Source organism: Eschrichtius robustus, chromosome 3 (assembly GCF_028021215.1).
Source record: "Eschrichtius robustus isolate mEscRob2 chromosome 3, mEscRob2.pri, whole genome shotgun sequence".
Taxonomy (NCBI): domain Eukaryota; kingdom Metazoa; phylum Chordata; class Mammalia; order Artiodactyla; family Eschrichtiidae; genus Eschrichtius; species Eschrichtius robustus.
Genome location: NC_090826.1, coordinates 71,658,136 through 71,946,493, shown reverse-complemented (window position 1 = coordinate 71,946,493; position 288,358 = coordinate 71,658,136). Strand labels below are relative to the sequence as shown.

At 35.0% G+C, this 288,358-nt stretch overlaps 1 protein-coding gene, 1 non-coding gene and 1 pseudogene across 10 annotated transcripts; all 3 read right to left on the bottom strand.

The window, feature by feature from the left end:
• Window positions 1–49,364: 49,364 nt before the first annotated feature.
• ADGRL2 (adhesion G protein-coupled receptor L2) lies at window positions 49,365–229,416 on the bottom strand. 9 transcript variants are annotated; one of them, XM_068540176.1, is made up of 21 exons: window positions 227,845–227,967; window positions 195,544–195,715; window positions 130,221–130,434; window positions 102,916–103,025; window positions 96,073–96,873; window positions 89,437–89,727; window positions 88,780–88,883; window positions 87,745–87,930; window positions 83,906–84,089; window positions 75,267–75,392; window positions 74,792–74,997; window positions 73,529–73,702; window positions 72,370–72,579; window positions 71,219–71,439; window positions 69,869–69,935; window positions 61,950–62,041; window positions 59,941–60,109; window positions 57,202–57,330; window positions 56,550–56,646; window positions 54,389–54,441; window positions 51,161–51,361 (listed from the first exon to the last, which is right to left on the bottom strand). In XM_068540176.1, the coding sequence occupies exons 2-21, from the start codon at window positions 195,614–195,616 to the stop codon at window positions 51,350–51,352; spliced, it is 3,519 nt and encodes a 1,172-aa protein (XP_068396277.1). In that variant the 5' UTR covers window positions 195,617–195,715; window positions 227,845–227,967; the 3' UTR covers window positions 51,161–51,349. The 9 variants fall into 9 exon arrangements, with proteins under 9 accessions (XP_068396274.1, XP_068396271.1, XP_068396270.1 ...); XM_068540177.1 differs by having other exon boundaries at window positions 51,235–51,361; window positions 54,389–54,470; XM_068540173.1 differs by lacking the exons at window positions 54,389–54,441; window positions 227,845–227,967 and adding an exon at window positions 229,371–229,416 and having other exon boundaries at window positions 49,365–51,361.
• LOC137761133 (large ribosomal subunit protein eL22 pseudogene) lies at window positions 135,215–135,597 on the bottom strand (annotated as a pseudogene).
• Window positions 229,417–255,081: 25,665 nt separating the features above from the next.
• On the bottom strand, window positions 255,082–255,154 carry TRNAW-CCA (transfer RNA tryptophan (anticodon CCA)). The gene has a single exon. It is a non-coding gene; the product is annotated as a tRNA-Trp (tRNA).
• Between the last annotated feature and the right edge of the window lie 33,204 nt (window positions 255,155–288,358).

Below are 288,358 nucleotides of genomic sequence, written 5' to 3'. Positions count from 1 at the left end.
TCCTGACAGTTATCTTATTTGACTCCCTCTGTGAAATAGAGTTAGAGTAACCTAATTTCCACCGGAAGACCATGAGGCTCACTGACTTTCTTAAAGCCAAGTAATGGTAGTGATAGAAAGCAAATTCAGACCCCTGCACTCAAGAAGGATTATTTATCTTTTCATCCTTATAGGCATTTCTCCTTAATTCTTTTCTTTAAATCACCCCTAATTTTATTTGATTTTATTATTTTTTTTTAAATGTGACGTATATGTTTTTTTTTTAATTTTATTTATTTATTTATTTATTTATTTATTTATTTATTTATTTATTTATTTATGGCTGTGTTGGGGTCTTCGTTTCTGTGCGAGGGCTTTTCTCTCTAGTTGCGGCAAGTGGGGGCCACTCTTCATCGCGGTGCGCGGGCCTCTCACTATCGCGGCCTCTCTTGTTGCGGAGCACAGGCTCCAGACGCGCAGGCTCAGTAATTGTGGCTCACGGGCCTAGTTGCTCCGCAGCATGTGGGATCCTCCCAGACCAGGGCTCGAACCCGTGTCCCCTGCATTGGCAGGCAGAGTCTCAACCACTGCGCCACCAGGGAAGCCCTCACCCCTAATTTTAATCCCATGGCTTATATTTATTTGCTTATGATGTTTATTCTTCCCAAATATAGATAGACTACAATTATCACTAATTAATGCAAGCTCCTCCCAGCATTGTGAATGGCATGCCTTGTTTCCCTGAATATCAAGTCATCAAGTTGTCTCATCTTTATGTATGATTTGTCCTCTGAAATTGTCTAATTTTGAGGAAGCTTGCACTCTTTATGAGATGCTTCATGGGGTCTACCTATTTTTTCACTGCTGTTTATTCCCTAAAGAAGATATTCTCCTTCATCACTTTCCAACTCCCACTCAAGGTATCTAACGTCTCAAGTTTTCCACTGCCGAGTCATTCTACCTAGGGCTGTCCGTTCCAAGATATGCTCTATTCATGGATCAGATCTCACTACCCATCTTCTTAGCAAAATATAGTATCAGCTATTTTAACTTAACCTAATAAAATTAACATATCTATAATAATTAACTTCTGCTGCATAATAATCCCAAAATGTAATGATTTAAAACAACAACTATTTATTTAGCTCAAAATTCTGCAAGTCAGCAATGTGAGCAGTTCTGGTCTTGGCTGGGCTCAATCAGTGCATCTATGGTCAGCTGGGAACTAGTTGGTCTAGGATGGCCTCATCTGGAAGGGCTGTCTAGACTTGTTCATAAAGCATTCAAGAGTTTCAAGGGAGCAGAGGGAAAATCAAGGCATGGAAATAGCACAACATTCATTTCTGTCATATTCTATTGGCCAAAGCAAATTCCAAGGCCAGCCAAGTTTCAGGGATTGGGTTAAGAGACTCCATCTCATGATGGGAGATGCTGCAAAGTCACATTGCAGAGATGAGGTGATTTTTGCATCAATCTGTCAAAGTATCTATAACTAAAGCTGGTCAAACATCAAACTTTATTGTCTGACTACATGACCTACTCTGCTAGGCTCCTTACATGAATATACCTTTAACCATTTCTCAACTAGTGTATTTACTTGGTAAAAGGAAACAAGAATTTAAATAAAATGAGTTTAATTCCATTGAATTTGCCAAATATTACTCAGGTGTCTAATTCTAGGCACTGAGCCAGTCATGGAAATATATAGACAAATGAAAAAATCACTGCCATTAAGAAGCTTGCAGTCTAGTAGAGGAAATAGGTAAATACATGCAATGATGGATGGAGAGGGCACTATGAGGTTATAAGGAAAGGGTACATGACTCAGAAAATTTCCTGGAGAATATTGTGGAATGTCAGGTATCAGAGAAATCCAGAAGGATGAGAAATAGTGCATTCTCTGTGTGTGGACAGATAGCACTGAATCCATATCTCCCAGCCTTGTCAGAGGTCAAGAAATTAGTTCACTGACAGACTTGTGTTACCATGAATAGCATGTTTGATACCAGGAACTTTCAATTAGCTACCATTAAACTGGTTTAGCATACCAGACCCCTTCCATCACTTGTCAGGTAGTCATCCCAGGTAAACCTTTGTTTTTGTTCTCTGCTTCAACATCAGATAATCAACATTGCTTGTTTTTGGTCTCCCCAGCGCCCCTCACCACTCAGTATCTGTTCGACCCTTGCTCCTCTATTTTTGGCATTTCGAATCCTAGGCTAGTTCATTCTCAATACTGAGATGTGACTTCTACATCAGTTGCTCTGAGCAGCTCAGTATTCATCCTCTTTTTGAAGTCCAATATTATTCATACATTCATTCATACAACAACAATTTGTTAAGGTCTGGCTATGGCCTAGAACTACTATATAATGGTAAATAAGATAATTACAGCCTCTATTCTTATGACTCATAATATGTAAGGAGAGACTGATATTAAAGCAGGAATTACACAAGTGATTTTCAATTCTGTTTATATGTCCTACAAAGAAAAATATAAAGTAGTATGAGAACAAAACAAGAAACGTTTTAACTAGTCATCTGACAGACGAGCAGAACTTTATCCCAAAAGTGAATTGGAAGGATCCAAGAAAAATGTTTTAAGCTGAAGACATGGTGTGTGCCAGGGCTGGGTGTGAAGGATCCTGGCAATGTGGAGGAACAGAAGGATGTCCAGTGTGGCTAGTGCCTAGTAAGTAAGGAGGAGAATCATAGTGATGGTGCTAGAAATAAGGACAAGAAAATAGCTAGTATGCAGGGCTGGATCTACCACTCTGCTTAAAGATAGTTTTCTCCAAAACCATGTCAAACCTAGGATGCATGTGACTCCAGATTAACTCAAACTTCATAATTTTCTATTTCACTTGCAGTTTATCATTCAAAGAGTATCTTAATTTCTCAATCCACAAGTTCACCTCCAATTCTAACTAATTCCAGTTTCTTGAATATTTCTTTAAAATAAGGTTGGGTTAACTTTGATACAGTCAGTCAGAAACTAAGTAGAATTTCTAGGATATAAAATGTTTTACATAATTCTAGGGATCGAAACCATCTCCCTGGGCATAGAATAAAGGGTGGCAGAGGAACAGAGCTAGAATCTGGTTCACTGCGCTTTCTTTCTCTTTGACGATGTTCAAGCTAAAAGTTATGCCCTACCTTATTATCCTTAGAATCTAAGGAGGTTAGGCTAACCCCAAGGGCACTCTCCAATCCTCTTTTCTACGCTACTTTCCAAAGCCTTTCTTTATCTGTATTATTCTGTTTTAAATTTTTTGAAATTAGAACTTGGAGAAAATATGCTTCATATGCAAATATTTGGCTATTTCTATGTGTAAAATGTAGTTGAAAATCAAAGCTATAAAAACAAAAATAGAAAATCTCAAAAAACCTAAACCCCATGCACACATTGGTCAGGAGTGTGCACATGGTTGTACTTTTGGGGATGGCAGGGAGTTATTGGTAGAAAGCAAATTGGGAAGATGAATTAAACCACTTCTCACTACTCAGAGGCTCACATATTCAGTCAGATTGAGATTTCCCTCCACTTTTTCCCCAATATGTTTTCTAGCCAAAGAATAAATGTGCAGTCGCTGTTATTTGGTCCCATCTCTTCTGTGCTGCTCGTTCTCCAAACCAGCAGTACCACCACCCTATCCTAGACTCATGGCCATCATGGGGTTTCCCACCCATAACACACACCTCAATCCTTTACTTAATTCAGCATCATTTTTTCTGCACTTACTCAGCATACGACACTTTGGTCCGCGTTGTTCAATTCACCTGAGTTTAAAGAAAACCTGTGCAAACTTTGAGGTCAAACATTTACGGATCACTCTTTTTCCCAGGAAGTCACTTCATCTGGAGTGCGATGCCCTTTACTATCAACTTTCAGAGTTGAAAGCATAATGTCAAATTAAAACCCTTCTCGTTTTAGGAGCTCAGTTCCTACCCTGAGTTCTGTTACTTTAAAACTTTAGCTAAAATTTTTCCAGAGGTGACTGAGTTTCCTCAGTCCCTGGGGGAAGCTGCTGTGAATGACCTTCCACAATTCATTTTTCTGAGAGTCACCAAGTTCACTCTTTGCAACCTAAGTGTTATAGGCTTAAATGCTGGTCAGGGGCATTCAAATCGAAGGAATGAATGAAAATTCTAAATAGAAAGTTTTTAAATGAATAAAGAAACAGGGAAAGCTTAACTTAAAGAGGTAATAGAGTGGAAACAAAGCTTCGAGTTCCAACCTCACCCTAAGCAGCGGGGACCCCAATCAAGCTACTCTGGTTTCCTATTCAGTCACAGGGACGTCATGACATTCTTTCAGAGATGAAATGAATTAACACGTGTCATTCATTTCTTGCCTTTAGTTTTCCTAATGTCTAAATAGCCAGCATGATAAGACAGGGAGTAACTCATGTTCTGTTTTTTAAATGAACTAATGGAGATTCACTGATTTATGCAGTCAATTATTAAGTGTGGGCAACAGCCAAATAGGCAAGTTACTTGAAGGGAAAAAGAAAAAAATCCTCAGGTCACTGAAGCAGCAATTAGCAAGTATTGTGGGGAGAAGAAGGGGAAGAGAAAAAGGGAGGAGGAAAAAAGCCTGATGAGGCAAATTGCCTTTAATTATCCTTAAACATTTTCTCGTCTTCTTTTGATGCCATAGGACCCCCTGCAGTTGCAAAATAAAGTAAGCCTGAGTTTTGTTTTGCTCTTTTAAATAGGAACATAATAGCCACTGTGGAAACATGTTCTTAATCAAAGGTGTTAAACTCCTGGCTGCTCTCCTTCATTTGAAACTGCCTGGGTTCATTATTATCAAGGGGAAGAGAAGTCTAGTCACCATTTAGCTCTCTTCTTAGTAAATTAAAATATTAATTACAAACTACTTTATAATTTATCTTATATCTTAAGCTATTAGTTACTACGGCTGGAAAAGAAAAAAAAAAGAGCACTCGTTTGTGCTGAAGTAATTTTCCTAACAAAGCATTCATAGTTACTTCTAGTTCCTGGAAATCAAATCCATACATGAAATGCTGCATCTTGAGAGCCATCTGAATAAATTAGATAGCAACCTCATTTATTTTTTGTCTCAGACATAAGTGTGCAATTACAGTTGCTGTGTCCATGCACTCAGGACATGTGACTGATCAGACAGGGCTGTTTGCTGCAGCCAATGCCAGGCAGAGCTGGAGAGGTAAGAAAGAATGTTTCCTTTTCATTTCCGCTGCACAATGCAGTAATCGATCTTATGCCCGTAGACGTAAATGCTCAATCTCTGGGAACGAGGCAAATAAAGCCACAGAATAGACGTTAGAGCCAACTAAAACCCTCATTCTCCGCCTCTTCAAAGACTCAAATTACCAGCAAGGTACTGAGGTGACAAGAGAAAGTCTTAAGAAAACACAGGCCAATGGCCAGCAAACCCGCTGAACATATGCAGATTACCTGGTCCTGTGGTGCCAGAAGTTAGCACAAAATAAACCAAAACTGGTCTCTTTTACAATTGAGAGTTATATACAGTAATCATGCACTTAGGGGGTTTATTTAGAGAGGGTCTAAAACCACCATCCCCCTGCAAAATATTTCCTCCCTTCCCTAATACTTGCATCGTGCCTGAAATTAGATATTTTTCCCCTTACGTTTGGGAGGATATTCAGTTTAAGAGGTCACTATTTAATTTCAGAAACAGCTAGAGAGAGAAGACTTTACAGCCAACACCATTTATTACGTGCCCACGCTGTACTAAGTACTTTACATATATTATTTTCTTGAATCATTACAATAGTCTTATAATGTAGACATTTTTTATAGCACCATGTTACTCAAATGAAAACCAAAGCTTAGAAAGATAAAGTCACTTGAACAATTGGCAAGTGATACAGGGAAGATCTTAGTCCAGGTGTCAGTAGGTTCAGAGATAAACAAAGCTTAACTTTTACACTAGACTGCAGTATAATAGGAAAATAAACCCAATTATCAATTATTAATTTAAGAAAGTAGGTAGATAGTTCTCTAAGGAGAGAAAAGTCTGCTCTCAGGTGGTCGATTAACAGTGTCTGCCAAAAGACAAAAGAGGAGACAGTAAGCAAGCAGACACATGTACTTGCCATCGCTGCCTACCCCATCCCCTTGGCCAACTCAAATCTTCCTCAAGGTTCAGCTTAAGTCGCATACGTTTCATAATTTTCTTGAATACTTGTGCCCCTAAAGGTCTCTCCTTTTATAACCAGCAACAACATTCCTTACCTTCTCATAATTTATTACAGAATTTACATGTCATGTATTATCCTACAATTGTATTCTTCTATTATATCTCGTCTCAATAACCAAACTAGAAACAATTTGTCAGCAGAGACAATGTCTCATATTTTCTCACCCTGGCCTTCTTGAATAGCCCCACACCACTTACGCTGCAGAGAAGATAGTAGGTGGTCAGTGTCTACGTTTGGTTATGCGGATTATTATGCGGATCAATTGGGAAAACTTGCTGCAGAAATTCGAATGTGTTCTTTGTTTCCTTTACCATTGATCCTCCAAAAGAAAGGAGTGCACATCATTCTCAGTTGGAATATGGCTGTGTATGTAACTGTATGTTTCTTTTGCCTATATTCCTTCTATTGGCCCCAGAACCCACTGGCAGCTTAGAGGGTATCTAAGAGGGAAACTAGAGGTTTTAGAATCATGTCTATAATCTCCATCAAACACTTCAGTTTGATGGAGATTATAGAAATGTCCATTCCACCATCCTCTGAAGTGTTTAACTTTAATTCTATGATTTAATGTAAATTTCTTCACAGGCAAAACTTCGAGCATCCTGGCCACCAGTACCCCTTCCAACAACACTACCATCATTAAACAGCACAAACAGAAATTCTGGAGCTGCTTCCACTGCTTTCCTCTAAAATTCATGCAGATAATAGAGTGTAGTCTCTAGTTCTATTTTCTCCTTCAAAATCTTCCAGGGACTGGTGTAGTCAACTCTACGTCCCTTAAACTCTTCACTTCTGCTATTTTGGTTCCCATCCAGCCTCTCTCCAAGGATCAGTTTTCCAGTTAACTCTCTACAGAAAGAAACAAAATGGATTCAGGGGGAAAAAAAGGTTAAGATGCATCTTTTTTTTTTTTTTTTTTTCCTGTAAAGTAGTTTGTCTTCTATACACCTGGCTTACTTACCAGAGGAAAGAAAGACATTTGCTTCTAAACTTAACTGAAGTTGAATCTACTTATTCAAACTAGTTTACCTTTTTGTGGTCTTAGTTAAAACCAGTTTGCCAGTTCATAACCCTCACAACATTTAAAGTAAGTAAGAGATTTCAGGAAAATCTCTTTCAACTCTCTCCTAAAATTAGTCCTCATCACATTCCATATGTTTACATGTTCATAATTGCCATTCTCACTTTAAAGCTCACTTAAAAGAGCGTCAAAAGGTAAGAGATTTGCCGGAGGTCACAGTGAATCTGCGCTGTCAGGAATAGAAGCCAACTGTTTGGATTAGCTGCCCCACGCGCTGATCACCCAACAGCATCCTTTCCCACACACCGCATTATTAGAGACACTTGTCCCAGACCCCTGTCCAATTCGTCTCCTATAAAGGGGTCTGTGGACATGCTCAAACCACCCCACTCACTTCTCAAATTTGATTCTGATTCATTGCAAAGTCTCCTGACCGAAGCAAACTATAACCATTGGGTCATTTTCAGGGCAAAAAAAATCTATTTAGCAAACTGAGAGGCTGTGTTCTTATTTAATATAAAACTTCACTGCAAGTGCTAAACATTTTGCAAAATCACAGGGGTGGAATTTTTTTCCCACTTCATATCTTACTGGTGTGAGTTCAGTAAGTGCTCCCTACGCCAGGCATGTTGCCAACTATCAGGGATACAAAACAGCTTCAAGCAGTTTACCATTTATTGTAACAAACAATTAGGCAGGCGACACAGTATATTAAGCCCATCATAGGGGGAGACCCCAAGTTCACAGCAAGGGTATTTCATCTCAGCATGGGGCTCACAGACTGCTCAGAAGCTGAGTTCTCAGAGGAGATACTAGCCAGGTGTTACGAGTTGAACTGTGCCCTAGCACTCCCAGCCCCACCCTTAAAAAAGATATTTTGAAGTGCTAACTCCCAATACCTCAGAATATGACCTTGTTTGGTAGTAGAGTCTTCACAGAGATAATCAAGTTAAGATGAGGTCATTAGGGTGGACCCTTATCCGATGTGACCGGTGTCCTTATAAAAAGGGGAAATTTTAGACGCATAGACAGATGGGCACAGAGAGGAGATGATGTAAAGACACACAGAGAAAACACCAAATGAAGTGTTGCATCTATAAACCAAGGAACACCAAAGATTACCAGCAAACCACCAAAAGCTAGGCAGAGTCAAAGAATCCCCCCACAGGTTTCAGAGGGAGCAGGGCCCTGCCAACACCTTGATCTCAGACTTCTAGCCTCCAGACTGTGAGCAATCTATTTCTGTTGTTTTAAGCCACCCGATTTGCCGTACTTTGTCAAAGAGGTCCTACAAAACTAATACACCAGTACGAAAAGAAAACAAAGGAGCATTCTAGGCAAGGAAGATGGAAGGCGGAAATGCCTAGAGACAAAACGTTTCCCCATGGCTGGTTTGAGATCACTTATGATGAAAACCTGAGAGTGGGAACAGGAACAGCCTGGAGCTGGGACGTGACAGGAGCCAGACACCAGCTGTTGACTACTCTGTATAATATACTTAGTCTGCCCTTTGCTATCATGGAAGCTGTGGAATCCCCAGGGTTTCTACTATGGAGGGAAAAGTTTCTGGCTATTGTATGTTCTGTACATCTGCTGATAATCTGTAAAAGCCTGCATTTCCTCTGCAGTCAGCAGCTTGAAGATTCAAAGCTTCTGTTTCAACACCACATCAAAACTGAGGAAGCTTTAAAGTTCATCCAAACACCCAACTCTTGTTGAAAGAAGACACCGGGATTCTGCAGACAAGGAATGAACTGTCTCAAGGATCCCCCTGGAAACAAATATCAGATGAGTGGCCCTTGATTTACATCCTGGAATGTCCTTTCCTGGTCCAGATCTACTCCAGCCAGAAGTGCAAGACACTATGTCAATTTCATCTAAGGGAGGGCAGAAGCCAGCACAGCCACAAGACAAGGGGAGCAAAACCCTGGCACTCAGCCCACAGACAGCCCCATCACCTTCTGCTTTATAAAGAGCCACTGGAGACCATCACCCTGGACCATGCAAACATGTTCCCTTAAAAATGGGCTAAAATTAGCAGCTTAAATACTTCTTTGAAATATCCCCACACTAAAGAAGATATTTTTAGCAGACTTCCCATAAAGTCCAGCTTAGTGCATTTCCTGCTAGACGCTTGAACGGAAAAAAAGCTCCTATGACCCACCAAACTGGGGAAGTCTGGTGAGTGAGGCAAGGCTTCAAAGTGCCACAGTTCAACAGAACTGAGAAAGGGATTGGAAAGGAGGAGACGCCCTTCGGGAAGGTGTGTGAACACTCAAAGGCTTCCTTTTTTCCTTTGATGTGGGTGGACGTCACCTTAATGAGAGGAGCTGCCTTGTGGAGACACAACAGAGAATGTATGCCAATAAAGAATCAAATGCCTGCGATGCTTCATTTTACAGTTTGGTGACTGAGTCTGTTTAGAGCAAAAGTGTCATGTTTCACCTTCTTTATTCAGATTAAACTCCCTTTTGAGAGAGTGAAGTCTGGAGGAGAAAGGGGTGGGTGCAGAAAATTGAATGCACGTCCTCCCACAGCACACACTGGATTTGAATTTTGTTTTCTCTGCATTGAAGCTAAAAAAAATAAATGTGGGTAGAGGGCTAAGCGCAATACCCAACTGTACAGCATCCTAACAGCAGTGGACTTTATTTTAGTATTACAGTAATATTTTACTCACAGTAATCTGTATTCACCTTCCTTAATACCCCAGGATAGAACTTTCCCATGAGTCTTTGTCCATAGTTGAGTGAAGAGCTTACCACACTTTATTGTAACTTAGTGTCACACCTCTCCCAAGGCAACAACAGCATCTTAATCATTTTGAATCTCCAGCTCCCAACATAGAATAGATATACCATTAATTCTTCCCAGATTAATGACTAGTACACATCTTGGACAACCACAACACTGCCAAGATAAATTTGCCATTTCAGCTAATCACCGCTTACCCTGACAGCTGTACCAATACTCCTGCATGTGACTGCTGATAACACAAAGGGGCGTGGGTTTGGCCACCTAGAGAATGCTCTCCTGTCACCCAATCCCAGGCTTTCTCACCTTTGCTTTTTTTGTAAGTCCTCCTCATGGGGAACTATTCCTTAGTACACAGAAAATAGCTAATTAGGTAAGCAGCTTAGAAGAGGTTATTTTAAAACTTGGGAGCTGCAACCATACAGTATTTTATATTATGCAGTTGTTTATATACACATAGTTTAAAACCACATTTATATAAACTATGCATGCTAAACATAATTTCAACTCTATTTAAATTTGTTCTTTGCAAAATGGAATAAACTTTGTAATCATGGTAGCTTGACTGATAATAGTTTGTCTTAGGAGGTCAAAGCATTTAATTGGCTTTTCCATCTACTCACTTCATACCCTCATCATCTAAGGAGATAAGAGGAAAGGCATTGTCCTCATTTGCCTGAGGGGAAAAGAGAACCTGAGTCAATGACTGAGTTTAAAAAGCAGTGCTCTGGAAGCCCTCTGGAGTGAATATAGCAGATTTCAGCACAAGGCTGGCCCATCTTGGTTTTCATCCAAAAAAGGTTTTGTTAGGGAAGTAGAGTAATACATCTATTATTAAGGAAGCTATGCTCAAATGGCACACTTTACTGTCAGAAACTTTATTACCAGAGCTCAAAATATATGAGGCATTAGGGAAATATTCTAGTATGTCAGTAAAGGAGCCAATTATGGTCTGATTATATCATCAACACTAATGGAAATAATATCAGATGTTTTAGAGAATAAAATTATGATTCAGAGAGTCTTATGGAAAAAAGGAAGGGTAAACTTTGGGTTTGGAGAGTCTGAAAATAAAAAAGTTTCAGATAGGCTTCCAGATGTTAGAAGGAACAAACGTGTGTGAGAAGCAAGTATATATATGGCCCAATATCCCCATCTTAAGACCTCCAGCCTCCACCCAGAATCTGAAAATAAGTCACCCAGAAACACAATTAGAACTAAGCCTTCTCATTTTTTCCCATAAAGTTATTAGTCATCCAAGGGGAGAGGTCATGAGGCAGTTTTTGTTAAGTCCAGCTACTAAAAAGAGAGTGTGTGGGACAGTGGAAGGGAAAAACAGGTTTTGGGACCAGACAAGCCAGAGTGAGACTCTCACTAACTGTGAAAACTTGGCTAAATCACCTCACCCACTGGAGCCTCAGTCTTCCTCATCAATATATTAAAGGTGATAGTACTCACCTCATCAGGTGGTTTAAGATTTGAGATTATGTAGATAAAGCACTTAGCATGGTGCCCAAAAAATACCAAGTGTTCAATACAAGAGAACTATTATTAGTTAAAATATTAAATTACATTTACCATCAGCACAGACTCGAAGGAAAATGAGATTCAGTAGAATTTATGCCCCAAAGCTATTGGTCCCCTAGTAAAAGAATTTCAAATGTCAGCAAACAAGAGGGGGAAAGTACTCTTTCTATACAGCAGAAAATGATATACTTAAAAGGTAAGTGACTGAAAGATTAAAACTACATTAAGATGTAAGAAATCATTCATCAAATGTAAATCGTTGATACTAGATTCTTTTCAATTTTTATTTTACCAAGGAAGAGAAAGGACAGTAAAAGTGGGAAATAGAAGAAAGGAAAGAAAGGAATAAAAACCTGGAGAAGAAAGGGTACCAGAAATAGGAGAATGAGAATGCTTAAGTAGTTTAAATGATTTAAAGGATTAAAAGATAAGTTTAGAGGGAAAAATGGGAGGCCAACATTAAAAACTGTATTCCTGGTTCCTAAATTTTCCTGATTGAAACAATCAAGATGCTAGATAAAATATAAAAGAATTTTTAAAAAATGTATTCTGAAGCAGGCATGATTATATTAAAAAATCCATAGAACTAAAAACAAAGTAACAAGATCCTGGAGTGAAATGGATTCCAAATTTGGCTTTTGCGCTAAGAGTTTCTTCCAAACTTTGGAAATCTTGAGCTTCATCCTTGACAGATACAGTGTGAGCAGCAGACAGGAGATAAAAATCAAAGGTGGTTCAAGATGGAGTATCTAGTAGAAGATGTCTGCATTGAATGAAATCCCAAAGGTCTCTATTCTCAATGTAAGAGTAAACTTGAAATAAAATATGCCATATACTAGTGATTAGCAAAGAGAATTTTTTGCCTAATCTTGGTTCTTGGTGGAGGAAATAAAAAAATTTTTCCTAATAATTTGTAAATGCAACTGGCCCACATAAAGATTAGTGATCCAAATTTGTGTCACCTAAATGGTCATAAAATAAAGAAGTGGGTAATTCATGAAATATAAAGTGATTCAGAGTTGGTAGTGCCAACAGAAACAGATAAATGCCAGAAGCAAACATAAATCTTCTTTAAAAGAATTAAAATTCAGCCTGGTTCTTGAAGAATAGCACCGAACATATAAGGATTAAGGAAAATAGAACACTCACAGAAGAAAAAAAAAAAAAAAAAAAGACAGAGAAAAGAAAAAAACAACTACAAAACAAATCTGAAGAGAAGGGAAGAAACAACATAAAGAAAATATAAGCCTCTAAGGACTTCAGAAATTGACCATCATATAGAGAATATAAAATGAATAATATTGATCTGTTTACATTTTTTAAAGCAAAGCATGAAAATTGATCAGTGAATGAGAAATTTAAAAGAATTACTAAATATATTTGAAAAAGAATCAAAACAGAACTTCTATAACTGAAAAATACAATGATTTAAGTTAAAGGAACCAATGGATGCATTAAAAAATAGACAGCACTGAAGAGAGAATTAGTGAACTGGAAGATAAAAAAGAAACAGAGGAACAAAGAAATATAAAATATGGACACAGATTTACAGAAATAAAAAGGAGACAACCTAATCAAATTCCAGTTGGAATTAATGGAGAAAGTAGGAAAGAGGCACTATTCAAAGGAATAATGGCTGAGAAATCTCCAGGATTAATGAAACAACACTAATTATCATATGCAGGAAGCTCAAAAAATCCCAGACGAGAAATTATAAGGACAGCATACCTAGATAAATCAGAATGAAACCGTAGGGTACAAAGTAAAAAAGAGGAACCTAAAGAGAGCCAGAGAAAAATGGCAGCTCCTCTACAAAGGAACAAGGCAATTAAACTGATGGCTGACTTCTCCATACCATCAATAGAAGTCAGAGACAGTGAAATAAAATCTTCAGTGTTTTGAGAAAAAATAGCTTTCAGCATAGAGCTTTATCTAGTTGAAACCTGGAAGGAATCTTTCAAAAACTGGGGAGGATGGGAAAAACAGACATTCTCGATTAAAAATAAAAATTGATATTTTTACCACAAAAAGACCTTCACTCAGGGAAACTACAAAGGATCATCTTCTAGCAGAAGGAAATGATCTAAGAAGCAAGAAGAAAAATGTTGAATTGGACATTTCTTCTATGCCTCTTCAAATTCTCTTGGCTGTACCTTTTGATTCCAGCCACAGATGCACCAGCCAAGTCTGCATGCAGACTTCAATCAGCTTCACACAGCTTCAGCCTGACAGCACTGCACTTTTCACTACCTTCCCTAGGAAGTCTCACACATGCTCAACCTAGGACTAGCAAGTAATTAATGTCTCAAAGAATAACCAGAGCTTTTGACCAATAGGAACTGGGAGCCAATTAATAATGCCCCCCACTTCTTCCCCAAAGTGGACAGTCTGAGACATCAATTAAGGTTCATGTCATGGTCCTAACCCAGTCACCTCTAATCGTGGTTAACTCAACAACCCATCTTTGTACTGGCTCTCCCTCCTTCCCTATTTCCCTCCACTATCTCTCAGTTAACATACTCCCAGATAAACTACTTGCTTGTAAATCTTTGTCTGAGGTTCTGCTTTCCAGGCTAATACAAAGCTATATAAAACAATGATAGTAACTAATTTGCTGAAGGTGGGGACATCAAAGAACAAATTAGGTTGAAAATATTTCAAAATAAATAATGCTTTCTCAAGTCCTTTTATTCCTTGAACGATGGGGAAAATATTGAACAACTTTAGATTTGGTTAATGCATTTTACAATAGCTATGAAACCACTAAAGGAATAGACATAAACCTTACAATTTCCGAAGAAGGGAGAGAGGAGAAAGATTGCAGGAAGGGGTGAGCAGAGCAGGTTGGAGACTCATCCAATACAAAATAAGGCAATAAAGGAGTAGGAAAAAAGTAACAGGTGGATGCATGTTATTATACATTTGTCCAAACTCAGAATCTACAACAACAAGAGTGAACAATAACGTAAACCACGGACTTGGGTGATTATAATGTGTTAATGTAGGTTCGTCAATTGTAACAAATGTATCAATCTGCTAGGGAATGCTGGTAAAGGGAGAGGCTATGCCTGTGTGGGCACAGGGGTTGTATGCGATATCTCTGTTTCTTTCCCCAAATTTTGCTGTGAACCTAAAACTGCTTTAAAAAAAGTAAAGTCTTAAAAAAAAAAAAAAAAAGTAACAGAAAAAACAGGACATATAGCACAAGACAAGGAAAAGAAACAATTCAAATATACCAATGTAATATACATTGCCTAAGCTCTCCAAATAAAATTAAAATATCATGTGAATTAAAATCCAGAGATATGCAATTTACACGAGGCATTCCTAAAACATAAAGAAACAGAAAGTGAATAATTAATAATACAAATAAGAGAACCAAGTCTGAAATAAACTAAATGATATGCCCAAGGTCACAGGTTTCTAGTGCTTTATTCTGACCCCAGCGTCCAATTGTTTTCCATTATGTCATGCCAGTTACTGAGGATAGGGCCACGATTTTATTCGTCTTCATATATCTACTATTCAGTATAGCAACAAAACAGTATCTGCTGAATTCATGAAATCAAAATTGTGCAAGTGTGCAATCCATCAGAAACACGTTGAGCATTCTCACAAAGAGCAACAGTGTTTCTTATAATTTATGAAGGTTGATGTCTTCTGATATTTCTAACATAATAAATGAGCTTTATTTCTCCCTAGAAGATAAAATCAAGGCATAGCTCAACCTAGGTAATGCCCACATGTGTGGTCATTTTATAAGGTGACAGACATGACCATGAAAGATGGCTTCCATTCATTCATTTATTCTACTTATATTTATTCACCTAATCTGTGCCAGACACTACGTAAGCATGTGCATACAGTGATAAATAAAAGGAACACAGTCCTTGCCATTTTGAAGATTGCACACTAGTTGTTATATAACAAAACTCTAATCTAAAGTATTTTAAATTTAGATTTGTTTAAAGAGTTTAAATTTTATTTATTTTTAAAAAATAGGAAATTCCTTCACCACAGTGTAAAATTTCAGCTAATCTTAATTTATTAACTAAATAATCTTGGGCGCATCATTCAGTCAGTTAGATCATTTGCTGCTCTGAGGCTCAAGTTTCTTATCTCAAAGTTTGAAAATAATCCCAACGTCTCATTGCTACAATTATCTGAGATGACGTGCCAGGCATATTGATGTTCAATAAATGCCAATTCTCTTTAGAACCAAATCGTTACTACCGTGTCCAAATTTAATATGTACCATATCGCGTGTGTAAATATTAAACATTATGCAGTCCAGGAATCAGGTTTCAGAAAAAAGGAGCCATCAAGATGCAGCAAGATTGCTGTTTATTAGAAACAGGTTTATTGAGGTCCAAACAGGAATGTAATGTATGTATATTTATTCATGCTTTGTATCTATTACATAGATGGTGGACTAGCCACTCTGATTTGAAAAATCTACTGGCGTTTACTGGTAATAGTGATCCTATTACATGCTGTACAGTTAACACATATAATTTAGTGTATTGCCTCCATCTCCCCCCACCAAAAGCACATGATGTAATGAAAACTTACAAAGGACTGTTTTGACCATTTCTTCCAAGCTCGTTCTTAACCTGAGCAGATGGAGAAATGTATTATTGGATATGCTACATAAAGCTAAAGACTTCAAAATTAATAGAGACCTGTTTGCCACAGGATACGACTACACCTAATGGGCTATTAAAAAATGATTAATATGTGTCCCAGTGGGCCAGCAAAGAGAAGGGCCATGATTGTGCATAAAAATGAAGAATTAATTTGACCTATCATGGCCACGAAAAGGGCTAGTCCAAGTTTCAGAGCACTGACTGTGGGAAGAGGCTAAAAGCTCTGGCTGGCTTTAATAGCTTCTAAAAAAACAACATTTTTTAAAGGAAAAAAAGCAGAGTTTACCAGAATGAGCTGCGTGTTTGGTCTTGCTGCAGTGGCTCAGTCTTTCAAAGTTAAGTGCTGTTTGGCCTTTGATTCACCGTGTCAGTGTGCTGGAGGTCAATTGCATGAGAGGAGCGTTGAACAGTGCCTTTGGGGAAAATGCTAAACTCCTGAGGATGCTGGGATGAAAGATGTTTTGTAATCGCAAGAATGTATTATTAATTATTATTGTGCAGACTCTCATTTTCCAATATTTCCCATTTTAGATGGACAATATAAAGCCCCATCTCTGTCTTCCAGAACACAAACTAAAGATGCTTGAATTACTACAAACCTTTGTGCCTTTACCATTCTGTATTCAGGGCCACATACCAATAGATTATTTCTTTCTTCTCAGCAGCTCTAAGACGAACCATTAAATCTCTCAGGTAGTTCGGATGCCTTAGTTGTTGAATGAAACATTTTTTAAATTCACATTCATTTATTATTGTTTCTTTTAAAACACCCCCTCTCTAGCTTCATCTCAAGTATTACTGATTAGTATTATTATTATTATCACCTTCTAAATACTGTCAGTCAAATAATGAACATTTCCAGAAGCCACACCCGATAGAATAAGTCTGGAGGTGACAAGAAAATTGATCATGACAATTGTAAAAGTAAAAACATGCTTGTTAAATATCTTCTTTGAAATAAATGAGTGAAGATGGTTAAATACATTAATTTTTAACTAAGCATTTTAGGAAATGGAAGAGCCAATCAGAGCTGTTTCAAGCATTAATGATAAGTTACTAAATCCAAAAGTTTATTCAGTTACACATAATCATGAGAAAGGACTCCTACGGTGAGTTAGAAGATAGGGAGAAGGAAAGATTTCTTGAAAAGACCAAAATGCCAGGTTTATAGATGCTTCCTTCTACTGACCTTGGTTATTTCAATCTTTAATTCGCACATTTATGTATTCACGGGGGGAAGGAGGACTATACGTTAGTTAGTTCTTTTTAAGTGCTAGACTCTTGATATATTTATCTAACTTAATCTTTATAAGAACACTAGGAAGCAGCTATTTTTATTAGCCCCATTTTACAAATGCCTATTGTGAAACTAAGAAACACTCAGTAATTTGCCCAATGTCACATGGCTAATAAGTAAGAGAATTAGATTTTCATGCACAGATCTGATTGAGACCAAGTCTAAGTTCTTTCCACTATTTTATTCATTCATTTATTTTGTTGAACACCTACTATGTTCCTGATCATATTCTGGGAATGCAAAGACTTCTAAAATAATAGTCAGTGCCTTAGGGGTCAGGAGTTCCATCCTGGGAAGCGCTATAGGACGTAGAAGTGTTTATGCTACAAGGCAAGGAGTAAAGAGGGAGGGCTGGTCAGAACAGACATTAGAGAAGGTGAAACTGAAACCCAGTCTTCAAACATGAGTAAGTGTGGCCAGACAGGCCAAGAGGAGAAGCCTTCACAGACAGATAGAGTAGCATGGGCAAAGGCAGACTAGCCTGAAATTTTAAATTTAGGAGAAATTTCTAGAATATAATGTTCAAAAAGGTGTATGGGGAGTTGGGAGAGAGTTCACAAGTTGGATTAGGTTGGTGGCCAAAAGTTTTTTTGTTTTTTGGGTTTTTTGTGGTTTTTTTTTTTTGGTAGATAAGAACATGAGAAAGTTCTCAAATGTCTTTCCCACACAAAGAAGTAGACTGTTCATAAAGCAGTGAAATCTGTATGAGAAAAAGCAAATAAAATCAATCATCCAGTAAAACTGGTCAGAGGATAAAGTTAAAAAGCATTGTCTACATGGGAAGCATGGAGCAGATTAACCTTCTCGTATTAAAATTGGATCTACTGACCCTGTGCACAGTCTGAGCACATAGTCTTAGCATGAGAGTACCCTGAGATTTTAGTGAGGCTGGATTGGCTTTGAGGGAGTCACTTGGGTCGTATAAAGACATCACTGGAACCAGCGAAGACCCATAAAGGTTGTATATAGTGTTGCATTCCTATTTCTAGGCTCTAAACCACTCTCTCTAAAGTGTGCAAAGAGCAATTCCATCCCAGCCTGGCGCTAGCTACTCTGCGACATGCCCTAGGGCCAGCTCCACAGAGACAGTCCAGAGTAGCCTGCAGGACTCCCTCTTGGTCTTTCGGCTTAACCTATGCATTGGCATGTGATAGGAAGAAAGAATAAGGTGAAGTATCCTGATTAGGATGTTCTGAATGGAACCCCAGATTGAAGAAACCACTGACAGATTGATTCAAATTGGCTCCACGGGATCCTTACCAGAAGCTGCTGCAACATTCTCTTCAAATACCATGACTGCCAACCTCTGATGAAATTCCCAGGGGTCTGCCCGAGTGAGCCAGGCATTAGATAGATTTCACATTAATGAGCTGCAGCTTCTGGGTTTTTAGGTAAACCACTGAGTAATGCCCTTCATTCTGGGGCTGGGTGGCACAGGGATGCAGAATGAGCTTCTTTTTCACTTTTTCTTTTAAAAATCTTATGCTGTGCAGATGAATCCATAGGTGAAGAGTGGTGAGCAACAGACTGACATAACAAATTGTCCAAATGTATATCCATAATCATATGATAACCAAAAATGGGAATCAGGACACCAATCACGTTAAATTCATGCTAACTTGGCAAGGATTGTTCAATTTACCTTGAAAACAACAACTGGACTCTCAGCTGCTCACCAGTAACATTTTCTTCCATTCCCTGTCTCTCTCTCTGTCTCCATCTCTTTGCCCCCCTTGCCCCTCTCTACCTACTCTCCTTTTCTCCCTCTCTATCTCTCTGCTTTTTTTTTTTTCCTCCGTCACTCTGCCTTCCCTTGCCTCTCTTTCTTTCTCTCACTATATGTTTAATTTCTCTAGGATTCTGCTACAATCCTATAAGATGCTTCTAGGTTTATGTCATTAGAACAGCAGCTTCATTTGATAGAAACTTGCCGGTAGGTTCTCGACCAAAGTAAGATACACACTCTCAGAATTAAACTATTTCTAGCAATAAAATGAACCTCAAACATAGTTTCTTTTTATGGCTATCTAAAAATCAAGGGAAATAAACAATCTACGACAATGGATTTTTGTGTCAAAAGATAAAGATGTTGATCAAACAATGTTACAGAGCTTTCCCATTTCTTTCAAGCAATATTTCTTCAGGCCAAATTTTCTTTTGCTTTCTTTGAAAAGGTGGAAGTTAGCAAACTGCCGAGTGCCGACACTGCTTCCCACACATGAGAAAGAACTTTCTTGAGCTGCACACGTGCCACGTTGAGAAAAATAATCTTAAAATTTCTTAAACTTGCCTCTTAAACATTATGAACGGACCCATTATACCCTTAATTCTGTGCTTTCTAAAAATAGTTATGTAAGGAACTATTTTATGCTCCTTAAATAATTTAAAATCCCATGGATGCAGTTTTCAGCAAAGCCTTAACGTACACATTCGTACGTGCTGCATATATTAGATTGCGCGTATTTTACACATTCAGTCACAGGTACATTTCAGTATTTTGATATTTTCTGCATTGGTTTGAAAGAGCTACTTATTATCACAGCGTCATCTCACCAGTAAATTTTTATAGGCTGTTTTATTTCTAGTTTAGGGTTTGAGTATCGTATCTTACAATACCTAAAATAGGCATTGTTGACTCGCTATTTTGGCTTTTGATAGAGAGTGTGTTTATGGCATGGCTGTGGGAGGCTTTTTCTTTAATAATTCACAAAAGTACCTGCAGTAAAATCTTCACCTGTTCTTTGTTTCCTTAGCACCACAAAATGGGAATTACATATAAAATCTTTCCTCCAGGAGAGTTATGTCTACCGTGGCAAGAAAATCTCCACTTAAATTTTTATGAAACATCAAAAATTACGGTCTGCTTTAGCAAAACAATACAAAGGAGCCTTTTGTTGCATGAGGAGCATTTCCAATATTTGAGGACATCATTCTTTGTCTCCCGTTTAATTTTTGTTTTCCTGTGGCAGCTTCTTTTTGGTTTTGCCGATTCCCCTGTTTGTATGTGCAGTGTGCTAATTTGTCTTTCATTACAGAAAGTTCCAATGCCAACCACAGAAGCTAACCCCAGCCAGAAGACAGGCCTCACGGATGGCAGTGCTTTTCACAGTTCAATTTGAAGTTGTGACATAAAATGACTGATGGTTGCTTGTTTCTTTCTTTTCTCCAGGACTAATCACCCCATCCTTGAAGAGGGCAATGGTCCCCACCTGGCGGCCCCAATTTAGCCGCACATGGAAGCAAAGACGCCCAAATGCTGTCCCTCACTTGCTTTTGATTTAAATCTCTCTTTATTGAATTATGTGTTTTAATAAAAGGTTTATATAACATCCACAGAGCAGTTATCAATTAATTACCCATGGAAATTTAGGGGATGTTTCACAGTGGTATTTATTATACCCAGGGTGTTAGACATATGTTACATAAAAGATGCAGTCGCCTTGAAATTATATTGGCAAGGCTGCCTTTTTCCTATAGAATATTATGCATTCTAATGTGAAAAATGAGTTTAAAACCTATTAGGAGATGGGAATGGTGTGCTCCAAATGGCTTAAGTCAGGCTTATACACATTCCAGTAAGCTCAATAGAAATTTAGGAAATTATGCCTGCTGTCTGAGAAATTTCATAATTTTTTAGGACATTCTTGCCTTCCATGGATTGGGTTTTGTATTTCAGAGAGCAAATGGGCAGCTCACTTAGAACCCTGGCTCCATCTGATTTCACCCATGGATTCCTCCAGAGCCATTGCAGACACCACTCAGGCCGGGGCAGAAGCTGTGTGTCCCTTCCGGTAGGTGCAGCCCTAAGTCTGGAAGCTTCACCTACACACAGGCACGTGAATGCAGGGGCCAGAAAGGACAGAGGCGAGTGAATGATGGGGGAAGGCAGAAGAACGTTGACTGGGACCCAGGATGTGATTGACAGAGAAGGGAAGAAAAGAAATCTTCCGGGTCTCGGAACAGTAAGGGCGACCACAGGTCATGGCAGGGTTACTGGGGAAGGGAGGTAGAGAGGAGCCCCAGCTGGCCCTCAAGTCAGAAAGAAAGCTGCCAACAGGTTTATAAGGATTATCTCACTCTTCACCGGCCCTGAAGACAGCCAGCCTCCAATTTTTCCGTGTCTGGGAGAAAAGCTTATCTCGTTTGTTTGGGAACATAGGGTGGTGTTGTTTGTTTGACTTTTTTTTTTTTTTGTAACTTATCAGGGATAGAAATTATCTTCCTTCCTGGCTGAAGAAATTAAGGTGATACATTAGCTATTTCTGAAGCTGTACTCTAAAATATCACAAAATCAAAGTCATTACTTTGGGGCATTTTACTACACTGATTTTTTTAAAAAAATTTCCTCCATAGTTATAGCTTAATTAAAAAATATCAGAAGCCAGTGAAATGTTTTCTTTTAGCTATTCATTAAATGAATTTAAATAAAAGCGAAATCAAAGATTTGGCCTAATACATTGCTACTATAAAAACAGAAGTAATCCATTCATGCATTCAACATTCAGTTTTGAGTTCATCCCTGGAGAGTCACTATCAGGAAACATAAACAAAGGACACAGCCCCTGAGCTCAAGAGTAAGGGGAGAGGCAGGATGAAAAGGAATGATTACGATCAAGTTGATAAGTGGTACACCAGGGCAACATGAGAAGTGATGGGAACACCAAGAGGCATGAGGTCCTAATTCCAAAAGCAAAAGCTGCTTAAGGAACAAGGGATCACAGCTGAGCCTGACAGACGGACAATTCAGAAGGTGGAAGAGGAGGAAGAGGGCACCCCATGGAGAGGATACACAAGTCACATTGTCCATCCCCAAAGTCCATTCTCCCTTCCTAAAGCTGTGCTTGTGAAAGGCACCTGCAGTGACAACAGAGTCGATCTCCTCTGGTTCACGTATCTGAAGATGACTAGGACATTGGGGAAGCCCAGACTCTCTTTTCTAGGCACCAAGACTTTCTCCAAAAAATCCACCAACTCTCACTTAAGGGTGAGTATTAAAGGTACTGGAGAATACCATAGATTTTGGCAAAAAACTTTTCATCCAATGCTTAATTTGTCCTATTGAAATTTTAGTCACTCACTGATGCCAAAAGAGCTTAAATGAAAACTCAACTAGGTACTTCTGATTAGTTTCTAAATGAACTACAATTCACATTAAATACAAAAGATCATCACACTTGAGAAAGAAATAATCTGCATGGAGAGTGTTCTGAAGGATAAGTACAAGTGCATTTTGGTTACAAGTCAGATTAGCTGTCAAATGACAATAATCCCTAATATTCAATAGTGCTGTCACGTTCATTCCACTCTTAGAGCCTGAAAACAAATTCCTGGAAGCTAGGAAGATGGTACTATTACTGCCATTTAACAATGCGGAAAGTTTTGATGATTCACCTAAATCAACCTGGATTATCAGCGGCAAAATTACCAGGGTCCATCTTCCTAAACCTATCATTTGAGCCTCCATTCTAAGGTATATCCATCATACAAAAAAACTATGCCGAGCTTTTCCAAGTGCAAACTTTTAAATATAATTGGAACTATTTCATATATAATTCCATATTACATGAAATTGAAGATTATCCACTGACTTAATCTACTTTTCTTCTGCCTGTAAGGTTTGATGCTTTTTGCAAGTTGCATAGAATGGAATGATCTGAAATTGACAATATAACTCAGAGCATGGAGATATTCTGAGGCTGCCCTAGAAAGAAGCTGGTAAACTCTTATCTATAACATTTAACAAAGATTTGGAAAATGGAAGGAAATTACTGCTTCTGTTAAAATAGAAAAAATAATTAATTGACATACAAAATTAGAAAAAGTTAGCAAAGAAGCATAGCTCAAGTAGATAATGAATGTTCATAATTTGGGTTACCAAAATAACCCATATATTCCTGCCAGCATTAACTATTCAGATTCATGTTTTATTTTGTGTTTATTAAATAATTGTCAAAGTTGTACTTATTTTTGATTCATATATTTATGGCTGACATGAATTGTGAATTTTAAAGCTTCATCTTTAACAAGCTTTAAATATTACTTTTGGTTCCAAGGTTGAAAAGTAAATACATTACCACTATTTAAATAATCCCTGGTCCTTTATTCCACATTTAAGAAAGCACGTATTTGAGAAGTAAATACAAATCCACTAAAAATATTTTTAAAGCTCTTGTAAGATATTATAAAGGGGGGCTTCCCTGGTGGTCCAGTGGCTAAGACTCTGCGCTCCCAATGCAGGGTGCCCAGGTTCAATCCCTGGTCAGGGAACTAGATCCTGCGTGCCGCATCTGAGAAAAAAAAAAAAAAAAATCCCACATCCACAACTAAAGATCCCGCATGTGGCAACTAAGATCCCTCGTGCCGCAATGAAGACCGGACGCAGCCAAATAAATAAATAAATAATACATTTTTTAAAAAGATATTATAAAGGTAAAATCTTGTGTGTAATAAGTAAACAGTAGACTTCTTGTCTTTTTGTTACAGCTTTTCATTTTTGATAGCACATTGTGTTCTTTGTGCTGTTCCTAATGACAATTATCTAAAGAGTTAGTATCTAGGGCTGAAGGGGCAACTGCCACAAGAAATCTGTGAAAGCAAATTCATTAATACATTTTATAATATAGGGGGGATGTGTCAAAAATCCCTTGCACTCATGTATTTATATGGTCACTGCATTAGTTCCTAGGGCTGCCATAAAAAATAGTACAAACCTAGTGGCTTAAAATAACAGAAATTTATTCTCTCACATTTCTAGAGGGCAGAAGTTTCAGTCAAGGTGTCAGCAGGGCCCTGCTCCCTTCAAAGGCTCGAGAGGAAAATGCTTCCTTGCCTCTTCCAGCTTTGGCAGCTCCAGGCATTGTTTGGCTTGTGGCTGCATCACTCCAATCTTTGTTCCATTCTTCACATGGCCTTCATCTCTCTGTGCATCTCTCCTCTGTGTGTCTCTTATAAGGACACTTGTCATTGGATTTAGGGCCCACCTGGATAATCTAGGAGGGTCTCAAGATCCTTTAAATTAACTACGTCTGCAAAGACCCTTTTTCCAAATAAGATCACATTCACAGATTCCAGGGGTTAGAATATAGACATATCTTTTGGGAGGCACCATTCAACCTGCTACAGTCACCTTCCCAAGATTTCCACTCACACAGTCATGGTCATTCAGTGGTTATTCTGTACAATTTCTGGAGAGATAGGAGCAAGAACACTTGAGTCACTGATCCCATTACAAAATCCAATCACAGTGATCATGTGCCGGGGAAGAAAGAGCTCTGTGAAGAGCAACCCGTAATTTACGTTTGTCACAGTCTTGTTGAAGAATACCCAGTGTCAGACTGCTAATGTCCTGAGGCATCAATCACTCCTGGCTTCTTATTTTGGCACAAATTTTACCCAGGACTTTTACCAACTACATGAGTCTTTTATTATGGGATCCTTCAGGAGCAACTATTGAAATCATGTCCTCCCTTACTTGTTCCTCCCTTGAAAATATCTTTCTCCTATTAGGTTGGTTTGAGAAGTTTTTTTCAGTTTTGTGTTGTTTTTTATTTATTTATTTATTTTTTCTCCCGCAAGTCTGGGCTTCTGTCAGATATCAGGAAGCCCTCACTATTCTGGGACATTTTCCCATGTTGACAAGTCCTTTAAAAGTACTGTCACCTCTTCTTCAGATAAAGAACTTGCGTTGGAAAAAATCTACAGCATTTTTTCAAACTTAAGGATTTTTCATGAGCCTAAAGCAGGTAAAATTTTTTTTAAAAAAGAGAGAGTTCAATGTTTTTCACTTATGTAGTGTACTACTGAAAGATTTTACTGCATTTTATTTATATCTCAGGACACTTTCAAGGAAGGGACTCATCTCTAAGGACTGATATATAAGACAGAGAGCAGTTAATGGTAGTCGTATCTGCCCACCTCATAACTCCCAAAGATTTAACTCTTCATCCCTTTCCTCCCAAGCTCTTAGCCAATCCTAGCCAAGGCTGGCAGATCAGTGAGCTCCCCAACTTCAGAATTAACCTTGCTGCTATAAATCAAGTTTCAGTATTCCTGAGATAGGCACAACATTCCTCATCTGCCACATTGCCCTAGACCTTGTAGGCACAGCATCTATCTCATCTCCATGTCAACATAGGCTTGGTATTTCAGGAGTAATTTTAGACAGGGTTCCTGTGTAATAAAGAATGTGGCTGGCCTTTGTCCCTGGTTCCTGACAGGTAACTTCTAAACTCTTAGAATTTTCTGAGTGATAGAATTTTCTGAGTTACCATGGTAAGCCTGACCACCCCTGAGTTTATGTTAATGAGATGACTCATGATAGGCTGGTGGGCCCCTAGATAGTTCATGCTAACAAGATGACTCGGGATGGGGGATAGCCACGCCAGAAAGACCAACCATGTGATTAGAGGATTGGGGCTTTGAACCATATGATATTAGTCCAACCTCTGAAGGCTACTAGAGATTGAGTTTAACCACATAGCCATTGATTCAATCAATTGTGCCTACGTAATGAGGACCCAACATAAACCCTGGATACTGAAGCTTGGGTGAGCTTCCCTGGCTGGTGATGCTTTGCTATTGTCACACACATCGATGTGCTGGGGGTGATGCACCCTGACTCCAGTGGGAGAAGACAACAGAAACTTCACATTTGGGACCCTCCCAGGCTTGACCCTGTGCATCTTTCCCTTTAGTGGTTCTAATTTGCATATTTTTGCTAGAATAAAATTGTAATCATAGTACTTTCCTGAGTTCTATGTGTTTTTCCAGCAAATTATCAAAACTGAGGAATTAATGAGAACCCCTGACATTGTATCAGTTGGTCAGATGTGAGAGTGGCCTGTGAACCCCAAGCTTGCAGCTGAAGTGAGGGTAATCTTGTAGAGGACCATGACCTTAACTGTGAAGTTTGGCCCAACTCCTGGCAGTTGGTGAAAGAAATCACTGAGCTCCAAAGTCACTACTTGTACCAGGTATTTCATATAATGTATTAGTTTCCTATTGCTGCTGTCACAAATCACCACAAACTAAATGGCTAAAAGCAACACAAATTTATTATCTTACAGTTTTGGAGCTTAGACGTGTAAAATAGGTTGACAAGTGCTGCATTCCTTCTGGAGGCTCTGGGGGAGAATCCATTTCCTTGCCTGTTCCAGCTTCTAGAGGAGGTTTGCATTCCTTGGCTCAGGGTACCACATAATGTCGTTGTATTTCCTTCACTCCTTCTCTGCTGGTCTGAAAACTGGCCGCCATAAACAGAAGACAAGGTGAGATCAAAGAAAGAGACAGAACACTTCAGATTGGTAGGCGGCAGATTTAACAATCAAGAGAATTTACAAGGCTTGTCTTGGTCTGCCACAAGATGAGTAGATCTCTGCACATGCCTGCCAAATCATAAAAGTTTATGTAGAGGTCTTAAATGGGTGTATCACATGTACCATCCAGATGGTCTCAACAACACACTACTATTTCAAGGCTGTGTCCTTGGGGTAGCTTCCAGCACAGGGTAGGCAAGTAGGATGCACATTCCAAGGACAGAGGAGAGGGTCACGAGACTCCGATTGCCCAGGTCCACCTGGTGGGCCAACTGGTGGGCACATTCTCTCGATGAAGCTCTCCAACACTCTGCTTCTATTGCTACGTCACCTTCTCTGACTCTGACCCTTCCGTAGCCCTCTTATAAGAACTCTTGCAATTGCATTGGGCCTATGCGGATAATCCAGGATAATCTCCCACCTCAAGAGCCTTACCTTAATCACATCTGCAAAGTCTCCTTTGCCATGTAAGTTAACAAATTCACAGGTTTTGGGGATTAGGAAGTGGACATATTTTGAGCCATTACTCTACCTACCACAAATGGCTTTTGCCAGTGGAAGAACACTCAAAAGCCGTAGCCTCCACTAGATTTGTGTTCAAAGCCAAAGCCATACTTTGAAATCATTTCAAAAGGCACAAATATATTTTGCTAAATGTAATTGGTTTCTGTCTACATAGGCCTTTCTTGTTAAAATTTAATTATTACTACCCTTAGGGTGGCCTTTCCTTAATTTTTCTTTTTATTTCCTCCTACATACCTATTATTATTAACCCAGATCCCTTACTACAGAGGTTTATATCTGAGAACAGAGAATAGGATTCTAAATCTATTGCTACATTCATTATATTCCTTCTTAAAATGGCTTCTGATCCTAACACCCTCATTTTTCTCAGTAGCAATATAGCAGAAAAGCAATAGCAGGAAGACAAGAGGAGAGGAGAGGAGAGGAGAGAACCAGAGGAATTGATTGCATGTGTGTTACAAGTTTGGCTCCCCTTTTAACTAGCTGTATGCTTTTGGAGAGGCCACTGAATGTCTCTAAGGCTCAGTTTCTTCATCTACATAATGGCAATAATAGTTTTGTTGTGATCATATTAATAATTAGATTGTTGTAAGGATGAAATCCAGCACAGGGTCTTGCACATAGTAGGTCCCCTTCTTTCCTTCACCTTCACCCACCATTGCACACCTGAAGCGGGGCCTACCTGCTCTTAAGAGAACCAATTCGCATAGGATCATGACGCGACGTATTCCACCCTAAGCCACACCATCTATATACACACATCACTGAACCTCGGCAAGGTAGGTCTGCCCCCAGTGCCAACACCGACTTACTTTTATAAACCATTCAGGCATGCCTTGCATGGCTGTGGACGTGGGAATGAAATATAATATGAGAGGACAGGAATTTTTCTGACCTTCTATGCATTCTCCTACCGTCATCTCATTCTACTCTACAGTCAGCATGACTTGGTCAGGGTTACCTGAAATCTCCACAAGAAATGAAACGATGCCTGTCCTGTTAGCCTAACTCTCCAGCAGAACATGGGGCACACATATGTCACTCCACAAATATTTGCTAAATTAATGGAGTAAACTAAAAAATGCCCTGTTTCCTCATTTGACCCTTTGCTCTGCCCTCCACTCTGCACCGCTACTTCTCCTCTCTGAACTATGATCATAATTTCAGGACCAGCCCAACTACTACTCAGATCTCACTCTTCTGGGAAGTTTTTCTGACATCTCCACACTATCTGTTCTCACCTGCTTCTAAATTCCTCCTTAAGAAATATGACCATGATCGTGGTTATATCACAACTAGTTTGATCCTTTTGACTGAATCAACAAAATCGCTTAACGAAATTGCTGTTTTTGAATGATGTGACTGATTCGACTATACAAAATCCAATTGCCGTTCACATTTGTAGTTTGAAACCATGAAGTGATATCCAGTGAGGGCCACCAAAAATGTTGCTGTGCTACTAATGGCACTCCCAGGGCACATTTTATAGAATTTTTGTCTCAAATTTTGGGGTTTCTCATTGTTTTCTTTCATAAAGAAAGCATTCCAAGGTGTGTGTAGTGGCTGGATGGTTATAGCAAGTGGCAAACTGTGTTAATGGGAACCAGGGAGGAACTTAAGTATTCTCCCAATTTCCAAAGGCAATGATGTATCACATTAATACTTTCCTTTGCTTTTCCTACACACGAGTAGCTGAAAGTGAAATGATGCCCCAGTCCCCAGTGTGTTTGCAAAGGTGTCATAAATTGCATCTCTGTACCTTTTCAGTGAAAGAGCTGTTTTCTCCTGATGCTGCTTGTCTGCACAGACACTGAACAGAATGGCATGGGCTATGAAAATAGTGTAGAAAATGTGTTATTCTAAATTTATTCTAGGAGTGTTTTTTTTTTTTTCTTTCTTGAATTTTTTCCTGAATGATTCCCATTCTGCAGGGCTGATGGCTCTTAGTAACCGAATCTTCTAAGGGCATGATATTTTTTATTAGTAACTCAGTCAATTTTAGGAGCATTCTTGAAATCTCTGAAATTCTAAAAAATAATACACCTGCAACTTTACGATACTGTGGTTGTGCAAATCAACATTTCATCATGAAGAATGTAAATCCCCGGGGCAATCCCTGATGGTGTGTGACCAGGGCCAGTGCTTCCGTGTGTCACTACGCAGCACACGTGGGGAGGGCAGAGTCAAGCGAACCGATGACTCTCACTGAATGAACCAGTGCAACCAAGTTCCTAGGATATCAGACTACATGACCTTTGGGAAAACATCCCCGGGTGGAGGTTGTACAACTGTCAAGTGGAATCCTCTAATTACGAATGTTCTGAGAATGACTAGATAAAATCGTCGAAGCAGTAGGAATTTGTCGGAGTAAAATTTTCCTTTGAATTCCAAATATTATTTGAGATTATAATATTGAAAATAAAAAGCCAGTTAAAAACAAAATAGTGGGGCTTCCCTGGTGGCGCAGTGGTTGAGAATCCGCCTGCCAATGCAGGGAACACGGGTTCGAGCCCTGGTCTGGGAAGATCCCACATGCCGCGGAGCAACTAGGCCCGTGAGCCACAACTACTGAGCCTGCGCGTCTGGAGCCTGTGCTCCGCAACGAGAGAGGCCGCGATAGTGAGAGGCCCGCGCACCACGATGAAGAGTGGCCCCCCGCTTGCCGCAACTAGAGAAAGCCCTCGCGCAGAAACGAAGACCCAACACAGCCATAAATAAATAAATAAATAAATAAGTAAAAGAGTTGCTCGTGCCTGCAAATTTTCAGGAGAATTTAAAGAACAAAAAAAACAAAAAAAAAAAACAAAATAGTTTGCATGGGAAAAAGAAAAAAACGGAAAGAAGCAAGGAAGGAGGGAGAGCTTGAGGGGAAGAAGAGGGAAGGAAAGGAGACAGGGAGGAAGCAAGGGAGAGTGAAAGAGAAAATTGATTTTGAGATATTTAGTTTAGATAAAGTTAATTCTGGCTATTGACGTTGTGTATCAATTTCTTTTCTTTTTCCTTATATTTCGGATAATATATGTCTTACAAGCCGAAATTTATATTTTACGAACATTTTTATTTAGAAATGTCCAGAGTGTCAGACTTCTCATCACCCATTTTTGCCAGATACCCAAGATTTCCAATCTGTTTCCTTGCCCAAAACGAGTTATTGATTTCTTTAGTTTTCCTCATGAAAAAGTGACTTGAAAATAAAACTGAATTTTACTTTTCCACAATATTTACTGTATTAATCTCTCCAGATGGTTCAGCCTTACATATCAGATATGAATTAATGGTTCACCCGTTCTTCAGTTGTAAAAGGAATAAAAGAATTCTTTCTTGCTAGGAACGTTCAGCTTGTTATGTCTACCAAAAGTCAGGTATCGAGTAAAAGATGGAACGCTGGCCTAACAGTCATATTGGGTTTTGGTTGCTTGTCTAGCTCTTTCAGTTCTCAATTAAGTTACTGGAAAAAAAATATGGTGACTTAAGAACGAAAGCGTCTAAAAGAAAGAGGACTGGACATATTGGTCTTAGGAAATTTGGCCTCCGTTCTTGGATCTTCCAGCTCTACCACTCAGTCCAGACTGGCCTTGGGAAAATAATTTCACTCCTTTGTCGCCTCTATTTCCCCAACAGTGAAAAAGGAAGAAGAGCTGCCCTTCTTACTGCTCAGGAATCTAATAAAAGGACAATGGATAATAAATATGCAAAAGTCCTATGCATATTTAACAAGCTATATTATTACCACATTGTTTTTTTTGGCCTCCAATTATCAATTAGCTTGTGCCAGGCCCTGTGCTAAGCACGTTATATCTTTTAGTCCTTAAAAAAGCCATGGTATTATTGTCTTTTCAGAGTTACAAAACTCTAACCAAAGCAGTTTATTCATCTTCCAAGGTCTGCACATCTGCCGTGCTATCCAGCTGGGGTGACTAAAGCACCCACCCCATTGATCCTCCCTTGTGGAGCCAGTGTCTGCTGTCAGCTGTGGTGGATGGTCCGGGCGCCACACGTGGCTCACAGGCGCAACGCAGCAACCTCAGCTCACACCTGGGGACTTCCCTTTTACGACTGATGCATGAGATGCGCCACATCTGTACATATGCAAAGCAGAAAGAAATGTCAGGGAATTCCATGAGTCAAAGGTTGACCACTGTGAGATGAAGATGGGAGAATATCTTTTTCTCTCTTCCTGTCCACCATTCATACTGTTTGAAGGCACCATAGCTTCATTCACCCTCTCTGAAGACATCCTAAGAAACCAAGCCGCCAGTTGATCACAAACCTATGGCCAGCTCCATAAATTACTTCCTAAATATTTCTTCTCCTGTCCTGGCCTTACCTTCCTTTTACCTCATTTCTTCGTCACTGGGTTTCCACTTTCATAAACTATCAACACTTAAACTTTCACTTTAGGCTTGTCTTCTAGAAAAGCCGTCCTAAGAGAGAAAGCCATCACCAACAGCCCAGAATGGGAATCACAGAATCACAGGCAGAGGATCTGTTTGGTAGAGTACCACAGAAGATAAATCGTATGCCAAGGAAAATTTCTTTCAAATCACAATTTATCTGTCATAAATAATAATATATCCTGTCTGCACAACATAATATTAAAGAGTAAGAATAATAATAGCAAACAAATTCATAAAAATATCAGTATCTTCCTATTACTTAGAATGCACTTCCTATTACTTAGAATGCACTTAGACTGTACTTATGGTACAGGAACAAACCTGTGCCTTAAAACATAAAAAGCTTTCTTCTCCTTCAGACAGTTCTCCAGAGTAGCTAATCATCCATGTGATGACTCAGGGATCCAGGCTGCTTCAGTCCTGTGGTTCAGCCACCTCAACCCATTGCCTCCACCCTAGACAATGAAGGGAGAGAGAGAATGTGTGTGCTAGAAAAATCATGCAAATTTTCACTGCCTAGCCTCAGAGGAGACACACATGACTTTTAGCTTCACGGAACTGCAAGACGGCTAGTAAGGGTAGTATTCAGTGGTCTTAGGAAGAGAAGAAAATTTCATATTGAAAAACACTGGTGGACTTCCCTGCTGGCGCAGTGGTTAAGAATCCACCTGCCAATGCAGGGGACACGGGTTCGAGCCCTGGTCCGGGAAGATCCCACATGCCGCAGAGCAACTAAGCCCGTGCGCCACAACTACTGAGCCTGCGTGCCACAACTACTGAAGCCTGCACGCCTAGAGCCCGTGCTCCGCAACAAGAGAAGCCACTGCAATGAGAAGCCTGCGCACCGCAACAAAGACTATGCGCAGCAACAAAGACTCAACACAGCCAAAAATTAATTAATTAATTAATTTTTTTAAAAAAAGAAAAACGCTGGTAATGTCTACCACAATCTATCATAATCTAACTCACACTTATGAGGTGGCTACTGTTTGTCAATGTTTTATGCAAAAAAAAAAAGAAAACAGTGTTTACCAGAGATAGAATAAAATCAAAACCTGAAATGTTTATCAGAGTTCACTGATGCTGCTTAACCCAGCCATGTATCACAGGAGTCAGATTACTCAATTCCCATTTTTAACTCAATTCCCAAAGTCACTTGGGGAAGTTACTTCTACTTGTGGGCCTTGGTTTCTTAATCTATAAACAGGACCCTGAGCTAGGTGCCGTTGATAAGTGTCCTTCCAGATCTCCATTTCATGTTTTTTTCCTCGATTGCATGGGAGACTATAGAAGTCCTACAGAAGAGATGGCCCAAGGTTTTTGCTCAGACCTCTACTGCCGTCTCGCAGTCAGTTCTGCAGGCGCCTTAAGCCCAGGGTTTGAACTGGAAGATACTGCTGATTCATATTTCAGGACTGAGGATACTGAGGTCGCACCTGCGTGAATTTCTCGCTGTGCTACCACGAGTGATTGAATGTCAAAGAAAAAGTTAGTGTGTGACTCCTAACATGGAAAATGGTGCACTAAATTTTGTCATTTTCCCCACTGTTTTATTATCCTTACCTCTTGAGAGAAAAGTGATTAAGCAGTGAGTGTTAGTTTTACTTGCAGAGTGAGATGAAACAGTGCATGCTGGTGGAACAGCTCCTGCTCTGTGATTGGCTAATGAAGCAGAGGGGAGAGTGTATGAGAAGAAATAATGACAGCAGCCCAAACCAGGGTATAGGGGGCACTAACACATTCCCATTGGGATGAAGGGCAGACTGACGATGAGGAGTTTCATGAAATAAACATGATTTTTTTCGTTTTTTTTTCTTTTTCTTGTCCACAATCTCTGACTTCCAGAGAATCTTTATGCCCGTGGTTCAAGCCTTGCATCATGAAACACAAATACACACATTCAGAATATGGTCATTCTGCACACAGCCTTCATCTGATTCCTAGTATGAGTGTTACAAAATGGTACCCACTGCAGTACTTAAAAAAAAAAATTATGCATAGTAGTTTGTACCTCTTAATCCCCACTCCTATCTTGCCCCTCTCCTCTCTCTCCCTACTGATAACCACTAGTTTGTTCTCTATACCTGTGAGTCTGTTTCTTTTTTGTTACATTCATTAGTTTGTTTCATTTTTTATATTCCATGGATAAGTGATATCGTACTGTATTTGTCTGTCTCTGACTTATTCCACTAAGCATAATACCCTCCAAGTCCATCCACTGCAGTACTTATTAGTAGTGCATTTAGTCTCATTGTGCTGTGCTTATGCTTTTCTACGCGAGTTAAATAGAATCAATTCCTGTTGTCTACATGCCTGCATTTCAGACCACACAATATTAATGTGATCAAAATAGAATTATCCAACCTGGGTGATACTACAGCAAAAGCAAGCCTATTCTAAATAAGGATTATGCGTTATGTTTTGAGTTCAGCAGTTGTGGTTTTTGTGGAGTGAGTCAGTAGCACGTTAGAATAAAAGAGAGATTCAAAATCACACACACTTATTTGTGATGGGCTACCAGGGGGAAGGAAAAATGAAAGAGATCTCTGAAGACTGTAAGGGAAGGTATTTGGCAGATCGAGCAGGGGAAACACTCTAGAAACAGAGAGGGGAAGGCAGAAAAGTATGCAATTAGGAGAAAATTGAGATGTCTCCAGAATGGAGAGCAGGAACTGAAGGAAGGGCAAAAAATTGAATTGAGTCATAAGAAAATTAGTATGGGAGGAGAGAGGAGACTGGTTCGAGGGATCAGGATGCCAAGAATAAGTAGAATGAATGAAAGAAGTCAAGAGAGAGTCTTGCTGCTTTGCTTGCACTACCAATCTGCATGGTGCTATTTCCTTGCGCGCACAACTGGAAGTACTGATTCTCAAAATTCTTCTGTTCCTGTACTTTTTTGGCAGTTATGAGCGTATTACATACACTATGACTAGTGTTTTTGTTGTTTGAACTTTTGATTAGGCTCTTGCCAAGAAGTCCTCAACTTTAGAAGAATGCACCATAATCTGGGTATGACAGTCAGTTTTCAAGAAACATTTATTGAGCTACTCTATTTAATTAACTGCCCGAGTCTATTTGAATCTCTTTGTTATTTAGTCACAAATTCAAAAATATGCTTGGCTTTGTTTTTTATGTATGAAGAGACCTGGGTTTTTGGCAGGATATTTAAAATCTGAATAAACAAATGTTAAAATTAGGAAAGTTAATGATGTGGATAATCAATGCATTTCAGAAATTACGGTCATCTATGTGTGGATACTATTCTTGAAAAATCCTACTTTTAAAAAATTGTTGATAAAGAGAAAATACCCTCAACTTCCCTTTGTCTCTCCCAGACATACCATTAGCAATCAGTCCTGTGAATCCTTCCTCCATAACCCCTCAAACTAAGCTCTCCTCCCCATTCCCACTTATCTCTCTCCCATCTAATACCTAAACCACCTTAACATCTCAAGACTACACTTCTCCCCTCCGCCACCTTTCATCGCTGGAATAAGAACCACACACAATGCTCTACGCACACCTGCGGTTAGTCATTCCTCTCCTCAGAAACACGCATCGGTCTACGTAGAATAAAACATAAACTTGGGTTTCCCTGGTGGTGCAGTGGTTGAGAGTCTGCCTGCCAATGCAGGGGACACGGGTTCGAGCCCTGGTCCGGGAAGATCCCACATGCCACGGAGCAACTGGGCCCGTGAGCCACAATTACTGAGCCTGCGCGTCTGGAGCCTGTGCTCCGCAACAAGAGAGGCCACGACAGTGAGAGGCCCGCGCACCGCGATGAAGAGTGGCCCCCGCTCGCTGCAACTAGAGAAAGCCCTCGCACAGAAACGAAGACCCAACACAGCCAAAAATAAATAAAATAAAGAAATTAAAGAGAAAAAAACACACAAACTTTTTTCACAGTGTCCTAAATCTCGCACAATCTGTCCTCAGACCGTTTTCCAACAGGATCGTCCCCTTCCTCTTTTTACACTCCACGTTGCTCATAACCATTCTGTGCCTTAGTTTCTACATCTTAGGACTGGATAATAATGGTACCTCCTTCGCAGCAATATCGAAGGATTAAATAAGTGTCTGGCACATAATAAGCATTATCTGCATTAAGGCCATAAATATTATTATTCGTAGCACTAATATATGCCCAACTTTGAATATTTGAATGTATCAGTATATATTTTCCAATTCTCAACTATATTTTCTGTTAATGTACCAAGTCTTATTTGCTGAGGTGTCTCCTATGATCAGGCCCTGGGTTAGGCATTTTCACATTGTTATTTCATTTAATCCACTTTATATGAACCCTGAGAGAACACCTAATTTTCAAACCCCGAAGAGAGTTCTTTTGGTGGAGTGAATAACTTGCTCCATTTGCTTGATCTTGTAACATCAATTCCTGTGTGCAAGTGGACTCCATAACATTAGAGGAATATTTCAGCCTAGAGCCTGAAAGCTGGTTTCATTGAGCAGTGAGATCTATTTAAAACATGGTTTTTTACAGCTGTATTGCATAAAGACTGGATTTGGAATCGCAACCAAAGGGGTCCTTGAGAAGGCTTTTAGTAGAGCTTCTAACCTAAAGCAGAAGCACCTGAGATAGAAGAAAATCTCTTCTGTTTTTAAATATCATCTGAAAAGATTTTCGAATTATCTTTCATAACCTACTGCAAAATTGGTGTCTCAGAATATCCCAAATGCCTTCGCTGTAATATAAATTATTCTGCAAGATCTACTTTCTGTTTTTCTTTCTTTTGTAGAAATGAAACCAATTAGTGCCCTTTGATATAATAATAATTCTACTTTTACTATTTTAAGCACCTCTTTTTCTAGATTAAAAAAATACCAGCTTCTTTGGGTTTGCTGCAGCCTAAATATCTATGTTCCTTTTCATAAACTTGCCCAGAAATTTCCCACATAAACTTATGAAGGCCAAAACAGTATGAAGAATTCTGGTTTCACTATTGATAAACTTAGTAAAAAGAGTAAGTCAGGTTCTTTAGTTAGACATTTTGCTATGATTTTAGAACTAACCAGTTCCTCCTGGTAATAATTTATATCTGTTTGATACTAGTAAACTTGAATATATTTTAATATTTTTATTAAATATTGATTGTTTGATAATTTTAAAATTATTTCTATGGATAGTTTTATGTTTCATGTGATCTAATCATATTTATATTGTTTGGGCTTCATTGCTCTTATGATTATAAAATCTTTCTATACCCAAACCTCTTTATCTACATTTTTAAACTTTAAAAATCCCAATTTTTATACTTAACTCTTTAACGTTCATGCTTTTGTTTTGTTTTGTTTGTTTGCTTGTTTTGTGCGTGTCACCTCAGATGAGATGCTATCCATTTTCCCCAAAAAGTAAAAATATTTCCTACAGTTTTATGATATTCCTTTTTATACATTAAAGTATTATATAGGCCAAGAGTCTGCTTTAGGAAAAACTGTTTTCAATTGGTCTCTGGGTCTATTTTATATCAGTTGTAGATAGGTTAAATAAATGTTTAATTAAATGATTGATATTTTGTGATAAACAGGGAGTTGAACATGGGATGATAGTCCAGAGAAACTTTGAAAATTATAAAATATACACGACAGAAATTTTACCATTTTAACCATTTTGAAGTACACAGTTCAGTGGCATTAAGTAGGTTCACACTGTTGAACAACCATCATCACCACATCCATCTCCAGAACTTTTCTCACTTTCCAAAACTGAAGCAGATAACTTTTTAATAAGAGAGAATGCTGATATTTTCTTTCCCTTTTGCTATAACATTTTACCATAGTGCAACATTATTCTTCTCGTTTACTCGCTAGTATGTATGACTGTCCTTGGTCACTGTCATTTGTCTTCCTAGAACAATCTCTTGAGCTCCTCAGCGGGTGGGCAGGTTGATATAAATAATTCCTAGCCCAAATACCAATGATTATATGTATTCTTGAGAAACAACTCTCCTGACTGAGGCAAGACCAGGCAATACCAGGACCTCTGCTGTTTCAGTTTGGTGGGGTTCATGAAAAGCAACAGCTTCCAGGATGCACTGATGCCACGGTTCTTCCTGACTCCGGCCGCAAAAAGTGCATGACTTATGACATTGTATCTCCCCGAATGCAATGTACTGGTCATTTCAATGTTCTCTTTGCTATTTGCTTTACTTAATGGATTTAGAAAGAGAAATAACCAAAGTTTATTAATATATATGTTCTATATATACAGATATTTAATGTGTGCTTAGTATGCATCAGAACTCTGCTAGAAACTGGGGATACCATGAAGAAAAGGCAGGCAAGTTACTTGCCCTATTGGAGTTAAAATCACAAATAAGAAATACAGATATGAAAGTGTTTGTTTAATTTTCACTTACACTGGGACAAAATGTCTGGCACAGATAATAATTGGTTAAAGCATTCGTCAAATTGTAGATCATGGTGTCAGGAAGTCAGAGAATCTTTAGAAGTAGAATGGTGGGTAAGATTTAGGGCAAGGCAGCATCCCAGGCTAGGGATGAGACACTGTATAACCCAGCTGAACTAGAAACTAGTGGGAGGCAAGCATGGAGGTCATGCCAATAGTTTGTCTCGGTTGGATGGGGTCAGATCATAGAGACCTTTGAACGTCAAGAATGAAAATTTTATTTTACTGTCACTGAGAAGTAAGGGAAGTGGGCTCCATACGCCTCAGCTGAAGGTGTAAACAGAACAAACAACAGACCTCTCCCGAGCAAGAGGGGATTCTTGAGCCTGATGACCTTCAGATTTAAACTGCAGCATCAATTCCCCCCTGGGGGTTCCGGTTGCCTGCCCACCCTGTTGATTTTGGACTTGCCAGCCTCCAAAATCATAGGAGATAATGTCTTAAAGTAAATCTCTTTCTCTGTATATACACATCCTATTGGTTCTGTTTTTTCTGGAGAATCTTGACTAATACAACAAGTATCAAAGCATTCATTTTATTTAGAAAAATTCTTTCCTTACCTGGACTGTTTGTTTAGGGCAAAGTTTATAGTGGTTTTCTGATGATTAAACTCAACTCTATGATAAGACAGCCTTCTCTAAGTTTTAGTGGGTAATAAAAATCCTCAAGGATATTCTACTTCATTTCAAACACCTCCTTTCATTTTATGAAAGTAAACCTTCCTTACAAAATTCTGCTAAACCTGGGCCCAGGAACATTTAAACTGCAACAACTTGTTACCGTTAAATATTCATATTTGCACTGCCAAGAAATATTGTATTTTAATACCAGTTACATTTTCAGGAAGAAAAGAGCTTGAACTTGGAGAAGCAGATTGTTTTCTTGAAACTTCCAAACTTCCATCAAACTCCTCTCAGCTCTTTTCTTTCCTTTAGCACACATTCTCACTTTTCTGCTCTCATTGGCACTGTTTGTATATTCGGCAATGTACGTCAAGGCGATGATAATTAAATTTCACTTGAAGTTCAGAGACGAAGTGATTAAATTTGAACTTAAACCTTTCTGAAATAGGTAGCTCTCTTGTATTTCATAGAGGGAAAATTCTACTTGAATATCGGGAGGCGTATAATTATCTCGTTCAAGATACTAGATCTTTCAAGAAACAGCACAATATTATCTTGGGTAGAAAGAGGATAATCAGAAATTCAAAGCAGGTTTTTCGTGGTTATTTTACATTTTCGGGGAGGAATTGTACTTCCCTCATACACAGATGTTTGCCGCAAAAGATAAATGCCAAGGAAGGCTCTGCTTACTTCTCTCAGTGTCAAGGAAAAAAGGGAGAACATTCGATGTCTCTGTGTGGCAGGAGGAAAGATGAGGAGGCAGTCTAAGCAGGAAAAGCTGCTGCAATAGCACAGCAGTGGCGGTCGCAATTCATTTTCTCAAGAAGCTGCAAGCAACAGCGAAGGCTGACATCGGAGTCTCCCCAGTGGTACTGGGCCCTCTCCAGCATGGGGGTCTAGTCACTTGCAGTTGGGTCAGAGGGTAGGAGGAGGAGGATCTACCCAGAACTGGGCCTGGTAGATAAGGAAACCTGTACTGTCAAATCCAGCTTTGCCTATGAGGAATCTAATTCAAATTCACCTCCTAAACTGAAGGGCTAGTCAATTTCCTATTGCACTGGGACTTTAATTCAGCAGTGTCCCTTATCCTCCATCCGGCAATGATTAAGGAATCTGAATGCAAAAGTCAAAGTTGCATTACAAGCTAAGGCTGTGCTTCAGTGCTGAAGTGACAATCATCCCTATTCTCGGTGTGAACTGGGAGCAAGCGCTAATTAAAATTATAAGCTAGAGAGAACATGCATTGAAAAAAAGAAGCCGTCCGTAACCAATAATTCCAGGGCTAAGTCACACTTGATTTGCTAACATACAGAAGTGTCCAGGAACTATGATCTACAAATGTCTTGAATATGGTTCTAATCAATCTGCTGAACAATAATCAAGGAGGCATATAATTAGAACAGGTTCACCCGACGAGCAGCACATAACATTGTCTCACCTTGAAACAGTGCAGAGCATCCTGTCTCAGAAGTAAGAACTAATCCCAAACAGAGGCTGTGGTCGCCTTTGAAATGCACCCCGACAGACTTCTAGCAATTCCGGGCTTCAGAGGTGTCCTGGTAAAGTTTCACTGGGCCACCTGCTCTTTCTGTCCTCTTCTTTTTCCCTGTGACCCTTGTCACATCTGCTACCCGAACATGGAAAAGATTCTGACCTGAGACGCCCTTCGTGACAATTCAAATCCCAGTTGGTGCTTCGCAATCAGTAATGACATATAGCAGGCAGGAAACGCCTAGAAAATATGAGTCAGTCACATTCTTTCACAAGCTACTGACATGTCCAGCAGTTCCTGGTTGCACCACTGCCATCGGGGCAGGAATGGCATGGGAGAGCAAGGACAAAAAAAAGAACAAAGTATGAACACTTACTATTTGCCTTGTCAGAGTTCTAAGCCGTTATATGATGGATCACTACATGTATTCCACAGAAGAGACCCTTGCAGTGGATTAGGAAACAGCACGTTAGAAAGAAAAACAACATCTAGAAAAATGTGTTGAAGGTGATATTTCAACCCTCGTCTCTATAGTTCCCAACCTGTACTTGGCCAGGACCTCAGTTCCCTCCACTCTCCTCCTTCTTTCTGACCTTATACATGCCAAGCTCATCCATGACTCAGAGCCTTTTGACTTGCTGCTCCTCATGCTTGGGATCTTCTCCCTCCAGATCTGCAACCAAATACCTCCTCTTCGCTAGCTGGGTCTCCGTATCAGGAGGACCTTCTGCAGGGAGGCCTCTCCCAGCATCCTAGCTCCCCCTGCCTTCTCGCTGCATTGTTCTCCATCACTTACCCTTCATAGCTCTGTGTTATGTGCACAGGCTCTGGAGCCAAACTGTCTGGATTTGAACCCCAATTCCTCTGTTTACCATCTGTGGGGCAGAAGGAAGTATACTTGGACTCTCCATGCCTCAACATCCTCATCTGTAAAATAAGGATCATGAGAACAGCTATCGTACCTACCTCATGGGTGTGTTTTGAAATCACATGCAGTAATACAGGCAAAATACTTAGAACAGGGCCTGCTATAAACGCAGCATTCTATATGTGTTTATTACTATCTTCTTCATAGTACATTTAGGTAGCTGATGTTATCTTCTTGTCTAAATGTTTATTAGGATCGAGTCTGCTCTGTTCCTTACGATGCCCTCAGTAGCTAGAAATGCACCTGGGAGACAGTAGATTATTGTGTAATGCATTCAATAAATTATTGGTGCCTCGAGACTGAATGATTCAAATCCCATATTATACTGCCTTTTGGGCTTTAGAATAAGATGATACTGGATCAAAGTCTCAGGTCTGCCACTCTCTAGCTCTGTGCTTTAAAACTGGTTATTTACCTCATCCAAGTTTTATGATTTGTGAAAGAGAGATAATAATAACTACTCTGAGGCTGGATGAATAATTTATGATATAGTCATCAATGGAACATTATGTAGCAATGAAAAGGAATGGACTACAGCTGCATGAAGGCACTTCACAAGCATAGTGCTGAAGGAAAGAAACCAAAATAAAATATTCTATTTTTCAATATTCTACTTTACACCGTTCAAAAACAGGTTAATCTACGGGGTGAGAAGTCAGGTAGTGTTACTCTTGGAGGTGTAATGACTGGAAGAGGACACAAGGCAGCTTCTGAAGTTCCATATTGTTTCCTATTTTGGGTGTTAAGTACATTGGTATATTCATTCTGTGAAAATTCAGGAAGAGCTACTCTTGTAATTTGTGTATTTTAAGTGATGATGATAATAATAACAATAACAATAACACCAATAATAATAATAATGGACTACTTCCCTGTATGATTGTGAAAATTAAGTGAAATAATGTAAATGAGGCATGAAATAATATAAATAAAGCACATAAGAGAACTCACTACACACTAGGACAAATTCCCTTTCCTTCTTCCAACATGGGCATAAAACAGCAGATATCAGGTCCAGCACTCAAGGGGCATTCAAGGCCCCTCTCAATCTGGCTTTAATCTATCTCCAGAGTTTTGGTCCACAACACTCCATCAGACACATTATATTTGTCCAGCCTCACTGAACTTCTCACTCAAATCATCTCTTGTCTTTTCACACCTGTTTGCCTTTCACATAATTTTCCATTCACCTAGAATTCTCCCTTTCTACTTTGTTCACTTAGCAAACTCCTACTTATCCTTCAAGACTCAGCTCCAACACTATCTCTTCAATAAAGCCTTTCTCAGTAGTCCTTTCAGTCAATCACTCTCTCCGTTGTGCTTTCACAATAGTTAAGCCTTTATCTTACTGTGTTGTAATTATCCTTTTAAATATCCCCTTCGGTTTCAAGCATGTTACTTCACTATGCTAAGCCTCACTTTTCTCACCTATAAAATGCAGATAATAATAGTTTTTATGTCATGGAATTGTTACAAAAATTAGAATTTTTTAAAATGAAATAATATTCATGAAGGGTTTAAATACAGAGCTTAGCAAACAGTAGGTGATCAATATATGTTAGGCATTACCATTATTAATTTAAGGGCAGGGACATCCTTCATTTCTTCATCGTTCCACCACCTACTTTTATACATGGAACATGTAGTAGATAACTATTTATTAAAGAAAGATGAACTAAACAAACAAAGCAAGAGACTGCCTATTGCTTTGTAGGAAAGAAGGAGAAGCCAGAAGAACGGAAAAGAGAAAGAGGAGAAGTAGAAAAACTGAATGACAAACTTCTTTGCATAAGATAAATATTTTTTAATTAGCTAAAGTAATACTCCAGAAGGAGACTCAGAGGCTCACTCCCTTCGGCTCTCATTAACCTGGATCCCTGCAGCCCTGAGCCCTCCCTAGAGTCACCTGTCCCCTAGACGGGGGAGCCTGGTGTCTGTACCTGCTGTGTTCATAAAAATTTTACTGATATACCCTGGCCACACGGCTTGAGGCAGATAATGGCAATCCAGTTGAAGTCCCGATGCCTGATTATAAAACTCAAAGTCGTGAGATGTTTATGCATCTCACAGTAGCTTCCAAAAGAAAAAAAAAAAGGCTACTATCTACTGAGTGCCTATCACATGCCAGAAGCTCCACTAAGGCACTTTACATTCATTACTTCTAATCCGTAGAGCAACCCTTGGCAAGGTAGGCTGATTCCAATTTTACGGAGGAGGAAACAATTTGAGAGAGGTTAAGTAATTTGCCCAAGAGAGAGCAAAGGCTTAAACCTAGGTCTATGTGAATCCAAAGTTTCCATAACCGTAATACCTGTACTTCATTAAATTATTTATATGAATACCTTATCATATGAAATGAACACTAAAATTTGGATAATATATAAGAATTACAAGTAAGTTTGAAATGCTGGAGACTCTTTTTCAATGCTACCATCTTTGTGGCCATAACTCTTGCTAACTGTTAAGGAAGAAAAAAAAAAGGGAGAAAAATTAAAAAGAATCAGAAGGATTTTCAAAAATTTTTAAAGAATGTGAAGAATAAGAAGAAAACTAGAAGAAAATTGAAAAGTAAAATTAAGGAGAAATTCAAATATAAGCAGGCTTATGTTCCAAAAAAGATGAAAGGTTAATACTAAAATATTATTTTAAATATATGAGATTTTTAAAAAAGCGTAAGAATCTAGAAGACAAGGAGATGAAAGAGGAAATCCAGACTAAAATACACCCTAGTAAGGAAAAAGGCTAAAATCCATGAAATGAAAAGATGTTATATAAAAGTAGATATGATTAAGAACTAAAACTTTTTTTAAATCAAATAAATAACACACCAAAAAAATGCGGGGAAAATTAAAAGAAAAAGAAAAACAAAAGGCTTGAAGAGGAAAGAAATAGAGGAGAGAGAGAGATGAAGCAGGGCAGGAAGCAGCCAGGGACAGAAGGAGGTGAGGACCAACAGGGCGGTGCAGACCGTCCTCAGGTGCAGCAGCCAGGGCAAGACACAGGAACCCAGAGTACAAGGTCTCATGTCCCCTGTGCTTTCTCTCTTACCTCTGTCACCCAGGGCCAGCTAGGTAATGAGCAGTTCCTTAGAAAGCTGGAGCACACGACTTTGTGGAACTGACTACTGTAGAGCCCTTGGGGGCTCTCCGTGGGCCAGGCTGTCCCCAGAGGCAGAATCCAATGAGCCTGGCTCAGGCACCCAGCTAAGGTCCAATTCCCACCCACTGCTGTGCAGTTGGTTAAGTTGAAGTACTCAGTTTCCCCACTTGTAACAACACTTACCCTCCACAGTTGCGAGAATAAATGCAATAAATCATAAAGCTCAGTATAATGCCTGCCTTAATGGACTACGTTTCCAACAACTTAACTCATGGACAACCCTTAATCTGCTTGCCCTTCTGAGCTCCACACCCTAACTCCAGGGCTCTGAAGAACACTTTTTTGGGAAAAAAAAAAATACACTACTATTTTAGTCCTAACTTTTCATTGTTCAGAGAAAATGTCTCCAGCCAAATGTTAAAGACAAAGCTAGACTATGAACTTGAAATGCCCTAAATACTGAAATGCACACATACGCACGCACGCGCACACACACACACACACACACACACACACTCTCTCTCTCTTTCTGTCTCCCCCCCTCTCTCACACACACCCCATTTAGCTTTAACACAAATATTAATTTTTAAAAGAGTTTAAGGGAATTCAAATATTGGGATTTTTCACATGACTTTTCCACCATTGTTATGGCTCAGTTGTGAAGGAAAATGAAAAGCATTATACGTGAATAAATTGTTTCTCATTTTTTGTGGTTGTTGATTATATTGACCGGGTAAACCAATATTATTTTATTGGTCAGGTGAGGACTAGAAATTCAACATCCTGACTCAAACTCTTTTTTTTTTCCCTACTACAACTGCCTCATGACTACCTTTTAAGTTACTTCCAAAGGGGGCAAATTAGTAACCAATAAACTTTACATTTGACTACCACCCAGCTAACAGGCCCACTTCTGCTAAGATTTGAGGTAAATAATGATCTTTTAGGAGGGGTATCTTCTTCTGAAACACTTTGACTTATTTAAGCTGACTTTTTTACTTCATTTTCTTTTACAGCTCTATGGACTCAAAACAAACCAACCTTCTCTAACCACCAGCAGAGAAAGAGTCCATGAGGTACAAGAGATATTCTTGGGACTCTGAGTAAAACCAGAGGTGACACATGTCGGTTAAATGCTCAAACTCTGGGGCTAAACATGATGCAAGTGCAGGCTCGGCCACTCACCAGCTGTGAGACCTTGGGCAAATTATTTTTCTTCTTTCGCAAAAGTGGATAATGAGCACCTTTCTTGGAGGACTGCTGAGTGGATTAAGTGCAATAAAGCACACGGAACTTAGTGCAGAGTCTGGCACGTATGAGCATCTATTAAGTGGTAGGTGCTAGAACTTTTATTCTTGTTGCAATATTAGCAAAATTATTAAATGGGACCAAATCGTTTAGTCTGAGATATTTTTAAAAATTAGACAGCAATTCTTGTCTTGTAGTTCCTTTATTACAGTGTTAAAAGAATTTACTATGTGCTACTGCTATGTTTTGGTTAAAAGCCATCTATTTATTAAGACGGATATTTCAGCAAAGAAATAAATGAATCCTTCATGATCAATATCTCTGATACCTATCATTGTTCCCGGGTGTTCTATATAGTAGCTGTCAGTCTTTCTAAGGAAAGATCAAAAAAAGATCAGTCATTTTTTTGCCTAATAAAATCAAACGAGAAAGTCATGTTGCTTTTTAAAAAGCTTAGTTCTGACATATGATTTAAAAATGCTTATGAAAAACATATTCAGAAAACCATTCAAAAATTGATCATTCATCACTAGTCTCTTAGGCTCACCCAACATTGGCTTACTTAAGATTAACTATGCCTTTTAAATATTTCTAAGAGCTTCAATAAACACATAATAGAGAAATGTGTGAAATATTCATGGGGCAATTTTTTTCCATACTGAAGACTTTGGTTAGCTCAGTTGTACTGGGTTACCTGTTTTGTTGTTTCTTATTTCATACAGTGATTTATAACGTTAAGTGCCAGCATGCCTAACAGCATTTCACAATGCATGAATTCAGAAAAAATTTACAAGTTAAAATAACAGGCTTCAAAAATGAAACTGACCTCTGAAGCTTTCTTGCTGAGAAATTGCACATTCAGTAAACAGCAATGCCACCAGGAAAAGGATGAAGACTCCAAAGAAGCCTTATTAAGAGATGCGGGGTGGTCTATTGCCAATATTTGAAAAACACTCAGAGTATATTTAATTAGCCTAATTACATGGTGCGCTTACAGCTTATTATCAATGTCCTCTGACAGAGATATGTTATCCTGGCCTTGAAAGCTCGGTGCCCATAGTGCCTTGAAATGAACTTGGATAATGTCCAGGAATTTTCATCAGTCCCATACATTTTGGAACAAAGCACTAGTAATGTGCACAAAGTACATGTTGGTCAAAAATGTGGTATCCTTCAACATTCAAGTTTTTCTGTTTGGTGCATTTAGCTAACATAATGTGTCTCTATGATTGTTGGGAGAAAGACTCAAAGTGACATAACAGAAAATTCGCATGTTATACCATTCAAATGATAAGACTGTCATAAATTAATCTCCAAACCCATTACTATTCACTCATCCTTTAGCACTAATGCTTCCAGTCTGCCAATACATGCTATTTAAGGACTACTCACAATGAACTTGATGTTAACTAGCAGGAAGCAGGTGATATGGCATTTTCACCAAAAAGCATACTAATTTTATTACCCAGTGAAGCAATCCTCATCTATATTCAACATGTCAGTAACTTTTCATACTGACATTTGAGAGTTAATGCAACAATTTCATGGAAAGAAAAATATGTGGAGCATAGGATCATGTGAACTCTTGGTACTAAGTTTTATTTGTAAAACACTCAGGGATTACTGTCTTTAAAAAAAATTTCAGTATCAATAAAATATGAAGAGCTGCTTTCATTTCAGAAATTCAACTTGTATGCATTCTTTCAAGTTTTTCTACTTAGAAGGGTATAGCCACAATAAAAATTTTACTGAGTTAAAGTTTTTTACAAAACACTCTATCCCACGAGAACGTCTTAAAGGTCAGTTTTAAGAAGGTTCAAAGTTGAATTGATGAAAAAAAAAAAAAAAGTTGAATTGATGGAAAATTACATATTCTCTTTTCTCATTTAAATAAATACATAAAGCAAGCATCCTGAATACACCCTGTAACAAGTACACATGAACTTTTCTTTTGATATTGGGCAGTGAATTTGTGCATAATACTTCTTTTGGGGGAAAGGACAGTGACTGATTTTCCATCAAATAATTGTTGCTGTTGTTTTTCTGGTTAAAATATTATATATAACTACCCTCAAATGAATGTGGATGAGTTGAGCTGATGACATATTTAAGCAATTTATGGATTTTAATGGATTCTCTTCCACATAAATGATTTTAAAAGCCTGTAAGATGAATATATACAGATGTATAAGCTATAATTTTTTCTATTGGTGAATAGAACAAACACAAGCCTATATTTTAAAATAAAAGAGATCAATCTGGACTAACATTTATCAAGCTGCATCTAAAATAAATGGAAACAACCACTCCTTATTATTAATAGACCTGTTGACTAACTGTCCCTGAGATAAGGTATAATAATGTGACTTTATAAAAAGTCACGGTTGTGATTATTACAAAGAGAAACAATTAAGAAGGTGGAAATTGCATATCCAAGTGAAGTCTGGACAGACTCAAAGAAACTACTGGGCTAATAAATAGAGTAATGCATTAGTCAATAGATTAATAATTTTAAACCTAAGAAATTATCTGTACTAGGAGGAATCCTGGATAGAATTTAAGGCAACATTGATATGTTTTTAAAAAGAAATCCGTTTTAAAAGCAATTCTTCTTTCGGTGGCAAAGCTGAACGATAGCTTCCAAATTGTATTCTCTAATGTGAAGACTTGTAAATTACCTATTCTGAAGAGAACATTAACCATTTAGGTACTAGGTACTTCTGCACTTGTTCACATCATACCAGTTTTAAGAACAGCCTCAAGAGAAAGAAATGCCACAAATTGAACAATCAATGTTGCCTTTTTTTTTTTTTTTTTTTTTGGCAATTCATCACTGAACCAGCCTAACCCTAGTTAGCCTGTATACTAGGAAGTACAGATCACACAACATTGTAGAGTTTCAGGGTTGGACAGCAAAAAATATAACATAATAGAAAATGAAAATGCTTGACTATATAATGCCCCCTTCTAGTAAATAAAGTTTTGTAAATTCCTGCAGAATTTTACCCAAGGAAGTATGAATACCCTTCTCAGAGGATTGTTAAATCTGTTTGAATATTAATATAATTTCTTATAGTCAGTTTCCAACTTGTTAGGTATTAACTATATGTGATTACACTCCTCCATTGTCACCCTATTAAATATTGATAATATTTTATTACATAGTGTCTACCTTACTGCATCCACATTTAGAGAAATATACTTTAAAATGTTTTTCTTATTACTCTTTTTAAATAGGCTAAGTGTGTCCACATGAAATAAAGTGATTTCTAATGTGGTGGAAGCCCTTGAGAGAACCAGTAAGCTTTAGAGGAATTTGGTATAAATGCTGATGATGTAGACAGGAGAAAATCTGCGTGTTGAGATTCAATTATATGATTTTTGAACCTTTCCATGATAACAAACATTGTCATTCGCAGCTGCCTACAGGGATACTTATAATCCTCAAAGTGTAAAAGTATGTTTTAGGATTTGCTTCTCAATACTGCTGAAAAGTCAGTTTTTTTTTAACGATGCCCAAATTTGACTTGAGATTTCCAACACGTCTTCTTTTTTTCATTTTTATTTGTTTTGGCTCTGTTGCAATGCAACAGACACAAATACTTTCAGTATATTTCCCTATTGAAACCTATCTGCCAGATTTTGTGCATAGGTAATGGTAATTAGAATACAAATATATTCTTTTCAGGATATAGAACCATCAGGCAGCTGAACTGTATTCTTTTGCATATCCGTGGGTTATATTGTGAAGGAACCTAGTATACCCAAGGGGAGCAGGGTGGCAAACGACCGGTGTGTTAAAGCCAATTACGTATCATACATAAAAGTGCACGTTAGCTACATGAAAAAATTCACATTTATTTACTGTCAAACCGTGTTAAACTTTACACTGGATATTAGTGATGGGTTCATTATTAACAGGTTTACACAAAGGGATGAAAAGAAAAGCAGAATTTTGCTGAAACAATTTACATTTCACTAGAACTTTATCATAAAATAAATTAATTACTAAACATAGGCAGAAGGAATATGGAAGAGTAATATTTATGTTTTATTTTATTTTTTAAAAAAGAATAGGCACCTTTTGTTCACTAGAAAGTTTGTGAGAAGTGCCCAGTGCCCTCTTTGCCCCCTGTTCAAGAACAAACAGAGGGGTGACAAACAATCTTTTCTAGATTTCACCACATTTGTGCAAGGCATGGCATAACTGGCTTCAAAGAGTTTTTTTCCCCATAAAACACGTTCTTTTGGCCATAAGAAATTTAAATGTAAGAATAAGGACTAACTTGTCAAAGCAGAACACTGTATACAGTGGAAAATAAGTGAAAATGGGTAGAACTTACAATGACGAAGTGTAAGAAAAAACATTTGATAACATATGTGCAACCAAGAGCTTTACACAATATTTTCTCCAAACTCTTTAAAATTATTTTAATGACAATTATATTTCAGTTGGACACAAATGTATTTATTTTACCCTAGCAATAGAACAAAATATAATTTCTTTAGCCATTTTTGACTAGGTCATTGTACAGTTGAGGAAACATATGAAATAAGGCCTGTGGCTTGATTGCTAGTGGTTAAACATGTTTTCAATCTTTGCCTTAATGTAAAAGGTTTGCAGTTAACTGCAAACTGATGCAGAATATCTCTCCTGCTTTTCCAAGTCTTGTCAGGAACAGTAAGGTACAGTAAATTTGTCCCACAGGATTTTAAAGCCTACGTCTTGTATATAATACAATGCAGGCCTACAAAAATGGTGCAGCCATATTTACAAATTTAGTTCACAAACTGCTGCAGTAAAATGGCTGGAAAGTGTTGTTTCCGCTTGTTTCACAATTCCTCTAAACAGCAGCAGAATCTTAAAATACCTGGTTGGCATCTCTTTTCTTTGTAACAAATAATTCATTTTAGTATACTCTGTGTATATACAAAGTTTTTGTATGTTTTATAAAAATTCACAGAACTGCAAGGTTCAGTCATCTTTTTTACACTGGAGAACCACAGGTCAACAGAGCCATCTCTTCAAGCAGAGTCTGAGGGAGCTGTATCAGGCCAACGGAGCCTGTCTTTATTTACTGACACTTGCATGGGGCTGCTGGAATTCCTTAGCTGCACTATTAAAGACTTGTCACCAGCTGCATTTGTCCTTCTCTGACATCTCCTTCTGGAATACACCCTTCTTTGTTAATGGGGATTATGTAGCCGTCACTATTGCCCCTGCTGATCTGGTAGCACATCTGAAGCTGATGGCCAGCTCCAAGGTTTGGCATGCTCTTATAGTAAATGTCCTCATTCTCACTCCTCCTGGATGGAGACAGGTCTTCTTCCATGTCGGGGCTGCTCTCCTGATACGGAGAGTCTCTAAGGTTGGGCATGCTTGTGTAAAGAGAGTCTCTGTTGGGGGACTGTAGGTGGTCCTCGGCCTCGGCTGTCAGCTGGGAGACGTAGCTGTCAGTCCCCTCGGGCTTCGCTTTCTTCTGGGGTTGGTACAGAAGGGAGTGAGTCCGCTGAGGAATGAGCGGCGCCTCGAGTTCTTTGTGATGGAGCTCCAGCCCTGGGTTGTCGCTGTGCATTAAAGACGAAGCATCTGCCACAATAGCGTCATCTTCGCTGCTACTCCCTCCGATCACAGGCTTGACTGGTAGTGTGAGCTCGAGGTTGTGAGCCTTGCTGCTGCCCCGTAGGTTGTTGTGCACTAATTCTGAAATGATCATTTTCTCAAACGCGGCATCATTCAGACTTAGTCCACAGTCCACGACTTGCACGCCGTCATTATAGTCCCCCTTGCGTAGTGAGTAGCTGTTGTTGAAATTACCATTTAGCGGTAGAGTATCCATGGCACTTGTATCCCTGGCATTGTTCAGTGAATGTCCTGAAACAGAAAAGGAAGGGGCTCGGTTACTGCCTCTGTTCCTTCCTCAAGAATCTTTACTTTTTTGTACAAAACTTTTTAATGTCGTTCAGGACAAAGTTGTATTTGAAAGCTAACACTTGGAAAGTGCCAGGCTTTCCTGCATTCCCAACTGTCAACAGTTGCAACCCCTTAGATAACAGGAACAAGTGTGAAAGAATAATACTGTTTTCCAGGGAGGGAAGATGGTATAGAGAATGTTGCTTAATCAATTTCGGGGAGACAGTAGTTATGAATTGATTTTTGGTCAAATCTCTGACACTCTTATAAAGACTTCACTCCATGCCCTTGCATAGTTAATGCAAAGCAATTCATTAGTGACATTTACATTTTAAAGTACGAGACTATGGTTTATAAAAATAAAATTAACAGAATTTGTCCTAAACAACACTAAATTAAAAAGGAATAAGTCACATACAAAAACTGAAGGCAAATGTACAACATAAACCCACATAACTGGCAAGCAACTCTTTAAACAACATTCTAACATTTCCTTTTTCTGGAGATGAAGTGAAAAAAAGAATGAAAAAATGGACAGACACAAAGAATTACGTTAAACAAAGACAGCCGTCTCTCATACTGACTGGACCAGGGGCCCACAAGCACCATCCAACAACACGATAGACAGCAGGTGGAATGACTCACTTTGGACAACTCACATCATGTCTGTCTGCTCAGGCTATCTGGCCTAAGAGTAGCTGATATATAAAAGAAAGTAAAATGATTTATTGTAACATGATGAAGAATTTCTAAGCTTCTCAGCAACTTAGTCAGAGCAAGGGTTCAACAAATTAGATTACCAGCAATAGCAGCCTTTTACTTTTTCATTGAATACTTCTTATTATTTTGAACTTTTATTTGGTACTAATACTCTAACGGCAATGGCCCCAGGCTCCAATTGGTCAAAGTTTGCCTGCAGCCCTGCAGTCTGCATCAGTCACAGTGACAGCACCGAATGAACCAGCAGAGTCTACTGTACGAGACTGGCCCACAGACACCATGGGCGTGGAGGTTAAACGCAGAAATGTTAGGAGATTTCTTAAGTATGGGTCACAGAAATTAAACCAAGAATAAATATCAACTGTGGAATGGGAAAAGGGTGTCAGCCTTGGCTAATATATTTTTATTTCTAAAGGAATGAAAGATTGGATACGTCTGCTGAAGCTATGAAAAGAGGTTCAGGAGGAAAAAAAATATGGTAACATGCTCTCTTTGAATCAGAGTTGTATTTTTCTACAGACACATAAACATGTAAACTAAGACATCACAGTGCTTCTCAGGCAGATGAAAAAAAAAAAAAAGGTTTTAGAGAAAATTAAATGGTCTGTACCATGGAAAGTTAGGTTATTCGTTCTCAAAATCCTAGAGAAAAAAATCACTTGTCTACAGATAGGTCTGGAAAAAAAAAGAATGAAATGATGTTATTGAAATGAGACTGACCACTGTGAGGCTGCTGCATTGTATGCAAGGCTTGGAGGAGTTTAGGAAAAAAATTAATTCTTTGAAACAATAGGAAATTTCCCTTTTTAAGTGCTCACTCCACTCTTAAAGCTGCAGATTATCCTAGAAAACTCAATGTCATGACCAATAAATACCTAATAAATGCTCAATTAATTATCATTAGCAGAAAATGAGAAAATGGGGGGGGGTGTCATATTTATTATTGACTCATCTTATTTAAAAAATTCTGATCCAACTTCTACATTTGAAAAGCTGACAATTCGATTTGTATCATGCTCCAAGGCATGTTTAACAAAACGAAGTTACGATAGTTCTTTGCACGGCTTCCTTTAGCCTCGTTGACACAAATCTCCAGCTTTATAAATTTATATATGCGCCACAAACTTTAGAAGATCTACTACTAGGAAACATTTGATGTTTTAAATTATAAGTGACACGGGGATCAGTTGCTAGCATTTGTTTCCTCTGTCGAGGTTTGATCTTGTCATTTTTCTTTTTATTGTTGTTTAATAAATATAAAAATATATACTGGGTCATCCAAAAGGTGTTTTCTATGATATACTGCAGATTTAAGCACATCTTTGGCTGGTTTTGAAGAGGCAACTTTTTCTGCCCAAGTTCAGGTAATTCACTGGAAGACTTTCCACAGCCTGTAGCAAGATTACTGTGGGAATGCAGAAATGATAAGTCAATTATTAAGCATTCTGGTTGACAGTACCTCAGGCTTTAAAGAGCAAATTATTTCAGCATTGCATGTACTTAAGTACGGACAGCATTTGCTACAGACCTCTATTACTGACAAAAGGCAGTACGTATAGATGTACTGTTTGAATTTGGAAACATTTGAGTTGCAAATTGTGAACCACTTGCCCGCTGAGTCTACTTCATGACTGCTAGTTATGTTTCAATTGTGCCGGTTAAAAATCATGCTGAAAAAATTTACGTTTGATAGGCAAAGTTAAGTTTTACTCCCATACTTGTCTCTCTGTAGGTTGCTAGAGGAAAGCATAAGGAAAGTAAGAAAAACAAGAGAATGAAAAGAGAAGCTGCAGTTACGTTAAAAAAGAATGTCAAGAAAAAAAAAAACAAAACGGAAACGAAGTTCTGTGTTTAATTTAGTGGCAAATACCAATCACAAATAAAGATTATATGCTAACTGTAATTATGCAATAACTTTCACCAAACTCTTGAAAATTCTGTTAATATTAAATATATATATATATTTTAAATAAATAAGCTATTAGAAAATACAGTAAAATACAGGATGGGTTAGTGACAATCTCTCCCCCTCCCCCAATAAAAAACTATAGGTACAAACTGACTAATATTAACTTTATTCTTAAAGTTTTTTAAGAAGAAAGAAAAACTACCATAAAGCTGCACTATACTATAGTTTGGTTACATTGATAATGCTGGATGTAGTTTTCTATACCTAGGCATCCAAATTATTAGCTAAGCCATGCCAGAAGCAAACTCCGTCAGCAAGCTTTAGAGTCAACTGAATAGTATATTACATAGATAGGATACCTCTAAATGATATAAATCTTGAAGATGGGCTCTCAGACCATGTGATGTCAGTCCTGTAATAATATATTAAGATTTATGCCACCTGTGTCAAAAACATGGATAATTATTGGTAAATACTATCATGACTGAATTTTTACTATAATATAGTGCAGTTTTAGAAGCCTGGCATGGGCAATACCATAATGCTTTTTAACTGAGAAATTAAGGATGTAATAGTAAGTATATGGCAACTTGAGTGTTCTAGAAAGAGGGCAAAGATCAGAGTTCTGTTTAGCAGCAAAGAAAGGTAGTTGTATTCGTAAGTATAAGCACACCTGGTGAGTTAAACACAGGAGCTGAAGGGGCATTACATACAACTGTTTCAGCGAGCAATGTGTTATAGGGGTTGTTAGTGCCGTGGGGTCGAAGAAGAGGGTTTGTTAGTAGGTAATTGCCAGTCATTCCTAAAGCAAAGAAACAGAAAAAAATACATCAGTTCTCTTATTTTAGTGTTGCAGTTGCAGTAAAGTACTTTTCGTATTCATCAAGGGTAGTGGATAAGTTGGCAATGGAAAATCTGCTGAAATTTTCTGACTGTATTTGAACTACTAATTTGAAGGAGAAAGGGAAGAGGGAAGTTAAATTTCAGCAATTCACAGGTGCTTTCTAAGTCCCCCAAGTAAACACCTGCTGAGGATGACATTTACTAATTTATACAAAATCACTGTTAAACAAAAATGGCAATTAAATGCACAGAGATCAACATTACGTTTCAAGATGTTACTGCTTAATATTAAAAACCTAACCACTGAGGCCCAGAAGAGGGAATCTCAAATTTTCAGAATTTACAGGTGTGGGATTATCCCTCATGAAAACATCGGTGTTAATACCAACTCTGATACAAGCAGGAGGAAAAACAACTTTCACAAACAGGTAAAAAGTATGACACATTGCACCAAGCTTCTCTTAGTAAATGCAAGAGCACACATGCTGAGGGGAAAAAAGAGACTGTGTATAATGAATTATTAGACCATTCACAAATTCTATACAACAAGAATTCTCCTTCTGTAATCTTATTTGCCAGGTTTCAAAAATGAATCATTGAATAATTCATTTCCTTTTTGATAGTCATCTTAACAGAATTAGGTAAAACATCAGAGCAATGGAATAAACACACATTTCACTCATTCTAATTGACAAATTACAAACCTTTCAATACTTATCAAACATGCATTTTGCATAGCTAATGTAATTTGGCTAAAAATATTTTAAAATTCAAGTTGGTTTTGATGCCATACATGTGCTTTTTTTCATTTTAAACCAGAATCTCATCAGAACAATGTCAACAATGAGAAATGGCTTTCATACTACATTGTGATAAAATATAACATAATATATTACAAAACAGTACATCAAAACTGAAATTACCTGGATAAATTACCTTTCCAAGAATATATCAAATAATATATGATTTTTTTCAAAATAAATTGAAATTTACTAAACTTGTACTCAGGAATATGTGTCTGTACATGTACTTGTGCCCTTATCTGGCTAAATTATTTTATTTGCCATATTATTTTAAGTTGGAATTATATTGATTAGGTGATAAGTTTAAGGCTATAATTGTAGATACATTAAATAATAACAACTCAAATATAAAAATTACTTTGTAAATTCTCATGTAGTTTAATTATTTGTTTATGAAGAGTTAGTGTAAATGTTTTGACATTTACTTTTTACTTTTTGAAAGAAACGTAAAAACAGAAGAATTTTACAAATAAGAATTTTCACTGCAAAACTGGCACTGTTTAATGTGAATAGTAGTTATTCTAATTATACTAACGTTTTAAGAAGAAAACTTACATAAATGTACGTTTAGAAAGAATAAATCTGTATTCACTAGGAAAACATTTTGATCTGAGGCAAAGCATGCTCTCAGAAATTACTTTTTCCAGCCTCACCCTGTTAACATGGTATTTGAAATCATACTTTTTGCATTACATTATTGAATAAAAAGAATTTATATGTACTTTAGTAAAGGATAAAAGATGACTCAACAGGTTTAAGAGCTTGTGATATAAACCGATTTGAGAGGAAAATTCAGCATTTTCTCTAGAATTATTGCAAATTGGCAAAAGGCACAAAATTTAAATTGTAAACTCAAATTTTCCTAGTAACTGACCTTGATTAAGTGTTGAAGTGCTATTGATGTCACCTGAGATAAAAGAAGATTCAGATTGTTTTCTCACAGTGTCATTCCACATCCTTCTTATACGACTCTATTAACATAAAATAGCAAGACATATGTTATGTTAGTTTTCCCAAGCTTACCTTACATTAAAGACACACAAAGATGTACCCTAAACAATCTGTGCAGAATTATCTTTTGACCTTTTTTAAAAAAAATGTGTGTTGATTCTGTTCTAGAACTAAGGAAGTCTATATTCCTCTGTTGCTTCTCTACTAAGGAGTATTTAATTTTCCAATCTTAAAAACAGTGTTCACTTATTGTCTTTTTTTAAAGTGGAGATGGCTAGTTAGTCAACAAATGTTTACTGAATGCCTACTGAGTCCTGTGCTATGTGAGCTTAGGATATCTAATGATTATGACATACTTCTTAAAAAAGTATACCTCTCAAAAAAGGATGTTTACACTTAAAGAAACACCTTGAAGAAATACTTAGGAAGAAATTAAAACCAAAATACTAAGAAGGCAAGTATTTGCTACCTAGATCATTATAATGAGGAGACAATTAGTACATCTGAAAAGAACATGTCTCAGAAGGCTTTCCATAAAGAAGATTAATTAAAGATGCTGTCAAACTCTTTGTTACCTGTGTGCCAGAGGAATACCGAGCACTGGTTCTGGTGGTGGACGCCTTCACTGAACTGTGAGGGCTTTCAGTTGGGAGGCCGCCACAGCAATACGAGTGTCTGAAGCACTTGCCATATTCTTTTCGTACCTGCATTAAAAAACCCCAAGACCAAGGGATTAATATAAATATACTTGCTCCTCTCTCTCTCTCTAATTAAATGAGCAGACAAGACAAGAAGTCCCACTAACACTTTTCCGTGGAGATTACAAAGTCAAGTTCAATTGAAACTGGTGAAATGGTAATCAGAAAAACACCTCTGTCCACTAGACTGGCTAGTAGGATCTTTAAAGGGTGATATCAAATGTAGAAATGCTTTATACCCTGTTTTCATTATGCAAATGTTATTTATTAATACAATGGTAATATCTTAAAAGCCTTATTCTAGCTACAGCCTTAGGAAACCCAATTTTCTATTTCATGCTAAGAAAATAAGATAAAAAATTTAGTATTTTCCTTGCTTAATTACATTTAACCACTTGTAATTCAGTCATTTAAGGTTTATGTGCTTCGTGTCCTCTTAGGTAGGTCAGTACATAAACTTCTTTTACTAGATTGCATGGTGTTGCAGGTGACCTCTTTATAATGAAAGACTACTTTGGCACAAGAATAAAGGAAAAAAAGTCCTTTGATACATATGCCATTAATTAGGATGGAATGTTTTCTTCATTTTCTGATGTGTCTAGCTCTAACATTTAGTGTAGAGTCTAAGATGCCTATTCACTTTATTAGCACACAAGGGAACTATTTAAGCAATTTCCATTCACATTAATGAGTTACCCATGTAATTTCCCTTTTCCCCTGAAGCTTGGACATATGAATAGATAGAAAAGTTGTCAGGCCTAAAAGAAAGTTGAAACTTTAAAAAGTGAGGTCCAAACAACTGCTAAATAATAGGGCCCCACTTAGGTGGTCAAGAATTGGGAGGAGTGGGGGAGAGTTCTGGATTCTGTGTAGCTTTACTGGCATAGAAACAGGTTTCATTGAGGCTAAGAGCCAGACTTTGAAATTACAAGACAGAAGAAGGAGAGGCTGCATAAGAAATTATTTTTTCTAGTAGGTTACAAAAAACACTCAAAGGCTTCCCCCTCCCCACCCCACCCCCATTTCTATGCTCAATATCTGCCTGCAAAGGCCAAAACTTTGACACTTATTCCTTGGGAAATTAGAGAATTAAAGTCACTAATGACCTTTTAAATCTAAGTGCACTTGAATTTTCATCCTCTTAGCTTTATTTAATTGTATCTATTAGAACAAATAACAATGGGGTTGAATTTTCAAAGCATTTTCTCTGCCTAAATATGCTCACTCAAGCAGTTAGAACCATGATTTTAACTAAATCATCTTATATTCTTAACAATTCATCCTGGCAGCACCCAATAGGACATATCCAAGACTAAGTAGAACTTGTTCAAAAGAAATGTCACACAATGATTTTAAAATGTAATTGTTAATTAAAAAGCATAGCAAAATCTCTGTAAAATTAATATACAAACTCTATGAGGAAATAATGATGACCTCATCCTTTTTCTGCTAAGTTTATGCTTTGTCAAAAACATTTGACACAAGGTATGAATATGTGATTATCTGCATGTATATAAAATGCTCATCTATGCAGAAAATATATAAAAACCAAAGTAATTACAAGGTTATACCTGTATAATGTTTAGAAAGTTAAGGTTCAGTGTTACTAAATAATACATGATACCTCACAAAAAATTTCGGCACACTTAATGGCTATTAACTGCTCTGAAATCCTATATAACCAAGACAACGGCAATCAAAATGGTATTTTATCCAAATAATACCCTCCGGTGTTGGTTTTGCCTAATGCCTATATTGCTGTGAATGTACATTATATTTGTCAGTATTGCACATTCCACTGTCATTATCTCACAATTATAGCTTATTCAGAACTGATGGAAGTAACAACACTATCATCTTGTCAGGACTGAAAACATAATAGTTTTCACTTTCACAACTCTATTTCTCTGTTCAGTTTAGTGACCAACTAGGAATAACAGAATAAAAAGACTATATTAGATATGCAGACAGGGAAAGGATGATACCTGGTGATAGGCATAGACATTTTAAACTTAAATGGTAGCTAAGCTATTCTCTTAGGTTTAACATCTTCTTGTAATAGATTAACATTTTTCACCTTCAACTTTAATTTTTGAATCAGTTTTGCTGACTCCACTTAACATTAAATCAGGACAAAATAATAAGATATGAGATATGAAATTGCTGGGTTTTAAGATCTTTCAAAACTACTCAAAAGACAACATTGATGTTCATTTTTTTGTATATCTTGTGCTTTTAAAATTTAGACCATTTATCCTTATACTCAATTTTGTTTTGAACCACTGCATTCCTTTTACTGAGCAAAGAACAAGATTATTTAACTTTTTATTTTTCTTGTATACCCTTTGCACAAAGCATTTTTGTAGACTCCAAAGAAGAAATCTTAACATAAGTATCTAGTTTATAATATTCCCAAATTGACATTCAAGAGATGATTGGTATTGACACATTTTACATGTGAAGCCTGAGCTTCCTGACTTTCATTACAATTAATTTATGATTAAAATATAATGCTATTAATAATATTCCAGTTGTAACTTAAAACCTTCCCTATTATATGCATTATTTTCAAATCAAAGAACAAGTTAAGCAGAGCCTCTAAGTGTTTTCACTTACTTTCTTTTGGAGAGCACAGTGAAAGATGAAAATGAACGCTCCCTGGAAAGCATTAAAGATGGTGAAGAGATAAGCCATCACAATAGTCTCCTCATTAATAAAAAGCAACCCAAATGACCAGGTTAGGCCAAGAAGACACAGAAGAGCGAAAGCACCAAGCACCCAAGACCTGAAAAAATAAAGTGCATTTCATTAACAGGTTCAATGAGAGAACAACACACATCACACTTGAATATTAACATATCAGTAGTAGCAGTTGACTTTATGTTCACATTCAAATTCAACAGCATTTTGGCTTTAACCTTTCATTGATTAAAGAAAGAACAATAGCATTTAGTACTGCAGTCTCCAGTGAAAACAGCAACAGCAGGTATGACCTTTTCTTACTCAGAATAAACAAGGTATGAAAACTATATTAAAATACAAGGTGTAAAACATCCCCCGTGACTTTATTGTCTTTTATGTGCATTTTGGTTAAAGAAATTAAGGAGTCCTTAATTAGTTTACTCCTATATTTTTATTCCTGTGGTGCACTCAAGACACTGAATAATGTGACACATACAGAAAGGTTAAATGGCAGATAATCACTTAACACCTAAACTTCAGATTCTAAGAAACTAATCTTAGGTGAACCTAAGGTTTTATAACTGAAGCATGAAGAAGCCTAGCTGAAATGAGACAAAAACATAAGGACAACTTCAAAATAAAATAATTTGGGAGAGATTTCATCATGAATAGCTTAAGGAGAAAGGAACTGTAGAAAATAGGACGGAATGAGAGGATTTAAAGTCAGTGCATCCCATGTCTAACTAATGATCTTACTTGATGAATGGCTTATTATCTTCATAGCTAGAAAGCATTATAAGCAGAAAAGAGAAACAAAATTATTAGACAGAATTAAAATAGAAAGTAATAAGAAAGCATTTATATATTTTATAAAATTAGTCAAAATTAAGAAAGTCAAAATGCAGAGGCAAGCAATTAAAAAATAAAGGCATATTATAGTTTAAAATATTCTAGCAAATAAGATATTCCAAAATAATTATAAAAATTAAGGGCAATTCATGATATTGACGGATTTGTAAAAAATATAAATCATGCCATAAATTTGTTAATGTAGGGTTCTACCTTACCCAGGTAAGTCCGTATTATAGTAGCCATCACAAACACGGTAATTACTGGTGTAGATGAGAAGACAGAAAGAGGAAAAGGAAGAAAAGAGAGAGATGCTAAAGATTAGCTCTCTCTCTTACCATGCAACATGCAATGAAGCTGGCACTAACCTATCTAAAACTTCATCTAATTTAAAAAAAAATTACCCTTACTATAGATCTGCCATTTTTAACATTAAAAATATTTTCCATATCCCATTATAACCAACTTGAACAATACCTCCTCAAATTTTAAGTTAACTCACATTTAAAAAAATTACTCTGAAAATGCTTTTATAAGATGACTTAATGAATCAACAGCTATCAATTTTTTGTTAATTAGATAACATTTTTTCCATTGATAGGATATTGCAGTTTTTTTCAACATTGAAATAAAGTAAACATTTATTTAATTATCATGAAAACAACAGACAATCTCCAAGTTAACAATAGTAATGGAGTAAATTCTCTTAGGAAAGCAGGATTAGAAGTAGAAACTGCTCAGAATCCTTAATAAATCAAAAAGTCATTTAACAAAACAAACTTAATATAATCATATCAGTCATGCAAACAGGAACATCATATTGAATTGCATTTTAAATTCAAATGAAATTGCAACAGTGATATGGAATTTCCACAACGCCACTGAAACAATTTCCTGGCTTTAGATCAAGACAGAAATTATTATCTAATTTTTGACCAATGTCTGTGACATGGTAACAGTGAGACTCAACCTTGATCAGTAAAACTTCATTCTGAATAATTTCTACAGGTGAAAGATGGTATTCATGTATTCCCTGTGGAGAATACCTTTCACTTAGTTTGTCAAGCAGTAAAATTAAAACACGAAATACTTACTTAATGTTTTCCAACCTGCTAGAATCTGGTTTCAGTGTGTTTGAGTGCTTCACCATTTTGCACAATGTGATCACCAGGAAGATAATATTTAGCTGTTACAACAAATAAAGAATTAGATCACTACGACAAACAGTAAAAATTAATACATTTTTGCCAATATATTTAATGGGTTAATGCAGTTAAATATGAATAACACAAGTATATGGTAGTCACTGATTCAATTCTAGTTTATTTATGCAATGATCAAGTTGAGTCTAAATAAAAAAATACTCTGGCTATGTATGATCGATTTTTTAATAGATCATTTGACATGAAATTGAAACCTCATTAAATCAGTATCATGTGGTGATGATTAAATAAATTAGACAGCCTAAATTAGTTTCTTTAGCTAGAAGTACTCCAGGGCCTAAAAACCGTCTAATGAAAACATAGAAGTGAATTCCTTAGAAGGGGCATTTACATCATGCAGCTTATAATGGAAAGATCCCTGAATTTGGGACCCTAAGACTTAGTTGAGAGTCTAGTTCTTGATTCTGACTGATTAAATGATGAAAAATAACATTTGCATACTCTTTTTGTAAGGTAATGGTGAAGATCAAATGAGATAAAATATATGAAAAATGTTAACTGGTTATATAAAGTAAGATAAACTTTAAAATATATAAATGTATTTGCTATTTAAGTGTTAAAGACCATCATTTCTTTCTTCCTGATGTCTCTATACTGTATGGAAGTAGGTAAATTCCAAAGGCTGTTTTGAGTCCCTCTAAACACTCAGTTGTACAAAGAATGTAGGTGCAACAAATGCCAACTGGGGAAGATAGAACCTGACATGGAAGGACAGTCCGGCAGGTCAACTTGAGAGAACTCAGAAGAAAAGAGTTGCTTTGACTGAGGAAAGTTAAAGGTTTGTAATTTGCATTTGCGTCTACGGAAGCCTGGCAGAATGCTGGATGGAGTGAAGGCAGTTCCATTTTTATGCTCTAAAAATAAAACTATGCTAAATTGCTCCTGGATTTTTTGACATTTTATTTACTTCAGATTATTACTTTAAAAAAGACAAAATGAAGTTATTTTGTGAGGATTAAGTGATTTAGTGAAGGCACAAAGGGTATATTCAGAAAAGGACCCGTTTATATGTAGAGACGAAAGCAATTCCTTGGTAGTAAACAATCGACATAACTTTGTTACAGTAACGTGATTATTTTTACTGAGTCACAATACCATCTGATAAAATGATAACATTATTTTACTCATTCATCACCACTTTTGATTTTATAACTAGGAAAAATGATGTAAGGCAATAAAGAAAATTTCCAAGTCCTTCCTAACGAGTTTAAGGAACAGAGCAAAGGTTTTAAGCTGTGTATCAGCATTTTGTCTACTGTGCCTTGTTATTTCTCTTAGATGTAGAATTTCCTCTTAAGGACTAAAATAGGTATAATTTGCAAGTGCTGGCAGACAGCATTCCATTAATTACTTGAGGACAAAAGAAGCTCTTTGCTTAAAAAAGTACTTAAAAATTAATTTCTTAAAATACTTGTCTAGAGAAAAAGTAAATAAATTGGTAAAAAAAAAATGTCTAGCTTTATATTCTGAAGATTATAAAGTCCAGTTGGTCATACATAAATAAAGGCTTACATTTTCAGGAATATTACAATATGATTCATTTCATTCAACAAATATTTATTGACCTTACTGCTCCACACAAGAATGTGCTTATTGTATAGGGATAAGACACAAATTTTTGCCTTTGAGAAATTAGGGAGATCTTTGTGATAGTACAATGAATACTTAATTTGATTTTAAAGAAGCATGGTACAGTTTATCTCTAATTTTTTTAAAGGCAAAATCAGTAGTGCTTTTACTTTTTATTTTATATAACAGTAAGCCTTAACTAGGACAATAGGAATGGTTAAAAACAAGTACTCCAAATAATCCTAAAAACAAACAAACCAACCAAAACCCATATAAGGAAACAAAGTAGTTACAACCCTTAGGTAAGAATGGCTGCCTTAACAGATTCATAACCAAAATCTTTTAAACCTCCTGACCCTTCTTTTTGAATGTCCTGATAAAACTGTTCATTTCTTTTATTACAAACTTCCAGACCTAGGGTTGCCCTCTACCCCAACACCTTTTGTTAAATAATTTTCTGAAGCACAAAAGGGCCACAAATTTGGAGCTCATTATTTTCTAAGCATATTACTTATCCCCTCAGGAATAAAATAATAGTAGTGGTAGTAGTACATTCAAGGAAAGAAAAAAAGTTATTACCCACCACAATGTCTAAACCACAAGGAAAGTAAAGAATGTGAATGTGAAAAAAATGTGGATGTATCAAGTATTATGCTATAAAAAGAAAATGAGTACAAAATGTGAACTCGTGGGGGTTACATCCATCCAAACATATTTTTCAATGAAGAAAAACCAGGCCAAAAAAAAAAAAAAATCAGTTATTTAAGAACTAGCTCATTTTCCAATAAAATTGAAATGAAAATGAAGTGTACCTATGTAAAAATAGAATTAAAGCTTAAATATGATACAAAGACATTTGTTTCTTGTTAAGACAGAACTAACCAACTTGAAAATGCCACAGAAAACATATTTCATTTAATCCTTAAAAAACAGACTGTTAGATGCATCTCTCCTCACACTACTGAAGTTTTTAATGTTATACATGTGTTCAGTGTTTCTTCCTAGCTACAAAGATAATACAGTCAAAAGACATAAAGTTCAGAAAATTACAGGGGAAAAAAAATACCCCGCCCACAACGTATAATCCTATCTCCAGAGGTAGTAGGTAGCACTTCGATAACCATTTTACAAATCTGTGATGTTAATTATCTTGCCAAAGACTACTTAGGTACTATAATGTCAATGCTGAGATTCAATATACTGTCTGCTGGCTCCATGGCCCAGTCTTGTCAACAAAATTAACCAGTTTATTCTGGTTGAGAAAATTAGGAGTCTTCCAACAAACCAAAGATATACTAGTTTTGTATTTTTTAAAAAAAGGTTCCACTTCTATAAAGAGTAATCTAATTTACCACTCAATCAGAGATGACCAATGAGTTGAAGATATAATATTAAACTAATTAATACATAGAGCACACTATCAAAGAAATCCTAAATGACATACGAAGGTGTGCTCTTCAAATGATTTCCACTTGATGGGCTTGCCATAATAACCAATTCTCCATTTCCTTTGCAAAACACTACCATCCCATAATCAGCAAGTAGCTAAAACGTCCACACACTTTTATTCCCACTAGCCAAATTGTACTTTGAACAGTTATTTGTGTTTTCTTAGTCCTGTCTGTGCTAGTTATATATTCATACACAGCTAAACATCACACAAACCCATAAAACCCGAGTGGGGAAAGAAAGCTATTGTTTCTAGCATATTTAAAATCAAATGTTTCAAGAAGATGTTTGAAAAGTGAGTCTCTTTAAAAACAACTTAAAATCCTAGAAAAATAATCATAAAACCACAGAAGGACTCTTGCAGTCAGATTGTTTCACAAGTGTCTGAATTCTCCAATTTACAGAAACTGAAAATAAAAATTTAGCCAACACACTAACGGTTAAGTTGCCAAGAAATTTAGTTAAATCCAACACTAATTTAGTCTTTGAAATACGACAACGATATATAATTACTGAGGCAATGGTATCTTTAATAGGAGAAAATAACATCATTGTAAGACAAAGTAATTATGAAAAAAGGCATGCAAGACTTATTGTGAATCACGGCGTTAAGAGCAAAAACTGCTAAGCATGAGATATTTTTCTTTTCCTCAACTCCACATTAAAAAAATTTACCAAAAAAGTCTATTATTTAGCTATTGAACATTTTAATACATTGCCACCAAAATACATGTGAGTGAAATATTTTCTGGAATTAAATAGAACACTTACTGAAGTGTTAACAAATTCTTTAAACTGTGGTTTTACAGTTCTCTGATTTTCTCCAGTGTCTAAAAATGTAAATGCTAATTTTTAGTTTCATGGATAAATACTGTTCCTATGATCTTTTTCAGGAGGCAATACACTCTAATAAGTGTTATAATTTTGTATAATAAAACATTTCAATAGATTTTCTTCTTTTCTCTTCTACTCTTATTCTCTTAAAATGTAACTATGGGAATCAGAACAAGAAATAGAGGCGGCAAAAAAAAATCTTTGATAAAATCTATTGTCCAAAATAGTCACTTGAAGACTGAAAACCTTAGTTTCAAATGATGTACTGAGTTCTTTCTTCTTATCATTTTCCCTATGACATAAATGGCTCTTTCTAGCCATATACTTCTGTGCTTCTTTTTTTGTTCTGGTTAAAGTAAGCAATTTCTTTCTCCTCACTTTTATTTCTTCCCACTTTATTTTTCTGCATTTGGTATGCATTTAAAAAATAAAGAAATCACAACCATCAATGCAGAATTCTCCTTATTTCTCACTGGAAGGCAGGCAAAAAGGGTGAGAAGAATTGTCTCCACCACCCAACTGCTGTTCTTTTCCCTTCAATTCCAGTGCAGCCATTTTTTGCCCTCTTGTTTTTTGTTTTTTCTTTCCAACATAAATGTTACTAAATTTAAACAGAGTATTTTGGGATAGGTTGAAAGGTGCTATGCATCAGTGAGAAAGGAAAAAGATGGAGTTACAGCTATGTACATAAAGATTGTCTACAGCTGGTATATATGTCGTTAATCACTCATGTAGAAGCCTCTAGTAAGTACAAGTTAATAGGATTGTGTTACATGTTGTATGTCAACTCACCAGCCTAAATGCCTATACTGAAGATTAAATTTGAAGAGGCAACTCATCCAGGAATTAATCAGATTTTAACTCTTCTGTGTGTGTGTGTGCGTGTGTGTGTGTGTGTGTGTGTGTGTACAGGTAAATAGGTAGATGGGTACCTCTTAATAGAATTCTATGTGAAAGAGTGAGACCAAATTAAAAAGAAAAGAATTTTCCTATTCAGCTAAAAAGAGTTAAATCACTAAATGGGGCATTCTTTCTCTTTCAATAACAAATAATACTCTTCTATGTATCTCCAAAAATAATTTCATAAATTACTGTTTAAATAATCTGCCAGTGTAAGTTGCTGATAAAATTCATCACTACTTGATGATATGGCTTAGCTAATCCTCACCCATATTGATGAACATGAAAATACAAAGAGTTTAAAGAAAGAAAAAGGTACCATAGATTATAGGAGTGCGCAGTTTGTTTTATAGTAATCGACCTGCTCAATTGAATCATATCCATTTGAGCTTAGCAGCTTAAAATTCATTCCAAAGCTTGCCGTCCTGACATGGATATGATAAGACAGAAGAACAGAAACACCACTCTGAAGTAACCTAACTGAACTGCACATGTTCTGACCCTTTTTGTCCTCCCTAGAGCTTTTGCTACCTGGCAAATGCAACTCTAAAACTGCACTTGTATCTCCAGATCTTTGCTGTTAGCCAAGCAGAAACCTATTTCTCCCTGGGACTAGCGGCCAGAGAGGTGTTCTCTGAGGAAGACTTCTAAGTGAGTGTGTGAGCTGAACTCTTACTGAACTGAATTAATTATTAACGATGCAGATGGAGCTGTCCAAATGATAAGAACAGCTCCTGACGTGTCATGATCCAAGCTTTCATTAAACCATTTCAGGCATACTAATGGTTTCCCACTGCTCATTACTTACAAGCACTTTTCTCATAGATATAATAACTCTAGTGCCTGTAGGCAAGACATTCTATAGAAATACAGAAGTAGGAAGTTTTATCTTCCATAACATGTTTTTTTCTTCGTTGAAAATGATTAAAAATGTACACTTATTTAATACTACTAAGTTACATGATTTCAATTCAGAAAAGCTGGAAATGCAAAACTATGCTTTCTAGGAATATCAATAGGTACTTTTTGTTACTCCTTAAAAGGACAGTATACAATATAATTTATATTGTATAAATTTTTAAACTGTGTCTGAACTGACTTTTAAATGACCTGTATCACCATAAGGATATATACAGGTAAATATATTAATACTCAACAAACATGTGCTGTACAATCACATATCTCACTTTAGGTTACATTTGAGATAATGTTTTACACTTCAATACCTCTCTGTCTTTCTGTGTCGGGACGATTAGAGGGCAAAGCAATTGCAGGAGAAGAATTACTCCCAGGATCTGTACTGTGATTGCTACCTGCTGTTTTGTTTCGTTTTGTTTTGTTTTTAAGTTGGGAACACCAAAGCCCTTCACATCTCAACGTAAATGACTTGGTAAAGGATAATAATGACAAGACTAAAAAATAATGGTAGGCTCTCGCTATGAAAGGGCAATATAATAAAACATCCTTTACCTCTTTTCTTACTGGAAGCTGAGTATATATGAACATTAACTCCTTTTGCCCAGTGAAATGTTTTTTAATGCTCTGAAGTCAGTATTTATCTTCAGAGATAGAAAATAAACAAAACTGCAGTAGGACAGAAGTATAGATCAAATATCCCTAAAATGATTTTTACAATTTTCAAAGTATCAGTATGTTCGGCCAAAGGGTCAGGGAAAAAAAAAAAAAAAAAGCTTGAGTCTTTAAGGATCATACCCCTTTCATGTCAGCTGTTTGTCATTTAATTCAAGATAGGCTTAGGCTGTGTCAGCATAAGTAAACCAAGAACAAAAACTGGGACAATCATCTGGATTGAATAATTCTGATGAGAAATCAGCTTTCCTAGGAACACTTGAGAGTGTTTTACTGGTTCGATTCATACAGGCATTCATCTCAAATTTACATTTTGCTTTCATAAGTAATTGTATAAAAGAATTCATTTTAGTGACAAAAGTATATATACTTGAAGTAGTTTTAAGTTTCCTTGAACTACTAAAATTTTTTAATTTTATTGAAATACTAGTAACTATAATTGTAATACTATTAACCGTAGAAATATCTTAATAAGCTTACTTGTGTCACCTTTTTAAAAGAAAAAACAACCTTAATAGGAATAAACAGTTATAGGCAATATATAAACTTGATTGTTTCATTTTCAATCTTCTAATGGTCAATAAAACTTATTTGTAACAGCATGATGCTAAAACTGAGTGAAAAGTTTTAAATCCAAATATTTCAGCTTTTTAAAAAAATTTCAACTATATTTCAAATATTTGACTAGTGATAATTTAAGTTAAAAAATACCTTAATGTCATTATACTTAAGTTGTATCAGGTTTATTTTAAAATAAAATTTCTTAGAAACCAATATTTTTATTTGGTATTTTAAGTCTTAGAAAAGTAATTTTATTTCTAATGAGTTTAAAATTTATTTAATATTTATTTATTACGCTAAGCTTAAAAAAACCTTTTTTGTGCCCTAAAAAGAATTTAGGGTGCGGACATTTATTTAAAAGTACTAACTTACTATATGGAAATGAAGATAAATATTAAGCTAGTGTTCTTTCACTTCCATAAAACATTCAATTCATAAATGCTACACAGGCTTGGTGCAGAGCTAATGCTATAGATTTTAAAGATATAACTTCCTGAACTAAACCTCTTAACAAAAAATTCCACTACTCAAAACCAAAATATACTATACATATCAGTTATTCCTTTCTAATTATCAAACTATTTTAAAATCATACAATCTTAACATAAAGATTAAGACCTGAAATTTTTGCAAATTAAATTACAAATGAGGGAAAAGTATTTCTTAAAGGAAAGAGTGTTTTTAAAAATAGTACTAATTAGCAAGTGTATAAACTCTCAATAATGATATCAAATGTAAAATATACTACATAATTTTATTCTGTAAGCTAGACATGCTTATAAATCTTTGAATGCACAGATAAATTAACAGTAAAACAAATTATCCCCGTTTCAATTGTACTGTTAAAGCAGCTAGCTAAAAATGAAGGAAAAATAGAGTCTGCTTACCAGAATAATGAAGGTAACAGGTCCAATGAAACTCCATATGAAATAGTTATCAACATGAAGCCAGCAACTATTATGAAAAGAAAAGAATATTAAGTAGCTTCAATGGATGCTCAACATCACAAGTAAAGCAAAATTTTAAAAATCTAACAAGCAAAAGTATCTTTACACTTACCTTTGAAAATTAATTTATCATGGGCAAGAACAATTTGAATAATTCTACTGTTCTTCATTTTAGGTTTTAAATTTGATAAAGACATACATAATTATGCTTATATGGGGAAAGCAATAACCTCCCCCTCCCACCCCAATCCTGATGGTTAAGACCTCTGACTTTACTAAGAAAAAAGTGAAACTTGGTATTCCAAATTGTCTCATTTTTTTAAAGTTCTTATCTTCAAAATTTGCCTTTGGATCTATATCTGAGCTAAAATGTTTAACCCTATGGAACATAAGAGATAAAAAAATAAGTGTTCAGATGTAATGTTTGTTGCAAAACAGTATAGCACAAATATAACACCTCAATTGGGAATGGATAAATCCTAGAAAAAAAAAAAAAATCAAAGCATAGAATTCATACTGTATTAGAGTAAATGATGCATAAACTTATTGAGACAGATTTTACTTAGTGGTTCATTCTTCATATAACATCAAATCCCCAATGAATTTCTTTTATTTGTCTTTCATCATCTGTGTAGTCAAAAAGCTTTCTTTAGTCCAAAGAATCTTTATATAACTAATTTTATCAAAGGAAAAAATAAACAGAATTGGAAAGCAAATTCATGCCTCTAGCAAATAAAATCCTTAGAAACATGGTCTACCTTCTGTCACTTTCCATAAATATATTTTTTTATAAATGAATGACAGTGACTTATTTTAATCCTTTCAAACTGCCTGATAAAATATTATCAAAGTAAAACATATGGGCTGGAATGTGGTACTGTCACAACTCAGAACGAGAGTTACCTAGAGGGTCCGCTGCACAAAGAGAGCTAATGAAACATTAGCTTAAAAACTGAATAGTTAAATCTGTCAGATGCTGTAAGTTCAGAAGAATTTTTACCTAATATCTTTCTAAGGCCAAAAAGTTATTTACTTTTTCAATTTGTTAGAGGTCAATCTTTTGTGTTAAAAAGAAAGTCCATAATTTACAATCTGCGTTGCCAGAGTACAAATCCTCTCAACCTAGAAAATTACAAAAGACTTGATTGTAACTTGTGCATGGCATGCCCATTTTCTTACCAATAAGGCTTTCAGATGCTATTTTAGTCTGTCAGGGACCCTCACTGACAGCTAACAGGCTTTAAAAAGTTATTCACTTGAAAAACACTCAGGTCACTTGCAATTACTTACGCTTTTTCTGTTCCATAGCTCTTATAGTCAATAGCAGCTGAAACGCCAACCACTGTGGCAGGAAACAGGTAACCGGCAACATAGTAATATTTCTTCCTTGAATATTCACTTTCAAAAACTTCAACTAACATCAGATAGAGCTGCACACCTTCTAGGCACATCCAAGCAAAAGCAGCCAGAAAGAAAAAGTGTAGAAGTCCTGCAAATATTGGGCATGCAATCTATAAAGGAAAGAAGCAAAAAACACAAGAGAACACGGGAATATAAACAGCTCACTCTAAAACTAAACAATATTCACCGATAGTACTCACTACTGTCTTTAAGATAAACCAGTATTTAGAGAAACTTACTGCTTCTTAAAAAATTTTTTTTTCCATAAATGAAAATACTGCCAAATTTGGCTTAATGCTTATGGAGTGTAATGCTAGGTGTGCTAGAAACATCATCATTGTAAGACATTATTATTTACAGCAAAAGTAAGTGCAAATAAGAAAACATATTAATTTCTCTTCCAGAACTATTCATTTTTAAATCTGAATATTCTACTTGTAGATAAGTTGCTTTCCAAGTCTTTAGAACAGTTGTTTCCAAATATATTATTTCTATTTTTTTCTATTACAGAATTTTAAAAAATTTGCTTTAATGATAAATATCCCAGCTCTAATTACTTAACATCATTTTCTTTATATGTTATATGTGGAACAGTCTCAAATTCATCCCAGTGCAGATGAATACAGAGTAAAGCATTAACTAATTATTAAGTTCTCTTTGTGACACTGAGACCTCATGATGGTGAATAAATTGCTCAGAATATGAGGAAATGATCACTGGTTACAATGACTATGTAAACAAAATGAAACATTTAAAAATCGGATCTTTTCATTTTAGTATACCCAGCATTCTTCTATTCAAATTACATGTTTTAATAACAACCCAGAAAAATGCAACTGTACCTTAATACAAGAAATAAATTAACTCATAATAATATTACTTAATGATTGGGTTGTGTTTTATTACAAATTATCTTTCAGTATTGCCATGTCAATTATTGTAAGTTACAAGGTCAAATATTAACAGCAGCATATGTGGATACACCTGTTACAATAATAATTCTCAGAGATCCAAGGTCAACAAACGGAAGGAGTACTTACCATGTATTTTGTCTTATCAATGCCTATTAGGAAAATAAATTCAGCAATGAAAAGGTTGATACAAAGGTTCTTGTGAATAGTATTACGGTCACTCTGTAGACCACGGAAAAAGCAGAAGGTGAAGATGCAGATAGCCAGACAAACAAGGGAAATGACAATTCCCACCCAGGTGATGACTGTAAGAAGTAATTCGTGAACTCCATCTTTGTACTGAAAATAAAAAAAATGAGGAACTTTAGTATTCCTGCATTACATTAACTAAAGGTAAGATAGGTTTCACATGTGATAGCTCAACTTTTAATACTAAACTCTGAATATTCATGTGTGTTCAAACGGGGCTCAATACTAAAAAAAAATTACGATCATATAACAGAGTTCAATATTATCTTATTGATTTTTATATTCAAAGAATGATCTATGAAAGATTTTACCTAGAAAATAATGACCAAAATATTACTTACATAAACATATAGAAAACATTTTACAATAGATTAAAGACTACTTAGTTATTTCAAAATAATTGGCATTTTAATGACTTGCCAGGCAAACAAGTAGTCAAATTTTAAGTTTTAATTTTCTCCTTGAGTTTTTATATTTTATATATATATATACTAAAAGTTAAGCACATAATAGATCTGAGAGCTTTCATGTTATAGTTCTTAAATATTTTTATCTCCTGGCTTATGTTCTCTTAATCACAAGAAGAAATGAATACTAAGAAATATTCCGGAAGCCATTCTGATCTTTCGAAATCTGCAGTCTTGTACAGTGTGCAAAGTCGTTAGGAAATTTAAAACAAAAGTTTGAAATGATATTCAAACACTCAAGATGGTGAGGGCGTGTTAAACTTTAGAGCCCTCTGTCTCTTTCGTATAACCTATTGCTGTTCATTTTTTAAATCCCTGACCGCCTCTTCCTGACACCTGCCCAAAGGGGAAAAACTTAGAACGAGTCTATAAAGCACATGATTTTGAGATGTAGCAATAAATATAGTGCCAAGACTTCCTAAAATATATGGACAATGTAGAAGCAATTAGAAATCCACATTACTTTGTTTGCTTTTTAGTTACGATAAACACCCAAAGAAGGGACTATTACACAAGCTGTTTTGAATCTCTGAGGTTTTTCTCTGCTACTAATTAGGAGTGCAAATACTTACTGCAATTTCCCTGTGGGCCATGAGAATTGCAAAATTGGTTAGGTGGCTGCACGCACACGTTGTACGAGTTTTATTAGTGTCAACCAGCTTGCAGCCCTGGGTAGACCAATATCCCATCATAGTTCTCTCTGAGTAGTTCCAGAAGGAGCAGTTTGCATTGAAATAATTGTCAGGCTGGGAAATAAAATGACAAGATAAAATTAGGATTTTACACTCTAAGATGGCAATAGCAATTGTTTAATATGTGTAAAAGGTAATTTAGATTAAACTTTTCATGTTTCGGACTATAAAGTTTTTCATCAGCAGAACTGCAGACTATGTATACAAGGCAGATATCTAACTTAAAAGGGGCTTTATAGTCCAAAACACTCTAAAGTGTACTCTAAATTACCAAAGACCCATTTTACACAATTACAACTTCCATCTTATGATTTTACATACTGATGGTACATCAGAATCTTTTTTTTTTTTCTTTTCTGACAAGATTAAAGCCATGAATTTGTTCTGGGAAAATTCTGTAAGGACCAAGTGTTTTAAAATCTATTTTGTTTGGGGCCCATTTTTGCTCTAAATGACCCAATAGGGACAATTTGAATCCTGTAGTTAGTATGTCAAGCTCTTAAGAGAGTGAAGCAACTGCAGAAGATATAAGAAGAGAACAGCCACACAAATGTATTCACAAATGAATTCTGGAGATTCACGTGGCTATCTATGGGCACTTATTCTCTCTACTATAACAACAGCCAAATTCTGCAGACAATCTTCCAACACAGTGTTTTTAGCTACCAACTTGCATTCTAAGGCACAGCAGAGGAATTGCATCTCTTCAATTCTATATTTTTAAAAACACAGGGCTTGATAACAATTGTGTTTATATGATCTGTAAAACAAACAAACAAACCAAAAAGACCTGCCATACTAAAAAGGCAGCGCTATCATGCTGCTAAGGTAACAGTTAATTTTCATTCTAAAACAAATTATAGTCATTTACATTTTCCTGTTGATTACTGAATTAGCTTTCGTTAAGAATACACTTAAATTCTAATAATCACTGAACCAGGCTCATTTAATTTTATGTTCACAGACTTAAATAAACTTGTGTCTCTGACCTAGTCCAACATTTGAAATTCAAATGGGAAGGTCTTTTCTTTCCTCTCTGCCTTTTCCCCATTCCCCCTCTCTCTATCTCTAGCATGTCAGTTTTGCTTTCCTTCCTCACTGGTTTTATAACCTTCCACTACTTCATTAGCATACATAACTTACATCAATGTGTGGTAGGGTAAAAAGCACAGGATCTGTCAAGTATACTCGGCTGGATTCTTTATTGATTGAAACTGAAATGACATGGGAATTCACTGCAATGGTGCTATTTCGACCGATAAAGTCAGCACCCAGTTTTATGGTTGCATTTTCTGTACTAAGGAACTGTCCCAGACTCCGGTAAATGATGAACACCAACTTTGCAAGACCTAGGAAGGTAAAAAGTCATATGTCTTTACAGAAAATATGCTTATGAATAAGATAAGATACAATAAAATAAGAATAAAATGAAACAAATCCTTATGGAATCTTTATTCAGATTAAGTTTACTGGGAAAGAGAAGGCATTACTTTAAATCTGCTTTTAAATGCTAAGCTGTATTTGTTATACTAGGAGTCAAACGCTCAGCATTTTAGAATTAATAGGTTTAACTGAACAAAAACCCTATCAATTTTTAAAAGACTTTGTTCCATCTTACCATTCCTGCTGTTCTGTTTGACGGTATTCGCAGAGAGTTGGATTGAGCTGCCTGCCCCTTTGATGCCCAGAGGAAATTTGAAGTCTTGGACCTGTCCTTCTGTACTGAGCACTGCAACTTCCAGAACTGGATGAAGCAAAAGATAAAGGAGGGGGAAAATGGGGTATTCTCTAAATTCAACTACAAAGAGGCAAATGATAATTGCAAAGAAACCACTGTTTTCCTTTTTTTCTACGTAAAAAACTTTAGTGTTCAAGTACAACAAAATAATGAAAAAACAACTTATTCTAAGAGGTCTTAAACTTTACTACTCTAAAAATTTTGGTGTAAGCATTTTAACATTTTCTTCATAGTTTTATATCTTTTGTCAACTAATTCCAGTCTTTTAGCCTATGAATATGAAGTGTCTGATTTACAGTACACGACTATCAAAGTTTCATTTAAAATCATTAAGTTAAACAAAAATATTTCAAAATGATTTTTGACCCTATGTTAAGTAATTTTCAATGACCATCACTTGGTAATGGTAAAACAAAATACGAAGTATAAATGAGAATGCCTTTATTGCACGTAGACATCTAGTTCTATGTATATAACATATTTTAATACATAAGATTACATAGGTCAATTCTGCAGTAATAGGTTTTCTCTAGTTTCTAAAAGTAGGAAGCCCAGCACAGCATTATTTAAGAGAAAATGTCTGGCATTATGTTCAAACTTACCATTAATTCTCACTAGTAATGATCAACTTTTACATACTCAAGTTGGGCAAAATAGGACCTGTGGGCCAAATCTGGCCTGCCACTTGTTTGGGTAAATTAAGTTTTACTGGGACACAGCCATGATTACCCATTAACATAGTGTCTATGGCTGTTAAGTATTTGCAGCTTAGACCACATGGCCTGCAAAGCTTAAAATGTGTACTACTTGGACTTTTATAGAAAATGTTTGCCAACCACTGCAGTATAATCCAAAGTTCAAAAATTCAAATGAAGTAGCAACACTGGAAAACATGTAAGAAAAACAAGACAATACATAAACATTAAGAACATGTATGTGATCAACAAAACCAATGTTGTTTAACTTTGTTTAAAAAATATAATAGTAACATCTTCAACATAAATGCTGTCTACTGTAACTCCAATAAAGACTGCAATACTTTATATCAGCATATTATTTAAAAGAATGAAACAGTATCAGTTTCCACTAAAGTAAACTACTTCATATTAGTAATTAGAATGTGCCATTTATTGATGAAATGAGAGGAACTGGATGAAAATTTTTCATTTCAGTATTTGAATTTTAAAAAGTAACACATAATTCAATAAATATAGTCCATACATTTTTCTCTGAATTTCACCCTCTCTGATGGCATATACCCTTGAATAGCTATTTATATACTTAGACAAACATGTGTATAAGTGTTGTATGTGCCACGTGCGCACGCACGCACGCGCACACACACACACACACAGAGTATGATGAATTCACCCACTCTCTTTTTAGCAAAATGGACTCATACCATTACAGAGTAACTCTTGGATGCTATTTTAAAAAAATCTTTCTCAACTTTGTTTTGCAAAATACATATAGATTCAGCTGTAAATATGAAATCATAACACTGGAAATTTTTATAAGCTATGAGACCACATGTCAAGCACCTGAAATATAAGTTTATAATGAGAGTTATATAACTCCTAGAATTTTATCAGCTGCAGAAGCTGGTAGAGATACTTTGCTTAGAAAGATTAAGCAGGTGGGTATGTGGATGATCACCTGTCCTCATAACAGATTCCATGTCCGTGGGTAGTGGGTGAAGGGAATGAGTGACAAAAATATAAATCTAATATAGACCTCTCTCTTCTTCACACTAAAAGGGGTTCTCAATTATTAATCATTCTTAAAACAAGACAGAAGATAGGGTAAAAAAAGGAAATCCTTTAAGTTTTCAGTAACTGTTCCAAATATAGATATACATGTACAAAGACTTAATTTCATTCAACAAACATTTACTTATCAAACTTCAATTTCATTCAATAAATATTTACTTATTAAAGTTTAAAATCATGTCCATAGTAAAAAATTAATAATTTGAATTTTTAAAAACAGGATCATGAATAGAGATCTTAGTAGAGATGCAACAATCAACTTTATACTATAAATAAATAAACAGACAGACAAAAGGGAAAATTTTCTAGAAACATAAAACTGACTTAAATAAATAGAAACCCCAATACTTTATGACCATTTAAGAAAATGAACTCATGGTTAAATATATACTGAATCTTTAACAAACTGCTCCAGTGAATGTAAGAGAATGTTTTTCAACTCATTTCCCAAGACTAATATATACTCTCAATGCATAAAACAGTAAAAGGAGAGAAATTATAGGATACCCTCACTTATTTAAAGTATGTAAAAATAGTTAATAAATTATATATACACTTTAAATATAATATCCTGAACAAATTGAGTTTAACTCAAAAAGGCATATGGAAATTAATGCATTAGAAAATATATTAATGTCTTTAACCAAATTATGACATTAAATAAGAAAAATATTAACAAAGAATTCAACAAATTTCAACACTCATTCAGTATAAAAAATCTTTATGAAACAATAAGAATAAAAGAAAAATTCCTTGCCTAGATAAAGGTTTTGTTATCAGGTAATGGTTATGTATCCAAACCTACAGAAAAAAATGATGCAAAACTCTAAAAGCAATTTTTTTTAAGTCAGGATCATCCCTATCACAAGTTTTATTTAGCACTGTACTGAAGGACCTAGCTAAGGCAGTAATTCAAGAAAAATAAAAGGTACAAAGACTGGGAGGAAAAAGCAATGTGTTAATTATTTATAGAAAATATACTTAACTACATAGTAATGGGAGGGAGACTCTATGCTATCAGAAGGAAAAGAATTTAGCAAGGTTGCAATCAGCAAAATCAACTGTACACCAATCAGCAAACAATTGGAATATGTAATTTTTAAAAAATACTATTCACAATAAAAATTAGTGTATGTTTCCTAGGAATAAGCCTAATTGAAAAAGTACAAGACATTATTGGGAAAAATACAGAACTTTCTTAGAAAACCTAACAACAGATGGAGAATTCTATCATGGTTCAATCTGGGAGAACTCAACAGATAAATCTGTGACACTTCTTTCAAAATCTATCTACAAACTCAGTCTAATTCTAATAAAAATTCCAACAAGATTTTTTTGAGCATCTGGAACTTGACAAGACGATTTTAAAATGCACATGGAAGAGACATGCCAAAAAGCAGCCAAGAGGAATCCGATTCCTCAAGGAGCAGGGTTGAAAGAACTCACCAGATATTAGTATTATTGAAACAAAAACAAAAGCAACAATGTAAAACAGACACTCCCAACATGTACAGAAACTTGATATATGACAGAGATCTCTTTACAAACCACTGGGGACAGGAATGGCTTATGCACTGAAAGTGCTGAAACAACTGATTATCTATATAGAAAAAAATGAAATTAGTTCCCTCATTAATATTATAAACAAAATAAATTTCAGGTTGGATTAAAAACATAAATGTAAAAAGGCAAAGCTTTATCACTTCTAAAGAAAGTATAAAATCTCTATCACTGCAAAGTAGAGAAAAATTTCTTGAGCAGGGGACCAAAAAACCCAAAAAAACACTATATTTTTTAAACAAGGTCCCAAAAGTATCAATCCTAAAAGAAAAGATTGATAATTTGAGTTGATTATTCCGTAAAACAAAAGATTAATAAACAAGGTAAAAAAGAGAAGGCACAGACAGAATAAACATTTGCAAACTATATAATCTTCAAAGAATTAGTTTCCAGAATGCATTACCTACAGAGAAAGAGATAGACAGGAAAAAATTGTGGACAAGAAATTCACAGGAGAGAAAATTAAAATACCCAATAAATGCATTAAGTAATCAGGGAATTGCAAATCATGTGATCAATTCTAATCTATTAGAATGACAAAATTTATGTCAATAATAAAGTGTTGACAAAGAGAGTGATGGGGAACAATGATATTACTGGTGAGAATGTAAATTGGTAAAACAACATTAGAAAGCAATTTGGCAGTATTTAGTAAAGTTAAACACGGGCATGCTCTATCACTCAAAAACTATTTCTAGGTTGTGTGTGTGTGTGTGCGCACACACACATATATCTTGAAAGCCACAAATGTATGAGTAAGAGGCATACAAAAACTTTCACCACAGTTTTCATAATATCAGCAAAAAAGTGTAAGCCACTAAAATATCTATCACAGGCATAGTTAAATAATTGTGCATTCTTAGAGCAAATGAATGAACTAGAGATGCACATATCAAAGTGCATAAATATGAAAAATATAATGGCAAGGAAAAATTATACAATTACATTTATAGTGTGAAATCATTAACATTAAAGACATGAAAAATAATAGTTAAATGTACATACCTGTAGAGCAAAAATAAATAAATAAATAAAAGCTTACTAATGCTAACAAAGTAAGAATGATGGTTACCCCCTTCTTCATCTGATCAGGAAGGAGGGGACCCAGGGGGTTTCCAGATTATATACACCTATTTCTTTTCCCCAAAACCTGAAGCAAATATGGTAAAATGCTAAGATGTGGCTCAGTGGGTGATTGCTACACAGATGTTTATGATTTTCTCTATACTTTTGTATAGTTGACATAATATATATATGCTTTGTTCAACGGATTTCCTGAAAGTGAACACACTTGATTCATAGGAGAGCCACCCAGAGCCTCACCCACAGCCAGTGCTGAAGGTAGGATTTTAATATATTTCTCTGTCCTTCTGTTTGTCAAAATCATCACTGAGCAGTGGCTGCAGTGAGATGAAAGGGGAAGAAAAGTAATACAGTGTAAAATGGAAAAACTAGGACCTCTGCCAGCAGACCGGCAGTGTACTAGGTTCCATCAGCCTGAGTCCCAGGTAAAAGCAACATGGAGCCAACTGAAGATGGTAGGGAGCAAAGTAAAGCTAAGCCTCAGGTGACATGGAGTAAAGCAGTCATAAACTTTGTTGTTGAGAGCTACTGTGACTTTAGGGTTTTTGTTACTGCAATATAACTAAGCTTAAATTGAGGTATACAATCAAGCTGGCTGCTAAGCCCATTGGGAAAATAAATGATAGGGAATTTTATTATGCTGGATTAGGCTGATAATAACTAAACCACATAATCAATCTTAAGATCACAAAGAAAGACAATCAAACATTATGTGCTTCTTTTCATAAGCTGCCAACAGAAAGTATTGGGGGGGTGGGATTTAAACCTGAGGTTATTAGACCAGCCAAAGAACCTCGAAGGGTAGAAGGAAAACTCTTCCTTTCCAGAAAGAGCAATGCATTAGTCAAATGTACAACATGAACTTGTTTGTATCCTGCTTAAACAAATTAGATATTAACAAATTTACAAAAATCAAATAATTGAAATCCCCTTTTTATCTTTCCTGTTTTTGATAATTTTTTAAAGTATGACAATGGCTTGGTTTTTTTTAAAGTCTAAGATACATATTAAAGTATTTATAGTAATAATATAATATTAGGGTTTGCTTTAATTATACAATGGTGAGAGGAATAAGTGAAACAGGATTGGCTAGATGTTGTTGAAGCTGGGTAGTGAGGATTTTTTAATCAAAATTAAAAACTTTTGCTTCTCTCAAGATATCATTAAGAAATTAGAATGAAAAGTCACATGCTGAGGGACTATATATTCAGAATACATATATGAGACAAAAGATTTGTATCAGGAATATATAAATAATCTTTATAATCCAATAATAAAACAAAGAACTCAAAATGGGCAAAATCAGATACTTCACAAAAAGATATATGAATGGCCAATAAGCACATGAAAAGTTGGAACAGTTTTCAGCAAAACATAACTCTGCAACCATACAAATGCAAAATAAAACCAAAATGAGATTCCACTACAAACCACTAAAACGACCAAAATTTAAAAAGACATTTGAGAAGATAATTGTAAATGCTGGTGAGGATGTGAAGCAACTAGAACTCTAATTGCTGTTAGGAATATAAAATGGTACAACCACTTGGGAAAACAGCAGCTTTATTAATAACAGTCAAAAAGTGGGAACGACCTAAATGTACAAATAGATAAACAAATAGTGTTGTGTCCTTATAATGGAAATTCAGCAATAAAACGGACCGAATTACTGATGTTGGCACCAACATAGATGAATCTCAATAACATTATACTGTGTAAAAGAGGCCAGATCAAAAAGAGTATATAGTCTATGATTCCATTCAACTGAAGGTCTAGAAAAAGCAAAACTAAACTATAGTGACATAAAACAGATCAGTGGTTGCCTGGGGCTGGGGGTATAACAAGACTGACTGACAAAGATTATAAAGGACCCTTTTGAGGTGGCTGAAATACTGACCATGCTGTTGGTTAAACGGGTGTACATTTGTCAAATTTCATCAAAGAGTACCATTAAAACAGCTGCTCTTATTGTATATAAATTATACCTCAAAGTTGATTTTAAAAAGCTATAATCAGGTATAATTATACCATTTGACGAGGTCATGTATAAAGGTAAATCATATAATCAAGTGAAAATAAGGATTCAAGGAGAAACCACTAAGGAGGAGCATCAAATTGTCTTAATAATCAAAGATACACTGTATCCACACCCTAAATTTAGATAAGAACATAAAGTGAAGACATAAAGGGATAATGGGCTATTTTAGTTCTCACGTCTAAAAAGAGAACAAGTCCTAGGAAAACGTTGACTCTTGAATGTCATATTAAATTATGGATATTATTTTTCACAAAATTGTGAAATAAAAGACATGGAAATATATTGGAATATGTAAAATGACCTTCATATCGATAATTCTTGGGTAATAAATACATGCCTACATTAAGTTCAGGGCATTATTTTTGAGAAGGCAGTAAAATGTGTACTACACACTATGAGAATCTCTACCCACAATGTTCTTTCTTTAATTAAAAATTTTTAAAAAACCAGTGTAAAGGATAAACATTTAGAACTCTGAAAAACACAAGTATCAGGGAAAAAATATTCCTGGCCACTCTCAAACTGAGATAAAAATATCTCAGACATATAATAATAGCGTGTTCTGCATACGTGAAGCCGATGGGAGCAGAGGATGTTGACCTGGCCTATCAAAATTTCTTCGCACTCTTGGTAGGAGCTTACGTGGGAAATTTTATGTTTTTTGGTTGTTTTTAAAAAAGCCTTCAGAAGATTTAGAAAACAAATTGAGGTCACAACACAACACTTCAAACGATACTTTTTATGACTTATCTTCTGAGACAATCAAGTCCACACTCCTTTACCTTACAGGTACGTCCATGGAAACATTTGAGAAGAACTGTTTAATGCGTATGTTAGGAATTTTATTAGACTACTAAATAGATTAACCTCAAAATAACAAAAGCTTTAGACATAAAAGAGGAGCTTTATTCATTTTCTATTCCTACTAAGCTATGGTAGAATATCACTTTCCTTACGACTGGTCTCCCACATTAAAGCAGGCCAAATTATTTTGATTTCACTTAACTTAAAGTTATTAAGTTATTTGTCATTTCAAAACCTCATAAAGTAAATAAAAACATGATTTTAATATATCTTTTTTTCTAAAAACTCAGTTATTTAAAATAAACTTAAGGCTTTGAATTTAAATCCAGGTATCATAATCTGATTGATGTCTATTTCTCCTATACACCTTGCTTCTCTGTATTTTTAAATAAAAGTCTCATACGTAGGTAGGCACAATAAGGCAATAAGATATGGCATTCCAGATAGCAAAACTTCATTCAATATCTGCTGCTCCAATGCACTCTTTCAATGGAAGAGTAGTAGTCTGTGTTCCCTTTGGGGTTTTTTTACATTTATGCTTTGGAAACTTTTTTACTTTACTAAGGGATACTAAAACTTCATCCGAGCTCAGCCCCACTGAATAACAATTCTAAATCAGTCAAGCCTAAATTAATATAATTTCTGTACTTACAGTAGTACTTCTTTCAAATACCATCAAAAGTGAATTCCTACCTCTCGCTGCCAGCATTTAAATTCTAAATGATGCTTCAAAACTATCTGCAGCTATTTTACAATCTATAAAGCATGGATATTCTGCTCTATGGGTGATGTAGTTCACTGACCACATTTTCACCTGAAAGCAGTTCTGTTTAATATAAACGTTTGGCTCAAATATCTGCGTGCCTAAAATATTTGGGAGAACGCATTCCAGAAAGTAATTTAACCTCATTAGGAACGTATTGTATAAAATGGAAAGGCATTCGCCACAGCTCCACAGCAAGCACTTTCATTACGTAAGCAGTCCATATTCTGGCAGTTAAGTACTCTACACACTGTTTTCCTTTAATGATTTTTCACTTGGAAAAAAACACATAAAACCAACTTTTAAAAGACACAGGATAGATTTTGGCTTTTGCATTAATTTTATGAGTGTGATCAATAATATCTCTTATTAAGGGACAAAAATAATTGGACAAAATAGAAGTTCGGCACTGGGAAATAACTCAAAAGACTCAATGGAAGCATTATTCTCTTAAACATCTATCTTCTAAATCAAAATTACACCTGACAATAGATTCACTCACCAATATTTTCTGTGGGCATTGAGACCCTGGTTGGTTCTACGAGATTGTCAGCCAGGACGAAAGCTCCTTCTTCCAATGTATCCAGTAGCATTGTTGCAGTATGCGCTTGTTCAGAAGAATTCATGTGTTTCCATGATTCCAAAGCTTCAGGTCTCAGAAGGTTGTCCACTGTGTCAACAATTGCCTGCATCCATTAGAAAACTATCATTAGTTTTGACTGCTTCTAGTACCAAGGTGATTTTCAATCACTGACTAGTGACGATTGTAATATTTATCTGTCATGATGATTTACTCTTACGGAAGAACACCTGGGCAACATATATCTGGCCAACTTGATGTCTGACCCTTTCAAAACAGAACCAGCTGAAGATCAGTAGACTACTATTTGATTATAAAGACTAAGTATAAAGAGATGACTCGTTTCTGTTTATCTAATCATATTTCAATTGTTGAAAAGAAATAAAACCAGTGTCAGCTCTTAACCTGAGGTATTACCCCTACATGCATGGTCACTCCTACATATAAGCTCAAGACTTAAATGTTCTAAATAGAAAACACTGGTGTCTCTAGAGTAGCCTAATATCTACGCTTGAAAATTAAACCATATTGTTTTTTGGAACCTGAACTAAAATAATAACCAAAATTGTGCCTTTTCACATTGTCTACTTATTATCATTGGGAAAAAAACCAAGGTGATTTCAAAGTGTATAAATGACCTGTGAACATTTTCACTCTTCCAATTGCCTGGCCAGCTAAAAAACACTTGAGAGTATACCTTAATTCATAAACAATCATCTGTTTTTAAGGAGATCAAGAGAACAGTCAAAATATTTAAAACCTATACTAGTAATTTAATAAAAACAGAAAGGCAAAGTAAAGTCTTAATAAATATCCAAGTTATAAATATTCATATGTGTAGGTTTAGTTTATTACCATGTAAAACAACATTAAATAAAAATGTAACCCAGTCAGTTAAGCAATTGAAGGCAGGCTTTTGTACTGATACTTACTGTAGCTGTACACTGACTATGGCTTGGATAGCTGAAATCACTGAGTTTATTTACTCTTTCCCATTTACCTAGCCATAATGTGTCATTAAGCCCAAATATCAATTGTTTTGATCTACTGATAATCACTGAGAAAAAAGAACACACACTCTACAAAGAACAACAACAACAATTGCTAGTTTGAGGTACTATATTGAAATGAGCAGGGGGGAAAGTTGGTTGAGGCTACTGTCAGAGTTAAGATTAATTAGCTTAGTCCATCTTGATATCCTCGTTCTGTCTGCCACGTGAGCCACCACGACCTTCCTGGCAGGTAGAAGATACTCGCAAGTGGCATTAAAGGCTTTTTTCTCTCTCTAATGGGAGATAGAATAGTCAGAATGCTCACACTGATACTGCTGCAGCCATTAACTAGAGTGGAACAGAAATTGGTCTGCTGAGGCCAGATTCATTAGTCACCAAGAAATACAGACTGGAGCCTCTAATCTAAGTTACAAATGAATCCTCTGTCACAAAGCAGTAACTCGCTTCATTTGCATAGTGTAAGTCAGCTTCTGATTTGTAACTTAAGGAGCTTTATTAGTTTTATCTGAACACAGAAGCTCACTTGAGACATACTGAAAATGACACTGGTCAGAAATCAAGGTCATGCTGAAATTTACTACCTGTACACATAACTCACTGATGGCATGTTTATATTAATTTGTAATGCTCCTTAGTTATTACCAGTTGTATTTTTCTAGTGGAATCAAAATGATCATTAGCCTAATCATATTCCTGAAGTAGTCTCCCTGCCAAAGAAAAAAGGCTATTCTATTCTCACTGAGATATATGTCCTGGGCAACATACTAATTATTACATTTCACACATTAACTAATACCTTAAAGGTGAGCTGAAAATGTCCGTACAACAAATTCTATACACTTCAGCATGTATTTCTTTGCCCCCCATTAAACAGGCTAATAAGGGACTTTCAAAATATTGCCACCTAAAAACAGACTTTCCCACTGCCTTTTCTTGTAAAGTTCTCAGATGCAACAATGTCTATTACTGGTTAGTGAAATGCTATTCTTTTTTTCTAGATCTTGCCAACTAAAACTGGTGAAGTCATATCTTTTGAATAATCTCTAGTCTACAAAACTTACAAAGTTCTTTTGTTTTGTTTTCATACATAATACAGATTAGTTCTTCAAGGTTTGATTGACTAGGAATATGGTCCCCAGATGAGTAGGGTTAGAAAGTAACCATCCCCAGCAAAAGGAACTTCTTTATTATTTGGATCTACCACACAGAACTGGCTTGGCATAATTCCACTGTTAGCCTCACCATGTTTCCTATTTTACTTGGATATACCAGTGAGAAAATCTGGCTGCAGTGGACGAGGATTCTGAGCCAAACAGTGGCTTTCTGTTTCTATCATCTCGATAAAAAACAACAGATAACATTTATCGAGAGCACTGTCACATTATTTATGTTTTATTTCTAGTAACCCATTCCCATATCAACCTGATTCTAGAAATGACTCCAAAAAATTTCAAGACAAAGCCTATTTTATTTAAGAGTACACCAAAGAGATAAGAAAGCAGTGACTTTTTCATGCACATACATTATGACTACACAGTCTTTGATATGATAAACTGCCAAGAATATATCATAGCTGTTTTCCTCAAGTTGTTTTTTAATCCACAGAGATGACAACAGGAAATAATGAGACTTTATGATTACTTTCCAATTCAGAGGATATTTCATTAAAATTCTTGTATGTTTGGATGAATGGAAAAACAGCAAAAATTATAAAAATAAATTATTTGCTTATTCTGAGAGTAATATACCTGTGAAAAGCCAACATTTGTACAGCTGATATGGGGCACATTATATAATTATCAAAGACTGAAATACATTGGATCATGCAGCAAGATGATAAAGCGTAGCAGGTAGCTGAAGAAGGGAGAAAGCAGGGTGACAGCATAGGAGAGATACCTTAAGGTAAGCCCTGCATGTCTTCTCTCGTTTTTGGAGCTTTTTAGTAAAAGAAAAGAAAATCAGGTTAGATTTTTATCTGTTGAAAATTGAGGAAAGAAGAAATCCTCAAAAATTAAGCTGGTGGTCCTGAGCTCAGCGTTTATTATGTACCATAATCCTCTGGATTTTTGTGAGTCTATACTGATTGCCAAGATTGTGTATTCAGTTTTCAGCTGCATTTTACTAAACATGATAATCCAAAGTATCTTGATAAACCTAGAGACAAAGTATGTGATGAAAAGGAAGAAAAAAACCCATAAAACCATTTTAGCCACAGATTTCAGATTCATATGAATTTCATATAAACACTTTATAGTATGGTTAAAATAGCTATCAAATTTTTGTCAAGGTAGGAAAAATTAGTAGCACTAACACACCATGCTCCTAGCAAAAGAAACTTGTCCTTCTCTCAAAACCTACCACTGAAAACAGTATTTCAGTGGCTAACATTCCTATACGCATCACAATTTTCTTACGATCACAAGAGTTGACTGTATTAGTATATGAGTTGTATAACACAATCTCTCCTAGTGCGCCTTCCAAAGTGAGGGTACTGACCACAACCAGGCAAATGAAGTTTACCACCAACTAAAATCTCCCTCAGGAAATTAGCGTCATTTGGGGGGTGGGGATGGGTGTGCACGGTGCTCCTTTCCCAACTATAATTCTTTCTTGAGATATGAACCAAATTAGAAGTTCTGTTTCTATGCGTACGTCAAGGGGGCCAAAAGTTAGGCGGTCAACTGCTGGAAGAATCCAGAGCAGCCATACAAAACATCTAATTGAAAATAACAGAAAATTTCTACCTACCTTGTTGTAACTCCGTCCAGCTGAATCCTTTTCACTAGGTTTCAGTTCCTGCAGCTGCGCATCAAGAATGTCCACCAACTGCTCCATCAACCTCACTGAAGAACTCACGTCCCCAGCAAACACTGGCCCTTTGGTATGTTTCGCCAGTTCATTGGCAAGGCTGGCAGCGTTTTCTCCACTTCTGATCTGAAATGACAGTTTATATTATCTCAGTAAGATTTCTTGTTCTGTTTGTGGCTTCTTGTTCTTTTCCCAAGTATCTCTGTTGTGGTGAGAAAAATATTTGCAAATATGTCAAATTCTGCAACTGAGACCAATAACTTTCTCTTCATTTCAGATGATTAAAGGTTCTTAGATCCTCAGAAAGACATACTTAATCAGACATTTTAAAGAAACAAAAGGGAAAAAAATCAGAAATCCTTTAAAAAAATTTTGAGATAGTTCTCTCATTTCACTGCAACCATTTAAAACTGCTATTTAAAAATCTTACTTATTTATTCCAATGATCCAGAAATTTAAGTGAGAATGTAATCAATATAATACTGAGGGCTATTATCTACTGCTTGCATTTTAGAAAGGTAGATGGTGAAGGAGAAACTAAAATGTCACTGCATTACACTGTAATATTAAAGTTACTAATGCTTTTTGAAGTCATTTTTACTTATTCTATCATAATCATCTGCAATATGAACATCTGCTTGCATTCTGTGGATTCAGTTGCGAATTAATGACATTTGATTTATTAGGCCAATACACTATTTGTCTCACAAACATCAAAAGAAACAGAACAAGCTAAATATGAATGAAATTAAGCAAGTATGTACTCATTAAAAAGCTTAACATAGAAAACAGCATGCCCTAAAACATATGTAACTCTGAATAAACAGTTTACAGACAAAGCTATGCATAATTTTTTACTTTTACACTGAACAGAGAGCAATGAAGCTGGTTTTAACATACAAAGCTAAATTATTTATGTTAGAAGTTAAAGCCCTTAATCACCAATGTGTGTCATATTAAAAGGTTCCAACCAACCTTCTGAGCCAGCTGATTTACCCAGTGCGAGGTACAGTTGCTAAGATCAGGGCCCCTAGGGTTCCATGTTCCCGTGGAAAGCATGCAGAGATACGAGGCGGTTCCTACAACAGACGTAGGAAGCAACAGTGAAATTGAAACCATTTTTTCTGCATGCATTCGGGAAATCAGCTATGATGATCCTACCCGCGTGTTAAATTCTGAATAAACGTTAATGGAAGTAGTTGACAACAACTGATGAAAAGTAGGGTATAATGCAGACTATAAACAGTCAATATAAAGTCAGCACAGAAATATCAGACATTTACAGCAAACAATCAAAAAGCCCTTGATTTTCTTGGGACTCATCCAAAATGATACATTGCAATGAGAAAGACAGCTGTAAGGAAGCCTCACTAGAGGATCCATAGGCAAAAATCTCAGGCTTGACCTAGGTCTCTAAGAGGGAGAGGTAATTCAGTGCCTGACCTTAAATGACTTTTACAGTTTAAAAATCTTTAAGTTGTCTACATGTGCCATACTACCAAAGTAACAAAAAATAACCATGAAGTTACCTATTGTAAATATCTCTTTCCTCAAATAAAATCACTCCTGGGTAATTCAGAACCTACTTAAAATAAGTTTTAAAATGTATTTATAGTATTTGACAGGAAATACCTCTCGTTCCCTTGGGACATGGTCGCTCAACCATCATTCCCCTTTGTGTCTGAGGCCACCTTATCCCCCTTGCGTCTAACGCTTCACAGAATCTCTCTGGCAGGGGAAAAATATTTGTGACAGGAGGAATTTTGGTTGTAGAAACTGCTGGAGGTGGTTTTGTCCCTTTGCTTCCTTCCTGAGATCCAGCTACAGTTGTGCTCATGGGGCCTTTCTGTGAAGTGCTTGTGGTTGATACTGTGGTTTTGAACATCTCAGCTGAAGAAGTTACTGTCACAGCTGTGGTAGGCACTATGGAAAGAAGACGAGGATGTTAATCTCAAACACACACTTGCACTCGTATGTGAACGCGTGAGCGCACACACACACACAAAACCCCTACCCATCCAACTACCCCAACACCAACAGAATGAGAAATCAATGAGAATATCCGTAGGGTGGGAGGAAGACTAAATCTCTTCATTTATTCCAATTGATTCATATTGTTGGCTAAGCGATGGCAGTTTAGGATTTACCATAGATTTTGCTCTATGACTCTAATTGTGCTAGGCTTACTTCTCAATGAAATATTTGATAATAAATTTTATGTACAATTTCATCATATATCATGTAACAGGAAATGAGGGACAGTTTCATACAGAAAGTTTCAATGTACATATCAAATACATTATGTCATATCAAATACATAATTTAGAAAAATCCGTTTCTTATATAAATTCATACGCTGAAACAATAAAATTCAAAGTATCAGCGCAAGTCTAACCATTACATATAATTAGGACAACAGAAAATTTCAAGTCACCCACTCTGCATCTTGCAGGAAAACAAATACTGTAACATCTTTCCACCCAGCAGCCATTCTTGCTTGAGAGGTTTTTGAGCATGCCTGATTAGATCCAAACAGAAGATAAGCTGGGCATGCTTGTGCTGTTTCAGTAAGGAAACATCTGAGGCTTCCACATTTTTACTTTTGAAAACACAGGTATGAAAAAGAAACTAGCTCTGGTCAGAGGTTACAATGTAATCTCATATCAAGATAACGGGTTCGATCAAATAATGCCTTATTTGAAAACAACCCTACATATCCTATTGACCCGTAACAGAGAGTATAAAAGAATTTAAAAATATAAAAGTGGATTTCAAAGTAAACATTTTAAAAGAAAACAATTTTAAGGTTATTTTGGACTTCCAACATTACTTTTAAACTGTTAAATCCACTAGGTTAAAATAATAATGGAGCTTAATGTTTCCTTCATTAATTAACACTTAATTAGTTTAAAAAAACAACAAAAATTCTGTCAGTAAAACTTTAAAGGCACCATTTAAAATCTATTAGGTGATCACACTATAGTTTTATCAACATTTAGATTACTGGCTCTTAAGACCTTATAAATATGATGCCTTAAATTTAAATTGAGTAGAGCAAACTAAAAATAACTATTATTAAAAATAATCGTATAAAACATTAACTTACTTTATGGCTTTGCTATACATAAGAAACAAGCTAGAACATTAAAACTTCTTGGAAAACAAGTTCATATTATCACTGATAATATTAAGCTCTGGTCCATAAGTAGTTTACATAATTCTGACTCTATGACAGAGTACGCTAAGTTTATCAGAAAAAGTAATGTGCACTTGTTTCTAGTTCTTTAGTAGTGAGAAACTTCTTGTTATCAGTAAGCGCAAGACACACTTTTTACACCCTTTTTTCATTCTATCACAAGAGAAACTTCTTAAGCTATGTATTATTTCCAGGGCATCAGTTACTGGCCATATGAGAGAAGCCTGTGTACATTAGCCAAGCATCATGCCTAGCCAGCTGCTGCAGAAACCTATTCAAACCTGTTTATCTTTTTCTGTAAAGCGCTTCCCTGACATCCTGTTAAACCTCGTAATTTTCTTTTGATTACAATGCAGCCAGGCTTTCAGTGCTTTCTCAATTAACATTTGTCAAAAGCATCACAATCTTTTGCAGAAGTGTCAAGTGAATGCTGCTGAATGAAATCTAAAAGCCGGGGACAGGGTGAGGGGGGGGATTCGGAGCAAAGAGAAAAGGGCAGAGCAAAATGGTTTAGTGCTACACCTTCTGATGTATCCCTTGACCCTGTGCTAATTCGTACATATTTAATCACTGAAATACGTATTAACTATACTACAATTAGTGATCTGTTTGCTGAGCATCAGTAAAGATTCCTAACAAGTGAGTGAAGGTAGGCAATAAAATGACTTTTATTAAATGCACAAAATTTCATGCAACATTCTATACCCTATTTGCATGTGTCATTGATAATTTTCATACCTTTTTACCTTTTGTTCATCAAAAGAAGTTTAAAGGGAAGCAAAACATTCTTCAAAGGTAAATCAAGGAAATATTGGGGTATCACGAAAATAAACATGAACGTCAACTTTACGTGGCAAAATGAAACCCTTTAGGAGGACAACTATAAGATTTTGCAAGGCCAAAGTTTAACAACTTCAAGCAAAGCATTTTTTTCTAATGTTGAAGCTGGAAATGAAGAGGTAGTTCTAAAAGTTAATATTTCTTTCCTTAGGTGAAGACAGGACGCAACAGGGCATCCCATGATGATAAAAGCTTACACTTACTCAGCATTTATGTACCAGATGCTATGCTAATCACCATTCATGGATCATCAGATCATCTTATTTGATCCTTACCACAACCCCATGAAGTAGGCACTATGATTATCTTCCTTTTACAAAAGAGAAGACTGAGCCATGGAGGAAGTTAAGCAATTTGTTCAGGTTCACTTGTCCATACTCTTAAATATTATGATCTTACTTTTCTAGGTAAAAGATTTTCAGAGACTCTGGGAAAGTATGGCACCCTACAAAGCAATTTGCCCTTATTTTGGAGCATTTGACACTGTGTTCTGCGTAAATCTTTAAAAGAAGAAAAATGTGGGAACGTAAGATACTGAAGCAATAAAAAGTTTCATAATGAACCATATGTGGCAAAAGGCTCAAAACTCAAGAATATCCTGTAAATGGTAACAGAAAACATGGCAACTCACAATAGACTTGTATCATAAATCTAAACCCTACTTTACAGAGCCTGTCCCACAGTTATCAGGTGCCATATCAAACACACAGATTTAATGACTTAACATTCTACCTACCATTTATTATTTGAGTACAGAGACCTAGAAACGGTGCCAATAATGCTAATAAACATATTTAATAGGTACCCATGAAAATTTCAACAAACACATACAGAATGGTTCAATTTACTATGACAGTATTTACTAAGAACTTGCTAATTATCACCAGCTTTTTCCTGTGTGAAAAGATTTTAAGGACAATATGGGTGGTTATTTCCCTCTTCCAAGTCCCCAAACTCACCCATTATTCGCTGAATGAAGTCCAATTAGAGTTAGTCTGTAGCCTGGTAAGGCAAAACTGCAGATTTATTAAATTTACCCTTATTCGATGTCTAAACACACTGATCATCTTTTAATTAGCATCCATTATCAGTGGGAAGATGTTTTAAGAAATATGTATTCTATGCTAAACACTTCCTAAGTAATAGACCTAACTGGCTCTCTTGATAAAAAGTTTCCCTCATGTTGTTTAAGTGTCATACTTCATTATTACTCTAAGACAGATATTCAGAAACTGTCAAAACTCAAGACACAATATTTTTCAATAATGTTTGGGATATCACATCTGAAGACAGATAAAGTAAATATATAAATCAATTCAGATTAAGACATAGAAAAGAGTTAATATATGACTGAAATGGGATTTTTCTAAGCCCATTTTATAGAGAAAGAAAGTAAAAGAGGAAAAACACACCTAGTTCAAGGAAATGGAGCAAATTAACTACGCAGAGATCACAAAAAGCTAAAAATGTAAAGAAAAAAAGAAAGATGCATTTGAAAACATTATCAAGGCCAAGCAATAATATACTTGTGCTGTTAGGAATGAAAGGCTTGGGTTTATAAATGGGGAAAAGTATTGAAGCTAATACAGTGTGAAACAGTCCACAATGAAAAATTATCCATTTTACAGTACAATGTACACTTCAGCTATATACATGGTAGCAAAGCCAGTACATGAGACTTGCTGACAGTGGCTTACTGGTTTGACCTAAGTGTATGAGCCACAATAGTTCTGCAATGCCCCATCTACATGCAGTTAGATAACAGCACATATCTTAGATGAGCGAGACAGGAGTCTCTCCAAAAGCATTTGAAGATAAATTATAAAGAACATGTGAATAAGATAATACAATTCAAACATCAGCAAGAAATTTAGGTCAGATAAAACTTTTTACCACTAAGGGTTTAATAAGGGGTCAATACGAATTTTCACTTTCTGAGAATATATAAGAACGGTTAACTATTTTGGATAACACAACACAGCTGTAGGAATGCAGTTACCACATATGGCTAAGTTTCTCATTTTCGAAGCTGGTAACTGTTTTTTTCCAAAAAGCACCCAAATTATCAAAGATTCTTTCATCTGAAATGGATCAGGTTATTTACTAGAACATAAGCCACATGTGGAAAATGACATTATTACTCATCTTGTATTTCATGAAGTACTCTGTGACAAGCAGGGAGGCAATGATTCCTTGTTGAGCTGCATCTGTATTCAACTTTAGGTGCTGCCTGATTATGAATTTACATTTTTAAATTTTATTTTCTTTTTTTTTCTAATGGAGGGAAAGAGATTTACTGCTACCCAAGATAAATTTAAGAGCTGTGAGGGTAATACAGGTTACAAAAAAGATTAACACATGTATCTCCACAGTGTCAAATTTTGTCGATTACTGACCTTTTGCCTTTTACAAACCTATAGGATAAAGGAGAAGCATAGTACTAGCATTTAGAAAAACAACTGAGATATAGGAACCATCCCAAATTGCTGGCCTCAAGAGAAAAAAGATAGGTCTGAATTTAAAAATAAAGAATACTAAGATACTATCAACAAAGATTTTTATGTCCTAACAGATTTCATTGTTGAAAGTCTAACAATGGGACTTTGCTACAACTTTAACCCAACAAATTCTAGACATACATGAATTAGAGAAAAAGGGGGCTTATACTAAGTCATATGTCATTATTGCCCTTATGTTAAGAAGAAAAATCACATATTTTTGTATTCTATAACTCAAATTAGAAATTCAATTACAAAAGCCTACTGCTTTTGAGGTCCTAACCCTATGACGATATTTAGAACTTAGTAACATTATACCCTAAACTATGTGTGGGTATATGTAATTGTGTTTAAGTATGTGAATGTATACTGCTTTAACAGAAGAAAAAGATATTAATTTATGTTCCACCTTGTTGAAGAGATTGATTTAGTCACTCCAAGGAACATTCTGGCTCCTACAATTTTGAAGTAACTCAATAATGTGAAAATTCTAATTAACTCAGAAAATTGAAATAATTCAGATCTTTAAAACACAAATATTGGGCTTCCCTGGTGGTGTAGTGGTTGAGAGTCTGCCTGCCAATGCAGGGGACACGGGTTCGAGCCCTGGTCTGGGAAGATCCCACGTGCCGCGGAGCAACTGGGCCCGTGAGCCACAGCTACTGAGCCTGCGCGTCTGGAGCCTGTGCTCCGCAACAGGAGAGGCCGCGACGGTGCGAGGCCCGCGCACCGCGATGAGGAGTGGCCCCCGCTCGCCGCAACTAGAGGAAGCCCTCGCACAGAAACGAAGACCCAACACAGCCAAAAATTAATAATGATATTAATAAATAAATAAATAAAAAAAAAAACACACAAATATTATTGCTCAAATAGAAAAGACATAATAAGTGCAAGCTCTATAATAATATATTAAGAGGTCATTCTTTTATCATGAGTATGAGGTAATCTTGTTTTAATGAAATATTCAAAACTTCATTTACCCTCAAAAATTGTTCACTGCAGAACTGAATTAACTTGCTAAACTAAAATATACTTCCAAAGATTTATTAAGTAATGATCCTCCATAAAGATACCTAAAGAGAACACAAATCAAAAAATGCTAGCGGATTTGTCTTCATAAATCAACACTTGGGATCATTTAATGCTTAGTCCATGTGTAACAGTTAAAGTCACAGAAATACTGACCTAATACGGTCACAAATTTATTGGGAAATAAAAATGTGTTATTTTATACGATGATCTAGTAAGATGTTGGATGACTCCTTCTCCTACCCAGAGAGCAGAGGCCAAAACTTCAGAATACTTATGCCTGGCATTGTATATCAAGCCTAGCAATTCTCCTGGGACTTCCTAACAAAAATTTCCTTTAACCACTGGCACCAAGAAGTTAAAAGGTCTGCACATAGATTATAATCAATTCAGAAGTCAGGTAGAAAAAACACACAAAGCTAACAGGTTTGTAGTTGGCATTACATTTTTAGCAATGAAAATCTAAACTAACCAAGGATGCTACAATTTTTTGAAACCAATATGTAAACGAAGAAATTCAGAAAAAGAAAATGGACCAATATAAGGCTAAAATGTACACAGTATGTGACAATTTGAAATGCCACAATATTATCATTTGCCCTTGAACTATGAAAAGGGAAAGAAAATAAATAGGAAAAAAATTAAGAAGTCTTAAAAATAACCTGTTCATAAAAGATATAAGCATTAGCAAGCGAACATTCTTACCTTGGGCAGGATCAGGTGGACCAAACTCCAGAGAATATCGTAAAATAAAGTTATTGTTCCACACGTAGAGTTGGTTATCTCTTGGATTGTAATCCACTGCAGCAATATACTGATACTGGTTGGGGAAGGGAACATCTACATATTCTCCTCGGTTTAATCGGGTATTGTAAATATAATCAATTGCATTCTTGCCTGTTTCACTCTCATTGTCTTGATAAACTGACCTGACCACATAAAGGACTCCACAGATCATAAAAGCATTTGATGCAGCTCGTTTGTCATACACAGTCTCCCACGTTGCTTCAAAGCGAAGAGTGTATGGATTCAGTTGGCTAATAACTATCATTCCATTGTTCTGTTCAGTGGCATAAATGACCCATAAGCCATTTTCATCAACTGCTAGGTCAATATCAGTTTTTCCTCCCCATCTATATGGTGAGGTATCATGATAGTTAGCATAGTTAATTATGGCCTCTCCACTCTTAATTCTAGTCCTCAAGTCAAATTTCACAATATTCCTCGTTCTTTCTTTGTTAAAGAAGACAGCACCATCATATACCACAAATCCAGTACCATCTACTCGATTTGGAAGTTTGTATGTTGTTGTTTGGCGACTGTTTTGGAAATCTTCTAAAGAAGCATATTCTATTAAAGTATCGGTACGATATGGAGTCCAGGGCATGAAATAAATTTTATCTGCAGCCTGAAGAGGGTCCTTGCACCAAGCACCTGCCTTTTGTTCAGCTTCATATATACATGGTGAATCCACAATTGCTTTCAAGGTCCCAGGGCACACAAAAACTAACAGTCACAGAGAAAAGACAAGAATTAAGCAAAGTTAAAAGACTATACAGGCAAACGCAAGTTTTAATGATCATAGACCAAAAGAGAAAAATTCACTCTATTAGCATTCAATTTTACCGGAAATTATACTTAATACGAGTACTACCTTTCTTTCCTCAAGTTACCATAATTGATGTACCAGCATACAAAGCGGCTGGGGTTTATTTTCACAAATACAAACCTAAGTTTAAGATCATTCATGATTGAGCTAACAATGTACATTTTTGCTATGTGTTTTTATCTTATAATTCGGTAATTTATGCTTTAAAACTCTGAGCTTTGTACATAAGGGCGATCAAAGTACTTTTAGACCAAACTTTGTACCCTCCCTTCCTTAGCCCACTTATAAGCCCCCGAAAGCAGAACACCAAAATTAAGCAAATAAAACAAACCCAATGTGAAGGCTTATTTAGAACGTCTATGGAACTCAGACTGAAAACAAAAGTGCTTCAATTGAAGGAACATAAATATTCGGAAAATGCAATTAGAAGCAGAGAAAAGTAAATACGAGGAAAGGACTGATGAAGCGACCAGGAGACCCTGTAACCATGGCATGCTATGGAGAGGGTACTGGAAGCCAGGCAAGATGACACTTTAATAATAAAATATCCAAGGGTATCAGAAAAAAGAGATAAAGAGTGAAAAGAAACAGAGAAAGGACAGCTCCCCCTCGCCGACTTCAGAAATTTTACCCTGTCACCAGATTTAGCGGTCATATAATTTCAATGTAAACAGTCGACTTCTTTATGAGGTGCATTTATGAGATCCTGCTGATTATATATTAATGTCAGGAGTGTTGTAGGGGAAGGGAAGGGAGAAGGTAACATCCATAAGGCACATAACAGGGAGCTGGGGTTCAAACTGTATACATTATTTACCTTTTTGCTCCACTTCTATTTTAAGCATCGGAAGAAAAAAAAAAAAGTGCAAGGAAAAAAGAAAAAAGATTAAAATAAATTGACAGTCTAAGATTGAATTCGTAATAGATGCTAAATATAGGAAGAATAAGAGCTGCACTACTTTGGATAAAGAGAAACACAACAGGAAAACCTAGCAGGAGAAAAGATACTAAAGTTACATAAAAGAACATGGATCAATCATTTTAGTAGATTAAGGAGGCAATACAAATATGTTGGCATGTTGCTTCACTTAGTGTACCTGAATAAATAATGAAACTCTTCACTAATGCATGGTGTACATAACTCTTGCCTTTCCCAAGTCACTCAGCATTCTTATCAAGTTTTACTTTAAATAGGTAGGCTATAGACACAGATGCATGCATAGGTGTATCATCCCCATTTATCTTATCATGCGAACTCATTATTAAGCTGACTAAAATTAGGTAAGCATAACAACAGGGAAATATATTTATAAACATGGCAACTCAATTTTGAAGCTCAGGTCAAAGCTAATGAATACTGATATTGTTACATTTTTCAAAGACACTTATGTAAGAAGAAATATATAATTAAGCAGAAATTTTCTGTTTCTAGAAAAATCTATCTTAACTATAAAGAATCTGCCTCCTTTCCAGGAATATACAAGCCTCCCTCTTTACCCCAATAGTTATTTTGAAGGGTAGGCTAAGGTAGTACCTTTCTTCCCCACTAATAATTAGGAAATTTACTTATTTACATTTATATATACTTTATATTATAAAATCCTTATTAAATTCTCTACATCACATATCTCAAACTTGTAATATAAAGTCTATTAAAAAAAAGTAAGCAAAATACATACAAGGAAAAAGCAAGCACAGTAGGCAAGGAGAAAAAGGAAGAAAGAATTATGGTTAGCTTATTATGACATTGTCTACCATCATCAATTTACACAAAAGCAAGCTAGCATGCAACAACAATCATACCAAGCATTCAAAGCAAATACCTTGATTCCACAGACCCCATAAAAGGTAAATGCTTTCATAAAACAAACCTGATTAGTAGAGTTATAGGAGAAAAAAATCCTCCCTCCAAGAAGTTTAAAGAAATGGATTATGCAGTTAGGAAGTATGCTATGTGAGATTCTCGCCGGTAAATCGTATTCTAATAATTACAAACCATAAAATACTATTTTAGATTTTGTATGTAGGTTTTGAAGTATGTTGCCTGAATTTCATAAAGTGACCAGACTAATGTCTGTGATTCTCCCTCTTCCCTTATTAAAATGCATTAGGGTGTGCTAATACTGTATCTCCAAACTGACTACTCAAAGATACTGTAGTTGCACATTTCATTAAGATGCCTTAGCTTGATTAATTTTTTAAAATTATGATAATTCATCAAGATTAAATACTGACCTCCCGAAATACCTTAGGGAGAAACATATCACACAAATATTTTTGCCATAGGAAACCTTCCACATTAAGACACCACCTCCCCCGTCCAACTTGGTCTATTTAACCACTTTCAGGAAACATACTTGCTCTATTAATGCGTAAACCTGACTACATCCAGTAAAAAGGAAATTCAGTGTTACTGACGTGGAACAATTCTTTTTTACAAACCACTGGTCCTAAAATTACTGCTCAGTGAAGAGCAATATTATACCTGCTTAGAATCAATAAAGGAAGGGCATGGTGGGAAAATGAGGATAAAATAAATCATTAGTGTTGAGTCTGCTCAGACTATCTTTATACACAGCTATATTCTTCATTTTTAGGAAAGGACGATTTTACTGAAATACATCAATTAAATGCAAAGATGGGAATAATACATTTTAAAATATGTTACGCATTTAAAACAGAACTTAAAACAAGTTCAATAAAGAATGTAGAAAATATATTTTGTTTTCTATTAATTGAAAATGGCTGGGTTTTATTATTTGATACATTAAAATGACAGTGAAGTTACTGAGCAAAATATTAAATAGGGATGACTTCATTTACGATTTAACTATTATATTTATATTAAAGAAAATAAAATGGATATATATTGTATATAATTTATAATTCTAATGAAAACTGAGAAGTAACATTCAAATGTAAAAGTAAAAAAAAAAAATTAAATAAAACTTTTGATGATTGATGAAGTGCATAAAATATGGATATTCAAAACAAAAGACCTTACATTATGATTTTTATGACAACCCAAAGGATATATATCTGTCAAATCAGCCAAAATTCTCTCAACCGAGAAAAATATAAAAATACAATCAAATTAATGAAATTAGCATTCTTCATCACAAATATATATTGCAACTTGTCTTAAGAGACTGTATGAATTAATTCATAACAATACATTTACTATGCTATAGAACAAACATAAATACGTGACCCACTAACATCAGTGAAGGACACGGTTATGCAAGACAAGAGATCGACCCAAACAAACTAAAGCCTACATACTCTGTATCTGAAGTGACACACTATTTCATTTTGAATAATCTGATGTTTATTCATTAACAATGATTCAATCAATAGTAAAAGTGTTTTTTTCTCATAAAATAAAACATAGCTGAATTTATGGTATAACTTTAATAACTTAATGATAATTTGAGATAAGAGGGTACAAAAATCAAACCAAATCACACCTGTAGGATATGGAAATTCTGATCTGATTACTCTCCTTTATCTTACAAGATCCTTATGACTTCTTTTAAACACACATTCATTCAATTACTAATCAAATATAATATATGTGCCTGTCTATAAACATACAAAGTTAAAAAACAACAGCATTTATAATGGACTCTGTTGAGTAAATTTATTATAAAATTTTCAGAGATCATGGAAAATTTCTAAATTTTTTTTTAAATAAGTGGAAACAGTTTGGGATGGATATGCTCCTGAAGAATTTGCTCTGGATAGAAACTGGCATAAAGCCAGGTGGTAACAGACACATAATAAATGTTATCTGACAGTGACAGTTTTTATCAACTAAGTGTAAAGGGAGTATGCAAACATTACAAAGTACCAAAATACTATTAAAACAAGGGAAAAGTGAAAGCTAGACTCTTAAAGTAAAAACAATTATAAGAGATGGTTATAAAGGACAGAAGCATAAAGAAACAAAAGGAGAGGATAATGGGGAAAAGAGATTGAGAAGATACACAGTCCTAAATAAGATCAGAACAATCTAAAAAGATCCTTTCCATTAATTTTAATATTAGTGAAAATCATGCAATTTATAGTGTGTCACCACTGTACAGTATATAGGAATTATAATTACTTCTACTCTTTAGCAAGGAGTAGTTTAAAAAAGCCATAGACTTATTTCTGTCTCGTGCAAACATCTAGAAAGGTAACAGCAAATTAATTACCGGGTTTTTTTTTTAAGGACAAAAACTAAAAAGAACAAATACTGCTCTGAGTATAGCTATTTGCAAGTTTATTACACAATGTACATTACTTCTGGAGAACTGAAAAAGTAAATTTTGAAAGTTAGATGTTCCAGAAGATATCCACATTTTCCTTTCTTGAACAGCGCAAGAAATAACTTAAAAGTCTGAAAATAATATTTTCTTAACACTGTTCTTGATCTATAGACTAGATTACAGGAACTGGCTCCAGAAAGACATAATTCTTGGCAGCTCTGACTGATTCCACTGTTTGGGAATGGATGCTGTATTCCTTTTCTAATTTGAGGACAGAAACCATACTAAATTCAACTGAAAGTGACTTTATGGAACAAAACTTTGGTTAGCTCAAAAGAATACAATGTTCCTCCAGTGGCACAGGAGAATGATTATGTAAGCCACCAACACTACACACAGGAGAAATGATATAAAGATCAGTGCACTCAGCAGGCTTCCAATCCTACAAATGGTATAGAAAATACTGAAAACATAAAAAGCCTCCATTTCACAGTAACACAACACAGAGCAGGGATGAAAAGATAATCTGTGTTTGGCCTTTAACTGATACCCCACAAAAAGCCAATTTATCAAAACTGCGGGCAGAGAAGAGAGAGACAGTGCCTTCACAGGATGTGTCAGTATGTATTACAACCATACTGGGCATAGTATATCTATGTAAAATCAGCCCTTTGGTTTCAGAAATATTGATAGTTTGAACATATGAATCTAGCAGAACTAGTGATCTGGTTTTTGAGCTTCTGGAAAAAGCAATTTCATTATTAGTTTGAGTCCATCTTTTTTTAAGGAGGGAAGTCCTCTAAAGCAAATCATAAAATTGCTGCTAGAGAATGTTTAATTCAAATGCCTATGAATTAAGGTAGCATGACACGTTTATCCAATTTAAGAAGTAAAGAAGTCAAGAACAAAACCAAACAAATTACCTGATGAAAATTAAGTAATATACTTAATCTTTTTAATTGCCTAAAACGTTTTTTTCCTGTTGAAAATACAGAATCCAATTCATAAGTATGAATTCTGAGATTAGGAGGAAAGCTACACAGAATTACAGTATTAGCGGAAGCCTACTTATGAAGTTCCCAACTGAATTTTAAATATTCCTCTAAAGGATAATACTAAAAATGGATGTTGCAAAATTAAAAATATGTGCAAGGCTTTGTTACGTTTGTTTTATTTAGTGTTAAGATTTAGTCACTGAATCTGGTAAAGGAGTACTCTCTTAAGGACAAGGGACAAAAAGGAAAGCACTTGCCTCAGTTCCTGCAATGGTAGCTTTCACCAGGCATTAAAGTTACCCCAACAGCAGGTAGCCATTCAAGTAGCTCACGATTAAAACCGAAGTCAATTCCTTCTTTAGAAAACTGTGAGCCAAACCAATTTGTCAGCAACTGGTATTGGGCAAAAGTACAGATTTCTATCTGCCCTATTGAATAGCTAATTCAAGTTTGTTTTCTGGAAAAACACTAGCCTTAAAAGCCAAACACTTAAGAACACAGACAGACACTTGGCCAGCATCACACTATGGCTTCCGTCCACATTTCATGAAACTAATTGGAGGCCCGAGTCTGTTAGTGCTCTGCATGCATAATAGTTTTGTAGGCCATAAACATATGCTTCTTTCACATGTGTCCTCTTTCAGCATCAACGAGGAATGCTGTAGAAAGTGAAAAATACAAGCTTCATACTTACTGTAAGGGACACATTCATATTGGACCTCAAGATATTTGTATGTGCCAGGACATGGATCAGGAAATACATCTGACCCAGTAACTACTATACACTGTGTTCGATTGTTGCACCTGGAAAACAAAACAAATCAAACTTGTGTAACAATAATGTATTTGTTTATTTTTACTAAAGAAATATAATAGAGAACTGATCCATATTTTCTTCAAGCAACTAGTACCATAAATTAAAAAATTCAGCTGATATTAGGTTGCTGTAAAGAGTTACAAAAGTCCTATTTTCTTTATGTTGTGATATTTCTGTATCATGGGTCACACTGAATTTTAACTGGAAATAAAAAGAAAATCACTAACAGTTCTCTATTCTTTTAGTATACATTTTAATTGGAATTTTTGACATGTTCAACATGTACTGAAAAAAAAGAAACTTACCTGGATACTCACCATAATATTTAAGAATTAAAATTGACTTTAAAATGGTACTGAACAAGAATGGAACTGAACAAAACAGAGCCATAAACTGAATAGCTTGAAAGTAAATTTTGACAACATACTGAAACAAAGGAAGAGCCAGGTTTTAAGCTTATCCTCTAAATCCCGTTTTGTGTTAAGCGTTCTATTACAGGTACTTATACACTCTTGAATACCAGATACCAAGCTAATAGATCACACCTTCCATGCTATGGCCTGCATAAATGACAGAATGAATTTAAAGCATTTAGCATAGTGCGTGGTACATAATACTGAGTGTCTAAGCATTGTGTTACACTTACTATTTTCATAGAGCAATATGCTTATACTATCAACATGATATGACTATGAATTCGGTTTTTCTAAATTAGTACTCCCTGAAATACAACATTAAAAAGAATGTCACTAACATGATGCCTAGAATGTCCTATTTATTCCTATTGGAAGTATTTTCTTATTTTTGTGTTGTCATTAATTCATTATCATTGAGATTATTAGAATTAAGTTAGAATTCCAGGCAAGATGATATTTATTTGAGTTCTATGAATTTGTCCAAATGATCCTGTTATAAGCTATATAAAGGCAAGAACCATTTCCTTTATATTTAACTTGATTACAACCCAATGGGATGTAATATTTTCAGGGTTATTATTGTATTTTCTGCTGGTATATAAATTAGGAAGACAAAGCAAGCAGAGCAAGAGCATTTTAACAAAATTTACTTGATAATTTGAATACCAGACATTCTATAGTATATTAAATAACTAGACTATAGCATGGCAAATAAAGAATGAAAAAGTAGCCCAGTTTTTAGCACAACTAATTCACGGAGGGTGGAAGGAGAACTGTGTTAGAGAGGGGTAGGTATGTAAAGTCATGCACCTTAGAGCCACTTCAACTCAAACCAGGTTGATTCTTCCCTGTAGAGCAGCAAGACCTGAAAACTTCTATAGGATCAAACAGGTAAATTTTATAGGTCAAGGTATAATAAATGAACTTCAAATGGACATTTTAAATATTAAATAAATTATAACTAAAATTGTTTGTACAAATATTAAACTAATGATAACTTTTATCATAATCTGTAATACCTTAATGCCATATTTTTTAAACATACCATATAAAATAATTTTCAAAAGCACGAATAATGTAAACAATGCAGTGTCACATTCTTATGCAACATCATGTTTTACTCCCCTTATTCTGTATTTCTCTTAAATGGGTTCAATCATTTATAAAAATTTGCCAATGGTTCTCCATTTAGTGTAAATGAATTATTTTACCATGAATAGTGGAACAAATTTTATATCCTAAAATTTTAAACACCAAATGGATTTAAGATTTCTCAGCAGACCAACGTCTATTGTTTGAACTAATGTTTCATTTTCTTCTTAAATTTTACAGTAACAAGAGTTCATTGCTTCTTTTTAAAGTTTCTTGATCTCAGGAATTCTCAGCTACTAACCCGGTCCCCATCAAAAATTAAAAACTTTAATTTCCTTGCTTGCACTTATTCATACCTACAAAGATCGTCCCTTTATCTCACCCTCACACTTCTCAGAAACAAAGAAATCTAAACTCCTATGAGTTAGATATCCCTTTCATACACTCCTTCTATATATATTTTATAGCCACTAATGAAGCTCTGCCATGTTGTAAATGGTTTTAATATTTATTCAAAATATATTCATGGTAGAAATCCCATAAGACAACAATTCCAGCTGTGGAAAAAAACAAAACAAACAAAAAAAAACAATTCCACTCGTGAGTAAACTTTTCATATACTTCATCACTCTTCCCTTCCCATTGGAGCCTCCCTCCCCACCAAACCAGGAACAGGTGAGAGAGAAAGGGGACTGTACTCAAGGTTGAAATAGACCAAGAGCACGAAGGACTTTGGACCAAGGTGAAGAAGGAAGTTGCTCAAAGGATTTGGAAATTTATATCATTTTTTCAAAACTAAAGAACATACTGACGATTTTCCAGGTTTCTTCCCACTGTAAGAGCAGATAAATAAATATGACTTTAAAATGGGATTTGAAATATCTTTTAGTCAATGTCACAGTATGTTGGCAGGAAGTATACAAGGGATAAGTAGTCCTGTTTTCATTATATTTTGTTTAAAAGAAGACAAACACCATAAAATGAAAAATAACTGCTCATATTTACTCTTTTTCTGAACAACTCTGCATTAGTCACCTGACCACAATTACAAGTTCAAATTAATGTCAAAAGCAATTATAATAATTTATATCAACCACGTAATTTTTTAAATTGCTTTTAATAATCATATTGTACAATGCATTCACTCTAAGACAGCAAAAAGTATTAATTTTAGGTCTGTGTGCTTAAGTAAAATTGAAGGTAAAGAAACTTAATGGAGTTCCTGCAAATACAATTATAAAGATTTCTAGAATTCATGGCCTCTCAAGATGTCAAAAAGGTTCATTTTATATATCAGAAGTGCAAGAAATTAATCTTGAGGAAAAAAGGAATTTGGGTGCTAAAACAGTAAAGGGTCAGCAAGAAGAGGAACACAAAGGTATGAGAATATCAGATTTGCATACTAGTATCTTGATGCATGGATAAGAAAACCTAAAATTTTAGAGGACCAAATGATGGAAATTATTAAAAATACAGACTATGTAAATTCCTTTATGCAAGTAGCCTTAAGTTTCCAAATACAGAAAGTGTGAGGAAACTAGGGAAAAGGAAATACCCAATGTGAGCTGTTAGTACTAAGAAAAATCTGAAACTTCCTTAACCAATACACTGCTGGTAAGGCTGTAAAACTGTAAACTGCTATCATTCAAGATGATAGGGAAAGAGAAAGCAATTAGCCACAGAAGCAAAGTAAATTCCCACCAACCGCTCAGCTTCAAGTTTTCACTCTAATGAAAATAAAAAGTCACAACTAAGCCAAGAAAGGAAAGGCATTCAGTTGTTTGCATTCTCAGCCCTAAGTGCAGTTCCCCTCATGAGTTTCTCTCCCTTCCTCCAGAAAAAAAGATTTATCAGTTAAGGTATGGTTACATTAACAATTAAAGTATCAGTATATTTTAGTAATACCATGTGGATTCATGATGTTAAAAATTTATACTTTTCCTAAATGTGAAACATAAAAATTCAGTATAAATGAGAACAAGGCAGAAGAGGATAAATAGGGTTTTTTAAATAGGTGGACCTTTAATTATGACTTGAAGGAAATGCAATTACTGTTCATTATAAAGAAACATTTCAACTTCTAAATAATTGATTTTATTTTATTTGGTGTTTGTAAGGCTGCACAGATGAGTGAGGATAGTTAAAGCACTGGTTCTCAAAATGTGGTCCTCAGGCCAGCAGCCCCAGCATCAACTAGGAACTTGTTAGAAATTCATTCTCAGGTCCCACCCAAGACCAACAGCCTCAGAAACTCTGGAGGCTAGTACCCAGCAATCTGTGTTTTAACTAGCGCTGCTGATGATTCTGATTTATGAGGACCACTGGGTTAGAGACAGGTTTAGGTACTTTAGTAAAGAATAAATTATATATGAGAACACATGCTTTTACTCTATAAAGCTTAATAAAATGCAAGTGAAATAGAAAAGCATTTAGTGATGACTATGATTTATGCAGCAAGTACATAATACAGCTTACAATGTTAACATATCTTCTCTTGCTAATTTTAATCATAAGAATCAAGGGTTTTAGCTGCTCTAATGTTGAGCCAGCAGGCTAGTTATTTATAAATTCCTAACCTGAGGGGTCTAAATAAGTACAATTTCTAAGTACATGTATACATCACATGTAAGCCCATTTTCAACAACAGAAGGAAAGTATAATCTTTTCCTAGCTAATGAAAATATCTAACACTAAACAAATCTGGAAATAAAATTTTGGCAATCTGTAAAAATATACTGTGTTCCCTAGAAGGAAGGTATCATTAAAAATAACAAACCAAAACAAGATCCACTATAATCATTGCAAATTTTTCTATAGTCAACCTTTGACTTATTTATTCAAATACATTTTAATAAAGTGGCTCAACTATAGGAAAACATTATACTATACAATTGTTTTTAGAAAACTCACGGGGCATAAAGGCAGCCCTTGCAAAAATTTACTTCTAAGCAATTTCTGGGATATAATGTATGATTTAATACCACCTACTAAGTTAATGTAAAACTACATACGCACTCAGTCTCAGATCTAAGTGTATGATCATTTTTAATATTCTAACCACATTTCCCAAAATTTCCAAGTTGGCATGTGTAGATAAAAGGCTAAACATTATTTTACATCGTTGGTTTGAAAGCACTATTAAATCACCTATATGTTATTTCTATACATTATTTTAGGTTGCAACTTTCTATCATATTACATATTTCTTCCTCTAATTTTCTAATCTAAAATATATATAGAACACAACAGTCATTCTGCGAATCCCATAGGTAACTAAAATAAATCCAATAATAAATGCTTGGTAACATTAAGTTGAAATACCAGAATAAAAGTATTATATCTGATGTTAATATTCATAAAACTTACATTTTAATCATAAAACCCATCAACCATAACACAGAAAATCCTAAATCCTGCTTTATAGGCCATAGAGCTGCTTTAAATGGAGCAAAAAAAAATTTGAATTTAAAAAATTATTTAAAAACTCATTCCTGTAAGTCTTTCTACTTTAAATGGGGAAAAAAAATTCTATTCAAAAATAAAGCTAAATGTACATCTCAAAAGTTGAAGAAAATAAAACAAAAAATTTTGGAGATTAACAGTTTATTAATTTACTTCCCATGCATAAGGAAATACCAATATATTTGCTTATTAGCAAAACTTAGAGTACGATATTTAAAGTCAGTGACATTGTCTAGGTTTGTGCACAGTATGTAAGAGAAAGATACTTTAAGGAATATCTAATGAATCTCTTAACCATCACAATCAGTAGATGGTAAGAAGTTAAAAGTATTATAAGTCTATTTTATCTTCTAGATGTAGTCAATGTTCTCAGGTTTCAACATTAAATTTTAAGACATCCACAATATTTTTTTAAATTAAGATAAATATTGCCAAGAAAAATGTGTAATTGATAAAAATGCATTTTATAAATGTATATTATCATTAATTTACATACTAGTATATGGAAATTACGTATAAATTATCATGCACAGATTAAACAGCAGAATTTGAAGAAACATTATCTTTTTATTTAGGGGACAGTAGTGCTTCATCACCAATGAAATATTAATAATGCAAACAAACTATTAATATGCTGCTTTTCCTTAATCTTTTAAAACTGTAAATGAACGAAGGAACAATGCACACGTTATAAGCTGAGAATAAGCTGTATGAAAATCACCAGCATAGCATATCGTTTGACTCTGTTCAGAAGCAAAATTATTTGCTAACTGGGGAGATGAGTGTTTAAAAGCAGAGGCTTTAGAATAAAAAAGAATTGGGGTTTTAGTTCCAGCCCTGCTGCTTACTTAACTGTGAGTCCATAAGCAACATATTAAACCTTTCAACCTTAGCTTTCTCATCTGTAAACCATAATACCCTCTTTAGAAGTTTGTCGTTAAGGTTAAATAAGATAATGCAGGCAAACTCTTCGCACAATCCCTTAACAAATATGGATTACCAACAACAACAAAAATATCAGTAATAAGAGTATTACTCCTTTATATAAGATGGACATAGATTTGCAAATCTTAAAGGGGCAAAACATCTTTTGTTCTTCCAGAGTATTCCCTATATTTCCCATATGATTTCCTATGTACAGCTTTAAAAACAGGCTGAAGTATTCATGCAAATTTGTTTCCTTTCCAACTCTAATTTTGAATTGTACAATGCCCAACAAATTGCTTTTACTCTTCTTTTGATTATCTTACGCTCATTATTACACTTTACCAAGTGCAAAGTATGGAGATGAGATTCCATGTGTAATCTATTGTGAGAGGTGTTTTAATCAATAGTCTTGTTCTGCTGATTAAGCAGGGGCTTCTGTTTTGGCAAGATAACATTAGTTTCTCCAGTCATGCTCCAAAAACCATTGGGAATCTTCAACAGATCATTAGATATGCTATAATAAAGCTTTGGTACACTCTTTTTTTCTTCCTTAAATTACTTCTTCACTGTCCCATCTTTCCTCATCTCAGTGGCACTGCATTATTATTGCGTCTCCCCTGAAACTTGCACTAGAGCTATGTCTCCAGGCCATAGGATGCCATTTTCAATTGAAGCTTCTGCTTGAAAATATAAATTAAGAAAATTTCATTATCTCCTGCCAGGGGCCATTATTCACCACAGTTCTAAGGAAGATTCAAAATGCAAAATCTACCAACTTGAACAAATACTCCAGCATTCAACAGAAAAGCTTAGTATATCATGACAGAAACTAAAAATTAATGTTTGCTGAAATTTGGAGTCATCCTCTACAATTAGTCCAATTCTTTATTGAGAATGTCTGTTCAGTGAAGACTGCATCAATAATTTCAGTCTCTTAGTGGCATCTGTTATTTTTTAAATTCAATTATAAAATACTAGCAATAACAGGTCTGTTTCTTTCCTGAGTTACCTTCTGTCTTAGTTAAAACTGCTTACTTTTTGGAGATGAAATAAATGTTTTCAAGGTACTAGGGAAACATGTAATGATATCCCTTTCCAAAGTGCCAAATATAAACAGAACATTCACAGGGGTACTGTGGAAGTTTAAACCACATCCACATGGGGAACTATATCTTCTAACTGAATAGAACATCTACAGTTGATGTTATAAACCCATTCTCTAACTAATGGACTAGAAATGATACTCATTCTTGAGCCTCAATTACCAAAAAAAAAATCATATGTCAATAAGTAAATTTTATTCTCTTCAAGTACACAAATTTTTTAAATTTAGAAACATTACCACAGAGGGCAAAAAAGAAAAGGAAAATAAAGAAAAAAGGTCACTGTCAACCTATACATTTTTATTGGAGGTGACTATATGCCTGGCACAAAACAGGAATTCAGTAGTTGTTTTTGAATGAATGAAATAATGATGAATGGTTAGCCTGACTACTGCTGCTTGTAAATAAACAGTTATTAGAAAATAAATATCAGACATCCAATTCTGTTTCAATCAGCTGTACCTGATTCTCAGAGAATTCTGTCAATTTGGAAGCAGTTTTGTATCATGAAAGCCAATAATACAACACTAAGGAGACACATCTATTTAAGGGGTGGAGGAAAAAGTACCCTTTAGCTTCCAAATAACTTTTTCATGCACTAACAATTCCAAATGACCAAGGAATGAATGCAGTACTCTAGGCACTAGAACCCCTGTCTTCTTTGAGTCCAAATTTACAATAAATTTTTATACACATAGTAGGTTACCTTAAAACATGAATAGTTAAGTTCCTAAGTAAATTTGCTCAAACAAAGTAATCAAATAAACTGGGGGGATAAAAAGAAGTTATGCTCCAGGATACAAGGTTACAATCATCTTCACAGATGACAGAGGGAAACTGAGTTGAATGCTAAATCAAGCCTTTTTTAAAACTGTGTAATGAAATCCCCTTTTATCATCTAAACTTCCATTCTGTAGAGCTAAGGAAAGTGGTCCTGCATTTTTAAAATATTTATTAATGATGATTTGTAAGCCTAACTAATTGCTAGGTAAACATAACATCAGGAAGCTAAATGATGTGTAATTAATGTGGTAAAAAAGAGGCGTTCTAAAGTAATGTTCCCATTTGTCACATAACTATGTTCTCATAATTTATTTAATAATTTGTGTATTGTAGAAGATTTCTATCCATCATATAGTATTTAATTCTTTAGGCATGTTAGGATATTATACTCTAAGCATTATAATATTGTATTATTTAAAGTGTTTTAAAATCCTTGAAACAAAGTTGAATTATTGAACTAAAGTTGCTACCCGAAATCTCTAGGAAAACACACTTGAATACTGATAGACGCATGGATACATAATTTGGAAAAAATAAATAATATTAATTTTATTCCATTCAGTTTCCTATATACTGGTGTTTTCAAAAATTCGAAATATAATCCTAATTTTTTAAAAATTGCAACTATAATTAAGTCTTTACAACTGTATTTGAAAAAAAGTATAGAAAAAGTCAATTTATTATTTAAATAACTATAAGCAAGAATACAAAATATCTGTCTCGACTATCGATATATAAACATAAACCTATTTGACTGAAAAAGTGTATAGTATGTAACAAATAGAAAGCCAAAAAAATAAGTATCAGTTAACCTACAGCAAATCAACAAAAGTTTGAAATAAAATCCTGCGTAGGCTCATATCCAGAAGGTTGTGGTCATTCTAGTTTTCAGTATGTTGAAAACAGGAATAACATGAAAGTGATACCTTCCATAATCATTTTGTGTCAGGAATTAAAACCACAAAGTATGCATACTTTAATATTTATAGTTAAATTGGCATCTTAGAAACTCAAAAAAATTCTCAAAAATTCCACATTAATTACTAAAATTAGGATTTTGAAACGACAATGCTGATTTTCTAAAAACAACTTTCTATGTTTTAGAAACCTTTGAAATTCCTTGCAGTTTTTACTGGACCTTGGGGTCAGTTTAATGCAAATTAGGCTGGACTCACTCAGAGCCTTATTAATCCAGTACAAAATCTCTTGTTTGCAGAAATGCACATTCAACATAAATGCACTTGCTTTTATTAGCAAAATAAGAAATATTTATTTACAAAGCATGCCACTGAGACTAAATTTCATTCACAGGGTCATCAGGTCTAACTACTTAATGAAAGGAACAAGATAATTCAAGTGGGGATAAAAGCTATAAAATTTTGAAATACTTTAAAAACATTGCTTCTGAGTCCAAATTTTCAAGACCTCTGCTTTTAATAATTTAAAAAATTATTATGACCTGTATCAATTAGGAGCAATTATTTTTAAAAAATGTTAACCTACTACAGTTTGCACTTGCAGAAACTATCACATTTTTAACAAGGGAAATGGGATATCGCTATGGGATGCCCTAGTTAGATTAAATTAGCAAGAAACTTGTTACCAGACCATATAAAAGACACACCATAATAAGACATGACCTTTCAGAGCCTTGGAGCCAATCTGTGATGCTTTTCCTTCCTATAACCCTTGCTAATTATCTGCAAAGTTACAGACCCTTTTGTCGTGGGTTATTTTTCTTCAAATTGTGAGGGGATTTTTGGTTTCTAAATATTTAATTAGTCTTGTTATGATATGAGAATTGTACATGCCAAGCATTTTGATTTTCATACTCTATTCCTTCTAATTGTCCTCAGATTTAGATTGGTCATCCCAAATCTTTTCCTTTTGTAATTATTTACTTCTTAAAGCTCATTCTGTGAAGAAATATGTTCACCCTTATGGCTCTTCTATTCCACAAATGGCTTTTCTGGTCCATTAATTACCCGCTCAGAAGATTAGAGTTTGAAATAATGTAAAAGAACCTGCAACTAAAAGGAGTTTTACAGTGCAAAACTGAGTAAACTAGATTTTTGTTGTTGCTATTTTAAATTCACCTTAAAGATAACTCCCTTGGTTTAGATGTGATTTTGATAAACAGGAAAATTATGCCATAAATATTTTTTTCTGCCTCCCAAGATGTTTCATGGGATGTCATTTAGTCAGTATTATAAATCTCTGCCTATAAAAGAAATGCATCTGTAGTCTAATTGACAGCTAATATAATTTCCTCTTTTACAGACCTCACTTTGATTATAGCACAGCAATGAATGTTCACAGAACTTCCTATGTAATCAAAATGAAAGCATAGACATAAAATCATAAGACTTTTGGTGATGTAGCTTTTAAAAATTTACCATCTATGCAAAAGTTAAGACAAAGTACAACTTTTTGTTAAAGTACTTATTCAATTCAGGAATTTTTTCCAGTTTTTATTAAAATGACAACGTTCTATAAGTGCTTGGGTTTTTTAACCAAGAGGCAAGAAAGCACAGCTATTCTTTACCCAAAATGAATTCTTTCAGTATGAAATCTTTCATGACTTTTAGTACTATTATTTCCTCATCAAACTTGTTTTTCAGTTAAGTGCACTTTTCTTATTATTACTTTTGTTTTACAGTAATTTATTTTCCTCATGCAACTTGTAAATATTTTGGTAGTAAAATATGTGACATAGTTTATAAACAAGCATACAGGAATGCTTTGTGGAAAAGGGGATGTGAAAGGTCAAGTGAGCAATATCTTAATAGTATTCATACTATGAATAGTATGAACTTCATAGTATAAATTAATGTTGGAGGAGAGGGAAATACATAGAGTTAATGGTCGACAAAGTGAAAACTCTCATTCGGAAAACAAAATGTTATGCAATTTTTCTGTAAGTCATGAATCTTTTTTTTATTATCTAATATTAACTTTGTGCCTCATAGAAACCACTATCTGTGTTTTCCTTATGTTGTTCTTTCTAATTTAAAAAGATGTATCTGAACTGAATTCCCACGGAAATTACTGTCAATACACTTCTTGAACGATTTCTTCCTTATACAAAGAACCATTTGAAGGATCTTGTCTCTGAGGTAGAACATTTTTAGAACCTAGGACACTAGTCTGAGGAACTCCTATTTTCCAACTCGCAGTGATGCCCTGTATGCAAGCCTAAGAAGCACACACATTTGCAGAAAGCATCTGCTAAGGAGGAGGTATAGAGAAGGCCAACACATAAACTACACTGGCCAAACAGTATTAAATTCTTCCCCAATTTTCCGAACCTGAAGTGATCTTTCTCTCCTTTCCAGTAACTGTCTATATAATTAATTAGGCAATTAATCATATTCTGTTTTGTGGCTCTCTTCTGTATTTTGCATAAAATTGTTATTTAACTCACCAAGTATTTTCCATGTTAAAATTAAGCTGTAAACTCCTTGCGTTTTTGTTTATATTCTTTTCCAAACACCCCAAAGAGTGCTAGGCACTTCATCGTAACAGGTCTCATACCATGAATGCCTTTTAGCTGTTTCTAGGACCCTACCCTTACCTCTCCAGTTAGATGTTGTTAGGCTTCTTTCAAATTCCTTGGAATGCCTAGTCCTATTTAGGGCAAGAAGTGCTCATTCAATAAATACTTCCTAAATTGGAATTCTCATTCTTCTATATTTTATTGAGGGTTTTTTAATTGAAGGAACAACTCAAAATGTCCTGTTGATACATATCACTGTTGTTTCCCTTAATAAAAACTGCAGAAATTTTGTACAGATGTTTGCCTAACTGTTCTGTAAGACAAGAGATGAGAAACAATAAAGGCAAAAGACTGGAACCACAGACTCTTGGGATACTCTTAGCAGTAGAGCAGGTGTGGAAGGCTAAAAATAATCCTTAATACCCATGATCTGAATATAAATAACCAAATCTATCAGAGAATTATAAAGAGGTGGATATTCTGTGGTTCATACACTCTCAAAATTAATGGAGTCTCACCTGACGATAAATATATGGCAAATTTCACCGGCTTACTTCTGATAAATCAGAACTAATCTTTAATCGTGACAAAATATTCATAATCTAATCCTTTTATCAAATTGACTATCACTGCAGTCAATTAAAAACCCCATGTTAGCTGTATATAATAAGATATTACATTTGATGCAAATCCTTTTCTATTGAAATAAATGCCAAGCTGACAGCAGGAAGAAGCTGATAAGAAAACAACAAGGCATTGCTGATGGCATTCTCGATAACTGAATCCCTACTCGTAAGCATCCAGTCTACAGCGTACTACCAAAAGTGCTCCTTTTTTAAAAAGCACAGATCCAGGGAAATGTCCTCTGCTACATCTCAGTCACAAAGGCAAGAAATTATCTAAAATCAGATAGATAAATGATATATAAATAGACAGAAAGGAAGAAAGGATGGAAGGAAGGAAGGAAATGATAATTTTATATCCACGTGTGGTTCTGGCACTAGAAACAGTGACACGTGACATTATCTGCTGCTATATCCTAGTTACAGGAATACCTACAACTTTGAAAGCATTGTGGTATACTTATTATACCACATCCAAACAATATCTAAGTAGAAGAAAATAAACAAATGGATATGAACTTATGTATTACTGTTCTCTGCTATAAAAAGAGTGAACTCCTTGTTTTCAGAGTCAGTATGAGGGGCTTAAAACCCTACTGTTATCTTCTATATTGACATTACAGAGTTAAAAACAGTTTTTAAAATATAGTATCTTATAGAACTATTCCATAATTTTGAGAAATATAAAGAACACAATCTTTGAAAAATCCTTTCCTCCGAGGTCTAAGTGCAAGAAAAGAATTCAGAATACCCAAAAGGAAGAAGAAAGTTAATGAGATGGGACATGGTAAAGAAAGTTTAAAGGAGTGAGGACAGAAGTTGAATAAATCCTTTCACAGTTACTTAGTACTCCCTCAACAAATAGTACGATTTTCCCACCTCATGCCACTGCTTATCGCTTTCCCTTCTCTATCAGTTTTTAGAAATTTACTGTGCTATCTGAGAGATTTGGTATCATAGTTATTTCTATATATATTTCATCTTCTTCACCAGATTATAATATCTTGGAGAGGTGAGTGTCTGTTTTAAGAATCTTTGAACCACGTGTATAACACTGTGCTTTATTCTAAAATGTATTAACTTCATAAACACCAGTCCATACACTTAAAAATGTATATTCTTACCAGTTGTTCACAAATATCTTTAGAGTGTTTGACACGTTAGCTTGCCCACCATACAACTCAGTAATTATTTGGAGGCATAAATCAATGAATGAAAGATAAAGATATAATTTTCAGAAGTCAAGCACAGTTCCATGACCAGGATATAAACCAAAGTAAAACTTCTCTGATTTACGTGGTTTGTAAAAGTTTCTAACAGTGGAAGGTAGAAGGCTTCCATTCCATATAATACTCCTAGCTTGAATTAGCTTCAAATCAGTAGCCTGTCTGAAAAGCTCAGTTCATCGTGAGCTATAAAATGTTAGACTCAAGAGCTTTAAATACCACTAACACCATGTACAGGCTTGAGAGTACAGGGCTGTGTGCTGCGAAGCAGCAACACAACACTGCTCTTCTGAAAACCAACATGTACTCTTAAGCCACAGATATAAACAGGGTAAGCATATTAAGTAATGAATGACCAGGAAAACATCTTTATCACTGCAGATTAAAGACACAAGTGTATACCTAATTATACTACACACATTAAAATCTATTATGCTATTTTAAGATTTTTAATGCCTTACAAAAATTAGAGCTAAAAAAATGAGATTATCCTAATTTAATAAACCATATCTGAAGTTGCACATTTTATAGCTAATTTTAGCATTATTTTTATTTACAAAAAGTAGTCTAATACTTAAAGTAGTACATTCACACATAACATTACATATTTTATGTTAGAAATAACAGTCATTTCTTAAGTATATTTGATATGTCATTATTATGAAAAAGAAACACTGTTAAGATCTTGCTACCGCTCTTATCTTTGACCCTTCAACTTTTCCATTTCAGCAACCTCATTAATGTCAAAATGCCATTAGAATGCCTGCCCACTTTTAAATCTCTACAGCCTGGGCAAGGCAAAATCTTTTGGGTTCAATCAGGAATGCTTTCTTTTTGTATTCAACTAAAAAGCAGAATAGCATCACAAAGGTCAGCCTATTACCTTGATTAAAGAAAAAGGACCACATGACAAAGATAAACCTTACAACGTAAAATGCCATGTTTTAGACCTGAATTGGGCATTTTTAAAATTTGCTTTAAAACCATTTTAGTTTTTGATTGTCAGATTCCTATAATGTATGTAACCAATACCACTGACAGGACTTGTTTTTATATCAGTACCTTCCTTAGGTTGGGTAACACGGGAAGCAGAATTTGAGCCAGGAGCTCTGAGAGGCTTATAATGCTCTTAGAGCTATCAGTGTGGCCATGAGTGAAGCAGGATTGGGTAGAGTGAGAAAGGCCCAGCAAATTCCTCAGGGAGGGAGCTCTGAGGTTGGGAGAACCCTTCAGAGATGTCTCAAAATGAAGCAAAAGATGAGAAGGCCAAGCCTTTGTACTCTGGCGTTCAACGAGGGCTGCCTCTGGGCAGAAGGATTTACGATCCCTTCAGCCCATGGCAGTTCCTGGGCAGGGACTCACTGTGAGCCCATCCGCTGGCAACTCCCTTGGCAGCTGGGGGAAAAAGGGCCTGATCTGAAGGGGGAATGTGGAGGGCATACCACAACATCCACTGCAACACTGTAATGGTGTAAAGAGTTTAATGGACTGTTTTCAAAAACAGGTCTTTTAATACCACTTCTCATTTTCACGGGTTTTATTGTATTTTATCTTCTTGTACATACTGACATGTCAATACTGTTTACTAAGGGATATTCAGTGGGTTTCCTATACAGCAATGAACCTTAACAGGCAGCTTTTAATTGGCCCACATAGGAAACCACATTACTATTAATTTCACAGCTACAGCATAAAATAAAACCATTGCTTCTCAAATTCTAGAGCAATTAGACCTCTCGGCTATTTGGCTAACTCTGCTTCATGATACCCAATGCAGTTAATTATATTTTTTGATGTTAATAGTCTCTGTCAGTCTCAAGCATAACTTCTCTTTGATGAATATTTAAATTATGTTTGAATAAAAAATAATCTTGGTTACATTTCATATTCAGTGATCATCACAGCTTAATAAAGGTCTACTTGTCAAGGGTTGAAATAAATGGCAACGCACATATAAAGGTTCTAAATCAATGTATCAGATAATATACCTGTAATGACCATTATCTATATCTCAATCCAACATACCTGTTTTAAAAGGTATAGTCTCATTCACATAATAACTCACAGTTAGATTTCAAAAGTTACTTATAAACAGTCTTTTAAATTATATATACAGAATTCCATGAATTAACGATGAGAACATCTTAGGACTGCGTCATAAGATAATTTAATGTATGGAATAAAATTACCAAATTTTAAAATGTCCTAGAAAATTCAGCGTTCATTCTCTTTCCTCCTCTTGCTGTATTGTTTTAGAAAGTTCTAAGAGTAATAATAAAAAAAAGGCTTTGACTTACTAAAAGATTTTTTGATTATAAATGTTATAGAAATTTACTGAAATCATTATTTACTAATCATTAATGATTACTATGAAATCATCACACAGTAATTTAAAAATAATATTTTTCTCCACATAAAGGTTTTAATAGGAGTGGGAGGTGAGGGTGAAGGAAACTTCCCAAACTGGGGAATTGGGAGAGTGGGAAGAAAGTATAAAAGTAAAGCTCATTAGTATAATTTCTTGAAAGTTTGTTTAAAAATCATGTAGTTTAAACACTCCCTTAGTTTAGTCTATATTATAATAGTAAGGTTTTAAACCAAGCATTTATTTAACATAAACTGTGAAAATGGGTTTTTCTATCTCAGCTCTTTTACTGAATGAATAAATATTTTGTTATCTACTTAATTAAATAAATTAATAAATTGATTTGTTAAATTTTTAAAATTTTTCACTCTTTCTTCTCTGAAACCCTAAATCTTTGGAGATTAAAGATAAAGGAGACAAAATGAGATAAAATTAAAAAGATACAAAGAAATATCCTAAAATGTACACATCAACCTAAGACTGTCTAGTGGAACACTGTGCCCATTTCAAGAAACTAACACATTATAAATAAAAATAGCAGGGGTGGATTCAAGTTTTGTAAGGTCTCCAGCTTTTAACACTTAGGGGTACCAATTTAAGGAAAAAATAGAAAAAAATTACAAGTAGAAAATAAGGTACCAAAGTGAATACTTAAGAAGAAAAAAAAAAGGCAACCACAACAAACAACACAAATTTTCAGAAAGCCTAAAAGTATCACAAGTAACAAAACCCAGAAAACTAAAAAACATTTAAAAAATTTAATTGCCTCCCATTCCTTTACAATTCTTTCCTTAATAATTTTTTCACCATACATCTTAGGATTGTCTCTTCACAATTTCATAGCGTCACTTTCTATAATTTTGCTTTTCCTCCTAAACAGCTGATCAAAATTTATTTTTCATTATTGATGGCTTGGATACTTTAGGCATGTACCTACAATGTCACAGGTGCATTGAAGTGCTACAGCCTGTGCTCCACAAACACAGGTATTCTAATACATTCTGTTTTATATGATACTCATTAAAAGGGGAGAACAGTATGGGGCATTTACAATTGTCAGTACTACCTTTGGATATGTTCTCTGTGTACTACTGTATATAATCCACCAAGAATATACAGGAGAGAACTTCTGTTTTGATTAGTTATCTATAAGAACCCTTTAATGACTGAAGGAATTTTCCAGTCTAGCTTCTGGTTCCACTTATTCCAAACATTATTTCTCCACCACTGGCCACATATGTCAGGTGCCATGGGACACTTTTAAACTGTAATATGACATCTGGCCTTGCACATTTACGTCACAATCAGTAAGGCAGTATAATGAGTAATAGGAGTACTTCTAGAGGCCAGTTCTTCACCAGAATAGCTAACAATAACTAAACTGTACATGAGTGTCTACCAACCACATAAAAATACCCCCACTAAACTCAAACTGAATTTATCACCAACTGAACCTCCACTTAACAGAATCCCCAAATGCTCTTAGCTACCCCTAAGCAACCATAAATGAGGGGAATTGTAAGAGAGAAGTCAGAGAAGGAAATCAAAACCTTAAAAGATTGTGTTTAAATATCATACTTCAGCAAATTTTACAAAAACATGACCCTGTGAGCCCACTGCTAGGGACCCTGAGAATGCCTTGGAAGAGGCCTGTGCAAGCAAGAGGCTCTGACATTAAAGATTCATTACTGGCTTCATGATAAATCCACCTTTAGAAACAGTACTTTTTTCACAAATTACAGTTGAATTCATTAAAAATGACAGACCTATAGTCTGAAAAACAGAAAACTGTCTTGAGATTGACAACTTATACAGAGTGACTCTCATTTCAGACATTATCTTCAAGGCCGTGGGGCATTCTAAAACCATGTCTTTATTGGTTGCATATGACATGCGAAGAAGTATTGGGAGAACTGCAACACATATTAGCTACACGATACACTTGATTGGTTTATATGAAATAAATATTAAGATTACAGAATTGCTCACTTCTTTGTATTTCTTCAAAACTAGATTTTTCCTAGAACCATCTGAGAGATGTTAGCTCTCATCCTAATTGTGGAATAGCAAACAGCACTAAAAACTGTGACTAAATTGCTATAAGATATTTAAAGAAAATAGTAAGTAAAAAGAATGTCTCTAAAATCTGTAAGACATAAATATTAGTAAAATGCTATCAGAAATCTAATTACCCACAATAATTTTTCTTAGGCAATATACAAAGTAGATATCCATACTGGTGTTTTCTGTTATTGCTGTTGTTGTTAATATAGTATAGGTGTGCAATCCCATTATATAATATATGGAAAAATTAATAGGGCCATAATAAATGACAGTTTAAGCTGTTTTTAAGCAATTGATATCAAATCTTTTTCTCTCTTCATTTAATAAAATTAGTCAATAGAGTATATTATGAATGATACCGACTCACAATTTCTATCCCGTTTTTGATGTGGCAAAGTCAAGCAGCTAAACTGCTAGTAAGAAAATAACACAAGGATTTATAGTTAACCAACAATTAAAAATATTTTCTCTACCAAATAACATATAGGCAATTTTTTTTAACTTAATTAGAAATCTCAGTAAAATAAAAAGGATAATGAGAATGGAAAATTCTCAACTTTACTCAAAATTATATTTTGTTATTATTTATGACATAATAAAATGTATAAAATAATAAACAGTATATTTTCAGACAGCGGAATTATTCCAAAGCTTCAATGAATACATAAATTTATTTCCTGGTAATAAAAATGCCTATATGAACTGCATAAGATAAATAATTCCAAATTCTTAAGTGAACTTACAATTCATAATTTGTTTTTAATTTTTTATACTGGTAGAAAATATGCTTTATATTACAGTTCAGTAGCATTTATCTATGAGTTTTTCGTAAGAGGAGAAAACAGAAGAAAAAGCCATATCAAAAGGAAAGATAGTGGCTACGTCTTGATTTGAAACTCTAAAATAAAATTTTATTTGTATTCTCTACAACTGTGATTAAACAACTATATTTATTTGTTCCAAGTATAACTCTTTTTAAAAGGATGCTTGTAAGTCATACTTATATACTAACTCTAGTAGTATGACTTCAGAAAGCAGATACACACTAAAAAGAAACCATACTTAGGTACAAAACAAAGTACTCAAATGAGTATTTGAAAATAGTCTATGTAAACAGATTTAGCGTGCTTTCATCTAGTTATTTAACATTTGATTGTCCAATACATTGTAGTAATATAATGCTGAATTAGACCTGGTTTCTGTCACTTAATAAATTAATTTGTTTAAATTTACTTTGTAAATAGAAACCCATGTTTAGTGTGTAGCAGAGAATGTTCTAAGAGAGTAAAAATCTACAAGGTATATGACAATACATGTACTACTGCAATACTACTCTCATCTCATCTATAACACTCACCTCTCAAATGAGAAAGCTGGCATAAGTGATAACTGAGACTATGAAAAGATTATTATAACATTAAAATTCAAATGGATATTCATATTCACTTTTATTTTTTCTCCTCTCCACTTTAGTTTCAAAACTAAAAACCACTTCTAATATTAAAAACACCAGAGTTTAAATGAGATATGTCTTTACTTTTAAAAACTATATTCCCTATCTCTCATCTGACAGTAGCTATCCAAAAATAAAATCAAATTCAAACTTTCATGGTATTATTTAAGGCTCTTAATTTCACTGAATAATCCTTAGGAAATATAGTGTCCTTAGGGAAAATGGTTCTGGCTTCCTTGACCACCAGTACACAAAGGTAAAACCCACATATTAAGCACCAGAAAAACCAGCAGGTCATGCTTGTATTCTCAGTGTTCATTATCCAGCACAATTATTTTACTAATTTTCATCTTAAAAGGAGAAACAGAGGACCCTGTAAGGCAGAATCTTTGATGTGACTGTTTCTTTCTTCCACATTTGATAAGGAGGGTCATAAGGGATATTAAGATGATTTGTCTTCTAAGCCATTTTATAATTTATTAGTCTTTCTTACACACTAAATGTGAATGTTTAATATGGTTCATGTTTATTACTGCCAATAGTCTTTCCTTCCTATAATGCGTGCTTTGGTTTAAACACCTATCAGTAAGTGGCATGCAGAGTATGTGCTCAATTAGATATACCAATTAGAGCTTTAATTGTTATTTATTACTGTACTAAGGTTCAAGAGTTTGCGCTAGTAACCTCCCAATCCTTGGCCAAAGAGAGGTGCTTGTAATTCCAGTTAGCTGTCTTAAAACAACTCAGCCAAGAGTGAAAGAATTAGTGCAAATCCATCACCCAACAGGAAATAACCTAAATACATCGCAGAGATGATGAGTTAGCAGCATCTGAGTTATTTATTTTTGCCCAGATGCATGTCATCGTAATGGACAAATGGTTGATAAACCTGACACCACAGATAGATAAAAGCACTTGGGATAAACAGCATAAAGGTAAGGCTGCACTTTCTCAGAAATGGCAGGCTTAGACCCTATGAGAATGAATAGGTACACTGAATAAATACTAGGCACGAGAAGGGTACCCCCTGACTAGCAAGTATTGATAATAACGCAAGAATAAAGTATGCCAACCCCTAAAATATTACAAAACATCAAATTAGATGATGGAACAGATTTAGCTAATTTTTCCCTCTAAAAAATGCGATTAATAAGGAAGGGATGTGAATATCTTAGAAAGATGAGTTTTAAGTTTATTGATACCTATAAAGAGGTCAGGGAACAAAAAATTAACTAAATAAAACCTCTTTTATATAGCTCTGACTTGGATACAAAGTTTCTTTATGAAGACTGAATCATCAATATAAAAGTCGAACGGGTTGTATGTCAAGGAGAGTATGCCCACACAGAAATCTGTAATCATGAAGTTTGTCAGAGAACACTGGCAGAACTGTGACTACATTTTAATGGATTTTCTTGGTTAAATTCTGAGAATCTTCCAACATGCATCAGTTGTCATATGAAGGTTTTGTGTGGATGTGTGCATGTATTTAAGTATCTCCTTTCTTTAAATATTTTACACACACTTAATATCTATTAGTATACTTGAAAATAACAGAAGTATATATACAAAACTAGATAACAGAATTTTTTAAGAATAATTATTAAATATTATTTAAGAATCAATTTTCATGCAACTAAGATATTAATTAATGAGGTTCCAGGTATAGACGACTTGAGGTTTCAGCCTCTGTGGCAAATAAATAACCTTTTTAAAGGTTCACAAAGTAAAAAGAAGGATATCGTGTTGCCATTCCTTCTCAAAGATATTTTAAAAATAAGTGAGGAGAATATACATGCTGCAATGTGGATGAAGTGTTTTGACTGCAATGACAGCTGATTCTCCAAGTGAAACGAGAGAGAGCTATACTATGATGAGTCCCAAATTCCTTGGCAGTTCCAAAAATCTGTTATTCAGTAACTCTCTTAAAATAGAAGCAATGGCCTATGGTTTTTCCCGCCCATAAAGAGTCCTTATGAGAGTTAAGTGCCTTGCTTCGTAACAAGAAGGGAGGCGAAGAAGCCAATGCACTCATTTTTCCAGTCTCACTCTATAACCTACTGTAACGTAAAGAACCATAGAACAGAAAAAAGTAATGCACATATGTATAAAATAACACATTTCTTCAAATCCTCAGGCACACAAGAAATTATCACCACTTGAATTGCTGTTGGGTTAACAATGTTAAATAAAATGTAATTATTATACTTGAAGATAATAAGTTGGGACACTGGTAGGTTTAGAAAAGGAAAATTCAAGGATAGAGAAGTTATTGAATGGGGTATAGGATAGGAATAGATTAATCTGGTCCCTACTCTGAGCTTATGCCCATCATCCCAACCTTTGTGGACAAGATCTAGGCTCTGAAATAAGTTTTGGCTCTTACTTAGCTTAATTTAATTAAATTGTTCCCATGTTCTAAAAGCTAGATTTTTTTCCCCTTAAGCTAAAAAATCTCTGAGTTGTACTCCTACTTCATAAATCTAGACTATGTATTTATTACTTGCCTGGATGACTAGAGTGGTATCTAATTCATATGGCCTATGCAAGGCTGAATGCTATTTTCTTAACTTCTATCCTGAAACTCTCCTATCCTGAAAAATCCTAATGTGTTCTTTTATTTGAGCTAAATAGAATAAAAATCTTCAGCAGCAGTGAGAAAAAAATGAATCTCTTTTATGCTTTACTGTCGGCTTATGAGACACTACCCTCCTGTTCTTGTTCTGATTTCCTTGATGGTAACTTTACCTCTGCCCCTTAAATGCAGGTGTTCTCTAGAGCTTTTTGCACGCTCAAACCACATAACTTCTGTAGGTAATATCATCTGTTCACCTGTAACTACCAACTATATGTTTATGTTTGCTTCATCTGTAAGTTCTTCTTTCAAGACTCTTGTGAGTGCCAGATCTGTATAAACAACTGTTTGCTGAACTATTTATTTATATTTCACCATGTTTCCCAAATAACTTAAAGGAATTTAAATCGGTAGTTTGACAACCAAAAATATACTGTATTTTATTTAATAAGTAACCTACTGTAGTTGTGCTATGAGGTTCTAGCCAGTTGGTATCCATAAGTGGGCTAAAAAAATTGGCTAAAATCTTTGAAGGAATCAGGCTAGTTCCCTAAGTCTAGGACACTATTTTACTTTCCTTGGGCAATTTCAACACACAAAAAAAGGGCCTATCTTTGAATCAATTATACAAAATACACCTTTCCTACTGTAGGGAAAAAACTGAGGCATGTATTCTTACCATCTTCTTGAGAGCAGCACATATTACTTTTAGAACCTCTTTGCACTGACAGAGGTACACTGATGTACATCTGATAGTATGAGTTAAGACTCTGAAAAACTGGACCTACCTACGCCCATTAACCTTACATTTAATATTTTTTTAAAACCCAGTAAACATTTACATACTTTCTTACTTTCAGATCTCTTGGCTGGAGTGCTAATAAAAAAAGAAAAACCTAAGGACAATTACAAAGCATAATCTAAGGCAGCAAACCACCTTGATGAGAAATGGCAAACTCTTAGAGTGAATAAATGAACAAAGGGACAGTTATAAGCAATACCAGAAGAGGATCTCAGGTACAATTTAGCAAATCACTTTAACTAGATTGTACCCAGTGCTACAAAGAAACAGTATTGTTAGCAAAGTTCTAATTTACTTATTCATCAAATACTTCAGAGTAGTAATAAGAAGTGTTTTTTTTCTTTGCTTTAATGAATTCAAAGTGTTGAAACTGTTTCATATTTAAGTTACCCCACTACAATTATCTTCAAAGAGTGCTAAAAAAATTATCTCTAATGGTGATCATTTTATAGAGTATTAAAACATATCATTTTAGGAAAGAGTTTCATTTCTCACTTTTTAGGATGAGCCATTCAGTGTACTTAAAAGACAAGTAGAATCAGTTAGTAATAGAGTCTTGGTTTCATACCTTTAAGTGAGCAGGAAATAGAAAATAGAGAATAAATAACAATTATTGATACTTTTACTATCACCACAGTCAAGAATTACAAGTGTGTTTATTTACTTGACTCTCAACTGATGAAGTGATGACAGTGAGGGGGGGGTAGAAAAGCCTTGAATTATAATATAAACATATTTTACGGTATTGAAATTTCTGTGCCTATATCCATTATTATATGTAGAAAACAGGGAGTCTCAAATTTAATAGAAAAATATCTAGTGCTTTTATTTAATTTTTCCAAAGAGAAATCTCCTGCATTAAAGAAAAAAAGTCTGATTTTCTACATTATTAACACATTTTTTGATGATTATAAATGGAAAAATTTGCCAAATTATTAGGAGTTTGGTGAAAATAACTCTTACTTTATTTGTAAATACTGAAAGAATATCTTTAAATTAAAAAAATAGGGACAAGTATTCTACACATTCAGTAGTTATTCTGTAATAATTCAGCTGCAAAAATATTGTCTACCTATTTTTCTTACAGCTATTTCAAACTATGTAATAGTCAAATATGGTGGACTTCCTTTAGGGTTTATAATCTGACATACACAGAATGGAGTACTTATAAATTACCACTATGAAACTCACTTTTAAGTCATCTTAACATTGTCTTCCGTGTCAATAAAGTGTTCATGTTTAAATTGTCATTGTGCTGATTAAATAATTATAAGCCGCTAGTATAATTCAACAATATAAAAATGGAGTTTCTACAGGCAATTTTGGAACTAACCCCTTATTTTCCCTAACACACCGCAAATTGTTCAGAGATTTTGATAACAAGGAAATTACAGTATGCTTTCACCGAATTTAAATACCCCCAAACTCTAGTTCCTTTAAAATGTATTATCAAAAATGTAGCCCTGCTTTTATAACATAATGAAACAATGAAAATAACTTGCTATCTTATCTTGTGCATTTCCTATAATATGTAATTATATTTATATTAACAAGTATGATAAGGCTTATGTGTTGTGCTAGATATTCAACCATGTATTTAAATGTATAACTCCACAAACAAAACTAAGTTACCTACAAAGTACAATTCCTCAGGGCCAGCTCTTTTCAGATTCTCTTTGTACTAACTCCCACTGCTTTTTGCCTGTCAGTCTAATAAAAACAGGTAATTGTACATAATCATTTTTCACTTCCTATTTCTCTCTGGCTTACTTCTAGATGCTCATGTGATATCACTACCACTGAATAGTCGAATCAACATATTAAGAATGAATAAATGGTCAATTATCAGGGGTTACCTTTATTGTCTGCCTGCTATAGGCAGTTCTCAATTTTTTAAATACTATGTGCAAATTGTTCTATTACAATTTTATTGGAGCACAGAATCCATTCTTCCAAAGAAGGTATATTATCCTACGTAGTTTGTTTCACAAGCCAGATTTCAAATCCTACATAGTCCATAAAGGACTTTTGTTTTTTAAAAAAAACAAAAACAAAACAAACAAAAAAACCGCAAAAAACCTTTATCCAGTGCCATTTGTGCAAATAAGATTTTACCTTAATTTTTTAATAACTACCCTTTAAAAACTAAAAATAAAAGCATTTTGATGGAAATCTTTCAAAAGTATTATATATGTCCTCTTGTTTATTAAAAATATCTTGATCAGCATCAACATTAACAAAAAACTACTTACTATAATGTGCTATCAATAAAAATATGCTAATACCTATTTTGTTTGAAATTAGAGATTTTACAGCAATTTGTACCCACACTCTTATAGACTGGATTTTTAAAAAACAGTTTTTCCATGATTTCCTTCATCGCTCTTATCACCTTTAGATGATTTCACTGTGCCTACACTGATCAGACCTCAGTCTAGAAAATTTGCTGCTCTACTTTAAGGCAGACTAGCATATAAGCTACAAAACTGGACAGAAGACTGTTTTCAGTGGGGGAAAAGAGGCAGGAGGAGAGGGTGTAAGCTTTGAATAGAAAGATGAAGGGTTTTCCCAGTAAACAAAATACAAAATCAACGTTGTAACTTGTGTTAACTCTGAAACTTGTGTTCCTTCAGAGAGTCTCTATGTTCCAAATAACTGGGATTGCTGGATATTACTTTCAATCACAACGAACACAATTTTAATACCTTACATATAAGAAAACTCTAATTAAGATGCCAAGAGTACCAAAATTAACGGAAAAAAAAAGATGCCAAGAATTAGGTGCTCTGTGTTAAGGCAGAGGAAAGTCCATACCCATTGTCAGCAGTTTTTTGTATTCTATTTACTTGTAGAAACACAACTGTCCACTTAAGAGACATCATTCATATATTTTATAGTTTATAACACACTTTCCAACACATCATTTTTAAAACACAAAATTAAGCAAAATTGGTATATTACCCAAGTAACTTTCTATCTTCTTTCCTCCTTCCTTCCTTCTTCCTTCCTTCCTTCCTTCCCCCCCTTCCTCCCTTCCTTCCTATTATCTATATATGAAGAAAGAGACAGAGAATGAGCACTATATGTTTTAACTTTCTTAATCTGTTGTTTTGATTTTGTTTGTTTTTCTAAAACTGAAGATCAATAGAAGACGAGCCACAGATTGAGAGGAAATATTTGCAAAAGACATTATCTGATAAAGGATTATTATCCAAACTATATTTTAAAAAAACTCTTAAAGGGAATTCCCTGGCAGTCCAGTGGTTGGGACTACGTGCTTCCACTGCAGGGGGCACAGGTTCAATCCCTGGTCAGGGAACTGGGATCCTGCAAGCCACGCAGCGTGGCCAAAAAAATAAAAATAAAAATATAAAAATAAAAAACCCTTAAAGCTAAACAATAAGAAAACAACCCAATTACAAAAGGGGGCAAAAGACCAGAACAGACACCTCACCAATAAAGATATACAAATGGCAAGTAAGTATATTAAGAGGTGTTCAACATGATATGTCATTGGGGAATTGTAAATTAAAACAATGAGATATCACTATACACCTATTAGACTAGCCAAAATCTAAAACACTGACCATACTAAATGCGGGTGAGGGTGCGGAGCAACAGTAACTCTCATTCATTGCCAGTGGGAATGCAAAATGGTACAGTCACTTTGCAAGACAGTTTGGCAGTTTCTTACAAAACTAAACACACTCTTACCATATGATCCAACAAATCATGCTCCAACAAATCATGCTCCTTGGTATTTGCCCAAATGAACTGAAAACTTATGTCCACACAAAAACCTGAACAGGTGTTCATAGCAGCTTTATTCATAACTGCCAAAATTTGGAAGAAATCAAGAAATCCTTCAGTAGGTGAATGGATAAACTGTGGTACATCCAGACTATGGAATATTATTTAACACTAAAAAGAAATGAGCTATTAAGCCATGAAAAGACATGTAGGAAACTTAAGTGCATATTACTAAGTGAAAGAAAGCAATCTGAAAAGGTTACATTCTGTACGATTACAACTATATGACACTCCAGAAAAGGCAAAACTGTAAGAAAATAAAAAGATCAGTGGTTGCCAGGGATTAGATGGAGGGAGGAATGAGTAGGTGGAGCACAGAGGATTTTTAGGTCAGTGAAACTGTTCTGGATGATATTACAACGGTGAATAAGTGTCATTACAAATGTGTCAAAACCCACAGAATGTACAACAACAAGAGTGAACCCTAATGCAAACTGAGGACTTCGGGGGATGATGATGTATCAATGTGAGTTCATCTACTATAACGAATGTACCACCATGATGGGGGGATGTCAGGATGTCAATGGTTAGGGAGGCCTTGCACGTGTGGAGACGGAGTATGATAATTCTGTGTACATTCTGCTCATTTTTGCTGAAAAAATAAAGTTTACTAATTTAAAAAAAATAAGGAGCAATTATTGCCGAAGACCCAGACATTTAAACATTCTTGATAGTATAAAGTATTTCAAAATTTTGAAGGCTTAAAAAACAAGATTACATGTCAATTACTTTTATTTTATGATGTATAAAAAAACATGTAAATACATATTCCTTCTGATATGTCAATCTATATAAAAATGATACAGAGATTTAAATGTTGTTGAAATATTATAAAGTAGAAATCAACATTAGTAGGTAAAACCCTAACTCAGTTTAATGAATAGGCTGAGATATGGACTGTATCTGTCCAGTCTGGAGTTATGATAATTCTTTTACGAATTTGTATGTAGTAACTAAAATGGGATAATAACACGTGAACATTTACCTTTGAGTCATAATTTTGAAGGCATCTGGGAGGTAGCAGTCTGTATTCTCCATCTGAAATGGGTCAGCGTCACAAATCTTGTCGTCTGTCCGACCATAGTTAGCGCTCTCAATCATGATGACATCACTGCCGGGACATCGTAGATCTATAGAATAACCTTCACAGGATAATTCTCTACGAACTAACCCAAATGGTAAAGCTGCTCTGCTGAAACCTTAAAAAAGAAAAAAAAAAAAAAAAAATTAACTCATTTATGAAGTATATTATTTTAATAAGGCATTTTCAAGTAATATGAGTCATGTCTATATCCAAGAGATGTCATACAAAGTATGTTTTTCAAGCCACCATTCATACATTTATTAAATAATTCTCTGGATCTTTACTATGAATCACTAATGTATTATTAAATTTTTAATATATATCTTTAGCTGGATTATTCATCTTTATAAGACAATTTTAAATTACCTTAATAAAATATTTTCTGTATAACCTAGTCACGATCAGAAACTACGTGGCCCTTTTTGAGTAAACCCAAAGAAAAATGACACATTTGATCAATGGATTTATAAAGAGTGACAAGATTTACAAATACAGAATGCAACAATTAATAAAGGAACGGTTTTCATTTATAAATGAAATCAAAGCTCTGCTATACAGGACACTGGCCTTACTTACCCACTTAATGTAGACATATTAATTGCTGTTAATAGAATTATCTTAAAAATACATTTGTCTTAGTGTCTCCCAAAATAACTAAGACACTATGACAGTATCATACTTATGGCACAATAACTTATTTCAATTTGTAGACTCTTTACTGAAAACTGACATAAATGAAAGGATTCAGCAGATGGGCATTCAAAGGAGCCAGCACTGCTCCAATCCAGTCCAAAAAGCTGAAACCCCCAAAAGGGGCAAAATTTCTGAGATTCAGTTTTGTCATTTACAAAATGCAGATGAAACATCTATGATGTTATTATTTTTCCTACCTGTGTGACTGTAAAATGAGATAATGTACAGAAAAGCACTTAATAGAAAGTGCCATATGAACTTATGTATGGTGTATTAGGTGGAATGTAGATAACCACTGTTCATGAGTGCTATAAAAAGATTCCAAATAGAATAAGAAATTAGAATTTTAGGTTTTAATCACGGTTTTCAACCAGGGGTCCTCTAAAGTAGTAACAGAGCATAGAACAAAGGTAAAAGCAGAGAAAGCCAAGAACAGCCAAGAACAACTATGTATGGGAGAAGCACATCTCTGTGTGCTGATGTGATACCTATGGGTTACCTACCATATCAGAAACTTCTACATTGACCCAATTTTTTTTTGGACCCAATTTTTTATTTCAGTTCTCTTAACTTGTTGCCATCTATAGCATTTCTTTTATAAAAGACTAGCATTAATTTCAGTATTTTTTCTCATCTCTATCCTTTTAATTACTCTGCATCACATGAGTTATCCCTTATATCCCTTTTTACTGGAAAAAAAAAAATGACATTCAGAAGTAAACTGTTCCAAGACATAAACTTCTAAGTTGAAGAGCTAGGTTCTGTCCAGGTCAATCCAATGCTAAAACCTGTTCTCTTTAACTATTGCACAATGTCTCTCACTAATACAATAAAATAAACAGTCTCCTGGATAAACATGCATCTTCTTTCTAAGATGCAAATAATCCTGCAGAATGATTAGTTAGTGGGTTGCACCTTGGTATGATTTAGAAAATCAGCAATTCTCAAACTTGGCTGAGTTCTCAGTTCTACTGAGAAAACTAAAAATGTAATTGGGATGGAGAGAGAAGAAAAGCACACAGTTTAGAGCACAGAAATCTTCAGGGGACTAAGGCAAACGCCAACCTTGGTAGGTTTTCACTAAGAAGAGTTATGGTCTTACAAGATTACTAAAAGAGAAGCGCACTATCAATGAAGAAGGAATACAGAAATGGAGCTGGGCAATATCATGACAAGCAGTAAAGGGGCCAACCTTTTCCCAAGTTCATAAATAAACTTTTACATATGTTATTGCTTTCTTCCATTTGCTGATATACTGTACTGCTTATACAAATAATTCAGCTTAAATTAGTACTATATTTGTTTTAAATGAAAATATGTTTTAGGGCTTCAGAAGCAGACACACTTCTGTGGCAAAAAGCTGTGTGAAAATTCAAACAAGTGACATCATATAAAATTTTGGAGCACTGCATATTTTAAAGCCAGAGATGATTTGCAATTATAATTCCTTGTAAATCATATTAGAGAATATTACAAATATGAGAAAATGTTATTGTAAGACTGACTTGGAGCCAAAATTCACAAGTTGTAGTATTTGTCAAAAATATAGAATTGATTCTGAAGCACTGTGGTTTTTAACTTGAGCTCCTTAATTTTTGTTGTTGATAGTTTGCAGGATTATAGTTATGGTTCTAAGTGAATTTTCCTCTGCTTTTGAAAGATATTTGAGAAGTTGCAGAAGTCTTGCTGTTTTGATAATTCAGAGAAAGGATTTTTAAAGCCTTAATATTAGTCATCCAAAAAGGTAAAGTATGGAAAAAGAGAAGGAAAAAAAACAGAAAGGTCAGCACACTTTACTAATGTAGTAGATTTCCAATATAGAATTTTCTGAAGAACAGATCATGGCACTTATACTTTCATTGCATAGAACTGAATGAGTTCTTAATGGTGAATGTTGCTTTATTTAACGCTATAATGTTATTGGCCTTAAATCATTAAGTGTTCTCTTTCCTAAATTCTTGCTCTCTCACCTCTGTTTCCATTGAACTTTATACTTATGTATAAAATTTCAAAATCGCTTGTTATTACCACATGGTGCTGTGGATATTCATTTTTAATATATATCTTCCCTGCTAGGCTCTGATGATAGTTAGTTATAATTCCAATGCTAGATTGGTACATGATACATAATTCCAATAACTGCTGTCAAACCAAATTGCTAAGTTGAACAACTAGTATCTGTTTAAAACAATATAAATTAAAATGTGTTTTCCTCTGTAATATCTATTTCCTTTGGCAGTGAAAACAAAAAGAGTGAGCATTAAGACACAGATAAATTACTTAATAATCAATAACATTACGTTATAGCCTCAAAAAAAGAAATGTTTAAATTCTGTCAATTTATTATTTTCTAGGTACCACTGGGGTTCATTAGTGTTTCTCACAAAGACAGATGTTTATGAACCTTCCTTTATTTAAATCTGTGTTTCCAACTGGATATGGATATATATATATATATATAGATATATAGATATCTCCATATAAAACAAATATGAAGAAAAAATAAAAAGTAAATATTGTAGTAGCTAACATTTACATAGCAATTACAACGTTTAGATACTGTCCAAACTGCTTTTTATGGATCACCCTTTTTACGATCACCAGCATCATCAACAACTATCAACACAACAAAAAACAATGGAGTAGTTAACTGTAATAACACCAGTTTACAGAGTATGAAACTAAGGCATTAAATAGTAAGTAATTCAGGGTCTCAAGGATTACTGTGAGTTAGATTCTAATGCATGCAGGGTTCTCAGATTCCAGAGCCCGTGCTTTTAGTAATGGCCATGAACAGAAAGGGATTCTGTGACTTCTCAAGCCACCATGTTGATAATACAAACAAGATTTACTTTATAATTTTTCATACCATTTGAAATTCACCAAAAAATGTTAGTGAATTTGACAGAAAACAATTTTTTTAAATTTATTTATTTATTTATTTTTGGCTGTGTTTGGTCTTCGTTTCTGTGCGAGGGCTTTCTCTAATTGTGGCAAGCGGGAGCCACTCTTCATCGAGTCTTCATCGCGGTGCGCAGGCCTCTCATTATCGCGGCCTCTCTTGTTGCGGAGCACAGGCTCCAGACGCGCAGGGCTCAGTAGTTGTGGCTCACGGGCCCAGTTGCTCCGCGGCATGTGGGATCTTCCCAGACCAGGGCTCGAACCCGTGTCCCCTGCATTGGCAGGCGGATTCTCAACCACTGCGCCACCAGGGAAGCCCGGAAACAATTATTTTAAAGGTTCACACAACATATAGATAATAATGAAAATTGTATTTGTGGAAATGTAGCGACGTGTGCCATAAACTTATTAAGAGAGCAAAATCTATACTGTGCCAGTATGGACATACAGAAAGAGTACTGAACAGTACAGGTGTCTGGGTCAGCCTTGTGAACTTGGCTAAGTCATTTTATTTTTCTGGGTTTTAATTTCTTTTTCTGAAGAATTAAAGTCATTTCAAAGTCCTATCAAATTTCACCAGTCTATGATTCTAAACAGGCAAGCTCCTTTTAAGCAGGTATACATGCTATTCTAACATTTTCAAGTGGTCAACAATTAAGACATCTGTTGCTCTATTTCTTTAAAATATAAACATATGAGAATGTTAGCATGGATGGACTATGGCACAATAATGTAGACTATATGGTACTGCCAAGAAAATTCTCAAAAGTACATGATGGGGCTTCCCTGGTGGCGCAGTGGTTGAGGGTCCGCCTGCCAATGCAGGGGACACGGGTTCGAGCCCTGGTCTGGGAAGATCCCACATGCCGCGGAGCAACTGGGCCCGTGAGCCACAGCTACTGAGCCTGCGCGTCTGGAGCCTGTGCTCCGCAACAAGAGAGGCCGCGATAGTGAGAGGCCCGCGCACCGCGATGAAGAGTGGCCCCCGCTTGCCGCAACTAGAGAAAACCCTCGCACAGAAATGAAGACCCAACACAGCCAAAAATAAAATAAATAAACTAAAAAAAAAAAAAAAAAAAACACTGAAAAAAAAAAAAGTACATGATGAATTAGTCAGGATTCATACAAATCACAAGTAGACATCTTTCTGGATTAACTATTTTAACCAAAGACTTACTGGAAGGGAGAAAATAAACACGGGCCAATTATTAAATGAAAAGAAAAACCTACATAAACTTTTTTATTTTTGGTTCCTAAGTTTTATTCAAGAACTCATACAAAATATTCCAGATAACTGAGTTTTAATCCTCATCTTCCTCCTCTTCTTCATCTTGATTAATCTAGAAGTAACGCAATTCGTAACTCTCTTTGTTGTTAGTAACTACGCGTAACCAGTCACGTAGATGATTCTTCTTCAAATATTTTTTGGTGATATATTTCAAATACCTTTTGGAAAAAGGCACCTCAGAAGTTACAGTAATCTTGCTTTGCTTCTTTCGACTGTTACAATACCTCCACCAAGATTCCCAGCTTTTCCATTCACTTTCTCTCCTGAAAAAACTGCTCAAGATTGGCGGCATCCATGATTCCACCTTCTACAGGGTGGGTACAGTCAAGAGTAAACTTCAGGACCTGCTTCTTTCTTTTTGCCCGCCTTCGCCACAAGCTTTATCACGGGCGCCATGGCAGCAGCGGATGGCAGAAAGCATAAATTTTTAAGAAAAATGTAAATTGTTATGCTTTCTTTGGCCACTTCTCCCTATTTTCCTGAAAACTTCAAGGGGTATGGCTTCAAACTCTTCCACCAGCAATGGAACTTCAAAGAAGTTTGGAAAGTCTTAAATAAAACTATTGCAATTAATATTAATTTTTAAAATTCAACATTTTCACTAAGTAAATCTTATGAAAAGGCAGAACAAAACTTATTCCTAAAAACACTTATTTACACCTTTATTTACATCACATTAATGACATACTATACTGAGTCACAGGAAGAAATCATCACAGGTATCAGTACCATTTCTTAATTGCACTTTCTTCCTTTGTACACGAATTCATCCTTAATTATTTAATTGAACATTTTTCGGGACTTTTTAAAAAATCACTGCTAAAAGTATATGACTGACTCCCAAATATGACTTTGCATCAGAGTCATCTGGTAAGTATTTTTTAAAAGACGTATCTGCAAACCCGAATCCAGCCCTACTGAGTCAGAATATCTGGGTTCAGATGAAGGTAGGATATCTGTATTTGGGGAAGAAAATTTATTTATTTGCAACACACTGATACAATAACTAAGACATGCCAAGAATTTCTCCAAGGCCCTTTAAAATAGGTTTTCTCTATTACATATTTGTTAAGTCGTCACCATATTTCCTCTTAATTCTCTAATATAGTTTTACTTTAATCTTTGAACATATTCATAACGGCCACTCTGAAATGTTTATCTGCTAAATCTAACATCCAGGCCCACAACAGAGGCAGTTTCTATTGAATGTTTTTTCTCCTAAGTATGGGTCAACTTTCCTGTTTCTCTGCATTAGCTTGCAAATTTTTTGTTGTTGTTGAAAACTAGACATTTAAAATAATATACTGTTAGCTATTCTAGATTCCTTTCCCCTGAGAATTGTTGCTGTTGTGATATTTTCTTTTCAGCATTCTGACTGAATTTAGTCTGCTGACTCTGTCTTCCCCTGTACTTTGCAGCTGCTGTGTGTCTCTGTTCACTATTGTCGTTGTTATTTTAATTCTTATTTTTATTTTCTAGCTTGACTTTCTTGGGATCACACCTGTCTCTGCATAGCTTAGTGATCAGCCAATGACTGAGCAAAGACTTTGCACAAAAACCATGAACCCATAATAAGGTCTCCACTCTCTGCTGATTGATCTGTATGTTAGGGAGAGTTCAAAGTTCAAGCAGTTTTCAAGTCAGCCTTGGTTATTTTTCTGCCACGTCCCCTCGCATCTCCTCTGCTCTGTGTGTAGCTTCTCAGTCAGTCAAGAACGCAGAGGACGTTTGGCTCTTTCACTTCCAAGGTTTGGCTCTTTCATTTCCAAGGTCTCCTGGTTATGTTTCAGACTGGCACTCAGTCTCCCCACCTGGGACCACAACCTCAGGTTAGCAAGAGCTAGGGGTTTTCCCCATCTGTTTTCCAGTGTTTACCACTTTTACTGACAACACTGCTGGGCATGGGTTTCCACACTCTACTCTAAATCAAGCCAACTCTCCCTGGCAGCTCAGTCACAGATTTTCAAGGCCAGCCTTGCTCTGACAAAACTAACCACAATGACATAGCCAGAGTGCAGGGTGGGGGGAGGAGCAGCCCCAGGCTAGAAGGCTTTAAACTTGAACTATGTGCACCAAAAGTTCCATCAGCTTTTTTTTCAAGAAATCCTTCCCAATTTCTTATTTGGCCCTGGTTAATTTCCAGAGCCCTAAAATGGTGGTTGTTGACAATTTTGTTTAGTTTTATACTTGTTTGGGGGAAGAGGATTTGTCACCCTCTTCACCCCATCATCACTAGAAGTCCCTCTGAGGACTTTACAAATATATACTGACTACAAATCCTCATAACAACCATATGAGATAGGTATTATTATTATCACTATTTTACAAAGGAAGAAATTGAAGCACAGAAAAATTATGTTTTCCAAAATCACACATCCAATAAGAATGAAATCAAGGTTTGAAACCTAATACTTCAGCTCCCAAACTCATGCTTTTCAATGTTACTTTAATGCCTCTCCAAATGATAATGACACTTAGCAGCAGGTTGGGGACCCCTGTTGTACAGAACATAGTTAGGGTGTACTGGGTGCCTCTAGTCCTAGAGGAACAAGGGCAAGAAAGGAAACAGTTGTCTGATGGTCAAGTAGTCAATGAAATTGCTCAGTCAACATAATCAACATAAAGAAATGCCCAAATTAAAGCTCTTTAATCACACTATTACTATGACATTTATTCTAAGCTGTACTTTCAATATATTTCTGTTTCAACAAAGAAAAAAAAAAGCATCCCAACAAGCAAAGTGTAATCCAGTCCAACTGACAATCGAAGAAAAAACTTGTGGGAGGCTCTGTGAGCAAAAAATCAATATTGCAGCTTTCTGCTGTGCAAATGTGAACACTGCCAAATAGTGGTGCTTAGAGTAAAAAGAACTGTTTTGCTCCATTTTCTCCACTCTGAACAAATGACTTTGAAGACACTTTTTCCCTCCCAAGCTATAAAATGTCAAGCAATAACTGTGCTTTAGGCTAGTGATTGGAATAAACACCTCCTGTCAACAGGTGCAGTGACGTAGGACTGAAATCTTTCACATTCAGGGAATAACTCCTAATAAACAGATGTACTGCTATGAGATGGGCATTTGTAAGACCAGAATTGGAAGTCTAACATTGGATTTCGCATCATTTATGAGCATTTTGGCAAGAAAATATGCTACTCTGGCAATAAATAGTATACTGCTATAAGCTTATGCCTGTGGTGGACTTCAAACTCTTGATTAGGAACATTTTGCTTTTCTAACATTGTCTCCCTCAGTCTGCTCTTTGGACGTTTCTGTAAAATCATACATTCCAATAAAAGACTTATTAAGCTATAATATAAAAACTTCAACTTTTCTGGTACTGTTTTCCTTAATTACTTTGAACTGAACCCTGTCATGTATGCCCTGCTTATGCCAGCTAGGGTCCCAGTAAGCACCACTCCTTTTGATTATCATGGTCCTCTATGGGACTGAGGCTGTGACTTCAAGCTCTACAGAAACATTAACTCAGACCATCGTCTATTACCAGTGATGGAATATGAAATCTCTGATTTATTCCTGTTTATATATGCTAGTAAGATTTCTTCCTAAAAGGGAAATAAGAAAAATACTTAATGAGGAGGGGAGCATGATTTCCACCAGGCTGAACTCTAGTTTAGAAGCTGCCAGAAAACTTATTTCCATTTCATTTTAATTTAGGTGAAAAGTCAGTGTTCAAAGTAAACCTAAATGATAAATTATTTCACTAGTAGTTCAACTTTTTCAATTTATCGCTGCATATTCATGAGGTTATTATAACAAAATTTTTAAAATCAAGGATGTATAATAAAACTTACCTTTGTATACTAAAAGGCAGTATGTTAAAAACTCATTCCATGTAAGTTTGCAGAATGTCACTCTATTGTTTTACTCTATTAGTCCATTTTAAGAAATAGCTTTATCAATCAAACTCTAAAATATCTAATTTTTTGTGTTCATTAACATATAATTCTTTAACCTGTCAGTATTATGTGAGGAGCCTAAACCATGGCATGTGCACAGTAAAAACAACTACTTTCACCTTTGAACTTGTGTTCATGCCAAGAACAAAGAAAATAAAGGAATGCAATGTCATTTCCCAGCACCCTGGCCTTGAAAATGTAGCAATCTGTGTGTTAAGTAAACTTGGTTAGCATGAAACACAAATCAAATCCTTACAAAAATATAAAGTTCTTGCAAAAGAAAGTGTTCAAACAATTTAAGGTCATGTAACTACAAAATAGTCAACTCACCATATATGTGTGACATGCCTTAGCTTCTTGTGTCTTTCTGGTTTACAAAACATTTTTTTCTATTTTGGGTATATTTTAAATTCTGAAGCACTTCAAACAAAAAAATGTTTAGAAGAATGTTTACAGTTTCAAGTAAGATCAATTTATACACAAAATACTAAGATTTACATTGGAATACACAAAAATTCCTAATAAATACATAATAAAAAATTAATACATAATTAAATCCGACTATATAAACAGCAAGGGAAAAAAACTTTACCTCTGTGGTTTGTTAAAAGGAACAAAATTCTGGACACTTTGGACACTCAAAACGTAAAAATATACTGCAAGAATGCCATCAGCTATTAGGTTCAAATATGACTACTCCTGAAAAGCCTCTCAATATTTTAAGGAGAAAGTATGCATTATAAGTCCTTCAAAACATTTGGAGATTAAATTCCTTATTAGAAAGAAACTGATCTCTCCCACTTAAAAACCTGTAAATTATCTGGCACTGATTAATAATTCACAAGTGCCATTAAAATATAGCAATTTAAAAGTTATAAATTACTCTCAGTTTAATACTGAACTTTAAAAGAAAAATTCCTGGTAAGCATGTCTATTAAGAATAATATATGCCACAGACAGACGCTTTTAATAGTCTCAGCATATAGCTAGCTATAACTTCTTGAAAGTTCACAAACATATAATACTTTCATTCTGATCTACTTTTAAATATTAGTGAATTTTGTATTAAGCCTCAACATTACCCTTACTACTCAGTGCCTATGCCCTCTGCACAGGATGTTCTACTCGTTTTTCTCTTAGTAAACAATTATTCTCCAAAAATCCAGTTCAAAGCTTCCCTAACAATGGGGAATGAAGAACCTGAGCTCAGGTTTGGGTCATCTATTTTCTTTCTTCCAATAAATATTTATGAGTGCCTACTATGTGCCTAGCACTCTTCCACACACTTGGGATATAACAGTGAAAAAAATGACAATGATCCCTGTGTCTGGGTAGCTTCCATAGGGAGTGAGTTCTCCTTGAGGAAAGATATCATCCACCACATTACAATGCCAAGCCTGATAGAGTCAGTTTACAGTGGTCTCTTTATAGTGGACATAAAATAAAGACATGTTAAAACAATAGGTGTAGGAATGAAATGAGTGCACGAACAATTATGAGCTCCACTATCAGAGCAGGCAACATGTTCTTTACTTATATTCCTCTCCTACTGAACGCTGAGCTGCTGAATACAAAGAAGTGAAGCTTATTTATTTTTGTATCCTTAGCTTCCAACACAGTGCATGGTACATAGGCAGCAATCACCTTTTGCTTAATTTTATTTTATGCACTATTTTATACCTTAATTCCTTGTATAAAAAGTTGTCAAATACACCTAAGAACATAAAATGAAGATGTTTTTATAGAGGGGGAGAAAACACACACACCACAATTTTATCTTTTTATATATGTTAGTTTTAAAGTTTCTAGTTTTGAAGTTTCAGCTATGTACATTATCAGGAAATGTTGTATTTAAAACATTTTATGTCAGGAGATAAAAATATATATATAAATGTAACAAAGATGACATCTTCACCAGAGTCTCCAAATCAGTGGGATTCAACTATGAAATGCACCCTTAAAAGACTGACCACCTGCTAGTTAAAAATCATACAGGAGTTGTGGTCATTGGTCATGTAAAAGCATCACAAAAACCAGAATAGCAACTTTACCACTCCCCTTTTTCTTCCCTCAAGGAAATAGTAAACACTTAATATTTATTTTTTATTTATTTAATAAATATTTATTATTTATTTAATATTTAATATTAATATTTACTATTTTTAATAACTAGTTAAAACCAGTTTAACATTAAGAAGTTACTATCGGAAATACAATTTCTCAAGTCATTTACATTGCACTATCAAATCAAAATTCATAAGTAATTCTGTATAAAGTATTCACTGACAACAACAACAACAACAAAAAAAACTAGCGAATAATCACAGAATAAGTAAGAAAATAATTTCATCGTCTCTTCTGGTACAACAATTTATTTCTACTTCCACATTGATTATTTACTATAATCTTCTAGCAATTTTATTATTATTTTTTTATTACCCTTCCTGTTATCAGAAATTCCATTACCTCCCCTCACCCATCCAACCTCAGAACATATGTTCTTAAAAGCGGTTAAACAAAGCAACAACACAAAAACATGTGTCGTTCCTTCATCCAGTGGCTCACCCCAAGCTATACCGGCTAAAGGATTCTATTCCTTTCCTGTCACGGTATTAGTCTGATGAATACAACTACCTAGGAGTGGAGACCTCATTTAAAGTATTCCCCAGGCAGGTCTCCCAGATCAGAAAGTCAAAATTCAGATTCTAAGTCTTTTTGTTAATATCTTGTATTCAAACATAAACAATATGAAAAAAAAAAAAAAACCCAAACTCCCAAAAAACTATTAACCATAACTTCATTTTTTAAAAGGTACATTTAAATTGAATCACAAGAGGGACAACAATGTATATAAGACTTCCATGTCAATTAACTTTTATTTGGTAACAATGAACTCTAAAGATGTTAATTTACCAGTGTTACAAGGGCTTCTCATTAAAGGCATCTATAAGGGGGCCAATTAATACCAATTCTAAAACTTATTTAACTACACAGAAACTGCAGGAAACCACCCACTCATTTCTCTCTTTCCCAAACAGGAATCCAAAGGTAATCACATTCAACTGCTGACTCAAACAAGTGTCCTAGAAGGGAAAGGCATTATATCTCCACATACATTCCCATGAGGTATTTATTTCTCACTTCAGGTAGGAAAGATTAGCACAGCCTGAAACCAGTCTCAACTCTTATCTTGACTTTTCACAAACTGTTACCCACACTAACCACTAACACTTCAATCACTTAAAACATGTCAGGCATTTAACCTTTTCCCCACCGAAGGAGGGAGAAATTTCATGTCTTTCTTCCTACATGCCATAAAAGGCACTCTTTCCCTAAAACCTCAAAGGACTTTAGGAAGTTAGGGCTTTTTTAAAAAAAAAATATTTAACTGAACACACTAATTTTATCGAAGATGACACAAATGCTTTTCTGCCAGAAGTGAGAAGGCATCTTCCAATAGGGTTCTAGAAAGAGAAATTCTTACTGAGGTCCTTTCCCATCTCAAAAAAATAACTCATGAGACCAAAGTTGACTTATTTAGTTTCCTCCCTTTTCCCAAAAATGATGCTTAAAATTTTATTCTAAATTATACCACAGGAACTTCCCTGGCAGTCCAGTGGTTAAGACTGCACCTTCCAATACAGGGGGTACGGGTTTGATCCCTGGTTGGGGAGCTAAGATCCCACATGCTTCGTGGCCAAAAAACCAAAACATAAAACAGAAGCAATATTGTAACAAATTCAATGAAGACTTTAAAAATGGTCCACATAAAAAAAAAACTTAAAAACAAAATAAATTAAAAAAATAAATTATACTACATACATGGAATTTCTGAAACCCCAAACTAGACTGTAACTACTAAGATGTAACTCTGCCTTTATAAATAAAGGCTATTTTTTGTCTCATGAACAAGTTGTAAAGATAAATTTCTAAAAGATATACAGAACTATTGGAGTAACTAACCAAGTGGGTAATAAGATCTATAAAAACAAAAATTAAAAGATTTACTCCAGTGAACACTGTACTACTGTGCTGTTACATTTTTCAATGCTCCTGGACCAATTAAAAAACTGCAAAATAAATGAAACCAAATGCAGTCGTGAACCCATTTTTGTGAACTTCAATTCAAAATGCAAACTCAAAATAATCAAAACCACCTCCAAATGGAAAATAGCATTTCAAAGTTATCTCTTACTAACATCTTTGGTAGCCTCACCTAAACACAGTTATTGCTCATTCATTCATCCACTTGTATTTGTGTCCTTAGCACATTCTAATTTCTCCACCAGACTATTCTGAGATAAGCCACAGAAACTCATAATTCCCAAAAACAAACAAAAAAAAAAAGGAGAGAAGAAACTTGAAATTCTCAAGTTGGAGGCAACTCCACCTCTTTCACAAACTACAGAAAGCCCACTCAATGATAAAAGTTCTCCCTGACAAAAGAGATGACTTCTAGAAGTATTCTACTGTGATACTCTGAGTGAAAACAGAAACTGCTTCCCCAAATGGTATGAAGGTTATCATATAATTCCTTAAAAGACAATATAATAACCTTTATTTCATGGGTGGTTTCGGTGTTATTATTTTTGCATTGTGATGTTGAGGTTTGTTCAATTTTTGATGAAAAGGTGAGGTTTTAAAGAACACACTCAAGCTGTTCTCAAATCTGTGTCGCCAGAGCAGCAGGGAGGGAGGTGGAGGTGGGAGGGATAAGTTTAATCTGACATTGCACAGCGAAAATGTTGCCTTCTTAAAGAACAAACAGTACGACTTGCCTGCAGTTAAAATTTTATCCTTTCTTGTATTTAACTGCCAAGTTGAACATCAAGAGAACAAGAAAAAGCACGGTAGCAGGTCCAAGTGCATAGACCCTGCCCTTACATACACAGCCCAGTGTCATCTTTCATGCTTGCCTTGTATAGGTACCAACAGCGCAGAGGCAACAGAGCAGTTCCAACTTCTGGATTCAGACATTCTAATGAATTATAAGGAATTGTAAGGAAAAACGGCTCTTAGGAACCCTGTTTCAGCCCGTGTTGCTATGTCTCAGTGTACTACTCTAATGTCCCTTCCCTCTACTTTACATCAGGTCTCTCCAACCCCTGGGCTGCGGACCGGTACATTTTAGGAATCGAATCGGGCCACACAGCAGGAGGTGAGCAGCTAGCGAGCAAAGCTTCATAAACTGCCACTCCCCATCGCTCTCATTACCTCCTGAACCATCCCCCCCCCCGACCCCCGTCCGTGGAAAAACTGTCTTCCCCGAAACCGGTCCCTGGTGACAAAAAGGTTGGGCACCGCTGCTTTAAATGTTTATTTTCCTTTACAACCTCAAATACTTTAAATTTCACCCTTATGAAGCTGAATGTTGCCAGATAATAAAGCTCCCTTGCTATAAAAAAAGAAGAAGAAAGGCTTGATAAGAGTCTCAAAAACAAGTGCTTCTTATCAGAAAATGAGAGTAAGTTTAGGTGAATCTGATTTATAATGACAACAGGCATGTTTCAGAAAATTACATCTCCCAAGATAAACTGTCTAAACAAATACCACAAAGTTTAAATACTTTATATAAGATGTACTCACAAATCATGAGTATCAATTTCAAAGTAGGTGAAGAAAAAAAAAAAAACAGGAAAAAGAAATAAACATAAGTAACAAATAAACATATACAATGCTCAATTTAATTGGTAAGAGCAAAAGGAGGCAAAAAATTAAAATATGATGAAATTTTCTCCTATCAAATTACCAAATATCTATTTGTTTGAGTATTGTAAAACACACAGCCTCATACATTTCTAAGATTACAAACCGATACAATATTTCTGAAAGGACTCTTACCAAATTTCTTTTGTAAATATATGTTCTGGGGCTTCCCTGGTGGCGCAGTGGTTAAGAATCCGCCTGCCAATGCAGGGGACACGGGTTCAAGCCCTGGTCCGTGAAGATCCCGCATGCCACAGAGCAACTAAGCCCATGTGCCACAACTACTGAGCCTGTGCTCTAGAGCCCGCGAACCACAACTACTGAGCCTGCGTGCTGCAACTACTGAAGCCTGCACGCCTAGAGCCCGTGCTCCGCAACAAGAGAAGCCATCGCAATGAGAAGCCCGTGCACGGCAACGAAGAGTAGCCCCCGCTCACTGAAACTAGAGAAAGCCTGTGCGCAGCGACGAAGACCCAACACAGCCAAAAATAAAAAAATAATAATAAAATAAAATAAAATAAATTAAAATATATATATATATGTTCTGAAAAGAATCCAACATTTGACAGATTTAGATAAAAAGACATTCATAATGATAAGTTTGAGACAAACTAAAGAATCAAAATAGTAAAATGGCTCAAAAGTACATTGATAAAATAGAATGATACAATCCTAATAAACCATATTATAAATGATAAGTAATAATAAATATTATAAATAATAATTTAATAAATAATATTTAGTGATTTGAGAATGCATTCTTAGAGAATTATGCAAAACAAGATATACATGAATATATAGGGGACAAAAGAGACCCAGGAAGCAGAAACCCTTTTTTTGGGATAACAGTGACCAGCTCGTCAAAACCAACTGGGCTCAGCAATCGGGGAGGTGATGAAAACTGGCCATCCAAACTGAGGTACCAAGAAGCAGAACTTGGGTTAAAGTGAGCAAGTGAACAAAACGGCACTCTTCCAAGTAGGATAATGAAATCCTATTCCCCTTTTGGGGAATGATCTGAAAATATACCATCTCTCACCCTGAGAATCAAAGTGTTTCCTAGACCTTCCTGGTTCCGAGCTACCGGACTCTGCACACCAGATGCCTATGTGGACATGGTGGTTTTTCCCAAAGACTGGATATATCCCTACTCCTTACATCAACTCCCCCATTGCATCTGAGATCCATTTTCCTGGGGTGGTCTGTGCCCAAACACACTGATTCAATAAGGAAAGAAATATTTTGCTAAAGCAAGGCCTGTCTCCTATAGATTACATGAGTTTTTCCTACTTCCCACCTCTTCCAACTCATAATGACCTTCTTGCTGTTTGCTCCAAATTTCCCCCAACTCAATCCAGGCTTCTTACCGGCACATCCCACGGTGGCCACTTTGCTATTGTTTGTGTTAACCCTTACATGTTGAAAGGTGAGTGAGCCATCTATTTTTATGGAATTAACTATTTATATAAAAGAAAGAAGCAAATGATACCTGTGACATCAAGGTGTTATGTAGGAAATTCCAATAATTTATTTTTTCATACAATTTATTAAAATGTATACTTAATCTGCTTACACTATGGAATTGAGTCAATCATTTATTCATAATCTAAAATATAGTACAGGTGTACCTGCTTTTGCAACTTTCTGCATGCCATTCTCCCCACTTAGAATTCTCTCCTATATGCTCAGCTTCAGGGCCTCCCTCTCATTTAAGGGCTCAAAAGCTCCCTTCTCTTAAAACCTTCCCTAGCAGAAGATACAGCATAAAACTATCATGAAACTAACAAAAACCAGACTTGATTCAAGACAGGATGATACTTTTGCACTTATACAAATTATGTGCATAAGACTGTCCAAATCACGCTAACAAATGTTAGGTGTTTCAAAGAAAAGTAATGTATTGTCAAAGGAGAAGAGCATTAAAGGAGGGGTCACTGGTTATCACAGTGTCCCACATGCACCGCTCATGTACACTGAGTCTTACTGAAAAGGCAAACAGTAGAGCCAGCACATCCAGATTCCAAAGGATGCCCCAAGAATGCGGAGACAAACAACCACTCCTGCCCTTTAGAGAGATGTTCTCTCCATCTCCCTGGTGATGTGGACTTCTGACTTCCAGTGTCTGCTCTACTCTGCAACAGTATTCTGTAAGCTTGTCAACCACATTCACTTGTAGAAAAGTACCCACTTACATATCCCATAGGCTGGCTAATTTGCTTGCTTCCTGTGTGCTTTAAAACCTAGTTGTTGGGAGGCTGCACATATATCTTGAAAGTCTTAGTCTTCTGGAACAAGAAGTCTTATTTCTAGGAACTTCTTAACCACGGGTGATTTGGTAAAACTCTGTATTTCAGTTTCCTTCTCTGTAAAATTGGGATAATAGCACCTATGTCTCACAGGGTTTTGTGAGGATTAAATAAGTAACTACATGTAAAGTATTCAGAAGAGTGCCTGACAAGGTAAAGTACTCAATTTTGTCAACATACTTTTCTTAAAAAGTGTTGCCTTTGACACCTGGTCATAAGCTCTGGGTTCCATCTTCGGTAAACTAAGGAAACAGCCTAATTGGTTAAATTATAAACCAGATATAATTGAATAACTCATTATATGCAGATAATTTGCAGATTATGAAATCATAATTATAGGTAGTGAGAAATAAGCTAGTCCCTGTTGTTCCCATCTGTCTCTCCTATACGTTCTTCGAGGGCACAAAGTTCATCTGCCAACTGTGTGTGTGTGTGTGTGTGTGTGTGTGTGTGTGTGTGCAGGCACAGTACTACACTAGTAAATAGGTCAGGAAAAGGGACCATGACTTGCAAGGATTTATAATATTCTAGACACAGTGTACATTATCTCAATTATCACTATGATTTAGCTGAATCCACAGAATCCTGGCTGTTTAGTGGATTCTTACATCCCTTTTTAAGATCAGAAACAGGAAAAACCTCCTCGGACGAGTTTTCTCTGAAGCTACCCCACCTCACCCCCTGAACTGTGTCGTAATTCTGACAATACGTCCATGGACACTCTCTGCACTATCACATGGTTTCAAACTTATCCGTTTATATGTCTCTCCTTTTAAGACTAAATATTCCTTGAAGGCAGGAATGGATACTTATTCCTGTTTTTATCCCAAGCATCTAGCACAATGCCTGGTTATGGTAAGCACTTGATACATATGTCATGTTAATTTTACAGCTCAGAAAATGGAGGCTCTGGGGTATTTATCCAAGGTCACATTACTACAAAAGGAATATGAAGACTGGCCTTAATGCTCCTCTCACTATACCATGGTACCTTTGTCAAGTCCTATCAGTAGTTATTTTTGAGCTTCGAGACCACTTCACGTCAGCACCTTTTTTAGCCTATTTTACCATGGGCATCACTGCAATTCTAAGAAATCCCTCAAAACCTTTCCTAGGCATTTAAAATAAACCCATCAAATGCACATTAAAGTGACACACTAATAAATTTTGCATAGATTTTCCAGAGGTTACATTAAACTTGTTTTGTAAACTATGTGTTTGAATATGTAACTCCCTCACCTAGTAACACTTTTGTGTGTTAACACAAGTCGAAATTTTATTTGGAAATCTGATAGGCAAAATTTCAAAGTCAGCCAAAGGTTAGTAACAAACATTTTAATGATGAAAACTTCATTACATGTAACATTATTACAATTTTTTCTGAGCATTCAGATGTCAACATTTTTTATTACCCAAACCAAATGATGGAAGACTGTAAGAAACCTCTGTAGGATTCAAAAGAAATAGACTAAAAGGTTCTGTGTCCTGGTCTATTGCCTTGTTCACCTTTGCTTTCAGTGTCCAGCACAAAGGCAGTTTGTTGAATAAATTAATCCTCTTACCAAAATTCCATTTCATTATGTCCGAGGAAACGTGCTTGGCCACACATTACTTTGTAATAAGTGTATATTGGAAGTCTGTATGGATGTGCCCTCTGGAAATTGGAAAGAGAGAGATCGTTCTACATAAGGAGCCACAGACTGTTTTCTTAAGCCATACAGAACACAGCAGAGTGTGCTTTCTGGAGCTGGAAAACAACCGCTTATATTTTTAGGTAGGGGTTGTCATCTTTCCTAGACCCCTATATCTTAATCTCCTATATTTCACTAACAATTTTACCTGAACCAAAATAATCAGATAACCAAATATTCTCACCATTCACTTTTTCACACTCAGTATGTGTTAAATGTTATATGATTTGCAAAAATGGGATACCATGATGTCAAAAATCTAACGCCGGGCTTCCCTCGTGGCGCAGTGGTTGAGAATCTGCCTGCCAGTGCAGGGGACATGGGTTTGAGCCGTGGTCCGGGAATATCCCACATGCCGCGGAGCAACTGGGCCCGTGAGCCACAACTACTGAGCCTGTGTGTCTGGAGCTTGTGCTCCGCAGCAAGAGAGGCCACGACAGTGAGAGGCCCGCGCACCGCGATGAAGAGTGGCCCCGCTCGCCGCAACTAGAGAAAGCCCAGGCACAGAAACGAAGACCCAACACAGCCAAAAATAAATTAATTAATTAATTAAATTAAAAAAAAAAAATCTAACGCCAGTAACTTCAGTAACAGAAATTATATAACTATCTTTAATAGCAGCTCCACTACCTTTTCAGATATAATTAGGAATTTCTTCACGATATCTTCCCAGCATCCATTATACTATAATTTGAATTCACATGCTTTCTGATTAAAGATGGAAAAGTCTGTATGAGGGTATAGATAGTTTCTATTCTGTTCACAACCATAATTACAGCACCCAATAAGGTGGGTACTTAATAAATATTGTATATGTTAACATGCAAACATAACCTATGTCTAAATGCTATTAGATCAAATTTTAATTTCTTGCAATAATTCCATTTTTAATCTTTTAAACTCAGTTTTCTATGAATTCCCCTGCTTTTACTGTATTTCAGTTTTTTGGTCACTTATACATCACTGAAACATTTATTGAGTGGTCACCATGTGCTAAATAAACAAGACACAGTATACTAAAAATAAATTCTTCCATTTCTACTTTTAAGCACTTCGGTCTTAAAAGTATGACACAGAGCACCTCATACAGTGAAAGGTGAATGATTTCACAAAAGATAGAAAGCACTCTCAACAGGGCGGTGTCCAGGAAGGTTCCTCAGGAAAGGCAATGTTTTAAAATCTCCAATATCAAGACTACACCAACCGAAATAGGTAAGGATCTGATCAGAAGTGAAATGACAGAAAGACCACATCAAGTTCACTTTTTAACCTATTACTATTTTTAATTGTAAGAACTTTCATTTTTTTAAACGAAACTGCAATATATGGAAGGCATAGTTGAAAGCATCCTATCAAAACATTTCTTTTCACTATAGCTTCTGTTTAATCAACAAAGCTAGCCTCATTTCAGTCTTTTAACATTTCACATAAGTTTACTTGGGTATTTTGCAAAGGTATCAAAAACTGCTCAGTATTTCTAAAACACTAAAATAAAACTCAATGTACTCAGAAACTCAGTAAAATTCAATTAATGTGTGCATAAAGGCTGTAAAACTAATTTTTATTTTACTGTTTATCAAAAGAGGACTTTCTGACTCACTGTTTACAGACTCCACCCTCATCATTTCATGAATGTCTCTTCTGAAATTCTCTCATCACTCATCATCTTCGTACTTTGAGTCATTCTCTACTTCAGTTCAACAACCACTCTGCTACCTTTACCCTTCTAAAAACCAATCTAATTCTAGCAGGTTTAATAGGTTTGACAGCTCTCCCAGTTCTTCACAGTAAACCCCAAATGCCCAAGTACGGCAAGCAAGACCTCTTGACTTTCTAGTCACATTCAAAGTTTCCAGACTCATCTCTTTCAATTCTCTACCCCAAATGAATAAAATCATACTCATCTTTCAAGGATATATTCTAATATCATGGGGTATTTTCTGAACTTGACGATCAGAACTAATCACTTGCTCTCTATGCTCTCACAGTTTTTAGAAAGGCCTAAATTATCACATTTAGTAATTAGGAATAATTACAGTTTATATAGGTACTATTTCTCTTAGAATATCGAGACTTGCATCTTCCTTATTTATCTTTGCATTCCTAAAAGTATCTGCAAGTGATAAGTTCTATTTTTTTTAAAAAATTGCAATCTAAGAGAAATTTTAACATTTAAAATTTCATGTGGGGGCATCGTAACGGGGAGAGACTTTTAGGATGAACCATCCAGTATTTCTTTACACAAACACACGCACACACGCGCACATGCACACACGCGCACATACACACGCACACACACACGTAAACTATGCCCACGGGCATGATACTCTATATCAAAACAATATACTTATTGGGTTCACATATAATTAATACAAATTTCATGAAAAACTATTCTTATATATAATGTTCTCCATTTGCTATTCTCCTTAAGTGCTGATCATAAACCCACTAAATACTATCTTCACAAATTGATAATGGGTGGTACTCTACAATTTGAAAAGCACCAATCTAGTCCAAATCCTTAAATAAAGAAATAGGGGCCCAGGACCGTTATGTGAATTCCCAGAGGTTCCTGAACTACCGTTAGACACCATATTCTAAGACACTGGTCACACTGCCTAGGCAACTGTTCTGCACATTCTCAATATGCATTTTGTACTCTATCAATTGGTTCAGTAAGAAATCTAAAGCTTCCAATGGACACTCAACTATTCTGGATAAAGTAATGATTCTCCTCTCATATTTAATACCAGTTATAAATTTACATATAATAATCCCTATTAAACATATAAAACATATACTCAGAATGTCTATCTTTGGCTGATTACAGTAGGGGGCAATTTTCAATATCTCTAGACTTCAGGACGAAGTGCATCTTTCTGAGAAAGTGTGTCACATTCCTGGAATTTCAGAGCTATGGTCCTTTTAATCCATTACCAGTTTTCCACCAAGGGATTACTGTGTTGTCTTTCTTACATTAATTATATATGGAATCCTCAGGCAGAAATTCTGACAGAAAGAATGTAAATGAGCTAAGCAGATGCTATTTTAATTAAAAAGAGTATATGCAAATATTCCATTTTGAATAGGAATTCAGTAAGTTTTAAAATTATTCTTATTTAGCAGGTTTTGTTGTTCAAATAAAAACCAGATTTTAAAAAGCTTATCACATTGATTACTAATAATGCAGAATAACTAGTCAACTTAGGGCTTCATATGCAAAGGTAATAAGTATCTGAGGAGTATTTGGGAAGAGAAAACAGAGGAAATACAAACTTATCTGATGGTTAATTTCCTCTAAGAAGCTGAACTTTTGCTTTCTAGCAAAGAAGTACCTGATTACTACCAAATTTAAAAGACTGTAACTTGGGCAATATAAAAAGTATGTAATTATGTAGGTAATTGCAAAGAAATAACATGTGTATTTTACATCTAAAATGATACACGAAATACGAATCACATACAAACTATTTTAAACCGCTTTCAACAAAAAAAAGGTAAAATCCACTTGTTGCAAACACGCTCCTTTGAAGATCCGCAGGGGCGTCATTATTAAGTTTTTAGTTAGTGTTGATTAACAACATCACCCAACACAAGATCCTTTTACTTTCAGTTAACTGTTATCTAAGTGACCTGCCTAGAAATTCACAAAGCTATAGGGTAAGCCTAATTTGTCCCTGTTTTCAAGTAACATCAGTTTGGGACTGTTTCAGTGTATATTTTAACGACAGTTAATAGGGTATTCAAATTTGGGGGTAAAAAAACAGAATTTATGGAAATCCCAGTGCTTAATTAAATCACAGAATGAGGTTTTGAAGTAGTAAATAATAAATCACAATGAATCCTCAATCTGGTTGTCAAGGAAACTACTTTGCCTTTGCCATAATTGCTGTGATCCCTATCTTGCCCCCTTTGACACCAAGCCTCATCATGCATTCTGGTCAGAGACTGAGAAAGTAGCTTTTCTATTCCTCTCAGGCAATCATGTAACATGCATTGAGCCTGACTGAATAGGGCCATGCGACCATACAAATGCTGAATTCAAGACCTTTCCTCTATCTGGAGACAGTAATTAACTAGTAAGCAGCAGTATATTTCTATCAAGCTTTAGATAAGTAATGGGACCATGTCGCCTTGGCAGGTTTTAGCAGCTGTGTTTGTGGAAAGTTTTTACTGTTACTGATTTATTGTCAGAAGACCTGTTTGTGAACCAGTAATCATTAATGTTTTAAAGTTAAACATCAATTTTTTAATTCCTTTGATAATAAAGATCAAATATTAGGTTTAATAAAACAAATATTTACATCAAAACATTACATTTAATATTTATAAACCAAATATTATAAATAAAACAATAAAAGCAGTGCCAAATATGTATCACCAGATCAAATGGTTTTATTTAACTTTCTCCTCCTTACTTCTATTTTTGTATATTGGTCATTTTTATTAATTATTATAAAATAAAATCCTGAAATAAATGGGCAGTTTTATGTCTCTAATTCCATACACTGCTTCCATTGTTTTCTATTAATTATTTTGACTTCCTTAACTAGATTTTTTTAAAAGCATTTGTTTTCTAATATAATTCTAATTTGCTTTCAAAAGTATTTCTTGAGTTCATTTTGCTGTGTATTCCTGAATACTCAGTTAGATCACTCAATCATGAAGTGCTCTCTACTCACTTCAACTACTAAATGGTATAAAAGTAAAATTACCAGTGTACTTCTTAATGTTATTTGTCTACACTGAAATCAAAATTATCTTCCTCATCAGCAGGACAACTTCCAAAATTCAAGGTACATATTCATTCTTTTCTCTTTTATTTACTTAAACTCAATATTGGGTCACACACAAACCATGTTTCTCTAGAGCTGGTCATACTTAACTAGCAATAAAGAGAATAATACTGACTATAGAGTATTATATGAAAGAACGCATATGTAGTGTTTAGCTCTGTTCAACACCTGTTTACTCAGAAAGCATTCAATAAATTTCAGCTTTCAACAGTATTAGCAACTTCCACATTTTTAATTTAAAATTAAAATATCAGACAGTAAATTGTACATTTTTTTTTTTTTTTTTTTTATTGGAGTAAACTGAAGAGCAGGTAGAAAGTTTGGGAAAATGTTAGTAAAAAAAGATTCCACAGTAGCCTCTAGGAAACTATATTCTCTCAACGTACAGTTCCAGGAAGGAAAAGGTGTAAAGATTCTTTAACAAATCATTCACAAACATGAGGTTGTTTAATTGGGATGAACAATGAAGAAAACAGTTTCATCTGAAAACAGAGAAAAAGTGTCTTAACAATCCAAAACACTTGTGAGTATAAAAAATAGAAGCTAAAGACTTTTTCTTTTAATCTTTGTACTGTGTCACTACTACTATAATTCTGATCTCAAAAATACCATGTACCTTTAGTTTTTAAAAAGCAAAGAAAACCTGTGTCTTGCCTAAGCAACTAAGCAAGGAAAGTAACTAGTTAAAACTAATAAACAAAGAAAGTGTAATAATTATGGGAATTCAGGTAGAGTGTTAGAAATGGAAAAAATAATAAAATTGAACCGGCAGATACCTGGAAGAAGATCTAGAATCAAAGTTTGGTTCAAATATCAGTAGAAACCCAGTAAGCTGCCAGGACATAGTCATCTCATACTATGAAATTTATTGCTTAAATATTTTCTCCCCATTTTTTCTCTTACTTCAAATAAATGGATTTACTTATTTTTTTTTTAAGACTTAGTAACTACAAAGTGTCCTTGAAAATAAGAGGAGGGTATTTATGTTTCTTCAAAAACTGACATCAAAGCAATATAATCAAACCTTGATTATTCATGCAAATAGATGTGAAAAGAACAGGTCCCCAAGTATTCCTATTGGCTCCAATAAAGTTAATATGACTTTTGAATATTGGTATCTGATTTTCTTGGTTCAACTGTTAACTTAAAAATAAAATTAAAGTACTTTTGTAGTACTTTAACTAGTACCCAGGTAATATTAGAATGTTACACTCTTTTTTTTATTCTCTGCTTAAGTTCTCTTCACATAAAATACATCATCCTGAAAATAAACTACATAACTACTCAGACTAAAGCAGCATACCCCATAAAATCCTTACTCTCCCAATGAAATACACCATACCATAACTGGGGAAGTTAATTGTGTGCTTTGGTTTCCCAAACCAACTGCTGTTGCCAGCTGCATTCTAAATAAGAGTAAATAGAGACAGTTTGAGCTGCCAACAAAAGACACAATTAAGTAGAAAAAATGCTGTCAATAAAACACGGCTACAACATTTAAAACTTTGGAAACAAATAGGGCCAACCAGATTTGGACTACATTGTATAGTCAACACACCTTAGCCACTAACCAATTGGGTCAAATAAGAATAATGTAGAAGGAGAAAGCTCACGAAAACATATTTGTGGGGAAATAAAGTTTTATGTAAATGAAGGTTAAAACAGATCACTTTATAGCTTTTCTCCGTGAGGATTCCACAAAAGAATAAAGCTCTACATAACATGATTGAGCTCTACATAAATGAAGGTTAAAACAGATCACTTTATAGCTTTTCTCCATGAGGATTCCACAAAAGAATAAAGCTCTACATAACATGATTGAGGGTCTATTTTTCTAACTCTGCCCTTCTAGCTACAATGGAGAGAAACTGATTCATTACATACAATGGATAGGTTAGATTTAAAGTTTCTACTGGAACTAGTTGAAAGGGGCTAGTAGAGCACGGATGAGAACAGGCTCCAAAGTTTTCAGTTTGTGATGCCGTGGATACAAAAGGCACTTAATATCTCCCTCAGGGGTATCTTCTAACCAGAAAGCTAACTTGTATATTTACAGTGTTTCTAAGTTTTCAAACTGCTTTCACATTTGCTGTGTCATTATCCACATAAACAGCTCTGGTTGTTTGGACATGCTTTGCAGAAAGCAGGATTTTTTTTTTACTGCAAAATAAAAAAAAAAGGTTTTTTTTACTGTAAGTTTTCAGATAAAAATGACTTTCACTCTGATGAATACCAAGAGGGCTCGGAATCTACACAGTACATTTTAATTATTAGTAGTATCTTTGGCATGCCAAAATCCTTCAACAGGTTTGCTGGAAAGCAGTGTTTCTTAGTGACAGCAGACATCAGTAAACCCTGGAAGCCGCAAGGATTATGCGGAAAAACCACCTCTGACTACTTAGCAATGACCTGATTTTTGGATATTTAACTAACTTTCTCATTTCTAGTTAGAACACTATGTCATGAATCATCATTTCTCTATCTTCCCATTTCTCCTCAGATACCTAAAATCATAAAATAAATTATGCAAATTCTGTATAACCTAAAGGCTTCCGTAGTGCATCTATGTTGGCACAGCAGAAAGGCAGGAAGGTCAGTTGAAGTGGTGGACTCAGGAAAAAAAGGGAGCGTAGATCACTAGGCACTTTTCACACTCAATGAAAGAAAATGGATAATGAGAAAAAGTAACAAACTAATGAATCAATCGAGTATTCACTGACCACCACTGAGGTGCTTTAGCACCGTCCGAGGCAGCTTTAGGGCAAGATGAAGACAATGTCTTGTGTCTTCATCTTGTATAGTTTGAGGTCTACTGAGGGAGCAAAGAAACAGCTCCATTCAAGGAAATATATATAAGTAAATATTCAATTATATGGCATAAACTGTGTGGGGTAAAATCTGGGAGTAAAGGGAGATTAACGAGAACCGGAACGTGAAAGATGATGTTATGTAGGAGAGGAGATCTCAGCTTAACCCTGAAGGATGAGCAAGAGAGAAAACAGAGGAGGACGGACGACCAGGAGTAAAGAACAATCTCAAAGGCGGCTGGCTCGCTTGCTTACTCGGTGCTATTTGTAACAACTTGAAAATAACAGAAGTAATTTGATAAGAAAAATGCAAACATTAACATGGGGTTATTATTTAAGTAAAGTACACAGGAATTAAGGCCTTACACACCCCACCAAAAGAAAAGTTCTATCACTCATTGTTTTGTGGCCTGGATCCATCAATCCCCATACCATTTCCTAACCATGTATAGTTTCACACTTAGCATATAAACCTATGTATCCATAATATGCAATTTGAGTATACTGATATTTCACACAAATATAGAAAGAAATGAGATCTGGGGCCTGGGGGGAGTAATAACCACCACAGTATTAGAGCCTGAGAGATGCTGTTGTACTGGTTAAAGGCAGAATTTGAAGGGGTGGAGCTAAGAGATCTTAAACTTTCTACAAAAACCTCTATTAAGAACTTAGGCTGACTTAATAGTCCATCTCTGTATAAATCAGAGAAGGTTGTTTCATAGCTTTTACTCTTAGGGAGACAAGGGATGTCCAACTACTTGAGAAATAACTCCCTCAACAGTATCTGAATCTCAAGTAATATGCTAGAAAGCATTCCAACTAGAGCACTCATAAGGATATTCAAACGGTCACTCTTTGAAAAGAGTAAACATCAGGGTATCTCTTTAGACACAGTGAGGCAACTTGAAGTATTATTATTACCACTGTTCAGACGAGAAACCAAATCTCAACATATTTAAAGGACTTGTTTTGTTCACAGTGCTGGTAATTAGAACTCGAAATCAAATTTAATTGTTCCATATTTTAGTTCCTGTAACACTTGATTTTTTACTACAAGTATAAAGAAGAGTCATTGTAAGAACTCCCACTCTGTTACAGATATACCTGGCTCACTTGTCAAATGCATTTTAAATATTTCATTCTGGATTGAGTAATGAATCACCCATCAATTAGTTACAAAGCTTAAAAAATGGCCTTAGGTTTTATCTAATCCAACTGGCTAATGTTCTAGATGAAGAAATGATAGACCAGACCTAAATCTCTGCCCTTGGATACATATCTAGTGGCAATTTAGTGGCAGAGAAAAGTCAAAACAAATGATTTCCTTTCAACTGTAATGATTCTAGTATTTTCAAACATTTTTAAATTTTCCCAAGTTTGTTCAATAATGACTCTGTGTTTTAAGAACAGTTCATTTTCTCCAGACATTTCCTAGTCCCACTGACTCCAGATCTATTCATCTATATGTTGCATTTCTAAACCTACAATGCTACTTTCAGTCTGGTCCTACACTGGGGATAATTCAAGTCTCAAAGCCAATCAGAGGAACAGATCACTTCTTGAGAGGGCTGAGGTATGGGCAAAAGGAAGAAGCAGATAAATATGTGATTTCATTGTTAGGCTAACAGATTTAATTAAATGGTTTTGGGGGAAGGCAACTTCTTTCAGAATGTATATATATGTTTTAAAACGGCAAACTTTTGATATGAATTAATTGTACCAGAATCCAATAGAACCAAAATGCTACCATAGTATATAATGTGTATCTTCTTAAGAAAATCATAATTTCTAGTGTGTTCAAGAATAAGACTGTAACCACATAGGCCTGTATTTATTTCAAGTTTCCCATGATGCCATTTACTCTAGCTTTTAGCCTTTTATGTGACATTGAGCTATTTTATAATTACAAAATAGTTGAAAAGAACGACCTGTTAATTTAAAAGGGACACATTATAACATCTCTCTCTCTCTGGTACTATAATATTTCAATTTCTTTTTTGAAGACAAACCAGTTGGAAAGTGACCATCTGCTAGTGTGGTAGTATTATTTGGGCAAAGTAATGAATAAATGTCCTCCTTTGCTCCGAGAAGGGGACCATTAAATGACAGAAATTCAGAAAAAGAAAAATGAAACAGATTGATTTAGGGCCATGTAAAAAGCATTCTTCATTTATTATTTACAACTTTCAAACAAAAGAATAACCTTTAAATGCATGCTTTTTTTTTAAGATTTTTTTTTTTTTTTAATGTGGACCATTTTAAAAGTCTTTACTGAATTTGTTACAGTACTGCTTCTGTTTTATGTTTTGGTTTTTTGGCCACTAGGCATGTGGGATCTTAGCTGCCCGACCAGGGATGGAACCTGCACCCCTTGCACTGGAAGGTGAAGTCTTAACCACTGGACCTCCAGGGGAAGCCGTAAATGCATGCTTTTTTTAAAAGTATAAATAAATCTTCTACAATCTATCTTTTACACTAATTCAAGAAATACATCAACAAACAACTAAAATGCAAACTTCCTATCAATTTTTCTCATGATTTCTTCAAATCTATTCATACACAGATAGGTTATGTCCTAAACATACATATCTTCCAAATATGTAATTTTAAAAACACACACGTAGTAAACTTAAATTTCACAGGTTGTTACATTCTCATGTATTCTGATACATTTTCCAAAGATGTATGTTGTCAATATTCAATGAGTTGGGTAAAGTGATACTTGTTTATTTACAAATAAATTATTAGAAGAATGTCAAATCAAATAATAGATTTCTGACCTACACTGTAGTAATTAGTATAGTAATCTCTATGTATGTGTAATGTGGAACCTATAGCAAGTGCATAAGCTGTGTACCTAATGAGAAACTCCATCATGCTAGGTTATGTTACAGAAGAAGGGCAAGGAAGGCCACCATGATAGTCTTCCTGTGCCTAAGGGATGGGCTTTGACCAGAAGAGATTTACTCACTTGGAAAACTGTGGCTTCCCTGAATCTCTAGGGAAGCTTACCAAAGGAGAATAAAACTTCCCCCCCAATTGTAGTACAATTTTAGAACCAGGAACTGTAAATGCTTATTCATTAAAACTACATAAATGGTTAAAACAACTATACGCCAATTAAAAAAGAAACAAAAAACAAAAACTACATAGTATTCTAATACAGTAAACAAGTGGAAAACTATAGATTCTTATGAATAGTCCCAGTCTGTTCTTTAAATCTGTAAACATGATTTACAGGGATTTTTTTTTTTTTTCTGTCAAACGCAATTAAACTGCCTTTGTCAAGCCTGACTGGTGATTAACACCTGGCAAACATTTTAAATGGTTTTGATTGCTATTAAGCAGATAAGCCATGCTCAACAACCTCTAAGGGCAAGGTAACTATATAACTATCTATTTAAGCCAGTAGCAAAATTTCTTCTATCTCTAACCCCTTTCGCCAAAATAGCAAGTGGTTTTTATTTTTTTAAACAAAAGGTCTCAGTGCTTTACAAATATTAATTTCTTTAATCCTCCTAGCAGTACTATTATAATCCGCATTTTAAAGATAAGTAAAACAAGGCACAGAGAGGTTAAGTAACTGGTCCAAGGTCACCAACAGTAGAACACTCCTATTAAAGACTGAGCAAGTTGAGATTCACACTCAACTACTCTGGCCCCTATGAGCTCAAGCACTATGGCATGCCACCTTAGTCATGTCAATTGCAGCAATAAATTTTGATGGACAGAGATAAAAGCAAACATCGTTTAGTTTGGAAGTGAATCCTGAGAATGATCCCATTTTAGGTCACTTAAAGTGAGAATATCTATCATAACAAAATGTTGTTACTTCACTGGCACTCTCAAAACAATCATTTTAAGGGGTGATAATTAGGGAGACAGGAGTAGGAATTAAGACTCAACATTGTAGGATGAGGTGTTGAGCAGGAGCGGTTAAGATGAGCATCCGGGGCTTCCCGGGTGGTGGAGTGGTTAAGAATCCGCCTGCCAATGCGGGGGACACGAGTTCGAGCCCTGGTCCGGGAAGATCCCACATGCTGGGGAGCAACTAAGCCCGTGTGCTACAACTGAGCCTGTGCTCTAGAGCCCGAGAGCCACAACTACTAAAGCCCTCGAGCCTAGAGCCCGTGCTCTGCAACAAGAGAAGCCACTGCAGTGAGAAGCCCGTGCAACCCAACGAAGACCCAATGCAGCCAAAAGTAAATAAATAAATAATTTAAAAAAAAAAAAAAAGATGAGCATCTGGAGAATCCTGTCTCAGTAAAAGAATCAATTCCACTTTCATCTCTACTACATAAGAGACTGAGCTTAGTGACACATATCCCACCAGTCCATAGCTTGGAAACTAGGGCTGAGAGCTTTTGAGGCCGACCTTCCATCAGTAGATAAGCTGTATAAACCAAAGGCAGGAAATAACAATTTTTCTCTCAGCCTGAGGGCTTGAGTTATCCTGATTCTGCCACTAACTTACTATGTTAACCTGAATAAACATCAAGTCATGAACCATTCTTCAAATCAAAAATGAAGATGGTGGATTAAATTATCTCCAAAGTCCCTTTTAAACTTCTATAGTCTTTAACTTGGTCACTTAAGTTAAACAAGCATTTATTAATAGTCAAATAACTCTACTTGTTATTACACGAAAAGCTCTGTTAAGAGTAGATCAGGGATTTCTCTCATGATCTGAAATGGTCTAATCAACGGAAAAAGTAATTTTATAGCACATTTGAATGAGTGTAAAAGATCATACATTGTCCACTTCAGTATTACTAAAAGCTTTTCAAGAAAATAATACATATAAGCTACAGCCTTAAAAACAAATGTTGGGATTCTTAAATATTATTTCATGGTAGACTACATACAAAGTTATGATAGGAGTAAATGAGAAAAGAGATCAATATACAAGTATCTGCTTTAAAAATATTTCAGGAACATATTCAAAGCATATGATAAAATCAACCTGAATTCCACTTTGAGCAGTCATTTAAAACTTTTCATATTTTTGAATGCATTTATATTATATAAAGTCATATTTGGAAAGCGTTTTGATAGTTTAGCCCTTCTTAATATTCTAAAAATTAGCTCAAATATGCTAATTTTTTAGAAATGTCAACTTTTTGAACTACCTTAACTGTTCATTGAAAGACACAAAAACGTGAAAATTCTCAAGGTCTAGATTCTTACTCAAATGAATAAAGACTCATTCCACAAGCACTTGATATACAGTATTTTCCTTTATGCACTTTAAAAAGTTGAACTACTACAGCAAATGAATAATTGATTTATGGGGGGAAAAGTTCAAATGAAGGACATACTATTAACTGTGCATAAAAGAGGCTGGTTGGAAGAAAGTGTACCTCTCTGGAACATTTTAAAAGCAATATTCAAAAAATGCAAATGCCAGATACAGGCGATGCTCTCCATTTCACATCAGCACGCAAGTCACACAGTAAACCCTAAGTCCCCTTCCAAAACAATAACAAAAGGGCAGATCATATATCAAACCACAAATAAAAGGCACATCTTTTTCCATGTGAACATGTAAGAAGGGTACTGCACTCAAATACTATTTTAAAGAATAAGATTTAACTATTGCTCCAAATTTCCAAAAGTACATCAATAATCTAATCACAACATGGTGCAAAAACTACATAACAATGAATACTGCATTACAAGTCTATAGGAAGTAATGTTATTCACAATGTTTCTGTTACTCAAAAGCATTAGAAAGGTGCTTTAATAAATTTTACTTCATAATTCTGTATTCTTTAATGATAAAAATGGATCTTTATTTTCTTACACATTTTCATCCCATACCCTGAGAAATAACTACTCAAGCCAGTCAGTTTTTCAACCAAACAGCAGAAGATAAGTATTATTAGGGAAGTGGGCTGGCAGTTGGACAGTTGTTCACTCTGCCTGTCATATTCCCTTAATGCAACTCTGATTTGCCTTTGTTCTGACAGTAGCAAACAGCTGCTTGTAAATGAGCCACCTTCCCTGGGCTGCCTCCCATTATTCCCCACTTCCGTTTGACAAGGTCACTTGCTGCAGAGATTTGGGGAAGAAAGTGTGTGCGGCCCACAGAATTAAGAGTTTAGAACATAGGCAAGCAGGTAGTTTTCTTTTGGTAGCTTGAGCAAATCAAGACTTAAAAAAAGTTTTCTGCTCACTAAGTCAAACGTTTTTCCTTTAATACTAGTTTTAAAATCTAAGGCTGTATCACAAAAGCAAATGACTTTTCCGTTGATCCTCTTTCCTTTAAATCTACATGACATTGTATAAAAGACAGATTTAATCACAAAATGGTATTTACAAGCACATATTAATAAATACTAAGATGTTGCTCTTCTGTTGTTTTACAATGAGAGACTTCAGATCTGGAAGACAGCAACTGGAGAACCATTCTAGGGAAACTTGAGGATAAAATCTTATAGCTTTTCCCTGATTTTAACGTTTATGATTAATTTCATTTATGACTAATTTCATCAAGGGTAAAAGACAGGAACCTCCAGGATCAAACATTTCACAGGGCTTCCTTGGTGGCGCAGTGGTTGAGAATCTGCCTGCCATTGCAGGGGACACGGGTTCGAGCCCTGGTCTGGGAAGATCCCACATGCCACGGAGCAACTAGGCCCGTGAGCCACAACTACTGAGCCTGCGCGTCTGGAGCCTGTGCTCCGCAACAAGAGAGGCCGCTACAGTGAGAGGCCCGCGCACCGCGATGAAGAGTGGCCCCCACTTGCCGCAACTAGAGAAAGCCCTCGCACAGAAACGAAGACCCAACACAGCCAAAAATAAATAAATAAAAATTAAAAAAAGAAATATTATTTCTCACTACTCTATCTTTTTACCTACATTTAAAATTACAGAGTTTTGAATATTTTTCTCATCTTGATACACAACCATCACAAGGAATGTGAGCCTATAGCAAACTTTATTAAGGGTTAACTAAAACAAAACTGAAATTCTTTTCAGCAACACTGGCACTTTGGATGTGTCCACTGGTATGAATTAGACATTGCTACACTGAGGGGGGGGCAACTAAGAATCATGTGACTATCTCAAGTTCCCTCATTCTCTACTCAAAGATTACAGTACTATTCAAAAAATATACTATCCATGTTTTTGAAAATTTCCAGCTTCCTGCCATCTAATTACACTTGACAAGTTTCACCAGTTTTGGGTCATGTGGAAGGCATCTGAATTCTAAGAACATTTTTACTACTTTAGCTAAGTTGATTTGGTACGCCTTGTAATGGCTGCTCTATTGTCTCTCTAATGTTTAGTCATAACTCTGATCTATCATTTATGATGTTCAAATAAAATAGGTTTTTCTACATTTCAATCAGAATGTGTCAAAGCATTTTCACCAAGTACTATATTTAGAGAAATATTAAAGATTATATAAATATTTATTGTAACTGAATTATATTGAATCATCCAGTGTTAACAAGTAGTCACATACTAAAAAAAATTAAAATAAGCTAATAGTCATCCCTTACAGCAGCCTTTACTTTTTGCACAAAAATTTGAACACTCTAGTAGTTCACTATTAAGAGCATAGGACAGATTTTCAGCTTCATTTATATTCAGAGGCAGGCAAATCACCAAAGCTCATTTATACCTCTCCATTTTCCTTACAGCGTGTTACCAGCAGGCATCTATCCATCCCACCTTCGAAATAGGTAGGTGGCTTAAAATGCCTCTACTCTTCAGTCAAGACCCTGAATTAAAAATAAACTTGAGCTTTAACGTCATCATTTTCTCTACAAGATGCGGTAATACAGAATAAACATAGTACTTAGTTTGTTATTTTAATCTACATTTCACATACTGGTTTCATACCATAAATTTGCTTATTTTAATCCTGCATGTTCTCTGAAGACTTAAGCATTTTAGCTAATAGAGCTAATAAATGATCCAGTAAAAAATTACATTTCTTATATTCTTATTTTATTTATTTTTGCACACCATAGACTTGTCGGTATTCCTTTATGCTGATGAACACTAAAACATTTTTTACACCATCACAATGGGGAAGTCATTATTATATTGGCTATGTACTAGCCCTACGATGTCCAGAATATATCTACATAGATATATGTATAAAAATATCTTCTGTTGGCAATGACTTTTCAGAAATAAAAATACTTAATATTTAAAATAATTTCCAGGGACATATGCCTCCTGCTACTTAGCCTGACATTAGTATTACAAGAGCCAGACTGAAACACGAAAGTCAATCACATCCAATACTTAGTACAGTGTGAATAAATTAAATCTTTGTGAGAGGAATATGTCAATTCAAAAAGGTTACAGAGACTATTCAAATTATCAGCAGTACAAGCACTTTGAAAATAAAAATACTGAAGACTAAAGCTACATATTTTATAAGTTGATAAGAATCTTTTCAGGGAGGAGAGGTGATACTACTTGAAACTTTTCAGACTAAAGTCAGACTTCTAAAGAACACTGTCTCCGTATTCACGAGAACTTAAAATTCAGCAGGTTGTGACCTAAGTTTTTCACTACTACTGTGGCACCTGCATTTCCTTTGAAATTACAAAATAGGTAGGGAACAAACCAATCTACATCCTAATCTTAAAAAAAGATGCTAAATATCTAAACAATTCTAGCTTCTCTGGGTATCAGTGTCTAGTGACAAGTTAATATTTAAAATCAACGGGAAATAAAGTAAGATTTATTGAAACGTAACTTGAAAAGTACAGTTTTCTTTCATTATTTTTCAGTCTCCACCAATAACATAGTCATTTATTATTTATGTTGTATAGCTCACCCGACCAGACAATAAAAATATTGCCTTCTAAAAAGGTTGGGAAGATCATCATTTACTAATGCTTTAACTAAATAAAGGGGTACAAAGTTTTTTAAAAAGTATAGTAGTTTTATATAAATGCCAACCAATATAAACATAAAAATTTTCATGACCAGAAAAATGAAAACCAACTCCCCCCAAAAAGTATGTGTTTTTGGTTGCTTTATCTATGCTAACATGTAAATGAATACAGCACAGACAAAACCCATTTTTATTTTAACAGTACTAACACCAATAAAAACCTGAACCTTGATCATTTAATAACATTCTCTGTCTGCAAATAAATGTAAAAATGCCTTCATTAGAACTAGTTCTGGCAACTTAAAATGTAGTTTATATTCCTATATCTTGAAAATAATTTCATAGTCCATAATTTTCAGATAAGCTAAAATTAGATTATCATTATGGGTACTTTCTAAAATATGAAACTATTATTTGAAATGACTAAGAAAAACCCATTTCTACCTTTGTTTTACTTGAAAACTGACTCATAATTAGAAATGTTACTTTATAAAGTCATATTGTGTTTATATATCAAAATGTTTCAAGACAGGATAAACAGGAGTATTTAGTTTTTCTCTTAGAGCATTTCAAGTATGAATGGAAAAGGAACACTGGTTATTCCTTGTTTTTTGGATTGAGTAAGGAATCCAAGTATTCCAATTTAGATAATTAGGAGTAAATAAAAGTTTTTGTACAAGTCTTCAGTTTCAACAAATGTTAGGCTATCAAAAATGTATTTTTAATAAATTAACTACATTTTATTCACATGAATAAAAACTCTCATGAATATGTATAAAAAGTTTTATGTGCAGATACACACACCGATATGTATGAAATTAACTCAATAATTGTCTGGCACAAGCCAAGTCTTTAATTTCATACAAATCTCATAATGAGTGTTACTAATTTTTTGCTATCATTTCATAAAGGAAAATGTGCATTTCCTACTTGTCCAATTTGGACATGGTAGAGTCATTATACATAGTGATCTAATATTAATAATAGGGGTGGCCAATATTAATTGGATTTTGTTAAGAAAGAAACAGCAAGATTACAGTCTCCATTTAAAAAAAAAAACTGATCTGTATATCTTTATACTGTATTTTAAAGTAATGTAGCTCAAAGGTCACAAGGGCAGGTACCTTCTCTGAGATAAGAACATTTAAATTTTAATCTAAAACAGGAAAAAAAGAAGCAATTGTGAGTAGGGGAGAGGCAAATTATTCTGGGCAAAGAAACTACAGGTGTAAAGGCAGATGTTTACAGGAACTATAATAAGACTAGTATGCCTGAAGCCAAGGGACCCTACTGAAGACTGGCTCCATGCAAGTTGGAGAGAGAATCCTAAATTAGATCACTTAGGGGTTTATACCAATCGAGGCCACCAGAGGGTTTTTAATAGGAAAAGAAAGTGACCTAATTTACTTTTTACTGAGTTCACTTATGTCAAACTGTGGAGAATAAATGGAGAAAGGGGGGGACATGGATGAAAGTGACCACTGCACGAAGCACCATCATTGTAAAACCAGCCCCATTTGTCATTTTTTTTAGTTAATGCATGTCTCCCCCACATTTTAACTAAGTGCGAGTTAAACCTTGTCTGGCTTTTCTTCAACAATACCACCAGTTTCTGGGATATAGCAGTGGTGGAGATGAATATTACCAATGAAACCCTTAAAGAGTAAAAGAAAAAAGTCAGTAATTTTTTTTTGTAAATTTATTTATGTATGTATGTATGTATTTATTTATTTGGCTGCATTGGGTCTTCGTTGCTGCGCGCGAGCTTTCTTTAGTTGCAGCAAGCGGGGGCTACTCTTTGTTGCGGTGTGCGGGCTTCTCATTGCGGTGGCTTCTCTTGTTGCGGAGTGCGGGCTCTAGGCCCGCAGGCTTCAGTAGTTGCAGAGCGTGGGCTCAGTAGTTGTGGCTCGTGGGCTCTAGAGCGCAGGCTCAGTAGTTGTGGCACACGGGCTTAAATGCTCCTCGCCATGTGGGATCTTCCCGGACCAGGGCTCGAACCCACGTCCCCTGCCTTGGCAGGCGGATTCTTAACCGCTGCGCCACCAGGGAAGCCCAAAGTCAGTAATTTTTATAATACACACACACACACACACACACACACACTCACACCCCATTCCAAAGTTGAATTTTCTTATTAAGTAGATTCCACAGGTATACTTTGTGTCTATATAAACCTTCATATTTATATGGGAGTTGTTACCCAGCTTTTACCAGGTTCTCCAAGGAGTCTACAAGCTCCAAAATGTTAAGAACCACTAAAGCCTACATCTCACCGTAAATTTAGAAGGTAGAGTTGTCACAGAACATAGAGAGATAACAATCTAAAACAGAACAGGGAATGAAATAGAATCTTGGTTCTTCATAGATGGATAAGTTAATAGAATCTTGGTTCTTCACAGATGGGTAAGTTAATTCCTGACATTCACTCAAATGAAGTGCAAATATCATACAGACTAAAATTTTAAAGAACATTACTTATTCTTTACTTTTCAATTAAATATTTGGTTTTCCTTTATGACTGACTGTATTTCATTTGAATACTTAGTATTACCAATTCCAAGTAAGGAAAAGCAGTGTACAATCATACTTTTAAATGTTTGTGGATAAAAATTAATCTGCAGATAAACAGTATTTTACAAACTAAATAGTTACTTTCAAATGTAGAATTAAATTAAAAACTCACCAGCCTCATTTTTATTTCTCTCTTGTACATCAGTAGAGCTGCCTCTGCCTCTGACTTTCTAAAAAAGAGCTACATGGCACAGGCCCATGTGCACAGAGCAAGGGAAGTCAGAACCCACCAGGGAAGAAGTTTGGTTTGTTTTTATAGACACCCAAAACAGTGCTCCCCTCTTCTCAGGGGGCTCAGCAACAACACTACTTTGTCCACCAGTATAGCAAAACACTATTGCATCCAGGCTATTTTTTGTTACTTTTGGGAAGTAGACATTTTAAAACATTGTGATTTTAGTAATCATCAAACACTAATCATAATAGTAACTTATTGCCAAGTAAGATGCATTAGAATTCTGTCATGAAAATACTAGCAGAATCAATTGGCTACTATTAGATCACTAAAAATATTTTACTCGGTTTATTTTCTCTCCTCTATCCTAACTATTAGGCTAAAAGGGAAAAAGTTCCTACTTAAATTTACTTAAGAAAAACTACTTAAATTAGTGGAATCTTTTCTGCTTCCCAAGGTTTAAAAAGTAACCACTATTCTGTATAACACAGATCTCAAACTCTTCTATCTAGAAACATAATGCAGTTCTTAAATAACTTTGCATAATTTATTTATAGCCACAGATAGCAATTTATATTCTAGCAATGGAAGCATTTACTAGCCACTAACAATTCTGTACTTTAAGTTCACCCTTGGTTAATGTTAAGATGCGTAATATTCTGATGCATGCTATACACAGGTCTTCAGAGTACCTATTTCATAAAAAACTAAAAATCATATAAATCCCCCAAATCAGTGAGAGATTACCTTGTTTTGTGTAAGATACACAATCTACTTAATAACTCAATCATTAAGATATGCTTGCAAAAGTGGGTCTTGTATGGGAGATGAATGTAAAAATTACAAAATGGCTTTTACCAGTAAACCAGAGTTTCAATTAAGAATTTCCAATAATTTTCATGGAAATTTATATATAACTCATTATTTCTTTAAAATAACTTCTGACTGCCACTGTAACAACTGGAAATTAAAACCAAAGTGCAGTTTTAATTATCTCTTTAAGAAATTTTTTGAGGAAATAGTACTTGTTTAGTTTATCTCTACATACTTCTAAGGGAGCCAAATACGTAAAGAGTTGCGTTCATTCACTGAACCAACAACTACTAAATATGCTAATGTGTGCCAAGTACTATTCTGTGAAACAAAACTTGAGGAATCAAAAGAGGAAGTGACAGGTCCTTGTCCTCATAGAGTTTATAGGGGGAGAGACATACAAATATAGTATTTACAGATACTAGAACTATTAAGAAAGAAAATAAATAGGATGATGTAACTTGGAAGGTGCTTCCCATAAGATAGTTATGAAAAGCCTCTCTGGGGGTTGACATTAATTAGAGCCAAGACCTAAAGGATGAGGAAAAAAATCAGTGATGTGACAAGCAGAGGAATGACTTTCAGGCAAAAGAAAAAGTCTACATGTTCCAGAAACAGAAAGAAGGCAAATGCATGCAATGTTAACATTTCTTTCCTATTCCTCTAAGATCAGCATGAATTAACAGTAAGAACATGGACTCTGCAATAAATAAGTTTGGATCTGAATCTCGGCTATACCAATTTAATAACTGCATGTTCTTGGGCAGTAAGTTACCAAAATATTTTAAGCCCCTTTTCCCTAATCCACATAGCATAGAAAATAAGATCCATACTTTATGACTCTTGACAAGAATATCTTTGATAAACAAATAATACCCAATAAATTGTTCCTTGCTTCTTCCAAAACTGGTGTCACTTTTATCTTTTGGAACTTTAAACAAATACCATTTTCTCTTTAAATTTCACTATCTATGTAGAACATTTTAAATAAAATTATTTCAAATGTCTCTTAAAATGACCCTTAAAACAAAATTTTCAATGTCCGTTAACACAATCAAGTTTTCACGGCAAGTGATGATGATGTAAGCCCTCTCTCCCCCACCCTTAGGGTGATGAATTGTCACCCTGGGAATTCTTTTCTCAGTACTGTCTGTGGGGCATACAGCAAAGGTTACTTACAAAGGCTACCTCACTTCCGTGGGTTATCTCTCAAAAGGAATGAATCAATGGCTCAAGATTAGTCGCTAAAACTATTAATCTCACATTTGAGAAAAATATAAGTTAGGAAGAATCAGAGATTAATTCCTAGAACAGGAAGCTCCTAAACAATCGTGCTCAGAGAAAAGTGATCTATCTCTTCATATTGGAAGGATGGTATGAAGGAAGGAAAGAAGGTTGAATAAATTATAATCTTTAAAGTAGAAACTATATGAATGTTCCATATTCCCAAATAAAAGTGACAAAAAATAGCTGCAACGTAATGAAAGCTGCTAAAATGCTTCCAGTTTTAATACTTCACATTTATCTTCATATCAGTAAAAGTCTAATTAGGGAATCATACAGGATTCTCATCAACTTTCAATATTTCAACATATTTTAGCTAATAAGTCAGAACTGAATGATGGCATGGAAGTAAAAAATTTTGGCTAGTGTCACAACTAGTTTTGTTCACAGTTAAAATTACATTAAACTTTAGAAAAACATTAATTCAAGGTTACGGTTTTAGAAATATAGATGGGAAGTTGAAAGACAACAGAGCACTTTAGCTAACTTAATGTCTCTTTTAAATAGTTAAGCCTGTTTGTTTAGAATGAATAGTGAATAGAGAAAAAGGGTAGAGATGCTAACATATGAAGAATCTGCTATCTGTAACGCAGTACATGGGAGCTCTCACAAGTTTTAGAAATAAAGTAAAATGGACAATCAAATCTAAGGAGATGGGGAAATCTCACTGTCCTACTTCCCTATAAATACATTTATAGTAATTGAAACTCCCATATTAACAAAGATGTAAATAAGGCTAAATGTCAAATTAAACAGAAAGAGTGTAATAATCATGCAATTATATATATATATATTTTTAAACTTTACCCTTAATAAATAAGCTACTGGTCAATTCATTGATCCATGCATTCGCTGGTGCAATATTCTACACGTGTCAATTACCGCTATTTGGAGGAAAAAGAAAAAGAATTCTTCTACGCCCTGTATCAATGCTATAGGAATCACACTGAAATTCTTTTGAATCAGAAGCAGGTCCTCACTAAATATATACACATTTGCCAAATGATATGCTGTCCTCAGACACATTACTTAGCAATTAATCTTGCATATGACAAAATTTTCATTCTTGACAGTTCTGGGGCTCACACTGAAGGCCTTTTTGTTAGAAGGATATATGGAATTAAGCCATGAAACATATTTAACAACCTACCATTTAGGATGTTTATGATTGTTGTCATATCATTGTTGACCCCTATCTATGGTAAGTAAGCGCATAGTAAAGTGTAACATTAAAAGATCTGAAATGCTAAAAATGTAACACTGTTTTCATAGTTTTAGTAACTTGTAATAAAGAAAAATTGAATTCCAGCATTTTTAGCTCTTCCTCCACAATAGACTGCTACTTATATCAGAAAATTGTAATCATTTTTTGATGTTGTTCCTATAAATACTTAAAACTGTTGAAAAATAAAATATCTACTGCTCTCCAGATAAATTTAATTCCTGGTACTAAGGAACTACAAGTCTAGAGGTGATTTTTAATACTTGTGACACATAATTCAATAAGTTAGGGTCAAATGTATTGATTTCTAATCTTTTCAGACAACTTCATTATTATCTTTTTTACAACGAATGTATATAACTCAACTACCAATCTCTTGGTGTGGGAAAACATGCTCATTTATTCTGTTGTAGGCTCTCAACATACAATATCTGGTTTCTTGGGTCCCCCCCCTTAATTAGCCTTAATGTAAACAATTAAATCTCACTTTACACTACATCAAATTTAAATAACAGCAAGAGACTGAGGTTTTCCTCCTCATCTTGCCATCTTTTAATCTGCTCACTACAACCCACTCTCAGCAACTTGAGAATCATCACAGGAGAGAGTCACTGTTGTTTAGAGCAAAATATCACATTCCTCAAATTGGGGGATGGGGGAGGGAGGGCAGCTAGGGTAAGAAAATGACTGTCAGCAGGGCTTTGGTTGATTTTTCAGTTTCTAGAGGAGGATCCTTTCTGGGACTATCATTTAAAACCTGAGGCTCCTCAGGCACTAAGCAATACTTAGGAGGCAACAGGAAAATGCTATGATCAAGCAACCCTGAGTCCCATCCAATGGTTCCTGTGGTTTGGAAACCTCAACAGCTTGCAATACAATATAAAGACCAACATGAGCTGCCTGTTGCCCATACTCAATTCATATGTGACAGGGCCTACAGCCAAAAAGGAATCAATCCTACACAAGGCGAAGATCAATAGCCTGGGAAACATACAAACTAATTTGGTTTTTTTTGAAGTGTAATTGATATACAATGTTGTGTTAGTTTCAGGTATACAGCAAAGTGATTCAGTTATACATACATATCTATTTTTTTTCAGATTCTTTTCCCTTATAGGTTATTACAAAATATTGAGTATAGTTCCCTGTGCTATACAGTAGGTCCTTGGTTATCTATTTCAAATATAGTAGTACGTACACGTTAATCCCAAATTCATGTTCTTACACCAGCTAGCCCTAGCTGCTGATCACAAACAAATCATCTGAATTCACTGTTAGACCCTCCATAAAATGAAGAAACCCCTTGCCTTTGTAAAACCTATACAGAATATTGTTTTTGAGAAAGTACCAACATGACATTGAAAATCATATTCCCAGCCTTCCAGTATTTGTTCATTTTTCTTTGTGACTTAGTACTTAGAAACCAGCATAGTTTTTATGTTATTTGGTTTTATGGGCAATTTTTTTTGTTTTAAAAACAAGGTCTGATTTTTTTTTTTTTTTTACAATAATGTGAATACAAAAAGGATCATTCATGTATTCACTTCTCCAACAAATATCTTAGTATTTCCTCTATGTATACACTGTGCTGGTTGCATGGGAGACATCAGTAGAAGTGAAAAGTGAAAGGTGACCTTGATTGGTCAAAAAATAAAAGTGCTATGAAAAATTAAATATTTCTTTTCTTTCTCTAGGGTTTATAAAAAGCAAATCCAGCTTTTCTTAAAAAGGCTTACTCACTCATGTTCTATTAATATAGTCATCTGCTGGGGAATTCATTCATTCATTAATTTATCCATTCATTCATCAAATATTTATTCATTTAAAAATATTGGCTGTGCCTTGCACTTTCCTGAGATCTAGGAATACACACTGGCAGAAGACATGGTCCCTGCCCTCGTGAAGCTACAATAAAACTACAAAAAAACGAGCTTTGAATCAAGATCTATTCGTTACATGGAAAGAGTAGCTACCTAGTAACTACTCAGTGAAATGTGCACGTCCTAAAATTAATGAGGCTGTGTAACGAAAATGAGTGAGGCAACTGGAAAGCAATCATATATTTAATCATCACCATCACATGTTGAAAGCAGTATTGTAAGACAAAATTTTTAAAAAAGAGAAGAAAAAGTACACTAAAGGCAAGCAGATTTTTTTTTTTTTTTTTTTTTAATGTGGGATCTTCCCGGACCAGGGCCCGAACCCGTGTCCCCTGCATTAGCAGGTGGACTCCTAACCACTGCGCCACCAGGGAAGCCCAGGCAAGCAGATTTTTAAAGCTAGAAACAAATACTCTCCGTAAGCACCTTTACTTCATAGTTTAGATTCAGCATATTCACCTCCTTCCAATCTAATAATTTCCTAACTTATTAAGATGAGGAAACTGGACAAGGGAAATTAACTAATAGACACAGATCCAAGATCCAAAATCTTGGATTCCTAGAAATTATTTTTTTCCCCCAAACCACCTCTTTTGTCATGTTACCATAGGACATTTTTTTTCCAGGTAACATAAAGACCCTAGTGACTGAAGCCATACAATATGTGATTATAAAATTTTGCACATTTAACAGAAATGTATTGCACATTTAACACTTTAATGTATGCTATAAAAAAAAAAAGCGTTCAAAGTAATAGCATGTCATTTGTTCTTTAAAATACTGAAAACCAAGTATTTTTTTAAATTTTATTAAAAAAACACTAACAGATGTTCCAAGAAAATGTTAGTTTCTGGATGTCAGGATTTCAAATCCTTTTTAATTTTTTCTTTCTTGTTTTCTAGTTTGGATTTGCTTAGAATTCAATAAAACCATTAAACTACTTTTACCTTATATTTTTTAAAAGCCTCACACAATATTACAGTCCAAATGACCAAAAACCAACAACAACCAAAAAAATGAGCACTAATCAAATAATATTAAAAGTTTTGTTTTTTGTGGTCATTTTTACTAATAAGAGGATTTCTAATCATATAGGGGTAGAAGAATGAAACATTTCAAAAATTCTACACAATAGAAACAAAAATAATGCTGTTCAATGGACACAAATATTTAAACACAGTATCTTTTCATAAAAATAAAAGAACTTTTATGCACAATCATGTCAGAAAGTAGCACACTTTTGAATAATTTGATGCTCAAATTATTAAAATATCATAAAACTCAGTCACTATATTTTACTTTACTGTCTTAAACCGTGTCCATTATTTACAACTTTATTGGTAGCATCATTTCAATTCTTGCTAATTATCAAAATCGGAATGCTCAAACGTAATTACTTAATAAACTATGGACAATTAATTTCATAGAGGTTTATATCAAAACTGTATTTATTCAGTCAACACATTCCAACATGTGGAAAAATAAACAATGATAAACATTATATGCCTATAAACTCCATGACATGTTAAAATAGAAACTCCATAGCAGACTGAAAATAAGTCATATCCAATTAAAAAATAAGCACTCAATTACAAACAGCCCTCTCATTCTACATTACATTCAGGGAAAAAAATGCTAAATGTGTCTACAGTTTATGAAATGTGTTTTTTTAACTTTGTAAATGATTTTTTTTTCAGGTCTTTGTACACTTGCTATCATTTTCAAAGGTACTAAAATCGTACTGGCCCTGACATAAGTAATCATCCCCAACTGTAGTAATTTAAGAAATAAGAACACTAAGTCAAATACTGACCCTGTTCCCATCTATTCAAGCTGAATCTCAAAAGGGGTGAGGATGTGCCATGCTTTGAAAGGCAGGCAAAGAAAAGATTAAGGAATATGTAGTCTTAAGTCTTAGCTCTAAATATTTTTATAATACATCTGTTCTTGCCCTAAGAGTAAGTTTATAAAAATAGGAAAAATGATGTTTATTCTTCTTAGTTTCAGTTCCCCACACCACCAACCACAAAAGTATGTTGCACATAGTAAGCACTCAATAAATACAGCATTTGCTGAAAGAAATAACAAATGAGTTTATGAATAAAACAAGTTAAGGAGTAGTTGTACTATTGGTTCAATGGCATTTGTTCTATGTCCTAAGTGTTATTAGGTCTGGGTTTCTCCATTCTGACATATCATGTACTGAATTTCAAGTTTCCTATACGTAGCCTCATTTAAACCAACATTGCCATTATTCCAGTAGAATAAGAGTAAGTTTCAGTGGCTAAAAATAACTGCTTATACCTCAGAGAGTTAGAGTATTATAATATTTAACATTCATCCTCCTTGATTTCCAGTTTCATCTCCCTAAGTCTAAATGTAGTCATATTAATCTTTACATTTCCTTATTTCCTTGTTCCAAACTAACCATTAATTTTACCATTCCCATACATTATCAAGGGCCAGTCTCAAAATACCAATATAACAGTAAAGATGTAGATGACAGCAGTGAGAGTGAAAAAGACTGATCGCTGTATAAACGCAAGAAAAGTTCTTCTAAGGGATCCAAAGATGGTTAGATCAAAGGTATGTCTGGCCAATGACATTCTCTCTAAATATGTCACAACATGGATTTTTTAAAATTTTATTCATTTATTCATTAACTATTTAAATACTCTCATATATCCAGAGCACACATTTTAAAAATAGTAATATATTCAAATCAAATACAATCTTTCAGTTGTATGTTTACTGATTAGGAACAAAAGCACAGCACAGAAGCTGTCAATGGATGGTGAATCTGAATGAAGAGGTTGCCACCAGAAGGAACCATCTGTGGGCTGATAGAGGCTTTTCTACTGATTGTCGACATAATGCCAAAATATGTAGTCAACGCAGTTAAAAACATAGAGCTAAGTAAGATGTCTGGCACCAGAGACAAAAAGCATATGGTAAATGCCTACATCTTCCACTTTCTCAATAGGCTGTCAAGGCATCAAACAGACATAGCCTGAGTGTGAATAGTGCATGTTCATTTATGAACCTTTTTAAAAGCCATTTCCTTTTTACACGTATGCACTGCTTAAATTATGGATGGCTAAATTGTAGGCACCATGCTATATACATATGGAAACATTCCAAAACTGAAACTTAAAGTGGATTTTCATTATTACACAAACTAAAGAGCATCAAGAATGTTGTATCAGACAGTCATGGGAATGAATGAATCTCATCTCTGCCTTTATTATTGATTTAATGCTATTAATTTAACATACATAAGTTTCCTCAGGTATAAAATTGAGAAAGTAATACAAACCCCATACAGCTGCTGGGAGCATTACCCAGGACAATGAAGAGAAAACACCTAGCACAGTCCTTGATATCTAGAACAAGGCCAACAAAGAACAGCCACTGCTTTTAGTTTTAAATTAAAAGTACAAATTAGGGAGAGAAATTCAATACTAATTGTTTCTGTATATCTATAACAGAAGTTTTCCAAACTTTATTCATGTTTATTATTTAATAATTAAAGCAAGCCTCATGTTATGTTTATTATAAATTATGGAATACTAAGGCCATATGAAATATTAATACTAAATTTCTAATTCTTGTATTTTTTAAATTCTGTAAGTATGGGCCACTGACAAGTTTGTCTAAGTCTCAGCTCCCTATCATTACTTATGTTTTTGATGGCAGTAACTTTATTAAACTGACTACACAAATTACACATCAAATCCATTTTTCTTTTTATATTTCTCAGCTTGGTGAATTCATGACGCACCTTGACTCCCCACACTCATCACTCACCATTCCTAAATATAAACTGCCATTTCTGCCAGCACTGAGTTCACTCTAACTGAAAATGGTCTGCTCATAGGCACTGGTGAGAAGGCAAGGCCAACCCAACTATGAGATCTTACCAGCAACCCGATACAATTGATCAAGACATGGTTCTTGAACTCAAGGGAGTCAGACCATGATCCCAAGAGCAATGTATGATGTGGCTTCATGCAAAAGCAGGAGTGAGGCAAATGAGTTTCTCTCTTTCTCAAGAATCTGAATTGGGAAACAGGGGGCAATTCCAGAATTAGAGAAAAAGTTGAAGTTGCATGATGCAACAAGGCTGGATGGAGTATACTAGAAAAAGTTGAAGTTGCATGATGCAACAAGGCTGGATGGAGTATACTAGAAGCTATCCTAAGATAAAACTGTGAGGGAACAGAAACTATGAGTAAGGCAAAGAGAGAAAAGATAAGGAAAAGAGAGAGTAGAGGGAAAGAAATGCCAACTGGTATTTGGGAGAAGAGCAGGCAGATACAAAGGGAACCCACTGCAAGTAAACAGTCCCAGAAACGCCTGCTACTCCAAATCTTGGGTCAGCGCTGGACATGATGACCAGTTTTCTTCCATCTTTCAAACTCCACAAGGGCAAGACAGCGAGGCAGTGTTTGTTACTCTCCATGAATCCCTGGGATAATCTAGTTTATTTTATTCCGAAACATCCATTATTCTCCATTCCTTACCACCAACAAACTTTAATAAATCACTCTTTCCCTCATCAGTGATTTACCAAACCTCATCAATTCTACTTCTGAAATCTCATCCATTCATTCCTTTTTGTGTAGTCCCACTGCAATTTTTGCCAGTCTCTCATTCTTTCTCACCTAGATCACTGTGACAGTCTTACATAAGAAAAAGGGTACAGGGACTTCCCTGGTGGTCTAGTGGTGAAGACTCTGAGCTCCCAGTGCAGAGGGCCGGGGTTCAATCCCTGGTCAGGGAACTAGATCCCGCATGCTGCAACTAAGACCCAGCGCAGCCAAAGAAGTAAATAAATAAATATTAAAAAGAAAGAAAAAGGATACAAATGGGCAGACCATAGGATGAATCCAGCTCACAGGTACATTTCATCTGCCCCCTCAGTGCTTGAATTAGTTGCCAAGATTTCAAAGTATGTGGATGTAACATTCAAAACCAATTTGGGTTTTCTTGGGGGAAAAAGAAAAGATCAACTGACAATATACTCACTTTGACAAAGGATCAAAATGATGACAAATTAATCACCTGAAGTAGCATCTGTCCACTTTAGACAAGCATGCATTTTCCAGTTTTGTTTTGTTTCTTTATACTCTGCCTGCTTCACTTTTCATGTTAATTGCCTGACCCCGCAAGAACTTATTCAAAGTTCTCTCTGCTTTCAGCAGTAAACCCATGCAAACTAAATAAATACTTCTAAAATAAAAATCTATAATCACCTTTGAAATTATTCATTATCTGTTACCTACCTGATAAAATCCTAACTCATATGATCTGGCCCATATTCTTCGTACAGTGCTATCTCTTGTCACCTCTCACCTTGCAAACACACTGGGCCACTTGCAATTCACATTTTTCAGTGGCAACGTTTCTGCATACTCTAGTGCCCCTCCTGGAATGCCTCACTCTTCAGCTGGTCAATTATTATGTGTTCAGGCATCTCTGCCAGAAAACCTTCCCCTCTCTCTAGTCCCCTTGCAGGTGTCATAACATACCACAGTTTTTGTAAGGTTCATTAACGGCAAGAACCATACCTAGCAAACGGCATAACCCCAGCATGTGGCAGGTGTTCAATAATTACTAATGAATGATTTTTTAAACGTCGCTTTTCTAAGTGTCAGTAGTTATAAAAAGCAGGTATTTCTCCAATTTTATAATTAATAGAAAATGCAAACTCAAAAGTGAAATAATTCATACCAATTCACATAGCTAGTAAAAGTCAGAATTTGAATAAATAAACTTTATACTAAAATTTGCTCCCTTTGAATATATAAAGCCTTTCTCACTTCCATGGGAAACTCTGGTATAAATGTAATTTCACTACAGGATATGTCAGTGAAAGGAAACAGAAACCAAGTCAATACAAAAGACAATAATGTCTAATCCTAAATCAAAGCTGACAGGATAAATCCTGTGAATGGTTCAGCAGTATCACTGAAATGTGACTGGCTGTCGAAAAGCCATGACAACTTTCACAGTCCTAGACAAACTAGAAGAAACTTCATAAAAATCTTCATATTTTGAGCACTTAGTACTTCATTATCTTACCATAATGGAAAAATGATTAGAAAAAAGAAAATGAAAAAGCAATCTACAATGGAAAATGCAGTAAGAAAATTCAATGCCGAAAGGATAGGCAAAAGATAGATCATAAACTTTTAAGAAAATTATTTATGACATCAAAAAAACAACAGAACTAATTAATGAATAATTTTGTGATTCAAGTTATGAAATTTCAAGGAAAGTAAACTTATTATAAATGCTTCAAGCACAAATTAATTTGAGCAGTACTTAGCAAGAGCTTGTGATATAAATTCATAAAACAAAAAAAAATTCTAAATTTTGCTTTCAAACAGAGTACTATATTACACAAGAATTTCTTCTAAAAAGTGAAAGAAAATAAAACAGTTATATCATGTAGTAGTAAATCTTCCCAGTAAGATCAAAAAGTCTGAAGAAACAAACAAAAAAATATTTAATATTCCTTTAACACTTGATTTGCTTTCATTTTTTACAATCTTGGAAAATTTCACTGCTTAGTTTTTTTTAAGACTCAAACATAAAGCCTCATTAAATGTTCTAGCTTAAAACACCACCCCCAGTTTTTTGCCCTCACCAGTATCTCAGGGCCAACAAAATACCGACAAGTACTGTTTTCAGTGCTTTAGGGAGTAAAACCCTTGAAAGCAATAATCTTCTTCACAGAGATGGATACAGATGTTTTCAGTGTTCTGTATGGCATCTCCTTTCCTCATGAGCACCTGCAGTCTTGCACTGTCCTGCTAGGCATTCCTAAAAACACCTGGGCAAGCTGTTTACTAAAAAACTAGACATAGGAAGAGATAAGGGATAATTAGCAAATAAAACTATTCCTGGCACTCTCTCTACATTAGTGCAGAACTGAGCTCCAAGCCGGCACCTGGTGAAGGGAACTGCTAGATGTGATAATTCCAATTTACACATTCAGCACAACATTCTGTCTGCCTGTCAATTTGAAACAGTTTCCTATTCAGTGATAACAGACACCCCAAAAGAATGCAGTGTCGAAATGCTGACATGAATTTTTTATGCATCAACTAGACCCTCTCTCCTCTGGACCAGCTACATCTGCCTTCTTCACTTTTGGAATGGACTGACAGTTGGGTACTTTTTTCAACTGTACCAACAAAAAAATTGAAATTCATAAGATAAATTTAAAGTATTGGATCTTCCTGCACAATAAATACCAATAAAATTTTCTTATGCAGTTAAGAAAAATAATTAAATGAAGTTGTAAAAAAAAAATTCACTGTGTCAGTGGATCTTAATTTATATAGTGTGATACTTTTCAGCTGCCAAAACCATGAAAGTACATATTTCTACTAAATATAGAGTTAACTAATTTTTTTTTCTAAATTCACAGAAAGAAAGCAAGAGAAAGAGAGAGGGACAGACATACAGAGACAGCACAGTAAACTGGATATTCACTTGCAAGTGCTAAATAAAAAAGAAACAGAAATTTAACTTAAATCTATGCAGGTTTATTTTCCAGATACTTTCATATGATCATATTTTGAAGAACAACTATAAACAGGCAATTAAGTCAAATGTTATATTCTTATTCACTTCATATTTAAATAGCAAACATATGAACTGTGCTTATAAAGTACTACTGTTTATTTTTTCTACATATATACCAGATTATATTCATAAATATCTCTCCCCATCACAAACTATCCCCCTCTCCTTCCAGGTAGTCACGTGGATGGTTATTCATTTGTTCTAATAATGCAGCCATGGCACAGCTCAACCATTTCTGGAACTCCCCTCTCATGTCTACCCTATGAAATGGCAACATATTCTTTTTTTTAATGATGCCAAACTTACATTTAAAGAATGGAGTGACTTGCTAAAATAAATCATTCAGGAATGAAGTTGATAAAATAATGCTTCAATTCGAGAGACACCATTATTGTTATAAAACGAGGTGATAATGAACTATTCGATGTAATGCTCAGAAACTAGCACTTCTGAAACTACAAATCAATGCTGAGCATGTCAATGAAAACTCCTTAAGTTTTCTAAGCAAACCTTTTAATTACAAAGTATTTAAAGCTAGACTATTCAGTAGAAGTATAGAATATAGTGTTTTTTAACTCACCATTCTAAGCCAAATGCTTTCTTTTCCAAAATTAATGAGTATAGAAAATACTTCCTGTAGTTGCACTGTGCATTTCTACTAAATACAGAATTTTCATTTTTTTTCTAAATCAGAGACACAGTATGTTAAACCAGATAATCATTTGCAAATGCTATTTAAATAGAGAATAAAACATTCTGACTGCCAGTATACATACTTACACACATATATACATATATAAACATACACATACACACATATCACACATATATATACACACATATATAATTAAAAGACACTTTATGAAGATTTCTCCAACAAAGCCATCAATTTTATTATAAGCTATAAACATTTTAATATTAATATTAATAGTAAAATCATTAAGAACATATTAACCAAAAAAGTAAAATATTTTCAAGTGTGATGTATAAGAGTATGTAAAATAACATTATAATGAAACACCATTTTCTATTATAAGGATAAATTTTCCTCCTTCTTATATCTAAGCTAAAATTAGAGAAGAATTTTCTAGTTACTAAAAGAAGTTCACAAGCCAAAATCACAAGAATGTTCTAAATGACGAGGGATATCCATTACTCATCATTTTTAACTGATGCCTTCATAACTACTTATTTTCTAAAGCTCTCAAACCATAGAAAGCAAGTGGCAATATCAGCTGGGTTCATCATTGGATTTCAAGAAGGAAGCTCCACTTAGGGACTAGAAGCCACCATTAGCTGACTTAGTTAGATGTAAGTTATTACTATCCAGATAATTTAAGAACTATCAAAATCATCTAAGAACTGAGGCTGCAGTCAGCAACTAGGGTTTGCTACTGTTAAGTCTTAACGTATACTTAACACATACTCAGCTGTTAATCTCACAGACTCCATTCCTGCAAGCCACATACTATGGGTACAACTACATTAATTTGTTTTCCATATTCACAAACTCCCCACATTGTTTTTGGGTGATAATCAGTGAAACTGCTGTACCATGCATGAAGTATATATTTTAAATATTTGGTACTAACACTCCCTGACCACCTCTCAACTAACGGAAATATTTTTCTGAGTGCCCAGGCACTATGAAAAGGAGATATAAGAAGTGACAAAAAAAAAAAAAAAAGACTGAAAAAAATGTTTCCCTCCAGTCACATTTGTCATAGTTCACGCGCTCAATAATGACTTGTAGCTAGTGACCTACTCTACTGAACTGTCCTGCTATATAAATTCAGAGAATTCCCATTTAAATTCTCCCATTTAAAGCCTCCTAAAGGTACTAGGTAGTATCCTAAGGAACAAACAGGAACTGAATAGGGGAGAGGGTGGATTTCTTGTCATTGTTTTTAAGGAACTTTTAGTGATATAGCCTGGCTGAAACTGCGGGAGGAAAACTCCACTCTGAAGTCAAAGCCAAGGTCCTTGAATTACATGCTACACTTTTTAGATTTTAACTCTGTGAAAAACTGGTCATAGAACTGACAATCGAATAATGCATATATAAGTATGTAACTAACATATACTAGATGTTCAAAAACTGAAAGAAGGGGTAAAGAAGGGGGAGGAGAGAGAGAGGATGAAGAAGAGTTGAGGGGCTGGAGGATAATGAAGGGGAACTGAGAAGGTAAGAATGAGAACAGAGCTGCTGCCTCTTAACTCTCTTCACTAGGCTAGATTAACATTAAGCAGCTACGAGACTCTAATGAAATGTTAATGGTTAAGCTTCAAAATGGTCTTACTGATGCCAACAAAAGCTTTTTTATACTTTGCTCTATAACACAGATTAGTAAGGAATCAAAGTAGCATCTACCACTAACAGTCACAAAGTGGTTTCAGTCTAATAAAAGTATTCAAAATTACTGTGGGCTCTGTAATGGGGAGAGTAGTTAGGAAGAGGAGTTAAATACGGGTTGTGTCTACTGACTGTAGCACAATGTCAACCATATTCTGTGTCCTTGCACTTCTTGGTATATAGCATTTCAAATCTATAAATGAGTCTCTGATTTGTGTTCACTTGAAATGCATTCCAAAATCCAGAAGAGGTGCTACTCATTCAAGTTATTTATTTGTATTTTTCTTTTAAGCCTATGTATTTCAAGCTGTCAAACTGTATATCAAGGATTATAAAGCAAATAAACATTACCTAGGAAGGTTTCCACTGACAAATTTGTCCATATCTTTAATGCTTCACTCCTTCACGAAAACATGTAATCTTAAGACACATCGACATCTACATCAGTTTTACAATGTACAATTGATTTACAGTCAATCTTCCCAAAAGACCAAAATATTATTTAAAATTAAACTTAGTTCAATTTTTCTTTTTAACAAAATTACTAGAAACATTTGTTTGGGCCTTGTCAGGAAGGTTTCAATTTTACATCATTATGTTTTAACTTGCCTAATCAGTTGAACAAAAGTACTTCATGTAAAATGATTCTTTTAGTTGCCTTACCTACAAATCCCTGCAGGATACTATAATTGAAACCTACTCAAGTAAGTTAGGAATAATTAGGGCCCCAAATTAAGCCAAACATAAAGTTAATTCAAATAGTCAGCTGCTGTCATTTAAATGGTTACAGAGTTTTATTGTTGCTTAACATTTCTGAATGCTTTTAAATGTACTTTGTTCCTTTAAGTCCATGTTTAGTATTTTAGTACAAATAGAAATGGGATCAAGACGCAAAGATTCACCAGCCTTTTAGACTGGAGTCACACCTATAACCAGTCTTTTGTCACTAAAGGTTTTCTACTCAATCTTTGCTATCAGTCAATTAACAACACAGCTGAAACAATGGAGTGACAGCTCTCAAAGGTAAGCTTTCTGGTAAATAAACCAGGATCACAGAATCTACAGTGAGTGCCATTAATGCAACAAAAGTAAGAGCTTTTGAAAGCTAACAGGGATAGTCTCTATTTGCCTAAACTCTAAAACAAAGCGAAGGATTAAACTAGCTTCCTGGGGTAATAAGATAATGTAAGATAATGTCGAAAACCCATACCTGAAGGAGGGGCTGCAAAGGCATGCCTTTAACTACTTTATTGATGACTGCTAATCAGTGTTAACTGATAAATACTGTAAAAGTTAAAATTATTGTTGTGTTATTTCAGTTTTACAGTGTTCTGGGTAGTTAATCATTCTCAGCAATCATTTGTATTTTCAAAGGGAAATACTGATTTTTTTTTAAAATGTAGGCCTGTGGCTGTATAACTTCTGAAGATTATTTGAAAGTTGCAGAGAGTTAGCAAGACTGGTCCTTCTGTAATACATATGTTACATATATTGCAAAATACAGTCAATCTTAATACAGTTTTTAATCTGAAATAGTAATGATTTTAAAAGCTTTGAAATAAGTGATTTTTTTTTGATCATCACTATTAAGTTAAACAAGGCAGGAAAATACACCCGTGGTCTGAAGCTAAATATTAAGTTCTACAGAAAGAAAAATGGACCGGAAGTAAGTAGAGCTTGGCAAAGGAACAATCTTGGCAGGCCTGTTTCTGCATCAGTAAACTGAAAACTTCTACACTGCTAATCTCCAAGTTGAGATTCTAAGTCTAAAATTCTTCAATTCTACCAAAAAATTTTGTAAAACTATTTTGATCTCTGAGATACCAATATATGTTTAAAATTTGCTATTCACTTACTTTTTATTTGGCTTTAAAAAGATCATGAATCTAATGAACTTCATGAAGAAATAAATGTAATTTGTGATTTGTATTAGAGTAAAGCTAAAATAAATCAGATCAGTAACTTATCTTTATCTCTGATAGGAAAAGAAAATAAAATCATGTCCAATACTAATAATAAAGAAATAAAATCTTTGATTAAGTATAATACTATAAAGTGGAAAAATCGCTAGATCTTAAGCAGAGCTGTTTTTTGATAACCAGTTTACATTCAAGTACTCCCATCCTATACTCTTTTATGGTGTTAACATGTCAAGGTATTAATACTGAAGTGAAAATGACAACAATTCTTAGTTTTTAAAATATGTTGACTTTGAAAAATTAGTGAAATATAAACTTTTCCTAAATGGGTTAATAATATACACTTTGCATTACATGATTTTGTAATGTTACTTTAAGTAATAACATTTATAGTAAAATGCTATTCAAATGATGTTTCCATGTAACAGAATGATAGCAGGACAGATCAATGGGGAACAGAGGAAAATATTAGGGAGAAAGGGTCAGCCTGCATTGTTACTCAGGGATTTTTCAATACAAATCATCAGATAAAAGGTCAATAGAAAGCATATAAAATAGGACTAAGAGTGTAACAAAATACAAAAATGTGCAGTAAAAAGTTGCAAGGTAGCTTAGTTCCTTTTTTAAATGAAATGAATTATAAAACTGAAAGTGATGTTATTTCTATATTTCAACTGTGTTGTTAAGGTAAGAAATAAACCCCAATTTGCAAAGGTAGAAATCACTATCATGAAAAATCTGATTTTCTAGACTAAACATTTTAATACCTAAAACTCCTTGATACAGATGTCCTCTCACAGACCAGCGGCCTCAGCATCACGTGGGAGGTTATTAGAAACGCAGACTCTCAAGGACCATCCCAGATTACTGAATCAGAATCTACATTTTAACAGGATCCCCAAGTGAGTTATATGTAAATTTTGAGGTGCACTGTTATAGATAAAGAAGATTAAAAACATCCAGCACGACCTCCCTTAAACTTCTTCTTCTCCTGTAAACATCTCTTCCTGAATCTTCCTCTCCCTGTATCAAAATATACATTCTCCTTTGCTGATGAGCCTCTCTATCCTTGCACTGGATCCCATTTCCTTTCTTTCTGCCTGGAAACAAATTCAGGTATTCAACACATCTACTACAAACAACCAAAAAAGAAAATTATAAAAAGTACTTTCCTTAAACAATAGAATACACTTAACCGGCACCACCTGTCTCCTTCACTTTACTTACAACTTTGGAATCAACCTGCTACCACCAATCACCTCATTACAGCATTCTGTCATATAAAAGTGGGTGTCTTAAAATCCAGCAGAGATTAGAGAAGCATTATTCATAATAACCAAAAACTGGAAACAACCCAAGGCCCTATCAACTGATGAATGATATACAAAATATGGTATAGCCATACAGTGGCATGTTATTTGTCCATAAAAAGGAATGAAGTACTGATACATGCTGCAACATGGATGAACCTTGAAAACATTCTGCCAAGTGAGAGAAGCCACACACAAAGGACCACACCTTGTATGATCTCATTTATATGAAATGTCCAGAACAGTCAAATTTATAGAGACAGAAAGTAGATTAGTGGTTGCCAGGGCTTGGGGGCATGCGAGGTTAGGGGGATAACTGCTACAGGGTATGAGGTTTCCTTTTTGGAGGGATTAAAATGTTCCAAAATTAATGTGGTGATGGTTGCACAACTCTGAATATACTAAAAAACACTGAACTCTACAGTCTAAGCGGGTGGATTGTATGGTATGTGAATGATATCTTAAGAAATCTGTTACCAAAAAATCCATGCTCTTTGAATACATTATATCCCTCATTTGGCATTTACACAAAAAAAAAAAAAAAAAAATCCAGCAGAGAGCTCTCTCCCCACAACCACCAGCAATGCCCCTATCCATCCTTTTCATTGTGTTTGACTAAGTTATTAAGTCCCTGACTCTTAATGACATATTATATTGACTCTAATCAAAACCTGAATTTAATATCAGGCATATGTACCACCTGGTTTAGATTTCAATACTACAAAGAGAAAAAAAAAGAATCAGGAAGGGGAGAGAGAACTAATGATTATTAATATAAACACACACACATATATTAGATACAAAGAGATAGATACAAAGCCATAGTAAGAAGTACTCTATAAATAACCAGCAAAATAAATGAGAATTTTACTTAACCTCTTTTTTTGATTAAACCCTTATGCAAAACAAAACTTTACTTTATCTGAATTCCTCTATTTTTTCCAAGAAATTGTGGTGTTCCTTGACATTCCAAAATTCCCAAAATGGAGAACTTCACTATAGGGTATTTTAATCTCTATTGTCCTGCTTTTTGCTTCTCTGTCTCTGTCTCTCTCTCTCTCTCTCTCTCACTAGCTCTCTTTCTCTCAACAACAACAAAAATACCTTAAAAATAAACTTTATTAAATAGACTAGATGCAAAACGAAATCATTTCAGTAGCATTATTATTGGAATCAAAAGAACAGTAACATTTTCATGCACAGTTCATTCTGTGTAAACATAAATTATATTCATTTCCTTCTCTTTCTTTTTTTTTTAACTGTTTTCTATTATCCATTTTTAATTTAGGTATGTCCTAACTTTATCTACTGTGTTAGTTAAAATCTGATTCATTCCAAATGATTAATATTAGTTTACTCCCTTGGCTCTCACCTTATAACAAAGTTAATTCCTAATGGATTAAAATTTTAAATGAAAACACATAAGAACTACAGGGAAATGCAAGTGAATAAATATTTAACTAATCTCAAGATTTTTAAGGATAAAAATAATGGAAGATCTCACAAAAGAAAAGAGCTAAACATCAAAAAGTAAGGAAAGAGGAAAAGGGGGTAAATAAAGCAAATCAAGTAAAATATTGATAATTGTTAAATCTGTGACTAGTATTATTTTATAAAATTCTCTCTTCTGTTTGAAATTTTCATTAAAAAATCAGTATGAATTAAAAGGCAAACAAATACATTTTTCATAATAAAAATCACAAAAGGATATCATCAAAGGGTTTAAAAAATAAGAAAAGCTGTAACAACATAAACAGAAAAACTGGCAAAGGTAGTGAACAAAAAAATTCACATCAAAATTACAAATGGCCAGTAAGTAAATCCATACAAAATGTTTTTGTCCTCACAATTATCCCCCAAATTACAAATTTAATTTATAATCAGATATCTTTTTTCACATATCTAAGTGTCAATTCTTTTAAAAATTTAAAATCAGTGCTGGTAAAGCATATAGATTGATACTTTCACGCAGTAGTCAAAGAGAACATTGGTATAACCCTTCCAAAAAGCCAGTTTGGAAGATGTATACATGCCTGATATAATAATCAGAGTTCTAGAATTCCAGTCCCAGGAAACAACCAAATATGATGAAAAAGATTTATATAGATATTTATTTTACTTATACTTGAAAGAAATTAGGTTCAAATGGCCAACAGGTAGAGAGGGAGGATTAAATCAGTTTTGACATATACATGATAAATTACAATGCAGTTGTTAAAATCTATTATCTAAATATATAATGACAGGGTAATACAAGTTATGATAATAAAGTGGAAAAAATCAGAATATAAAAGTATATGGAAATGAAGAACCTAATTTTGTTTTATACATTGTAATTTTGTTTTTATCATGTGTGTTGGGGAAAAAGAAGGAAATGTATGGTGGTTATATCAAGGTCTAGAATTATGAAAAATTTTAAATGCTTATCTCAATTTTCTTATTTTTTAATCTCTTCTCATAAGAACGTATTACATTCAAAATCAGGAGGAGGGGAAAACTTTTAGGAAAAATAAACCCTCAAAGCAAGAATAATAGCAAACATAAAAGTCAAATTCAGGAGAGTCCCATGCTGATATGGAGGGATTATAAATGTTGTTTTTGCTTCCAGAAGCTATTATATGAAATTCCCTTCTCAGCCTTACATTTTAGCCAAAAGATCCCAGGGCCGAGGCTAGATATTCTCCTGGAATCACTTCTGTCAAGTTGACAAAAGGAGTAAAAGAATAGGGTTGAAAGATGTCATGAGATATTCACTAATCCACATTGACGTCTAATACATGTAGACTGCACGGCTGTCATATGTCGTTCTCTGTCTTGCAGGAGGTGAAAAGAAAATAAAGACTACCATAGGGTACCAAGCATACGTTTCAGTAAGACACTCCCTTAGTAATGTGGCAGATAGATAGTTCTTTGAGAACTACCAGTTCTACATTAATACTCAGATGTGCTCAATCATTTGTATTATCTTATTCTCTAATACCACGACCTAGTATATAAAAAAGTGAAAAGGTACATTAATTCAAAAAATGAGGCAAGAGATTCATCACGACTGAAATTACTTAGTAAGGAGTAATGAACACAATTACCGTTCAGAAAAATTAAGGTGCTTTACATGTCTCCTGTGCTTTTAATTAAGCCACCTTTAATACACTATTGATTATTTCAAAATGTAACCGTAACGGTGATAAATGTCTAATATGAATGTAAAATCAGTATTTCAAAAATTTACTTTTGTATGGACAAGTTTATGACCTCTTTACTTTTAGCAAATTACTTCATAACAGATTTATTAAATAAATATTTGATGCAGTCTTTTCTGTCAGAATATGGAGGTTTGCAAAAATTAAACAGCCAAGCAATACAGTGTTATTGAGGTCTGTGTTTAACACACTGATTTATAACACTTTTCTACCAGCAATAGACCTATTAGTGAATCAACAGAGATTATGGATAAGTCAACCTTTCTAAACACTGGAAAAAGAAGCAAAAGAGGATGAAATAGGGTGGGAAGTGGGGAGGAAAAGTGGGGAGAAGAAAAAAATCAACAAGCAAGCACTAGAACTTAATCTCCATATATACTAAATATGGCATAATTTAACACTGAATATTGGTATTTAAAATGACAAAAGTATACTCCAAATTAACTTTTTTAAAGATGCCAGGGTATCCAATAAGTTTAATCTTTTTTTTTTTCAATTTTGAGTCATAATCAGAACTAATATACCTTGCTCTTAAATCCTGGTAGGAGTACTATAAGGCATTTCATTTTTACAAGATCAGAAGCAACGTCATATAATATGTAAGTGGCATTAATATTTATATTTTTGAAAATGAATTACATCAGTACCTATGCAGAAGAACGCTGCTGCAGTCAAACTACATTGCACTCATATAACACAATAAAGAATATCTAGTGTCCTAAGGGCAATATAGTTAGGTACTTTCTTAAGGAATAATATTGCATTAATCTGCGCTAAAAATATAAATAAAATCATTTTAAAAAATGCTTTGTTTTAAATCAATGTTAATTTACATAATTTGCAAATTTAAAAAATAAGGTTACATTTGCCTGCAGCAAACACAGATATGCCATACAATTCCTATTAATTTAATGGGAGTTGTGACCCCCATTAAGTTTAACAGGAGTCATACGGCCAAATCCCCACGTACCTTGCTGAAAATTTACCTCCTAGCTTTCAACTAATCAAATAATCTGAAATGAACAAAAGTAGTCCATTTTGCTAGACTGGGAAATGTAAAGTCCCTACAGTAAAGTCAATTCAGCATTATGATGGCAATGGCCACGTAGTTAATCCCAACAAGAAAAAGAACAAGGTTATAACAGTGAGAAGAGACAAACTGAAGCAAGGGCGGTTTAGGAGCGCTGAAAACAACATTTACCCTTCACAGAAAATACGTTCTGTTTTTTCCAGTGTGGAGTCAATTTTCCAACTTTGTCTTTCTTAGTACACTGTCTAAAAAGAGTAAAAAAACGAAAGTCCCTTTTTGAAGCCTAAAATTATGCCCAAGGAGGCTGATCAGACAGATAAAGAACCATATGAAAAGGTATATAGATAACTGGTTACAACTTCTGAATCACAGTGAATTAAATCATAATTTTTGCTGGAAAAACTTTTCAAAAGTTACTTTATAGCCATTCCTCCACCACCATGCTCACCACTGCCTTTACCTAGCTTGTGCAGCTCCTACTGAGATTCAGCTCAAGAATCACCATCACTTCAGGCTGGAAGCATTTCTTGACACACACCCAATGCTTCTGGAATATCACCATCATGGCACTTATCACCCTGTTATTACAACTGTTTATTGTCCCCTCTTCCAACTATTAAGACCACGACCCTCTTCAAAGATGTATGCTATTCAGTGATGGATATAGAATAAGTGGTTACCATAAGCCAGGCATTGTTCTAGGCATTTGCATGTTGATGAACAACAAAAAAGATCCCTGCCCTTGTGAAGGTGACATTCTGTGTGTGTGTGTGTGTGTGTGTGTGTGTAAATATAAATTTTGTACATTTTATTACATATATGCATCAATAAAAGAATGAAAGATAAAAAGAATAAATAAATATAGGTCTGAATTATTCTAATCTTTCTTAAGTTTAACCTTGGAGAACGAAGTTACTATTCCTTCCACTAAATTATAGACCATTCTGAAAAAAATATTTATACGCCAAAACAGGTTTTTTAAATTCATAAGTGACCCCTAGATCTACTATTTTCCTGCCACTCAACTAGCAAAAAGACCCTACAGCCAAACATCATTTTTTACTAAGACATAATTAACACAAAAATCATTGTAAAATGTGCTTAGAGAATTTAAAAGTACAGTAAAAACTGCTAAGGTACTATTTCTACAGCTATATTCTTAAATGTTCTTGATGTATATAAATAAATATGTAAAGCTGTATCTGGCATATGTGGCATTTTCACCTGGCATATTTTCTTTGAAATAAGGATAAGCAACAATGTAATTCGAGTTAATTAACTAAAATTTCGACTAATGAAATCTAATTACATACTCACTGCATAAAGAATTCAACCTGAAATCCATATTACCTACTTCACTGAAGAACTGCTATTATTTGCAACTTGTCACTTGAGCAAGCCTTCATATATCTGACTTATGCTGGCCAGGGCTCCATTATATAGCATAATTTAATTCTCTAGGACATAAAAATTCAGTTTACTTTCCTACTTACTGATACATGTTTCCACAGTGGGTTACTTGGCTTGTAAAAATTGGCCAAAAGAATCAAAGCACCCCAGTTTCTCAACAAAACTGATTTTTAAAGGGCTTGATGTTAGTCCTCTAAGAGTAAAATAAATTCTAAAAACACAAAATATTGTGAAAGTTTGGTCTTTTATAATCATTTTTTATTTGAAAATTCTAAACATAATTTTCAAAAAAACACAGGAGAGACTTTAAGAATAAATAAAACATTGTTCCTACTTTGCAAAAACCAGTAAATTTTAACAGGTAAGACTTTATTCTTAAACAATAATTGATAGAAATGGAGAAGATAAGCTAATTCTAACAATTCAACCTTTATATAGGGCTTCCCTGGTGGCGCAGTGGTTGAGAATATGCCTGCCAATGCAGGGGACGCGGGTTCGAGCCCTGGTCTGGGAAGACCCCACATGCCGCGGAGCGGCTGGGCCCGTGAGCCACAACTGCTGAGCCTGCGCGTCTGGAGCCTGTGCTCTGCAACAAGAGAGGCCCGCGCACTGCGATGAAGAGTGGCCCCCGCTCGCCGCAACTAGAGAAAGCCCTCGCACAGAAACGAAGACCCAACACAGCCATGAACAGATAAATAAATAAAATAAAATTTAAAAAAATTAAAAAAAAAAAACTTTATATAATTAGCTTTTACCATGGTAAAACTTAAAAAAAAAAAAATGCTTAGTGATTTGCTCTTTAACATGCACACAAAACATGACATATTTATAATGTTTGCCTGGCCTTAGAACAAATACATAATTCCTCCTTGCATATATGGAAATTTACCTCTCATATATACAGATGTAAAACAAATCCAAAATTATGTTAAGCCTTTAAAATTATACACTAACGTAAAACACTACTGTAAACAGGGGAAAAGAAAGCTCTGAAAAGGAAGGCACGGTCCATGGCTGAATACAATACACAGGCTTGTTTTGTTTAAAAACAAAATCTTAATTAGTTGCTACTACTTAAAAATCTAACGACTGGTTTCTACTGAAAAGTCAGAAGACCAGCAAAACCAGGCTAAACACTGGAAAGGCAACCATGGTTCCTCCAGCAAGCACTTTCCTGCTTGCTGCAGACCTCCACTGGCCTGCTGCACTCAAGTTACTTTGTCTGCTTGGGCAAATAGGTAGGTATTTGAGGTTTTGACCCCTGCACAAGACCACAAGCTCCTGAAGAGCAGGACCTGTGCCTTGTGCATTTTTGAACCCCAAGTACCTGGCTCAATTTAGTCACTCAATAAATGAGGAAGGAGGGAGGAAACCATCTAGAAAACCTTATCTGAGCTTATCGGCAAAGATCCAGGAGCTGATAAAAGAAGTGCTCTATATATAGTGCTCTAAATAGCTATAAGATTTGAAAAGTGCTCTAAATAGCTATAAGATTTGAAAAGGTAACAATCATGTAAGGGCCCCGAAGAAACTTAATGGCTGAATAATTAAATTTATATCTTCTTTCCTGTGCCCTCATACCCAACTTTGATTGGTTTTCTCTATAGGTGTTCACAAAGCATTGTCTGCTTGCTGGCAATAAAGGACTATCATGTCACGTAAAACTTTTCTAAGACAAAACCACGTGACGCTGGATCAATGTTCTAACAGTGAAGTGCACAGTAACTCTGTACCCTCACAGTAAGTAGTGTGGGTTCGTCCCAGGTTCTTTTCACCTGTAGGAGGGAACTGCTTCAAAAGCAACAACCCCTGGCCTGATGCGCCAAAAATGAAATTTCTCTTAACAGCAGATATGCATCCTGACCTGATAGGTGACACTAGAAATAAAACTGCAGTATCTCATGAAAAAGTCTCTGGTTTGCTAGCCCCCTGCTGAGTTAAGCTACTGTGCCAGCAAAGTGGTCTCTATCTTGATTGGAAAATTTTTTATTATGTGGACTAATGAGCCATTGATCTACACCTGGAATCTTTTTAAATGTATAAAAACATTCAAACATGACAGCAGGAATTCAGTTAGTTTTTCCCTCCACAAAAACAGATGCAAAATTATAGACTATACACAAGATTTTCATAACAACCCAAGCCAGAGATTCATATTATTAACTCAGTTTCTGCTCGTTGTTTATCATTACAGTACTATTCATTCAGACATTACATTTTAATGTCAGATTTGATGTATCTTTCAATTCTGATGCAAACAGCAATATCTTCTGAAAATAAAATATTAACCCATTTGTAACTTTCATGTGTGACAAATCCAAGTGAGCATTATTTACTTTCTGAATACAGAAGTTCTTATGTTAAAATTTTTCTCAACTTGTTATTTATCTGAATTATATTATTAAGTTATGTCAATATGTTGAAAGTAGGGGACTGGGACAGCAAGGAGAAGTGATGAAACATAATTTTGGAACAAGCAATTCAAATAGAATTCTTTCCGAAAAATGTTAACATTTTGAAGCTTATTACAAAGACATCAGAATAATAAGCTTCTAATCTATTAGTTGACAGTATGCCTTTTTTTTCCATCTCCAATTTTATTAATAGGTATAAATGGGATCATTTAAAAGTACATATAAAGCCAATTTAAAAATTCTAAGACATTTTCTTCAAGAATATTTAATTGTGACCAAAAAATCCATTATATTTTACATGCATTTCTCCGAGATTTTGCATTCTTTCACAGATTTTACAAGGTTAATATAATTTCATGCTGAATACAATGACTGCCACTACCAACTAGCTATAAAATTAACACATCTTAGCCCCACATTAACTTCTGACCTGCTCTGTAAAAAGCACCTGGAAGGGTGTTATTTTCACATGGAAATAACATGTAAGACTAAAGAAATAACAGATACCAGAAAATCCATATAGTAATTATGGTTTCAATTATTTCATTAACCCTCTAAAGTGTCTTTACTTCTTTAAAAATCAGGTCTGTCTTCAAAAAAGATAACACTAGAAAGGAAGCACTACAAAAAATAACTTTTTCCAGAAAATATAAAAAAATTTTACTTAGAAGTTTTAGAACAATGACCACACTTAAGAAGCACACAAAACTAAAGATGAAATGAAAGAGTTGCCACAAAATATTTTCAGTTTTACTGGCATAAATTCAGTCAATAAATGTAACATATATACCAAAGCAAAGCTTTCATTTAGTTCTCTCAGGATTATTTACAATGATTATATTTACAAATGTATGTAAAATATAAATTCAGATTTCTATCACTTTCCATAATATATAGCTGTGTAATGAAAATAATTCAACAACCAGAAAAAGAATATGACATTCAGGAAATCTTTTTAACACTTAATTCTAAAATAATAAAAAAATACTCATTCGAGCCACTTCTACATAAAAAGAAGATTGCATAGTTTAAGTTCTCCTGAACTTAAAAAATAAAATTTAAACTGTTACCTTACCTTCTGTATTCGGTAAGAAGCTGATTATAATGATAAACCACAGGCTTCGCATTCTGCAACCAGAAGACACCATTATTGATCCCTTTAAATATTTCTTTGTATTCCTTAATGAATCTAGTTATAAATGTCCAGCTTCATCGAACCCAGCAGTCTGCATCATTGATCCTCATATCTGAAAAACAAACAAATCCATCATCGGGTCCTGCAATGTCACAAAAGATGAAAAAATAATAATAACTCCTCTCTTTCCCTCCTTGCCTCCCTCTTTCTCCTAAGTATAAAAAAAATGGCATATATTTTGATTCTATATGCAGCAGGAAGTTGCTCCTATGCACTGGATATCTGAGCTTTGCATTCTGGAAACAATCAAAACCCCCCAAAATTAAAGGTAATCAGAACATATGAACTCACATAATAGTTAAATAATTCCCAAAGATAAATTTTTCTTTGAAAAGATTAAAAAGTTATTCTAGAATAATATATCTGCCTTTCAATGCCACGTATTAGTCATTTTATCAAAGTACTAGCTTTGGTACACAATACCTCCAACAAAATTTCATAAATACATACACTTTCTTTGTTTCTAGTGATGGTAACAGCAGTATTATCTACTCTTTTATCCTGTTACCTTGCAAAGTACATTACAGATATAATGAAACAGTTTATTTTTCTATTCAAGGGTGTACAATTTTTAATATATGGTTGTACTTTATATCATAATGGCATTCCAAACACCACATAGCAAACTGTTATTTATCTGACTACTAGTTATTCATAAAGGGAGCAGTTTAATAAAATGATTGCTCTTAACTATTTCATTTTAAACTTTTAGATTTTCATATATCAGTTTTTCTTACAGCAAAACTTAGTAAGATCAAACCCATATCCTTGAGCAGTTTAGTCCATCCACTGGACCCAAATAAAACCGCAGACCATGATGATTATATCTCCAGGGTTGCATCACTATTTTTAAAAAACCAAGGGAGGGGTGGCAAAGAATATAAAAACCAAGAGCCAAGTTTAATTCTGACTAGCCCTTAAGGACACAGTTCTTCAACTGCAGAGGATACAAAAACTCCAGAAGTGATTTAATCAGCATTTCTAAGTTCCCAGGATCACGTGAAACCAGGTTATTTGCTGGGTTCTACTGAAGTGTTTTACTGCTTTCTAGGGTAGCACGAGGAATCAAAGAGTAAATACCAGCTTTACAATACACATACTATGAAGGCAGTTCCAAAATATATACAGCCTCCTGATCTAGCTTCTGAGGGTAAAGAAATTACAAATTCTTCCTTTAAAGTTTTCCCATGTTATCCTTAACCTGGTGCAAATAAAGAGTTTTTTTAAAGTGGATTACTGAAAGTTACATGAGGTTGTGTCTATAACTCAAATCAAATGAACTCTTACATAATTTAGATGCTATCACTAAAGCATAAAGAAAATTTAGAAAACCAAATTTCCCTAGATAACTTTGAGTTCTCTATTTCACATTATCTGAGCTATTCTGCATTTGCTACATTCTTAATGCATCATATGTGATTCTATTAGCCGGTCACTATATTCTGCTATCACTTCCCTACAATGTAACTTCAATGGAAAAGGGGTCAGATGCTAAATGGTTTGGAACACTTATGCTATAAAGTCACTATCTTTGCTTCACCAACAAACACACAGAAAGAAGGTAAAAAATTAATCTGAAGTCATTATCTACTGTTTAAATATGAAGACCCATAAAACCACAAAAGGAACTAGCAAGATACTTTTGTCATAAGAAGTTTATTTTATCACGCCTATAGTTTCTGAGATAAAACTGCTTCCATATACACCTCCATGATCCATAATCAGCCCAGTTTTTTTAGCTCTCTCTAAAACCTGTGAAGACAATTAGGTATCATAATGAGGGAATCAGAATTGGCATCACCAAGTTCTAAGAACACCTCAGATGTTCTTAGAAATAAAACAAAAACAAAGGGAAAAGCAAGCTTCCTCCTCTGCATGCCATAAATATAAAAAGAAGAAGAATACATCAAAAATTAATCTGATGGGGCTTCTCTGGTGGCGCAGTGGTTGAGAGTCTGCCTGCCAATGCAGGGGACACGGGTTCGAGCCATGGTCTGGGAAGATCCCACATGCTGCGGAGCAACTAGGCCCGTGCGCCACAACTACTGAGCCTGCGCCACAACTACTGAGCCTGCGCGTCTGGAGCCTGTGCTCCGCAACAAGAGAGGCCGCGATAGCGAGAGGCCCGCGCACCACAATGAAGAGTGGCCCCCGCTTGCCGCAACTGGAGAAAGCCCTCGCCCAGAAACGAAGACACAACACAGCCATAAATAAATAAATAAATAAAATTTAAAGGAAAAAAAAAAAAAAGCAGCTCCCTTAAAAAAAAAAATTAATCTGATGGAGGAGACACATGGCACACAACCCTGAAAAACTGGCTGGCTCTCTATTCATTTTTCACTCTGAGCTCCCAAAGACTATTCAAAAGAAAAAACCAAAAGTAAACCTTCCATTTACAACTGCTGTGCAAAGTACCTGCCTTAAAACTGCAAGCTATTTTATATAAAGCACAGAGAGAAGTCAGATAATTTCATGGCCTGTCATATCAAAAAGGCTAATCAGTGAACAATTTCTTACATCCCACCGACTGGTCAATGATTGGCTCAAGCAATTAGAATAATTTTAATGTGTGGAAGAGGTGCATTAATTTTACTTGTAGTAGCCTTTGGAATGCTCCCGATTTAAGCGAAGAATCCTGACTACCCAGGTTTTGGTTGTAATGGGTATTTTCATTTCAATGAACTAATGCATACAGGCTGCGTGCCCACATGCACAGCCCTTGAACACATTTCCACTTTCTTAAAGCGATCCAAGATCGGTCTGTCTTTGGTCATCCGCTATTTGAAAGAGTCCTTGTTTGTGGGAAGAAAGAGAAGGAAGACATCAGGGACTAACGACTGCCTTGTAAGAAACAGCTGCCAAGATAGGAAAACCTCTGTTAGTGAAGGGAAAAGGAGGAGGAAACCACACAACCCAGACCTCTTTTGTGGTCTCTGGCCAGGATAGAATATTTTATGAACTGATTTTAACTATATGCTCTAGTCAACTATGAGACTTAGTATAAATGATTGTTTCTAACAAACAGAAAGAGATTCTGGAATGTAATAAAATCATGGCTTCTTTCGCCCAAATAAAGCTTAAGTCCATCCATCTGTCTGTGCAATGAGTAAAAGAATATCAAATTTATTTTTCTCATTCTACTATCTACATCCAATCACTTTCACATCAAATAAAATTATTTTCTAAAGTTCAAGCTTTAAATGCAATTTTGAAAACAGTCAGAAGATTTTACTGCTGTGATCCAAATTAAAAACAACTTTCCATTAAAAAATTTAATGAAAACTGAAATACTTAGCAGACCATAATCAGCTAAGGATAGAATGAATAAATAATCAAACATGGTGAAACTAATCCCAAGAAAACATTGCTCCTAAATCAAACTGGAGCCACAAGACACTCACTGGCAGAGATGTAGCCAACAGACTCTATATAACTACCTGCAAAATGAAGCTCAGTAAAAGTGTCTCACAATGCAAAACAAGAACAAAAACAAGGAACAAAACCAGAAAAGGGATATTAAACTTTCTTTCAACAAACAGAAATGATTAAGTGATTCCCCGTATTAAAAACCAGTTTGTCCTTAGATTTTTAGAAAAACTCTTCCCAAGAACTTCAGGGAAAAATTGGGAGGGAAAAGGCACAGATGAAACCCCACATAATGCTAAGTAACAGTTCATTGCTTAATAAAAACTGAAACAGAACATTTCTACTCAAACTACAAATGACTATTTTCTTCTCCTTCAGATAAGGATATTCAAACTATTTCATCCTAACTTTGTTTCTATAACCACCTGCCATTGTCTACCAAACCTCTGTCAAGATTTTTTTTAGAGTAAGTATCCTATTACTCTGTCATGTAAAAAGTCAATTAATGCATCATTACTACTAAACTTTCCAAAGCTGAACAACGACTTCCAGGAACATGCCTCAGCACTGTTTATATCCCAACAGTCCTCAATGTTTTATACACTACTTAACAATGTACAGTTAGCTGTAGCCTTTCAGACAGTAACCTGCTTATACTTATTAGCTGCATTAAACATTCCATGCCTTAAACTGTCAGCAAAATTAAGAAACCATTACTAATCAGTTTTAATATGTGTGTATTTATGTTACATTACTAAGAAATCACATTTAACCTTATATATGATGATATCTGTCTAGCAAACATAGAAAAAAAATAAAACCCATTTGTTGAAAAGCATCAATAAGTAGGATACAGCATGCTTCAAATTAATGAGAGAAAAAGATAATTTAAATTTTTCTAAAAATGGTTAACTGAGTTGATATTCTATTAAGTGCAAAGCCTCTAAAGATTCATATCTAAAGCTTTATCTTTGATTTCTACTCATGGACACTGAACTACTGTGAACACTGGATATTACGCCCAAACAACCATAAGCATGAGAACCGGAAAGGCAAAGAGCCATCTTAAGCAGGAAACCTACCAAAGTTACCCATCCTTGTTATTATGCACTAATGCTGTGTAAAATGAAACATTCACGCTTTGGGTAATCCTAAAATTCTATGCGCTAAGTGTATGTCAATTTTAAATGAGAGTTAAAGACAGCTGTAAAAAATCAGTCTTTCTGGTCTAATTTGTGCTATAAAATTATAATCACTATGGGACAGAATTTACTAACGAAAGAAAGCTGCTTTTCTATGTTTTACCAAAACAACAATAACAACAGCAACAGGATGATACTAACCCCACTCTGCCGCCACTGCAAAGGTTTAGAAAATAAAAAAATAAATTGCAGAATTTCCCCTTCTTGTTAACACAGGAGAAAACATCAACACCCTTGGGATTTTTCTTTCAGTAAGTCGCCTAAGTAAACCCTTGTTATCACGAATCAGAAAGCCTTTTTTAGCTCCAGACATTTGACGTTCTTTTTGCGTTGGAGTTTATTTTCTTTCCCTTCACAAAGATAGGGCTGGGGTTGGAAATGCTAATAGCGATTTTAAAACCACGTGGCCAACCACTAGTCGCCACCCTCTTTCTCTGTTTCATTTCTGCAGATATTGGTATCAAATATAGAGTACTTTAATTACACCATTTATACTAAAGTCCCCTTAACATTCATTTTTGATCTTACCCTTTATTGAAACTTCTTCATTGTGAAGGTATAAATTCTCCTGTGAGAGGACTTAGAGGAGTAGGAAGGAGAAGAGTTCAGGAATGCTCCCAGTAAATTATATCTGCGATCTGCTATGATATCTAGGAGTCATGCTGAGCATGCAAAAGAGGCTTGTAGCTGTGGACTCTGGAGGCACAATGCAGGGCAGTCTGCCATTGTCTTCATTAAAATGCTTCCAGGTGAAATAATAAAAACAAATGGCTGTCATTTTCAAACCAACATAGGGGACATTTTATGACTGAACATAAAGCTGCAAATGAAGTTTCAAAAGAAAAGGAAAACAATGAAGCTCCATGCCCAGTTCAAAATATTACCTTATATAACATGAAAGTTGATGGCGTCCCCAACTTTTATATCAAAAAAAAATCATAAATCCATTAGTTTAAAATATTTTGTATTTATTGTTAAATTATAATGCACTTACAATGTAGAATTTAGTTTTTTCCCCTTTTGGGGGAAAGGGAAAGCTATTTTTAAATAGCAGTCCTCGCCAAAGTTAAAACTTTTTACTTCTTCTTAACTTTCTAATGGTCTAGAATTCTCATGCAGTATTTTTGAGCTGAATATAAATTATGGGTACCACCAAGGCCAAAAATCTTTCCTGAGTGCCTACTGCGCGTGAAATACTGTATCAGACACATATCACTAATCCTTAAAAGGTCAATATCATAAAGGTCAAAAGTCTGAGGTTCAGAAAAGAAAAGTTACCTCCTTTACTGGAAGTTACTCAGCTAGCAGGTAGCAAAGCTTGAATTCCAATCAAGGCTAATTACAAGGACATTCTTTCTTAGTTGCTAAGTTATTCATTCAGCAAACATTTACTGAGGATCTATTACATGCTGTGTACTGAGGAACCTAAGAGACAAAACTCCTAACCCTCAGGGAGATTACATTCTAGCTCAAAAATAACCCTTTCTAAATAGAAAGCTACAATTGCCTGGCCCAGGGTTAGGTTCCTCCAAAATGATAAACTACACAGATAAACTAAATAGCTTACTTATATTATTCATGAAATCTTCACAACAACCTGACGAAATATAAATTATTATCCCCAATTTGCCTTAAAATGAGAATACCTAACCTGTACAATGACAGTAAACAATAGCAGGGCTGGGATATAAGACCATGTTCTAAAACCACTATTGCCACGAATTAAGTAGTTCAGATAAGCCTACTCACTTTATGTGTTTTATTATCTTTCCCTTTGGAATAAAAAATAGAAATAGAACAAAGTCATTTTGGGATTATGAAAGTGATGAAATACCAAAAAAATAATGAGTTGATTTTCAAAATGTTTACATGAGTAAAACTAACATCCCTTAGGTAATGATAGCTAAACGTTAACTTAATTTTTAGTATTTCCAGTTAAGCTATCTTAATTTTATTCATTTACAGTGCTATTTAAAGTGCTCACGATATATGTTATAAACTAACAAATTATTCTAGATGAATCTTATGAGCCAAAATACCTGAGAAGTTGCTTACAAGTCAAAATTATAAACCTAAGTATTTCCTCAAATATAATTAACAATGAATCTTAATAGTCATGGAAAGAACATTTTAATGTCAACTTCTGTGATATTATGGTCTCTTCACCGTTCAGGCAAATAGAAAAGGAAAAATCCAATGTTGCTCATGAGATGCAATCTTATCCTTGGCTCACTACACTGGATCCTTTGTTCATAAATCATTGTTACTAGCCATTCTTTGAATCAATATTCAGATTCCCTCTTGGTCTACATGTACAACCACTAAATGAAATAATAATGACCCAGGATCTGTCGTATATTAGATCATCAATATCACCATCAGGAGTTTCTTAAAGGTAATGAGGTAATCTGAGTAAAATATGTCAAATGAACTTAAAAATGAAAAATTAACTACAAAGAACACATGGTAAGAAGCTGAAAAAAATTTTCTGAAGTATATAGCACATTGCCTTTTGTAATCAATAAATGATAAAACTCAGTTGCAAGCTATGTCAATATATATAGTGTCATCTCAACTTGCAATTCTAAAAATAAATAATATTAATAGTAAAATTGCATGTATGTCAGTTTAGATCAATGACTATCTGGTGATTACATTCCAGATATTTTTGATGTTGAGTACTGAAATGAGTGTTGCCTATTCATTCATTATATTTACTTTATATACTGGCCCTGTGTTAGGCTCTAAAGGGATTATAAACAGATGAAGATATGACTGTCACTTTCAAAAAGTTAATAATCTTCTAAGGAGAATTAAATACATAAGGAAATGATTAAAACCCCAAATATGAATTAATTAATAACTGTTAAACTCTCAAAAACTTAGTGATAATAAATATATTTTATACCAAACTAATGAAAGACAAGAGAAATAAAAGCAGTTTATAGACCTGTGTTTCCCTTGAGATGTGTACTTAGGTCAACCAATATCATCTTAATGACAAGAGCCCAAGACTGAGATGAGGAACACAGTCTAGAATCCTGGTTTAACCTACCACTATGAGCGCTGGGACAAATCACAATCATCTAAGCCTCAAGTTCAGCAACTATATACAAGGATAGGAATACACAATATATTTACTATTCCATTATTTTCTCAGTTATTCCAAAAACATGTTTATGGTCCTGATTCCATCTTAAGTAATCTTAAAGGAGATTTTTAAGGGTTATGGCAATACGTTTCACTAAAAGCTTGTCTCTTATCAAAATATCTCTCAGCAATTACTTTAATCATTCAGAGTTTTTAAATTACATCTAAAAGAGTTGCTATTACAAAAAACATTTTTTGAACTCTACTTACAGATTACATTAGATTATTACATCGGCAGCCATAATACAATAACCTGAGACTCATTCAGCTCACATATTTCACACCCCGCCTTTGTGGGAAAACGCACAAGACCAAACGACAAGACGACATGCTTTTTCCAGAAAAAGCAAGTTCCTGTGCCTTAGCCCACATTAGTCTCCATTAAGCCCTACATTCCATACCATACACTCTGTGTCTACAAGCAAAACTCAAAATAACAGTATTTTATTGAGTGGTAAAGAAAAAGTATATATCAATTATTTCTGAAAATTAACTTAATTAACAACATTAGAAATAAAGTTTCAGTTTAAGTGAATGAACAAGAACAGACTCTTACTTCCAGTGTTTGACTGATATTCTATGTGGTCAGCATGTCTGATTCCTCTAAAGAGCATTAGAAGACATATGGGAAGGCAAGAAAAATATTTATAGATAATATTTAAAAACATAATGGACTGAGTCATTTTTAATGATTGTTAAATGTTAAAAAAATTTAAAACTTTAGTTCATTAAAAACTTAAAATATAACATGTTTTATGTCTAGTGCTTCTTAACTAGTGACTCATGGAGTGAGGGAGGTATGTGGTTTTTAGAAAAGGGATTTTCAACATTAAAATGTAATTTTATAACCTCTATTAAAATTTCAAGGACTTCCCTGGTGGCTCAGTTGTTAAGAATCTGCCTGCCAATGCAGGGCACATGGGTTCGAGCCCTGGTCCGGGAAGATCCCACATGCCACACAGCAACGAAGCCCGTGCACCACAACTACTGAGCCTGCGCTCTAGAGCCCATGAGCCACAACTACTGAGCCTGTGCACCACAACTACTAAGCCCACGTGCCACAACAACTGAAGCCCGCGTGCCTAGAGCCCATGCTCCGCAACAAGAGAAGCTACCTCAGGGAGAAGCCCACGCACTGCAACGAAGAGTAGACCTTACTCGCCACAACTAGAGAAAGCCCGCACACAGCAATGAAGACCCAACACAGCCAAAAAAAAAACCCAAAAAAAAAGCAATGTTTAATAAAAAGAAACATAGGTTATAAAAAGCTGAGAAAAATTGACTAGAAGCTTGAATTACTTGCCAAGACTCTCTTACTTGGTAAAAGACATGTTATTTTTGCAGTATTTCATTAATTTTTTATAAATTTTCCAAATCAGAAAACTGATATTTGAGGAAAATATATCCCTCGTTGCCACTCCACATATAAAGCAAAAAACTGAGCTTAATAAGAATAACTTCCAAAGATAACAACGAGTAATTCTTCAGATCTCTTAAGCTAAAAACTATCAATAATATCCCATTATGTTTAGAAAGATTAGAAGCAAGGAATTATGTAGACTGATACTATACAGCAGAGATGAGGAAACTTTTCTGTAGAGGACCAGATAAGTAAATACTTTAGGCTTTAAGGACCATAGAGTCTCCGTCACAACTATACACTTCTCCCTTTGTAGCATGAAACCCGCCATAGACAATGTGTAATGAATGAGCATGGCTGTGTGTCAATAAACTTTACTGCAAAAACTGCCAGTCAGCCAGTTTACTAACTCCTGCTATGGATTAACCAATACAAGATGGAGATAACTGAATGCAGTTCGGTCAAATAATGAACTGACCAATAACTATCAACATCTACCAGAATATTCAAACCAACTTCAGTCTGTTATTTTAATTAATTTAAATGTAAAGGTAAAGGTAAATTAACTATGCTGGAATGAGAAAAACAAAATAAAGCAGCATTATACTGACCAAAACAAATTAGTGTTTCAGTGTGTGTATAACAGAGCCATATGTACAGCTTACAGTGCTTGGGGAGAAACTCCAGAAAAGAAAATAAAAGGCATTACCACAGTAACCTATCTTACTACTTTGGCAGGAGAGAATGTAAAACCAAACAAAACAGTAAGTAATGGGAGGCTGAAAAGCAATGAGGTTTGGACAAGACCCCTGAGGTATTCTACCATTAGTATGATGGTTTCAAATACCTATTGGTAAAAGTGGCTTCAAACTCGTGAAACTTCTGTCATCACTGCTACTCACCCATATGAAATACTGGATATAACCCAGTCCCACGTTGTATTCAAAAGGAAACTACTAAATTCTAATTTGTTGAATTTCTGCTATAAAGCTAAAAATTCTACAAGGCCAGAATCACCAATCTTACTCCAAAAAAATTATGAAGTCACAATAAATGCATACATTTCTGTTAGAACAAAAGAATTTTTAGAGTTTTCCAATTCCTTATATCTAGGCTCTTCCCAATCTATATTTGACTGTTACTATTATAATAAATACTTTTACTTTCTGCAAGCTAATGTTTCCTAAAATTGAATACTCACACTATAACATGCCATAAGAATAATATTTCTAAGCTACAATTAATAGGTAACCACATTTAAAATACATGAAGGCTAAACTTTTCTATCTATATATACATATACATAAGACAAAAGAGTGGAGGTTACAAATTTTTAATAAGAGCATTATATTATGGTAGTAATAATCTAGGTGTTTTACTGGAAGTGAAGTGGATTACTGTAAATGAAATTTTAAAATGTCCTTTCCATTTTACAGATAACACAAAATGACTTTTTTCATGTCTCCGGCGATAAGGATAGATTTGCCACACATTTAAATGGTGCCTTCACACTTCCCACCCTGACTCATGAATTAATAATTTAGTGACATTAATACAAGAAGATAAATGATAAAAAGGTTAAGGCGCATGGGCCAACCATACACACATACTTCTTTGAGCACAGTTAATACTTCTCTGCCAATTACAACTAAAACTTTTTAACTGTTTTCAATAGCATTTTTACAATCTAAGTAGCAGCTTATGCGCACACAATTTCACACAATTCAGGCTTAAAAAATTTCCTGCTGGTACCAAACAATCATTCTAGGGGATTAAAGTGCAAGATCTGTTAACATTAATAATGTTTTATATAGTCATATGCATTAATGAAGCCTCTATACCATTATAGGTCTCCTAAAAAACCTTCTAGGCCAAAATACGGATTCAACAAGAATTACACATTTATGCTTTACAGTAACAAAGAAATACATTAGTGTGACATGGTAAAATAAAAAAATCACACCCACTATGAAGTAACAGATTTCCTTTGACCCAAGCTTGCTAAGTGTGCATGCAAAGATACATACACACACTAATGAAATCAACTCAGTCTCTAAGTTTTTAAAACCAAAAATCCTCTGCATTATTCATGGTTAAGTTTGGATAAAATACAGTTCTGTGAATATAAAAGGTACTTCCTTTTAAGGTGGTACTCATTCACTCACAGTTTTATCAATTCTTTTTCTGAAATGTTTTAATCCCCTCTCATTCTTTTCATTCCTTCTGCCCTAACCTCTCTCTCTCAACTTCTGTAAAAATCTCGCGGCTAATTTCTTGCCCTCCATCCAGCTTGCCAACCTCCATTAGACTGCTCTTCCTAATTTCACTCTAAACCATAAAAATGTGTAAAACTGGAACCAATTCTAGAAATCACTTTATATATAAGACAAAGAAAACACTTGGGGTTGTAACTTAACAAAGGCAGACCTCAGAACTGCTGATTTTCAAATTTTCTCTTAAGTACATATATTATTACCTCACTGTAGTTTAATTATCACAACAAACCTAGTATCTCTATTTTAACAACAGAGGGACTGGAGGGGCGGTGGTAAAAGGAAAAAGTTAAAAAAAAAAAAAAAGTGGCAAAAAGCAAAAAACAAGAATAGAGCCCAAACAGATCTAACTTCAAAAATAATTCAACCCTCTACTTCTGTCAAACTTATTTGCTCAGTGATTCTGAATATGCCCTTCAAATTGACTTATATTCAAGATTTTTTTTACCCATATAGAAAACATTCCCCTTCCTTCCACCTAAGAAAATTCCATACAGACTTAACAGGTTTAAAAGCCACCTATGACATAAAGCCAACTGGATCACCTCCAACTGAAAAACAGCCCTCTTTCCAAAAATTCCTACAGTCATTATCTGTACCATTTGTATAGTAGTTATTATTGGGTTGCCTTATAACTCTTCTTCAATTAAGCTTTTAAACTATTTTTAAAACCTCTTTTGTCAAAATTTTCAATATTTATCTTTCTTCAATGTAAGTCTCTTCAAACCAAACCGAAAAAATGTCCAGGATACATACTCTGTTCGAAGCATTGAGGCTGGTACTGCAAGAAATACAATGATGTGGAAGATAAGGAAATGACACAAGGGCACAAATAACTTTACATAGTACTTAAATGTAATTAAGAAAGTAAGTGCTCCTTATGGACCACAGCTTTTGCTCATCCCTTTAATCGATTCCGATAAGTAGTGTAATATCCTGGTGATTAATAGAGTGAATATACAATAAATTAACCAGTTTCCTGGAAAATTATTATAATTTTCAATGGATTTCTTTTTTGGCTAACATATAAACTTGGGAACGAACATCTTTTTTTTATTTCCTGTTCTTCCTCTTTAACTATTAAGGTAATTAATTCGATTTTTGGACCTAGGAGGCTTACCCTCAACCTTGCACCTTTCCTGGCATATTTATGCTATTCCTTCTACCTGAAATCCCCTCTGCCAACCACTATTCCTTTTCCAAGACTCAGTTGAGGCCGATCACTTGACGATCTAACTCCCTCCTCCTTCCCTCAACCTCCACAGCACACACCAGAGGAACACTGTCATTTGTGTACAAAATCACAAAAGTATCATTTTCAAAATTATTGTGAGCTAAATGAAAACAGGACCCATGGCTTTCACATCTATAACCTCAGTTCTGGGTACCCTTGCATAATGCCTGGCAAATAGCATATAATAAATGTTTTCAACAAAAAAGAAGGAAGGAAATTAGGTAAATAGAAAGGAGACAGGGAGGAAGGGGTGAACGAATAAACTGAACTATGGGAAGTAATGTCCATGAATCGAGGGAAAGATGAAGAAAAGTGAATGAATTCAGAAACTGAAGTACAAAACTGAAACACAATTTTTTTTAAAAAACTGGAAACAAACGTAGAGACCTCCTAAAATAGGGATTTTCAAGCATTTTTTTGAAATATTTAATGTTTAATTAAATATTGAGGAATTGCCAATTTAAGACACAAAAAATAAAAATGGCTATTTTTCACAAGTTTAATTTATCATTGTTTGGCATAAAATACTTTTCTGTTATCATTTACAGAAGTCAAATAAACTCCCTCAAGGAAGTTTTAAAAACCTCCTCCTGGGCCTCCTCACTAACAGTGAGGAAGCAAAAATGTCCACAATGAGTGAGCGGGAAAACTAAACATGCAATTCAGGTCCAGCCAAACTCCAGTAGAATAATCCCCTGATGAAGTTTTTCTTTACAATACAGATTTCCTTCAACTTACGATGGGATTTAAATCCCTATAAACCCATGAAAGTTGAAAATATCTAAGTCAAAAATACATTTAATACACCTAACCTACCGAGCATCGTATATTAGCTGAGCCTACCTTAAATGTGCTCAGAACACTTACATTAGCCCACAGTTGGGCAAAATCATCTAACACAAAGCCTATTTCATAATAAAGTGTTGAATATCTCATATAACTTATTGAATACTATACTGAAAGTGAAAAACAGAATGACTGTATAGGTACAGATATTTGTCATGGTGGCTGGGAGCTGAGGCTCACTGCCGCTGCCCAGCATCAAGAGAGTATTGTACTGCATATCGCTAGCCCGGAAAAAATAAAAATTTAGAATTTGAAGTACGGTTTCTACTGAATGCATATCACTTTTGCACCATAGTAAAGTCAAAAAATCCTCAAACCACCGTAAATCGAGGACCACCTGTATTTGAAAATTCAATAACTGAAATACTGAAAATAACTTAAAACCTTTTAAAGTATTAGAGAATGTGAAATTATATAAAACTATATTAAGTACACCTGAGAAATCTGCTTTTAAATAAAAACAGGATGGGGTAAATAAACAAAGTTGACATTTATTTTCAAAGTACACTAAAAGTGCAAGATAATTTCTTCTTGCAAAAATTTTTGACAAAGTAGGCTTCCACATCTACATATTCTCCCAGCAATATTTTGAATTTGAGAACACACTGTTTCCAAAAGCGAAATTCCTCCCAAAAGTCAATAGCTTTAAATAAAGGTGAGCATAAAGGTACAATACAGTTTTATCACCATTCAGAACAAAGAATGAAAACATTAAAATCCACACCTCTTTTCTCCTCCAATATTATGGGACTGACGTTAGCACTCTTAATCAATGCCAGTCTTGGGCTTATATCTCACCTCTATATGAAAAAACAGTAAATTTCACACTGGGAATTAAACTTCAGCTTTAGTTTGCAATTAAGGTATCTGACATTGCCTATAATGCATATGGAATTGCAGATTTATTTCTTTTTAGCATTTTTTATTTACTAAACCTGTTGAAAAACCATGGCTACTTCTAAATCCTAACTTTCCATCCTTCCTCAGACTAGCATTTGCAATTAAACTGACTTTAATATACAAGTCAAACAATGATGACAAAAAATCTAAGCAGCTCGTTTGCAGAAAGATATCTAAATATTAAATATGAAATTTAACAGGTTTTAAAAATTAAATGGTAATTGTAAATGGTACAATATATATGTCTGTCCTAATTTGGGAAGACGAGCTTCTCACATAATACTTATCAAACTAAATACAAGAAATTGTTCAGGCATTTCACTAAATTAAAATCTTGAAACCCTACAGCTACAATGTACAAATTTAGATTTTATTAATACTTTAAATCAAACCATAGTTATTATTCAGTTTCTTATTATGCAATTTATAGTCTTCTGCTATGAATACAAGAACCTCATGTAAAACACAAATATACACCTGAAACTAACACAATATTCTAAATCAACTATACTCCAATATAAAATAAAAAATAAATTTAAAAAAATATCCGAAGGAATCTACAGAAATAAATAAAACACAAATAAACCAAAAAACTAAAACTTACAGCCTCAGATCCACATAATAAAAATTTTCACTTTAATCAGCATTTGAAAAAACATGAATATCACTTAAACGTATGCAGGTATATACTCAAGAATATTTTTAGAGACATCTATAAAGGAAGCAAAATTATAATTTTTCACAGGTCACATTAAAAATATATGTATCAACTTGAAGCAATTTTTGCACAGCCAATATTCTTTAGGCGTAATGCACACACCTCGAAGTAGTGTCAGAAAAATGGGCTCGTCCCTCCTCCTTTGCTCTCAACAGGCCAATGGCAGGAATGAATGACTCGTATAGAACCTAGCTCTTCCTCTACCCTGAGTTCAATCAATGGCCAAATCCTGTCCCATCATTACAAAACTTTTCCACACCGTCTATTGCCACTGCCACTCACCTGGACTGTCATCCACCCTTTCTAAGTAGGTTTCCGTTTCCTCCAGTACTTCCCTACTCTAGTTCATTGGTTACACCACCATGACAGTCAGCAATTAAATGTAACACTTTCTCAACAGAAAATATTAACAGCTTTTTATGGCCTTCATGAGAAAGTCTAATCATAGCACAGTAGGCTCTTCATAAACACGCCCCTAACTAACATCCCAGTTTCATCTCCTTCCACTTCCTGGGCAATTTGTACCCTCCATACACACTCTCCTTAAGGTAACCATTTTCTGCCTTTGTTTTCCCTGACCTTTACCTCTGACTTCTCCTCCTCGAAAAGCCTGCATCTGCTGAAATCCTCCTCTGCCTTCAGGTCTATTTAAATGGATTCTCTTTTTTCTATATTATTCATTCCGAATTCACTCCCCCTACCCTATATTTCCACAGTCTTTCCTCTACACTTCAGGTTGGCATGTCATTACGGTATGCCTTATATAATAATTATTTGTAGAAATGTGTGTTTCTCTGATGAGATTTTAAGTACCTAGAGAGCACAGTCCTTATACAGCACATTTCTTCAGGCAGGGCCTTAATAAATGGCTGTTGATCTAAAATGAAGAATTAAAGCCCCGAAGTTAATGGATACCTAGATGAAATGTGCTTATAGATAAAACTGCTCTTGTAAAGAGCAAAACACAATGAATATTTCAAAATATAGACTTTAAGACCAATGAAAGTAAATACATACTTTAGGTCTGGCAATTTTGACAAACTTGGTACTAGAAGTTCTGTCACATTTTTAAAACCACATGTGCTGTCATAATAACTTCTGTGGCATTGTAAGAAACCAAAAATAACATCTTGAAGGTAAAATCCAAAACATTATAAACACTGTGAATCATTAAAATAAATCCAAGCCCTTACCTGTCATTTATACACATGCAACATTGCCAGGAAAGGTTGCTCTGAACTACAGAAGCATAATGTACTTTGAGAACATACCTGCACATGAAATACCCTATATTTCAAAAGAAGATTTGGGTATGACTTTTACTTTACTTAAACTCTCAAAAGAATTCTTTTATATAGTAAAAATTCTCTATGACTGTGCATCTGAATACAATTTAATTTATCAAAACTGGGAGTAAGTTGTAGGATAATGGCAAAAGTTGGATCGCTTTGGCTTAGTGATTTCTTCTGACCTTGAGAAACCTATAAATTGCACAACATAGAATGGTGACAAGGCTGACACAAAAATTAAGATTTGCTTCTTTCAATTTTACCTTTATGATCTTATTTGTACCCTATAAATGTCCCTATAAATTAAAAGTTGGTTTAAGGAGTTTTAGGTAGATTAACAGTCTTGAATATAAGTTAACCAAAAATGGAAAATCTGTCTTTCAGCTAAACTACCAAATACACCATTAGGTATTTGCACTATACTGTGAAAGATAAAGATAAGTTTATGATTATTATATTTAGAATTAAGAACAATTTTCAATTTTTTAATATTTGTAATATATTACATACATATTAAACCAAAAACTATGCTGTTTTAGATTTATCATCATTCAATTCTTTATCTATTGTGTTTGCACAGAATCAATAAAACTCAAAGTCCATATAAAGGAATCTCACTACTAAAGACAGGGAGCCTCTAATTTCCACTGAATTGTTTGTTAAAATAATTTTCAATCTATTCATAAATCTTGCAACAGTAACAAAAAGAATGAACTGAAGTCCCATCTTTAAACCTGTTTCTATACCATCATGATAGGTGATTTCAAAAAATTTTAACCTAGATGTCAAACACTTATACTTCATCAATTTTTGATTGTATGTTAAAATGATGTAAAATATTGAAGCCTTAATGAGCACTCAGCATTAAAAAGTCAATTTGATAAGTAAGGAATGAATGTTCAAATAGATAAGCAGAGCTTTAAAAATTCAGAATGGTATAGCTGTGATACCGTCCAAAAGTTAACCTTTATAAGCCGTGTTAATGAAAATTTTAGCTAAAATTACATTCTGTTTCCTGGAATCCTTCCGAATAGTTTTAGTCTGACTTTCTACCTACTTGATTTATTGACACCTGTTATAGTTCCCTATCTAAAAGCCTATTCTTATACAGGGCTGCGTATATTTTCTACTCTTTTTAGATCTCTTTTATGTAATAAATATAATGTCAACAAATTAAAACAGTAAAAGTACCACAAGTTTATCTAAGTTGTAGATTCTAACAGAAAAGATGAGAGAAAATCAACAGAAACTTGTCTTACACATAATGCAATAATTTGTAAGTTTAGATAATAGACAGAGCCTAATTTTCAGCCAAATCCTGGCCAAGAACTAATACATATATTTTCCTTACCATATTTTGGTTGAAACAAATCTAAATAAAGTAGGATGGCAGGCCAAAGGCAAAAACTGTGCGACGTAGTTGCCCATACCAATCTTTTTTATACACAAACTACCTTTTTTTTCTTTTAAATAATTTTATTCACAACACAAATTTAATTATAGGATGGCAGTATATATGCATTCCTCAAACTGTCATTTAAGATGCTTCAATGAAAAGCTTCTATATTTTCTTTGAGAAAAAAATGCATGAAATAGTTTTTATTTTGTAGGTGGAATAAAAGTATGCAAATATAAAAAGATCACACATACGCTATAATGAATGATCAATTATCAGGCCCAACATTAAAAGAATGTTTTACAAGAGTTGAATAATGCCAAGCATAAAGGTATAGCAAATATCCTTTTTTAATTATGGAGGCCTTAATATATATTAAGTCATATGGAAACACTTTGAAGACCACCACCAAATAATGAGATTCCACGTTACATTAAAAAACTGTATACTGATAGATATCACTAAATTTTTACCTTGGTTCTCTTTAGGAGGTCAAACAGCAGCTTACTTGGGAAGTCAAATGAAAAACATGACAATTTTTTTAAAAGGAGAAATAAGGCTCTCAGCCATCAATTCAGAAATGAGTAACATCAAATTATTAAAACAACTCCTGAAGAAAACATTCTATCAGAGGGAATGTCAAAAATACTAAATCAATATACAAAATAACAAAATGATGTTCTTAAGAAGAATGCAAAAAATATCTGACATTATCATCAATTTTATAAATATGTTGGAGTTTGCGATGACTTACTCCTTAAAAACAGGCAAAATCAGTTTTAATAAAGTAAGCTAACAAATTAAAGCTATATTTTAGTTTATTTTCAATTAAAAGTTAACATCTTGGTGAGTTAATTGCAACCCTCTTGATACGCTCCTCTTGGTTTTCACAGAATTAACAGGCAATATAGAGAATGAAGCTATTAGTATACGTAATCTACAAGATTCTCAATATTCTTTAAATACTTAAGCAATGGTTGTACTATAGGGTTTTCAACTTAGTATTGTTCTAAGAGCTCTAATTCTTCTTCTCTAATTTCTTTAAAGAATATTCTTAAACTACTAAAAATCAATTCTAAATGTTTTTGAAAAATTCAACTCTAGAAAATGTGAATTCTAAGATACTTAAGATTTGTTCCTGGGTTTTTAAATCATGTAATATTATTAAACTGAATAATAATTGTCTTAAAAGATATCTATTCTCATTTTAATGAAACCAATTATAGGTTTCCAGGCTGAAATGTCTAAAGAACTTATGTACTTAACGTATAACACAATACCAAAAAATTAGTTAAGAAAAAAAACCACATGGGAGATGTGGGAGAGTGACTACATTATTAAAACAGCCAAGTATAAAAGTTACGACTGACCATCAAGTTTATTATAATTCTATGTCACCACAGTTCTACAAAATATTTTACAAGCGCCCATCAACCCTAAATTCCTATAGCGATCACGAAGATAGGAAAGTGCTTTGAGACCTGTGTTCGTAAATACCTTAGTGTGCTGCAGCTGTTATCTGAATCCCACATAGCAAAGAGTTAAAACGAAGGTTTTTTTGAAGTGTAATTCAAGTCATTTCATAGGCCCAGGTATTTATTTTTACATTAGTTATTGGGGGCCAGTAACTACTACTAAGAGATAACAGAGCATTTGTTATGATACTCTGACAAGTACTAAAATGCTGGGCTAAGCCTTTTTCTTGAACCTAAACCAACTTTTTACTTAGGGCCACTCAACTACCTTTCTGCTTTGACTTAAATTTGGTCAAAACAAAAATGCCTTTTGAATCAATAAACTGATTTAAAGAGCATTAAATATAAACTAATTTTTAAAAAAACATTACATAAAAATTCAACGATTCAATAGGTTTTCTTTTCCTTCTTAACTATAAATCTCATAAAAGGTTTTATGAATCATATTTATATTGAAATATGGAAAGCAAATATGAGACAAAATTATCCATAAGTAAAAAGCATCAGTATTTTTATTTTGAATTTCAGATATTTCCTTAGGTATTGTAGTTATTTTTATGTAAGGCAATACAATTATGCCTAAATTATTGGAGCTAATTTGTAATATCTTTTTCTTACAAAAATAGCATACTTTTTATTAAAAATACATAACATCTTATAACTTACTCTTTTTAGAAATGAATAGAAATTTGATATTCTAGGGTCTTAACATTTTCACTCTTTAATGCAGTTTTGAATTAACAATATTATGTGAATGTCACAAAATCATGTTACACGAAGTATACATAATAAAAAGTCTTTTTTTTTCAATTTGAATATATCTATCAAATAGACGAAAGGAAACGCCTTTGAAACATAAAGGCAAAAAGAAACTAATACTGTTTATTTTTCTAATTAAAATGAAAACTGTAGTTTTTAAATCCTGGTAATAAGGCAATTTAAAATACATTTAAAAATTATTTTCCAATACAGTTATGAAAACATGCAGATTCACAATTTTGCATTCCAGACTCTTCGTATAGGCATATACAAAACTGTGAAGAAATATTATTTAGGCTTTACTACAGTTTTGTTAATTTCTGTTTAAGATGTTAACATGTTAAAGTATTTGGCTTCAGTTCAAACAGTATAAAAGGTATCAAGTCTTTTTTTAATAGGAATTTCTATTTTTATAAAACTTATACTAAAAAAGATTATTTCAAATATACATTCATAACACATATTACCCTTATCTGGAGAATTATTCTTTATATTATATTATCCTCATAGCTTATTTAAAAAAGCGATCTGCTCATATAGATGCAGGAACAACTAATACATATCTACTCTTAACATTTATACAAATGACAGGATGTTTTCTCATAATTCATACTCTTTTTTATTATTCATTCGAGAATGTTTAATAAAAATTTCTTTGGTAATTTACAAAGAATGTTGGGTTATTTTAAACTGAAAAGCAGCTGCCAATTAACTCTCTCATCATAAACATCCCCAATATAATAAAATAACAATAATCCTTTTAAAACAATAATTTTTCAATAACACATTTTCTTCACAATTCAAATTTCATTATTTTAAAAATCACTCAGTAGTTAGTCTACCTTCAGATTTAAGACAAAACAAGTAGAACTTACCCTAGCTGTGCTTTTCCCAGTAACCTCACAGAAGTTATGCACTCCGTGACACTTACTGTTCCTCACGCAATAATTTTCCTGGAAAGAATTCTCTCTAGTAACCCTTACCTCACTGTGAAGGGAGGTGTGATATTTCAGGGAAAAGGGTAATGAACTGTACTATCAGATTCCATTTTCCAGTGCTTATCATATTTAGCCCCAACTACGATAAGAAGTCTCTTTTTATCATATTATTTAAGGCAATGAAGTAAAGTTGGCAGTACAGGGTGTCTATCAATAATTCTATGGAAAGGAGTATTTGGACACTTTTGTAAAACATACCATCGTAATCCTATTGAAATGTAATTGCTGTTGTTAATATTCTTACCCTGGTATGAAAATGTTCTGCATAAATGTAGCACAGACTTGTTAAGATAATACAGGACCATGCTGAGAGGGTAATACTTATACAAAAGCCCATGCCAGTACCATAAATCTCTTTATTAGACAACAGTTTCCAAACTTACAGGGTCATTCTGTATAACAGTTAATAATATAACTTTCCACACTAGGAAAGATTAGCTAATAAAATAATAAATCCACAACGGTAAATTTCAGTAAGAAACAGCCTTTTAAAATACAAATATTTTTATTTGTCATCTCATCCTTTGGTAAACTAAGGGAAAAAATGAACTATTATATCTCTTTTCAAGGATGCATAAGTAAGTAGATAACCTTCCTTCTTCTTAACAAGCAAATTCTTAAGCAATGTTACTATACCAAAATTTAAAATTAAAATAAAATGATTCATTTTTAGTAGAATTTAACACAATATCCTGTCCTTAAATTTCCTGGCACAATTAAACATACACAGGTAATGTGAAAAATTCGCTCGCTAAAGAGATCCAAATGCTCCTAAAGTCTTTCCACCCGGATTACCAAAACACCTGCTTGCAAAACTCTCAAGTTATTCCTGAGTATCTGATTAATAATTTCTTAGAAATTTAGTTGACACGGGGTTCATAAACAGAATTCAGTTTTTAATCAAGCAGTCTATCATGTCTGCATTCATTTTTTACCAAGTTAGCAGTTTCCTAACCCACTTAACAGAAGGTCCTTATTAGCAGTTTCCTTGTGTAAGTGTCACTGCACGCATCGGTCCATTTTTGCAAGTAAAAGTCACTAATCCAAGGTGATCATGTTTGTTTTTAGAGAAGAGCATATGCAACACATCTAACTTGATCTATTAATTAAATGTAGAGGAATGTAATTTACTCCTTACTGTTAAGTGATTGTTTTACATTTTACATAATCTGGAAAATTACCTAAAAAATTCGGATCGCTCTTTTAACAATTATTAGGTATTAAACGAGAGGTCTGAGACCATCCTCCCAGAGCTTTAGCCAATCATTTAAAAAAATAAGAATCTCAAAATGAACCTGATTCCTTATTTTCATTATCTTTCTAGCAATTTTTACTAATTAAGAAAAGGTAAATACAGAAAATAAAATGTAATCTGTAAATACATAAAATTATAAATACCTGGGATTAAATTTCACTAGAATTTGGCTAATCTCAAAATGCTTTATTTTCCTTAGAACGATTTTTCTCAAACAAAAATAAAAAATATCTTAATAAAATATCATTTTCAAAAGGGAAATAATCAATTTATACTGCTTTGATTATCTTATCTCATATGCAAGCTCCCTCTACAGGTAATAACAAAGGTTAGCAAAATGGTTAGCAAAAATATCTGAAACATGGAGGCAGTTGTGTGCGTAAAGATGCAGGTCACCATTGCGTAAAAATGCTATTATCTAGCATTGTTCCCTCCTCCTTACCAATTATCTGATTAAAATAACTGCTCCTGAAAATCTGTGGTTCAACATTATTATTCTTGTACTTCATCTTGGTTAAGAATGCAGCTAAAGCAGGGAGGATACACAAACTTTTCAGTCACCCAAGAGCTACTCTCACAAAGTGTATTTCAAGGAAAAGAAAACATTACCTCGCTTACACAGTACCAGCCTGAAATGGTCGACCACCCAACACAAAGCTGCCCAACCCATTTACCTTGGTGCATCTTCTGATTGCAAAGTAAGCAATCAAAAGCGGCATCTTACGACTGATTTACAGTGAAAGATAAAAAATCAGTTTTAAATGACCACAGAAACAACTACATTTTCTTCTTATTTAGAATTCATAAACTTAAACCAGAGAGTATTTACTTTTGAAAAATAAAAATATTTTCATTAATTCAATACAAAAAGGAAAAAGAAACTGAATTGCTTTGAAAAATGTTCTTTACCGCTCCATAATATCTTTTTCAGAATCTGTTTTAGATTTTTGTTTACACATTCTCCTCTTTTGCTATGTTCCTTTCCCCAGGTATACAGAGATAAAGGTGCATCTCTGCCAAGGGAGGAAAAAAAAGCAAAGTTAAGAACCATTTCAAAGTCTTGGGGGCAAGGTTTGCCAAAAAATTTTCTGGACTATGTTTATTTCCCCTCTCCTTTAAGATTTCCCCCTTCTAATATGCACACCCCACCTTAATAGAATATAAGCAGTGACTGTAAATTTGAGGCAATTCAGTTTGGCTTACCTATTAATGAATTGACAGGCTTATAAAAAGTGATTTTTTTTTAAAACTAAGATTCTTAAACAAATAAAATTATGAAAGATATGCTAGCTTTCATGCTGAAACATACAGAAATATACAGAGATATCAATTATATTTCTTTTTTCCAATTAAACAAAGAAAATAAGGTTAATGGGAAAAGCAATGTATAATAAGCAGAGGTTTTAGTGAGGTTTTACTTACAAGAAAGAAATAAAATTTTGTTTCACTTATACTTTTAAATATTCAGGCTGCAGACCTAGTTTAAAACCAAAGGCAATATAAAAAGTGGCTTCCATCAAGGCTATGGGTGACAAAGCATTTGCAGCAGAAAAAACAAAGGGAGGGGACATCCCCCCATTATTCATCATCAGTGACGTTATCAAGAGGAAGCACCTAATAGTCAAATATCTTTCACATGACAAACAGAACTTTGAAAAGGACAAAAACAGTAAAGTGTCCTTAGTAAAAGTGAAAATATCTAGGATATCATAATTTTAGTGTAATTTTTATTTGTTGATGAATATGAAGCAAAATCAAGTGTTTTAGAATTACGTCCATCTCTTCTGAAATGGAAAGCAAGATATATAAAATGGATCAATTCTTCATTTAATACACTAAGCCTTTATCAAATTCTACGAAAATACGTGCAATCACTGGGATACAAATGCATAAGCTTACATCACCAAAATTAACATTTCCCAAACTGTCTTGGACATTAACCATAGAAAAGCCAAGAATTTTAAGATTTAATACATACCATAAGCACACTGAGATTAAAAAGATGAATAAAGAAAATGCTATATAAAAAATGTTCTGTAATTTCTTATCAATAACCACAGTAATAAACAGTAAAAAATGGTAGGCTTTTAAAGCAGAGGAATAAAATTTCTGCGGGGAAGGTACCAGTGGAATGAAGAAATAACAATTCCAAATAGAAATACTTTTCTTCCAAGTAAAGACACAGGGAAAATAGCTTTCAACATGATTTTTTCATGTAGTAAATTGCAGTTGACAACTGATTAAGTAAACATAATCTACATAAAACAGAAATATTTTATCAACTAGAGACCTTATTGAAAATCTTGTAAACACTCACCCATTATATGAAGTGGTGTCATACTATTTAATTTTAAGAATAAATGATTAAAGTTTGAGCTCACGTTATAAAGAAAACAGGGAGAATTCTCTTTTCCTCTCTCTACAGATAAACACTACTTACTATCCTCTACAAGAGAAAGCATTAGTCAAATGCAAGGTCACCTAGACTGCCCCCGACAGCCAAGAACCATTTTTGACAGTAATTGGGGTTAGATTATTATGTCATCTAAATCCATTGCAATAATCTGTTTGAGGTATGGACTGATGTAAAAACACCTACAAAATGAGGCAAAGTGTGCACAGCACAAGAATGTCATGGTCCAAAGGCAGGAAATACCTTTGAGAACAAACAGAGATCAAGTAAGTCATATCATTTTCAAAATCAGTTTAAAAACAGGTACCTTAATCATACATATTTTACATTTTAAACTTGTATCTGTGCTAATTTTTAGCCAATAGCTGTTAATAAATATGAGGTATACAGAGAAACAGAATAGTCAAAAGTGTATGCTTATGTAAGTACATGTGTGTATATATTTGACCAAGAAAGGAGTTAAAGAGTATTATCTAATAACTGAAAGAACAAAACTAAATCCTTTCTCTTTTATTAGGAATCTCACAGTGCATTCTTCTTTGCTACTACAATGGCTAAAGTTTTTGTTATTCATCTAGAGAAAGACACAGGGTTGTATCTGGTTTTGCTCTGGGAAAGTAATATGTGTTTGAATTGATCTAAGTCTAAAGTTAACCACCTTTTCAATTTCTCCTGTCTCTCATGGCCAAGAACTAACAGTTTTACCCCCGTTTCTTTTTTCAGCTACCGGATTAAAAAAAATTTTTGAAGTTACTTCACGCATCTTAAAACAGAATTAAGATCTGGTCATTATTTCAGGAAGTTAACTTCTGCTTAACCTGCCTGCTTTTTAATCTTATATTTCTATTTTTATTAAAGTATTGAATCTATCCTTTAAAAAAAAAGTCTCCCAAAGAATCTTCAGCTTTAAGTAGGCTTCTTTTAAGCAACTCATTTCATTACTGAAATTCAGAGATTAAGGTGTAATCCCTGTGTGTGACTTTTAATGTTTATAATGTACTCCTCACAGATTGGAAAAATCAATGGCAAGACCAACAGGGGCCCGTTTTGCTCAGCATACGTTTTCCTGTCAGGTCGTGATTAATGCTGTGCTCTGTAGAGGGAGACATCACATCCGGGCTAAAACAGACCTAAATTTTACCCTCAGGCAAAAATCTGATTTAAACATCTCTATTTAAAGTGACATTTGTCCTCCCTTTTCAACTGGTTTCCCCAGAAATTCCAGGAAGTTGACTTCATGACCTAAAAACAGCCGGGTAGCTGTGAGGAGCAGTTGTGCCTGTGCTTGCACTTAGATAAATCTGGGTGCCAGAACGAATCCAGGTGGTAATAAAACAGGTGCCCAGCTATCTGCTCCGATGAATCCCATGCCACTTTACTGCTATAAGAATTTAAGATGTAGAGTTCCGTATAATTCTAGAGTCAGTAAAAATTTTGAATATGTGCTTCTTTGGCTGATTATAACCTAGCTATCCCTACTGATGGATTAGTTCCTTTTGATTCATAGAATTACATCTGATTTTTCACTACGCTGATCTGAAATATCAACTGATTACGAATTCTAGAAATCCAGAAAAGCAACTATGTCATGCAATAGCTTCCATAAAAACCAAAATGGAAAGCAAAAAGAAAAAATGTTCACATAACCAAAGTCCCCAAGTAAACAAGATATATGCATATAAAAACAGGCGCCAATATCCTTACACCGTGAAACAGGGTAACTTTTGATATTATTAAGCAATTTAGACGCTACTAGCAAGTTCCTCCTAACCAAGGTAATCTAATTTCTGTTGCTTTTCAAAGTAAATTGATTTTTTTTCTTTTAGCCGTTCTGGTAATTGAACAAATTTATACAACTGATGGGATTTTATTTACCACCACACAATGCATAAAATCCTTTGCAAAGACAAACTATATTACTTCATAAAACTGCATTTTTGTTGTAATTAAACAAATTGTATTTAAACTTGCTCTGTGCTTCCAAAGCAATCAATAGCGTTTTGCTATAAGCTGCACTTTACTTGGTTCTTTCATTCGCTCTACCTTTTTTTTTTTTTTAAGGTAATTTTTATTTACAAAATAAGGGAATTTTTTGGTAAGAAACAGCTTTTTAAAAACTGTTTAAGAATATATTGGAAAGTGTCTGTAAATTATAGCCTACATTAAGTCCATCAGATAAATGATCTAAAAAGATTTTTTAGGTATTTTTGGTTGTTTAGGACCTTTTCTTATATGACACAATGATCCACTCAAAACAATACCTACTTACATCAGAATAGCATTTAAGGTATTTTTATAGTTTATAACATATATTTAACAAAACCTATATATTAAACTCAAAATACCACATTGCAGTCGTGAATAAAATTTAGGAATTAGACCCTAGCTATAGTTACTCCTTTAAAAGTTATCACACCAGGTCAAGAAAAATGACATTATTTTAGGATTCTACTTCCATAATTCCAATAATTAACTATCTCTAAATTAACCCATTTCCTTAACCTTTTTCTTAAAGCATTAAAAAATAATAATCACTACTTGACCAATCTTGAGTAGCAAAAAGATTTCAGATAACAGTTTCAATTTTTCTGATAACATCAAGTCTAATTACAGTAATCTGGATGATTAAATACTTTTCAACCTTTCAACCTTCAATCAAGAATTATTTGAAGAGATGAATATTTGGGTGGGACTACAGACTAATTAGTGTTATGTAAGAGACAAGTTAACCAAGCTATGACCATAATCTATCTTTAAAATAGAAATGTTTTAATCTTTCTTGAAAATAGTTACAAAACAGATATCTATTTAGGTAATGTGAACTAATATTTAAACAAATTACCTTAGTAACTGATATGACCAAAACACAAACAGGATTTTAAGTCCTTTCCAAGTCTAGCAGCTAAAGTTACTATTTTTAAATAGCAATCCTGTATGACACTAAATTCTTCAAATTTCCAAAACTGCATTTCATTCCTAATCTATGTACAGTTAATCTGTGCAAGTGGTATGGATTCTTATTAAAATGAAAACAGATTTCTATCAGGTAGGGTTTGGCTCATACCTTAAAATAGAATACACTGTAATGCTCTCTTCATCTCATACTACACTTGAGAGTAAACTCAGTATTACTGAATATTTATTTACAAAGTTAGGTCAAATATTTTCATAGAAAATAGAGCAATAACATTTTATCACTATGGTGTGCAGACTTCTAGTTACCTTCTGACCTTCCCAACATCTCAATCTTAGCTCATATGTTCCTATATTACTTAAGACACTAAAATACTATTTTAAAAATTTTAATGAAACACAAAGAGCTCCAATAATCATCAAATAAAGTTCTAACCCCAAGTAAACCTTACTTTTAAAGCTCTCCTCTTGACAATTTTAAGAAAGGAAACGCCCAGAAGCTTGGTGTTAACCTTTCTGCTCATTGTGAAAATTGCAGCAATAAAAACTCCAACTGCTTGTCTTAAATTAAGACTTGTAGTACTCCATGTGAGATCTGTATATTTATACTAGTTTTCATAACATTTGCAAGTTTTGTTTTCTGCTTTGATGTTAGTCCATTAATAAAGCAGAGTCAAAAGCCTGGGAAAAATTACATTTAGTGGAAATCTTCAAGTCAAAACCTCAAGTAATTGGTTTGTTTTACCCCACATGATTCAATAGTCTGATTTCCCCAACTACCTGCTCCCAGAGCTATCTGCATTTCTAAATTCGTTTTCTGTTGCCAACACATAGTAACCCAGTGACTGAAAATGGCAGCTGAAGTGCTTCTACAACACATTAATTTTTTCTCTAAGTAGTCCAATTTTGTCATCTAAATGTTGAAAAATCTTCTTTTCACTGCATTTTACACCTTTAGAGATTTGCGGAATTCACGATCGCCATCGTATAAAATGAAGAGCAATGTTTTCAAGACAATTTTTAGATTATCACTAATAGCTCTAAAGGATAATGTGTTTTCCTTATAGCACTCTGCATTCAAAGCAGACTAGTTAACAGCAACTTAAGTGCAATAATAGCAATTACATCAATGTGGGCCTTTTTAGCTCAAAAGTACTTCTTAGACAACTGAAGAGATCAGATAAACTATCATAAAATGATTTCAGGGTAATAAGATACAATTTGAATGCCACTAAAAAATCCTCATCTTAATCTGAAAAAAAAGTATCATCCTATTACACTGAAGACTAAAAATGTTAGGTGATTAATGATTATTTTTCCCTCCAAAACTTTTTATTAATTTTCACTTTCAAAAGAAGAACAAGGAGTTCTGAACATGTGGAAACAAAAAAAACCCCTCTAATGAAGGGATATCAATTCACGTTCAAAATCAACCAACCAACCATCAAAGGTAAAACTATAAAAAAATATGCGCTTACAAATCTCCAAACTGTCCCTGAGATTCACTTTCATCTTGAAACTAGGTTTTAGGAAATCTAAAGCTAAATAAATAAAACCAATATTTCCCCAGAAGTTGAAGATAAAAGTTCTCCCTTGACCCATCTGCTCGCCATAAAATGACCCAAATGACCCAAGTACTTGTTATTTGTTTCTTCATTCATGCATATTGAGTTGTTAAAAGAAATTCAGAGAACGTATCTCTCTGCAAATGTAAAAAAGCATTAGTATACTCTAGCTATATATAGTAAGAAAAACCTCCTTTAAGCTGACCTCTAGAGTTTACTGTTAGGTAAAATACAAAAATTTTGAGATAAAACAATCAATATTCAAACAATTATCTCCATATGAAATTCATGAAAAATTTGAGTATCACTTAGAAATCTTTCTCAAACTTACACTGGCAACAGAAGTTGCATTAAACTAAGTCCATGTTGAGTTTTTAATACTCAAAACTCTCCACTGACTTTTTTTTTACCTATTAATTTAACAAGTATATTAAAAATAAAGTTTCCTAGGTATAAAAATGAGTGTCCTCTTATTACAAGATTTCTATTGTTTTATACATTAATTAAAAGCCTTCTCAGCCATTTTACTAATATAACAAAGTGTAGGCCCTAGAAAAGTATTAAGTTAGAAGGAAAAGCTCTCTCACTCTCTCTTCCACTGAAGGGACCCCAAGACAGGCAACAGTGACTATCATAAAATAAAAGGTCACTCTTTTTCTAGGAACAAACCATTTATCAATAGAAAATAATTGTCTTTCCATTTGGAAGGGCTCCACAGCAACAGACAATGTTTTTTGCTCACATAATTACAAAACAGTAAAAGTTCAGAAACACAGCCTGAATCCACCTCCCTATTTTTACCCTTTACAATTCTCATTGCCCTTTGGGCCTCCACTTGGAAGCAAATGGAAGACAGGCTGAAGTTTTCTCAATTGAGCTGAAGCTAAGAAACCTTTGATATGCTAATGGTCCCCTTCAAACGGTAAGAATTCACACTTGCATTAATTCAAACAATTTGTGCAGAATGATGTGAAATGGCACCTCCTTTAGAGGCAAGTAACAAAAGGAGAGAATCGGAATGTCTGAAGAAACTAAACAACAGAACATTTGTTCTGCAATATTCTATCATGCATAAATGTATTGGAGGATGGAGGGAGGGACAACAAAAAGTTCCATAACACACCTGGACAGAAGTAGATTTTCTTAGATACTAAATTTAAGTTACAGTTACCTTTTACCTAGGTCAAGAGTCCCATCACAACTGGGAATGTTGCCAAAGACACCACACAAACTATTCTATTTTTCTGCTATGGAGGCAGATTGCCTCCTTAGTGCCCGTCTTTTAAGGTTTTCCCAAGATCAAACTTGATTTAGTAAGAGACATCCCAACAGGCAATCATTTACCAAACGGATGTGACTTTTCCTCATTGTGCAACTCGAGTTGAGCAAAGAGCAAACTCGGTGGGGCCCGTTCCAGACAAACACTGCCAGGGAAATGAATGGACCAACCAACGTCCGTTAAATGTACGCCTCTGGAAGAGAGAAGTACACGTAGTGTAAAGAATGCAGAAGAAAACTTAAGAATTGGGGGCGGGGGCGAGGAGGAGAGTGCCTAAGAACCTGGCCTTTGTAACGGGAACCATATGGCTGGTGGCTGCGGCTCAGACGCTCCCAGGCTGCTTGGAGAAGCTGCTAAGCAGCCTGACACCTTTCAAGAAACAGGAGGAAAACATTTCCTGGGTCTGAATCTGAGACAACCGTCTGCATCAGGAAGAACGGAATGAGGGGGCCAGAGAAGGGGAAAAGGATGAGGGGGGAGGAGTCCACAGAAGGTGGGGAAAGAAGACGGACACCGCAGGACTTGCCCCTCCAACTACGCTTTCAGGGGACAGAGTCAGCAGAGGATAAAAAAATAAATACGAATAAAGACATACGTTCCTTAGCCGCCGCTCATTGACACTTTGGCACAAAGTAAAGCTTCCAGCGATTTCCCCACACCCAAGCCCCGCAGTCTGGCGATAGGAACAAACTTTCCAGATCCCAAGCGAAGGACTCTTGCAGGAGTGCCTCCCCACCGCTGCGGCGCTTTCGTCGCTTCCCTCGCCCCCGCCTCTCCACCAGAGGGTCGGGTAGCCCCAGCCAAGCAAGGAGCCCACGCTCGCTTAGCGCGGGTGGCGGGGGCTGGCCTCCCTGGTCTCGCGCCCCTCCCACGCCGTTTTCCCCGCCGCACCCCACCCGGCACCCGGCTCCCGGCTCCCACAGACCAGGCTTCCAGAGACTCGCAGCCCCAGCGCCAAGCCCAGAAGCCCACACCCCATAACTTCGCCCGCAGGCCCAGCGCGGCCCGCTGCTGCCCTCTCACTGCGGGCGCGGGAGGCACTCGGCCTCCCCAGAGCCTGCCGGGTGCCCGGCCCCGCTGCGCCGCCCCTAATCGCTGCCAGCCACGGTGCCGGCCCGGCCACATCTGGCTGCGCTTTGTTGACATCCTCGCCTCTCCACGCCACCTAACCGACGAGGAGAAACCACCCGCAACAACTCATCCCATCCCCCCAACCCACCCCACCCCACCCCCGTCCACTTGCCCAGAACTCTCCCCCAGCGCTCGGCCTCCCCGCTCCACTCACAGCCCGGGACGGGTCTGCAGGCAGCTGAGGCGGGGGGACGGGGGCGCGCTCACCTCCCGGCCTCCGGCCCCACCGAGGGTGCGCCCCACCTTCCCCCTCCCCAGACGGGCTGTGAAAGAGCGAACGGCACCTTCTGACCCAGGCTTTCAGTAAATCAAAAAATGCCGAACCCAATCCTACCCTCCCCTCTCCTCCCGGAGCCCCCTGCAACTAGACTACAGCCAAGTGAGCGTCCCTACGCTCGCAGGGCGAAGCAGCAGCAGGCTGGACGGGAAGGGGAGTTCTGCGGATCGATTTCCGAGGAGGGGGAGGAAGAGGAGGGGGCGAGCAACCCGAGCCGGCGCGGGTCTCCCCCTTGGCCCGGCCGAACATAAACAAACAGCCGAGCCCCAACTCACCCGCGGCTCCCTCCACCTCCAGCATCCACCCCCGGGCGGGAGGCGCAAAGCAAACAGGTCTCCGTAGCCCAGCACAGAGGCACATTGTTCGCTCCCACGGCTCTTACCTCGGTCTGCGAGCGTGCCCCCGGGGGCGGGCCGTCTGGCGCGGGAGCCGCGCGGAGAGAGGCGCAGAGGACAGCGGCCACCCGGGCCGGCGAGGGCCGAGGCCGGCCGCGAGCGGGTCGCCGGCCGCCGAGTCCGAGCGGGAGGCAGCGCCGTGGCTCGGCGCGTCCTCCTGCTTGGCCGCCGCCGCCGCCTCCTCCTCCAGCCAAGCGGCCAGCGCCGGGCGGCTCCTGGGGTTAGGTCAACATTTTCCTGCAGTTTCCCACACGCCGCTCCGCGAGAGGGGTCTTTTGCACACGCGCACGCGCCCCCAGACCGCACGCTCCCTCGGAAAGATAAGAAATTCGGGAAGCAGAGCGAAAGGGGTGGCAAAGGCAAAAAGCTCGACAGAGGTGCGCAGACTTGGGAGTCCCCTCCGAGCTGCAGACGCGGGAGGGGCGGGCAGACGCCGGCGGCGCAAGGCCAACTCAGTTCGTCAGGCGAAGCCCCTCAGCCCGCCGTCCGCGCCGGCCGGCTGGCATCCCTCGAGCCGACCCTGAGACCTTGGGCGGGAGACTGCAGCGGGCCCTCCTCACATTTCGGGTCTCCGGGCCGAGGCTGAGCGGCGGCCGCTGCCCCAAGACTGGCTGAAGGCGAGGACTGGGGCTCGGGGAAGCGGGGAGGTGTAGGGACGAGACACGCGACGCGCAGCAACGGAGGGGAGGTGCCCCCCCACAACGATCCCAAGGATTCTCCGGTAAGCTCCCAATTTCGCTCCGGTACCTCTGCGTGTGTGTGCGTGTGTGCGTGTGTGTGTGTGTGTGTGTGTGTGTGCGCGCGCGGAGAGAGTGTGAGGGAGAGAGAGGGAGCGAGGGAGAGAGACGGGGGAGTGCGAAGTCCTGACACAGACTCTCCGCGAGGTCTGAACTGGAGTCACCTCCCAGCCTCCTTCTCTTCCTCCTCCTCCTCCTCCTCCTCCTCCTCCTCCTCTTCCAACACCTCCTCCACCCCAAATCTCCACCTCCCCACCCCCGCGAGTTCGGCTAATCATATAAACATATTAACTTGTACAGCGGCAAAGGCCAAACCTCTCCCTCCTGATTTTTCCAGCAAGGGGCTCAGGCAAACTCAAAAGAAGATTACAGGCAGCTAAGTACAAAACGTGGAGCAGATAATCTATAACTCACTGCGGCCCAATGGCCATTTTCCACTCCATTTGAGCAGCTGCGTCGGTGGTGGGGAGGCGAGGGAAAGGGGACACTTACGGGCTCGAGCTGTTCGGGTGGCGGTGGCCCAGCAGCCGCCCGAGAACAGGCCGGCCCCGGCTCCGCCGGCGGGGCGGCCGCAGGGCTGTCCGGGCGGCGGCGGCGGCGGCGAGGGACGCGCGCGCACGGCCGCTGAACGCGCCTCGGAGGCGGCCTGCGGTGGCTAGCGTCCCTCCTCTCCCTCCCCATCGGCTCGCCCCCCCGGGTCTCGGGGCTCCGCATCCAGCCCCCAGCGTCAACACACCCATTCCATCCCGAGCCCCACCTCCCCAAACTCCACTCACTGCGCGCTCGGTCCTCCGCGCGCTCCGCCGGCGCGCGCTGTCCATCCTGTGCACACACACGCACTTTAAAAACATTTATTTTATTTCTGGAACGGGGTAAAAGGTATTTGGGAGAGCGCGGCGCTCCGGCCTCCAAGGCGGGGCGCAGGGGGCTGGCCCGGAACTCGGGGTCCCTTCCCCTCTTCCCTCCAGGCTCAGGAGCTCTCTCCTAGCCTGCACTTCGGAGAGGCGCCCAGGATGCGTCTTTTACCCACCCCGTCTCCAGGTTTTCTCTTTTCTCCGCGCGGCGAGCCAGAGGCCCCTAAACTTTTAGTTTCTGCGGTCCTCCTTTTGTGTGACTGCTCGGAGGAGAAAGGACGTCTGTTCGCCTCGGCTGCCTCCGTCCGGCTGGGGCGCGCGGGGGACGCTCCATGGTTAATGCGTCTTTGATACCTGAGATTTCCGGCGGGCTCGTTAATGAAAGTTACATTTTTTTAAAATTGCGATGACTTTTTCTTTGTAGTTACAGAGGGCTAGCCAAACTTTGACTTTATTGACTATATTTCACAAGAGCGTTTTGTTTGTTTTTGATTAAACCCACCAGGATAAGCAAAGGAAGGAAAGGAGACTACAAGGCTCTACTCGCAAGCGCATTCATCGTGCTGTTTAGGTCTGTTTCCCTCATTTCCTTACATTGAAACTGCTTTTGCTCTTGTCCTCTGACCACACTTCCTTGCGCCTCTCTGTTGGTAGTGTTAGCAAACAGCCAGACAGCGCCTACGATGGACCCAAACTAAAGAGAATAGACCACGACGGAGAAAATCGTGCTTGAAAAATGTTCGAAAGCCAGTTGTGTCCTTTGCATACGAGTAAAATCAAACCTGGATTTTTTTTTTAATTACAACATTTCTGAGCTAAAATGTATTTCTAAATCACTGTTTATACTAATGAATGAAGGCATCAATTAAAGAAGCATGTTTGCGTTGGTTTTCAAGAAAAACTGACTCTCCAAGACTTAAAATCTCTAGGAAATAGGATGAAACTTGAGCTTCTTTGCTTTCAGAAACAATATGTACTTTTTGTTGCTGTGGGTATGTTGCAGTCATCATACTTCAGAAATCATTTCAAACAACAGTGTTATTAAAATGTCAACAGCAGATTGTTCAAAAGATGTGAAGACTCTAAATACCTATATTTTGTCACAAAGCCAGGTATTTGTAGTACTAAAGTAAATCCAGCTATTAGTCAAGTTTTCTCTCAACTTGTAAAAAATCAAGTTAAAAGTACATACGTGCAAAAAACTGAAACATGCTCTTTTGGTTGATTCATTATAATTCTCAGGTTCAAAGAAGAATCCTTGATGATCAAAATTTTTTCTACTTAATGTATTGATGTTTTAACATTCTCACCAATACAAAAGATAAGAAGAGCCACACAGAGCATTGGTGCTTTAAACTACATAAACACTTCCATTTGGAATTTCTTAGATAATGTAATTCAAATATTGTCGATGCAGGATATAAACTAGTCTAGAAAAAAAGAGAAACACATGCAGAGCTAGTGTGAAACCTTATTTCGTTTTTACATCTGTCAAAATTTATACATACGACAGATCTACCTAGGAAAACTAAATCAGGCTTCTTTAAAGTAGTTGAAAAGAAGGAAGACTTAACAGAATTCTCAGACCTCAGTGGTCATTTATATCACAGTCTCCTTTGGAATTTAAAATTATTTTATTCGCTATTGTAAGCCAAGATATGTCAAACTGATAATAATTTGCATTTACCGAAAAATTTTAGCCCTTTCTTTTGTTCATCTTTGAAGATGTTTCATTCATCTAGGCATGATTCACAAGAAGTCCCAATGAGTGCATGGATCAGTTTAATGCTATTTTCTTTGGGGAGGCAGAACTTGGGCTGAAGTTTTTATTTAGTAAGCTTAGTAAGTAATCAGTAGAAAATTTTGCCTGAATTAAGCTGCCCATATGTTGGCTCATTTACTTGTTTATTTAACTCTCTCAGAAAGAATCTCAGGAAGAACCCACTGTCTTCATTTCTTAGGTCTGGTGCACTTTGATGCTCAGGACATTAGTGAGTCACTCTCCACTATGTTCCTGAAGAGACTACAAAAAAAGGAGGGTGCATGGGAGGGGAAAGAAATTGTCAGAAGTGGGTTAAATCTATAGGGAGTGGGAAATGCCTCAAACAAGTTTTTAATTTTAACTCAATAGTATATGTATTTTAGAGTTCAAAGAGTTCAACACTTTTTTCTTAAGCATATAATAAGCTTGCTGTTTTTATAATTATATCTAAATGTATCCCTTCTCTAGGATAATGTTTTAAATATTAAAGAATTTTTAATTCTTTCCTTGCACTTTACACATAATAATGCTTCAACCTTCTTTGTATCCACAAAGAATTGAAACAGAGCTTTTAATTGCATTGATATATTCAAGATTAAGCTGTTAGCCACAAACCTGCCATTACAAAGGAACACTTAAATGACACACACACACATCCAGAAAACATAATTTGTCTGACACTTCATGACAATTCAAAACATAATTTATAACAATACAGGTGTTATGGTAGAAAAAAATGAAATGAGAAACTTAATAATGTCCGCAGATGTTAGCAAGCTAAGGGGAGTTGGAGTATGTTATGCATTCCCTGCAATCCAATCAATTTAACTACACAATCTATACTATTATTTAAGTAATGGCAAAATCATTGACTTATTCATAATACTTGCTAATTGTTTTTAAAAATAAATTCTACAAAGGACAAAGGAAACACCCATTTCCATTTGTTTTATGTTAAATCAACATCTAACCACTCATGGTGATTTCATTCAAAGAAAACAGAAGGAACTCATTAGCTTATGTGGTTTGAGAGATTGATGGGCTTCAAACATTTTAACCATACATGTTTTTTCCAACTGTAGAAACTCATGTTTTTAATTTAAACATCTTTATGAAACTAAAGATTATTTTATTCAATGGATTCACATATTTCTGATACAGAAATTATGCTAATTTTTAAAGCTATTTACCATCCAGGCATCTTCGTTTAGAGGGAAGTGATGAGGCACTTGTCAAAATACAAATATGAATGATAATAGTATGGGTACCAATTTAACGAATCTGAAAAAGTATGAAAATGGGCGTGGTTGCAAAGTATCGGGGTTAGTATAAGACAGTAGAACACTGTGAGTAACCTCTTCAATGCCCCACCCCGGCAAACTTGGATATAGGTAAGCCAGTTCTAAAAGGGCCCACATGGGGGCTTCCCTGGTGGCGCAATGGTTAATAATCTGCCTGCCAATGCAGAGGACACGGGTTCGAGCCCTGGTCCGGGAAGATCCCACATGCCGCGGAGCAACTAAGCCCGTGAGCCACAACTACTGAGCCTGCGCGTGTAGAGCCTGTGCTCCACAACAAGAGAAGCCACAACAATGAGAAGCCCGCGCACCGCGATGAAGAGTAGCCCCCGCTCGCCGCAACTAGAGAAAGCCTGCACACAGAAACGAAGACCCAACACAGCCAAAAATAAATAAATAAATTTATAAAAGGGGCCACATGGAGGTGGACTTGGGTGGGGCAGAGAGAGGATCCAGGTCTTGATGCTGGATCAGAAATTGTGTGAAGTTTGAGCTACAAGCTGTAGAGAACTACCAGTGAGAATAGATTGTATTCATTATTTTTGCCTTTGATGAGAGAGCTCTGTGAGCGTTCTAAAATAAAACAAATAAAAACATGTGAAACTGCTCTAGTTTCTAATACAGAAATAGAAATAAAATTAGCTAGATTTCATCCTAAACGTTGTGTTCCCTTTTCTTCGTTACTGTTCAATGATGCTTAGTGCTGAAACGTTTTCCCTACTCTAGAAAATAAATCTTTTAAAGCTCTAGAGCAGATCAAAGCAATTATGTGAATATCCAGACTTAACTAGAACTCGTTGAAAGTTCCTTCCTAGCGTTGTTTTTCATTTTAGTTTTGCCATGCATGTAGGCTGAAAAGAAATCAGAACTCATTATCCATGAGAGAAGAAACATATGAAAGCATTTGGCAAAGCCATTAAGCTTTTAATTCTTCTCCCAGTTCTCTCCAGGCTGAGTAAATCTTGGTCCAAGAAGGCCAAACCCTATCTAAAATGTAGAGATGCAGTCTCCAAAAATAATGATAGTTTAAACTGTATTATAAATATGATTATGGTGTGCTGTACTTAATGATATTATTTAGAAGTACCTGATCACATATATTATTAAATACCTATCAGTTTGTAATTAATACTTCTTAAAAATATCCACCGAAACAACTGGTAGCTTGACTCTTTCTGTGCGCTTAGAGTATTTATATATGTCTAATTTTGTATAAAGGATTATACAATTTTTATACCATTATGATACTCAAAAGTAAGCGAGTTACAAAAGATGCCCCTCATAATATTGCTCCACTGAGTCTTACCCAACTCAAAGTTAGTCCTTCTTGCTTTCGCATAGATTATTCTCATAATTGTTGGTAATGTCTGCACCTTGAGGATTTTCTATAATCGTGTCTTATAGATCTTCTATCAATGTTTCTGTCAAACCAGGAAGTGTAACTATAAGAACACTCATTTTATAGAAAGCTGTCTATGACTTCTTATAATAATTTTTTCATCATAAATTCTCATAACCAAACGTTTTCTTATTAAAGTATGTAGTTTAAAAATGAGCCTCCTCGTCCCTTTTCTATACATGCAAAACCTCTGTCAACAATACAGATGAAATTTCTTTAATTTTTTTTTTAAATTGTTAAACTAAAGGTAACCTAAAAGCACAAGTCTTTGTGAAATAGCAATTTCACGCAAGTTTAAATTGAATTTTTAGTGCCTCTGAGAATATGACTTTGATTATTCATGTCATAGTTCACTGTAGTATGGCAAAACTTGCAAAAGGCTTTTAAGAGTCAGGAAACAAACTCACAAATGCCCTCTTGGCATTTTAGAAGGTGAGTCAAAGATATAATTATATAACACTTGTAATATTTCATATTAGAATACATTGAAGTTATCCTAATGATACAGCATAAAATGATAATTGAAATATGTGATCTTAGTATTTTTAAACACAAAATTGCTTTGTTTCAGTTTTGAAAATATTTGATAATCTAAAATTGTGTAACATGAGATGTTTGACCTTGACTTTTTGATCGTATAAGCTGTTACTAACATTATTCATTATTTTGTTCTCTAATTAATATGATGGCTATTTTTTAACTACACTTGTCTTTTTTACTGTATTTTTAAAAGGCCTTTATTGGTTGTATATATTTTAATAAAAATAAATTTGTCTGAGCATGTGGAAACTAGAACAGCAATTTGCAGAGATTTTTCTTCTCAACCGAGTTCTCATCATAGTTTCTTGATAATAGAATGTTGCCATCTCTATTTTCAAGAATAATTTAAATCTTTATAATTAAGTTTTCAACTTATTGCAACTCTTTACAATGCATTCTTAAAGTCACTATGAAATCCATCACTTAGGTCCTAGACCAAACAATGATGTAATAGGCATACGTTTTTGTGATAAGTAAAAGTGCATTAGAAAAGAATCTTTTATTTTCTTTTAATTAGCATCCAAATTTAGAATCATACTAAAATGTCATCGATATCTCAAAGAGGTACTGAAATGATTTGGTAGTGATAAGGTTTTGTTGAGTGATATTCAATGAAGAAATTCTGGTTTAGGTTAAACAATAAAAACACATAATCTCTCCAGCTATTCTACATTAAAAAGAAGTTGCCAAACTATCACCTGGATAATATATTCTTTGAATGATTTTGATTCAGTGATGGAGATGTGCTGCACTGAACCATCCACACTCTTATCCAACTATCCTGGTTGCCAAAATCACATATCTACAATATAACTAAAGAGGATTATTAGTGCATTAAAAGAATGTTCCCCTTCATTATGGGACTGTAATTTATGACACCAATTTAATTAGTACTATGTCCTTACTACCTGAATTTAATGACCCAAATTCAAACCACGTATATTTCATTGTTCAGACAATGTAGAATACACAGCAAGAAAAACTAATTTCCTGTTTATTATCTAATGATAATTGAAACACAATAATTCATTATAATATATTCTGCTACTGCTATATATGAAGTGGCATGTCTCAAGGAAAGAGATTATGGAAATAACATGAAAAATATTTATAGTCTGTTAAAATCAGAAAAAAGTTGAATTTGTTAAAATAAAATCAGAGAAAAGAATGCTAGCTATAAAATGTAAATGTTTGAGAAATCAAAGTATGTAAACTATTTTTAAATAATATGGATCCCCAGAAGACTATCATTTATCATTTTAAAATAAACTTATGGGTAATCAAATAAGGAATCTGAAAAATATTTTTTTAAATGAATTTTGACATTTCATATAATTATTCAGTGTTTACTTGCCAGTGCCCTGTTACAAAATGATTTTAAATATGATTTATATAAATCAAAAAGAATTATGCAGATGTAGATTTGAGATGATAATGCTGGCCTGTTGTTTATATTGAATATTTCTATACAGGAGGAAATCATGTGATGTCAAAAATAGACACTAAATTCAATCTTTAGAAAACTCTTTAACTACTTAGGTAGATATATAGCTTATCAAAATTCAGAGGTAAAATATTATACCTTATCACTGAGGGAAGTCTATCTTTGCCTGAATTTTCCAGTTAATGAAAGAAGTGTTTAAATACTCTAGTTAGATTATTAACTTCTACAAAACTGAAACAGATGTGTGTCTTAGTATGCCATTAAGTTTATGATTTACATAGAAACCTTACATAGAGCTGAGCAGAGGCCAATGATTCTAATTTGCTCTAGATTTACAATAACCTGATCTGGTTTTTGTAAGTATTGAAACACTTTTTAAACAAAATTAGAAAGCAGTTGTGCTTTGTGTGATTAAAGATGCAATTCCCTCTGGAGTAATGAGAAAAGTTAGAACATGTTTCTTTCTTTATGGATGTTTCTATTATAAACACGAGTGCTATACATTATATATTTTTGTTACTATGATTTCCTTGTTTTTAATTATAAAGTAAACCAATTGAATTTCACTGTAGTCTCAATTGAAACTATGCCAAAATTTAGCTGAAGAATGTGTACTGAGCTTCATAAAAATCCTTAAAAATTTTCCCAGGGTATTAAGGTCTTGTTATACAAATACTAGTTCACCATAATTTTCTAGAGCCAAATATCTTTCTGATTGAGACCTCCACAGCAAAAAGACTTGAGTGCTAAATACATTTCAAGCCCTAGAAAAAAGGCATATATAAAATTCTTCAAGACTAATGATCACTGGATTCATGTAAGTTACAAATAGAAAAAAAGTTCGTTTATTTTATCTCATTACACAAATAATAATATTTATGGCACTATTATTTAAACCTCCTTCTACTTTGCTTGGTGAATTGTAATCCATCAGCTCCTAAAAACCAAATCTATAAAAATACATTATTTTAAACACTGTGAATACTGTGTTCTTAAAAAATCAGTCAGAAATGTTGATATAAATATCATTGTAAGCATTTGTGTGTATATTTATGTTTATAGAAAATAAGTACATGCAAAAGTATTAATTCATTAAAAGTTTATCTCTCATAAAACCTTTATTAGCCCTTGAAGTCTTTGCCACTTCATTTAAAATGATTTATCTTTTGAATAACAAGGTTCCATTAATCTGTTTGACAAAAGAATTTTTAAATCATTTAAATAATTTATTTGAATGAATTATTTAATTTCTGTAAAATATGTGCACATGTATATGTATATACCTGTGTCTATATATTTGTCTTCTGGCACAATATCACAGAAGAAATACAGAACAGAATTCAGAATACATTGTCCTTGACACCAGCAGTGCGACTTGGTGTTGCTGCCGATGTGTGCTTTGATCACCCACTGTTTGCACAGGACCCCTGTTAAAAGGCCATTTGTGCTACATTTGACACAGCAGGGTGATTTAATGTCAGAGAAACATGCATGTGATTTTCTATATTCATTTTTAATCCCGCATTTTTACTGAGATTGTAGGCTGACATATTTTTCAAAATGCAAGACTAATAAAGGCAATTATTCAACACTAAGAAAACCTGCTTTCCTCAATTCAGTGCTCTAGGTGCTACTGAAAAGTAGTAAACATATGCTATCCCCAGAGAAATAAATCATCTGTGGAAACAGGGCAAATACACATGGAAAATAAATAAGAATATACACAAAAATTTATAAGCAAGTATACAAAACTAATTAGGACATAAAAATTTATATAATATGTTTAATATGCATGGCATTCAGGAATTTTAACTATATACTCTCTCTTCACAGACTATTACTTCACAAAATTTTCTCTCAAAGAGATCTTATTATTCTTCTTTTCCCCTGAAAATGCGTTTTTATTAACAAAAATAATGAAACCATTGGATTTTTCTCCAACTTTGGTGAGGTTATGGAATAAATTTATGACAAGTTATCATCAATTTTATTTTTAAACATGCAGGAAAATAAGCTTTCACTTATGTATCTCCTACACACAACAAAACAAGTTGTATATATATATATGGTAAAACCTTCTAAGTCACCTTTCTTTTGGAAACTCCATCCAGTTTTTTCTTTGTAGTACTGTTCCCCTCTCTATTATATAAGGTTTTGGTGGGTTCATTCGGGTTTTATTTTAATTTTGTGATCCATCCTTTCAACAAATTTCTTTTAACTTTAATTTACCAGGGAGGTACTAACTTTACTTACATGAAAATCTCAATCTGTGCTTGTGACATGTAACAAAATTTGAAGTCTCTGTCTTCTCCACGTCTTCTCCCACTTGTCCAACCATCCGTAAAACCAGCTATAACACTGTACCATTGTATACCCATTACCCACAATACTCAAATCTTAGTAAGGAGGTATGAAAAGCACCCAGCACTCTCCCACAACTTTTAAAAGTCCCTGATATACCAAAGTAGCATCATGAACTCTCAGGGAGACAGTAGTCTTTTAGAAGTTCGTTAGATGTCTAAAACTGCTTTCTGGAACTTCCTCTCTGGAAGCACCTTCCTCCCTACCCACGTTCTTGTATCTAGAAATGTAAATAGCCTCCCAAATACCTCCAAGTTGTATGATACAGGAAGTAACATTATACTGCTTAGAATGGTATGCACCAATCAGATGAAGTCGTTTTCTAATCATTTCTCCTACTCTCAGATTTTTGACGAACAGTGGCTTCTTTATTGTCTAGCAAAGGGCCTGAGCTGTAGTTGGTTGTTGGAAAGCATTTATGGAAAAATGAGTTAGAATCCTATAATCATAAATACTATTATAATATTTAGTTCAATAAGGCAGCTGCTTGTTATACAAATATTATAGCACTGCTTTGCTGATGTAGATATTATAAGTCAAACAACCTAGAAATCTTGTACAAATGTACTTATCACAAGTGTACATATAAACAACACACACATAAATTTACTTCTTAACAAATTTGTTTAGTCAATTTATTGAAATGTTTTTATAGGCCATATGTAAGTATTTTAATATCTACACAAATTAGTGATTACAATGAAATTTTAATGTTTTAAAGTTAATAACAATGTTTGTGTGTATGTGTGCTTTTATGTGAAGAGAAAAACAAATAGAGACCAATTGTTCAAGGAGTTTCTAGCACTATTAATTATCTTAGCGTGTGTCTGTGCCTCTGTCTGTGTGTGTTGGGGAGGTAGGAAGTAGGCAGAAGATTAATTAATGCATTTGAGTTTTTCAACTCAGAGAAGTTGAAAAGTTGGTTTTCTGTTCCATTTTACCTAGAACAGTCCTTCTGCCTTCGACTTTTTCTGTCCCAACAACTTACATGAGATAAAGATGTGTCTAGGGAACCTCAGAAAATAGAATCGAGGGGCTTACATGAAGCTTTTCAAGGGTTATATTTTGCACCCCAGCACTTTGGTCTTATTTAAAGGCAAAACATCTGACATCTTATACATTATGGTAAAAAGTATCATACTTCCATTTTAGTTCACTTATGATTCACTAAGCAAAGACTGGAACCCTACATTCAAGAGCCAAAAAGCATTTTAATCAATTTTTTCCTTCCAAATCACCAGCAAATGTTATTAATATTATCTTAAAGAGTAAATTATGGTGACCTAAATGGGAAGGAAATCCAAAAAAGGAGGATATATGTACACGTATAGCTGATTCACTTTGCTGTACAGCAGAAGCTAACACAACATTGTAAAGCAATTACACTCCAATAAAAATTAACTTAAAAAAAGAGTAAATTAATTAATTAAAATTTCCAAGGAAGATGTTCTGACTTTCTGCTGACACTTTAAATGTTGTTTCTTTTTGCTTACATTCCTGGTTTTTTTTAAAAAAAAACTTACCAAAATATATTAGTAAGTACTTTGCTATCTAATAAAATCACACTGAATATTATTTTATCTTTCTGTGATGACATGGAATTTTTCAGTGTTGAAGGACCATCAAAATGAACATTGATTATCATAGCACTTATTACACATCACTGTATTTATTGATTTACTCCTCCCCCCTAGATAGTAAACTCCTTAAAAATCTCACTAAACTTTATATGCCCAGCTGTTAGCACAGCATATAATAGAGATCACAAACCGCTGACCTATATAAAATCTAACCGACAAAGGTAATTTATTAGCCCCATAGATGTTGGGCCACACAGTGTTTTGTTTTGTTTTGTTTTTAATCTACTTTTCGTCAACTTTTAAAAATTGGAAGGCTTCAATTAAAACTTGGATTTCCAGCTTCTGGGGGGGAAAAAAAAAGGAAATATCCAGCAACTTTGACATATATTACCTCATAGCAACACTCGGCAGGAGAGGCTTTCCCTTTCAAACAAAAGGTCCACTCTTGGACTCACCACATTCTCCACCATTCCTTATTACCTCCTCATAACCAAGGCAGTGTCTTGTGCCTCGAGTGACCCAATTTGTGATAATGTTTTGTGTTCTACTTTAAAAGTGGCATTAAAAGAAAGTGGAATGTATCTTCACCTCTATCTCTGTGAAGTGGGAAAGGAAAGATAGATCAAGAGGACTATATATTTCTCCCAACTGCCTTTCACTCACTAACTTTTTCTTCCTGGCTCCTGGAAATATTTTAATTTTTGAGCTCCAATGGCCAACAGTTTATATGTGAACAAATGTGTGAATTATACTGTTAATACACATTATAGGCTATGAAGAAATGTACTAAGTAGTAGTAATAGTGCTTTTCTGTGAGGCTGTACATATATACTAACTCCTCTGTGCACTTACTACGTAACTCAATAATAAAGTTATAGTGCCCCCCTTATTCTTACTGATTGGCTTAATCCTCTCTACTTATATTCACATTTAATAGCTTTCTCTTTTTCTCCCCACTTGAAACCACTTTCCACCACTCTTCCACTGATGTTTACTCTTGCACTTTCTTTTCTTTCTGAGGCCAGTTCAGTTTCCCTACAGGGGAAGGTACCTTGGCATTAACAAATGATGATTTTGATTCTTCTGTACTACCTAATATCCCATAAATATAGCTCAAGGGAGGACAAATGAAAGGAACCAGTCTTTTTCAACCAAATAAACGGAAACAAACACCCTTTTAAGGATTAATACATACAGTTTAGAAGACTTACTAGTTAAACAAATAATTAAGACGTTAATTTAGCAGAAACTAAGTGCAAAATGTTTTAAAGCAAACAAGCTAAGCTTTTACTAAAAATTACTAGAAGTAATTGATTGTCTCAGATATGTTCAAAAAATATTCTTTCTTAAGATTATACTTTTCAAAGGAGACTATTTAGAATTGAGATTATCTACTGAACCTGAGTTAGGAAAATTTTTTTTTTTTTTACTATTGCTAATAATATATGTTATGTTTCTTATATTTAGTATTATTTGTATTATTATTATTCTTAATTTTATTTTTTATTTTGATTTACAAATTTCTATTATGATTATAGGTCAAAACATTTTCCCATGAACTATAACTCTATTTTACATAAGTATGCCAACTAGAAAATGTGATGATAATGAACAACTCCACAAACTGAGAATCACTCATATTAAACATGCTAGCATTTAAAAATTCCTATAAATTATATTGTTGGCATAATATCCTTTGTATCAGTTAAAAATCCTGAGTAATATATACACTCTGAAAAGACCTTTGTGCTCATTTCATAGTCTTATTGAAATACTGCTCTCCCCTATTTAACAGTTTTACAAAAGTTTCAACTAACTGTTCTTTTCTTAAAGCACACAAACACCTGCCTACCATTTTTCTTCTTCTTTTTTTTAATACAGCAGGTTCTTATTAGTTATCTATTTTATACATATTAGTGTATATATGTCAATCCCAATCTCCCAATTCATCCCACCACCCCCATTTTATTATTTAATTAAAAAACTATCTTTGGACTTCCCAAAGATAGTTGGGAAGCAGTGGTTAAGAATCCACCTGCCAATGCAGGGGACACAGGTTCAAGCCCTGGTCTGGGAAGATCCCACATGCCACGGAGCATCTAAGCCCATGTGCCACAACTACTGAGCCCGCGTGCTGCAACTACTGAAGCCTGCGCGCCTAGAGCCCGTGCTCCACAACAAGAGAAGTCACTGCAATAAGAAGCCTGCGCACCGCAACGAAGAGCAGCCCCCGCTCGCCGCAGCTAGAGAAAGCCTGCGCGCAGCAACGAAGACCCAATGCAGCCAAAAATAAATAAATAAAATAAATAAATTTTTAAAAAAACAAAGCTATCTAGGCAGCTTCACCATTAAAACTTTATTAGAACAATTATATCTGTCAATTGTTGGGATAGACACCATTTAAAAGAAAATCATCACGAATCATTTCCCTTGCAACCTAGAAACAGACATTGGCATATATGATTGAATCTCCTTCATATTAGAAGTTTTCTTTTTTTTTTTTCACTAAGCAAGGCACTTCTAAATGACGAAAACAAAACTGAGCTTCCAGTAATTATAGTATTTATTTTTCAAAAAATTTGTCCTTTCTCCCTTTTCACTTTTCCTGAGAAATTGTAAGATAAAAGTTATATTCAATTCATAAAATTGGATAATTAATTTGGCCAATTAACTTAGTCTGTGTCCATGCTAAAAAGTATGAAACATTTTTACTGTTATTTTTGACTCAATAGAATACATACATTAAGAAGTGAAATTTCTTTTCTTGATGCTTAATGAGCATCCCATGAGTCTATACCTAGGTGAAATCATTTATGTTCACTTCTTACTTAAAATTCTGCAATTTCGTACAGTGAAGAATTTAGTAAATACCATTTTAAATCATTTTTCTCTCCAAAAGTTTTTGAAACAGCACCACTGAAGCACTTGACATATCCTTTCCAAAAAGGCACGATATTACTTTTGAAAAATAAGGCTATATTGAAGATTAACCTTTTCTTCTCCCTTACCTTAAAAAAGATCAGTTGAAAAAGATCTGAAAAGGGCCTTATAAAGTAAAGTGTAAATTCAGTTAACTTTGGTTAATGCTAATTTTAAGATGCTCTTTTTTTAAAAAAATTTTTTTCAGAAAAGCAAAGTAACTTAAAAGCTTAAAATTTGGACCAGGCCACCTGGATTCAGATCTCAGCTCCACCTTTTTCAAGCTGTGTATCCTTGCATAAGTTATGGAAGCTCATCTTTAAATTAACTGTTATTTTCCTTCCTCACTTATAAAATGGGAAATAATAATTTCATGTATTTTTATAGTGTGGCTGTGTTATATGAATTAATACAGGTAGTATCTGACACACAGTAAGTCCTCAAATATTTGCTATTATTTTGGTATCATCAATAGCATAAGACAGTTGACAGTTCTTCAGATACTCCTACATAAATGCCTAAAATTGTATGAGTTAATGTGTAGCACTTTTGAATATTCTTACATATTCTTACACACTGGGTTGTATTAGAGCAAAGAATTTTGGAAGTACATTTTGAAACATACTGCTTTATACTGACTACATAAAATTTTATTATCATATGTATGCCAGTGTTGTTGCTGGTACTTTGTTTTATTTTGTTAGCAATTTGAAGAATCCACTCACTCTTAGTTATGTTCATAGCTTATGATTTTCATTCTTTTTTAGTTATAAGTGCTTTGTTTTTCCTTAAATCCATAATATTAGAAGATTATCTGGTTAAACTTATTATACTCTGTAAGAGCTAAATACAATTAAGGACAGTTGTCTGTTACACATCCTAATTTATATTTATTCACTTATAACACTTCAGAGTCCAAAAATAATTTGAGGAGATTTACAAACAAATAAAAATAAAAGTAATAAGAATAACTAAGGCCAAGCTATGGAAGCAACCTAAGTGTCCAACAACAGCTGAATGGATAAAGAAGATCTGGTACATAAATTCAATGGAATACTCCTCAGCCATAAAAAAGAATAAAATTTTGCCATTTGCAATAACATGGATGGACTTGGAGGTTATTATGCTAAGTGAAATAAGTCAGACAGAGAAAGACAAATACTGTATGATATCACTTACATGTGATAGCATATGTGGAATCTAAAAAAATAAAACAAGTGAATATAACAAAAAAGAAAAAGACTCACAGATATAGAGAACAATCTAATGGCTACCAATGGGGAGAGAGAAGGAAGGAGGGACAAGATCAGGGTAAGGGATGAAGAGGTACAAACTACTATGTATAAAATAAATAAGTCATGAGGATATATTGTACAAAACAGGGAATATAGCCAATATTTTATAACAGCTGTAACCTTTAAAAATTGTGAATCAGTATGTTATACAACTGAAACTTATATAATATTTACATCAGCTACACCCCAATTAAAAAAAAAAAAGAGTAAGAATGGTAATAAGGCAAAGAGAAAATAAGGATTGGAAAGTAAAAAAGCAGGAAAAGTCAGTATAGGCGATGTATGCCTTTATGTGTGCTAGCCTTAGATTTGCCTTTAGTCTTTCTAGCAGCCACATAAACAGAAAGGCTGTTATAAGATTCCCAATGCTCAACAAATGCATGACCTGATGATGAGATCAGGGAGAGTCCTGACTAAATGGTGAAGCTGGTCAGTTACTTGTCCTTCCATCTCTTCTCTACTTCTGGTCCATCTCTCCACCCTGTCTTCTGCCCTATTGAGTTGATACAGCTCAGTTTTGCCTCTGCTCCACAGATACCTTCGTTCTTTCCTCTTTTGTTCTAACTACAGCAACAACAAACCCCCCCCCACCAAAGGCTAGTTTTACTTTTCTCTGAGCTAAGTTACCTAGTGTATCGTATACACACTTCCAAAGGCTCATTCTGGCAGATGTTTAATAGGAAGGAAGGCATCAAAATCTCTGGAAGGACTTGAGGGAGTGGAGAAGAAGACCCAAGTGGTTTTGGTAGAGTGTTCCGCATTTCCACTGCCAACCCTGGGAAACACTGTCTTAAAACAACTGAGAGAATGTAACTAAATTTAATGAATCAACCATTTCTAGCAGGGAAAATGATAAACTCAGAAGAGAGACAGTGGCCCCTGAGTATAACTAAGATATACTATTATTTAACAGCTGGGTTCTAATTCAAGGAATAGTGTACAATTAATTTTTAGAATATATCTATTTTACTATAGACCACAATGAATTTTGGTGTTAGAAATTATCCCCTCGTTAATATATTGTACTAATGAGATAATAAGCTTGACTTCTCAGGTTATTTGGGGATATGTCTTCTTGGATTTGCCTTTTTTTGTTTTGTTTTTACAGGATTTTGTTCAAGAGACGGGGGTGGGGCAGGCTAGGGGATGAACATTTAATCAAGCACCATCTTTGTGTCAGATATCATGAAGACTTTTTAACGTTACTTCATTTTAGGGCTCTCATTCAGCTGGCAAGACTTGGTAAGGCTTGCTGGTAGTTTATGGCCAGCATCTGTTCTGATCTATCAGTGCCCAAGCCCAACAATTTACACATTACTAAATATTTTAGTATTACCCCTACTTTATTTAATCTTCCAAATAAACTTCCAGGGAGACAGGAACACTGGAAGCTGGAAGCAGAGATACTACTCGGGGACGCCCTGTCCTGACTTTGCCAGCTCCTCCCCATTCTGCCTAGCGAAGGTTTTCTTGCTTGTGCTAGTTTGGTTCTAGAACTGGGAGAGCCTGATGTTTATAAGCATTTTCTTACATGCAAGTATCTAGGCCATGAGTGTAAATTATTCTAGAATGGCCAGTTTGAGTTTAAACAATTGTGGTTTTCAACCCTGGCGGTAGTGTCCCCGGCAGCTCTGTGGCCCACAGGGAAGCCGAAGAAGAGAAAGGCCAAGCCAAGGTACACTGCATCTGCATGCACCTGCTCCTGATACAAGTGGCCACCTGGATCCAGGTGGAATCCACTTTGGTTTTTTTTTTTTTTCCGGCCATGCCGTGTAGCTTGTCTTGTGGCATCTAAGTTCCCTGACCAGGGATTGAACCTGGGCCATCTTAGTCCCCTGACCAGGGATTGAACCTGGGCCTTAGGCAATGAGAGCACGGAGTCCTAACCACTGGACCGCTAGGGAATTCCTTACTTTGGTATTCTTGTCTAAATACATTAGGAAATGGCAGGTGTGCATGTGATATCTTCCTGCCCATCTATAACCAACCTAAAATGCTGTAAGTCCTATGATAAATGAGGAAATTGTGACAAAGAAAGGTTAACTTGCCTAAGGTGCCTAATGGTAAAAGAAGTATTAGATGTGTCTTTAAGACTAACGCCTAAGCATCTTGTTTCAGTTTTCTTTTAGCTGAAAACCCTTTTCCTCTGAAAACAATCTTACGTAGCCGCCCAATACATTAATAAGAAACAAGTATGCCTGCTCTGATTAAAGCAAGATAAAGGCCAAGAGTTCACTCTCAGTTATGCCCTCATCACTGATTTTAGCAGTTCCTGAAGGACCTCCACAAAACTCAATGTTGTGCTCTTCAGAGTTGAAAAAACACTGACTTACAAAATGCTGCCACCCTCAGACCCACTCTGTGTTGTTCACCTTGGTAAATAATTCATTTAACAAACATAGTGTATAGCTACTGAGTGCCTGACCCTAGGAATACAAGGATAAATAAATAGTGTATGCCATCAAAAAGCTCATAGTCTGAGGAAGAAGGAAAAAAATTTAAAAAATTAAAAAATTACCACTGATATCGAGCCTTTCTGTATCAGTTTTCAGAACTGTAAAAGATAGGAATGTTTAGCCCTTTAACAGATGAGAAAACGAAAATCAGAGAAGTTAAAGAGGATGCATTGTCATGTATCCCTTGAGTAAGGAAATAAAGATTACCATCTTGGTCTCAGGGACGCCAAAACCAGGGCTCTTTCTTCTGTGTGATGCAGCCTACAATTTGTTGTGAATCTTTGACAAAGTAAGCACATTTCACCCCAGATTTAAATTTAAAATGCAAATCACTTAAACAAGAAGGAAAAAAAGCCCAGAGAAACCTACAGATTAAACCATTAAAATCATTATCATAATAATACCACTTTACACAACCACTATTATTACACATCTGTTATCTCCTTCCCTTCTCACAACAACTGTGTGAGGTAGGAAGGGTGGCAGATATTATTATTTGGATTTCACAGAAAAGGAAGTAAGACTCTGGGCTATTAATGGAAGGTAACGTGGTAAGGGTGAAATTTATCGACTTAAGGAAAAAAATAACCTTTTCTTGCAGTAACTATCCCTAACTAACTGTGAGACTGTGGAAAAGTCAACTAACTAACCTTCTTAGGCCACAATTTGCTCATCCGTAAAAGTAGAGGGTCCAGACATTTCATCTTTACATTAAGGGCCCTTCAGTTCTGACATGTGATGAATCTGCAAGCTAGTATATGGCTTCATTAGAAGAGAATCTACCTTCTGTTCCAAAGTTTTCTAGGATTTCACTCTGCTTGTTAATATAAAGCTGTATGGAAACTTCCTGGTTTCCTGGGCATAAAGTTTGGTCATATAAACAATTTAATCTTTAATCCAATCTATTTTAAATTATAAGTAGACCATGCTGATTAAAAGGTAACTGAATAATCCTTGCCGGTTAGAAGCAAGGAACCTACATGTAAATTAGAGTGGGTAAAGGAACACTGGAGAAAAATCTAGATGAACGTGACATCAAAAACGCAGAGAAGTGACAGCATTATATGATTGCATTACAGACTTCCTGGTCAGAAGGATGCTTTTCTAGTGCAGGCCACAAAATTATCAGGGCAGCAACACATCTTAGTGTTAGGGATTTTAGTCTCAAAGTATCCACAGAAACTCTCATTCCTCAGAAAGCAACACACTGACAATTTCTTGACCAGCCTTGCTGATAATTTCATTTCCCAGAAGGCAGAGTAAGCATTAAGGGGAACTCTACTCTGGACCCAGTTCTGACAGAAACCAGTAGGTAAAATAAAATGATTGGAACCTTGGGGAAAAGCAACCACGCGCTCTTGCCGTTTGATTTAAGCAGTGTTCTGCCTATGCAAACACAAATGATTCTAATGAGCAAGAAAATGGGGAGGAAACTAAAGAAGCCAGTATGCTGCACAGGGACCTACTGACAGGCTCTGAATTTCAAACAGCATGTGCAAAAGATGGTAAAAGGGGACACATAATCAAGCACAAATATGTGAAGGTAGCATAGACCTATAAAAATAACATCAGCAAGACTAAAGCACAAAATGAGCTGCGGCTTGTGAGAGAGACTAAAGAGAGCCAAAAATGATCTCCTTAGCATGAAACGAGGAATAAAATCCATACAGGAGCAGACCCATTTTCTAAAGTTGAAAATGTAAAATTCATTCATGAAAAAGAGAAAGCAAAATGTCTTTACTCCTTTATGTTTCTTCCCTGCTGGTTCATTCATCTCTGCTTACATGTCACCTATTCAGAGAGGACCTGGACCACCCTTTCTAAAATAATTCTCTCTGACATCCTCTAACCCTTAAACTTTTCATTCCTCTAATCACTGACTGCCATTATTTTACATACTTAAGCTACTTCTTTCTGCTGTATTAGGATGTAAGCTTTATGAGTACAGGGACTTTGATTTGTTCAGTACAGTATCTCCAGGCCTTGTATGAACCAAGTACTATTCAATAAATATTTGTTCAATGAATGAAGTCAGACCACTAGACACTGGCTAAAAATGGAAAGGCAAAATAGGTAAAGTGATTATAATATAGGTGACATTTATCGAGTCCCTAGTAGGTGGCATACACTCAGTATTTAGATGTATTCACTCAATCATCATAACAACTCTATAAAGCATGCCTTATATCAGGTTGAATAGTTTGTCCCAGATCATACAACTAGAGAAGTATAGACCTAGGATTTGAACCAAGATGGTTAAGTCTATGGTCTGAGTACTTTACCTGTATGCTATACTGGGAGACCCTGACTAGTATAGCTGACAATATGCCTCTTGACCTTTCTGAATTATTACCAGAAACTTCTAAGTGAGATGGAGTATTTAGCTGATTACCTTTGAGAAAATATAGTAGAGGGGAAAAGAGAAGAATACTTTATGTTCAAAAAATTGCAGAGTCTGCAAACTTCAGATCCATGAAACTTATGTGGTGTGGGGGGAGAATAGCCTAGATCATACTTATAAAAGATAATTTTGTGCACATTTTTAAAAAGTGGTTATTAGGAAAAAGTGTAAATTCAACAAGAATAAGCTATTCAGCCCAATTTTATATGTTCTGTTCTACAAAGTTAATAAACTAGTATATCAAGGCACTAACTATTTGGATTCTAGCAAGTCATTTAATAAGGTCTTTCTTTATAACCTTGTGGACCAGATGGAGAAATACAGGTTAGGGATAGTACTATTATGTGTTTTCATATCTGGCTGAATGACTGCACCCAATGGCAATTTTAATGAATCTGTGTCAGCCTGAAGGAGGGTTTGTCCAGTGATATACCACAGGCCTTTGTCTCTGGCCTTGTCTAATGTGAACATATTTATCAATGACTGAGATAAAACCATAAGAAGGCATTCCTATCAAAAATCAGTTACATGAGATAAGGAAGGTGAGTAAATACACTGGATTACAAGATTAAGATCTGAAAATTCTTAACAATTAAAAGATGAACAAAATCCAACAATATACAGTTTGGTTGGAATAACTGTGAAGTCCTGCCTTGAGACCAAAACATCAACTACCTAAATTCGATTTGAGGGATATATGACGTAGTAACAGTACTCATGGGAAAATAGAGGAGCTTTACTTGGCAGTGAATCAATGGTATAATATGGTTACAAGAAGGATGGGGGGAGGGGGAGGAAAAGGAGGAGAGGAAGAAGAACAAGAAGAGAAGAAAAAGATGAAGAAGAAATAATTTGGCTGCATTAATAAATTTAAGATGTGCATAGAATAATGGGGGACATAATCTGACTAATTTCGAGCTGTTCAGATTACCATGCTCAGTACTGAGAGCCACATTTTACGGAAGATATTAATTAAAAGATTTGAAAACTTTTAGTATTTAGCAGCCTGCGTGGTAAAGGGACTTAAAACCATCTCATATGAGAAAAGGCTGAAAGAATTGAGGAACTTTTAGCCTGAAAGTCGTTATATTTGATAGCTATATTGGAATACTGTAAACATAATAATAATAATTTGAATCATTATTCATCATTTATTATTCGGTAGGCACTGTGCTAATCATTCTACATTAATTAATGCTAGCCACAACCCCAATAGTGGGTTCTGGTTATAGATTAGAAAACTGAGACTGAGAGAGATTAAGTAACATACCCAAGGCCATAAACGCTAGTGAGTGATAATGCTTCCATTTGAACCCAAGTCTATCTTTCTCCAGTACTGCCCACTTATCCTCTACAGCAGGCTACCCCCAATAGATAGAAACTAAATTGTATTATGTATGTGTGTGTATGTTTACATATGATAAAATTATGTGAAATAACAGAGAATCAAAACTATTTACAGTATTAAAAAACTGGAAATAGATATATCAAAATTTTAAAAGTGATTGTTTTCGGTACTGGGAATATAGCTATTTCCTTCTTTTATCTACTTCTTTTAATTTTCCAGATCTTCTTTACTAAGCCTATCCTAGTTTTATAAAAATATCACCTATATTTTTTGAATTAAAAAATTATTATGTGAAAGAGAGATTAGCTTTATTCTGAATTGTCCAAAGAGGCTGAATTAAGATGCTGCAAGATACAATAAGGCCTATTTCAGTTTAAAAACAGAACCTCTTGTAGTCAGAATTTTTCAAAGATGCAATATCTTGATAGAGGAAATACTGATCTTCCTGTTCGTGGAGATGCTAACCCAAGTCTGAAAACACTAAAATTTTATTGTTCTATGTGGTTAAATAAGCCAAGGACTAGGTAGTTAATATATCACTGGTTAACATATCACTTCATACTGAGGTCTTTCAGACTGCTTAAGGGGTCTTATTTTATAAGTACCTTTAATAAAATATTTGTGTAATGAATACATGAATGTATACATTTAGAACAGGAAAAGTAGACCATGGATAATATTATTTTTTGTACCAGCCTTTTCACAAAGTATGCACAGGTAGTAAAGACTGTACTGAAAGGTCACGCTCATTTGTTTGTTCAAGTTCCAAGGTACTCCTGGCTGTTGACATCTGAGCACAGAATAAGTGGTCCCTCCAGGAAGCTTCATTTGGGCATGACCTCTTCTCACATAGTCTAGCTCTCTGCCTGCATTCCAGGCTCTTGAAAGCATCCCTCCTTTTTTTTTTTTTTTTTTTTTAAACCAGGACTTCTATTAACTAAACTGAAAACTCCACAAAATCGGGAATCATGTCTGTTTTGATTTTCTTATATTATATAATGCTTGATATAATAGACACAAAACAAGTATCAGTAGAATTAATCAGTTTGGCAGATATATTCAGCAAGTTTTTCTTTTGTTATCTAAGTATGGTTAGAAAGAGTGCCTTTGATTTCAAGTATAGACCAACAGCAGAGTTTATCTCAAAGGATTGCCATTATTTGTTATCTTTTTCTAGATTCCTGTTTCCTATCTGTGAGTAGATACAAAGACCCACTGCTTTAGGCCTTGAAGCTGTTTTTTTAAGTAAGAAAAGCAGTGTGATTATTCTTTTCAGAGTATAAAGTTGTCAAATTTTGCCATATGATAGGTGTATGAATTAAGTTTACAATACGGAGGTCTAGAGAAGAATTTGAGACATTACTTCCTCTTTTCCAAGGTGAACTCTAAACCCACTTTTCATTTGTGTTCCTACCACACAATTTGTATCAATATGAATAGGGCCAGGCCACAAAATAACTATAGGAGAAGCAAATGTTTCTGCCAGCTCGTTCATATAGCTGGAGACAGTAGTGAAGGGAACATCTTAGTTCTGAAACCTGCTTAATCAGTTTCACAGTGCACAGACTGGATAGGCTTCATTTATTCTTACTATTATACATATTAAAGTATCTTCATGACATTTTTGTAGCTTCTCAGGGTACGGATATACTTAAAATAATATAGGCCTTCAACAGGAAGATTCCTGAAATGCATCATCAGTGTAAAAGAATAACCACTCTACTTTAAAAAAGTGTAAGTAGATTTATTATTCAAAAAACACTGTGATAATGGAAGGCACAGTAAGAAATACAGGACAAAAGGCCGAGGTAGGAAGTTTTGAGGAAGATATCACATGACCATTAATAAAAAGATGGGCAAATAAAAGTAACAGTTGTCCATTACTTATATGATCAACTTAGGAACATATTAAAAATATCAATTTCCAGCCCACAAGCCTGTAGATTCTGACTCAACAGATATGGTCTGGGGCCTAAAAATCTGTAATTAAAAAATGTCACCCCAAATTCTGATGCACAGCCAGGTTTAGGAACCGTAGACTATATACCGAGGATAAGAAGAGAGTACAGAGTAGATTTCATTCTCAACAAATTCACAATCTAGTGACTAACATGACTATGAATACTTGAATTAGAATGATGAGGAGCTGCTGGTTATTAGAATATTTCAAATAAGAAAAAAACAGCCTAAATTAAGGTAGTAATAGTGAAAACAAAGAGTAGAGCAGACATTTGAAAGAAATCTTATGGGTAGATTTGACAGACAGGGTTATTTCTTCTGAGAACTCTCCCTGGCTTGTAGATGGCCATCTTCTCTCTATGATGTCTTCAAGTCATCTTTCTCTCTATGTCTTCATGTCGTCTTCTTAAAAGGACACCAGTCATATTGGATTAGGGCTCACCCCCAATGACCTCATTTAACCTTAATAACTTCTTTAAAGACTATCTGCAAATATAGTCATATTTTGAGGTCCTGGGGGTTTGGACTTCAACACATGAATTTTGGAGGGACATAATTCAGCCCTTAACAACTAACTAGAAATAAAACAGACCAGCCAGGTCCTTAACATAGCATAAAATGCTCAATAATTGTTACATTCATCCCTTAAATTTCAGTCCTTTCCTCTGCCATTCAGGCCATGTAAAATCTCAAGTAGAAAGTAACTGCAAAGTAATATTACATGCAGAAAGGGCTTCTTGATGGAAGCCCTCTAGATACCAGAAGTTTAACTGTCCAAATACTAGTGGTCCTAAGCCTTGTCATAAGGAATAATCTTAGTTAATCCTTACTTTGACCTGCTTCGGGAATAAATCAGAGGCAAGAGGTATGTTCTGGTCCAGGCAGGGCTTCAAAAAAACTCACCCAGGAACTCTTCCCAATCCCCTTCCCTTATGGTGGAAAAGGTATTAAAGGCATTATTCATCCATCGCCTCCTATGACTATCAGCACGCAGGAAAACCATCTCAGAATTTAATTTTCTTTATATAAGGGTATCAGGACTGTTTTAGTTGCAAGTTACAGAAACAACTCAAATAAGCTTCAGCAAAGGCAATTTACTGGTTCATGGATCCCTAGAAAGTTTAATAACTGGAATTAAGGTTCAGAATCAGTCTTCCCTGGGATTCATCAACCAGTATATTCTCTCTTTGCCTAAGAGTCTGTTCTGTGATTCCAGTTTATAAAATTACAAGGACAGACTATGACTGGCTCAGCTTTGGCCAAGTGCCCAACCTAAGACCAATCAGAGGTTCAAGGTTAACTGAGAACACAAATTCTTTTTAAAAATTTTCAAAACACAAATGTAAAGAAAGTCCTCGAAAAAGAAACACTATACTTGGGAATTCCCTGGCAGTCCAGTGGTTAGGGCTCAGCACTTTCACTGCTGAGGGCCCAGATTCAATCACTTGTCAGGGAACTAAGATCCCACCAGCCACATGGCAGCCAAAAAAGGAAAAAGAAAAAAAAAAAAAAGAAACTCCTAGAGATACTCTGATAATTTATAATATATTTATCATTTTGAGTATTTAGCTAAAAGGAATCTATCTAAAAATACTAAAGATTGAAAAAAAAGATTCTATATTATAGACAGCAATATAGACAGCAATATATTATATAGACAGAAATATATTATTTTTGGCCTAATACAATATTTACAATTATACTTGTTCATTTAAACTAAACAGAAAAGTACCTATTCTTATTTCTAATTTTATTTTTTTTGTTCACTGCAGTTCTTATAGCTTGAAAGTTAAATGTCGAGATCAAACTCCATTTCAGTGTAACTAGGTTTAGCTTAGCAAGTTAAAACTTGATTATACTGTTAATTTCTAATTTTATAGAAAAGAAGGGTTTACATGTTATTTTGAGGAAATCAAATGTTAAAAAATAATTTAATTTTTAGATATAGTTTTATGGGCAACAAGAATGGGAATAAAAGAGAAGGGGACAAAAAAGAATGATAATGGCAATTTCAATATTTGAAGTCTTTGTGGGTCTAATTCTGCTTTTTATCTTTTTTTACCTGATTCCTGCTCATTTTTTCTTTGTTGTTTTTGTTTTTTTGTTTGTTTGTTTTACAGTGTTTTTGTGATTTCTGATTGTGGGCTTGTACTCATGGAATTTTATCTGTAAAAATTCTTGGAGAGATGGAATAAAGTTAGGCTCTCCAGAGGGGATTTTCTTTTGATTCTCCCGGGCACAAAAGGTACAACTAGGGACAAGTTTAAGCTAAATTTCTTATCTTGGAGTCTTTAGACCACTGAGATTATAAAATTCTTGCTGGAAACAGTAATGTCGGTTTCTGATTATGATATTTCAAGGGAGAATTTTTTTCTGTTTAGTTATGCATTTTGTAATTTACCTTGCCGTCCTCTGTGAGATGGATTTATTTGTAGATCAGGTTAACAATGAGGATATATCCATTTTGCATTCCAGCACTGAATCCTGGGCTTTGTCACTTTCCTTGTGCCAGCAAGGACATGAAAAGTGAAATTCATGTTCACCCCACTCAGTAAATGCCCTTAGAGTGAGAAATACTTCAGTTCTCAGCAATTCTTTGTGAGAAAAATCATGTTTTCCTCTAAATTAATGTAGGAAAAAACACTTGATAAAATTCAGCATCCTCAAAGATTAAAAACAAACAAACAAAAAACAAAGCAAACTAAAAATAAAAAGAAAATTTCTTAACTTGATAAAGGATATCTGCAAAAAAACCTACAACTTTTTTTTTTAATATTTATTTATTCATTTGGCTGCACCGGGTCTTAGTTGCGGCACGTGGGATCTTTGGTTGTGACATGAGAACTCTTAGTTGCGGCATGTGGGATCTATTTCCCTGACCAGGGATCGAACCTAGGCCCCCTGCATTGGGAGCATGGAGTCTTAACCACTGGACCACCAGGGAAGTCCAAAAAACCTAAAACTTAATGTTGGAATGTTCAAAGCATTTTATTTTAAAAATCAGGAAAAAAGAAAGTTGTCTACTATTACAATTTCTATATAATACTGAACTAGAGGTCTGGTTGGTGGAGTACACAAGGAAAAAATGAAAGTATAAGAACTGGAAAGGAAGAAATAAAGCTGGCATTACTAACAGAAGTTAGATTGCTTACATAGGAAATCCTAGAGAAAATACAGATAAATTATGGTAATTAATAAGAAAGTTTTGAAGATTTGTTGAATAAAATAAAAATACAAAATTATTTGTATTTCTATGTGTCTCAAACGTTAGAAACTATCACTACACAAAAGAAATTATTGGAAGATATAATTTTAAAATATTTTATTAAAAAAGTATTTAGAGATAAATATAACAAATTTATGGGAGAAATAAAATCTTTTTGAAAAACATTATAGAAAATCCAAACAAATGGAAAAGTAAACCATATTCTTGGATTGGAACACTAAAACTTATAATACAAGTATAAGTCCCCTTCAGATTGATCTGTAGATTCTAAAATATTTCAATCAAGTTTTTTGCATGTGTAGGAGGTGGCATTGACAAGCTTTTCCCAAGACTTATATAGAAAAGTAAAGGGCCACAGGAACAAAGGTATTCTTGAAGGAGAATAGAAGAACTTATCAAATTTTTACAGTTATTATAAAATTCTAATAATTTTAGCAGTATAATATTGGTAAAGAGGTACAGTAAAACACAGACCCAAAAACTAGATTATAAATACAGTATATGGAAACTTGATTCATGAAATGTCTAACTCTGAAGATCAGCGAGGAAAGCATAAACTATTCAATACATGGTGCTAAGACTATGGTTTCTAGTTTTAAAAATTTATTTCTGCCTTACATCATACAAAAAAATTTCAAATTGATTAAAGACTTAAATGTAAAAAGCAAATGTTAAAACACAGAAGATAAAGGGTAAGATTTCTTAAGTGGAAAATATAAAATATAAGCAAAACAGGAATGTTTGCTAAGTTTTACTGCATTAAGATTAAGAGCTCTGTCCATAAAAGGGCACCTTAAAGAAGTGAAAAGACAATTCATGAACTAGAAAAGGACACTTGTCACACAAATAAAGAAGAATGGATTAGTATATGTATTGCCTAAAATTCAATTTTTAGAAATTGTTTAAAAGGAATCAGTACCTCATAGAATAGGAAGCTCTAATTGTCAATAATATGAGAAAAGATACACAATCTTATTAGTAATCAAGGAATTGAAAATTGAAACTCTGAGGAGTTTTTATTTCACCTTCACAAAATTGATAAAAAATTTTAAAGTATCTGACAATATTAGGTGCTGACAAGAATGCAGATCTATCGGAACATTGATATTTATACTCCTGGTAGGGGTATAAAATTGATACTTTGAACAACAGTTAGCAATTATCTAATAAATTTGAAATTTTCCATACTCTATGACTCAGCAATTTCATTTTCAAGCATATATTCTAGAGCAAAGTTTCTCAGCCTTGTACTATTGGCATTTTAGTTCAGATAAGTCTTTGTTGTGGGAGCCGTCTTGTGCCTTATAGGATGTTTAGGGCATCCCTGGCCTTTACTTACTAAAAACCAGTAGCATGCTCCAAGTTATGATAACCAAAAATGTTTCCACACTTTGCCAAATATTCCTCAGGGCAAAATCACTCCAGGTTAAGAACAACTTGCCCTAGAGAAATTTTTGTACCTATCCACTTGTACATGTTAAAGAATGTTCATAGCAGGACTATGTGTAATAGTAAAAAGAAAACATAAAGAACTGAAGCAACCCAAAAATCCATCAACATTAAAGAGGAGAAATAAATTATGTCATAAAATGGAATACTATACAACAGTGTAAACTAATGGATTATAGTTATGTGCAGTAAATGGTTGAAACTCAAGACTTAATGTTGAATGGAAAAGTAACTTTCATTTACATATTATTGCAAACATGTAAACCAAACAATAGTATGTTTAGGGATGCAAATACATGAGACAAAATTACAAGGGAAAACAAGGGATAGAGAAAATTTAGAATAATGTTTAACTCGTTGAAATGAGGGTTAAGTAATTGTAGAAGGGAAACAGGGGACTTAAGTATTTTTGATTTGTTACTTATTACGTATTTGAAATTTTACTTTTTACCTACTAAATATCAATAAAAAATTTTTAAAGGAAACAAGTATTTTAACCTTATAAACTGTGTAAAACAATTCAGTAACACCCCAGAAATATATTTTTTAATTTATTTAATAATTTTAGTTTATATATTTGATTGGTATGTTTATATATTTGAAATAATTTTAGAAGCCAATTTAGAATATTGCTTAGGAAAATTCGGTGGTTAAAACAAAATGGATTAACCATTCATCAAGAAAGACATTCTGTCTTCAAAGACAATGGCTACTAATAGATAACATATTGAACTAACTGCTTTAAAAGCAGGGCTTTTTTTTTTTTTTCTTAAATAGGATAATCTAATGGTAGTAATCAGTGCACAGAGTGAACTCCCTCTTGTAAAAAGCCCATCAATTGTTTTTCCTAATGAAGATGAATATTATTCCTGTGAAATGAACCAAAAAGTTGTTTGAAACCGGAAATCCCAAAGGAGATCTATAATCTACAAGAATAATTGCATGCAATTTTAATTGAAAGAAAAGGAGAGGCCTGTTTTTATCTTTGCTTTTTTCAAAACCTTGAAAGTAATCAACCTGTTGGCCAATTAACAATGTTTTAATATTATTATCATCTGACCTAAAAATGGACATTTGATATATTGGAAACTGTTGTAGAATTTTAAAAAATAAATGGCAAAATGACTACTGGCTATAGTTAAGTCCAACATGGCACTTTTGTCATTAACGAAATAAAGTTACAAATTTGTATTAATATCCCCAGAAATAAAGTATATTTTATTGTTGATTAAAGATTAGATGCTGTGACTATTCACAGAAATATGCACTCAAACTTTGTTCATTGTGAATGAGAGGAAACATCTATTTTGTTGAAATGCAAATTACACTGAGAAATTTTCTTTATTTAAATTGTTGTCATTTATCTCCAATCTATTAAAGATTTTTGGTAATGCTGAAGATTTATTCTGTTCAGTTTTAATAGACACATGTCAACAAAATATATATTTACATTTCAACTCATTTCACGTAGTAATTCAGAACTTTGGCTGCTTATTTAAATTTGCACACTTATAAGTCAGAAAGAAATAATTTGAATAAGCAGATGTATTATTTATCCAATAATTTGTTACATTGACCCTGCTCTTGCTTATGGACAGGAGGTTAACTTTGTTTGCTTTCTAAAATGTCATGCTATGTTACTTGCACTAAAGATGTTACAGAGTGGATGCAAAAAACAAAACTATAAATTAAAATTTTTGATTCCCGGTATTTCAGTTTAGCATCTCGGCAGCATAAACCTATTAGAAATATATATTTCCATATACAAATAGGGATGAATTTGGCTCCCCATTCTTTAGAAGGGTCTGATGTTAGATTTTCTCTCACACACTAAATATAGTGGTACCTCATTCAAGGTGAGAAAATTCAGGTTAAATTTCTAGGTATGTTTTAAAAATAGTAATATGGAAAGAATATCAGCAAAATACACAGTATATAATCTCTCATTTACAGTATATAATTTGAATCGATACAAGTGAATTTTGTAAATAAATGAAATTTACCCTTTTAATCATTAAAACCTTTTTCATTTTAACAACTCCCAAATCACCCAATATTATCTTTTGCTCTGTATAGTAAGTTTAAGGATATATTATTTCATTGCAAAATTCTAGGGCTAGAAAGGAATTTAGATTTTATTAAAAATCTTCCAGTATGACTGCTCAATTTAACAGATCAGGAATTTTGCACCCAAGTGTATGATATGTCTTACTCAATATCATACAACTAATCTTTGTTTCCTCAGTTCTTAGTGGTGGTGAATAGGTGTGAAAAGCCTCTAGCTTTTCAATGTGTTCTTCTCTGGTCCCTCCCAGCTTTGTTAGTTTGCCTTCCAGTTAGTGAGCTAGACAATCAGAGAACCAGTTCTGTCATAATTTTATGCAAACTGAGAGCAAGTAAGATGGAAGTGAGGACCTGGGAAGCGTTAATGTGAACTGTATTAGATCCTTACTGGAGCACCTCTCCCTCCCTAAAATGTCTTCTAAAATTATTGGCTTATTTCCAGATAAGTTGCTGGACACGTGAGATGTAACTACAATTGATATTTTAATGCTGAGTTTACAATGTATGATAAATTACTCTTGAGAAGAAATCTTTAATCTCAAAAATATTTGATTATTTGCGTTATTTATTATGCTTACTATTAACATGATTTATTAACATTATTTTAGGTTAAAACCATCTCTTCTGCTAACATACTTTGTTTTCTTTTAATCTTGGATCTTAAAATAAGTCTACACATTCAAGTTGCAAAGATGACAATTGGTTGTAGCTGGGTAAATTACACAGCAGATTTTAGATCAAAGTTTTCTGCTATTACTAACTAGTATGATCTACTGACAAAGTGTGAGTTTATTTTAAAAGGTTTACCTTCATATTTTGGCCTTTTCCTACATAGTTTTTTCCTTCTTCTGAAAAAAGTTCATAAAACACCAAATTCTTATATGCTAAAAAGCAATGTGAAGCTGCAGATCTTTTTATTTCAGTTTAAAAAGGTTTATTTTTTTTCACACATATGCCTGAATTCCAGGAGTGCTTCTGTATTAGAGTAAAATTAATAAAAGTAATAGCTTCAACCTGATTTTAAATCCTTCATTATTTTATTGTATAATTTTACTCAATTAATATTCAATTTATATTTTTAGTTCCTTGTGGGATTAGGACGGTTTGGAAGGTTTTTGTTTTCTTTTTTTAATTGTATAAGATCATTTTGGTTATGCAATTGGCACAAAGAGGTATTTCCTCAACTGTATATATATATACGTATATATATATTTCATTAATAATAATATACTGTTTTGAATAGCCTGTTATTCAAATAATGCTTTTCTTCGGATAAGAATAATACATATTTATTAAAGGAAATTCAGAAAATTAAGAAGAAATGAAGACTACAAAACTACCTATGTTCCCACTGTTTGTGTGCCTTTTGTTAGTCTTTTTTCTAAGCCTACAATATGATCCCAATCCTCTCTCCTCTCAATACACAAGCACAAATGTGCACAACATATAATGTATTTATAATGTGTTCTGCTTTTTCACTTAACATAGCACTTTTCGATGATTGGTTTATTTCAAAGTGATTTTTTTCTACAGTGAGAAATTCCTTCTTTTTATAGGGAACATGCAAGAACCAATGGGGGGAAGAACTTAGTAGGAGACAGTAATAACTTGTTAAGGAATATAATTTTACATGGACCTTTCCCATTCAATAAGATTGATTTTTATTGTTATTTAAATTGTAAAGAGGTTATGATTAAGACTAAATTTAATATTACCATTTCAAGTCATATAAACATAAAGACAACAAAACTATGAGTTTAGACAAAATCATACAGTAGCTAGCTTGCCTTGGAGAAGTTATGATATATACTTTTAAAATTCACAGATGCTGCAAAGCCCTGGTCAAACATAGATTACAATCAGTTTTTATGTAACAGTAAAAATTCCAAAGGACTCTTACCCACCCACTCTCAATATGTATCACAGATATGCTTTTTCTTTTTGCTCATAGAATGTAAACCACATTTATTTCTATATCTGTGTGTATTTTAAAATAAATTACCGCAGAAAACAAAATATGGAGTACGCTGTGTTCAAATGCAAACCAACAGAGAAAGCAAAAACCTTATATTCCCTCTGAAGAGCCTGTAGCGTAGTTGGTGAGAATTTTGGAATGCTTATAGAATTTGAATGCGGTATCCATTTATTTCAAGAGTATATGCTACCTTATAATTATCAGATCGTTCAATACATTTAGCATATGATACTCCACTTTTATTATAACAATGCACTTTTTCTTGTTTGTGTTCAGTACTATCAAATATAGAAAGAGCTCTTTACTTACCATTCTGGGAAAGATGAAATTTATCATTGTGCCATAAATACCCTGGAAAGCAAAGAAAATATTATTATTTATTATATCTCCATCCACAGGGATCCTAACTGCCAAATGTAATGCATCAGCACCAAAACAAAAATGAAGTAAATCTATTGCAGAAAACACAAATCAGTGTTCTAAGAATTCTTGAATGTGTATTACATGCCTTTGGACAGAGCTACCTTAGGATTAAACAACTGTTGTGATAAGTACTTTCAAAGTCAGGAATAAAACATTTTATTTCCCCCCCAAAATATTATTGGATTAAGAGAATACTGTCAAAAGTTTTTTTTTTTTCTTTCTCCCCTTTAGCTCAGTTGAATTTTTCATTGATAACAGATAGGACAGCTATACTTAAAACTCTTTAAGGAAAACTGAGGGGCATTTTACTTTCTTGAAGTCAGCATTAATGACCATTGCATCTATTTATATGCAGATACATTTCCTTTTTGGAATCTTGAACTGAAAATCTGATGTAGGAGCTGAAAACAGAATTAAGAGTCCAAGCTCCTATTTTTCCACACTGAATAAGTGGTAATAAAGAGCTACATTTTTTCTTATTGTTTTCTGTTGATTAAAAACAGGTTTTAATTGCATCACATGGTAAGAATCAGAACAAATTTGTATTTTGAAAAGGTATATACGTTCTTAAATTTATTCTGTCCTTTAAAATTTTTAAATTAACATTGACTTTCACAATTAATAATTAGTACAAAATAACCTTCCTTAGTGTCAATAGTTCTAATATATGTATACATATAGCTGATTCACTTTGCTGTACAGCAGAAACTAACACAACATTGTAAAGCAATTACACTCCTATAAAGATATTAAAAAAAAAAAGGAACATGTCAGGATGTAACAAAATATGCTTTTCTCATATCCTGATATATAATGTCATTACATATTGGTCATTCTCTGTTCCTTTATGTTCTTGTAAGAATCATAAACTTTTGGTCATTTTCTGTTCCTTTATGTTTTTGTAAGAATCATAAACTTAATCTAGAGAAAAACACACTGAGTACATCTCCCTCTGCTAAAACTAGATGATAGCATAAATAACATATGCAGAAAAGGGATTTACTTTAATTTTTGGATAATGACATTTCAGATCCTTCGATGTTTTTTTCGAATAAAGTAATCCTGACTAAAAATTATAATATGTTAGTGTAACTTGAAAACATTATTTCCAAGAAAGATGATGTTTCAGTAAATGAAAATTAGTGAAAATTTCAAATGACAAATACTGACAAAATTTACTGACTTTTCTCTGGAGGATAAAATTAAGATTTGAAAGGTGTCCTACTTAGTTTTTCACATAGAAAATATCTTACTTTTTAGACATTTTTAATCTAAAGAAACATTTGGGTAGTAAATGTGGAAGTCTGACATTCTGTAATAATTAGGAATTCTTCCCACAAGCAGAGTTTCTCCTAAGAAAGCTGTTTTTCATATTTAATTATAAATATTAGTAATTTATTTCAAAAATTTTTGTATTTATTGATTTTTAATGAAAGATTTTCAAGGGAACATTTTAGACTTAGAAATACTTTATTGTGTGCAGTGTTTATTTCTAAAGAATTATTAATACAACTTTTGATATTATAGCTTATATTTATAATTACTAAACTGCTAAAAAAAAAAAATCAAAGTATTTTTAAGCATCAGCTCCTGAAGAGGGCAGCACGTTCTAGATATTATTGAATTTCAAGCTCAAATATGACAGCTTTGGCTTTAGTATACTTTTTTTTAAGAACTAGAGGGGAAAAAAATGGATTTTTTTTTTTTATAGATGTCTACTCCCATGATACAATAAACCAGCAGAAATTCTAGGCAGCTGCAGACCAAGGTCAAAACTGTATTTGATTATTACAAAAGAACATTCAAATTAGACACCTAAAGCAATGTATTTAGAAAGGGAACAACAAAATACTAGTAAGGAGACTTTCCATGAGGAATGTGTTTTATCTTAATACTGCAGATAACTTTTCCTATTGGCAGTGCATTGACTGTCAAAACTACTAAAGGGGTTAGATTTAATTATCTCACTTCTTGCACATTTCATCTCAATTGCTATGGCAACATTCACTTGCCTCAGCAGCAATGCACACTTTAATCAGATATTTCCTCCTCATTTCTCTATGAGCCAAAACTGTGTAGTCAAATTTACAACCAAGTCCTGATAAACCTGATAACACTTCTTACAATGGGCAACTTGCCTCCACACACACATATAAATATTTTCAGAGAGGTTTGTAACTATTGGACAAGTATAAGACTTGATAAGAACATACGCTTGGACTTTCCTACTTCATTGATATTTCTTTGCTATTTCTGTCACTATTCTTTATTAGAAGTTTTTTACAAATTCAAAACTCACTCCAGCAAGTCACTAATGTGGGTCACCTGACCTCAATAGGAGAGCCGATGAGTAAACAACCTCCAACATTCAGATGTCAACCCTCCTCAAAAGCCTATTGAATTATTTACCTTTTATCTGAACATACTTTGAATTGGCACATCAAAGAGGCTTTTTCTATTTCTTGAAAGCAGGTAAAAGAAGGAAAGAAAATAATTCAAGACAAAGCAAAATCTGATATAGGAAGAAAACTGTAGGGTAACAGACTTAAATGGAGGGCCAAACATGAAGAAAATTTGGTTAAGCTTCAGTAATGAAGCAATTTTAATGAGAAGTCAAAGCATGATGCATTAAATTGTTGATGTCACGTGGGTGAATATTAACCATCTACATTGTTGGACAAATCATCACTTTAGCATTTTGCAAAAGACTAGAGAAACTTTTGTAGGCAGATAAGGAATATTCAAACTGTCTTCAAGTCTGATTTAAAGTGTTAGCTTATTATATTTTTATAAATGTTTGGAATTTTTAAAAATAGTAACTTTTAATTTGATACTGTGTAATAAAAATTATTTTCAACTGTGATTAAGGAGCAAAGTAATCTAAGGTCTTCCTAACAATTTTAGTGGCTGCTATAAATTTGTATTTAGATAACAAGCATTTTATCCTGAAGCTGTGATAGTTCTTTGGTGAGAAATTTTATACCAGTAGCTGACAGTAATATTTCAGCATGGTTTTTCAATCACCACTTAGTAGTGTCTAGTAAAATTTTCATTAATTGAGACCACCAAAAAGATGCTTTCTGTACCTGGTTCTACCAGTCCAACATTTTAATAGCAATTTCTAGATTGCATCTTGTGTATTACAGACCACTAAACACAGCATTCAATCAAAACTTAACCAAACATAAAAAATATTCTGTAAAATACAAGTCATATATTTTGAGCTTTGAGCTGATTATTAGCAGATTATGTTCAAAATGTAGTTATTGAAAAGCTAACTTCTCATTAATGATGAAGTTTGGAAGCCGCATAACCTTAGGAATAGCTGAAGGAATAGATGTTTAATTAAAAACAGAAACCTATACAGGAGGGGAAGCATGAAACCTGTCTTCAAATATTTGAAAGTCTTATGTAAAGGAGACATTGAGTGTCTTAGAAAGCTAAGACAAATGATACAAGTTCCAGAAAAGCAGATTCCAGCTCTCTATAAAGAAAAACTTAAAACAATTAGAATTACTTAAACAATGGCACAAGCTATGAAGCACCAAGTTCCTTGTCTAAGCATATTCCATGTACTGTTTGCATATGAACCCTTTATTTTCTGTTGCTTGATTCTGGGACAACGTTGTAAAAATGTGGTTGAAGCACTCCACAAATTTGGATCTGGAAGTTCAGATGGGTCTAAATGAATTGTTCAAGTACCAGTGCTTTATACTGGTATGGAAACCTAGCAACGGTCTGCAAACAGCATATTCAGCAAGTAGTTTGCGAATCCTACTCTGGAGAAATGGTCTAAATGAGATAAACAAACAGTTCTTAGTGAAGAGCTATCTAAAACCTCCAAGGAGACATGTAAATTGGTCCTAACTGGCATTCCTTCAAGAACCTCAGTAGATGGCAGGGATTGAATAGAGGTGAAGAATGAGCTCCCCCGTTCAGTCTTGACTTGGCTCTTCTGCCTGAAGCTGCGGTGCTGCCAGACAAGGTGTACACCACTGCCTATGTTAGACTTGTCCTCTGGATGAAAGGAAGATTTTGGCATTATTCCCAAACTCTATATTCACTTAAGAAATAGTAATTGCTCAATTAAGGGTCCAGAGCTTTTTTTCTGTACCCAGAGAAATGAGAAGTTAAAGAGAAGATTGAACTCCACGTGGGAATGCTCACCTTCAACAAGATTGCTGAATAAGATAAAGTTGTAACCGATTTGAAGGTTATAAAGAAGTTGTTGATTCTTGAGTCAAAGTAATGTTTACTTTTTGTGTAATACTAGATTCCGTAAAGTTCTAGTTTATGTTAGGTGGAAATAGTCTTTTTACTTAGTTTGATTTTGAAATTTCCTTGTGTGATCCTCTCTTGAATCACGTTGAAGGAACCAAGGGGCTCACAAAGGTCTTGCGCAGTATCTAACCTTTATGTACTCCAGTGCTGTTGCTTAGAGCATGAGATCTTTTGAAGAATGGCTGTCTACCGGAAGCATCTCTTTCTATCTAAAGAGCTGATGAGTTGTTTTGCAACACCAAGAAATGCTAACTTGTATTTTTACTCTCAAAGACTACGGGATATTAATACTTCATTAAGTATTTTATCTCCCTTGCCCCTCCGGGCCTCTGCAAATCAAATCTTTACATTATGTTGTTTAAAGTTACACCTGCTGAGGTTTTGCTGGCAAATGGTCTTGAAACTTGTTTTCAAAATCCTCACCCGCAAAAGCTTTTACTAGCCAGTCCCATTTGGTTGGCTGTGCTCCAACCAGTCTCTGGTGAACACGAACATAAGTTACAGAGAAACAGAAATATTTCCATGGCACCCTGGAGGAACGTTTTGATCCAAAAGACACTACGAGTAAACCAAAGTGTCATTGCAAATTCATGAACATTTCCTTATGTCATGCGTAGCAGTAGAAGAAAAGGGCTGCATTTGTGCAATGGTTGTTCCATGTGTGTAAACCTAGTCCCCAACTTTAGATCAAAGACTGTCTTCAATCAACAAGTATTTATTTAGTGCCTACCACGTCCGAAAGTTAAGGAGCCACAAAAGGACAAATAGCAGCTACTTTAAAATTCTGGTAGCAGAAACGAACACACCATTGTAAAGCAATTATACTCCAATAAAGATGTTAAAAAAAAAAAAATTCTGGTATTTATTGAATGAATGAAGAAAAATACATTGCTGGCCTAAAAAATCCTTACAATCATCTATAGGGTTATGAATTTAACATGAAACAAAGCACAATATCTCTGTTTTGTCTCTACCAGTTAAAATGTTAATCTATTTCATGCCACAGAAGCTTTTAATATATTTCTACATTACTTCCTTCATTTAAGTAGATTTAACTGAGAAAAAGCACAAATCATGTAGTTTTACCCAATATGGTCCTGCACCCCTACATCTACCAGCTTGCACTTCTTACCTGTGGAGTTTAAGGTATCTCTAGTGAACCATTATTGCTCTGACTGTGAGCTTAATGAGGGCAGGGGAAATCTGCATTTTTGTTTGCATTCTGGCCAGTGCAACAGTGCCTGGTAAACAATAATAAGCATTCAGAAAATGACTATTCAATGAATAACGTATGAATAGTAAGAGGAATGAAATGGCGTTGACCTAAATGCAAGAAGTATTCAGGAAGGTTAGTGTAATTTGAAATGGTCTTAGTTTGACAGAAGATATGAGATTTTTTCACTGGGCCTTCAGGAATGGATGGGGTTTAAATAGCAGGTAGGAAGGAAATAAAAGTATTTCTAGTAGAGTTAGGAACATGAGCAAAATTCAATTGCTTTGAATGCAGAGATATTAGTGAAAGGATTTAATCCTTCTTGATGGGACCATGGGTTGTATTATGGGTTAGTGATTTTGTTTGGTTTAGATTAATAGGTATTGTAGAGAAGTGCTTCTCAAATTTTAATTTGCATATCTGGGGATCTTGTTAAACTGTAGACTTTAATTGGTAGGTCTGGATTGAGGTATGAAATTATCTATTTCTAACAAGTTCCCAGATGATGTTGGTGCTGGTGCTAGACCCTGAACTGCAAGACGGCAGAGGATCCTTAAAGCTAGACAGTCATTTGCACTTGATACAGCAGGCATTTGAGAACTACTCTATGTTTTCCGGCAGTTATGGCATACTGAAAACTGCATTTAGGAAGATTAGTATGTCAACCTCATGGAAAGTATGCTAACAAAGAGAGAACGTGGACTTTATCTGTATATTTCACAGATTTGATGCTCAATTACCTGTTGATTGATTAGTTTGTGGGGACATGGTCAATTCAAAAGCACTTTCTCAATGGAATAATTGTGGGCCCACTGACTTTTTGAAAACAAGTCAAATTTAGGTAAAACACATGGGGAATCAATGAATGTTCTTTCCCTCCTCTCCATCTGGAAAAACTGCATTTCTTCTTTAAAAGACTTGAAATATTAGCTCTTCTGTTCTTCTCACACTATAAAATGTAATTATTCCCTCGCAAGTATCTCTCAAACTCTGATCTTATTATATCATAATGATAATAATAATTAGTAATAGTAGTACAACTAGTGTTTTTTGAATGCTTATTAATAGCGCCAGGCAAATTGCTAAGTTTTATAATTAAATCCTTATAATAATGCTGTGAGGAATATTGCTATTATCATCCCTATTCTTACAGATTGAAAAAAAAATCTGCGTGCCCTAATATGGTGTCAGGTACATAACAATAAATAGATTTATTCAGAGAGCGATCAATCAAAATGTATTCTAAGAAATCACTGATTTATTTTATTTTATTTTTAAAATTTATTTATTTTTGGCTGCGTTGGGTCTTCGTTGCGGTGTGTGGTCTTCTCATTGTGGTGGGTGGCTTGTCTTGTTGCAGAGCATGGGCTCTAGGCTCACGGGCTTCAGTAGTTGTGGCACACAGGCTCAGTTGCTCTGCGGCATGTGGGATCTTCCCGGACCAGGGCTCAAACCCATGTCCCCTGCATTGGCAGGCAGATTCTTAACCACTGTGCCACAAGGGAAGTCCAAGAAATCACTGATTTCTTAACATAGCTTCTGTTTTTGCATGATATCTTTGTCTTTGTTCCTTGATCTCCAATAATTGTGACAATTAGTGAGTGTTTCCTATGTTCCAGGTACTACTTTAAGCAATTTACATGTGTTGTCTCATTTAATGCTCATAATAATCCTAGGACTTGGGTGTTATTATTACTCTCATTTTACATATGAAGAAAATGAGGTATAAAGAGGTTAAATAATTTGTCTAAGTTTCCATAACTATAGAGCAGGAGATTTGTATTTTGAACCCATTATAGTATGTTATTGACTTTAGCCTAACTTGTCCTTAGTAACATGGAATTCTGAGTGTTTTCTTAAATGAATACCATAAATTTCTTCAAGTGATAATATTTGTGAAAAGTTAATTTTCTCCCAAATTAAGAAAGAGTCCATGAAGTCCAAGAAGCCTTGTTATTATTTCTTGGCTTCTGTCAGCACACCACCATGCCTGACGAAAAGGAACTCCCTGAAGTTGGCATCCATTTAGCATGGGGCAAAATCTTTTCGATAAAATGCCAGCAAATCTCAGATAACCTGGGGCCCACATACTTCTCACCTCTCCAGTCATATTCCAGCCCCCTTATACCACAACTCAATTCCGCAGAAGAATAAAGAATATTCCTCAAAATAGGGAAAGGTGTATTCAAAAGGTAGTCTCCTTTAAATTTTTTTTTCCTTTGGGGAAAGATAGCCAGCTTCTGTGATCCCTTGCTAGTAATAGGAATAATAATGACAATCTTCCAGATAGTTTAAATGTGCAGATATGGTAACAATTATTACTTGTTTGACCAGCTAAACTAGAGATCAAACACAAGTAAAACATTTCATTTTATTCCACTACATGAGGGTAATATTCTAATCTAAATATTTAATATTTAAATTATAGACAAATTTGATATTACGATGTCATAGTTTTTAAAATTGTGTACTTTCATATATTGTTTTAAAGAAAAGTATCCAATATTCCCGTAGTATCCTATCAGTTGGCACATTACTTGTTATGTTAATATTGATCTCATGATTAAGGGGATCATTGTAAAATTGCTCATTTTTTCCTTTTTACGACTATATTAAGTATTTATTTATTTATATCAGTATGGACTTGTGGATATACATTTTATCCAGTGGGATATAATCTGCTGTTACTATTAGTCAGTTTGATTTTCAAGTAGTCTCAGATACGGTCATCATGATTCCCATTAACCTGACTTCTTTTTTGACATGTCCCTGGCATCGTATGAGTAACTTCCATACTTTTGGCATAGTAAGATATTCTAGGCTCATTTTCGTATATTTCATGTCCCAGCTCAGGAATCAGCTATTTCTCTAAGAAGTCCTTTTTTTTTTTTTTTTTTAAGTTGAGAATGATATTTAGAAACCAAGGTTTGGGAGGAAAGTGTGCAGATGTGCCCATTGTTTTGGGTGTGTCATTGTTCTCAGGATCTGGAACCAAGGAAATATATGTATGCAAAAATTCATCTACTTATATATCTATCTCTACATGTATGTACACATATTAACATCTCTATTTACCTCTGTCTCTATCTATGAAACTTTAGGAGTTCACACTGATATCTCCATTCCAAACCAATGCAGTTTCTCTCTGTTCATATTTGTAACTACTTCCTGCAACAATGAAAACCCTATCTCCCGATTATCCTTAACATAGTTACCTATTTGATCAATCTCGCTGTGTGTAACCAATATCCTATTGCTGCTAAACACACCCTCCACCCTTCTCACCCTTCCTGAGCCACAACACTGCTCTTTAGGCTGCAGAGGCTCTCCTCGTCCACACTCCCTACGGATGCTTACCTTCTTTGTTCCCTCACAGTGGATTTAGTCCTAAATTGCTCAGGAAAAAAAGGGAAGGAAAGAGAATAAAAGGCAAGGGGAAAGGAATATGAAAAAGAAGAAGAGACCTGAGAACTTGAAATACTTTTAACTTGCTTGTCTGCTGTGTGGATTCTAAAGCTGCTGCATATTACAGACTTAACTGAAAAGTTTTCTTTTTATTTGAGAAACTAAAAACAAAATAATAAGCCCACTTTAACTAACTAGACTTCACATATTTGGCAAATATTTATTAAGTGCCTGCTCTGTGCCAGTATAACAAATTTTAGTAAAAGCCCAATTAGCGGGCTTCCCTGATGGTGCAGTGGTTGAGAGTCTACCTGCTAATGCAGGGGACACGGGTTCGAGCCCTGGTCTGGGAGGATCCCACATGCTGCAGAGCAACTGGGCCCGTGAGCCACAACTGCTGAGCCTGCGCGTCTGGAGCCTGTGCTCCGCAACGGGAGAGGCCGCGATAGTGAAGAGGCCCGCGCACCGCGATGAAGAGTAGCCCCGACTCGCCGCAACTAGAGAAAGCCCTCGCGCAGAAACGAAGACCCAACACAGCCAAAAAATAAATATAAATAAACAAATAAATAAATAAAAGATTACTATTAAAAAAAAAAACCCAATTAGCTGCAGTTCTCAATTGATCAATATATTTTACTTATTTGCCTTTCAGGGAAATTGGCCAATCATAAGAAATCACATCCAAACTGAAATTTATTCAAAACAGGGTCAGTTATGAAGTCAGTATGGATTTTACTGTAACTCCTATGACATATATTATACTATATAATAATAAATGATATTCAGAATTATGGTTCTAAAAAAGAATATGAAGCTCAATCATAATCAAAATATTGCCATGGTCACTACAGAGATTTTAGAAATCTTTTCAACAAATATAGTTAGTTTTATTCACTTAACTATGAAATTATATTCCCCAAACAACGAATTTCTAGTTTATTTTTTCACTCGAGTATTTATGAAGAATCTATGTATATCAGGCACATTTTAAGAAAATAAAAATCTATCTAACTTTCTGTTCTCATGGAGCTTATTATCTAGTGAGGGGGAAAAAAGACAACAAACAGGCATATGTTGTATGCCAGTTTATTGTAAATACTAAGAAGAAAAATAAGATGATAAAATAGAGTATGAATGAGTGGAGGTAATGGTAGGTGAGCTGTCTTAGACAGATGGTTAGTTTTTTTGTCATTAGTTTGTCATTTTATCCAATGAGATTAGCTTTCTCAGGATGAGAAATATATTATTCTCATGTTTGTTGGCTGGTTTTCTTTAAGTTTGGGTCAAATTTATAGTGAACTCTTAGCTGCATCTAAATCATTTTGTAAAAATTAGAAAATATCAAACAAGATGGTAAATTGGGAAGGTAGAAGGGAAAGAAAGCCTTAGTTGAGGAAGCAGTTCAAGTGGACTTTTAAATTGAAAAAGAAACTTTCTGGGAATTCCCTGGTGGTCCAGTGGTTAGGACTCCACACTTGCACTGCCAAGGGTGAAGGTAAAATCCCTGGTTGGGGAACTAAGATCCTGCAAGCTGTGCAGCCAAAAAAATTAAAAAAAAGAAAAAGAAAAAGAAACTTTCTTAAATTGCTTAGGATTTCTACATGAGTTACAAAATCTTCATAATTTTTTAAAATTATTTTTATTAAAAAAATGTCACAGTGGGGGCTTCCCTGGTGGCGCAGTGGTTAAGAATCCTCCTGCCAATGCAGAGGACACAGGTTCGAGCTCTGGTCCAGGAAGATCCCACATGCCACGGAGCAACTAAGCCCATGCACCACAGCTATTGAACCTGCACTCTAGAGCCTGCGAGCCACAACTACTGAGCCCGAGCGCCACAACTACTGAAGCCCGCGCGCCTAGAGCCCATGCTCCGCAACAAGAGAAACCACCGCAATGAGAAGCCCTCGCACCACAACGAAGAGTAGCCCCCGCTTGCTGCAACTAGAGGAAAGCCTGCATGCAGCAACAAAGACCCAACACAGCCAAAAATAAAATAAATAATATAAATAAATTTTTAAAAAAGATAATTATCTCTAAAAATAAAGTCATAGTAGCTGAATTACACTTCAGTCTGCTGATAGAGCTCATGTGTCCTTGAACAAGAATGAACAGAAAATGAAGCAATTGAGATAGACCAAATCTATAAATCTTCCTATTGTTCATTAGCCACTTTCCAGATAAATATTTCAGAAACTTCCACAAATAGTGACTCAATTTTAATCATTTAGGTTGTGGATATGGTCCAAAAGTCTTCTATTATTCCCAAGCAAAAACTGGCATTTTATTTTTTACCTCAATAGGTATATGTCTACTCTAATAATACCATTATAAATTTAAAGAATTGATATTATCAATTAAGAGGAAAGAAAAGTAAGAATATGATAGTGGTTAAGTCTAAGATAGATTAGTAAACAGAAGTCAGTAGTATCCATATGTAAAGAAAGAGCATTGGACAAGGGAATTTGAGTTCTGGATTGAACGCTTCCTAATACTTGTGAAACTTTGGGCAAATCACTCCTACTCTCTTATCTCTAGTCTTCTCTTTGGTAAAATGAAGATGATGTTAGCTTCTGTCTAAAGTCACCACTTAGAAATAAGATCCTAGAATTAAAACAAACAAAAAACCCAATAATAAATATACTGGTTCTATGTATTTCTACATACACACTTTCTCTCTCACTACATATATACTATTAAAGGAAAAATTGTTTTTTCAGTCAAATAAGATAATATGTTGATATTCAATTATTAAAATTCCTTTTCAGTAAGATTACTGTTCTATTCCTTTCAATTCTTTCAAAAATTACAGTAATCCTCTCAAATGATTACATTTGAGAAAAAAGAAAGGGTGGGAGAAAGACCTACAGTATATTTTTCTGTTGATCTTTATGTTTTGATAGTGTTCACAAAATATGACTACATCTTAATGATTTAGATTTCACACATGTTCAAAAATATTTTACGGGAAAAAATCCTGGTACATTCTACATTATTTCTCAAATAAATAATATTTAAAGTACAAGTTTGAATTAGTTTACTTATTCTTGAAGAGAACAGTAGCCAAAAATAGCTACTATACTATTTAAATTATTGGCAAGAGAATCCAATAATAAGGCTTATTAACTATAATAATATCTTGACTTTTATATAGTACATTTATTCACAGTAGAGAACACTTTACACAATATGCATATCATTTTTGTAGCTCATTCTCAAGGGCACTTTATAAAATATAGGTTAGTTTTAAAAATATTTGTTTCTTTTACTCATTTTGCCTTCATAATATTTAGCATCCTATACTTTCAATTTAATAAATTATTCCTTTTTAATACATACCAATGTTAATATTATACACATATACTTGCAAAGGCACAATGTCCACTGGCAAGGAGCATACAACTGGCATTATAAAAATCAAAATCAAAACGAAAAACTTTCCACAAAATAATCAGAATATACAAAGAAATGACTCTGAACTTTTATTTTATTTATCCTTGTGCATTATAATATTATATAATAAATTGTATTTTAATTTATTTCTTTTTAACCAAGCAGTACTGAATCCACTGAAAAATCTCCTCTGACATGACATGCTTTTATATCCTTCTCTGAATTGATGAGCATAGGAATACTTATTCTTTTGGCCTCAAGCCATTTTATAAGGTAAACAAAGTTACATGAGGTTTTATTAAAACCTCAAACACAAAACTAGCCAACCACCACGTGGATGACAAATTTGAATGGGAGGGAAAAGCAGCTCAAAGAACTTGCAAGCTGGCTGATACAATATATAAACACTGAGCAGCCTAGAAACCACAGGACAAAGCTACCATTTTCTCCCCTTATAAATCCATAAATACTATTTATGTATTTTCACATAAATTTAAATTCAAAGGTGGAACACTATTATCTTTCACAGGACTATTATGAGGGTGAACTGAGATCGTATTCACTGAGTGTGTACTAAGAGCTGGGCTCTATTTTATTTTATATTTTTTAAGAGATTTTTAAAAATTTGTTTTTTAAATTTATTTTTGGCTGCGTTGGGTTTTCGTTGCTGCACGTGGGCTTTCTCTAGTTGTGGCGAGCAGGGGCTGCTCTTCATTGCGGTACAAGGGCTTCCCCTTGCGGTGGCTTCTCTTGTTGTGGCCCACGGGCTCCAGGTGCACGGGCTTCAGCAGTTGTGACACGTGGGCTCAGTAACTGTGGCTCAGTAGTTGTGGCACACGGGCTTAGTTGTTCTGTGGCATGTGGGATCTTCCTGGACCAGGGCTCAAACCCGTGTCCCCTGTATTGGCAGGCAGATTCTTAACCACTGCGCCACCAGGGGAATCCCTGGGCTCTATTTTAGTTGTATCTACCCATTTAGTCTTCACAACCACGCTGTAGCTATTAGAATAAACCATATGAAATTGGCATTTCTGTAGGTGAAACACTGTTGAATTTCAACCTAATACTATTGTTTCTCTCATCTTACAAATGAGGAAACTGGGGAAGAGAGAGGTTAAGTAACTTGCTTAAGGAGAATCATTGTTTTTCCCATCTTACAATTGAGGAAGCTGAAGCTCAAGAAAGAATAAGTGACTTTCCCAAGGATACAGAGCTATCTACTTCTCAGAGAGATAGATTGAGAGACTATATCTGCCTATGCACTTTGTAAATTTTATATTGTTAGAAAAGTTAAACTATTTTTCTTCTTAATATTATGAAGTCTTCTCTTCTTAGCTTCACAATGGGTCTTTAATAACCCAAAGGGAATGCTGCATCTAGTTATCAAGACAAAAGGCTTTTGTACTTATCATCTTCTGAGATGCTTCCCCTTTGAACTGACAGGGTGAGTTGCAGTCACCCATCTCTGGCTTTTTCTGTTATCAACTCAATGCTTAATGATCGTTAAGGTACTGGAGTACTTTGGTTTGTTCTCAAATTAATTCCTATGCTGGCCTTGAAACAAGTGAGGTGCAAGAGTTATTGCGGATAACATTAAAAAAATTTATGAAACATTATCATCTCAAGTAGCACACAGATAATCTTCAAACAATTTCATGTAATTTAATTTGAGCTGGAATCGGGGGAGAGTATATACAACAGAAGAAGGAGGAACATAAACAGGGACATCTGGTTGTTGCATTTTGCTCTTCTGCTCTATTTTCACCAACGTCTCAGACACTGCCTTGCCAGAAGTTAGGCACTTTGAGACATTATCTTTGAGCAGCATTTTGTTCACTGCAATAAGGCTGGGAGAGAGACCATCTTCAGCCCTGGAATAGAGAACACTAAGATCTTTCTTTGCTCCTTTGAGTGTGCTGCCTTTCCAATGAAGTACTTAAATACTATTGCTGGTTTCTTTGTAAACATTTCACTTACAAGAGTAATATTTTATCTTTATGGTTCTCTTGGACACAGACGATACAGTGGTTACCAGGGCCTGGCTCAGGAGTCAACCTGTGTTTGAAACCAGACTTAACCTGTATTTGAAATTTCTACCGCTTAACTACCTGTGTGACTTTGGGCAAGCTGCTTCACAACTCTATTCATCAGTTTCTCATTTATAAAATGGGGATTATATTAGTTCCTACCTTATACAATTTAGAAGTATTTTAAATGAGACGATGTGAGGAGTGTTTAGAACATTGCCAAACATGCCGAGTATTTTAATGGATATTGATTCCTCATGAAATTTTGAGCATATCTTAATTTAATATTTAGAAACACAAGTGCTTTCATGTGTTCATAGAATGCTTAAACACCCATCAGGAATTTAGGTTAATTACCTTAAGAACCGATTCATCACACTGTTTACAATTTTCTTATTCCCACTTTATTTTCTACATATATCTCTAACTTTTCACTTCCAACATTTACATACAATCTCAGTTTTCCCAGAATAAATACACTTCACACCAGTTACATCTATCCTCATCCTTTCCTTTCCTTCAGTGTTGTAATGCGTTTCATTGTTTCTCCTTATCACTTTTTGATAACTGCTGTATTACCAAAATAGATATCAGTTACCAACAGTGTAGCTATGGTTCATCACCTAAAATTAAAGGAGATGAACTAGAGGAACATACAAAAACCAGTTAAGATCTACTCATTACTACATATCCGTGGCTACAACAACAAAAATTGCATGTGGATGTTACACATGGTAACAGAGATCTTTGTAGTAGAAAAAACGTGAAATGTGAGTTGTAAGTCACAGTAGGTTAATAGAAGACTATTAGCTCTGATTTTTTTCTCTTTCTTATAGAACCTTTTAATTACTGCATTTCTAACGTACTTCTGTTTGCCAGTATTTCTCTTTTTTATTCTTCTAATAATGGTTCCTAAGGTACATCCTATAAATTACCCCTTTCTTTTCCCTCTCCCTCTTCTCTTTAAAAAATTCTGGGAAAGAGAGAGAAAAAGTGAACTGTAATTTTAAGTAACTCCTTTGGATTAGTTCATGTGCTCTTTAAAAAAAAAAAAAAAAATCTCTGTCATTAGCACTGTGTTTTCCTGCCCCCATTCTTACACATGTCAATTTACCAGCTGCAGCCATTGCTGCCGGCCTGCCTTTTTTTCTATTAAGGCACCAACTCTAGACAAACAAGCCCTCTCCATTCATTCCCTACATTCTTTACTTCTTTAACTTGTTCTAATTCCATGTTTCTTCTAAGGACCCTCAATTTCAAAACCCTTCATTAGGCTGGTCAAAAGTACTTCAATCTTTCTGTTTCCTTTTACTCTGCAAAAGGCTAGCTTTCTCCTCAGACTCATTTGTTCAGTTTTGTCTCTTAACTTCCTTAACTCTTACGTCACTCTTTTGCAAGGACAGTGGCTTTTTATTTATTTATTTATTTATTTTTAAAATTCTCTAAGCCCTGTTCCTCTTTTCTTTAAGATGCTTCTGGAAATCTCACCTCTAGATTAAGTAGAAGAGATAAGTGTTACTACTGAACTTGCCAAACTTAAAAGGTGACTATAGGTCTTAACATTTGACAAAGAGGCAACAAATCACAATTCAGAAATCCCGGGAAAAGCAATTACTTGGGGACAGAAAAGAAAAAAAAAAAAAAAACAAACTCGTGGTAACAGTGCCTCCACGGCAAATAATTAAGTATAAGAAGAATAAAAATTTTTCCTGTAACGATAAACATTCATTCATTTATTCATTCATTCATACCATAAATATCCCTGATCCCCTACTATGCTAGGGCTAGAATAATAATAATGATCCTAACAATAAAATATCCTCTTTCTGGAGTGTTCATTTTTGAAATGTTATTTTTTGTTGCATTCTTTGCTTCCATTCTTAACTCTTCACATGAAGCTATTCAAAGTCAAAAGGTACAAACAAGACATCAAGCACTTGATTTTAAGTGTTGAATTCAATGCCATCTCTCTCAAAATCTTCAACCAGTGTAGTTTAAAGTATGATAATAAAGGGATGGATTTGAAAAGTGAAATGTTTTCATCTCTCTTTTCCTTCTCTGACTTTTTCCACTAGTAGAAGAAAGTGTAAGGGTTTGGCAATATGAAGAAGAGAGAGATAGCAATATATTGGATAGCAAACCTTTAGTGAGTGAAGTTGTTTATGACTCCTAAGGAAACTGCATTTAAATAACTAATTATGATTCATACAATTTTACAGATTTGGTTTGAAACTATCTTTTTTATGCTCAATGAACTAGGTAGCTAGGTAGGGAACATATTATTCCCAGTTTAAAAGAAAAAAAAAGTTAAAAAAATTGCACAGCTAGGAGACAAGGGCAGGATTGAAGTTAAAACATAGGCTTCCCAAATCCTGGCCCAATTTTTTTTTTCCATTATAATACATACATCTGTCTTTTAAAAATGCATATGCTAATGTAAACCCATGGCAGTGAAACATCAGTCTTTTGTCAAACAAACAGTAAAATATACACCACATTCATAGCTAGCTTATGTTTTATATATTTCATAGATAATAAGATATTTGAAAACAAATTAAATTTTTATCAAAATCCTTGGCAACGTTTGCACTTTCCTTTTGTGTGTTCAATTTTTTGATAAAATTTTAATATATATATTTTATATTACAGTAGCAAAAGAGCATGTATACTTTGATTTCAAAGTGAAGTGAATTTTGAAATTCTGAGGCATGGCTCTGACATCAAAGATATTCAAATAATCACCACACTGATAACATTAACTTGATTGAATATTGCAGTCCTCTTGGTTAGAAATATTTAAAAGTTGTCTTCAGTTGATTTCTCTTACTTAGAAAAATATAGCTTCTAAGGGGAATTCAGTCAGGGGCTATTAGTGTGTTAGCTTTTAGAGAAAAAGTAGATAGTTTGTGTAAAATTCACATGTACCTTTAAATTTTCAGAGCAAAAGATCCCAAGACTTGTAAGAAGTAAAGGTAGTACTCAATGACATTTAATTGACTATATCCAGTTATTATGTTCTGCTTATGATGAGTATGGTCATTACTATGTTAAAGCTGATCTCAGGATATGGATCTTGAAATGTAAAAACTACATCTCCCTGAACTAAGTGTCCCAATGGTTAGCACTCAAAATGCTAAAATATACTGCCCAAAATGTCTATCTTCTAAAGGTGAGTCTAAATTCAGAGGAAATCATAAGATTATTTTTTGTATTTTTTTCCCCCTTATAATATATCTTTCTTTATCACTGGTTCCTTTTTTTCCATTTCCTGTGTCTATTTTGACTTCATTCTTCAACTTCACTTCAATCTAACTTTCTTTACCCTTATTCTAGAACCAGTCACTTTTCTTAGAATTCTCTTGTACCATCTTCACCTGAAATGAGCCTCTATCCTATAATACATAAAAGGGTGTGAGACTACTCAGTGTACTGAAAACATAACGCTCCGGCTTATATATTTTTTCCATATGAAGCCTTTCTTTCTGTGGTAATAAAAACCTTTCACCATGTCCTTCTCCATTCTGTTCTATAAGCCATCACCCTGCTTTTCCACACTCAACTTGCAGGTTTTGACCCTCCATCTCTATTACTTTCTTTGAGATCTGAACCTTGTTCACCCCTTTTGCTATATTGCATGCCTTTCTCCTCTCAAAAGCCCCCTACTTCTGTTCATAGCAGCTGATCCTCTAGATATCTCATCTAGGGAGGGCATGTAGAGAAGAATGCCCACCAAATGGTTTAACTTTCAACTACTAAATGTGAATGTTGGCCGGAGCTCCTAGTGGTGAGTCTGTATAGTACAGACAGTAAGCACTACGGGGGCTCAAAAGCTTTGAGTCATGTCCCTGTGTTTGTCTGGACTCTGTATCTGTGTCTGAATAAACCATGTGCTTGTCTCAACCTTGTTAGGATTATTCAATGCAATCATTCAGGCCAAAAGGTATTAAAATTGTAACAGAAATATTGCCAAGCCTAGTGTTTGACTTAGCTTCACAAAAATAACAAAAATTAAAAGTTGGTTTTAAGTTATACTGTGTTAATGGCTACTACTCGGGGCTCAAAAATAACTTGCCACTTCAGACATGGCTACAAATAGACTAGAAATCCTATTCAAGGGTGCCAGAAACTCACAGTGATTTGTCTTGATTCAAATAAACCTTAAAGTGGATATGCATCCAGTAGTACTATGTACTCAGTAGGCATTTAATAAACACTCAAAATAATGAGAATTTTGTCAGAATTATTTGGAGGAAAAATGCATTGACTACACTCTTTTCTTTAAAGTGACTTCACCCTTAGAGTTCCCCTGTTGAGAAACACTATAACCTGGTTGAGATTTGCTTGGTATGTTGAGTAGAGCAGCGGTCCCCAACCTTTTTGACACCAGGGACCGGTTTCGTGGAAGACAATTTTTCCACGGACCGGGGGGGTGGGGTCGAGGGGAGGGCGGGGATGGTTCAGGCGGTAATGCGAGCGACGGGGAACGGCAGCTGAAGCTTCACTGGCTCACCCGCCGCTCACCTCCTGCTGTGCGGCCGGGTTCCTAACAGGCTGCGGACCGGTACCGGTCCACAGCCCGGGGGTTGGGGACCCCTGGAGTAGAGTGAGTCTAAGCTTGATATTCTAGGACTTCTGATGAAGTTAGTTCTGTTTACCTGCTCTGTTTACCTGCTTTATTTATCAATCACCTTTAACAGGTTAGGCTCATTTCCTACTTTTCGCTGCCTCCCATAGGGCAGGGCTGGGGTAGAGAAGAGATTAGTTCACATTATGTCCTAATATAAACAGATAATAAGACTTTACCCTGGTTCTTTCCCACTTCTCCAGGTCAGGGCATTTTCTGAGTGAGCTGATGATTTTGTGTCTAAGTTAGAGGAAATGGGTTGATTCTCTATCAAACCATTAATAACTCACTGAGCACTAGTTATATGCCAGGATTATTGTAGATGGTTACATGAATGATTTCATATTTAGCCTCCCAACACATCTATCCCCTTTTCACAGAAACTGAGGCACCCATCAGTTAAATAATTTGCCTAAGGTCTTGCAGCAAGTGGTGGAGCCAGGGATGGATTTGCACCCTGCAGTTTTACTGGAGAGACTGCACTCTCAACAAGTAAGGTTGCCCTAGAATAACTGAGTTAATTAATTCAACTCGTTGTGTGAGGTTGTGGTTTTGTTTTGTTTTGTTTTCTGTCTGCCAGGCTTGCTTCACTGGATTGGTTCACGCTGAATAGATTGCCTTGTCTACAGTTGCCAGCACAAAAGGTCTTTTTGTGAAGCTCTTTCTCTTGGCCTGATTATTGCAAAAGCAAAAGCACCAGCATTATCAGGAGGGCACTAAGCCACTGGTGTCTGGGGCAGCAGGCATACAGAAGCACCCGGTGGAATGAGTGACAGCAGAATTAGCCCAAGTCCTGCCAGCTGGAGCCCTATAACCAGGTTAATTGTTGGGAAGATAGAATCTAGAGAAATGATCACTTAGGTCACTAGTTTAAGGATCCCAGGTAAACAGCACAGAGTTCAGGGCCTAAGGTGAGGCCAAGACAACACAAAGAAAATGAGGTCAGAAACACAGGTGTTGGAATGCCAGAGTGCATCAGGAAAACAGGGGTAGAAAAATCACAGCACGTTTAGTCTCACTAAGTAGAATGGGGAAAGGTCAAACTGCTAGATGAGTAACAGAAAGAAGAGTATCCCACTGCACTTGGTGGGTCTCTTCTGCAGCTCACCCTAACTGCCGTGTGCCTAGCCTGCCTACGTTTTCTGTAAGGTCCTGACAGTGGACCATGAGTATAATCAGTTTCAGCTTTAGGTACCTAAACTGGTAGAGCTACCACTGGACTTTGTGGAAAGGTTTCATTTTCCACTCTGTTGTTTGATTAACCTTCCCTGTGTTGGGCTGTCCCTACTGAGGGAGAATCCCACTGAGACTGAAGAGCTTCTGTGATCTGTCTTAGCAGACTGTTTCAAATGTTGAACTCTAACCTGGGTTTCAGTTTGTTCTCAAGTCTTTAGTTATATCCAGTGTATCAAGGGATAGTTTGATAATTTCAACAATAATATTTTATGGGGTTATGGAATTTGTACATCTTCTAGTTTTGCAGCTATAAATAAACAAAGATAAACATTATTTAAATTTTTTTGTTTTTTTTCTTCAGTTTTATTGAGATATAATTGACATATAGCACTGTATAAGTTTAAGGTGTACAGCATCATGATTTGACTTATATGAATCATGAAGTGATTATCACAATAAGTTTAGTGAACATCAGTCACTTCATATAGATAAAAAATTAAAGAAATAGAAAAACAATTTTTTTCTTGTGATGAGAACTCTTAGGATTTACTCTCTTAAAACTTTCATATGTAACATACAGCAGTGTTAATTATATTGATCATGTTGTACATTGGGTCCCTAGTATTTATTTATCTTATAACTGGATGTTTGTACCTTTTGACCGCCTTCATCTAATTCCCCTTCCCTTACCCCCCACCTCTGGTAATCACAAATCTGATCTTTTTTCCTACGAGTTTGTTTGTTTTTGGAATATAGTAGACATACAACATTGTTAGTTCCTGGTATAAAACATAGTGTTTTGGTACTTCCATACGTTTCAAAATGATCACCATGTTAAGTCCAGTTACGATATGTCACCATAGAAGGATATTACATAGGTATTGACTATATTTCCCACATTGTACATTTCATACCTGTGACTCATTTATTTTGCAACTGAAAGTCTGTACCTCTTAATCTCCTTCACTTTTTTCTTTCCTCTCCCCATGTCCTTCCCCTCTGGAAACTACCTGTTTGTTCTCTGTATCTATAACTCTGTTTTTGTTTTGTTATGTTTGTTAGTTTTGTTTTTTAGATTCAACATATAAGTGAAATCATATAGTATTTGTCTTCCTCTGCCTTATTTCACTTAGCAATAATACCCTCTAGGTCCATCCAAATGTTGCAAAAAGCAAGATTTCATTCTTTTCTAATGGCTGAGTAATATTCCATTGTATATATGTATATATATATATATATATACACCACATCTTCTTTATCCATTCATCTATTGATGGGCACTTGGGTTGCTTCTTTGCTATTGTAAACAATGCTGCAATAAACAGAGAGGTGCATGTATCTTTTCTATTTAGTGTTTTCGTTTTCTTCCTATAAATACCCAACAGTGGGTATTTATATAACTATAAATAAATGCAGATATACATTGTTTTAATTTTAAAGGCCAGACCCAAAAGGTTCTACTTGCCCAGGATGGCTCTAGAAGTTCCATGGCTAGTATCCTACTGGGTGTTTAGTGAATTTCTACTTGTGCACTCAGATCATGTTGACAGTTTTATAGTCTCTGGAGGAGATGGAAAATAAATGTATTCCTGAGCTTGAAGTACATAAATATATGAAAATATTTAAGCTATAGAAATATTTCTTCTTTCATAGTTCAGACTTATATGTTAGAAAATCTGGGCTCCATCAACACGACAAAATTATCAGTTGGAACTTTGGTGAGGAGTTGAGATTGAGGGAGTCTTTCTAGAGCTACAAACGGGGAAGAGGAAAAGCTTATAAATGGATGGGGCAAGAATGCTCACATAAAACTCCACCGGCTATCTCTATCTTTATTCCTTATCTACTTGTCCTCAGTGACCACTTATTCTCTGTTCATGACACTCACAGTCCAGAGCAATAAAGAAGCAACCAGGAATCAGATTGCAGTTACTAGGTACAGAGATCTGAATCTAAGGCAAAACCAAGCTTGCAAACTGAATATGATGCTTTAGACCCATATCAAGAAAGAACACATTCCTGCCCGACAATGAAATTACTGCAGGAGAGATTGGGTTTAGCAGAGCCTTGAGGAAAGAAGTAAATCATAGGAACCCCAACTGATATAGGATAGTTAGAAGAGAAGGGTAATCTTATCCCTCTGCCTTAGTGACGGGATGATGCTGGGGCAAAGCATTCCCTATAATATCAAGGACAAATACCTCTTCTATCTGCCTCTTGCTCTTCTTTATAAGTGCCTCCATGAATCACTGCCTAAGCTCAATAAATTGAGCGCCTTCAGCACAAAATCTCTCATTCATTATTGCTCCAAGATACTCATATCTACCAGTTCCATGCAGCATAGTGGAATGACCACAATATGGAGTCAAACTGATAGTTTGAATCCTGACTTTGATATTTACTACCTGTGCCTCCCGGGGAAGTTTAGTTAGACCCCTTTAAACCTCAGTTTCTCACTGCAAAATGGGCCAAAGGGTACCTATCTCACATGGATGATTAGAGGATTTCTGAGACAATATATACCTAGTATATTGCCTTGCACCTGGAAGTCGTCAGTGCATGGGAGCTGTGTTTATTATTTCCCTGTACGAATATCTGTATTCATTGCTTGAGGCTGCTGCGACAAATAATCACAAATGGGTGGCTTAAAACAACAGAAATTTATTCTCTCACAGTTCTGGAGGTGAGAAGTCCAAAATCAAGCTGTCGGCAGGGTTGGTTTCTTCTAGAGACTCAGGGAGAATCTGCTCTACGCTTCTCTCCTAGCTTCCAAGGCTGCTTAGCAATCTTTGCTGTTCTTGACTTGCAGACACATCATTGCGATCTCTGCCTCTGTCTTCACATTGCCTTCCCCTCTGGATCTCTGTATGTTTTCTCCTTTTCTGTTACTTATAGGGACATCCATCATTGGATTTAGTGCCCACTCTAATTCAGGATGATCTCATCTAGGGGTCTTTACATTGATTATATCTATAAAGATCCTTATTCCAAAAAAGTTCACATTCAGAGGTTCCAAGTGGACATATCTATTGGGGGGACAATGTTCAACCCACTACAAAACATGTCGTTAGCTGAACTGTTACCCCCTCAAAATTCATATGTGACGCCCTAACCCTCAACATCTCCAAATGTGACTGTACTTGGAAGTAGGGCCTTCCAAGAGGTAATTAAATTAAAATGAGGCCATTAGTATGAGCCCTAATTTAGTCTGACTTGTATTTTTATAAGAAGAGGTAATTTGAACACAGAGAGAAACACCAGGCATGCACAGGGGAAAGGACACATTGTGTGAGGACACAGTGAAAAGGTGGCCATCTGCTAGCCAAGGAGTGAGATCTCAGTAGAAACCAAACCTGCTGACACCTTGATCTTGGACTTCCAGCCTCTCCAGAACTGTGAGAAAATAAATTTCTGCTGTTTAAGCCACCCAGTCTGTGGTATTTTGCTATGGCCACACTAACAAACCAATATAACATATAAAATTAATGACTGGCGTATTTTCTTTAGTGTTTTTTTAGGTGTCCAGCAGTTTATACAGGGAACCTGACTCCTTACCGTGCAGTTATGAGCCCTGTAATGGGAGGGGAGTTCACTTTCTCTCCTGCTCAGATACTACTTAGTACACCAGGCAGCGTCACCTTACTGACCTTCTGTTTGATTTCATAGTTAAATTTAGTGAAATATAGTGAATATAGTCAAGTTCCTGAAAACTGAAATTCTATAGTATCTCAGACCATCATAATGAATATTATGGTTATTGTGAAATCTAGACGGTACAAAGGATTTAGATTAAAGAGTACTAGAAGTTTCTTTGAAATAAAAGTCCAGGAAATTCCCTGGCGGTCCAGTGGTTGGGACTCCATGCTTCCATTGCCGGAGGTCCAGGTTCAATCTCTGGTTGAGGAACTAAGTCCCACAAGCCGTGTAGAGTGGCCAAAAAAAAAAAAAATTCTTGTAATCTACCTTTTCCTTTTGTAAGTTAAATGTAAAAAAAAATCTGGTTAATTGAAAATTTTGGCTAATAAAGTAAAATAAAATTCCTAAGATATATACATGATATTCTATTCCATTTCAACTTAAGAGCCATTTTACTTTCATGTTAAGTCACCTATTCTACCATATTCCATTAACAAATTCTAAAAGTTAGGCTTCATTAGAATGAAGCATTGTATCTTTTAATTTATGGGCTTCAAAAAATCCTAAACTCCTAAGTGTCATCTTTTTAAACTAGCTTATGATTAGCACACCTGTTATTGTAGTTCATCGTTTTATTGCTTTTGTAAAGAGCTCTGGGATTTTTATGAAGGTGCTAAGCTTATAGTATATATTTCATCACCATTTCACTTACTGTTGTCTTTGTCATTAAAAACAGCACATCTGTGAGCCTATGCTGGCATTCAGATAATACACATAAACAATTAGCAGTAAATATTAGTAATGATATTGGCAAACTCCAAGGCAGAAAGCAAGAATGACAGAGTTAAAGAATCATATAGTTCTCTCAAGCTTTTCTCTGACAAGTAAAATTTCAAGTATTTTTATGTTGAGATATTCTCTGATGTATTTCTTATGACTGGCATACCTAGAGATTTTAGGGCAATACCTCAATTAGTGCTCAGGGGTGGATCTCCCATTGTTCTCTCTTAACAATAGTTGGCAGCAGGTAACATTCCTTTCCTCTGTGTCTACTCTAACCTGCTCCAAGGTCAAGATAATAAATATGTGATCCACCACCCAGCTGCCTTTGAAAATATATGGATTTCTCACAGTTACTGTAATCTACATGTTCCTTTACTATGTTAACAGCAATAAATAGGTTACTGAGAAAAACAAGGGAAACGGCTAGTGATACTGTAGTCTTTATGGCTAACACGTGAGCATTGGAACAATACTTGATAGTATCATGATTCAATTGCCTTGAACAGATTGTGTTGATCTAGACCATAAGCTCTACAGGGCCTGAGTCTCTCCCTTATGCCATCGTATCCCAAATGCTTAGCACAGTGCCAGGCACCCAGGAGGTGATCAATAAATGATTTTTAATAGGTGAATTACTGGATAAGCAAACTGCAATGTCTGTCATCACTCTTCATTAGGAAAAATATATTACATAGTCGCTTAGTCAACAGTAATAAATGGTACTGATCCCTTTCTGGCGAAATTAAAACAAAAAGCAAAAAACACATAAGCCATGTTGCCTAAGGCTCAAGCAAAGCATTATCAAGGTGCAGAGAGAGAAGCAAGCACACTCACATCTGTGAAATAAGGAAGTAACAGCAATAACAGCTATATATATATATATATATATATATATATATCACAAAGCATAAAGAAGTTCAAACTGAATATATAAGCATAGTATATATATATGTTGTACTAAAAAGAAAAAGATGATAGAACATTTGAAATCTTACTTGGGACGTCTCTAGAGGAAGTGCAAAATCAAATGGAGTTTATGGTAAAAAGTTCTTGGAGGAAATACGTTTCGAATAAAATTTTGAAGGAGGTGAGAGTTCTCATTTGGTAAAGAGAACTACAAAATTGATAGATTAGGAAGCCACTGTAGGAACTTGAAAAGCCTAATGGAATTAAGGGAAAAAATTACGTGGGGACATTTTCTAATGAACTCACCTAACATAGAAACATTTAAACAGGAAATTTTGATATAGTATAAGCACAAATGTTCTAAGAATGTATTAAACATAATACACTGGTTCATTTCTGTAAATAATATCCTTGCGCCCTAGCAGGAGAGAGGCTGGCTCAGATAATGGCTTCCTGAAGTCAAATTGTTGTACTTGCCTACACAAGCCTAGTTAATAATCTTACAAAATCTAACCACCTGTGAGTGAGATGTTGAGGAAGTAGTAATAAATAAACTATTTTACTGCACCTCAGGGAAATACACTCATAATTTTACCCTACCTGAATCATGGGGAGGTAATTGTGATACTTTAGACATGGTTTTCTATAAAATCACAGGCTTTGTCTATATGCATTAGGTGAAGTAGAGAATCAAGTCGATCAATAGTATAAAGAATAAAACAACAAAACAAAACTTTTCCCTCAATTATCTGAATCATTAATGTGAGTTTTATAAAGAGTAAATTTTCTAGACTAGGGGTTCTCATCTTGTTCGAAGAAAGATAAGCACTCTCTGTTGACCAAATAAATAGCATTTTTTGCACTTATTGTTTGAATAAGTGTTATTATATTAGTTATAACATAGTGTTATATTAGTAAATCAAAATTTCATTTATAAATTTTTTTACCTCAAATATAGCACAAAGTGCTGCTTCTGCGGATACGGGAGCAGTTCTCAGAGAAGAGGGGTTGGTTAAGGTAGTTCAAAATGTTTCAAAAGGTGTTCCAGGTTTTGGCTATTGTACGTTTTTTTTTTCCAAACAAAACTGAAAGTGGAATTCTTCAGCTGTTTTCTGGTGTAATACAACTCTTCTAACTGGAAAAGTTTAGGGGCCACCGAGCTAGACAATTGCTTGGATCTGTGCTGACAGTTGCAACTTTCTAGGATCACAGGGCTGAAGAGCATCGCAGCAGGTTTGACATCTTTGGCTGTCTCTGTGATTGATGCTCATCACAGTGGCCAGAATCATGATGCGACCATCCCCATCAGTCATTAAGGAAGGCTGTCATTTCACGCATATTGCCACAATTTGAGGGCATATCTGAATAGGGGAAGCAATGAAACTGCAACATGGCCGATCCCATAAATTTAGCCATTTTTCATATATTACACGATTTAAAGTATATGGCCAGAGTGATGGATATTAATGATGGAGATGGCGTGATGTAGATAGTTTATTGTTCACAGGTGTAACTTAAATCTGCTTTATTTTCTTTATACTCAAATTAACCCTAGTTAGGACTAGGAAAA

Excerpts from the sequence above, each read along its gene's own strand:
- ADGRL2 (XM_068540173.1), bottom strand. The coding sequence starts at position 195,616 with ATGGTGTCTTCTGGTTGCAGAATGCGAAGCCTGTGGTTTATCATTATA. Across the intron at positions 88,884-89,436 it reads ATGTCCCAAGGGAACGAGAG|GAACCGCCTCGTATCTCTGC; the intron begins GTATTTCCTGTC and ends CGTCTGTTGTAG. Across the intron at positions 60,110-61,949 it reads AGCAGGTTGGAAAACATTAA|GTCTTGGGTGCTTGGTGCTT; the intron begins GTAAGTATTTCG and ends TTATTTTTTCAG.